Consider the following 288,358-nt stretch of genomic DNA (forward strand, 5'->3'; position numbering starts at 1 on the left):
AAAGTTCTACAGATAAATCTAAATTAGCCTCTTTAAAACCCAAACTATGTTTTGGATTCTTCTTCAAACTTTCCAAAACTATGCTCTGGGAACCGTAAAATATTTAAAATAAAGGTTGAGAAGACATGTCAGATATTTCAATTGATGTATGTAACTTCTGGGAACATTCTGAGAACTTTTACCTTTTACCTCCCAGGACCTGGCGTCCTCATGTGTGGACATCACACATTATTTTGGGTTGTCTAGACACTACATTTTGCTCTACGAAGGCCTGGTGTCCTCTTATGAGGCCATTATACTGTCACCTAGTGGTGGCCGAAGACTTTAACACATTACAGTTTCGATTTAGTTCAGAAATTTAAATGAACAGTAAATACAGTAAATGTTTGTTTTTTTACTTTTTTGTCTTTCAAATGAGCCTTATTGCTTAAAGAGGCACAATTCTACTTTTTCTTATTTCTACTTTTGTTTTGCACGCAGGCAAAAAAAAATGCTGCTGTGTTTAGGCACAAAATATTTTAATGTTTAATGTTTTGCACGTTATCATTACTAATTGCGACTTTATTCATTGTATTCTATCAAAATATAAAACTCCTCATATGTGGACAACATTTTTCTCAGAAACTGCATCATGTAAAAAGATCATTTTAAGTTTTTACACTAATCAGGTGTCAATTAGACATAAGAGCAAAGATAAATAAAATAAAAAGCATGCCATGCAAGAGTTGCAGGTCTTAAGAGATGAAAGAGTAAACGGGAAAGATGCACATTCAGGTGACGTACTAAGAATGTTCATATAAATTTTAAAAAACATTCTGGGAACGTTAAGAAAACTGGAAAGATTCATGTGGAAGGGATATTCCAAGACAACATTCTGGGAATGTTAACTTATTGTAGCAAAAATGTTGAGGTGATGTGCTAGGGACCTTTAGGTAACTGGAGCAAAATGTTCTAGGAATATAAAGAAAACTAGGTAGATACACACAAATAAGGTTGAGATAACATGATTGAAGTGTTAAAGTAACTTTAGGAAAAAAAACCTTCTGGGAACATTCAGAACACTGAAATGTTCCAAGTTCTACACAGTTCTTGGTATGAAATGTTTTGCAAAAAAGAATAAAGTGATTAGAGTAAAGTTCAGGAAATATAAAAAACTGTGAAGATTCATGCAAATAAGATTAAGGTGGGACATGTTGGCAACATTCATAGAAGAATGTAGAAATAACATTCTAGGAATGCTAAGAACACTGGACAGATTCATGTTAGGGGAAGTTTTCAAGACAACGTTCTGGGAACGTTACATTATTGTTGCAAATACCAAAGGTTGATAGTCTGCAAGACTTTTGCAAAATTTTAGAATAACATTTTTGGAAACATTACCGAAACATGGACAGATTTACAGTGGGGGAAAGTTCCAAGACAACATTCTGGAAACTTTGAACTATTGTTAAAAATGATGTTGAGGTGATGTTTGAATGTTAATGTAACTTACGAAAAACATTTAGGGAATGTTAAGTTAACTGGACAGATTCATTTAGATGGAACGTTCCAAGAGAACATTCTGGAAACTTTGAACCATTGTTAAAAATGAGGTTGAGGTGACGTGTGAATGTTAATGTAACTTTAGAGAAACATTCAGGGAACGTTAAGTAAACGTTCCAAGACAACATTCTGCATTATTGTTGAAAATGAAGTTGAGGTGACGTGTGAATGTTAATATAACTTTAGGAAAACTTACAGGGAATGTTAAGTAAGCTGGACAGATTTGAGTTGTAGAAAGTTCCAAGAGAACATTCTGGAAACTTTGAACTATTGTTAAAAATGAGGTTGAGGTGATGTTTGAATGTTAATGTAACTTTAGAGAAACATTCAGGGAATGTTAAGTAAACTGGACAGATTTGTGTTGATAGAAATTTCCAAGAGAGCATTCTGGGAACATTGAATTATTGTTGCAAATGATTGTTACATTAACATTCACGTCACCTCAAAGAAAATAACATTAAGGAAAAACTTTACGTTAGTGGAACACTGTACCAGCTAACAAAGTTACGTTCCCACAATGTTATGCTAATGTAATGTTTATTTTTTTTATGTTATTTTCTAATTTTATTTAAGTAATTTTAGAAAAAATTGGGACAACGGATTAACGTTGAGGGAACATTCCAGGGATTGTCCTTAGAAAATAAAATCAAGAACATTAAAATAACATTAGGGGAACGTTTTGGGGAGCGTAACTTTGTTAGCTGGGACAGTGTCATCCTAATTTTTAAAAATCTAGATTAGAATGAGCTTTTTAGAAGTTTTAAACGGCCAGTGTTTTGACCCACTTTCCCCCCAGTCTATTTAACCACCATCAGCCTCAGTGTTGTGCAGACGCTATGGCCCAATGTGCTTGGGCAACTGCCCTTTTGCCGTCCTTGGCTGATATTGCCCTTCTGAGGGAGGGGAAAAAATAATATAGGCAAATATGATTTTATATATCAACAAGGTTTTCTTTATAATTCCTAATTTTGATTGAAGTTTCGTAAACAAAGTTTTCAGAGTCAATCATTCAGGTTCAGACACCTCGAGAGATAGGCAAAAGGGAGGGGCGCGGGCGTAGCGGGGGACACGCAGCGCGCTTCACTAGAAAAAAAAAAAAACGCAGCACACGACCGGGCGGCGCTTCAGCCAACTAGCAGAGATCCAAGAGTTTTAAGATGAAGTTTAAAATCAGATGTCGTGGAGTTTAGGACGTTTAGTGATCCTAAATAATCTGACAGCCACCTACTGTGCCACGTTTAAGTAGCAAAAAAAAGCCAGCTAGCTTGCAGTCAACGTTTTACATGGCTCAGGTTGTTTTGTGGGAGGCTAACCAAACTAAGTTACATGCAGCTGATAACATTTCATTATATCAAGCAAGATGAATGACGGACATAAAGCACAGGAGAGATTTTTTTTTGGGTGGGGGGGATTTCTTCAGGTAAGAGCAACTGCCCTTCAAGATTTCTATGCACGTCCCTGATCCGCCTCCATTAAGCTTGATCAGGACGGACTCAAAGCTGTGGCATTTGGGTGTGTTTGTGATGTGTTATCATACCCCCGACAGCAGCAGGTGAGAGCACTGAGCCGGGTGAGGGCGTCCTGCACGCTCGTCTTCTCTCCCTGTGGAGCTGAAACACCTCCCTGCGTTCTGCTCTGACATTTCCAGCTCCTCTGGGATATGATGATGATGATGATATCTGGGTTCTGAATTGCTCCCTCTCTCTCTTTCTTTTTTTACCTGTTCTTTTGTTCTCTGAGCAGACCTGACAGTGCACTGTTTTCTCTCTCTCGCTCTCTCCCATATATCTTCACCAGAGGTGGAAAGTAACTAATTACATTTGTTCACATTACTGTAATTGAGTAGATTTTATGAGTAACTTGTCATTTTTAAAGTAGTTTTTAAATTAGGTAATTTTACTTTTACTCAAGTACATTTTGACACAAGTAATTTACTTCATTACTTTGGAAAACTCCCCATTACTAAGTAACAAATGAAATGCTGGGGGAAAAAAACAAATTGTTTGAATAAAAAAAAATAAGCACAGCTAAACTTCTACATGCAGTGTTTATTACGGTTAGCGGGAGAGACGCTGTGTGGATCAGCTGTGTAGCCTGGGATCTGTGAGCGCGGCTCAGGGGAACCGGTGTTCTGTCGAGTAATGCTACCCATCGATATGTGCTTCTTTGCGGCACTGCGCATGCGCCCACCAACATTCTTTTTATATGATTTTTAATTATTTAAATGATAATTCCTTAAGTTTTTATTGTGAATCTGCTTGAATGTTAAAAAAAAAACATGTAAATAGCAGTTAAAGCATAGCACTGGCAAGTTAAAAAATAATAATGGTTTACGGTTTATAGTCACCTATATGATCATAACTTTTTAACAGTAAAGAAAAAAATGGATGATGGAAACCTGTGTCACTTGTTCTTAAAAAAATGTTTTATGGGCTGGTCTGAACAAGTACTGCCTAAAAAGGTCCAAGTTATTTAATTTAATAATTATTTAATTTATGATTTGTACAATTTTTTACATCAAATAATTAAAAGTAACGATGTAACTTTTACTTAAAGTAAATACTTTTTAACTTTTACTCGAGTAGATTTTTAGATGGGTACTTTTACTTGAGTAGAATTTTAGCAAAGTAAAGGTACTTTTACTTAATTACAATTTTTCAGTACTTTTTCCACCTCTGATCTTCACCTATTGCTCTTCCTCACATGCTATCTTCATTTTTTTGCATGCAATGCTTCTTCTTCTTCATCAGCTGCCTCTCTATCTAAAACAGAATGGACTTCTTCAACAGGAGAAGAGCAGAGATGCAGCAAAAGTCTAACATTAGGCCTCCTAATATGTTCATTTGTCAGAACCAGCAGTGGTGTTGCCAGGTCATATTGACCCGTCGCATGTTTTATTATCCAAAAGATAATACCTGAAAAAAATCCTTACAAGCAGTATAAATATTTAATTATTAACTCCATTACTAATTATTATTAATATAATTAATATTTAGTGCAGTGCTGTTCCTTACCTCTAACAGGTAATGGTTCAATTAGGATAATTAACTAGTTTTTCATAAGCGCGCAATTCTTCTTCAGTTGTACTAAGGGGAGGGGGGGTTGGATAAGTGGTGTTCTTCTTCAAGTGTTCACCGACGTGTGTTTCAGAACTTTCGAATCGGACAGTTCTTCGCGCCTGACACTCTGGCTGAAACTCCACCCTCTATGACTAGGTCTGCCTAACAACAGAGCGATCTATATTCTGATTGGCTCAACGAGAGTACATTATAATATACAGCCGATGGATTGGCAAGCGTGAGAAATACCATGTGTGGCGTGTGGCGTGTGAACTCGCTGAGGTGCGTGTGTCACTGGATATTAGTGATAATAAACTGTAGAATTCTGCTGATTTTACTGCTGTATCTGTGTGGTGCATGCATTTTGGATTTTTAAAAACAAGAAAATACAACTTTTTGAAGCGTTCCAGTTGACGTAAAGCACACAGAGACGTTCTTTTTTTTTTTGTCATTTTTATATTCCAGTCAAAGTCATTTGCAGCAATTCAACAAAACAGTCACATTATCTCCAGTGCTGAAAGCCCTTATGTTAGAACACTGTTAGACCAAATAAAGCAGCTTAACATAATACAGTTAAACACCAACGAGAAAATTACAATCATATCATCATGATAAACATCATCAAAACGTTAAAACTACTACTATATTATTACATTCAGTAACAAATACCAGCTAGATCAGTTCTTTATATATGTTATTTGTTCAGTAACAACCAGGAATGAAAAAAAAAAATCAAACATACAGAGCAGCTAAAATGTCAGTTTATATCAAAAAATTGCATTGAAATTGCATTGAAATGCGAGTAGAAATGTGCGTCCAGAGCACGAGGCCTCTGAGCGGGAATCGTGGCATTAATACAGTGTTACACGGTAATCATGTAGCACCTTCCTGCACCTTCCATATTGTTCACATATTGAGTCAGTATTATTAGTCCAATCTTAAAGGACTAGAACACCGAGGTGTTTATTATATAATTTATTAAATGTTTACAATAATTAAAAAGCCCTTCATGAGTTAAATCAAGTGCAACAGGGAGCAAGGAGAACAGAGGAACCCCTTTATTTTACACAAAACTTCCCATCTGCCATCTGAGACTCCATTTACACCTGGTCACTTCACGCAACTTGAGAAAAGAGGATTATATCTGGATGATTTTAAACCACATTACAAAAATACAGGTGTGAACGCACCCAAAACACATTTAAAACAAATCTTATTGAGTTTTACAAATCCGATCTCTCTCAAATCACTTCAAGAGGTGGTTTAATGGTGCTTTTATGTCTTAAAACAAACATTGCATGAAAGACGCCACCAGTCAACTCAACAATGATCTGGATCATATACAGTGTGAACAAAAAATCTTTTTTTTTTTTTTCAAATCAATTAAAGCAATTTGAGGCAGGCCATCTTTACCCATTAAACAATAGAAGAACAAAAAGAAGAGAACTGGGTACAACAGATTACTCTGGTGGTTTCTGTATCTACTGTAATTGTAGATTATTAATCCTTATTAATTAAGAGTTATACTAAAGGAATCTGCTCTTTTTGCTGCGATACAAACATGCAGGATTCTGGCAGGAAGGCAGAATTTGACACAACACCAGGAAGAGAAACACGGCAAACTAACAACATTCTACAAACCAATCAGTGTCAAGTATAGTGAGACTCCGCCCACATAGGTGATGATGACAGGATGTAGTAAAGTTCTTAGTGAGCTCAGACACTAACATACTGTGTTTTTTGCACTATAAGGTGCACTTAAAATCCTTTAAACCACGCTAAGCCCTAGCTCTTTCGCTGGTCAGTATATTTTTGGCCTGTAGCCTGCTGCTAACCCCAGCTAGCACTGCTGGAGAAGCATTAGCATTACCCGCTAACCATGCAAAATGCTAGCTCTTTTACCGTTCAGAGATGAGTATATTGGACTGTAGTCTGTGTGTTTACTGTGTTAAAACAAGCTACATGAGACAAACCGCTAGCTAATATCGCCCTGGCTTACCTGAACACTCAGGGTTCCTCAGTGTAGCACTGTTGAGCGGCACTAGCAGCTAACCGTAGCTAGCACTAGTGGAAATCTGGAAATCTAAGCTTACTGTAAATAAACGGAAGCGCTTTACTCACCCAAATAAATAGTTTTCAGGTCTGAAACCTGTGTAGATTAATATCCAACACTCGTTTAAATAGAAAATCTTTTCATATGTACAGTTTAGTTTACTTAGCTTAGCTTTGGGTGAATTAGAAGAAAAACATGGTGAAGTCCCTGTTCCTTACTAGTGTCACATAATGCGTCTTATAATTCGGTACACTCTTTAGTGTGAAAAATACAGTGACTAAATGTACACAAATGTAACAAACAATTAAATCCTGGTTTATCAGTGTAAACGCATCCGTCTTTCCAGCACGCAAAGTCGGCAAACAAAACTCTTCCCAGTGTAACCAAACCACCAGTAATAACTGCTGAGCAACCACCAAATTTGCATATTCCCTCCCACACGTCGATCAGATTTTAGTCTTACTAAATAAAGGTGCATTTAAATGACCAAGTGTAAATGCATATGTGGTTCAAACCCCCAAAATCTTACTAGAATACAATCTAGATGTTAAATCACATGAAGTGAACAGGTGTAAACAGGGTCTGAAACTGGTTTGTTATTCTAAAACCCTCCATACTCTCTTCCGGGTCCTCCATACTCTGTTCCCTGCACTCACTGAAATAATGTTAAAACTCCAAACATCATGTAACTTTCACATATTTGTTCCAACGCGATGTACGAGAGAGAGAGACTACATTCATCCTGTATAGAAGCAGCAACTGGTGTTTTCAGACTATGTCCAAAAGTACAGGAACCTTCTCTCAGTGATTGCTGTGTCTCGCATGGTTGGTTTTATGGTTTCGTCTTCGTTGTCTTGTCATCTTGATTTCTTCATCCTGTGTAATAAAAAAAAAATATATATATATATATTCAACTTCCCTTGAGAAGTTATACACAGATTGTCTAACCTTATCAATTGAATTATTAGCTCCACTGATCATATAGGACCGTTTGTAGTTCTATAATAATTACAGACTGTAGTTCTGTATCTGTTTCTCTGCATACTTCATTAATATCCTCCTTTCACCATGTTGTTCTTCAAATGATCAGGAATCCACAGAAGAGAAAAAAAACACCACACAGCTGATATTGTTACTCTCAAAACTGCGTGCCAAAAATGTGGTGGTGTATGAGGTATTAGCGTGTGTTGTGCTGTTATGTGTGGGTCAGATGCAGCAGTGCTGCTGGAGTTTTTAAACACTCCTCTCTATTAGACACTCCTTCCTATAGCTGCTCTATCTTGTAGATAAAGTAAAATCAGAGACGGAAGCCCACAGTGTTGGCCCACAAGACGCTTGGTGTTCAGTCCAGAAGTGACACTGAGGTGTTTAAAAACTCCAGCAGCCCTGCTGTGGTTGATCTGCTCATCCCATCACTCGTACCTACTTGGTTCTTTTCACCAAAAAAAGTCATGGGACACTACAGTAGTTCATGTCCTATAACATGTGCCATGTCAGAGTATACTGATAAATCAATCACACTTTTGCTGTTGCAAATTAGAGCCGCAACGATTAGTCGGCGTAATCGACAACGTCGACTATAAAAAAACACACAAGAGAAAAAAGGGGCAAGAGAGGAGAACACAAACACATAGTGAGAGAGTGACAAATCCTGAGCATCCTGATTGGCCTCTCCTCATGCTAAGTTGGCCAATGAGGTTTCAGTATGGGTGTAATAGCAGCGCCGTGTCCATTAAACACAAAGAAACACATTTTAATCCACACTAAACTCTTTACTATAGTCTTTACTAGTTCTGTTTGCTTTGCAGTTTAAACACTGATTTCTATATTAACTATATTATCTGTGGTGAGTTAAATTACTGCAGAGAGCTGCTGAGGTGAATTTAAACAGGCTTCACTCCTTTATTAACATCACTAACAGTGGTTAAACTAACATTAGCTGAATAAGTGTTAGAAAGATACTGTACTCTGTCCACTCCGTTAAAATTAAGGAAAATGTGTTATAGTAAAAAAAAACAAAAAAAAAACACTATTTTCAGGATAGGAAAAACATTTTTACAATAAAAAAAATACAATAAAATACAAAAGTATCCTAAAATCTCTCATCCAGACTGTGTAAATGTTCCTTATAATATACTTTTATATAATTCTTTTTTTTTATATAGGTACGTCAACCTATCAAAATGTTTTGCAAAACTGGTCTTGGGGCCTACATGTTAAGCTGTCCTCAACAGTAGGAAGTACAAATTGTGGGCATGACAAAAAAAAGAATCGAGACTAATCGAACAAATAATCGCCAGATTAGTCAACTACTAAATTAGCCATTAGTTGCAGCCCTATTTCAAATATGGCTAGTGTACCCCCAAGTGGTTGAATATTCACTTTTTCTGCACTTGTACCCTCTATTACAGGGGTGTCCAAACTTTTTTTGTTGGGGGCCAGAAGGAGAATTATATTTGAAGTCACGGGCCACAGACTCTGTAATAAAACAAATAATGAAATATACCACTTTAAATAATACTTTTTCCTGATTACTTTCATTTATACACCATTTTACTTGACTTACTATCTTTATCTATCTTTGACAGTGTTGTGTAAACTAAGATTTTTCAAATTGATGTGTCATTTTATGATGTCTCTTAATATTAAACTCCTTAATTACGGCAACTTTTAGACTCATTTGCCCTTTTTCTGCGCTAGAAATGCGCACCCTCTCCGCTTTTAGACTCTTTGGCCTGTTTCTGACACCTAGCGTTCAAACTTTGAATCTCACATTATAAAAACCTGTTTAACAGCGGGCCAACTTTCATTCTATTTCTAAAATACCTCACGGGCCGCTACAAAAAAGGAAATGGGCCGCAAATGGCCCGCGGGCCGTAGTTTGGACACCCCTGCTCTATTACATAGCATTACCTCTCAATCCTGACACAGAAAAGCTCCTGATTGGCTCCTTTTTACTTTTTAATCCGCGCCTCCACGTGCTTTTTATTATCTGTCGTATGTACACCTTTTCTACAACAGGTGTTAAAAGAGGGGGACACTCGATACTGAGAGCGGATGTACTCTTTAAAATTCATATCAAATGATAAACAAACATTCAACCCTTCACTTTGATCTTCATCAAACAACTCCACTTTCAAGTGCAAATGCAAATACAGTGAAGTGCTTTTGTTACTGTCAGGAAGCTTTTCTCATATTTGTTTGTGGTATAGAATGGTACATCCTGGGCTTTTATGTAGATTTACATGAATGTATTTGCATGCATTTTTCTGTTCTGTTAGTAACCTCTGAATGTGGAATGGTTGCCTTTGCTTTAAAATGTGAACAAACTACAACTCTAATTCCGAAATAAATACTAATAAAAAACTCAATGCAATGATTAGCAAATCTCATTGATCTGTGTAGGGGTTTCGGAACATGGGCAGAAAGCAATGTCTTAAAACACAGCTCACCATGCAATTCACAAATGCAGGTTAAAACTGCATCATCCAAAGAAGATGTCATATATTTACACCATCCAGAAATGGCACCGTCTGTAGTAGGGGTGCAGGAAAAAAATAATTTCGAGCTCCAATCGCGATTGTAACATTAAACAATTCTCATTTTCAAAAATTAGATTTTTTTGGGTAAAGCTACTGTCGCGCGGAGCTCTTTAACTGTTCTGCGGAGCTCTTTAACTGTCCTGCAGAGCTCTTTAACGGTTAAAAAGCTCAGCAGGACAGTATGAGCTCCGTGCGACAGTAGGTGACCTCCGCGGTACAGTTAAAAAGCTTGGCGGTACATTTAAAAAGCTCCACGGTACAGTAGGTGAGCTCCGCGGTACAGTTAAAAAGCTCCGTGGTACCGTTAAAAAGCTCAGCGGTACAGTATGTGAGCTTAGCGGTACAGTTAAGAAAGCTCTGTGCGACAATAGGTGAGCTCCGCGGTACAGTAGGTGAGCTCCATGGTACAGTCAAAGAGTTCCGCAGTACAGTAGGTGAGCTCCGCGGTACAGTTAAAAAGCTCCGCAGTACAGTAGGTGAGCTCCACGGTACAGTCAAAGAGCTCCGCGGTACAGTAGGTGAGCTCTGCGGTACAGTTAAAAAGCTCCGCAGTACAGTAGGTGAGCTCCGTGGTACAGTCAAAGAGCTCCGCGGTACAGTAGGTGAGCTCCACGGTACAGTCAAAGAGCTCCGCGGTACAGTAGGTGAGCTCCGCGGTACAGTTAAAGATCTCTGTGGTACAGTTAAAAAGCTCCGCAGTACAGTAGGTGAGCTCCGCAAGACAGTATGAGCTCCATAGTACAGTTAAAGAGCTCCACGTGACAAAAGGTGAGCTCCGCGGTACAGGTAAAAAGCTTGGCGGTTCATTTAAAAAGCTCCACGGTACAGTAGGTGAGCTCCGCGGTACCGTTAAAAAGCTCAGCGGTACAGTAGGTGAGCTCCGCGGTACAGTTAAAAAGCTCCGTGGTACAGTTAAAAAGCTCAGCGGTACAGTATGTGAGCTTAGCGGTACAGTTAAAAAAGCTCTGTGCAACAATAGGTGAGGTCCGCGGTACAGTTAAAAAGCTCCGCAGTACAGTAGGTGAGCTCCGCGTTACAGTCAAAGAGCTCCGCGGTACAGTAGGTGGTGAGCTCCACGGTACAGTCAAAGAGCTCCGCGGTACAGTAGGTGGTGAGCTCCGCGGTACAGTCAAAGAGCTCCGCGGTACAGTAGGTGAGCTCTGCGGTACAGTTAAAGATCTCTGCGGTACAGTTAAAGAGCTCCGCGGTACAGTTAAAGAGCTCCGCGGTACAGTTAAAGAGCTCCGCGGTACAGTTAAAGAGCTCCGTGGTACAGTAGGTGAGCTCCGCAAGACAGTATGAGCTCCATAATACAGTTAAAGAGCTCCACGCGACAAAAGGTGAGCTCCGTGGTACAGGTAAAAAGCTCCGCACGACAGTAGGTGAGCTCTGTGGTACAGGTAAAAAGCTCCGCGCGACAGTAGGTGAGCTCTGTGGTACAGGTAAAAAGCTCCGGGAGACAGTAGGTGAGCTCTGTGGTACAGGTAAAAAGCTCCGGGAGACAGCAGGTGAGCTCTGTGGTACAGGTAAAAAGCTCCGGGAGACAGTAGGTGAGCTCTGTGGTACAGGTAAAAAGCTCCGGGAGACAGCAGGTGAGCTCTGTGGTACAGGTAAAAAGCTCCGGGAGACAGTAGGTGAGCTCTGTGGTACAGGTAAAAAGCTCCGGGAGACAGCAGGTGAGCTCTGTGGTACAGGTAAAAAGCTCCGGGAGACAGTAGGTGAGCTCTGTGGTACAGGTAAAAAGCTCCGGGAGACAGCAGGTGAGCTCTGTGGTACAGGTAAAAAGCTCCGGGAGACAGTAGGTGAGCTCTGTGGTACAGGTAAAAAGCTCCGGGAGACAGCAGGTGAGCTCTGTGGTACAGGTAAAAAGCTCCGGGAGACAGCAGGTGAGCTCTGTGGTACAGGTAAAAAGCTCCGGGAGACAGCAGGTGAGCTCTGTGGTACAGGTAAAAAGCTCCGGGAGACAGTAGGTGAGCTCTGTGGTACAGGTAAAAAGCTCCGGGAGACAGTAGGTGAGCTCTGTGGTACAGGTAAAAAGCTCCGGGAGACAGTAGGTGAGCTCTGTGGTACAGGTAAAAAGCTCCGGGAGACAGCAGGTGAGCTCTGTGGTACAGGTAAAAAGCTCCGGGAGACAGCAGGTGAGCTCTGTGGTACAGGTAAAAAGCTCCGGGAGACAGCAGGTGAGCTCTGTGGTACAGGTAAAAAGCTCCGCGAGACAGTAGGTGAGCTCCGCGGAGATTCACAGCCCTAGTCTGTGCTGTGTTCACTACTTGTAGCCGTTACCACTTGTACATCTGTGCTGTAGGGAAATTACCTCTTTGAACCATCCCCTGGCTCAAAAACAGCATTCACACTTGACCAAATGCACCAAAATTGCAGTTTTTTGTACTAAGTTTTGTGACTGTGGGATCCAGTGTCCAATATTTATGGCAGAAGTGACTTAGGAACTGAAATCACCAAATCGCTGCCAGTTTGGTGATTTGTCCCTCCCTGTTTTAAAATCAGCAATCAGTGTGGAGAAAGAACATTTATTGACAGCGATTTTAGCCAATGTACATAGGATCCAACTTTTTGTTATCAGCACAAAGATCAAAAGCATGCATTTTTGAAGATATGGGTTAGATTTAGTGCCTAGGTTGAGCATCCCGACTTTAGTTTGGTTAATTTTTTTGTTTTGTCCTCAATTTTATGTGCCAGGACTGAAAATAGAGTGTAAATAGACAATGACAAACTGTCACGATCTACAAATTAATCGTACTGTATCTGCAGTGTCTCCCGTCTCCTCCTCCTCCTCTTCCTCCTCAGTGTGCTCCTCATGGTCACTGCTGGCGTTGGACAGCTCGAAGTCTGACAGCACCACGTCCTCGTCGTAGTCCGTCTGGTACTCGGACTCCTCTGTGAGAGATGGAGGACAGAGAGAGAGCACGGACACTGAGGGACAGTTTTACAGACAGGGTCTAATACTAGGCTTAATCTTTGTCCTGGATACTAAGTGTCTCTGTGTGGTTATGAAGAGCAGGAATGAACACAGGCTCTGAACGTCTGAATGTGGGAGTGAGCTAAATCTATTACTCACCGTCCACGATGGCCTGCTTCACCGGTTCTATCCGGGACACTATCTCGGCCAGGTCCGTAAAGGAGGCGTTGGGACAGGTCACCACCTGCACAGCAGCATCGACAGTAACAGGTCTTTATAGAACAAAACGTCTTTTACATGGTGTGAAACTAACGAATTGTACCAAAGGAATTTAAAATGCTACATTAAGAGAAGCTATGCAGGTTTTGCTAAATTAAATCTTTTTTTTTTTTTGCAAATTTTTATATTTACAGGTGAATTTCAAAACATTTGAATATAATTAAAGGTTAATTAAAAGTTACTTTATTTCAGTAATTCGGTTTAAAATTTGATATAATATAATATATATATATATATATTACACTGATGTATCACACACAGAGCCAAACCCAAAAATTTGTGTCTCAAAAAATTTAAATATTATATTAGACCAAATTATATTAGACCAATTGATACTTTTGGCATGGTGGCCATTGTGCCAAGTCCTGCTGGAAAATGAAATCTAACCGCATCTCCATAAAAGTTGTCAGCAGAGAGAGAGAGAGTCATGTCCATGTGCTGGTGTTGGTCCACTGTGTTATATCAAGTCCAAAGTCAGTGCAGTGTTTTCCCAGAAAAAAAACTTTTATGGAGATGTGAATTTCATTTTCCAGCAGGACTTGGCACACTGCCCACACTGCTAAAAGTACCAATTGGTCTTATTTAATATTCTAATTTTCTGAGATAATGATTTTTGGGGTTTTATTGGTTGTAATCCATAATCATCAACAATAAAAGAAATAAACGCTTAAAATAGATCACTCTGTGTAATACATCTATATTATATAATATAATATATTAATTTCCTATTTTGAACTGCATTACTGAAAAAAGTTACTTTTTAATGAGATGCACCTGTACATGTTTTTTTTTAATGTGCATTTAGAAATTTTGCAACAATTTGGTGGAGGGAAATCCTATTTATGTATCACTTTTTCTTCACAATGAATCTACTCACTCACTAGTACTTGCAATGCTTCCTGCATAAGAAGGGTAAAGACGGGTACATGCCTTGGGCCAAAGAGCCTCTTAGAACCAAAACGAAAAGGATATAAAAATACTGACATTGTTGCCCTTGCTCCTGTGGAACTCCTCTTGGTGTCGATCTTTCAGCATTTTCTCCACCACGCCGCTGCGGCACCATACATCAAACACCGTCTTTCCATGTTGATAGCCCACATCCTGTAAGAGACGGGAATAATAAATAAATTAATGAATAAAAAAAATCAGAGGTACCAAGAGTCAAAGTCAGAGTTAAAACACTTGACCCGGCCGAGGAAGAAAAGACCACTCACAGCGATTTCATCAAACTTGCCAAAGTCCAGCGTGCCAAAGCGATCGATGGAGGGCCGGATGTACTCGCAGTAGTCGCTGTCCTTGACCGACTCGAGCTGACGAACGCAGCACACGTATGCCAGCCGGGTCTGGATCTCCGCCATGTTCAGGACCTGTACAGCAGGTATTCCAGTTACAAATCGCTTCACTTATCCACACACTCATTCTGCAGATTAGTGGACATCCACTAACACCCACGGCCCACACTCCACACCCTACCCAGCTGTTTTTGTTTATTCGCTTGACTGAGGCCCCATCCACATGAATCTGGATATGGTTAAAACTATATCCAGATTCTACCTTTTTGTCCTTCGGGCGGCACAAAAACAGCGTTTTTTTGCTGCCCTGCTGAGAACAACAGGTTTAATGTTCAGTAAAAAACAAGTATTTGTGTTAAGTGAAATCAAGAAAGACCATATTTTTATTTTTTATAAAAACAATTATTTATGTTGATTATTCAGGTCTTTTATTTTTATTTAAAAAACTTTTTTCAGGAAATAGTTCAACTTTAAATGTCTAGAGATACATTGTTGCTGTTAAAAATGCATTTTCCAATAAAGGGAGTATTGGCAAAACTGGTTATAATGTTTATGTTAAGGTGGTGGGGGGTGGTGTCTGCAGCTGCTTAAAGTAACTAATAAAGTAACTTGTAAAGTAACTTAGTTACTTTATGGATTACTTACTTTTAAAAGTAACTAAGTTACTTTTTAAAGGAGTAATCAGTAATCAGATTACTTTTTCAAAGTAACTATACCATCACTGGTCATGAGTCTGCTTTTTATTTACATTAGCTTAGCCTGATCAGAATGAGCCTAAAACATAAAAATTGCGTGGATTGGTTCTGTTCTCTCTGAGATTTGCAAATTAATAACATGTTTACAGCTTAATTTAATGTCATTCTTTACTGTTAACTGACACAGCAGAAGCACCAAAATGCTCTGTGTGCAGTTTTTTCTGATCCTCCTATCTGGAGGTACAATCCTTACCATAAACTAAGATTCTGGACCAGGTCTGGACCAACAAGCACCTGGTGGAACAATTGTGAAACTAATGTAGTTACTGAGAAGTGGCGAGAAAACTTCTGAATGTCTATTCCAATATTTTTAAAAAACGCTGCTCATGTGAACATATATATTTAAAAAAATGGAGACAAAAACTATCCGGGTTCATGTGGACAGTGCCAGAGTCTAAACACTACAAACCAGTGCCAGCTTCGCCCGCTGGCAGCTCCTTTACCCCTCAGTGCGTCTCGCTGATTTAGGCCTCGGTTCTAAAATATAAAATGCATTATTAATCCAATGGGCCGCATCCAGCGCTCTAACCTTCACTCTCTCTGCCAGAGGATTCAGACGCTTCCACAGCAGCCACCACCCGGACAGAGAGTCCCCGTAGTTGGTGAGGTTGGTCTCGTCCTGGCTGCCCACGTCAATGGCAATCACCACCTTGGCGCCCATCGAGCGAGCGACGTCAGCTAGGGGCATGAGGACAAAACGCACAAGGTTGTAGGGTGTTGAGCTGAGGCACCCCAAACATACTCTCCAGTGCACACCTTGATTTAGATTAGTTTAGATTGATAGTTTCGCCAAAAATGTACACAATTCCTACAGTTTTCCCCTTCTCCCAAATGTAGTCAACTAGCAATGAACTGGATAGTTTGTAGTGGAGCTACAATCATTCTAATGTAGCTTTTTTGTTTTGTAGTGTAACTGATGTTGTTCCTTTAAAGCTCCACTAGGTAGGATTGAGATTTTGTGCTCGTGGGCTCCCCCTACAGTTGCAGAGTGTAATAAATGTTTCAGGCGGATTAGTTTCTCTTTCTCGTTTTCTGGCTTTCACAGACATATTCGGTCTCTTTCCAGCTTCTGCCAGAGTGTCTATATGTTAGTTTGTAAAGAATTGGCCACCTTAAATACCTTTTCTCATGATTGGATACACCTGGCTATGAAGTTCAAAGCTCAATGAGGTTACCAAACCAATTTTGTGCTTCAGTAAGTCAGTAAAAAGTAGTTAGGAGTTTTCAAATCAATAAAATGATAAGGGTGCCCATACTTTTGCACCGGTCAAATTTTTTTGGTTTAATGCATATTGCACATTTTCTGTTAGTACAATAAACCTCATTTCAATCCTGAAATATTACTGTGTCCATCAGTTATTAGATATATCAAACTGAAATGGCTGTTGCAAACACCCAAATATTTAGAACTAAAAATGATTAAGATTAATAGGGGTGCCCAAACTTTTTCATATGACTGTAGTGCAGACATGGACAATAAAACCAAAATTCAACTAAAACTATGACCAAAATTGATTATAGTAAAATGAATCTGACACACAATTTTTTTTTCAGATCCTGAGAGCTTCATTTTGTAGAGCTAAATTACAGAATTAACTCTGAGCTGATGAATTTGTTAGCTCATAATAGATTTTCTCTATCGATAGAAGAGAACTGAAGCACAAAGATTTGTAGACCAAATTTCCATGACTTTTCCAAAACTTTCTGGGTATTTTTATTTTCCAAAACTTATCCAGGCCTGAAAATTGCTATTTTCAATTTCCATGACTTTTCCAAGTGTTTCGTGACCGTACAAACCCTTAGTAAAGGATTTAGCTTTACACAGCCTTTAGGATCAGTCAGTAATATTAATATTAATGTGTAGAGATGATCCTACCAGGCAGGTTGTTGATGTATCCACCGTCCATGAGTAAATGCCCATCTTTTGGATCACAGAGGGGAGGCAAGTAGCCTGAGAGAGACATGCTGGCACGAACGTACCTCCACAGAGAACCTGAGGAACCAAAAAAAAAAAAAACATCATTAGGCTTCTGTTCAAGTCCCACACAGATAAATCTGAAGAAACAGAAGGATTTGGACGGAAACAGCTAACCATCAGTGTGTACTCTCATGGAGGAGGCAGTGATGTCTGTGGTGATGTTAAAATAAGGAAGCCAGAGGTCCTGAAATAGAGAAAAGAAAAGATCTTACACAGGAACAGAGTGTAAAAAAATAAAGAAAATGCATTATTTATTATCCAATAGATACTCTTTGACAATTTCTTGAACATGATCAGTCTTTAGGTCTTACCACAAGAGGGCGTAAAATTGCTTCACCTGCTATTCCATACAGCTATCAGAGGCTACGTTTGGGTAGTGTACCTCCTGGTGAGAGATTGTTAACGGATAGACATGCCTCTAGAATGCTCTCAAAGGCACTTTCCCCAGCTTATAGTCCATAATGCTCACCTTCTCAAAGTAAGAGAGAAGCAGGATGGTTGTTTCAACAAATTACTAAATTACACGCCATCTAGGCCACCCATTATTCACCATCATCATCATCATCATTCTCATTTACAGTACTGTCATTAAGGAGAAACTTGGACTGTTTGTACAGACTGGAACCATATTGTCTTTAGTGATGAATCCAGGTTCTTGATCTGAGCATTGTCAAATCCATCATTATGGAGGCCTTGAGGTGAGCACTTTAATCCTGCCTCCTGTGACATGAAGTGAGACACTGCCCCAGCTGCTGGTGTAATGGGGTAGCAATCGCATAATGATCAAAGTCAGTTACCCCAAGTAGTGATTCGAGGGACACTGAACAGCTGAGCGATATATGAACCACATTTTTCATAAAAAAAACATGTTTTTTTTAATGTTTCACTACTTTGTTACTTTTGAAAGACCAATATAAAAAAAAACATTAGTTCTTTGCATTGCAAATTGCGATTTTGTTTTAGTTTTAGTTTTTGCAGGGGGTCGTTGTTGCAAATATGTGAGATGAACCATTTTCATATGATATGTTGATTACACTAATTAAAGCAAGCAGAAGACTTTTCATACTGAAAAAATACTTTTAACTATTTTTCCAAGATCTTTAAACTTAAAAAAAGGGGTCAATTTTACCCGTAACATAACAGGAGGGTTAAACATATATTTTGGGTGTGTTTCTTTTGTGTTAATGAGTGTACAAGGAGCTTTTTATAGAATCCTGGTGGGCTTAGAAAGTCCACCCCAGCTTAAGTGGGCATTCAGGGACTAACTTTCAAATTACTGTCAGACTATTAATTATTATCAGGCTATTAATTCCTTTAATTTTCCAGAAATTAAGAGTGTGCCTTATGATCCGGTGCGGATTATGTATGAATTCAACCAGTCAGGTATTATTGAGCAGTAAAGCCACTTCGCTGAAGTACAGCATTATACAGGAGTTTCAGTGAAGTTTATCCAGTGCTAAGGCTGAGTGCAGAGGCATTAGCATTAGCTGCTAACCACAGTGCTATCTTCTTCCCGTTCAAAAGGTGAGTATATTGGACTGTAGTTTGCGTGTTTGTGTTAAAACAAGCTACGTGGGACAAACCGCTAGCTGATAGCGCCCTGTCTTACCGGACCACTCTTGGTTCCTTAGTATAGCGCTGTCGAGCAACATTTACTACCACTAACCATGGGTAGTTAACGCTGCTAACTGTGGCTAGCTAGTACTAATAGTCATGGCTGGCTAGCGATTCTAACCACTACCCTTGAAAGGGAAGCACTTTACTCATCCAAATAAACAGTTTTCAGAAAAGAAATTTGTGTAGATTAACATCCAGTGCTTGTTTCACTTTAGGAGAAAAGGGATTTTTTTTAAGAACTACAGTTTTATTTACTTAGGTGCCCCCTAGCAGTGACACCTGCTGAATTAGAAGGGAAATATGGAGACACCCTTGTTCCTTACTAGTGTTGCATAATGCGCCTTATTATCCGGTGGGTATTATGTATGAAAATAGACCAGAAAATAGACATTTATTGATAGTGCACCTTATAATCCTGCAGCCTTATAAGCAAGCAAAAACAGGTAAGAAAGAAAATGAGAGTTATGGGCATGTCACGACTAAGCTTTTACAATTTAATTAAGAATCCTGTCATTATTACAGGTCCTGGCTTTGTCCACAGAGAGCCCTCTCCCTCAGCTACACTGCAAGAAACACTCCGCAAGTGACTGATATGTTTGATCTAAGGAACATTACATATCTAAAAGATGGATTATTGTTTTTATTGTACTGATTTTGTATTGCGGCCATTTGTTTTCTTTATATCTTTTATTATCGTACATAATGTCTGATTAAGTACAGACTGTTTCTTTTTTCCTAGTATAGTGCCCCATTTTTCCTTGTTTATGTTTCCCTCGGAAAGCAGATGTCCAGGACAACCAAGAAAAAAAATAGGACAGGTCAAAAGAGAGCGAAAAACAGGACAGGAGACTATAAAAATACAAACATGTGTGTGTGAATTACTGTGGGGAACAAAAAGCTCTTTCAGGTGGGGGAACATTGCTGTGAAATGACCTGTAAATCTTTTATTGTTCCAGTACAGAAAGGCTGAAGGGTTGAAGAAAGCACGTCTTTACCAGTACAAATCATTTAGGACAGCCCAGTTTTGGTTTGTACAGAATGGATTGTACTGTTGAATACAGTCTGTGCACAATACTTCAAGCTGAGATGTCTTTTAATGCGTAACAAAGTCATTTTTAGGACTTCAGACAAAATAATAAAGCAGTTAGAAAGCAATCAATCAGTGAATAATAACAGTCCCTGAAACCTCCAACACCAGAAGCACACGATTCCGATACATCAGCTCACAGACGCCTTGTGCTGATCCACATCACCCTAGGAGTGACTAGGTGAAAGAGCGCCATCTACCCTCCCAGAGAGACAGCAAGACCAATTGTGCTTTCTCGGGGCTCCAGCAGCTGATGGCAAGCTGCATGACTGGGATTCGAACCAACATTTCCAGATAATTGTAGCAGTACTGGACCACTTAGAGCCCCACTTTGTTTGTTTTTTTAAAACATCCATTTTGTATTTGTTGAAAATGTGTATGTTGAAGTAACATTATGTAGCACTGTTACCATAGAATACCATAAAATAGAACAGTTTCCAAATCCTTGTAATTCTCCACTCAGTTGAAATAGGCAGAACAGTGTCTATAAAATATATATTGTTGCTACTCCAGGCTTGGCACACTGCCCTTCCCACTTCACCAAAGTCGAATTGTGCAGGTAGCAGTTTTTGCAAGAACTAGTAGTACTAATAACACAGTAAAATCCTGTAATATTACTCTACTGCTACATTTTTGCTTACTTCTTCCTATTACTTCTGTACCTCTCAGCTTGTCCAGAAAAGCATGTGTAAAGCACCTCCCATTTAAGGAGTGGATTAAGTACTTCTTCCTGTACTGATTGCTTTGAACATCCTGTCTATATTAATATACAGAACTAAATTGAGATCACTAAGAAATTAAGAAAACTCTTTTCCCACCTCAATCTGTTTGCCCTTGAAAACGCCACCAATGCTGGAGTTGAAGGAAGCTCCTGTGAACATGGAGGTGACCGGGTACGTCAGGTCCAGGATCCGCTTGAAAATGGAGCTGAAGTCCTAAAAAGCGGATTGAACATTTGGGTGGTAAATTCCACTGTGTTGTATCTTTGTCCCACACATTTGGTCTCCATTATATGGGCCTTTCTTGCTGGATTACACTCCATAATTAATTTGCATTACATTACTGCTATCCCATGACTTTTTGCATGTCGGTATATAGCATTTTTAGGGTACACAACAATGAAATAAACACTATATTATACTTATATATCAGATGTTGTTAAACCACACCTCTCAAAGTTAAACAAACGTAGCTATATATTTTTATTATCAAGCGAAAACCTTGTATCCTTTTTTGCCATAATATGTTTTTTTTATTTATTTTTTTACATTGTGTCCAAATGTAAGGATAAATGGACCAATAGAAATTCTCCAAAATTCCCTGTAAATTAACATATTTTATACCTACTTCCACTGTAAGTTTTTTTTCATTTTGGATTTTAATTTACTTTTAAAAATAATTAAATTATACTTATTTTCTTGCTTATTGTTTTTATATTAATTTACTACGGAATTTTAATTCATTAATAATTCATTTTACCTTTCTCTTTTATAATGTATCATTTTTATGATTAAAGGTATGGTCTTATTTAATACAGGTGATGTGACTGACTGATTGATTGATTGATTGATTGATTGATTGATTGATTGATTGAAGATCCAAGGTGTTGCCTGACAAAAGACAATGCACAACACTACATACCAGATCAATTAATCACACATCGTCAGCAGCAGGTTGCCAGGTTTAGGTTCCCAGATCTCACTCACCATGGCCCACTCTCGCGCCCTGACTTTCATGTGACTGTAGCTCCTCTCGTCAGCAAACAGCGCCGCCATCAGGGAGCCGACGGAAGTGCCGCCCACCAGATCCACAGGGATGCCCGCTTCACACAGAGCGCGAATGATGCCCACCTGAGAACAGCCCCTGTGGGGCGAAGTAAGGCCATATATATATTTATATAAGTATATAAAGTTCTAGCAAATGTGATTATGAGGAAGAAGAAGAGGATAAAGATGTCATTGAAAATGAAAACAAAAAAACTGAAATAATGAGGTTTATGTCATGCTGGGTTATTTTCCACCCACCTTTTAGAAACTCCACAGTCTGATAGGTTAGATGCACACAGAGAGCAGACAAACAGAAACACTATCAGCATAGGATGCACACACACATATATTCACACATACACACATACCTACACACATGCGCATATATATACACACACATGCTTAGGATGCAAAACCAATCACTTAGATCTGCATGAATTCATGGCTGTGACTGAAATGGATTCCTACTGCCTCATTAGTGTTGCACTAATAACAATGTCCATGTCAGTGTATAACATTTTTAGGGTATAGAACAATGAAAAAACACTATTTTATACTTATTGTATGTTGTTAAAGGTAAGCCAACATAGCTTCATATTTTCATTGTCAATCGAAAACCTAGAATCTTAATTTTTTTGTCATGTCATGAATCTGGCACTTTTTTTTTTTTACATTGTGTCTCAATGTAATGATGAATTATACTCATTTAATTGCTTATTTTTTATACTAAGTTACTACAGAATTTAAATTATTTAATAATCAATTTTTCCCTCTCACTTTTATAATGTATGTTTTTTTATGATTAAATGTATGATCTTATTTAATACAGGTGGTGTGACTGGCTGATTGATTGACTGATTGATTGATTGACTGAAGATACAAGGTTAAGGGGGGACTGTTAATTTTTACTAAGCCACAGTAATGGACACACTAACACGTCTCAGCATCAAACTAAATAAAAAAAAATTAATGCACTCATTAAAAGCATCATGCTGTTCTTGGCATAATATTCGACCAATATACATTATATATTGTTGTTGAGCAACCTAGTCCAACTGTTAACAAAGCACACAAGGGAAAAAATTGTGTCCAGTGGCTTGTAATAAACAAATATTACTTGCTAACATAGTGTACTCACATAATGCTTAATTAGTCATCATGCTCAGTATAAGTTTAGTCAGTTTACTAGTTTTCCCAGGTAAAAGATACGAGCTGTACAGGACTAGGATAGTAACGTTAGCTGAGCTAACTTAGCTTAGTTTAAATTCTACTTTATGATCCATTGACTCTCAGTAATCAATATTTCCCTAAAATGTAAATAGGCAGCCCTTTCAGTCACTGCCCATGAGCCCAATCGTAAATGTTACTGGAGGTGGGTGATTATAAATCTCAAATTAAATCATATTTCTACTAAAAGATGAAAGCAGGCAGGATCTTATGAAGACGTTTGTTTAGTCTAGAGGGAAAAACATTGGAAAGACTTTAGGGAAATCAATCAGAATGGCACTGATGTGAGAATGCCCTTTTATTTATGAGCGCTCTAAATTCCAGAGATGAATGCTGGCAGCAGGTGGTGTGAGGAAGAACTGCCGGTGAGCGAGTGGAAATGAAAAGAAAGACTGAAAGATTGAGGGATGGAAGAAAGAGAGAGATATATGGCATCTAAGCAAAGAGGAGGCATGTCTGTTTATATTTGTAAACCCTCTGTATTACATTATAATACATCCAGTATTATCTCTAAGCTAGTAAAAGGAAGCACAAAGTGTTTACTTTATTGTCATATATATACGAAAAATGAAATATATACGAAAATCTCAGGCAGATGCGTAAATGATTACATGTGGTCAGATTACACACTGGGTCTTGCCACAAGAGGGCATAAAACAGGGTATCTGCACATTTTTAAGCTCAAACTTAAATGACTTTTAATACTTTTTTGATAGCTTTTACAAGAAAGAATTACTGTTAATATTACTGGAAAGCTGGTTCTGTGTTGGGACTAGAGCTGGAGTCCTTAACACCACTGGCAGAGAGGAGAGCCCTCAGCAAGCTGCTGAACATCATGGACAATGTTCACCACCCTCTGCACAGCACCATCACCAGGCAGAGGAGCTCATTCAGCGGCAGACTGCTGTCCCAGTCCTGCTCCACAGACAGACTTCGAAAGTCTTTTGTCCCTCAGGCCATAAGACTTTTCAACTCATCTCAGCACAGCAAACTGAAGACTCTGTGACACCTTTTCTTTCCAGCAATTCTGGCCACACCATGGACATACCCCCATCTATGGTCACACTATCTTGCTGATGCCCATAACACTATTTTTATAGTTCTACCCTATTTTGCACTAGTAGTTCATTCACTAGTTCATTCATCTACTGTTTACGTATCATTTGCACTGCTAAATTTAATTTATTATATAACTGTGTTTGCACTTTCTGTATGGCGGACATCAGTTATCCTTATCCTTACTTTATGCACATCAACTGGTGTTCGCTGTCTATTGTGTTCAACTGCACTACCTCCATTTTACATCACACACACACACACACACTAAAGACTGTACTTTTATAATTTCATTTTATTTTTTTATTTTGTTGTATTTATATGTATCATTTATATATTTTTTTATCTTTTTGTAACTTTGTGTACTATACACACCTGCTGCTGGATGTCAAGAATTTCCCCTCGGGGATCAATAAAGTATCTATCTATCTATCTATCTATCTATCTATCTATCTATCTATCTACCTATCTATCTATCTATCTATCTATCTATCTATCTATCTATCTATCTATCTATCTATCTATCTATCTATCTATCTATCTATCTATCTATCTATCTATCTATCTATCTATCTATCTATCTATCTATCTATCTATCTATCTATCTATTACTGTGGCCTAAAAAAGATATATATATATATAAATACAGTCCAAATTAGGAAACATTATTGACTTTCTCTTATCAAAAAAATGTAATTATCAATGCAACATAAGAATAATAAGCAAAACATGATTAAAATTCTTGAGAAATTTTAACTGACTTGAATGGCATATCAATTAATAAACCATTCACGTCTATGTATACTATAATTAGCTTTAATTTAATAAAAAAATAGCAGTTATGTAGTTCATATTCATAATGTTTTAAGAGTCCAAAAATCAATATTTGGTGGAATAACCCTGATTTCTAATCACAGTTTTTATGCATCTTGGCATCATGTTCTCCTCCACCAGTCTTACACACTGCTTTTGGATAACTTTATGCCTTTACTTCTGGGTGCAAAAAAATCAAGCAGTTCAGTTTGGTGGTTTGATGGCTTGTGATCATCCATCTTCCTCTTGATTATATTCCAGAGGTTTTCAATTTGGTCAAATCAAAGAAACTCATCATTTTTAAGTGGTCTCTTATGTTTTTTTTTCCAGAGCTGTTTATACATAGAAAGAAAAAAAGGAGTTTGAGAGAAAGAGAGAGAGAGAGAGAGAGAGAGAGAGAGAGAGAAAGAGCGAGCAAGAGTATAAGACAGCATTAAAAAAAGAAAGTACCTGGCACCTCCACCCCCCAGTACCAGCGCTATGGCATTGCCCGTCAGCACGCGGGCCAGGCGGGAGAAATCCGAGTGACGGTCCGGAGGCTTCTCAAAAACACGCTGATACATCTCTCTCTGAGGGTAAAAGAGGACAGGAAGAGACAAGATTAGCTCCTAATCTGCTGCTACGCAGATATCCATGCCTACTAAGCAAATCAGCACAAGTTCTGCCCTTCAGCCTTTTGCTAATATTGAGATAAATCAGGCGTACACAATTTACACCTCACCTCAAATGTACTTGTACAGCTGAGCAGCTGAGACCATCGTTCTGCAGCTATGAGGCTAATGTAGCTAACAAGTAGTGAAAGCTGAGAAAGCCTTTTTTCTCCCTCAGTGCAGGCCAGAATAGTTATGAGCAGAGAGGCTAATTTTTCCGGTGGCTTTTTCACACGAACACGGTTCAGCACGGGATGCTAACAATAACATGCTAACCCTACTTTGGACCGCAAAACCATATGGCCCGCTAATTGGCAAGCTAGCCAGGCCATGCTAAAGCTGTGGTAGCTATGTTGAATGTGGCCAGTAGCTAGCGTACTAATGCTGCTTGAATGTTGTGGGAAGAGACCCGTAGCCAGAGTTCCAAAAATCACAGTAAAAATGTTGGATAAGGCTGGTAGCTGGTGTTCTTATGCGGCCTGCAGCTAGCACTACTCCGGGTAATGCTGGAGTAGTGATGTTGGGGAATTACTTTTTAGAATAAAACCCACACCACTTGAATGCAGCTTTACCCAACAGGAAGCACCACATGTATTCCCTATGAAGTTGGAACCTGTAGTCGGTTGAGGTGTGACGAGACACATCTCACGAGACAAGACACAATACTTGGTTCACCAGAATGAGACGAGATGAGATTTTAACATATATGTAATACATATTTTTATTATAATACATTTATTTCTAATTTTTACCCATTTTTTCTCCCAATTCGGCTGTCCAATTGTCCCACCCCTTTGTGTTTCCCCATCATTAGTGGTGCCTGCGACCCTAGGAAGATGCGAACGAGCACATGCCTCCTCTGATACGTGTGAAGTCAGTCACCCCTTTTTTTGGGCTGCTGTCAATGCATTATTGCCTCAGCAATTAGCGCGCTCGAAGTAAAGCGCAGCAACTCGGTTCTGATACATCGGCTCACAGACGCCTCATGCCGCACGGGGCCACCTTTGAGCGTAATGGGGAGAGAGCGCCATCTACCCACCCGGAGGGAGCAAGGCCAGTTTTGTATTTTTAATCTTAAACTTAAAATATATGATTGTAAATATGTTTTTATTTGAATGAACAAAATGCAAAACTGCAGGTTATTTGTTTTATATTTTGTAAGTAGTCATCATGTAATAAAGGTCAATAAATTTTTATGTATTTTATATAACTTTTTATGAATTATGAATGATTACAGAACAGCATGCTCTTAGTACAGCAGCCGGTTTTACTATAAACCCTACACTTCTCTCTATTACCTTAAAATTATGTTCTGTATTTAACTGGCAATCCCTATTGAGGGGTCTATACAAACCTGGCAACCTATAATCAGAACAAAATATTTGACGTAGCGTAATCTGACTTGAGTTGTGATGGAAATGCTTTCAAACATGATCGAACAGTTAATCAACAGTAAGTTATTGAATAATAGTGTGCATTATTGACTGATTGATTTATTGATAGCAACACTGCAAATAACAAATGAAACCAGAATTGTGTTCTGACACACGATTACATTATACATAGCTCAGTACAGTGTAAGGCATGTTGCATTGTTTATGTACCTAGCATGCTAACTGGTGGGATATACTGTAAGCTTCCACTACTAGATAGCTACTATAACATCATAGTGTCAGTTGCATAACCGACAGATGTGTCTTTACTTCAGACTGATCTTGGTGTCTCTCTCAGTTTGTGAGAGACAGCAGACGTGTAAATTAGTGGTGATTAGTGGTATATTAGTGGGTTGGCAGCAGTACCAGTTTGGGAAGACTCCTGCGGCTGAAGACCCGGCGGGGACAGGACAGGTGCAGGTGTCTGGAGATCCAGCTGCGCATGTTGAGCCACTCGGCCGTTCCGCTGGGTGGGGGACCGTCCTCACGGTGCAGGAGCACCAGCTGCTTCTGAGCCCTCACCGCACTGCCCTCCAGCATCCGCTCCAGCTACACACACACAGCAGATGAACCAAACACACACTGGTGAAAACCGCTAAATACACTGCCTGGCCAAAAAGAAAATGGCACAAAAAAAAAAAAAAAAGTCAAACGTTTGTTGAACTGCCTTTAACTTTGATTGCAGCTTTACACATTCATGGTGGCATTGTTTTAAAAAGCTTCTGCAACGTCTCAATATTTATTTCAATCCAGTGTTGGATTAATTTTTCACCAAGATCTTGCAGCAGCACTGATGATGGTAGAGTCTGACCACTGCTCAAAGTCTTCTCCATCCAGCACATCCCAAAGATTCTCAATGAGGTTAAGATCTGGACTCTGTGGTGAACAATCGATGTGTGAAAAGGATGATCTCATGCTCCCTGAACCCTGAACTCTTTCACAATTCCAGCCCCATGAATCCTGACATTGTCTTATCTTGGAATATGGCCGTGTCATCAGGGAGGAAAAAAATCCATTGACGGAATAACCTGGTTTATATTCAGTATAGTCAGGTAGTCAGCTGTCCTCATTCTTTCAGCACTTTAACGCTGTACTTCAGTGGAGTGGCTTTACTGCTCCTTACAACCTGACTGGTAAAATGCATACATAAGCCACACCAGATTATTTGGTGCTCCGATGATTTTTGAAAAAAAATAAAAGATTCAAAGTGCACCGTATAGTGGGAAAAATACAGTAGTAACACCTAACAGTAATAGTACACCAGCTACCACTGATTGCAGAGTGTACTATTACTAACACTGTAGTAGTGATGTTAGACAAGGCCATGCTAAACCAGCAGTAGGTTGACCAGATGTTGGTCAAGGCCAGTAGGGATGTGAGTAATCTGGAGAAATCCTTGTGCACAAGGGACAAGGTCAATATTCAGTACGAATGCTGGTGATCTTTGGGTCCTCAGGTGGCACCCCATTAAAAACAGCCAAGATACTCAAAATTTACAGAAATGATTGCATGTGAACACAGTTCTACCTGTAATCCAAACGCAAACTAATGATCTATGTATGTATGTATGTATAATGCAAAGAAAAATGTATGTGTCAATATCACCCAGTTTTCTACTTTGTCTTAGTCCATTTTAAACAAGCTCTGGTCCAAAGTAGACAGTGCTGTTTCTGCATGATGTTGATCTATAGCTTCTTCTTTACATGATACAGCTTTAACTAATTATTCTTAATTTTTCTTACATTTTCATGCCAATAAAGCTCTCTGAATTGAATTGTTGTAAGAAAGTAAAAGAAGTAGAAGGAAAAAACTTATGAATATGAATCATTCAATGCCAAGTTTTAAAAAAAAATATATAAGCCTACAATAACACCCTTAGGCATGTCTGATATTTTCCGTGTGGATTATTATTAATCACTGCTCTGCTGCTCCCAAGTCCACAGTAAGTCTACAGTACACAGCACTAAGGTCTGATAAGCCTCGCACTAATGTGTCTACTGAAACCTGATCTCACTCACCTTTCAAAAAATTACAATACAGAGAATAAGCCTTCCAGTAATCCCCTCCCAGTGCTGTAGAACTGAGCAGCAGAACATCTCAGTAGCTCAGGTCAGTGAGATTTTAAGCCCATTTCCAATAGAAGATGTTAGGTAGGTAACACTGGTCACACGTCTTTACGTACTTACATCACACGTACAGCCTCTAAAAGAGGATCTGGTTCAGTTTTACTGAACGCGAGCGGCTGGTGGAGCATTGGAGACTTCAGAAGAGGAAATTCAAACCTCAGTAGCTCATTCACTCATAGTAAAGCCAAAGAAACGAAGGAGTGAAGTTTCTGACTAAACATAACCTGGAGTCGGATTCATCCGCTCTAAAAGGAGACCGCATCACACCCGCCCAGTTTAAAACGATTCTTCCGCATGCTCTGTGCAATTACCCATTCTCACCAGAGAGGGCCCTAAATCCCCCAAATAACAAAACTTACAGACATCAGCTTTAAATAACACCATAGTATTTCTTTAAGTACCTCTCCCACAGTGGGTTCCTGCTCTCCGAGCCCCACAATAAGGATGCAGTCGGCTTGGCGGATACAGCGCTGGGTCCAGGGGGTCAGAGTGCTGTCAGACTGGTACAGAACAATCCGGTGGATATCCTCCTGCTGACCCAGCCAACTGGACAGCCGATACTCATGAACACTGCAAATGAGACAAGGGACATGAGACATAAGAGTGCCATGAGTTAAATTAAAGTTAAAATACAGGATTTTTACCCCAAAAGCTGTTAATCAGCCTTAACATAATTGGAGCCAGACGTCTGCTTTATAAATGGTTATAAATAAATACTTAAAAATGAGGCTCTGTTGTAAAGTGGTACCAATGTGTTTATAGAGCTATTTTCTCCATGACAGTCTGGTACAATTACCCACCAAGCTTAATTCCTCTAAAAAAAAAAAACACAATACAATGAAGTGTCTCACCTGTCCAGTGCTGCGGCGCCCAGGCGCTGTTTAATGATGTCGCTGGTCAGGAGTAAAGTAGGACCTATAACAGAGACAAGGTTGTGAAATCAGGAAGGTGAACAGGCTCAGCTTAGCATCATTATCATCATCATTAATCACAGAGCACAGTCATTAATTAGAGCTAGAGTGCCCCAGTTTCAGCAGGAGAGACACCATCCATACCGATAGCACTGAGAGCGTGCTGCAGCTCCAGGGTGAAGGCGGTCATCGGTACCTCATCTGATACTGGCAGGATGGAGACGGTGGCCAGGTTTGAGGCGGGGTTACCTGCATCCCATTTACTTCCAGGGGTGTGCAAGCCCAGGCCGTGGACTACAGGAACAAACCAGGAAAAGAGGAAACAGAAAGATTGAGTGGGAACTTAAAGAGCTAGTTAGCGTTAGCTGTCTTGTGTAAGTAACTATAGGTTTAAATAGGATCTCCGGTTGATGCTGCGTTTTACCGAGACCTTAAATATACACTAGGGAAGCACGGTTTGACAAGGCAGCACAACTCGACAGAACAACGGTCAAAGCGGGCGCCATTCGAAACAGATTTTATGATATAAAGTGGACTCTGGGGAGCTTTAACCTGGTGAAACTGCCCACTTTACCTAGCACTCTGTGCTATATTTTTATAACTAAGGCTATATCTCCGAAAATATTTTGTCCTTTGTGGTTTTAGAGCTGTAAATATGACTGTGAGGGTAGACAGGTAGCGTTCTCTGCTGCAGTGCTGTTAGCCAATCAGAGGCGATATACTGTATGTGCATGTATAAATATTTATGAGCATGAGCCAAAACCTGTCTTTCTTCAGAGACCAGTAATCAAGTGAACTAAAGCAGGGATAAATAGGAACACCTGAGCATTTTTTTTTCTCACAAAAACAGCTCACATGGCATTCATTTATCTTAGAGACCACAACTAGACATTTAAAATGAATGAAAAAACGATGGAATGTGAATTTTATAGTCTTTGTCAAGGTGCCTTATCTATAAAACACTGTGGGAAACCCTGGAATTGTAATATGAACATAGCCTCAGTCCCTTGTAAATATTATTACCGCTGTATATTACTATATTGGGAACACACCTGATAAAGGTCCATTAACTTGCTGCATGTTTCCCAGGATCTTCTGTCCAAGCAGGTGAATCAGCCTCGTCACAACCTGAGAACGAGCAGCACATTAATACAGAATGTGGGACGGATCAGACAGTACTCAACTATTGCTGAAGCAGCAGCTGAGAGATGTTACCTGGGGGTATTTTCGTTTGATGGAGTTCAGGGCTCCCTCAGGCATCTTGGCGAGCTCAGAGTCTCGGACGGCGTGAACTGTGGTGGCCCGGTTCATGTGGGTCAGAGCTTCAACCTGGGGAAGGAAGTATGGCTCAATTCCATTTCCATTTCGTTGTACCCTTATTTCCTGGAATTGGGAGAATTTCTTTCCCATTCCACCTAAAATGCACCAGTCTTATTAACTGCTACTGTACATTTAAGGTGGACTGAGAAATTAGATTAACTAACAAGATGAACTAAAATCTATTCAGAAGGCCATGTAGCACTAACACTTCACCCATCCCCTCTATCTAAACAAGAATCGAAACCCCCTACTCCTAGGTGTGAACATGCAAAAAGGCTTGATGGTAAGGGCAAGGGGTGAATTGGCACTGGGCCTAAATGTTAATGCCTTTATTCAGCATTTTAGTATTAATGAGATGCCTCTCACCACCCCGATGAGATCACCCCGTCCGTACTCTCCAGCCAGCTCCTTCTTCCCATCGTCCCTCATGATGACCGAGCGCAGACGCCCACTCAGCACAATAAAGGTACTGTCCGATTTATCACCCTGCCTAAGAGATAGAGAGAAAGAGAGGGAGAGATTTCTTAATTTCTGAGTTTGATATTTAAACACTACATTATGATTTTATTACCTTCTGGTAAAAAAAAAAATTATAGTATGTTATAGTATTTTTTCAACAATTCTCACGGTCCAGTTTACACCCGAGCAATTGTTAAAATAGATAAATATGGATAAAATAAAATAGAATAAAACACAATGGAATAAATAGATTATTATTAATTTTATTTTTCGAGAGTGTATGTGTCAATGGATGTACACCTTTGAACAACAAAAAATAACAAATAAATAAACAAACAAATAAAATAAATAAATAAATAAATAATCCATCAAAATAAAAGTCCCTAATAAAAACGTACAAATGTACTGTGCTAAATTAAAATTCACAAAACATAGTACTAAACAATACAAATTTTGACAATAAAAGTTAGTAATACAAATGAAGCAGAAACATATAATACTAAAATCATAAGGTCATGTTTGTCACGACTTGTCACTCAAAATCTGTAACCACATTTAAATCATGAGCAAAGATATGACAGCAATAAATGCTTATCAGCATTTAAATGGGCTTATACTTTACTGGATTAGTAACTGTAAGATGCCATAGAGGCAAAATAGTGGGTTGTATTATAGTATAGTACATGCATTTTGTGACACTGTACGACACACTTGTCTATAAATACACTATATTTCTAAATATTTGTGGACAACCTTCCATATTGAATGCAGTAAGCTATTTTAGACTGCAGCCATTGTTGACACAGATGTGCAAAAGCACACACAAATCAAATGCTCACGGCAATGCCCCAAAATCAAGTAGAAAGCCCGGTTTCTTTTTCCTGGACATTACGTAGTTAATGCAAATCAACAGAAGCTACACAAGAGGTTACACTTTTGTTTAATTTCCCTTAACTGTGAAAGAAGCAATAAATTAAGTAGCGTCCCAATGCTTTTGTCTGTGTAGTGTATGTAAATTGCTTTGCATTCCACATTTGGGAAAGAAAGTTGTCTTCAAACTTTTAACAGGCAGTGCGTGGTGCAGTTTATTGTAATGGTATACACAGGAAGGACAGAAGTGAAAAGAACTGTTTCAGTTTCTCTTTAACATAATTTATATTGATTCAGACTCCTGAGAGCACAGAGAGAGAGAGAGAGAGAGAGAGACAGCGCTGGATTACCTGTACACGGCTCTTCCAGCCTCCACTGCCATCCAGTCGAGAGCGAAGTCGATCTGTCTGACGAAGGGCGAGACTCTGCGCACCACAGTGTGAGCCACATTCAGCACCACGCGGGGCTCGGCACGCATGATCCTATCAATCAAATCAGACATTCAATAAATAAAAACATATAGAGCCCACCAGCACTCAGAGATTCTCTGCATTGGCTAGTTCTTAAGAGTTTAGTTCTTGTGTGTTATCGTGATAAATATGTTTTTTTGGAGAGCAGCCTGGTGAGTCTGCGATTTCCCACAGCGAAGAAATTGTGTAACTCGTGCCCCCATGTCACACCGATCACTCATGTAGTGTGAAAGTCTCACTAGTCTCAACTGACGACTAAAAAAAAGTCACGTAGTGTGAACCTGGCATTAGTTGGAAAACAGGAGGCAGTTTGTAGTTAGAAGTAAACTAAAGTATAGTGATACCAAGTGTGATAAATGATGCTAAATGCATCATTCTACAGGGGTTGGACAATGAAACTGAAACACCTGGTTTTAGACCACAATAAATGTATTGTCTCGACGGACAGTTCTGGTGGAAACAGAAGAGTTGAGGTGCACATTGCACTTTCAGACAGCTTCCTCTTACAGCATCCACAGTTAATCCTGTTGGATGTGGTGGGTCCTTCTTGGTGGTATGCTGACATTACCCTGGATACCGTGACTCTTGATGCATCACAAAGACTTGCTGTCTTGGTCACAGATGCACCAGCAAGACGTGCACCAACAATTTGTCCTCTTTTGAACTCTGGTATGTCACCCATAATGTTGTGTGCATTGCAATATTTTGAGCATAACTGTGCTCTTACCCTGCTAATTGAACCTTCACACTCTGCTCTTACTGGTGCAATAATGTGCAGTTAATGAAGATTGGCCACCAGGCTGCTCCAATTTAACCATGAAACCTCCCACTTTAAAATGACAGGTGTTTCAGTTTTATTGTCCAACCCCTGTATATAGCAATGCACTGATATGAACCACTATATACTACCCTACACTGTTGATGAATCACCCATCCTTTCATGAAGATGGACAACAATCTATTTTAGCATCAATATGAGTTGCAGTTCTAAAATCAAGGTTAAATTAATTTTTGGATATTTATAAATGTATTCGGTCATGCTCGAACTACACAAACGCTCAACTATACCCCACAGAAAGGAAACCAAAAGTAATGTCAGGTTAAATTTGCTACAGAATCAGATTAGATGCTTCTCCTTTTCTCGCCCATCCAATATCCAGTCCAGCATGTTCTACTGATACCGGCCAGATAGACACTGATTTGCCATCTCCAGTGACATCCCCACTGGTGGGCGTTTGTATGCGTGTCTCAGTGTGAAGCTCTTTGTCAGCCGCAGGCTCCGAGGCCTCGGAAAAAAATAAAAATCAATACCTTCCACCAAAAACTGATGACATTTTCCTGATCTCAATTATCTGAGGCCTGGAAGACAACTGCTGAGACTTCCTTCAAGATAAACCGGCTGCCTGTAAAAGAAGCTGAGGTTCTGGATGCAGACCGTTGCCATGGAGAAATCCTTAAATACCTTGAAGGGTATCTCACAAACACAGGCTAGAGAGTGACAAACTGTCAAATCAGTGCCAAGTGATGAGCAGGAGACACTCACGAATTCTCAGAAGCATGTAAAAGCAAAGCGCCAGTGCTAGCTCTGCAGCCACGTCCTGCCAAAGGAGGTGTTATAAAGGGTGTATGCTCCCTGAGGCGAAAGCTGTTACATGTATACATAGCCCCGTGTGTGTGTGTGAGAGATTGTGCATGTTTGTGTATATATGTATGTATTTAATATATAATATAGATAAAATTTACCAGGAAAAATGCACACACATATAGAAGTACTGTGTAATGCATGATACTAGGGGTGTAACGATGCATCGTGATGAAAAAATCTGACAATGAGCATCATGGAACCAGATGATTCCACATTATGTTACTATGAAATCTCATGTAGTTGCATTGTTTGAACACCAGAGGTCGGGATTCCACTAGTGCAGGCCAGGGAAACCAGTGGGAGTAATTAAAGGGTGGAGGGTATATAATAATATTTTTTAGACTAAAGCCAATCACACAACCACTTTTTCATATCTATTTAAGGAGAGTATTTATATTAACTTCATTACTGTTCATACTTCATTACTTATCTCATACAATGATATTTTCTCTATAAATTACTTAAAAGTTAAGTTTATAATACTTAATAATAAATATTACTTACCTATGTTTATATATGGAGCATACACATATATACAGCTTTGGACCAAAAAAAAAGTATGCGTTTCTTTGATTTTACCAAATTGAAAACCTCTGGAATATAATCAAGAGGAAGATGGATGATCACAAGCCATCAAACCAAACTGAACTGCTTGAATTTTTGCACCAGGAGTGCAGGCATAAAGTTATCCAAAAGCAGTGTGTAAGACTGGTGGAGTAGAACATGCCAAGATGGATCAAGACTGTGATTAAAAACCAGGGATATTCCACCAAATATTGATTTCTGGTCTCTTTCTTTGCATTATTTGATGTCTGAAAGCTCTGCATATTTTATTTGTTATTTCAGACATTTCTCATTTTGTGCAAATAAGTGCTCTAAATGACTATATTTTTATTTGGAATTTGGGAGAAATGTTGTATGTAATTTATAAAATAAAAAAACATTGTTAATTTTACTCGAATATATACCTTTAAATAGCAAAATCAGAGAAACTGATTTAGAAATTGAAGTGGTCTCTTGTTTCCAGAGCTGTATATGTGCAATTGGCATTGTTCATACAGTTTAAATGTTTAAACCTAATAATGTTTTTAGTTCACATCTGTTTGAAATATCAGGAAAGTGAACAGAGTGTATCGTTACACGCCTACATGATACATTAATAACATTGGGCTCCATTCCAACAAGGCAATACCTGTCCACATACTGCTGACATCTCAGAAATTTGCCTTAAAGACCAAGATACAAGCAGTGATGTCAGTAACGTATTACTTAGGACTTGCTTTTGTCGGACAACCTGAGGCAATTGCTGCTAACTAAATCAGCCCTAGTCTACATCACTCTTGTGCTGGATTCATTCACCATTAGGAACCTCTACAACTCCATGCTGACTGAGAAGCCAAGCCAAGTTGCATTACACATATGTGTACAATACTTCTGTATGTGTTGCTCACTGTTCCGGCTAACTTATCTTCCTTCTGAACAGCATCTTCAGAGTGCAATTCTATATTTATGCAAGTGTATATGTGTGTGTGTGTGTTTACATACTCATAAAAGTGTGTTTTGGAGATGGACAGGAAGCTGCAGTCACGGTGAGCTCGAACACTGAAGATTAGCGGTTCGCCTGTTAGCACTGCCAGGTGTCCCACCAGCTCTCCCGGGTGAGTCACAAACAGACACAGGTCCTCATCCCTGTCAATCATCCGCTGGTACACATGCAGAGCGCCCGAGACAACAAACTGCATGCTGACTTCCTGCAAGACAGACACAACTGGGCTTAAAGCAGCGATACGTAAGAATTTGTAGTTCTTGCTCAGTTTGTAGTTCTTGAGGGGTAGTTTGTGAAGGGGTACTGGGTGATGTATGGGTTTAGAGGCGGGGCAGGAGTGAGAGCTAATTTGGCTGAGCTAAATATATATTTATATATATATATATATATATATATATATATATATATAAATTAATCTGCATAATGTGATTTTATGATATTGTGATCCTCACCTATAGCACAGTTAAACTTGAGAGGGCGCTGCAGAGGCAGAAATTACCACAATAAAAGTTTTTTTTTTTTAAAGGTTAGGAAATGTTTATAAAAAATTTAAGCAGGACTGTTATATTTTATTAAGTCAAAGTAAAACACATTTCAGCTATTAATTAAAAAAAAGTATACCACAGTTAGTTCCGACCCTGCAATGTTATTGGCTGAGAGGCGTTTTATGAGTGACATTATTAGGCGATAACGCACTTTAACCGAAGCTCTCCATGTATTACTCCGCCACATACAGGTAAACTAGCAATGATGCAGCGCTTACAAACCAAATACAAACCAAATGCAATGTCAGTAAACACCACTGGGGGGCGTTGGATCCCATAGATACATTGAAGAAAAGCCATGTCACCAATAGGCAGCGCGGACAAAGACACGGTCCCACAAATAAACCCAGCGATTTTAAGATACGCATTATTACACACATTTTCAGCCACCAATATCAGGTTAAGAGTTGTTATTATTAAAATAAAAGCTTAAGTGTATATATTTTCCAGTTAATATAGGGTATTTTAAGCTGAATGTAAGGTGGACTCGTTTAATTTGGGTGAGTAAAGCGCTTCTGTTTATTTAGAGGAAGCTTACATTTCCATATTTTTTATTGAAATGGCCGATAATGAAGAGCTTAGAGTGCAGCTAAAGCAGAACTGTAATGGAACTATTTTAACTTGGAGTGTTTATAAACAAACCGATCATATTTTCTTGTCCTGTTTAACTCATATATGTATATATATATATATTTAGTGTCTCTTTAAGCAGGTTAATTGCTGTTTTAAAATGCTGATACACACCTGGTCTCCTTGGCTTGCCACCACACAGCCAGCCTTCACCTGCCTCAGGGTAACTCTGCCCTCCAGAAGACTGGGGTCCTGCAGCATAAGCATTAAACCATAAGCATTGAAAAGACTCAGATTCTGTTTTAATTACAATAATTATATTATTATATCATCCTCAACAAAGCCTTGCCTGCAGCTGAATGATTTTAAGCAGGTCTTTCTTGGCAGCCTGAAAGATGGCATTGATTTTGCTGTGGTGAACGTGGCCGGAGTGCCCTCCAGTGTCCGAATAGTGGTAGACCGCAGAGGGAGTGTGCTGCATGGTCACGGTCTTCTTCAGGATTGACTAGAAGAATAGAGAGGAATCGAGAAAAAGACAAACAGAATTTTATAGACTATTGCTGACCTATAAAAAGGTTATGTGCAACCATTGTTTTGTTATATGCTTATATAATGTTCCTTTTATTCTTAAAAATTAAGCTTAAAAATGACATATATACAGCTCTGGAAAAAAAAAAATTAAGAGACCACTTAAAAATGATGGGTTTCTTTAATTTTACCTAATTGAAGATGGATGATCACAAGCCATCAAACCAAGCTGAACTGCTTGAATTTTTGCACCAGGAGTGCAGGCATAAAGTTATCCAAAAGCAGTGTGTAAGACTGGTGGAGGAGAACATGCCAAGATGCATGAAAACTGTGATTAAAAACCAGGGTTATTCCACCAAATATTGATTTCTGATCTTAAAACTTTATGATTATAAACTTGTTTTCTTTGCATTATTTGAGGTCTGAAAGCTCTGCGTCTTTTTTGTTATTTCAGCCATTTCTCATTTTCTGCAAATAAATGCTCTAAATGAGAATGTTTTTATTTGGATTTTGGGAGAAATGTTGTCTGTAGTTTATAGAATAAAACAACAATGTTTGTTTACTGTATATATAACATGTAATCATACCTTGTAAACAACCGGGTGTGAATGAGTTTCATTTTTGTTCACTCGTTCAAAGGCTGTGTTAAGGTCACCTGACCCTGCTGCAGAATGGAAAAAAGTAAAAAAAAATCAGTGTGACTATTATCAATTATATTTTAAGCTCATTTCACAACAAAAATAGGAATTTTACATTAAAGCATTGCACAAAACCTATATTTTTTTTTTTTTTTGAATAAATATGGCAGTTGTACATGATTTCAGGAGGAATTGATCAACAGAAATGCTTCAAAATGACTTAAAGTACAGGGGTTGTACAATAAAACTGAAACATCTGGTTTTAGACCACAATAATTTATTGTCCTGACGGACAGTTCTGGTGGAGACAGGAGAGTTGAGGTGCACATTGAATTCTGACGTTTTTTGATACAATCCGGGTTTGCACCCGAACATCCCTTCCAGACAGCTTCCTCTTACAGCATCCACAGTTAATCCTGTTGGATGTGGATGTTCCTTCTCGGTGGTCTGCTGACATTACCCTGGATACCGTGGCTCTTGATACATCACAAAGACTTGCTGTCTTGGTCACAGATGCGCCAGCAAGACGTGCACCAACAATTTGTCCTCTTTTGAACTCTGGTATGTCACCCATAATGTTGTGTGCATTGCAATATTTTGAGCAGAACTGTGCTCTTACCCTGCTAATTGAACCTTCACACTCTGCTCTTACTGATGCAATAATGTGCAATTAATGAAGATTGGCCACCAGTCTGCTCCAATTTAGCCATAAAACCTCCAACACTAAAATGACAGGTGTTTCAGTTTCACTGTCCAACCCCTGTATAGCTTATTAAAGTGACTTCCACTGAATGTACATATACTGTCATCAGCATGCCAATTTTTAAAAATCTCTAAACTGTATCTTCACAGGAAAAGTAAAACCCCTCAATTTTCAATAGAATGCAAACAGGTTTTAATGATATAGAAGTAAAAAGTCATTTTGGAGCATTTCAATCATTTTTATTATTCAACTGCCAGCGCATGCCATCTGAAACTGATCATCCCGTGTTCTCACAACCTGAAATGGAGCTGTCTGTTGGAGTGGACATGGAGCGGGACTTCCTGAAGGAGGCTGAGGGGCTCTGTGTTGGGCTGGATTTTGCACTGTCTGCACAAAGCATTCAAATTCATCCAAACTGGTTAAATTAGACCTGTAGGACTCATGCAGCATTTTTATTATTTTTCTCAGTGCCCTACAACTGAGCTGGAGGAGATCATTCCTTTATGACAAAGAAAGCTGTAGACTATTTATTAAACTATGGCATTTTTAACTGAGATGGCATATCAGATAGTCATATATTCTGTCCTACATTAATATGAATATAAATAAAATTGGCTAAAACCTTAAAAAGTGAAACATTTAGCTGAAAGCAACGACTAAATGCTGAATAATAATAATTTTGCAGGTCTTCATTATCTCTGCCACTTTTTTTTCACTTTTTTCAAAATTTGTATTTCATAAGTTCACACTTTTCTGTCAGTAGTGCAAGTTTAGTCTTACATATACTTCAGTAGAGCTATTTTTATGAATTGAATTTTCCTTAGTCGTGCTTTTCTACTCAAACATTTACCTCAGCAGAGTAACTTTGATCATAAGCTTACCTCAGCAGTGCTACTCAAGTCATATGTGAGTGAAATTTACACGGACAAGTTAAGCTCATCTTTTTCTTTAAATATATAAACAAATGCTACGTTACAGTTACCTCAAAGTTCAGCTTACATTACTATACTAGCCCTGCACAGCTTACTGTATATCTTTTAGGTGGAAAAACACCCTGTTTGTGAAGAGGAATTATTGAGTAGTAAAATGTTGATTTATATATTTCATTTAATTAATGCGAGTATTCTAAAATAGGGCATCAAAATGAACTTAAACCTGCTGTTTGCCAGCAGCTCCGTGCCAGCTCTCTCCCTCACTCCCTGCCAACTCTGTATTTAGCAGCGCTCAGCTACTCAACACAGCTCTGGGAAAGGGGAGGAGGAGGGTATAGAGTGGGTCTGCTGTCGCTGCTTGCCTCTTAAAAGGAGAACACCGGTGTAAAATGGTCTTTTGGTGCAGTGAAACATTATAAAGAGTACTGACATTTGTTGAATAGCACACCTATGTTCTCACATGTGTAAATAAATGCACTGTGCACCGGCTGCTACGGCAGGAGGCAGGCTATGCGAAGTCTATGTATACATATCTATGTTATTATTAGTACAGTGGCAGATGGCAGCTCCCGGAGATGTAGCTAAGGCTATGGAATGTAAAAAACTGTTTTTTAATAAGCTTTTTAAGTTATTAATGCCTGGTTTTAAATGTTAGAGCTCTCCAGATTCTACCAAGGAGGTGTGGAGCTACTTTGAGTCTGAATAACAGTGAAAAAAGCAATTTATCAGGGCAAAATATAAAAGAGTGCTGGGCAAAAAGCACAAAATTACTTAATCTCAGAAAGCTGTGGGAGAACGGAGGTGTGCTGTTCAGCAAATTTAAGTACTTTAATCATGTTTTACTACAACAAAAGTCCATTTTACACCGGAGTTCTCCTTTAACTTTAGGAGAAACAATGAAAGCAATATGACTAAAATGTAGACGTTGTTTTAAATGAATTATTTAGCATTTTTAAAGTGCTTTTTGGTGACCTATTTAACAAAATAATTTTGGTTGCATAATTTGGTTGCAGAATAATATTTTGATGCATAAGATGAAATATTGGACCAGTGAATAGAGAATAGTGTAAAGTGTGTAAAAAAAAGTTCTGTTTATTAAATATATATACTACATATAACACTCAGCAGTGTAGTGTGGTTTGGTGCTTCCTGTGTGGTTTTCAGTAGTGTCTTATGCCACACCATGAAGCTACTGCAAAGAGACAGACCTGTGTCGGTGTGTCTCTCCACACTGTGATGAGCAGGTTTATCAGCCGTATGTATCTCTGACTGAGAGAACCTGCGGTGACTTCGGCCTGGACCACCCTCCCCCAAAACACTGGCCACGGACTCCAAAGGAATCGCCTGACTCTCCTAAAAAAAAACACACACAGATAACAGAGGCTACGTTCACATTACAAGCCACATTGTTCAAATTCGATTATTTTGTTTGTCTAGACGGTTCACATTCACAAATGTAAGTGATCTGTATTTGTGTGCAATGTGAACAAATCTGTCCCTGAAATGCCTCCTTGCATGCACACATTGATACCTATATAAACGTCGCTTTCTTCACCAACACCAAAAAATGTCTTGTTTGAGAGAGACAACTCATAGCTTTATAAAGGGAAATGGATGCGTATGTTAGCAGCTCATATGTGGAGCATCTTTTGCTGGAGTGGAGAAACAGTAAACAGCTGCTCTGAAGTACTGAGGTGAAAAAAGGACAGGTGGTTTGCTTTTGCTGTTTTTTGCAGCTATAGAGTGTGGGTACAAGAGAGAAGCATGTAGCGCTAATGCTAATGCGTAAGAGCAAAGAGATGCATGAATTCCGATTTGACCGTTCACATTCATTTCGCATGTCCATGAATTGAATATGTATCTGATTTAGAACCGCATATGAAAGTGACTCAAATCTGGAGTTAGAAAAAAATAGGATTTGGCACGTTCACACAGCCATTGAAAAATCAGATCTGAGCCACATTAAGCAAAAAATCTGTTTGAGTCACTTCAGCCTGTTAATGTGAAGATAGCCAGAGATGCTCTTTAGATATTTAACATCAACAGCCTCATTACTTTACTGTTGTACTGTATTTAAATGTAATTACATGGTTTTACAAGTAATGACGTGGTTACATAATAATTGCATAGTTCCACTCTGCTGGGTTTACTGCAGGTCAAAACCGTAGCTTCTAAGACTACAGGTGTTATATAGTGTTTGTGTGCATATGTAAAGCGTGATGCACGGTTCTGACCGGATTGAAGAGCTCAGTGGTCAGTCCCAGGTAGTTGTGCAGGGCGAGGAAGGTCACTCTCTGCAGACGCACCATGATGATCTAAAGAGACACAAAAAACAAAAAGACTTGTGAGTATCAGTTTCCTCTCATCACTAAAGCAATGGCAGTTTGGTGTTGTTTTTTTTAGCAATTATGAAAATAAAACAGTTACAACAGTGACAACAGTGTAGTGTCACCATCTTCAGCATCACACAATATTACAGCAATAAATTCATCAGATACTATTGTGTAAACAGCAAATATAAGGCCTTGTACCAAAGTGAATTGTTTTAATCTAGTATATTTATGCAAATCCAAAAATCTCCTATTTAACTAAAAAAAAAAACACTAAAAACACAAAAAATGGCTATTGAATATGAGTGGGTGATGTGGCCCTAAAATAATATCATGATAGGTCATGGAATTTTCACGATAACGATACTCCTGCCGATATGACAAAATACTAAATTGAATTAACAACATTATTTGAAGAATACACCACTGCAACAAAATGATAATTAAATTTTACTATTGCATCCGATATGATATAGCACATCCCTAACTGAGATATAAAAAAATACAAGAATTTTATCAGATTTGTAACAGAAGTCAATGATCCAGAATGCCATAATACTAATACTAATGCACTCCAAATATCTCCATATATCCAGGATTAAAGTAAAATAAATGATACCGGACAGATGTAATCTGTCTCTAGTAGATGTATAATGGGAAATGCGAACAGTGTGAATTTTTCTTTTGCTAAAAACATTAAAAAAGTAGTACCCTTGATGTGATAGTTAGAGGTGGGTGACATGGCACCATATTTTAGGGTATAGTATCTTTCACGATAAAAAAAATGTTGGCAATTTTATTGCATACAATACGATACGGCACAACCCTACTATTAAATCGTTGCCAAATTGCACAAATGAAAAAACTAATCTCTCATTCTCTGATTAAAATAATATTTTAATTTTTTTACATAAAATGTAACTGATTTTACTTTTAAATTGACTTTGCATTACAGTGTATATAAACAAAGCAGTAGAACAGTGTAAGCCTTGAACACTAGTTTGTATTAAAAACTTAAAAATGAGGGCCGTACCTGAATGACGCGGACCAGAGTTTCTGGATATTTCTCAAACACTGATTGGAAGGCTTTAGCTGGAAGGCGGAGAACCGTGGTTGGAGCTGCAGCTCTGGCTGATACAGTTTTATAGGGAGCTGGATATCCCTGCACACAATTAAAACACAAGATAACTGGATAACTCCATCTCAGTCCAACCAAAGTCCTACATCATCTACTGAACAGAAGAAGTTCTGATGGATCTCACCGTGATGATGTCCAGAATACTGAGCAAACTGTGAACACTGTCTCCAGCCTGCACATGCTTTACCACCAGTTCAGTTCCATCCTGAAAACAAGAGTTAAACTTATTAAATATGCACACTGGACACTTCATCTTGAGGCTGAGTATCTACAGTCTGTAACTGTTCTACTTATGTTCCACGTTTTTTTGTTGTGTCTGCCATATTTGGGAGCAAATTCATGGCTAAGTCAATGGTGAAATATGGCTAAAATTAGCAATTGTTTGCTGTGTAGGTAAGAGACGCTAAGCTAACGACTGAGATGGGATTAGCCAACCGAGAAGGGGCACCCTGCAAAACACTACTAAGAAATATACAAAAAAGGGGAGGTGAGATTTAAAGTTGCAACTGAATGCTGGATGTTAAAAATAGATACGCATTCTACTGATTGAATGGGCACTAATATGTAAGTTGTTAGCAGGGTAGCTAAGCTAATTGTCTAGAAGGAATTCTAGCCGAACAAGCTAATGTGCACAGGTCCTATTAGCAATAACCAGCTAGCTAACTAGCCAGTCCCCGCATCTCAAAAAAGAAAAAAAAAATCAATATATCATTTAAAAATTTGCATTTCATTTGGAAATCAAGGGAGCAGAGTCTGGAGGAAGAGTGAAGAGAAACACAGTCCAAACTGCTTGGGTTCTAGTGTGAAGTTTCCACCAATCAGTGATGGTTTGGAGAGAAATGTCTGTCATCTGCTGGTGTTGAGCCACTGTGTTTTATTATCAAGTCTAAAGTCAGTGCAGTTTTGTTTTTTCCACAAAATCTTACAGCACTTCATGCTTCCCTCTGCTACTGACAACTTTTATGGAGATGCGGTTAGATTTCATTTTCCAGCAGGACTTGGCACACTGCCCACACTGTCAAAAGTACCAATTAGTCTTATATAATATTCTAATTTTCTGAGACACTGATTGCTGGGTTTTTTTTATTTGCTGTAAGCAGTCATCATCAACAATAAAATAAATAAACGTTTAAAAGAGATCACTCTGTGTGTAATAAATCTATATAATATATTTTTTGAGACACACTAGTAATAGAATAGAATAGAACAGAAGCTTTGATTTAATACAGTGTGCAGTGAGTGAAAGTACAGTACAGTAATTAAACATATAACACAGTAATGTTGTAGATGGTCTGGTTCTTACGCTCTCATGAATGCACAGGTCCAGCCGGCCGTCCTGCACCACGAAGATGCTGTCGTCAATGTCTCCGGGGCGAAATAGACCCTCCCCCTGCTGCAGCTCCACAAACACCATGTGGCGACACAGTTCCAGAAACAGAGGCTTCTCAAAGTGACCCAGCACCCTGACCACAGACAAAGATACGCCATTTACCATTTACACTGTCCATCAAAAGCCTGGACACCCCTTTACCACTTCATCTCCCAATGAAACCTACAGATCTGTGCTGATCAAAGTGATCTTAAAGTCTCAGTGACTGCCTGGATGTTTATTATAATAAGCTTTAATTAGGAAACCTAGGATAAAGAGCATGCAACCCAAAACCAATCAGGTTGAAAACAATATTAAATCAGGTATTTTTCCTTCACCCTTAGTTCACAGCAGGGGGCGCTGTATTGTTTGCTGTAAGGAATATAATTCACCCAAACAATCACCATAAAACAAGTCAGAGACTTGTTGTGCCACAGTAGCTTTTCTGTTGGTTCCATCTAGAAGGAATTGCCTTAGTTCATTTGATTTGTCCTCCTCAGACCACTAGTGACTTGTCCATAAGACTGAAATTCTTGCTCAGTAATTTGGCTATATAAAAATTTGGCTTTTGTCAAAGTCACTCAAGTCTTTATCTTGTCTAGTCTACAACTCTGGAAAAAAAATCAGTTTCTGAATCAGTTTCTCTGATTTTGCTATTTGTAGGTTTATGTTTCAGTAAAAAGAACATTGTTGTTTTATTTTACAAACTACGGACAACAATTCTCCCAAATTCCAAATAAAAATATTGTCATTTAGAGCATTTATTTGCAGAAAATGAGAAATGGCTAAAATAACCAAAAAAGATGCAAAGCTTTCAGACCTCAAATAATGCAAAGAAAAGACAGTTTATTCATATTCATAAAGTTTTAAAAGTTCAGAAATCAATATTTGTTGGTATAACCCTGGTTTTTAATCACAGTTTTTAATCATCTTGGCATCATGTTCTCCTCCACCAGTCTTACACACTGCTTTTGGATAACTTTATTCCTTTACTCCTGGTGCAAAAATTCAAGCAGTTCACAGTTTGGTTTGATGGCTTGTGATCATCCATCTTCCTCTTGATTATATTCCAGAGGTTTTCAATTCGGTAAAATAAAAGAATCTCATCATAAGTTGTCTCTTATTTTTCCAGAGCTTTATGTTGGGAAGTACTGCCAATAGAATAGGACTCTCTAAATCATATCAACATAAACCTATTGGCACCACAATGCTTAATGCCAGGCATGTTGGACTATAGTCTTATATAGAGTCTTACAGATGATCATAATCATCATCCAACATCCAAACCTTACTAATGCTGCTTGCCGCTAAATGCAATCAAATCTTTACAGCAATGCACTCTACTGTCTAAAGAAAGACTTTTAGCTAGAGGGTTTGAAAAGACAGTTACTGTAAAACAAGAAAAGCTGGACAGAAACAATAAAAGAGCAGAAAATCCAATATTTGACCCCATAAATTGTACATCCTAGATCTTGACACCAGTCACTATTGTGATATTGCGAAATCAATGGCTCATAGATAAATGGTGTATTTTTTAGTGGTGTAACTCTTAACTCCACTTTGATTGATGTGCTACTTTACCTACATTTTGAAAGATCCGCAATGTACAAAAACATCATAAGCATTATAAAAATGTGGTTTCGGAAAAGTCAGGCATCCAACATACCTGACATTCTTCAGCATGTACAGAACTTCTGACGGCAGGTTTGAGTTCTGCACGTCAAACTCAGTCAGGTCAGCCTCCAGAACGGAAGGAGGTGGCTCCTTGGGCTGGAGGGTGGGCGGTTCTCGGCGAATCCGCAGGAACCTGATTGGATGAGACAAGACAGAAAAGTAAAATATGACATAGGCAACTTGGTTGACAGGAGAAACTGCTGGGGTGGGCTTGTGGGGTACCTACTTGCGCGCTATTGAGAGAACTTTGGGTCTCTTTCTGGTTCGCTTTTGAGACACTGGACCTGAACTGACCGGGGAGGATAAGGTCTGCACCTACAATTTAAAAGCAAAAACATACACAACCTGTTTATTTACGTTACATTCATTACAAGTCATTACAGTTTTACTTTAGTACATGTACTAATTGAGTACCTATAGAAAATATTCATACCCTATCAAAATCCTTGCTTTTTGTGGCATTATACCCTAAAAATGAAAGGTTGGAAAGTTTTTTCCGTCAAGCTGCTGGCTTTTAGAGGGAGCAAAATTGGCCATGCTACCTTCAGGTGGGTAGATGGCGCTCTCTCCCCACATCACTCCTAGGGTGATGTTCACAGCATAAGGCATCTGTGAGCTGATGTATCGGAACCGAGTCGCTGCGCTTTCCTCCGAGCGCGCTGGCTGCTCGGCAATGCTGCCTCAGCAGCAGCTCGAAAAGAAGCGGTGGCTGACTTCATGTGCTAGTCTTCACCCTCCTGGTGTGTTGAGGCATTACTAGTGATAGGGGAGTCCTAATGAGTGGGTTGGGTAATTGGACATGTAAATTGGGGAGAGAGAGAGAGAGAGAGAGAGAGAGAGAGAGAGAGGGATAGATAGAGATAGAGAGAGATAGATAGAGATAGATAGATAGAGAGATAGATAGAGAGAGATAGAGAGAGAGAGAGAGAGAGAGGGATAGATAGAGATAGATAGAGATAGAGAGAGATAGAGAGATAGAGAGATAGATAGATAGAGAGATAGAGAGATAGATAGATAGATAGATAGATAGATAGAGAGAGAGAGAGAGAGAGAGAGAGAGAGAGAGAGAGAGAGAGAGAGAGAGAGAGAGAGAGAGAGAGAGAGAGAGAGAGAGAGAGAGAGATAGATAGATAGATAGATAGATAGATAGATAGATAGATAGATAGATAGATAGATAGATAGATAGATAGATAGATAGATAGATAGATAGATAGATAGATAGATAGATAGATAGATAGATAGATAGATAGATAGATAGATAGATAGATAGATAGATAGATAGATAGATAGATAGATAGATAGAAAAGTAAAGGTCCTTCAGTGGCCGAGTCAGGGTCCTGACCTAAATACATAAAAAAAAAATCTATGGATGGACTTGAACAACTCAAACAATTCTGAAATAAGAATTTAGATTTTTTTCTTATTGCTTGAATGTTGTAAGGCGAACTATGTTCATAAAACATAGAAAAAAATGCCTTTATTGTGAGTTTTGATTTTAGGTTAGAAAAAAAGAGAAACTGTTTCAAAGGGGTATTAAGATTTTCTATAGGCACTGTACATACTGTATGGAACATAACCTTAGGCCCTTTTAACATACATAGTCGCTAGGTAACATATTTGACATTGGTAACTTTTTACAGCTACAGTTTATCCTACACAGAAGCCTCAGGCTACAGTACTGTATATGGAAAAAAATAATGGGGCACCTGGGCATTTGTTGTTTCTTGTGAAATGAAGGGTACTAAAAAAAGCAGTCAATCCTATTTTTGTTTTTTGTTGGAGTAACTGTCCAGATAAAAGGCTTTCTAGTAGATTTTAAGCATTACTGTAAGGATTTTATCACATTCTGTAAAAAGCGAGGTCAGGATTATATGTTTGGCTGCTCTAGAGAGTGAGTCCTGGTTTGCTAGAAGTACAAGTTGTGTGTTTGGGTGCTTTTGGGTGCATTTGCACATCTGTTTCAGCAATAAGTTCAACTTAAACTAGCTGTATGCATTTATTAGAAGAGGTGTCTGCAATCATTCGGAATTATAGTGTAAGGGGTGTCCAAACTTTTTTTGTTGGGGGCCAGAAGGAGAAATATATTTGAAGTCACGGGCCACAGACACTTTAATAAAACAAATAATGAAATATACCACTTTAAATAATACATTTTCCTGATTACTTTCATTTACACACCATTTTACTTGATTTACTATCTTTATCTATCTTTGACAGTGTTGTGTAAACTAAGATTTTTCAAATTGATGTTTCATTTCATGATATCTCTTAATATTAAACTCCTTAATTACGGCAACTTTTAGACTCTTTGGCCCGTTTTTCTGCGCTACAACTGTGCACCCTCTCCGATTTTAGACTCTTTGGCCCATTTTTTCTGCGCTATAACTGCGCACCCTCTCCGCTTTTAGACTCTTTGGCCCGTTTTTCTGTGCTACAACTGTGCACCCTCTCCGCTTTTAGACTCTTTGGCCCATTTTTTCTGCGCTATAACTGCGCACTCTCTCCGGTTTTGGACTCTTTGGCCCATTTTTTTTCTGCGCTAAAACTGCGCACTCTCTCCGCTTTTAGACTCTTTGGCCCGTTTTTCTGCGCTAAAACTGCGCAGCCTCTGCGCTTTTAGACTCTTTGGCCCGTTTCTGACACCTAGCGTTCAAACTTTTAATCTCACATTATAAAAACCTGCTTAACAGCGGGCTAACTTTCATTCTATTTCTAAAATACCTCGCGGGCCGCTCCAAAAAAGGAAACGGGCCGCAAATGGTAGTTGGACACCCCTGGTGTAGATGAATATATACATGATATACAGAATAAGCTGGAGCACCGGAACTAATCTTCAAATGTCAGGACCAAACTTAAATGTTGTAATGTTCTCTAGTGGCTGAAAGATACAATCAATCCTCACAGCAATGTTTCAACATCAACAAGAAACGTTGGACAAGCCGGTGTCTATAAACGTTTGGAGATATTATATTTTATATTACCACAAACTGTGTGTGCTATTAAATAAGAGTCACTCAATTACTGAATATTGAGGAAGTCATACCTTTCTCATTATTTTTCTTCCATAAAACATCACTTTATCTCGTTTTCTGAAGCGATACTGGGGGGTTTGATGTTCTTCTAAAGAGAATCCACAAAAATATCAGCAGGTGAAGAATTAAAAAACATATTATTATTAGAGCAGATAAGATGAAAAAGATGAAGCCCTGGTGTACATACTTGCTTTATATCTTCTGTACAGAAAAAATACGACAACACTAATGAGGGAGACAGCAGCTGCTACTCCAATCAGCACACCCGTCCACTTAAAAAAAAGAGAGAGAGAACAATACATTCATTAGTTTCCAACACAAACAACATATAGCACAGATCTCTTGCATTTCTAAAGTGTCAGGTATTTTCAGGTATTCAACATTCCACGCATAATATTACTACAGTACATGTGTACTGGGTGGAAATACACAATATAAAGGCATTAATTGTCTGGTTAGAATTATCCATGTGAACAGAAAAGCAACTCTGACATAAATCTACAGCTCTGGAAAAAAGACCACTTAAAAATTATGAGTTTCTTTGATTTTACCAAATTAAAAAACATCAAACCAAGCTGAACTGCTTGATTTTTTGCACCAGAAGTGGCATAAAGTTATCCAAAAGCAGTGTGTAAGACTGGTGGAGGAGAACATTTCAAGATGCATGAAAACTGTAATTAAAAACCAGGGTTATTCCACCAAATATTGATTTCTGAACTCTTAAAACTTTATAAATATGAACTTGTTTTCTTTGCATTATTTGAGGTCTGAAAGCTCTGCATCTTTTTTGTTATTTCAGCTATTTCTCTTTTTTTATTTGCAAATAAATGCTCTAAGTGACAATATTTTTTTATTTAGAATTTGGGAGAAATGTCGTCTGTAGTTTATGGAATACAACAACAATGTTCATTTTACTCAAACATTTAACAATAAATAGTAAAATCTGAGAAACTGATTTAGAAACTGAAGTGGTCTCTTATTTTGTTATATCCCTAATCAATCTAAATTTAAAATAGTCAAAATAGTAAGAAGTACATAAAGAATTGTAAACTGTATTGTATACTAAGAAACTGCAAAGCCACAGTATATGTTAAGACATATATTATCTTCTATATACAGTATAGAAGATTAAGGAACATGCAGGTGTACCATAGTGGTGTGCAGCTGGTCCTCCATAAAGGCCTGAACTCGGGCCCTGAATTCTTGTCCATACTGCATCGGTGTCTACAATCAAATCAAAACAATCACTGTTATCCACTCTCACACACACTGAGGAGAGCTTTATCAGCCACGCCCATGAAGTCAAACATACACATACACATTGTTCATATACATTGTTCAACACGCTACCACAAAACTCTCTCCAATATGTTCTCTGAGCACCTATAGGAACATCAAATTCGTCTAATTCTATTTTAATAAACACCACCAGTAAATCTCTCTATATTTTTATCATCTAATAAATCATTAAACAATATCAGTCAGAAAGAGAATGCTTTTTTTTGTGTCTGTTAAAATTTGTTAATTTAATTTTTATTTTTTTCTCTCTCTGTGTTAAGCTGTACTAAGCTGGAGAGACGGAGAGATACATGTAAACCCTTGCAGAGCAAACCATGAAATTGCAACAGTAAAGGACATTTCCATTTAAAATAACAGCTCAGATATAGGCCAGATGCAGGTGCAGAATTTGAACTTCATTTTGAACTAAATCAGGTCAGTTCTGCCAGTGTTGGTTTAAGCCAACACTGCAAACAAATTGCATCTGGCCAATTTTTGGTGGTATGTGGTAGGGGTGAGACAAAATATATCGATATTGCAATATATCATACTGTTTTCTTTATTTAAACTATCAATATTATTATAATATTATATATTATAAAAAAAGTTAATCTACACTCCCTATGGCTACGTTCACATTACAAGCAACATTGCTTAAATCCGATTTGGATATCTTGACGGTTCACATTCACAAATGTAAGTGATCTGTATCTGTGAGTAATGTGAATGAATCTGTCCATGAAACGCCTCACATGCACACAATGATACATGTATATACACAACACCTTATTCACCAAAAACAAAAAACCTCATATTTGAGAGACGTCTCGTAGCTTTATAAAGGGAAATGGATGTGTTTGTTAGCAGCTCATATGTGGAGCATCTTTTGCTGGAGTGGAGAGTAAACAGCTGGTCTGAAGTTCATGCTCAAGTTGAGGAGGAGAAAAAAGACCAGGTGGTTTGCTTTTGCTGTTTTTGCAGCTATAGCTGCACAGCTGCACCAAGAGAAGTACGGACACGAGAGAAAAGCACATGCGTAAAAGCAATAAGAAAAAGACGCATGAACTCCAGATTGTTCGTTCACATTCATGTTGCATGTCCATAGATTAGATACGTCTTCAATTTAAGACCACATATGAAAGTAAATCAAATCTGATTTGAAAAAAAAAAAAAAAAAAACTGATTTGGTATGTTCACTAGGGCTGCCACAAACGATTATTTTTATAGTCGACTAATCACCGATTATTTTTTATGATTAGTCGACTAATCGGATCATACGTTAATTGAATATAAAACACAGTTTATCACAATAGAATGCAGCTGCTATTATACAACCAACATTAGATTTCAGCTATATGCTAACTAAAAATAAAAACAATTAAAATCATAGTTCATTAAACCTTTAATGAAATATGCAGCTTGTTGTAACACACAATTATTTTACTGTTTAGCATAAAGTGTAAACAACTGTGTAAAATAAGGATAAGGCACTGGCATTTATGAAACATCTCAACCGTGAGGTTGTTTGAACTATTATGAAAAAAAAGTATATTAATAAAAAATGCCTCTCTGTCCAGATATTGTGTACATTACCATACACAGGGCAGCGGTCTGCAGATCTGATTGGCAGAGGAGAGCGTTTGGTGATTTTACACCACACATGACTGATCTGTGAGTTTACTGCACCGAAAAGCACTGAAAACAGAAGCCACTGTCAGAATGAAATCCTTCTCTGTAGTTTATCGGTTTGGGACGGCATTTGTGACAACGTCTGGGTCCGGATCCGGATCGCGGTCCGCCTATTAGTGACCTCTGTTTTAAAGCTATCAAGATGAGTAAGTTAAGTACTAAGTTAACGCTCTGTTTACGCTAATTTTAGCAGCTAAATAGCAATTTAGCTTCTTCGTCATTTAATCAGCCACAACATGCCTCCTTTTCAGGTGCTCGTGCATCGCGGTTGTGCTGCCGAGGAAGGCAAGTTCTTCATTGCAGATATTGCATTGCACGCGTTTCACTTTTATTTTCTTGGTGATCCCACACTTTTGAGTTCTGTAGCGGGGTAGCCATGAAACCAGAGCCTGTCTGTATAATGTCCTGAGATGTCGTCCACTACCTACCCCGGTTTCCACTACTGCGCATGTGCGTCCAGGACAGAAAGGCAGTCGCAGCAGTTTGGAGAGAAAAACAAAGAAAAAAAAAAAACGACTAATCGACTATTAAATTAGTCGTCGACTATTTTAATAGTCGACATAATCGTGACTAGTCGACTAATCGTGGCAGCCCTAATGTTCACGCAGTCATGAAAAAATCAGATCTGAGCCACTTTGAGCAAAAAAAAAAAAAATCAGATTTGAGTTACTTCAGCCTGGTAATGTGAACGTAGCCTAAGACTCACCATGAAGTATTGTAGAAAATGATCTTGCGCTATATTGAGTATCGCAGAATCACAGTACCGTGATATCATCATTATCGTAGGCAATGTATTGTAAATGTAAATACCAGATGTGTCCCAGGTTCAGGCCTCATTAATATTACTATCAGTGGAATAATTTGCATTTTATTTATTTAAAAGATTTAGATAAGGATTTATTGTTTGCCTTAAGTTACTTCTAGAAAGTAACTTAAAATGTTAAGTTTATTTAAGTTAATTAATAGTTTAAACCTGATTGATCTCTGAATTTTTACATTATTAACACATAAATTATTTTATTTTAATAATACTTTTACTAATTACAATACTAATGTTAATAGAAGCATCCCACTGCAGACTACTACCTACTTGTGGACCACTAGAGGGTGTTTCAAGGCCCAATATTGGTGCGTGGCCCACAGGTTAGGAAACCCTAATGTAGGTCATTGTAAGTCAGTTTCCTGGAAAGAGATTTAGCCTAGTTGTAGACTATGTTCTCCTGTCACTGCCTTTCAATAGAAAATCTCAATTTAAAATACTGTGTAGTCCAAGACCAGGATTAATCCCTAAATGACTTAATCCTACACTAATTAGTATGTCTGATAATGAAGCTTCAGTTGGCGCTAATTTTTAAGTCATACAATCAAAGAAAAGGGTTCTTACTGGATAAATACTGCAGCTGTCCTCTTCTTCTTTGTCGCCCATTTCTAGCACAGAAAACAGGGTTAAACTGGGTGCACATATTTCAAATATTTGATTAATAGGCTTATCTCAGGTTTTTGGTGTCATTGTGGCAAGTTCACACACAGCACAGGCTACAGTCGGTCGCACAGCGGAAAGAAAAAAATTGTATAAGAAGCTCAGTATGGTGGGTGAACACACACTATTTTACACTTGTCTTTAACGGCTGTACACTGTCCTGTAACAAGAGAAGAACAGCAAGTCCCTCTACAAATAACTCTAGCTGAAACCCAAAACAAGGTAACAGCAGCATGGAATCAATAGCCAGAAAACAAACAAAAAAACAGCAAGTCCGACTCAAGTTGGTGAAGCAGGATAAGATGATTGACCAGCACAGTGTACATTTTTGTTTGGTTGACCAGCAAGACCAAGTGGGTTGACCAACAAAACCAAGCTGGTCTGGTTGGTCTACAAGTATGATCAACCTGACAAAGCAAGAGGACCAAGCTGGCTGACCAGCTACAATTTTGACCACCATACTGAATGTTGACATTGAGTTGGTTTAGCTGCTCTACAAGCACTATCAACAAGACCAAACTGAACGCTGGATCACCAACTAAATAATCTGGTAGACCAACATGACCAGCAAGACCAAGCTGCCTAACCAGCATACCCTAAATCATTTTCAACAACATGTACCATATTGGTCTTGCTTGGGAATTGCTTGGGATTCTTAGTACTATTCAAGAGATAATTTACCAGCCTTTTTTACCACCAACACCACCACCACATTTTGTTTTTGCCTGGTTGACCATCACCAAAGACCAGCTTAAACCATCTGAAACCAGCTGCCAGTTAAAGATGGCTTAATGACTTGGGTTTTTTTTTTGTGAAAAAATGAATTGTTATAAGACAAACTGTAAAATATGGTGGAAAAATAAGCTCCTTAGATATTATTCAAAAGACTGAATTCCTTTGGACCACCTCAAAAAATGGCCGTTTTCTCTGGTCCCACACATTGGGTGACCAACTCCTTTGGCAAATTTAACAATTAAAATAAGCTCTAAATAAATTACTTCCTCTTGTATATTGTTGATATGCATCTCCTTTACTTATGATAACTTCTTTGGTCTACATTGTATTGCATGTATACATGTTGATCTTGTATATATATATAGCTAAATTTTACAGTTAGCATCTGTTCCTGCGGTAAACCACAACTTAGATTAGCCTAGATTTGCAACCCTGTTACCCAAATATATTGCATAATCTCATAAAAAAAACTGCTTTGATACCTAAGCTTGACGAATCAAACTTTTTGATAGTCTATTACCTGTATTTAATAAATATATGACTAAAAATGATCAAACTGAAGATCAAATTTTCGGAAGTGACCACCCCTGAAATGTACCAAGATAATGGAATGTCCCAGCTATTTTCCATACATAGCTAGTTTACATACATAGCTTATTGCCAACGTATTAACTACAGTGACAATCATCAAATACCAGCTCAACCCTTCTGAGCCAAACTAGTTTACATACATAGCTCATTGCTTAAGGGGATGTTTTCACTTATGCTTATGAACCAGCTTGACAAATCACAAAATACCAGCTTAAACCATCCTAAAACCAGCTGCCATGACCAACAAGACCAAAAAACAGCTAGTTTACATACACAGTTTATTGTTTGTTTGTTTTTTTTAATGTTTTTTACCTAGATGGCCAGCGTAACCAACCACCCCTGATCCTCACAGACCAGTTTAGACCATCCAGTCAAATAATCCGGATTTTTTTTTTTCAGCAGGGCTGTAGTGGCTGACATACTAGCATATCTCAACTGACATCCATGTGACAGGTCACTACAGAACTCCAGCACTTCACAACACCTGCAGCAGAAAAACAGCAGACCAAAGGTCCCCTGTAACCGGACCCCCTCACCTCCCACCACCACCACCCAGCGCAATCTCATACTCGCACTCTTTTTCAAGGGGAAATCAAAGACTCGGGACTTCTACAGCACGAATTCAACATTTAACACAATGTTTAAAGCTCACACATCCTCACAATATAACTAACAGCTACAGGAGGAGCAGCTGAACATCTGAGCAGCTCCTGCTGTTTACACACACACCACGCTCAGTCAACAAGTAATCGGATACAGATTCAGACAACTGCTGGAAATGAACAGCCAGAGCTGAGATATTACACACCTCACGCGCCTCCGACAATATCCAATCAATCTCCCAAAGCCCATAACTGAAATGCATTGATTACTTACTGATTTGTTCCCTGATCCCCCTCCTCCTTTTGTCCACTGCAAACTTGTCCGCTTCAATCAACACATTCACTCCCATTCACACTCGGGCTCTTAGAAACCCTGCGCCAGTACCCTGCGATCTGATTGGTCGGCGCGGAGCGGCTCGGCCTATCAGGAGCGACCTCTTTTAAACGCCCGTTCCGTGATTGCGCAGGCTGGTCGTTTTCGGTGTACACGCTGTTCAAGGTGAGTGTGTGGTAATTTAACACTTTCGAGCACTTTAAGGCTTTTTCTGGCTGCGTGGAAGGTTTTAATGCTTGTGAATGTTGTTTGCGTTGTATTTAAAGCTGCCATCAATTTAATACGCCTTGTTTAGAGACGTTTTTCATTCGTTTTTAGCTGATATTTAGCTAAATTGCTTGCTAACTAACGTAGCTAACCTATAACTATAACTAGATGCTGTAGTTAGGTCAGCTATGTGTGTTTTTAGGTATGTATTAATGACATTTTGACTTTAAAATAAAAAATTGTGTAAATAGTGCAATAAAAAGAACAACACAGAACCTAAACAGGAGGTAGCAACTGGAGGTGTGTCTATAGCACAATTAATTTAATACTTTACAATTTAACACAACTTAAATGCTTTTTCTGGCTGCGTGGAGGGATTTAATGCTTCTAAATGTTGTTTGCGATGTATTTAAAGCTGGAATTAATTGATAAAGCCTTGTTTAGAGACGTTTTCATTCGATTTTAGCTGATATTTAGCTAAATTGCTAGCTAACTAACCTAACTAGCTAACCTATAACTAGATGATGTTGTAGTAGTTAGCTAGATGTGTTAGCTAGTTAGTTATGTATTAATGACAGTTTGACTTCGTTTTAAACGAGAAGCAGTATAATAAAATAACAATACAGAACCTAAGCTGGAGGTACCAATTTGAGGTGTTTCTATGGCACAATATTTATTACCCCTTTCTCAGTACTTTGAGATATCAAGATACCTTTTTGATACCAAGAACAGCTGTAATAATAATGTTGTGTATTTTCTTTATTTTAAAATATTTGTTGCACATAGCACTATTTAGAATAGACCATGAACCAGCCAATGAACAAGTTTCTAAATCACTGAAACCCCACTCACTGCACTGAAAAAAAAAACAGTAGTACTATTCATATTAGTAGTACTACTAGTTTTGTTCCAGAAGTCAGGAGCTCCTTCCATGCTGCAATAGTGTGTACATTGTAAATGCATTGTAAACTGCAGTTTGGAGTATGTATGTTGAATGTTACAATTTTACAAATACTATATTACTTCATATTAGTATTAGTCATTAATATACAATTTGGATGCACCCACTGTCCTCTAAATATTTGTTTTTGATTACTGATTATGCTGGTTTTCATAATAGACAAGACCCCCAGCTCAGACTGGTGGTCTTGAGTGGCCCTACTGTCTAAGTGTTGGGCTTGAGACCATGAGTTTGATCCAGTTGAACATAACTCAGTCTCTCAATTACAGCAGCCCAGAATATAACACACCAATAAAAATAATCCACACAAGGTGTACCCCAGTATATGTAGTACATACAGTGTGTATATATACCCCAGAATGACCTCTTTCTTTAAAAGAATATAGGATCAGGAGACAAACAAAGTTAAGCAAAGTTAAGCCAGTAAAGCAATTTACTGTAGGAACTCAAATATATATTCAAGAATATTACTATAACCTCATACCTTACATCTAGATACTAAATGTCTTTTTTTATTATTTTTATTTTAGTTTTTAACTAAAAATCTGTATATTTTTGTTTCTATGCAGGCTAACCCAAACAGATGGGGCTGCTATCAGCATTGACCCGCGGCCTGGTGCGGGGAGCAGACCGGACAGCTGAGATGACCAGCAAACGTGGCCCTCGGACATTTTACAAAAGCAGAGGGGCCATGCCAGCTGGAGTCCTGACGTCAAGCAGAAAATTCATCCCTGTGCGGGAAATGATTCCCGAGTTTGTTGTACCCAACCTAGAAGGATTCAACCTGAAACCCTACGTATCCTACAAGGCCCCTGCTGGGACGGAACAGCCAATGACAGCAGAAAGTCTGTTCGCCCAGGTGGTCGCCCCACAGATTGAGAGGGACATTGAAGCAGGCACTTTCGACAAGGAACAGCTGGAGAAATATGGATTAGAAAAGACGCAGGATGGAAAGCTGTTCAAACTGTATCCCAAAAACTATATTCGTTGAATCTTCGTACATCCTTTCAGTAATTACTGGACTGTGTAAGACCAAAAAAAAAGAAATCTGGAAAGATGATCCCCCTGTAGACACACCTGTGAGTCAGATACTGATGAAACAGAGTCTGGTCCATTTTATAAATCATTCGATCTTCATTGCAGTTATTAAATCATAATACAGATATTGCATATATATGTATTGTTTCAGCCTTTCCATTGAACCCCATTATAAATCTTCACAGCTGGCTGTAAAACAGTTTAATAAACATGTTTCTATATAAAACATGCTTACCTAAATGTTATTTATTGCTGCTTTTTCTTTTTCTTGTGCATACATGTGTTTGTAACAGGTTTAAAAAAAATGAGTAAATGTGGTCATTAAAATGCTCATAAATATGTAAAATGCAAATGTAAAATATCATGCTTTTTAAGGGTATCCTTTAAGAATGAAGGATTTTTAATAGGAACACTTATCCCATTTCTGTAATTACAGACTGTAGTTCTACATCTGTTTCTCTCTATACTTTCATTATTCTTCTTTCACCCTGTTCATCAACGCTCTACAACAGAGCAGGAATTATTTTGGTTGTGGGTCACTGTCAGCAATGCATTAGTATGAGTGTGTTGTGCTGGTACTAGTGGATCAGACACAGCAGTGCTGCTGGAGTTTTTAAACACCTCAGCATCCTGAAGGCTAGAGAATAACCAACACTGTAAACTATACAGCCCAGATTCAGAGCTTCTATCTCTGACTTTACTTTATCTACAAGGTGGAGCAGCTATAGGTAGGAGTATCTAACATAGTGAACAGTGAGGGGACTCTTGAAGCCCTGCTATGTGTGCGTGTGTACCATATTTTTTTGCACTATAAGGCGCACTATCAATGAATGTATATTTTCATGGATCTTAATCTACACAGATTTATCTCCTGTTTATTTAGGTGAGTTAATTGCTTCTGTTTATTAACAGTAAGCTTTAGATTCCCAAATTTCTCCAACACTAAGGCTGGAGCATTAGCGGCTAACCACTAGCAGGTTAACAGCAGGCTACAGGCCGCTAGTACTCACCTCTGAACGGGGAAATAGCAGTGCTGAAGAAATAAAACGAAACTTCTGCATAACGCTGCACTTCAGCAGAGTGGGTTTACTTTGCTCTGTATTAAAAGGCACACTGACAATTTTTGAGAAAATTAAAGGATTTTAAGTGCACCTTATAGTGCAAAAAAAATATGATACATAGATATACCCCCAAATAAATGTAGGTTAAATATTGAATAATAAAAACGGCTCATTCACATCAGGTTGCTTTTGCAGCTTAGTTTGCATATAAGGACTAAAAAAAGGATGCTTTTAAGCTAGTTAATATAGTGTAGTAGATAACACCAAATTATTTCCTCTTACAGACTAGGAAAGAATATACTCCTGGTCAAGACTGAAAAGTAAAGCAAAACTATATCACACTTTTGCTTTGAAAAAAGTGAGAAATTTGGTTTTCCGTGATATGGGCCCTTTAATGAAAGTAGAGGAGAGCAAGGCACAAACAAACACAGTGCTGTAAAATGTAATGATCTACATCATTAAGAATGACCATAAGATTATTATTTTTTTTTTTTAGCTTAACCATAACCACAGCTGCTTTTTTATTTATAACAAAGTTACAAATGAAGTATTTCTAATTTTAATAGTAAATTACAGAATTCACAGTTTTTATTTTAACCAGCCTCTTGTAATATAATATAATATATAGCACCATTTTGATGTAGTCATATGCAGGACACTAAGAGCTCAGCAATTTGTGCAGGGCATCCTGTGGTCATGTGTTGCCTTTCATTTTTCAGCAGGATTATGCTCACCCACACACTGCAATAGTTTCCCAGGATTGTCAGAACCAGATTGCAACACATGTCCACCAGATTTATGACCAATTGGGCATTAAATGGGTCCAACCATGCCCAACCGTATCTCATCTTGCAAGTGTTAGGTTGTGCCCCGCTCTCCTCTACATCATAAACATCTTTACATATTGTTCTTTAGCTAGTAAACTCCAATTATCACACCATCTGTACTAAAAACACTCTCTAGCTGCTACACAGCATCAAACTATCCAAAGATAAACCCTCATGACGAGGGACTAGGCTCAGTCTCTGCTGTGCCCGATCCAGTCTCAGGCTCTTCTGGGCTCCAGTCCCATCTCCACACATGCAGCATGTGGTCATAGAAGGAGCAAGTGGCTAGCAAACAAGACATGGAGGCCGAGTTGTCCCCCAGGCCGGGTAGTGGAGCTGGGCACGGCTGAGTGCTCTTCTCTGGAGGTGGAGAATGGTCAGGGATGTATCGTCCAGAGTCGTCCTCCAGAGAAGTGTCAAAGCTGGCAGTCGGTGACTCGTACTGGATCCTCAGGTGTCCCCCAGGCTCTGTAAACTCCACACAAGCTGGAGCTGGTTCCTGAGGGGAGGAGGGTGGGGGGCTGCTGAGGGGAAGCCAGGACCAGTCTGCTCCATAGGCTAAAGAGTTGTGAAGGATGTATGAAGCCAAGATAGGGCACGGTCCTTCATTTCCTTCATCTGTTGAAGAAGAGAAGGAGGAAAAGAATATGAAGAGATGCAAACATCAATTTATCAATATATACAGTGGGGTGGCCAAAGCTGATTAAATGATATTTTGTCCATCTAATACTCATATATAATCTGGGACTGGGTCTAAATCTACCAGGATAAGCATTGCAGACAAAAATAACAACAGTTATGCATGTAGGGTCACCACAAACTCCCAAAAGGACATAAGGGAAGAAAAAACTACACGTTTTGTTCTATAATGGGTACAGAGAAACTGTACAATTATCTCAATAATTTCACTAATCATAAATATGGAAAACTTAAGCACATTACTCATACTTCCCTAAAGATGGCACTAACGCACCATTTACTATTATCTTTCTAAGCTTGCTGTATGTTGTTCAGGAGTGCTCTAAAGTGTATTTCCTTAAGTTGGAGTTACATTACATGATTTTATCCTGATTTTAACCCTGATTTCCAGTTGGGGTGAGTCTGTACTAGTTCGCTTTAGTCTGAGATTTGATTTTTAGCCTAAAACCGTTTTTCGACCAGATTATGTGCAGAATCTGGTAGTATAAAGTTTTTACTGACTCAAGTTCTGAACCCACATCACCAGCAGCCAATGAAAACGACCTTAAAATGTAATGTAAGTTTTTTTTTGTTATAATTCAAATTTTCTGTTCCATCATATAACATTAGCACTACTGCAGCAGGTGGAATCGCTACAGCTGCAATATTTATTTTAGTGGCCTAGTGTTTTGCTGACCTCCAGCTCTTTATGAAACAACAAGAGTGAGAGCCAGCGCTAATGCTGTTCCAGCAGTGCTACCTGGGGTTAGGAGCAGCCTCCAGGCTGATAATACTCACCTCTCTACGGCAAAATAGCTAGCTCACACTTAGCGGTTAGCGGCTAATGCTAATACTACTCCAGTTTCAGTGCTAGAGAACTGAACTCAAACTCCTGTATAATGCTGTTTTTTTCAGTGGAGAGGCTTTACTGCTACTTAATACCTGAGTGGAAGAATTCATACATAAGGTATACTGGATTAAAAGGAGCACTGATGATTTTTGGAGAAAATTAAAGAATTTTAAGTGCACCTTATAGTGCAGAAAATACACTAATATATCTAGTCTGTTTATAATCTACTCCCACTTTTAAAAGTCTGCAGTGTATCCAAGACTTTAGACATACACAGACATGCCAAAGACAAGTCTCCCACAGTGGACAGTGCAATGGGTGGTAATAATTGTGATCATATGTCACTAGTAGGAGGAGAAAAAGTTCCACTCCTCCTCTGTTGGTCTTACCCATGGCCTGCTTGCAGTGGAGAATGTGGTAGTCGTTGTGCATACATGCAGCCAGGAGCAGGTGCTCTTGAGTGGGATGCCACTTGAGCCTCCACACCCCTCCACCCACTGCGGTTTCACTGAGGGGCTGCCGCATGTTCCTCCCGTCCCACAACAGCACGTTTTCATCATAACTGCAATACACACGAAGAAAACAGTCAGGCATTCAGTACACACACAGTAACAGTTAAACAGTGCAATGATGAAGCTAAACTGCGAGATTGAAGCTGATTTACCTGCCAGTAGCTAAAACATGCTCTCGATGAGGGTTGCTGTGTATACTGCACACACCCATAGAATGCCTGTGAATGAAGACAGATACAATACACACTGGGCACTAATAATAACTCTAATAAGAGTTCGACATGTAACAATAAAAATATTTTTTTAGTACGATATAAAACACCAGTGGAAAGTTTGGACAAACCTCTTCTCATTCAATGTGTTTTCTTTGTTTTAATGATTTTTTTTTTTCGTTATAAATTTAATATTGAAGACCATAATAAAGCTATACAGGAAAACACATGCCAAATTATTCTGTAAAAAAGAACAATTTTGTTAAACAAACCAGAATATGTTTTATACATGTATCTTTGAGGACGGATCTGCACACTCTTGGTGAGATTTTATTCTCAGTGTCTTCATGAGAAAGAGTCACCTGGAATAGTTTTCTCAGCGTCTTGAAGGAAGGAGTTCCTGGAGGTGCTGAACAATAGTTGCTGCTTTTCCTTCACGCTGTGAAGCTCCAGCTCATCCCAATCAAATCACCTCCAATCACAATCTCAGTTCATCAGGATTAAATCAGGGGATTATTTGAAGGACTACATAATTATATATGTGTCCCTTAACTGTTTTCATGCCTTTAATATTAATCTACTATGTAAAAAATACATTAAAGTAATAAAGAAAAACATTGAACAAAAATGTATGTCCAAACTTTTGAATGCTACTGTATTGTGCCAGAATTTATTGTTATAAATTATATTATTGTCATTTTATGATCCCTGTATGCCATAATGATAATACATTAATATAACAATGCAGTGACTTTTTATTAAAATAAAGATTTAGATTTTTACAAAATACAAATGATTACTAAATAAATATAAATAAAATATAAATGACATAAAACAATGTTTTTTTAATTAGTTAATGTGCTCTCATAGCCTAATAAAAACAATGGGCAATCAATTGAAGTTAATATTATGTATACTGGCTGCATATTGTACGTTAAGTCAAAAATATTATTGGGACAGACCTATTCCCAGTAATTACAGACAATATAAGCAGTGATCAGATTTTAAACTTTTCCCCCATACTCCAATCAGCCATAACATTAGTACCACTGACAGGTGAAGTGAAAACATTGATTATCTTCATCTACACTGGCATGTAGATTAAGGGATGCCAAGGGATGAGATCTACAGTGCATATTAGGCAGCAAGTGAACAGTCTGTTCTTGAAAGTTCTGTGCTAAAACCAGGAAAATGCACAGGTTACAGTGCCAGAATGTGTCTCACCTTTTACTGGTGAACGTAGGAGTAGAGGGACCCATTCTCAGATCCCAGCCTTTCAGTTTACAGTCATCCCCACCTGAGACAGACACACAACAACATCACACAATGATTAAACACACACACACACACACACACACAAACCATATAATAGTGAAAACATGTGATGAAAGACAGATTTTTTTTTTTTATGTAAACACAAATATGTTGATATTGTTGAGTTTATTTCAGGTCTTTTGTTTCATTTCTATTGGTCCATTCATTATATCACATTATATCATTTAGTATGACATTAATAAAATATAATGTCCTAACCAGAATAAAGCAGCTGTGTATCCCAATAACTGAAAGCTGAAATCCAGGCCTCAAAGTCATGAGCTTTCCACTGGGAAACGACGTTCAGACTGGCCTCGCCGAGAGAGAGCACAGAGAGAGAACCGGTCGAATCACTGGACACCACACGAGCGTCACTGCTGTGAAAAATTCATACAGAATATTAACATTAGTAAATGATGCACCAATCAGCACTAACATAAGCTTGTTAAACAGTAGAGGTGTCAGAAAATATTGATATATCAAAGTATTACAATATTTTATATATATTTATATTATATTTATCGTAATCACTAGTTTACATTTAAATATTGGTGGCAAACAGGCATTCATTTACGGTTGTGTTTTGTCTTCAGATTCTAAAAATGAGCCAACAATTTTAACAATTATAAACAATTGCAATATATCAAATTGTTCTAGTCAATACACATCCATATGAAACAAGCTACTGGTTGAATAATAGTTTAATACCATATTTCGGGGTGTGTATTGGCAAAGCAATGTGATATGCATCACAATACAAGGGTTACAATTTAATTTATAGTAATAGAGTATGATACTGTAAGCAAGGCCGTATATAAATATATAAATATAAATTGAATTTTAGAAATACTCCTATTATACAAAAACACCGTCATATCAAATCAAATGCAAAGATCTACGCAAGGAAAAACAGAGCTGGAGGAGAAAAAAAAAATCCTTTAAAACGGAACCATGGTTCATGAGTAACTTTAAAAACATATATAATCGTATATATTAATACAATAGCTAATATAGTATATATTTTAATATAAAATATAGTATAGTAATATAGGATAAAACCCTTTCTCATCTGGTCATACATAATACAGTTTCCCCTCCACAGACAAGTAAGAGCAGACATATGGACATTTGAATAGATGTTTTAAATTTAGATGTTTTAAATTTAGACGCAGCTCTTCTTTGAAAGGCTGTGTATATGTTAACCTAGCTAACCTAGCTACAGTTGTGAATGTTAACATGCTGTGTTCAATAAAACCATGCAAACATATAATTTTATAACATTTTTGCGTTTAAGCAGACTGTGTTTGTCTATTGTTGTGATTTAGATGAAGATCAGAACACATTTAATTACCAATTTATGCAGAAATCCAAGTAATCCCAAAGGGTTCACATACTATTACTGCTACTGTATAACTATGTGGTGTCTCCCCATATCCTCCCAAATAGCTGTAAACAACATTTAATAGACTCCTGAACTGCTGGGTTTCCTTATCTAGCTATTTTATGACTTCAGACTGCATTTACTGTAAATACAGTACAATTATGAACTATTTAATATGAACTGACAGGATATTTGAACACAAATGCAGAAGCGAACTCTTCAAAGTGGGCCTGGAAGAACAAGGTGGATAAGAAAAGAGCTTCTTACCTTTCACCTCTCCCAGTTGACCAGTCCAGCGATAATGCCAATCTGTCTGGTCCCAGTTCTGTGCTGGACACATGCTCTAAACAGCTGCTCTGCTGCTCCACAGCAGTTTTAACAAAACACAGAACACAAAACAGAAAATAATGAGCTTTGTTCTTTTATAATAATCCCAAATTACTGATAAAAACAAAATGCATATGCATTGTTTACCTGTGCATCAACCAGGCTGTGTAACTGTATTTCTCCACGAGCTGTAGCCATTCCCAGCATAGGACGCTCGCACACTGGAATATGACACCTATGATGATAAAAAAATATATATTTATATATTATTTATATTCTAGATTTATTTCAAATGTTCTCCCAATTTTTTCTCTCAATTTAGCTAGGCCAATTGTCCCACCCATTCAGCGGCTACTCAGTTGTATTTCCCATATAAGTGATGCCACAATACCAGGAGGGTGAATACTAGCACACTCCTCCTCTGACTCCGCCTCTTTTTGAACTGCTACTGATGCAGCATTGCCACGTTGCATCACAGTGTGCTCGGAAGAAAGCACAGCGACTCACTTCCGATACATCAGCTCACAGATGCCTTGTGCTGATCGACATCACCCTTGGAGTGATCAGGGATAAAGAGTGCCATCTACTGTACCCACCTAGAGAGAGAGCAAAGCCAATTGTGCTCTCTCAGGACTCCGGCAGCTGTTGGCTAGCTGCATGCCCAGGATTCAAACCAGCAAGCTCCCAATCATAGTGACAGTGCTTAGCCCCCTGGACCACTTGACACCCCCATATGTTTAATTAATATAGAATTAATGTAAAATATTTATTATATATAATATATATATATATATATATATATATGAAATATTTTTTATATTCATATATATGAAAGCAGCACACATCTGTAACAGTGTTTTAAATGTACATTAACTACACGTACCATTTCAGGTCCAGTATAGCCGGAGTGTCGATTCGCTGTATTTCAGTTAGCGGTGGGGTAAAGGATCCTTGGGACTGGAACTTAAACAGGTACAGTCGACCGGTTCGGCTTGGAGTCGTGGACTCTACTGTCGTCTGCAAATTAAAAGGCAAAACAGATAAAAAATTGGGCTGCAACTGTGGAAAAAACACAGTAAAATCTCCACTTGATTGTCCCATTTTATGTGCCCAAGAAGACTTCTATATTGAGATAGAACATTTGTGGCATTGAATCGAAAAACAATCAAAAAATAAAATCAAAAAATAGCCCAGCTAACAAGTTTTGGTTAGTAGAATGTTTACTTAACATGGAAACGAGATTCTAAGGCATGGCCACGACTTATTAAAGCATAGGAACGAGATCCTAAAGCATATAAACTACACAAATAAGGCATGGGAACGAGATAATTAAGTTGTAGCCAGAGAATAATAAAGCTTGCTTTTCTGTAAATTAATACTCATGAAGAAACTGAATATCACATCTAAGCTCCAATGCAATGATAATCTTTTGTAAGAAAATGGAAATTGAACTGGTTTCTTTTTATTTTTATTTTGGAGTGTCTTGTAGTGACACATGGCATAATTCTACTTAAGAGACACTTAATTCTCACAGGCTCAGACGCAGACAGTATCAGACCCGTTTACCATCCTTAGACAGTCATATTGTGCACAACTCCTGAGAGCTGCTTGCTTTGTTACCCATGCCTTAAGGGCTACAATTTGATGAACACGTTCCCACGCCTTCATAAGTCATGGCCATACCTTAATTATCTCATACCCACGGCTGAAACTCGGAACTCACCTCCTCTTGGTCTTTCTGGAGCTGGTAAGTTCCACAGGCTAGAATATGAGACCACTGGTTCAGAGGACACCACTCCACACTGTCAGCACTGAGCTCCGTATCAAACACCTGCAGACTGCGGGTCCGAGACTGCCAGCCCATTTCAGCACCCTGCGCATACTACACAATATATACACCATATAATATATAATATATACTATATGATTATGATATACTACATACCATATACTATATACTATATAATATACAATATATATTATATTCTATTTACTATAAATCACAAAATATATACTATACACTATATAGCATATTCTATATACTATATACCATACACTACAGAGACTGTACACATACTGCAGTAATTAATAAACAGCCTGTTAGAAAACAGCAGCAACACAACACACACACTTACTGAACACACCCACACACACACTTACTGAACACACATACATACTTTCTGCACACACACACACTTACTGAACACACAAACATACTTTCTGCACACACACACTTACTGAACACACAAACATACTTTCTACACACACACTTACTGAACACACACACACTTACTGAATACACACACATACTGAATACACACACTTACTGAACACACACGTGTACTCACACTTTTAACTGATTATCCACACTGTTTAACTATTAAACACACACGCAGTTAGCTACAAGTCCTACCAATATCTACATGTTCCTAATGTTATATTAACTAATATATTTAAACAAACGAGCAGCTGTTACTTTATGAAGCGGATTAACAGCAGAGCTAAGTTTAACAGGACTTTTATTTTGTAATCCGATCCCTCAAAACAGGAACTACGTTTAAAAGGCCACAGAAAACCTAGAGAGGAGATCACCCACTTAAGAATGTGTTCCGAGTTAATCATAGTTTAGAAATATTTATTCAGTTTTAATATAAAAAAACACTATCACATGTTTTAATACCGAATGCATAATTGTCGTATCTTAGCTTATATTTAAACTGTAGAACAACTAAAATATGCAGGTATGTTTATTACCAGAATACTTTATTATTTTAGTATTTTAATTATTTTTATTCAAGTGAGTTCAAAATGAATAGGTTCACATGGAGCAAGTAAGCAAAATCATAGTTTATAAATGTTTATTATTATTATTATTATTATTATTATTATTATTTTATTATTTTTTTAAAGCTTTTAAACTCTGTTTTAAAACTTTAAACGAGCTCTGGCCATCAGCTCACAGTCAGCACACAGTAGCAGTAATGCTAGCGTCTCTAAATCGTTTACTGTAGAGAAATGGAAACACACAGGTAAGTTTGCTTAGCTTTTTTATCAAAATATTTCTTTCTACTTTTTAAAATTAAATGAATGTGTATAGCAAATAGTCTATTACTATTTCTTATTTAAGATTTTTGCTGTTTAGCTCCATTCATCCCCATTCATTTTGAACTCACTCGCGGGCTCAATCTATCGGTTAAAATGCTTTATTGATTATAACTGGAAAAATAATAAAGTGGGCAGTCTTGCAACAAACCAGCTCTTGAATTAATGCTCCAGGTTTGTCAGGTCACAAGAGGGCGCTCACTAAAGAGTTTTAAATGAATGGGCTTTTATTGAGCATCTAAGTTTATACATGATTATAAATTTAGGTAAATATTATATTATACATGAGTTGAAATTTGTGAGAAAAATTATCTTATATCAAACTTTTTTTTACAGATCTAAATTACTATTTATTACAGTTTAGTACATTTGCAACAGACTACAAAAATAAATGTTTAAATTCCATTAAATTGATTATTTAAATCGCATTGTTTAGTTTTTTTATTGCTGTTTTTTGTTTGTTTTACAGTTTGACTGTTTGACTTTGTTTAGTCAATAAAAATAACAGGTCCAAGTTTACCATGACCTTTATTTTGTAATCCGTTCATATCAAGCAGGAAGTACATATTTTGTTTAATATCCGGGTAGTTGCCGGTTTAAAGGTCTGAAGTTTTTTGTAGTTTTTAGTGTTTTTCTGTTTTTAAAATTCTGCTGGAGAATGGATCAGACTGATTCTCAGCCCAAAACTGTTCTCGGTACTTTAATAGACAGAAAGGACCGATCTAAATACGTGTGCTTCACTCAGAGGAGAGCGGGAGGGCTGAGCGTGGGGTGAGTTACTGCTGGAGGTGTCTGTGGGTTCAGAGTGCAAATATTATTATTATTATTAGTGGTGGTTATTCTGCTGGATCACTGCTGTTGGTGTTTAGAGCTGAATATTTACAGAATGTTCAGCAGCTGTGGTTTGTTTCTCAGGTTGAGTAATGGTGAGGATGTTTGGAAAGCAGATGTTTCAGAAGAAAGCTTGTCTCAGATGGTAAGTTCCTTTAAATCAACATTTTACACTGAAGTCTTAACCTAGATAACCTATACAGTTCACTCTTTTAGACCTGAAATTTCTCAAGTGATGAAAAAAAAAAATGTAAGAATGCTGGTTTCTGGGCTATGAGTGGTCCAGTGGTCTAAAGCGCATTAATGATGCATCAGCAGCAGTTGGGGAAAAAAAGAGGCAAAGTCTGACTTCACATGTATCAGAGGAGGCATGAGCTAGTCTTCTTACCCTCCTGGTGTGTTGGGGCATCACTAGTGATAGTGAGGGTCCTGATGAGTGGGTTGGGTAATTGGCCTGCCTTGTAAATTGGGGAGAAATTAGGGAAAAAATATATATATATAAAAAATAAAATAAATGCACAGAAAAGGAGACTCTAATTTTCTACTGTCATATATGTAAACCAAATAAATTAAATTAACTAAAATATTTAGGGTTTTTTTTTATATTCATTGCATTGGATGCATGTGTGAAATATTTTATATTTCATTTTGACCTTTTTATTTAATAAACCATCCCTAAACAGTGAAAAAAATAAATAAATAATTATTAAAAAGTGTTCTAATGTAGGGGTTCTCAACTGGAACATTTTTTATGGTCATTAAGTCGTGACCCACTTTTATAAAATACAAGCCAAAAATTTATTTTTAAAAATTAGCCTTCAAAAACACATTTAAACATACGTTAGCATGCAAAGTGAATTGAATTGCAATTATTTAGGAAACTAGAAGGAACATGTCAGCTACATGTATAAAAGATACTACAATAAAATTAAATAGCAAAACTGGCTATTTATCCCCCAATATAAAAGACAAGTACAAAATCAGATTAGCTTATTTTTTGTATCTTTTTTTAAATTTTTTTTTTTTTTTTTTAAAGCTGTCCGTAACCCACTTTGAGGTTTTCAACCCACCAGTTGAGAATCGCTCTTCTAAATCGCATTAAATTAGTAAATAAAATTAGCTGTTACTTTCCTTCAATGTTAATATGGTCAGCAAAAAGAATCAAGATCATGCCCATATATTGTACAGCAAGTCAATAATTTAATTATTGTGCCACGCCTATTTGACAGGTAATAATTTCAATTTAACTGTCGTGTAACTGTTTAGACACCATACTTTATCCACAGCTATTTACAAGATTATTCACTTAATCTCTGTGATGGTTATAAAGTTTTGGCTCATGTTTGTGTATTTTCTTATATGATTCACTCTTTCTGGAGAGTAGTCATTAAAAGACGACTTGATATTGCTTGTTGTTGTTGCAGAAGAAGAGTTTTTCACTGAAGTCGACGGAGGATTACGCCCTGAAGCTGAAGTAAGCAATAAAAGACAGATAGTAGATCATCTAGATAAAGCAGAACCTGCTTCTCCTTTCCTCTCAAGTGTTAACCTGAGGATGTTGTCTTGTGTCCCGGGACAGGGGGGCGTGCAGGAGCGGCAGTGCTTTCGTCTCGCTGCAGGAGGACGGCGCTGTGCTTCACCTGGACTCTGAACCTGCAGATCTTAATGTGTCTTTATCCAAACTCACAGACCTCGAGGGAAGATCAGAACTCAAAGATCTGCTGTTTAAGATGGCAGACAGTCTGACGCAGCTAGACGCTGCAGGTAAACAACAGCAGGCTGTAAACAGGCCTCTAACAGATCTGATTTAATTAAGCTATAATTTCAGAAGGATATGTGTTTATTTTTTTGTTCTCTATTAGGGGCTACACCTACATCAAGTCCTATAAAGAGTCTACAGAAGAAGGGCACTGGTATGTGGTCTTCATCATTTTTATGCTCGGGATTTGTATATATATATATATATATATATATATATATATATATATATATATATATATATATATATATATATATATATATATATAATGTACAGCCCTGGAAAAAATCAAAAGACCACTTCAGTTTCTGAATCAGTTTCTCTGATTTTACTATTTATAGGTTTATGTTTGAGTAAAACGAACATTGTTGTTTTATTCTTTAAACTACAGACAACATTTCTCCCAAATTCCAAATAAACATATTGTCATTTAGAGCATTTATTTGCAAAAAGTGAGAAATGGTCAAATTAACTAAAAAGATGCAGAGCTTTCAGAGCACAAATAATGCAAAGAAAACAAGTTCATATACATAAAGTTATAAACTACAGACAACATTTCTCCCAAATTCCAAATAAAGAGTTCAGAAATCAGTATTTGGGTGGAAGAACCATGTTTTTTAATCACAGTTGTTTTCATGCATCTTGGCATGTTCTCCTCCACCAGTCTTACACACTGCTTTTGGATAACTTTATGCCTTTACTCCTGGTGCAAAAATTCAAGCAGTTCAGTTTGATTTGATGGCTTGTGATCATTCATCTTCCTCTTGATTATATTCCAGTTTTTAATTTGGTAAAATCAAAGAATCTCATCATTTTTAAGTGATTTTTATATATATATATTTTTTTTAATATGTTGAATGAAGCAAATCCATAGCATCATAACCTTGTTCATCAGACACTAGGCATTAAACATAGTGCCAATAGGTTCCAGATAATCCTGTTTAATTGACAGTACTACTCAACAGGTAGTAGACAACAACTGAAGCAACTCAAAGTAGCTGAATGCATTTATTACACGTACTGTCCACACATTTTTAGATAGTGTAGTATAGTGTAGTATACCAGTCTGGTCTTATCAAACCACATGATAATTAATGGCACTTTTTTGTTGTAGGATTTGAACCTAGGAAACAACAGTCCAGCGGTCCGACAGTAGCTGTGCGAAAACGCCTTCCAGGGGATTCGATCATCAACCCAGGAACAAGAAGGTGATTCACTAACTTTATACACACTGACTTATATTTAACATATTTAAATGTTTGGACATATAATCTTCATTTAAACAGCACTCTGAGATGGATTAAATACAACTAAACACAACTGAATAAATGTTTTCTAAAAAAATGTATTAATAGGTCCTTATGGTTCTCACTGTTATTTTGGGTTGGTTCTGCAGGAAGCGAGCTGCTACAGGAGTGGATTTTGACGATGGAGATGCTGCATAGAATCAACATGTGTATAAATCTCCTGCTGCTGATGATGATTACATAACATGAATGTTCCACTTTTAACCCAACAACACTATCACCATTACCATCACTGTTGTTACTACAATCTACATACAAGTACATAACATTAACAAGACTCTAGACTGTTTTTATTAATTTAATCTTAGTGGGGCTATTTTAATGAAACATTATGAATCAAGCATAATTAAAACATTTTAACTGTATATGTAAAATAAATATCTTATTTTTTAAAATATTCTGGAATTTGGAGTCTTTTTTGTGATCCTTGTCTTCACTGTTATGTGTAGAGTTTGCTAATGTTTTGTTTAGTACAAAACATTACATTTAAACTCATTAAATTCAGTTAATCCATAAACATATGGAAGAAAGTGAACCAAGAACTGTCAGTAGTTGCAATTTTTTTGTTTTAAACAAGTTTAAATTTCCCTAAAAAAAAAAAATCTTATCTTCCATTCCCTGGAACCTTTTCAGAGATAACTACATTCTATTTTCGAAATGTTCTGGCCATTGTGAACAATTGAACTCTAACCGATCATAAAGGGATGGACTCCTCAAGCAGCGCCTCAGGCACTTTCCCGATTCACCTTTGGTTCCTGTGAACCTGTTATTGGTTCTCCCGTTGCCATCAAGTTATCCAAAAACAGTGTGTAAGACTGGTGGAGGTGAACATGGCAACTGTGATTAAACTGTAATAAAAAAACAGGGTTATTCCACCAAATATTGATTTCTGAACTCTTAAAACTTTATGATTTTTTTTGTTTTGCATTGTTTGAGGTCTCTGCATCATTTTTCTCATTTTTGCTAATAAATGCTCTAAATGACAATATTTTTCTTTGGAATTTGGGATATTTTACTCAAATATATACCTGTAAATAGCTAAATCAGAGAAACTGATTTAGAAACTTTTTTTTTCCAGAGCTGTAGATACTGACCACTTCATACTGCTAACAACCCAATATACCTGTCTGATATTTTGATGATGTTATGATTGTTTGTGTATTGGTGTGTGCTGAATCTTTAAAGGACAAATTCACAGAGAAGCACAATTCAACAATTTTATTTTATTTTCTTTCCAGTTCATATTAAAAACACCTGAACACCTCATCACAAGAGTATGGAAACATAATAATCAGAAACAAGCTCAAAATTCAAGTCAGTCTGTTACAAGGGGATTCGTCTGAATAAAGACTTAAATCAAGTTCCAATGCATGAAAAAATAAACAGATAACTATATTCATATCTAAGTACTTAAATGAGGGATGTTCTGAAGCACTTACTCACACATTTTTATTAAAAAATGAAACCTCCCCTTCTTTAAACCAACACCATCTTTAGCTAAATCATATCATTGCACTTTTCTCTGATATGGAATCAAGCTCAGAGTTTGCTGGTGTCCTTGACCCTAATATCAACACGCATTAGTTGCAGCACCTCCCGTACATTGTATTACTGAAGGATGATTAATCGATGGATTTAGACGACTCTTATTTACAATAAAATATTCTGAGAAGTGAAGGAGCGCTTAAGTCATTTCGTTCATACATCTAAAAATATGCTTGATTTTCCCTTTGGTCATTTCACACGAACAAAATATAATAAAACACAGAGTTGCTCCGGGCCACCGTCATACATTTTCAGCTGATTCTGTCTTCATTAAATTATTTTAAGGATCCAGCTGCAGCTTCAGATAATGAGAATTAAATTACAGCCCTAAAAACAATAAATACAGCTTCAACAGTTAGCTATGTAGCTAATTAATTACAGCTACAAAACATACAAGTTTAGGAGCTAAGGCTAGCCAACAATAGCTAGCCTAGCCATCTAACCAACTAACACAGCAGCAACAGTTAGCTAGCTAGCTAATTACAGCCACAAAACCAACAAATACAGGTGCTAAAGTTAGCTAGCATGCTAGCCTGTCTAATTACAGCCACAAAACCGAATAACACAGCAGCTACAGTTAGCTAACGATAGCTAGCCTAGCTAACCCGCTAGCACAGCTGCTACAGTTAGATAAGCACCTTAACAAACTGCACCAAATACAGTTGCCACAGTTAGCAAGCTAGTTAGCTAACGCTAGCTAGCCCAGCTATTACGGCTGCAAATCAACCAGCACAGATACAGCAGTTAGCTAACGCTAGCTAGCCTAGCTAATTACGGCTGTATGGCCGTTAGCCACTAGCTAACCACAAGTAGCTTGCTTGCTATTTAACTGTAGCTGCTGTATTAGTGGGTTTTGTGGTTGTAATTGGCTTTAAAGCTAGTCAGCTGTAGCTGCTGTGTTAGTGGGTTTTATGGCTGTAATTAGCTTTAAAGCTAATTAATTGTAGCTACTGTATTATTGGGTTTTGTGGCTGTAGTTAGCTATAAATCTAGTTAAATGTAGCTACTGTATTAGTGGGTTTTGTGGCTGTAATTAGCTAGTTAGCAAGCTAATTGTAGCTGCTGTATTAGTGGGTTTTGTGGCTGTTATTAGCTTTAAAGCTAATTAACTGTATCTGCTGTATTAGTGGGTTTTGTGGCTGTAATTAGCTTTAAAGCTAATTAACCGTAGCTGCTGTATTAGTGGGTTTTGTGGCTGTTATTAGCTTTAAAGCTAATTAACCGTAGCTGCTGTATTAGTGGGTTTTGTGGCTGTAATTAGCTAGTTAGCAAGCTAATTGTAGCTGCTGTATTAGTGGGTTTTGTGGCTGTTATTAGCTTTAAAGCTAATTAACTGTATCTGCTGTATTAGTGGGTTTTGTGGCTGTAATTAGCTAGTTAGCAAGCTAATTGAAGCTGCTGTATTAGTGGGTTTTGTGGCTGTAATTAGCTAGTTAGCAAGCTAATTGAAGCTGCTGTATTAGTGGGTTTTGTGGCTGTAATTAGCTAGTTAGCAAGCTAATTGAAGCTGCTGTATTAGTGGGTTTTGTGGCTGTAATTAGCTAGTTAGCAAGCTAATTGTATCTATTGTATAAGTTGGTTTTGTGGTTGCAGTTAGCTAATTACAGCTAATTACGGACCATAAAACCAACTACAGCAGCTACAATTAACTAGCTAGCTAACTAAATGCAAAACTGTTTGCCAGAATTTCTTTTTTACATATTTCAATCAGGATCATACCTTTGTTTATTTAGACCATGTAACATCTTTTAAATATATATGTAACCTATTTTGTTTATTATATTATGGGCTAATAAGGGAAAATTATTTTTCTACATTGAAACATTATGGGCCACAAAAATGTATGTATGCTATATTGTTCATTTTTAAGAGCAAAACTACATTGAGTAGTTCTAGTTCTACATCTTGTCTGCAACGTTTTATGGTTGGAGATTAAATTTAAAAGGCCTCGGTTCCCCTCCAGTCAACTAAGGGCTTAGTCTAGCAGAGCCACAGCTGGATCCCTTTCCAAATGCTCACAAATTAAGCAACATTCCATTTGTAAACTATGCGGATCGCTCCGTCTTTCACATGAAGATCACAAACCATCATTATTAGCTAGAATCTAAAGCACTGCATGAGCCACACACTGAACGGACAGAGTTGAAGACTGTCAATACGCAATAGCACAGATCAGGTAGAACTTACAGCAAATACAATCCTTGACAACAATTCAAAGTAGTTCAAAAACCATCAGAGGGATGTTTCTTTTTTTTACTTTTTACTTTTTAGGACATATTACAGTAAATGTAATTACAGGAAAAATTAATTACAATAAAATAAGCACAAACACATCCCATACGGGCTCCCAAAACAAAACACAAGAAAGAAAACCTGTAAGCTCCTGATAATGTCCTGAAATCTATGTTTTTGTAATAACAGTGAATAAAAAATCCACCTTTGGCTTCACAGTGATGGCGAAACAGTTAGGTCGAAACATTTACTGTACATTGACATCTCGCACAGGAGTTAGCATCGGGCTGATGCTGTTCGCTGTATACATTTTTTTCTTCAAAGAAATGAACAAAACCAAAAAACGTTGCCTAAAGTGAGGATAACACAAGTTAATGCAGCCCAAAATTACACAGTCTGAAAAACCAAAGGTCCAACCTAAAGTAGTCCGTATAGAAAGTGCTCTAACGATCTGTTGTGTCGCAACTCTCTGTAGAATCATGTCTTTGCCTTTCGGACCAGGGCGCTGCTACTGCACTATGAAACTTTGGTAGAGTGTGAACAGGACCATAAATAAAACTCATGAAAACTTATAATGCTGGGTAATCTTGTAACATTACTGTACCGTATCAGTCCACACCCTTTTTCGCACATATCTCTCAGCTTGTCAAAAAATGCATGTGTACAACTGTCCATTAGGGGGTGCTCATATTGCAATTTGTTTTTACGGCAGTGGTGTAAAAGTGAATTACACTCCCCAACTTTAGGGAAGAGCTCAAAGAGCAAAAGATACCAATTCTCGCAAAGTACTCTTTTAAGACGACAACAAAACAAGGTTCAGGAGGCACTGATCTGTGCAAAATATGTATTATTATATATTATTTATATTTTCATGCCATTAACATTCACAACGTGAAACCACGGTGTCCTCAGTGTCAGGGCAGCTTCTGACCAATTTGACGACTAAAGGCCATATTATCGTAATCTTCTCAAGTCAGTGTCTCGTATCTAAGCTCACTCGGCTCTCGCAAAGGTGCATTTGTACGCCAGCCAGCATTCTTTTATCGATTCAAAAGGATCACACACACACACATATATATTTATATATCTTCAAAAAACATTTCAGTAGGGAAAATAAATCATTCTTCCACCTACAGACAAAAAATATAGGACATACCACAGGCTTGACTCTATAGCATGCTCTCAAGGCAGGTTCGACGTATTAACGAAGATTAGGTCCAACTTTACAAAAAAACACGTAGTTACATCAGTGTTCCAACTGAGAAACGACAAACGCATAAGAACCAGTCATAAAAATAACATATGATAGAAAGGCCGAACCCAAAAAATGGTCATACCTTATTGGGGATATGTTATCTCATGACATCAACAGCTGTAAAGCGCTAGTTCAGAACAGCATAAACAATATAACGTAATTATCTCCAGGATCTTTTCCAAGGTCCCTTTTCTTCAGTGTCAAAAATAAAAATGCCAAATCTGACCATTTCTCTTCATTCAACAAATACATCCTCTTTTAATCCCATCCAGCAGGCTTTAATCTGAAATAAGAACATGATTCAAAAGTTCATCTCCAAATGCAAGCGTTCTTCATAGCAGCACACAGGCCGCACATTCACGGTTTTCTCAGAATCTTTGAGCGTGCCAGATTTTTACAGGCACTGTCCATCCGTGCCTTCCACTGTACCAAACACACCTCTGTACCAGCAGTGTTCAGCAGGGCTCTGTGCTGGGTCCGCTGTTGCAGTGCAAAACTAGAAAATATGAGCATCTCTTCGGAAGGCCAGGTTGGTGGACCTATTTCGCAAAGGATGTAGCTCAGGAATATCTCTCACTGATCAGGCTGGAATCTTTACTTGAGGCTTAGTTTGTCTCTTTTTTTCTCTTTGTCGCACTTGTCGCTGCTTCAGCAGAGAGTATCTGTGTTAAAGGACAACTGCACCTGAAAAGAACACAGTGAAAAATGAGAAAAAGGCTGTGACTATATGGTGATTAAAATAGGTTGAATCCATAATAGAGAATGAGTTGTGTTTAGACTGTATTAACTAGCGTTAAACTATTAATATGGCTTTTTTCATACTGTCCCAATTTTTTAGAGAAATGAAACATGACAGTTTGCAGCTTACCCTCTCCTCCTCAAAGCTGATAAGTCCTTCATCATCATCACTCTCCAGCTCCTCCGGCTCCTCACTAACCAGAGCACTCAGCTCTGTATTAGCTGGACGTGGCCTGAGGATGCTCAAAAAACGCTGCAGTGGTGACTGGCCACCATTAGAGGGCGAACTCTCCTGCTGCTCCAAGTTATCGCTTTGCTTTTTGGCAAAGTTCACAAAAACCTGAAAATAGAAATAAAAAAAGAAATAATTCTGGTTAAATTCCTGATAAAATTCTGGTCAAATGTTCATCTAGAATTAGAAATAAGTAATTAGTCAACATTAACCAACGCTTACGTTATCAAGAGTAGTTTGGCTGACTGAGTAATCCTCAATGCTCAGCACCTCCACCACCTGCTCCATCTTACTGAACACCTGAGCCAGAGAAATGCGCTCCGACTTCAGCTGGTACTGAATCTTAGTGTGGTGTCTCTCCTGAGGACGGAGTGAAGCAGTAAACATCTTACCAAACTCCATATCAGGGTCAGGGTAAATTGATGGGTTGGATGGATGGAGGGATGCATGAACGGATGGATGAATGGTTGGGTGATTGGGTGGATGGATGGTACATTTTTGATGAATGGTGGCTGGATGGAGGAATGGGCCGATGAGTGGATGGATGAATGGAGGACTGAATTAGAGGATGACTGAAAGGGTGGGTGTATGCATGGGTGAGAGGATGTATGAATGGATGGATGAATGGATGGATAGATGTATGGTTGGGTGGATGGATGGTACATTTTGACGAGTGGTGGATTGATGGAGGAATGGGTGGCTAGGTGTATGGAGGAATGGGCTGGCGGGTGGATGTATTGGATATATAATTGGGTAGGTGGGGGATTGGATGGATGGATGGATGAATGGATAAGTTGGTGGCTGAATTAGAGGATGAATTAAAGGGTGGGTGTATGCATGGGTGAGAGGATAAATGGATGGGTGGGTAAGAGGATGGATGAATGGGTGGATGGGTGGTACATTTTGATGAACAGTGGATGGATGGAGGAATGGGCTGGCGGCTGGATGGATTGGATACCTGAATGGGTGGGTGGGTGATTTAATGGACGGATGAATGGATGAGTTGGTGGCTGAATTAGATGATGAATAAAAGAGTGGGTGTATGCATGGGTGAGAGGATGGATGAATGGAAGGGTGGGTGATTGGATGGATGGATGAATGGATGGATAGATGACTGGACGAGTTGGTGGCTGAATTAGACGATGAACGATAGGGTGGGTGTATGCATGGGTGAGAGGATGGATGAATAGGTGGTGAGTAAGAGGATTAATGGTTGGGTGAATGGATGGATTAAAATCAATGCAAAACAAACCTTCAAAATGGCCTCTGGGAAGTTCCTGTTGAAGAACCGGATCACTTCCTTCACACTAGCTGTGGTCTTAGTGCGTACTGTGATCATGTAACCGTCCCCAAACCTGCGACACAGAGATCAGTTATCAACAGGTGTGAAGAAGTTGATTATTAATCAATACTGGAAATTGATCATTAGACTCTCTTACCTGTTCTTTAGATGCTGGATACTGCCCAGACACTTAAACCTGCCGTTAACCATGATCCCCAGCCTGGTGCAGAGTGCCTCACACTCCTCCATACTGAGAAAAATGACACACTGATTAAGACCAAGATCAATAGTAGTCGACTGCTGAAAAACAACCGAAAAAATGCAATTTGGTGGCTGTCTAGGCACAGAAACTCTATGGCTTGGGCATGTGTGAAAATGAATAAAGGTAAATTGGAGGAACAAGGGATTCAAAAAAATTACAGTCAGACAAGTGTATGTCAAAAATGAGTGTGGATGAGAGCTTGGAGACCTGCTCTGTTGGAGTACATGCAGTCTGGTGGATGTTGGGCCAAGTGGAGACAGGATTGAATTGGAGGAATGAGTAATGAGGGATGAAAATAAAATGACACATGAATGAGTGCAGGTGAAAGCGACTGTAAATTGGTTTTCGGGTTACAGCCCTGAGATAGTATATATTTAAAACGGTGTGTACAGGTCATTTGCACCCCATTAATTCATGCGTAATGTACAAAATGTGCTTCTAATCAAAAAACTGCAGGATGAATTACACAGCAAAAATCCATCCACCCAATAATAATAATAATAATAATAAAAGAAACAGTAGTATAATAGAAATCATTACTTTGGAATGCACAACCATAACAATGTATGATACCGTTGATGATTCGCTGCTTTAAACAACAGTTTGTATCACCTGTGTGATGTCAGCACCACCGATCTACCCGTCTTAATGATGTCTAGAATGAGGTTCCACAGGAAGCGGCGGGCTTTGGGGTCCATGCCAGTGGTGGGCTCGTCCTGCAGATGAGGGATGAGGGTATAATCAGGGTTAGAGCGTGTTTACTGTACTCAGCCCATCAATTCAGAGCACTTATAGAGAACAGGCATAATGAGCTCGCACCAGGAAGATTAGAGATGGGTATCCGATCAGAGCGATGGCCGTAGAGAGCTTCCGCTTGTTGCCCCCGCTGTAAGTGCCAGCCGGCTTATCAGCGTACTTAGACAACTCCAGCTTCTCCAGAGCCCACTGCACCACCTGATAGAGAGAGAGAAAGAGAGATAAAGAGAGCGATAGAGAGAGAGATAGAGAGAGAGAAAGAATTAAAGAAAAATAAACAACAAGAGATTGTTATACATGAATAAAGAAACAAAATGAAAGAGAAGAGAGATCAGGCCACGATTATCGTAGGTCTCGTTTTATTCCCCACAAATCTTGTCTCCTTGTCCTGAGCATGCTGGCCAATGTTCTGCCTCCCTCACAAGATAACACCCGTAATAGAGCTGCACGATATTGGAAACATTTTACATTTTAAATGTTATTTTTTCGATTATATATATTGCGATATTAAACAATGCAGTGACCATGGCATCACGCCAAGCACTCAAAACCAAAAGGAAAAAGGAAAACAGCAAAACAACATCGGCCCTTTAATCAGGCATTTAAATTGCTTTTTAAAAGGTAAATAAGAGCGTTTTTCTGGGATTAAAAGCGTGAATTCAGCTGTAACTGTAACAGCTTTCGACACATGCTCATGTTTACAAGCACGTGCCCAACCATGTGGATGGAGGCCACGCGGTTACCTTGTGTCCTGCAATGTGACTAAAGTCCTAATATATATATATATATATATATATATATATATATATATATATATATATATATATACTGAGTATCACAAAAAATCACAGTATTATGATATCACCGTTATCAGGGTCAATGTATTGGGATAATATCGGATCGTGAGAGGCTTTCTAATCCCCCCACTAATATAAGTACTAAAGTAAAGTCCATACATGCCGACTCTGCTCTGGTAGACTCAGTTCAAATGAAAATCTGTGCCATATAAATCTAATTTATATTGTACAGTAGTTACTTCTGCAACCTTACATTCAATACAAATAAAGCCACGCCCATCCCTGGTTCCAGCATCCACAAGGGCACAGATGTTAGAACTTCCATTAAAATAATTAGACTAAATAATATTATGTGTACTACATGTTAAAAAGGTACTCAGACATCTTTTTAATAAGTCGTTGAACTGCTGTTTCTGACACTGATCTCAGAGCAGTCTGTCAGCAGCCCTTCTCATCAAGCCCACACAATAAGAGCATGACTGACAGAGATAATATCCTTTAGTGTGTTATGACACTGACATGGTTCTGTGTCTGTGTGGTTTTGTGGTTTTTTGTGTGTGTGTGTGTGTGTGTGTGTGTGCGTGTGTGTGTGTGTGTGTGTTTACCCGCTCCTCATCCTTCCAGGGAATACCCCGGAGGCGAGTGTACAGCTCCAGGTGCTCTCGCGCTGTCAGGTCTTCAAAAAGAGCATCAAACTGAGGACAGTAGCCAATGCTCTGCTGCACCCGCAACAGCTCCTTCAGTATACTACAGAGAGAGAGAGAGAGAGAGAGAGAGAGAAAGAGATGGAGAGAAAAAGAGTTAACCAGGGAAAATGGCAGAGAGTAACAGATAAAAATAGAAGTAAAAGTAGAAATAAAGGAAAGTGCAAAAAAAATAGAAATTGAGAGAAATAGGGAGAACACAAGAAGAAAAAGTGAGAGGGAAAGTAAGAGTAAAATGAAAATAAGGAAAAAGAGAGTAATATGATAGTTCAGTGAGAGTAAACAGAGAAAGTGAGAGAAGGTGAGTAAATTTGAGAGTGATTAAAAGTGAGAGTAAAATAAGAGTGAAGTGAACAAGGAAAGGAGTGAAAGTGAGAGTAATGTAAGTGTAAAAACAAAAAGCTAAGTTAGAGTAAAATAAGAGGGAAGAAAAACATTGAGTGGAAATTAGAGTAAAAACAGAAAAGAAAATGAGAGTAAAGTGAAAAGAAAACAAAAACAAAGGTGGGAGCAAGTAGTGAAAGCAAAAGAGCAAGTTTGAAAAACATGAGCGTAAAGTGAAAGTAAAGAGAGAAAATTAGTGTAAAATGAGAGTAAAAAAAGAAAGTGAGAAAAAAAATGTAAAGGGAGAAAAGGGAAAAATTAAGAGTGAAATGAGAGTAAAGTGAGAGTAAAGACAGAAAGTGAGAGTGAAATGAGAGTAAAGAGAGAAAGTAAAAGTGAAATGAGAGTAAAGAGAGAAAGTGAGAGTGAAATGAGAGTAAAGAGAGAAAGTGAGAGTGAAATGAGAGTAAAGAGAGAAAGTGAGAGTGAAATGAGAGTAAAGTGAGAGTAAAGAGAAAAAGTGAGAGTGAAATGAGAGTAAAGAGAAAAAGTGAGAGTGAAATGAGAGTAAAGAGAGAGAAAAGAGAAAAAGTGAGAGTGAAATGAGAGTAAAGAGAGAGTAAAGAGAAAATTGAGAGTGAAATGAGAGTAAAGTGAGAGTAAAGAGAGAAAGTGAAAGTGAAATGAGAGTAAATAGAGAAAGTGAGAGTGAAATGAGAGTAAAGTGAGAGTAAAGAGAAAAAGTGAGAGTGAAATGACAGTAAAGAGAAAAAGTGAGAGTAAAGTGAGAGTAAAGAGAGAAAGTGAAAGTGAAATGACAGCAAAGAGAGAAAGTGAGAGTAGAATGAGAGTAAAGGGAGAAAGTGAGAGTGAAATGAGAGTAAAGAGAAAAAGTGAGAGTGAAATGAAAGTAAAGTGAGAGTAAAGAGAGAAAGCCAGAGTGAAATGAGAGTAAAGAGTGAAAGTAAAATGACAGCAAAGAGAGAAAGTGAGAGTAGAATGAAATAAAGGGAGAAATTGAGAGTAGAATGAGAGTAAAGAAAGAAAGTGAGAGTGGAATGAGAGTAAAGTGAAAAAGTGAGAGTGAAATGAGAGTAAAGTGAGTGGAAAGAGAGAAAGTGAGAGTGAAATGAGAGTAAAGTGAGAGTAAAGAGAAAAAGTGAGAGTGAAATGAGGGTATTAAACTGAGAGTAAAGTGAGAGTGAAAAGAAAACAAAAACAAAGGTGGGAGCAAGTAGTGAAAGCAAAAGAGAAAGTTTGAAAAATATGAGCGTAAAGTGAAAGTAAAGAGAGAAAATAAGTGTAAAATGAGAGTAAAAAAAGAAAGTGAGAAAAAAATGTAAAGGGAGTAAAGAGAGAAAGTGAGAGTGAAATGAGAGTAAAAGGAAAAAGTAAGAGTGAAATGAGAGTAAAGAGAGAAAGTGAAAGTGAAAGTGAAATGAGAATAAAGAGAAAAAGTGAGAGTAAAAAGGGAAAATGAGAGTAAAGAGAGAAGGACAGAGGGACAGTAAAGTAGAAGTAAATAGAGAAAGTGAGAGTAAATAAAGAAGAGAGAAAGTAACTGATAAGTTGTAAGTGTTTAGTGATGTTTATACCTGTGTCCTCCAATAAAGGCCTCTCCTCCTGTGGTGCTTTCGTCTCCAGTCAGCATTTTGAAGGTGGTGGTCTTTCCTGCACCGTTGACGCCCAGCAGCCCGAAACACTCCCCAGGGCGGACCCCCAGACAGAGGCGGTCCACTGCCAGGATACGGCCCATCTTACGAGACTTATATACCTACATATAAATAAAAACGCATATAAGAAAATGTAAGTTTTATATAACAAACTGTTTTTGACCACAAACACACAGTAAAGACATTAGGTAAAAGGCAGTGTCTGACCTTAGTGAGGTTCTCAATCTTCAGCATGTCGTTTTCAGCATCTCCTCTAAGCACTCGTCTTCGTTCACGTGACACATCCACGTCATCGTCCTCAATCGGCTGACTGTTCACAGGCATTCTCCTACACAGAAAAGAGGAAAGCACTCAGTGGGGAAGATCATCTTAATGGTACGAAGCTGTTAAGGAACTGATCTGGGGTCAGTCTACTGGTTTAATGTTAGCATTTGTATTATGCTTTGAGTTAGTAATTAAACAACATCTTGACCAGCTAATCAAACTTTATGTTTATTATGAGTGTACAAGCATAATTAAAACCTCAGTGTCCAACACACACACACACAGACACACACACAGACACACACACACACACACACACACTTACTGGGGTTTTCGGAGGAAGTTATACTGGCACAGGATAGTGATGAGAAAGCCCACAAAACCCTCTATGGTCATTGCCACCAGTCCTCGCGTCACAATGTCCCACTCAAACGGAGACTTCACCTTATCAAACTGACCTGCAGTGACACACACACACACACACGTACATTTATATATTAGGTCATAAGAGGGCAGCAAAGAGCAGCATAGGACACTATTGGGTCAATATATAGCTCTGGGAAAAAAAAATAAGAGAGCACTTCAGTTTCTGAATCAGTTTCTCTGATTTTTCTATTTATAGGTTTATGTTTGAGTAAAATGAACATTGTTGTTTTATTCTATAAACTACAGACAACATTTCTCCCAAATTCCAAATAAAAATACTGTCATTTAGAGTATTTATTTGCAGAAAATGAGAAATGGCTGAAATAACAAACAAAAAAAAGATGCAGAGCTTTCAGACCTCAAATAATGCAAAGAAAACAAGTTCATATTCATAAAGTTTTAAGAGTTCAGGAATCAATATTTGGTGGAATAACCCTGTTTTTTATAATCACAGTTTTTATGCATCTTGGCATCATGTTCTCCTCCACCAGTCTTACACACTGCTTTTGGATAACTTTATGCCTGCACTCCTGGTGCAAAAAATTCAAGCAGTTCAGCTTGGTTTGATGGCTTGTGATCATCCATCTTTCTCTTGATTATATTCCAGAGGTTTTCAATTTGGTAAAATCAAAGAAACTCATCACTTTTAAGTGACGTCTTATTTTTTTGCAAAGCTTTAGTTAGCATAGTGTAACAATATATGGTTCAAAATGTATAACATGTTAACCTTCACTTAAAATACTTGTACATTCTATACTGTTTTTTTTTTTTTTTTCATTTGGAGGTGTTTTTTTTTTACCATGTTACCATATTTTTCCACAGTTCTGCCTGGTTGAGTTGAATAATTCTTGTAAGTTGTTAAATGAAAATTTTTTTTTTTTTTTTTTCAAAAAAGCACGTTTTCTTAAAGTTGTAACAATTTTGTGTTTTCAATTATTAATTTGGCAATCTATATTATAAATATTAACCTATTTAAATGTGCTTTCTGTCAACACGGTCATCTTAAGATAACCAGGCCACCATGAAAAATTAAAAACTCAAGGGGAAACCAGGTTTTTCATCAAGTGCCAATTTTTGCATGAAGCTTGCAACCATCACAGGGTGGACACATTCATAAATAATTAAATAAAGAAATAAAAAAGTGAAAAGGCTGGAGAAATATGTTTCTGTATAGTCTAAAGTATTATAAATATAATAAATACTAAGAAAAGACCTAAAAGTATTTTTTTTACAGTTATACAGCCTTAAAGGCCCAGTATTGCGTCTATAAAACGTGATACTGTGTAAAAACATTTTTTTTCAAAATTTATATAATGTTAACCTTCACTTTTAAATATTTGTACATTCTATACTGTTTTCTTCCATGTTTTTTTTACCATGTTAGTCTGAAGTTTTATAAATAGAATAAATACAAAAAATAATTTAAAGTAATTTTTTGAAAGTTATACAGGCTAAAAGGCCCAGTATCACGTCTGCCACTGCATGAGCTCACCTATCTTAGCGTAGTACTCATTAATGTATTCGTTGTAGGCCATCTCCATCAGCCCGTGACCCAGGTTATAATTAGGGAAGATGAGGAAACAAGACTTTAGATAACTGTTCACCAGCTTCAGATCCTGAGAGAGGAGAAAAAACACCCCAATTAAAACCAAACAAGAGCTCCTTTCACCTCCAGCAGATCAATTAAGATAGTAATTATCTGGCTGTGCTGCACCTTGTCATGTTCAAACAGCTGCAGGAGGAAAGTGGCCACGGTGGCGGTGATTCCGATGAAGAGGTTTATGACGATGAGGAAAACGTAGGCAGTGCTGGGAACCTCGAACCAGAACGAGGCCGGATACATGATGGGGGTTATAGACCAGCTGGGGAAAAAGATAAGAGAAATTAATACAATGCTCAAATAATGTTCAAATAATCAGAATCAGAATCAATTTCTTTCACCAAGTATGCTTAATGAGAGCAACACATGTATGACATGTAACAGTTACACAGACTACGAATAAAGGTACAATAAACAATAAATAGACTAAGAATATAGCTAAAAGAACTAAAGGAATAAAGAGACCTGAAGAGCCATAGAATATTTAATTAAATTAAATCAAATTAAATAAAAATCAGAACTGTACACATGTGAGTATTATTGTATCCAAAAATTCTTGAGATGTACAGCTGTGCAAATTAACAAAGTGCAATGAGCGAATTGAAAATCCAGTCAGTACAGTTCAGTGAGTGAGGTCGGAGACTCAAAGGTGTCCACTGTGGTTAAGGAGTGCTACAGCTCTGGGGAAGAAGCTGTTAGCGTGTCCATCAATAAGTGTAAAGTTACACTGTAAACTATTACACTAAATTACAGTGTACATGTTTCGCAAAGTTAAAAGAATAATTTACACTGTTTTGGTAACATAAGTCTTAAGGTTAAATGCTCATGTACTCCTGGGAGTTTGTGAAGAGTTACTCAGAGGACAGAAGACCCAACAATAAAATATATTAAAATTTTGTGTTAGTTGTTTTATTAAATCTGTGTTCGTAGAGCTACCATTTTAGCAAACATTACCCTAGCCAATGCATGTTTCACCTTAGACACTGTTTTAAACTAAAGTGTATGTTAAGAGTCATGCCACTAAATATCCAACTAAAATTATATTAAAAGATTACTTTGATTAAATATATGTTTTATAGAGTGTAAAAACAGCATTCTTGTGTTCACCTAGCATTTCAACTAATGCTAAGTTAGCCTAGTCACTTAATATTTTACCTCAGACACAGAATTGATGTTAGCTTGAAAAAGGGGAGTTTGTGAAGTTTTTGCTTATTAAACACCCAAAATAAATTATGTTAAAAGTTGTATTTCATTAAATTAATGATTTTAGACTGTGAAATGTATTTCCAACTAATGTTAGCCTAGCCACAGAATATTTTACCACAGTTTTAGCATTAGAAAAGTGTGTGTACATAAAAACATAGGTAACTAAACACCCAACAAAAATAACATTTGATTTAGTTTGATTTAATGAAGTTTGATTTAATGAAATCTATGTTTGTAGAGTGTAAAATAAGCATACTTGTTTTTACCTAGCGTTCCAGCTAAAGTTAGCCAAGCCACATAATATTTTATCTAAGACAATCTTTTAGGGTAAAATAAGTGTATAAAAAAGCATGAGGTCATTAAACACCCAACAAAAACTTATGTAAAAAAAATGAGTTCATCCTCAATTCTCATCATTTATATCTGCTAGTGTTTTAGCTAATATTATAAGCTATGTTTTACCACAACTATAGCTAAAAACATTGTTTTTTACATTGTATAAATGGACCAATAGACATTCTCCAAAATTACTTGAAATTAGGACAAGATAATATATTATAAATATTGATATTGTGCCTGCTAAATAGACTACAGTTTGTTTATATATATATATGTATACTATATATTTTATTATTGAATATATACATATCATTTGTGTTTTGGTGATATACATAAACAGGCCAGTTTAACACTAGCCTTTACTATCTTTTTTTATTATATCATAATTTATATCACTATTTTCTCAAGTATATTATGAAAATTAATATTTTAGTTGCATTGCCCAGCCCTATTTGAAGTCAGATATTATTAAACTGACTTCTATTAAAAGTTAAGACACTTCTGTATCCTCATTTTCTCCATTTTCATTTTCGTCTTGATTCTGACTCATTAGCGTATTTTTTTGTGCAGTGTGTTTGTGTACCCGTAGAGCAGGAAGAGAGACAGCACCGCCGGGAAGTTTTTGGGGGACGTGTACGCAGGAAGGTCAAACACGAACAGAATGAGAATGCAGCATGTGGCCGGAACCAGGTAATTCAGCTAGAGAGGGAGAGGGAGGGAGAGAGAGAGAGAGAGAGAGAGAGAGAGGGAAGAACAACAGAGAGAGAGAAAGAGAGAGAGAGAGAACTCATTTCAGTAACACATTTCAGCAACACAACAACAGCAACCGCCACACTTCACCCCAGTCCTCCTCCACCTCACCATGTCCCATATGTAGTTCGCCAGCCAGTAGATAACTGGGTCACATCCGCTGACAAACTGCAGGTGCTTGGCCTTGGTAGATTTCTCAGCCACCAGAAAGACCACAAAGCTGGCAGGAACAAAAGACATGGCCACGATGATGAAGATCGCGATGACTACATCGGTGCCCTGGAGCCTGGTGAAGAAAAACAACAGAAAAGTGGATTAGGGTATTAGAAAAAAGAAAAGAGTCAAAAAGAAAAAAGAAGAAGACAACATGCTCCAAGTGTAGATATGCACTAAATATTTGTCAGCTGAAAATTATTCAACCGAAAAATGGGGGGGAAAAAAAACACTTTTGTTGTTGGGATAACAAGTAAAAAGGCTGAAAAACGTATACAGACAAATGGCTAATTTATTTAAAGTCATGTAGAAGTGATTCTACCAATGTTTTTGGCAGCACTACTAGAATTGCACTACTGAGGTAAATGTATGACCAAAATTGCACTACTGAGGTAAATCTATGACTAAAATTGCACTGTTAAGATAATCTTTTTATTACTATAGCACTACTGAAGTAATTATATAATTAACGCATCACTACTGAGGTAGATTTATAACTAAAATGCACTGTCAGGATTAACTTGATGATTATTATAGCACTAATGAGGTAAATGTATGAATAAAATGTCACAGCTGAGGTAAATGTATGATAAAAATGACCCTACTGGGTTAAATGTTTGATGAAAATTTCACTTCTATGGTACATTTATGCTTAGAATGGCACTACTGAGGTAAATCCATGACTAGAATTGCACTGTTGAGATAAACTTATAATTATAATGGCACTACTGAGGTAAATTTCTCACTAAAATTGCACAACTGAGGTAAATTCATAAGTAAAATTGCACTGTTTAGATAAACTTGATTTTAATGATTTTAATGGCACTACTGAGGTAAATGTATGATTTTAATAAACTGCTGTGGTGAAAGCATTGTGCTTTGATGTATGTCTGCTAATATATTAAAAGTGGTCAATAATTAGTTTTAAATATTAAAAAACAATAATACTTACAGATAGTCCAGAGAAAGGCTGGCACTGGTTCTGTTCATGGGGTGATTAGTCACTGTAATGCCTAAACACAAACACCATCAATCAGGAATTAATAAAAAACGAAATCATTTAGCCCCGCTCAAGGCATACTATACTAACATGACATATAAAAGTCATGCATGCAAATATTAAACATGCTTTTCCATCTAAAATCTTCAGGAGTATATATTATAAAAGTAGGCAAGAATATAACAAAAGAAAAAAAACTTGGTTATAGAATGTGATTTTCAGACTATAACAATACCAGCGTTAGAATAAGACAGATATAAAACGTCTTAATAAAGGATGTTCTTATAAATTTTAAATCCAGTGTTCAAACACTGAAGCAACACCAGACAAGAAACTGAGCTGTGAAAGAGAAACCCAATCCCTGCAGCTTCACTTTTCACAGAAAACGATTTTTTAACCTGAAATGTCTGGTGCATCATCTCGCACTCTGGGACCAAAATACTGGTGTAACTGCTGTGGAATTATTTAGTTAACTGCAAGCCATGTTCAGGAATCTCCTCTTAAGACTCATTTATTATAAATAAGGCCAGTCTTAAAACACTGTGCTTCATTTGCTCTCTATGGGCTCTGTAATGATGTACTGTGCTTGGACCTGATGATCGCCATTTAAAATGTAATTTACAGTCAGACCCTCGCACATCTTTTCTACTAACATGGTTGTTTATAGTTGTTTATAGGAAACCACTTAAATAAACATTATATTTCCAAATGTTTGGGGACATCCCTTCTAATGAATGCAATTAGATACTTTAAATATGAATAATAATGCTTAAAAAAATAACTATGCAAATGTACACAGAGAGTTTGTTTCATTCCTGTGGAAAAGTATTCTTAACAGAACAGAAATACATAATCTATCGGCACCGTGCTTTATGCCAGCCATTAATTACAGGGGTATAAACGCCAGGGTTCATACAGTTTTTAATCAATCAATCAAATTGCCATGACTTTTCCATGACTTCAAGGCAAATTTTCATGACCATACCACTTTTAAAACATCAGTTCAGACATGGACAATAAAACCAAAAATAAACTAAAGTTATAATCAAAATTAATTAAAGTAGGCCTAAAATTATATGAGTGATTTATTTAAAGTCATGTTGAAGTGATACTGCAAGTGTTAGGACTGTTTTCGGCAGCACTACTAAAATTGCACTACTGAGGTAAATTCATGACTAGAATTGCACTGTTGAGATAAACTTATAATTATAATGGCACTGCTGAGGTAAATTTCCCACTAAAATTGCACAACTGAGGTAAATTCATAAGTAAAATTGCACTGTTTCGATATATTTATGATTTTAAATATAAAAAATAATACAAATAGTGCAAATGTACACACACAGAGAGCTTATTTCATTCCTGTAGAAAAGTATTCTTAACAGAACAGAAATACATAATCTATCGGCACCATGCTTTATGCCAGGCATTAATTATAGGGGTATAAACCCCAGGGTTCATACAGTTTTTAATCAATCAAGAAATTGCCATGACTTTTCCATGACTTCAAGGCAAATTTTCATAACCATACCATTTTTAAAACATCAGTTCAGACAAAAAACTAACTAAAGTTATAATCAAAATTGATTACAGTAGGCTTAAAATTAATTTGATAAAAAATAAAGGAATGTTTAAGCAATGTTGGCACAGTCTTCAATAATAAAATGTGTCAGATCCTTAGAGCTCCATCATGGAGGGCTTTTTTTTTTCAAATTTCATGACTTTTCCAAAACTTTCTGGGTATTTTTATTTTTCCAAACCTAATCCAGGCCTGGAAAGGCTTTCTTAAAAATATTTCAGGAATGCTTTAGCTGAATTCAATCAAATTCTCACAGCAATGCTTCAAAATCTAGTAGAAAGCATTTACTCAAACAAAAGCAGGATAAAGTATTTTAAATATCCTTAATTTTAGAAAAAAAAAACAATGAATAAGCTGGTGTCCCAGCACTTGTTTGTCTATTTAATGTTTAATTTATAAGAGTATCATTTTAAAAACCCTTAATCGTAAAGTGTATTATAGAGTAAATACTTCATAATTAAACTAATATGAAAAAATATAAGGGTTATGAGAATATGAACAGCATGTTTGGAGCTACAAATGGAGCATTATTAAATGGTTAAACCTAGTTTAGCTGCAGCAGTTTACATTTTAAGACCCAATCCCATTTCACCCCTTTGCCCTACTACTTACCCCTACCCCTTCTTTTTGAGTGTAACCCTTCTCCTTGGAACAGAATTACAAGAGGAAGAGGTGAAATCTTCCCCCTAAGAATTAGGAAACCCTTCAAGAACCTGATACGCCATCTTTAGGGTTTATTGTAAGTCTTCAGAAAGGGGGGAGATGGTTCAGAAATAAATTATTACTGTCTATTATTTAATTCCTCTGTGATCAGGAGCTAAAATTAGCTTTGATTAGCTTTTATTTTATCTTATTTTTCCATTCCACCTTAACCCTCCTGTTTTGTTCTGGGTCAATTTGAACTGTTTTAAAGATTGAAGATCTAGGAAAAATAGTTACAAGTATTGTTTTCAGTATAAAACTTTTTCTGCTTGCCTTAATTAGTTTAATCAACATATAATATGAAAATGGTTCAACTCACATATTTGCAACAACCACCCCCTGCAAGAAATACAAAAAACTAAAACCAAATTGCAATGTTATGTTTTAATGTTATGTAAAACTATTGTTTTATATGTTGGTATTTTAAAAGTAATACAAAAAAGTAGTGAAACATTAAAAAAGTTCGAATGAGTGAATCATCCTAATTAACCACTATCTATGAGAGGTAAGCAACACCATTGCACTAAATATTGATAGAATAATTAGTAATGTAATTAGTAATTAGTAAAAAATGTTTTGTTGTTTCAGATATCTCTTGGATAATTAAACATGAACCGGGTCAAATTGACCCTGGAACACCATTGCTGTTCCTGAAAAATTAACATAATAGGAAGGTTAAATGCTGCAGCCCCTACCGTCTAGTTGCGCCATTTAAGGTGGAATGGGAAAGTAAGCTAGCTACTGAGACAAACTACTAGCAATCTTTTTTATGCTTGTTATGAAGAATTTGGACATAAAACATTGAAACTACACATTAAACCATGGTAATATAGTGATTGTTATCTTACTAGTGATTCTTATACCCCTTCGTTTGAAGTGTATATCTGAAAAATCTTTGTATGAAGGGCTAACAAGCTCTATCCATCCCCAAGGCTCCCCCTCCAGCCTAACAAGAATCGGGACAAGGGGTGAAATGGGACTAGGCCTTCATTTAAAGAACGTACTGTAGGTATGAAATATGACATAATATGACATTATCTCTGTGTGATGCCGCTGATCTTAGACTCTCACCATAAGCTGCAGGGTTGCCTTTGCTGAGGGGCATGTTGGCCCGCAGGATGGCATTGTTGAGCACGTTGAGATAGGTGGGCATGCTGTGGTAGCCTTTATTATTGTACAACACCTGAAAAGAAAAGGAGAAGAAAAGAAGAAAATACTGAGAATCAAACCAGAAGTGACCTTCTGGAACATCAGAGCAGAGAACGGCGTTCTTTCTTACCTGGGCCGAACGACGCACTGCTATTTTGCGCACCATAGGTGGCGTCTTCCTCCCGAAGGATGCTGGGACTGACTTCTGGATGTTTCCAACAGTGAGGCCGCCATACCTAGAGCACAATACTGTTATTAGCTTTTTAATCTTGAAAAGTTTATTCATTTGACTGTTGGAGGATTTATGGATTGAATTATGGCTGAACGCAACCAATTCCTCACAACAAATGTTCTAAAAAACTATTTAAAAACCTTTCCTTGACAGTAGAGATAACTACGCCAACAAAAGCCAGATTGCAAAAGTGCTTGGTTTGGTGTTGCTAGGTGGTTACTATGATATCATCTTCTGGCTGTATGCGTTGTTGCAAAGGGGGGTGCTTGGGTATGGTATCTGTGATATCTCGGGAGATACTGTATCTCTGAGGTGGTTGATATGGTGTTCCTGGATGGCTGCTATAGTGTTGCAAGGTGGTTTTAATGCTATTGCTAGGTTCTAGGTGGTTATTAAGATATCCTAGAAAGGTGCTTATGGTGTTGCAAAGGAGGTTGCTTGGGTATGGTACCTGTGTTATCTCCAAGGTGGTTAATGTGGTGTTCCTGAATAAGTACTATATTGTTGAATGGTGGTTGCAATGGTATTGCTAGGTGCTAGGTGGTTACTATGATATACTAGCTGGGTGCTTATGGTGTTGCAGAGGGGTTGTTCCGGTATGGTACCTGTGGTATCTAGGAGATATTATATCTCCCAGGTTGATGCTGCTATAGTGTTGCAAGGTGGTTACTATAATATCCTAGATGGGTGATTATGGTATTGTAAAGAATGGCTCGGGAATGGTACCTTTGGTATCGTAGGAGATACTGTATCTCCCAGGTGGTTGATGAGGTGTTTCTGGAAGGGTGCTATACTGTTGCAAGGTGGTTGCAATGGTATTGCTAGGTGTTTACTATGATATCACAGGTGGCTGCATGTGGTGTTGCAAAGAGAGTGGCTTGGGTATGGTACCTGTATCTCACAGGTGGTTGATGTGGTATTCCTGGATGGCTGCTACAGTGTTGCAAGGTGGTTGCAATGGTATTACTAGGTGTTTACTATGATATCACAGGTGGCTGCATGTGGTGTTGCAAAGGGAGTGGCTTGGGTATGGTACCTGTATCTCACAGGTGGTTGATGTGGTATTCCTGGATGGCTGCTATAGTGTTGCACGGTGGTTGCAATGGTATTACTAGGTGTTTACTATGATATCACAGGTGGCTGCATGTGGTGTTGCAAAGGGAGTGGCTTGGGTATGGTAACTGTATTTCACCAGGTAGTTGATGTGGTGTTCCTGGATGGCTGCTATAGCGTTGCAAGGTGGTTGCAATGGTATTACTAGGTGCTAGGTGGTTACTATGATATCCTGGCTGGTTGCTTATGGTGTTGCAAAAAAGGTGGCTTGGGTATGATACCTGTTCTATTTCAGGAGATACTGTATCTCCCAGATCGATGCTGTTATAGTGTTGCAAGGTGGTTGCAATGGTAATGCTATGTGGTCACTATGATATCCCATTGCCTGCTATTTCGTTGCTAAGTAATTCCTCAGCAGATGGTGGATTTCATCCATACGAATATATGTACCTGTGCAGTCTCAGACGGTCCGAGGTGTACAGGAGGTACTCGGACACATTGCGACCGGTGATGTCCACTAGGATGTCCCCAGTGACCACCTTCATGAGGGGTGGTCGCCCCCCGACGCCACTGGGGCAGGAGAAGCCTGTGCCCTGCATGGAGCAGATACAGCGCACAGGCTCGTGGATAGACAGGGGCAGCGGAGGAGGCGACGTCACCATCTCTGCACACACAGCAATAAAAAATAGCGTTAAAAAATGGATCATGGCTAAGGTGTGAAATACAGAAGATCCTTTGTTTCTCTGTGCACAGGTTGCACAGGTTGCTGTGCCCAGTCTCACCGTGTACAGTGGTAGGCGGGGTGGCCGTATAGTTCCAGAGGCCATCCTCAAAGTGCTCCGGGTCATCAGACGGTGCAGGGGATGGAGGAGGCGGAACGAAGTTGGACAGGGGGACGCCCTGGGTGAAGGAGTCCAGGCACATGGAGTCGAAGTAGCGGGCAGCCAGTGTTTTGGAGTTGTTGGCGTAGGGGTTGAGGGTCTGGGCCAGCTGGTCCAGGGTGCTGTTGAAGGGCGTTTTCAGTACGCAGGTGGCGCCAACGCCTGAGGGCAACCGTAGGGTGTTGACTATCTTCTGGGGGTTGGCGTCCGGCGACAGCTTACTCCTAGAGAGGGTTAAGTGGTGATATCTGTATTAGTTTGTGCACTACTGTGAGCACTGTTCTCTCAATCTGGTTGTTGTTAATGTTTCCCAGGTGGCTACTACGATTTTGCCCAATGCTTGCTAGATGCTAGGTGCAAATGTGTTGCATAGTGGTTGATAGGGTGTTGCTAGGTGGAAAAAATAAATCTTATGATGCTCTAAAAATGAATCTCACCTGTACTGCAGCCGGTCCTCGTTGGCATAGGGGATGAAGTTTCCTCTGGGCTGGGTGTAGTTATGATACTGGGAGGGTGAAAGAATGAGGGGGGGCAGGTCTCCTACAAAAGTAAAATAAACAGCCAAAAGTTTAATTAAAAAATACATTTCTGTCAAGATTTAGGTAAAAATGAAAGATAAAAAGTAGAATGGGAAAAGTTCATTAGAATGGTAACACCAACGCATGGTAATTGCATGGTGGTTCCAGTTAGATTGTTAAGTGGCTGCTATGGTATCCCTGGTAGTAAATATTGTAGTTTAGGGGGTTGCAACAATATTTCTGGGTGGTTACTATGATACACCAGGTTGCAAGAGGCTCATTGAGAAGTGAGTTATTGATATGTGGATGCTACATGGTTTCAGTAGTGTTGCTAGGTGGTTGCTATGGCACTGCGAAGCAATAGATCGATAGATAGATAGATCTCACCTATCTCAGGCACGGACAGAGCAACAGTCATGGCCACACAAACAAAGAAGGCAGGCAGCAGGATCTGAGAGAAGAGGCCTTTGGTGTTCCTCTTGGCGCAGTGGAACCTCTTGACGATGAGGCCGTGGAACTGCCGCAGCTTCAGCCACCAGCCCTCCAGTTTAAAGCTGCCCTGACCCTCCAGCACAACTGGCTCTGGAGAGCAGGATGTCTCATCTGGGGGAACACAGAGAGATACACAGGAAATGAGTATGACCAACACAAATGACAGCATTTATATTGTGCCAATAGGTGTTGGGTCACAACAATATACATCTATAAAAATTATGTCATAGATTATGTCACTCAGTAATTTTAAACTTTTAATATCTAACCACCTTCAGACAGCCTGTTCTTGTTTTAATTCATTTTAGTTCTTCTCTAGTTTTCTTTATTTCCCTTTATTTTTTGTTCTTATTTTTTATTTTATTTTATAGTTTTGTTATTGTTTATTATTTTTATTAATATTTTTTAACTTCATTTATTTATTTGTATTTTTTATTGTACTATATAAAAGTTAGTTTTAGCTTAATTTTAACAGTTTTTTGCTGTATTAATCTTATCTTCTTTTGATCTAAATTTCCTATACATTAAAACAAGTTTTATTATTATTAATTTTATTTTAATTCTTTCACGTCCTTGCCCTGTTCCCCTGTCCTGTCCCATCTGTGCTTGTGTTTCTGTGTTTGTTTACCTTTTCTCCATTTCTCCACGTAGTCTCTGTGTTCTCCATGTATTCATCTATGTCTTCAGTGCTCCCACCTGTGTTCATTTGTAGCCCCGCCCCCTTATTACTAGTCCCTAGGTATTACCTGTTTCCTTTCCCGCCTTGCGTGTGTATTTAAGCCCCCGTGTCTTCAGTGTTAGTTTGTCGGTTCTTGTATGTGTATTATGTCTGTATCGGTTGTGTTTATGTTCAGTTTGTATTTCTGTTTGTACTTTGAGTTCCTGTTTCGGTTTATTTCTATCTATTTTTAGCTTTTATTTACTGTTATATTAAAATGATTAAATGTAGTTATTATTTTCTTTGTCATGTCAATCCCTCTATTTGTAAATGTTCGGCTACATTGAAAACGAGGGTTGCCCACAATGTACTTCAAAATAAAGATTGATTGATTGATTGTTGTATATTTCTGTAACACACACACCTCTGAGGCTGGCAGAGTCCGGGTCCTGGTTGTTATTGAACAGGGGGCAGTATTCTCCATAAAAGTCGGAATATGGACCACCCTCATCGCCCCGCACTGATCCCAGAGAGGAGTCGGAGCGCAGAGAGGCCTGACTGGGACTCAGTCTGGAGCACATCACCAGATTACTCAACTCCACCTCTGGGCGTGTCGCTGCACCAACCACAGCTCCATCAGCCTGCGGCCCCGCAAGAGAGGAGGGCTTTCCTGCAGAGGAGCCTCCAGGAGAGTCCTTCATATCTGAAAGAGAGATCAAAAGAAAAGAACAGAAGAAGTTAGAGATCAAAGCAGAACAGATAAATATATATATATATATATATATGGCAAAAGTCATGGGACACAATACTAATACTTATGTATGGACCGATGTGAAGTGATTTTAAAATGTCTAGTTGTGGCCTCTAGTATTAATAAATGCCATGTAAGCTGTTTTTTGTGACAAAATGTGCTCCGGTGATCCAGTATAATGTTTTAGTGCCGTAGAGAAGTGGGTGAGTAGAAATTACAGGATTTCGGCTCTAATAGCACTGCGACACCAGGAGGCAGTGAGATGGAAAACAGAACATCTGTTTGGTCGTTTGGTCCAAACTTTAGGCAATAAACATCTGCTCAAGCCAAGCCACCACCAATCAAAGACTGATGACAAAACGTCAAAATGACAAAACAAAATATAAGCTATCAAAAACAACATCTACATTTTAATTGCAGTGAACGGCATACTTAAGGTCTTTTAGTCTGGTTATGTAGGCTAATGGTGCCATGCTGTTCTTTAGGGGAGGCTTTAGGGGAGCTTGTTGCCACAACACAGTTGTCAGTTCCCAGTGATCTACTGATGTTCCCAGTGTCCCAGTGATGTTCATTAAGGACAAATAATCAAGGTCCACCAGGCATTCACTGTCCATAATTGCTTAGTTAAGATGTTTTTCAGAAAGTACAGAGTAAAAACATGGGCTCACTAGTTTGCCCCAAGGGACTGATTAAGCTGGAAAACTGGTCAAGACTTGCAAATGGTAGACCCACTTTTGTTTAGTTATTACAGTACATAACAATATTACACTGATCAAGCATAATATTATGACCACCTCTGTGTGTCTACATGCATTGTCCTTTTTTCAGGTCCACCAAGTGCTATAACATTTACAGACTGTAGTCCTGTATCTGTTTCTCTGCATAACATATTTTTCAGACTATAAGGCGCACCTAAAATCCTTTAATTTTCCCAAAAATCAACAGTGTGCCTTATATATGAACTCTAACAGTCAGTATTAAGAAGCAGTAAAGGCACCTCGCTTAAGTACAGCATTTTAAGGGTGAGTTTCTGTGACGTTTCTCCAGCACTAAGGCTGGGTGCAGCAGCATTAGCATTAGCCGTTAACCGCAGCCCTAGCTCTTTCGCCGCTCATACATTGCTGTGTATTAACACAAGCTACATGGGACCAACCGCTAGCTGATAGCGCCCTGGTTTACCGGAACACTCAGTCTCTCAGTCTAGTGATATTGGGCAGCATTTACATTCCGCTAGCTCTGTGGTTAGCAGCTAACGCTAATCCTTAGTACAGGAGAAACTTAACTAAAAACTCACTTTTAGACAAAATACTGAAATCTTAAGCTTCCTGTAAATAATCGGAAGGAGTGTGTAACAGAGAGTGGAGGACAGTGAGTGATTGAACACAGTGTTTAAAAACTCCAGCAGCACTGCTGCAGTGTCTGATCCACTCACTGTACCATCAGCACAACACACAATAACACAAAACCACCATCGTCTTCTCACCTGCGTCGCTGTTCTCCATAGACAGATCTTCTTCTGACACTTTGAGGAAAACCTCCTCCAGTGTAGTGTCCATCACCCCAAAGCTGGTGAGGGCCAGGCTCTCCAGACTTTGCTCCAGTGCCTGTGAGATAAACCACAACTCAGATCAACACTGGTTTAAATGCAAGTCCTCCTCAGAAATTCCTACTTTAGGTGACGCATTAGGTGAGTAATGTTTTTATCCCATTAGAACCTTGAATCATACTAAACTATTATGTCTTAAACCTTTTTTTAACCTGTACAGCTTAAAACTATAGCTAATGAGCTCTAACTGTTACAGTTTACTGTAGGAGCAGGATCCACACTGGCAAGGGCCTTGACCTCTTTTTATTGACACGCCCCCAACTGGGAAACTCTGGGCCTGTCTAAAGATCTGTGTTTCCCAATGGTAAAAAAATGGTAAAGAGTTTGTGGTGACATTCATGTGCTCTCATCTCATAAATACGTAAATATGTTTCCCAATACTTTTTTTTTATATCGGTTATCAGTGGCAGATTAAGGTGATCGGGGGACCTGGGCTACACTTTTCAAGTCCTTTAGTTGATTTGCTTTCCTTCAATTGACAAACAAACAAAATGATAGGAAGGGCGATGCAAAAGAGCAGTCAGAAATACAAAAAGAAGTTGGTATCACGAAAAAACTATAAAAAAAAACGCTTGGCAAGATAGATTAAATAGGAACAATGGAAACGGGGGTATTTATACAACGCAGTCAAGGTGTGAGCAATCAGAAACCAGGCGAGCGGGAACGCCATAGCGATATGTGATCAGCAGTCAGGGAGTCAGGAAAGTCTGCTGACTGAGCATGCTGGGAAATAGAGTCTTTGTTGGGAATTCAGTGTCCTGAGCAGGCAGACTGACAGCATCAGGACTGACATTATCACACATTTTAAACAAATTACAGGTGTAAATATTTATTTAACCAACTTTTTCAAACCAACCAACCCTGAAGTCACAAAGTTTAAATTATTAAAATGGGCTAAAAGAGGTTAAAATTTCTTAAAAATAAAATAAATAAATAAATAAATAAAGGTGGCCGATCAGCGTGCCTTTATCATTGCATGTCCCTCACAGCTGCAGTCTAGGCTTGCCTGTGTGTTAATCCGCCCCTGTCAGTTATGCACATACCTGAAACAGTCTCTCGAAGCAGCCCTTTTTGACAGCCTCAGACGGCAGGACGTAGGACAGCTCAGTGTTGGAGTCGGACACCAGCAGGCAGGAGGCCACGTACTGTCGGATAAACTGAGTGACTCTGCTCTCTGAGCACGGAGACATCGAGGAGGACGGGGCCACACTCGACTGATCTGAAGACACACAAACGGAGAGAGAAGACGTTAAATGAATTCACAAGTGGAACAAATGACATAAAGAGAAACATATGTTTAATGAATGACACTGTACTTGGTATATAAGTGAAATAACTAGATAATAACATGTCATGGTAAGTGTAAAATGCTGTCACGCACTGTCAGGGTGAATTACATCAAGTAACACTAGTATGACACTAGCAAAACAATAAACATTAGACGATCTGTCATATTACTGATAATTACTGATAATTGTGACTGCAGTAATACATATATGTACATATATACAGGTCTGGAAAATAGACCACTTAAAAAATGAGTTTCTTTGATTTTACCAAATTGAAAAACTCTGGAATATAATCAAGAGGAAGATGGATGATCACAAGCCATCAAACCACCAAACTGAACTGCTTGAATCTTTGCACCAGGAGTAAAGCAGCATAAAGTTATCCAAAAGCAGTGAGTAAGACTGGTGGAGGTGAACATGATGCCAAGATGCATGAAAACTGTCATTAAAAACCAGGGTTATTCCACCAAATATTGATTTCTTATTGATAAACTCTAAAACTTTATGAATATGAACTTGTTTTCATTTTGTTTTTCTTTGCATTATTTGAGGTCTGAAAGCTCTGCATCTTTTTTTGTTATTTCAGCCATTTCTCATTTTCTGCAAATAAATGCTCTAAATGACAATATTTTTATTCAGAATTCGAAAGAAGTATTTTTCATAGTTTATAGAATAAAACAACACTGTTCATTTTACTTTTAACATAAACTTATGAATAGCAAAATCAGAATCACTGAAGTATTCTCTTAATGTTTTCCAGGGCTGTATATAAAATCCATTTTCAAACTGTATGGCATATTTATATTATTGGTAACACTTTACAATAAGAGTACATACTTTAAAACTTTTATTCAATGTATTACTAATTAACACAAAAATACATTATTAGTCATTAAAAAACTTTCTCAACTTCTTATTTACAGTATGTTCAGCATTCTTAAACATTTTAATAGAGCAATGTAACCAGTGCCAATTCATAATTAGTTGAGGCCTTACTGCACCATTTCACCATGACCAATCAAAATTGGTTATTACTGTCCTGTGTACTGTTCATTGATGTACCCCTATTGGTGACTACTGAGTGTTACCATATCATTAAAGAGGGAAAATCATTTTTACATAACAGTCTTTTGTGATAGGGAGATTACAGTGAAATGGTCATTGTAAAGTAGAAGAGCACACAGTTGAGGACACACAAACACACACACTCTTTCAGGTCTGACCTGCAGCGTTGGAGTCGCTCTGCTTCTTGACGAGTGTGAGCTTGTATCCGTCTCCATAGGTGCTCTTGAGGAAGAGAGGAGAACCGCAGCACTTCAGCTTTCCGTGAGAGATGATGGCGATGCGGTCACCCAGCAGGTCAGCCTCGTCCATGTGGTGGGTGGAGAGGAGGATGGTGCGGCCTGTTCACACACACAAACACACACATATATACATGAATACACACAGTAAAAAAAACAGTATCATTTCAAATAAATCCAAACTATTATCTAATATTATTATACCATGGGCGAATAAATAATATAATGACACTTTTTTACTTACTTTTTTACTTACTCTATACTGTTTTGTTTTTATGCAAACCTTTACATTTGTGGAATTGCTTATTAGATTAGATTAGATTCATCTTTACTGGCATTACAATATACAAGTACAAAGTAGCTTTAGAGTTCATCACTTTACACCTCCAAACCAGTATACAGTATATAAATAAATAAGGTATTGTGACTGTGTGCTGATTCTGACCCTGCTTGTATTTGAGGATGAGGTCCCAGATGGCCCGACGGGCATACGGGTCCACTCCAGCAGTGGGTTCGTCCAGAATGACCGCCCGAGAACCACCCACGAACGCGATGGCCACTGAGAGTTTCCTCTTCATGCCTCCGGAGAGCGTCTGCACCAGACTGTGGCGCTTATTCGACAGCTCCAGATCCTCAATCATCCTGAAATTTAAACACATGACATCATCTGTTTATTAATTTTATATATTTTTATCTTATTTCTAATTTTTATCCCATTACATAACCCGCTATCACTAGTGATGCCCCAAACAACAGGAGCGTGAAGACTAGCACATGTCTCCTCCGACACACGTGAACTCAGACTCCGCCTCTTTTAAAACTGCTACTGATGCATCATAGTGCACTCGGAGGAAAGCGCAGCGACTCGGTTCTGATACATCAGCTCACAGACGCAGCCTTGTGCTGATCAACATCACCCTAGGAGTGATGTCAAGGGGAAAGAGCGCCATCAACTGTACCCACCCAGAGAGAACAAGGCCAATTGTGCTCTCTCAGGGCTCTGGCAGCTGATGGCAAGCTGCATAAACAGGATTCGAACCAGCAATCTCCTGATCATAGTGGCAGCTCTTTAGACATTTAGACATCATCTGTTTAATGAACAGGAAATGACATTATAGAGATAAAACAAAGAGATTAAAACCTCATAATTAAATATTTAGGCGTAAAGAATATGTCGTAAAAAATGGAAATAAGCTAATTCTACTGAACTGCTATTTCTTTACAGCCATAAGCCGCTGGATCTGAGGTTTCTGGAGGTGATACTGATTTAGTGGGCTTGACTAATATTGTAGGTTTTATGCTGCTGAGCATTACTGACACTCTCTTTTGTTCAGTAATAATGGCTGTGTTAAAGCTGTTACAGGCTGATAACCAGGCCATTATATTATATTAAGTAATAACAGACTTAATATGGGGAACAGCGCAGAAACACACTCCTACACCAGCTCTCACTATGATCTCAGTGTGACAGAATGATAACGAACAGAATGATCACATCTAAATCCAGTCCTAAGTGTGCTGTCTATCAAGTAGACATTTTTAAAGGCACATATTCTACATTTCATCCATTTCTATTTTTACGAAGCGCCTCCTGGTCAGATTTATTATGCTGGTTCTAGAGCTGACACAGGAACACTAGAGATGTTGCATCCATTGTAGAATACCACACTAATTACTTTCAGAATTTAACTAATTTAACTGCTAGTTAACTGCTATTTGTTTGTCCCCCAGTAAACTGGGACAATCTGCTTTTAGCTACAGTGCACCAATGAGCAGGAATTTACTACAGGAAGCTCACTGGAATCACTGAACCATTTTCAACTTTTAAACCTTTAGTTTCTAATCACCATTTTTTATATTTTCTGTAATTATTTTAATTTGTTTCATTTATTAGATTTAATTGTTTCTATTATTATTTTATTTTTGATTCTTATGTTTTTATATTTTGTTTTTATCTTAGTTCATTATTATTCATTTTATAATTTCTTATTGTTTATTAGCTTACATCATCTTTTTTATCATTTTATATTTTATAAGTAAAAATTCTTTACTTCTTAAGTGTCAATTTTTTTAATGGTCATTTTTTTAGATTATCGTATTTTTTATATACAGCTATGGAAAAAAAGTTTCTCTGATTTTGCTATTTATAGGTATATATTTGAGTAAAATGGACATTGTTGTTTTATTCTATAAACTACAGACAATATTTTTTCCCAAATTCCAAATAAAAATATTGTAATTTAGAGCATTTATTTGCAGAAAATGAGAAATGACTGAAATAACAAAAAAAAATGCAGAGCTTTCAGACCTCAAATAATGCAAAGAAAACAAGTTCATATTCATAAAGTTTTAAGAGTTCAGAAATCAATATTTGGTGGAATAACACTGTTTTTAATCACAGTTTTCGTGGGTCTTGGCATTCTCCTTGGCAGTCTTACACACTGCTTTTGGATAACTTTATGCTGCTTTACTCCTGGTGCAAAAAATCAATCAGTTCAGTTTGGTTTGATGGTTTGTGATCATCCATCTTCTTCTTGATTATATTCCAGAACTTTTTTTATCAATTTGGTAAAATCAAAGAAATTCATAATTTTTAATTGGTCTTTTATTTTTTTCATTGCTGTATATATTTTGTGCATCTTGAGGGCCTGTGTTGATGTCTGCCTAGGTTGTATTGAATCAGTGGTGCACCTGTGTTTTCTGTGGCCAAGAAACAAGCAATATGCCAGATATTTACTTGAATACACCTAATTTCCAGACAAACACACACACATGTATTATGATAAATGTGTAGACTGACTTGTCCATCTCTTTGCGGATGTCCTCCTCAGCCATTCCCTTCAGTCGCGAGTAGAACCACAGGTGCTCCTCTACGCTCAGCTTGTCGAACAGCACGTTGTGCTGGGGGCACATGCCCAGGTTCTGCCGGATGCGCTCCATCTCTGTGCGGATGTCGTGGCCGTAGATGGTGGCCGAGCCAGAGGTGGGGGGGAACAGTCCGGTGAGGATGGACCTATGGATCAGACATAACACAAGTCATTAAAGGTTGTATTCACATTAAAGCTAATGAGCATGAACTGTTCAGACAAATGACATAAATGGACCACATTTAAAAGAGTGAACTGTCTCACATGGTGGTGGTCTTGCCGGCGCCGTTGTGCCCGAGGAAGGAGACGACCTGGTTCTCGTGCAGGTTTAAGCTCAGCTTGTTCAGAGCCAGTTTCCTGCCAGTCTTGTAGACTTTAGTAAGTTTGTCTATGCAGACCACCAGCGGCAGGTGACTGGGCTCCTCTTCTATTCCACGGGTTTCCTCTGGAGGCAGACACGGTCACATATACAATTAAACAATACATTTTAATGGAACTTTTATAGCAAGTCAAGTTTTGGAGCATTTCTGTTGGTCCATTCCTCATAACATTCTGCCAGAAAATAAAGAACAACTGCCATATTCATATTATGTAAAAAAAAAAAAAAAAAAAAAAAAAAAAAAAAGAAAAAAGTAAAACAATTATTTTTCTGTTATAGTGACAGAAAATGAAATCACAACAAGATGTGAGATGTGAGAGTTTTAGCAAGGACTGACAATGGGGGCTAAACGGATAAGAGATTTCTGGATAGGCCTGTCATGACATATATAGAGAGAGAGACAATATCTCAATTATTAATATAACTGAGGTCCTGTGTTGTACGAAAAGTCTTTTATGTTATTATTGTGACAGGTCTATTTATGGTTGTGTAAAATCTAAACTAGTTACTATCCCATGACTTTTGCCATTGTGTCATTGAAAGCAGATTAGTGTGCTTTCTTGGTGAGTGAATGGGGGGTTGCAGCTGTAATAAAATACAGTGTAATATAATGCTTATAGATGACTTGTGCCCATCCCAGTTAAAATATTGATCTTTTTTATTCTGTTTTGAAGAAATTATCCATGCAACCATATGTAAAATGATCCAGTTATTCAAACAAATACAAAAATGTTAAATAAATTAATTAATAACCATATATCAACCATTTCCTTTTTTTGGTTGATTTATTTTGTTTTATTTTTTTTTTAAATATAATTTCTTCTAACTTTTTACAATTAAAAAATGATATGTGCTTTATTGGCACATAATGCATATAAAATAAAATAGCTCACATTAGTAAAAAACGTTCCTGATTTTTTAAAAGAACTTTTTAAGCTTATTATGCAATTATATATTAATACACTATTTTAATAAATTAATATTATGGTTCAATACTAATAAGGTCATCTGAACCCTCACAACTCCGCAAATCAGTGGTACCTGAGCGCCTGTGCTCCATGGCACATGCCTGGTCCTCCTCCATCACGCTCAGCCTGGCACTGCTCCCCCACGGCCACTCCCACGTCTCGATGCGCCCGCTGCCCAGCCAATAGGATTTCTGCAAGGGGAAGTACCACGGCCTGGGCAGCCCGTACATCCCTGAGAAGCAGAAGAGCATTATGGAGATCTAGAGCCTTAAAGTGCATACTTTAAAGTCTTTATAGCTCATTATTACGAGACACACACACCCTGGGGGGATACAGGTAGTGACGGGTGGGTTTTACAGAACGTTCCGTTTGATAGGAACAGCTGACACAGTGGCCTATAATTACGCATTACTGAGCCACTTCTACAGTACGAATTATACAGAACAGCACTGAGAGCTGAAGCAGCAGTTCTTAGCTAGAGGATGTGGAGAATGTTGTGTACCCTACTTTCATACAGACACTTCTGCTGTGCTTGTAAATAACATTAATTAATTATAATATCTTTCATATTTGATGTTATCAGGTGCCTGCATTTGTGTCTGCAGTGTTTGATGAGAAGCATTACTGTGCATTATAGCATTATACAGGGGTTGGACATTGAAATTGAAACACCTGTTTTTAGACCACAATAATTTATTGTGGTGACGGACAGTTCTGGTGGAAACAGGAGAGTTGAGGTGCACATTGAATTCTGCCGTGATTTGGACAGCCGTGGTTTTATGTTTTTTGGATACAATCCGGGTTAGCACCCGAACATCCCTTTCAGACAGCTTCCTCAGTGAGCCAGTAACAGTCAGGTTTGTGCTCTGTAGCGTGTGTGTGTAACGAGCGGAGTGTACACACACTGAGGGTGCACAGTGCGCACAGCATTCCTGCATGGATAAGATATAACTAGGCAGCTGACTGTTGACTGTTGTCAGGGTTTTAATCAGTCAGTGGCGCACCTGTATTTCCCGCCACCAAGATAGAAACACGCCAGATACCTGAACACGCTTCATTTTTAGACCACCACACCCATCAGTGTAGATTTATTCTTAAACTCTGACGCTATTTTAACAGCGTGGGCGCAAATTGAAATGAAGTGAAAATTGACTGTTGACGGGTGTAAGATAGGAATAAGCATTGCAAAGCAGGGACTCCGCATAGCGTAGCAGCCGGCCTCACGAGTAATGACAATGCTCGGAGCTGAAGCTAGCGTTATATATATGTAAATAGTAGTTTTTAATAAGCTTCTTGTGCACTTTTTAAGTTATTAATGCCTCGTTTTAAATGTCAGGGCTCTTCAGATTCTAGCAAGGAGGTGTGGAGCTACTTTGAGCTGGAGAACGGTGGAAAACGATTTATTGGTGCAAATTATGCCCCATGTCACCCAGTCTGAAGGGTGTTTGGACAATCTTAAAATTTCTGAATCTCAGAACGCTGTGTGAGAGCGGAGGTGTGCTATTCATCAAAGGTAAGTAATTTTTTCATGTTTTACTACACCATTTTACACCCGAGTTCTCCTATATATATACAGGAGATATAAATTTAATGTATGAACTTTCTCACAGCTCACCTGGATGCACAGCCTCTATATACCAGGTCAGCACCCCGTACACAGTGGCGTCGATGATCAGCATGACGATGGACAGCAGCAGGTTGAAGTCGTCGCCCTCTACAGGCGACTGGTTGATGGTGCGCCACTGGATGCCCACTCCGGCCACCTCGTACAAGGCGAAGTACTTTGAGCCCAGGCCAAAAGCGGTGGTGGACATGAGAGACTGCGGGCAGAGAGGAAGTCTCATATGAAGAGAAAGACAGATGGTAGCATAGATCTAACTGCCAAAGAGAAGACTGCCTCTTTCATCTTAAAGCACCCTGAGGTAACAGCCGCAGCTCCGGAGAGCGAGTGGGCACGAGGACGCTACCTACCGCAATGCACTTCTCGAAGGCCGTGATCTTGTCGTGGGCCACTTCCTCCCTGATGGCCACGTACATGTAGGGGACGTAGCTGAGGAAGTAAATAATCCCGCCACACGCTGAGGCCAGCTTGGCTTTGGAGTAGATCACGGACACCAGGAAACTAGTGGAAATAAAAGAAATATAAAGATTATTCAGCAGAAAATGTCCAAAAATATGTGGACACCTCTTTAAAAGAATGATTTCAGCTCAGTCACCACTGACATAATTGACACTGACAAAGCAAATTGTCTACATTCTTATAAAGAAAGAAGACATATAGCCAATACTTCCAATAGAATAGGATCATCTCAAGCTCACATCACAAGCTGCTTAATGCAAGGCTTGTGTGGGCGAGAAGGGTATATAACGGTGCTATGCACACAATAAAGTATATTTTTGGATGATATATTGTTTAGACATAACCACCATAAACTATATTACTATTAGGACTGGGCGATATATCGAGATTCAAAAAATATCGATATATTTTCATATGCGATATAAGACGAGACAGTATTGTTTGTATCGATATAGACTACGCCGCACTACAGTGAGCCCCGTCAGTTCTCCCACTGTCTCTCAGCCTCACCTAGCCCCGCCTCCCTCACTCACTAAACACACTTCCCCTCCCCCACCGCAGTTAGGCAGCCAGAGCGGTTTGGATTCAGTGAGTCAGATGAGCAGCAGAATAAGGTATTTTGTAGAGCGAGGGTCAGTTAGAGGCGGACCTGGTCCACTATTGAGAACTAGTTCATTCTGACAGGGTTAATTTTGAACTTTACTAGCCGTTGACGGAGGTTTTGTAGTAAAGGAAACTCAAAGACCAATCGCCTGCGTTCTAAATAATGAGTGTCGTGCACAGAGGAGAGGCTACTCTAACATACAGGATACGGCACTGAATTATAAAAGTACCAATATAAAATTTGGAACATGTAGCTTTGTCTCAAATGTACCTTTTTGATATTACCTTATCGGATGAAAAAAAAATCGAGATATATATCGTATATCGCAATTCAGAAAAAAATATCGAGATATCGTCATTGTGCCATGTAAGTGGTGGAACAGAAAATTCCAGAAAGACAATGGAGCACAATATAAGTTAGAATGCTAACTTACAAAATAAGTATATTAAGTAATTGTGAAATGCAGAACTGAGTTTTTTTTAACATTTTAATATAATTACAAACCATATAATGTACTTTATATATATATATATATATACATACACATATATATATATATATATATATATATATATATATATATATATTTTTTTTTTTTTTTGCTTGCTTTTATCCAGATACAGAATAATGCTGATTCTCCAGACACATAAAGTTACTTTAAATAAAGGGAAGCGCTTTACTTACACAAATAAACAGTTTTTAGAGGAGCAATCTGTATAGATTAGCATCCAGTGCTCGGTTGACTTTAAAAGAAAATATATTTTTTAAGAATTACAGTTTTGGTTATTTAACTTTTATTAAAAGTAAATTAGAAGTAAAACATTGTGACGCCCCTGTTCTTTACTAGTGTCGCTTAATGCTCCTCATAATTCAGTGCCCCTTATGTATGAAAATAGACCAGAAAATAGACCAGAAAATAGACGTTCATTTGATAGTGTGCCTTAGAATACAATGTGCCTCAAAGTGCGACAAATACGGTAGGTAGTACTATATGTAATAATGTGTAGTTATAGTGTATAACATTACCAGAACATGATGGTGGCGATGGCATAGATGGTGAGGAAGAGCCAGATGATGAAGGGGTCACTGTGGAGGAGAACCTTGCCGTACTTCAGTATAGCGGTCAGGGCGGTCACTGAGATGGAGAGCTGCACAAAGCCAGTGATGAACCAGGCCACCCAGTGCACCGCATTGTTCAGACCCATCATCTTCATCACCTGAGAGAAATCATCATCATCATCATCATCAGAATGTTAGTCATTATTAGTAATATTTATGATTGGCATGCAATGATTATTCGATCAAGTTTTAGCTTCTACAGTTTTATTATACCATTAGAGAACAGGTCATTTACAAGCTTAGCCATAACATTAGTACCAGCACAATGGGGACCTACCTACTAGCTACTATTAGGCAAGTGGTGCTAATGTTAGGGCTGATCATTTTATATGTATAAAATATACAATATATAATAAATAATACATAATATTTGTAGCTTGATTAGTCAAATAGTATTAATCAGAGCTGCACCCAGAATTAATCAATCGATAGGAATGAAATCGGTGGGTAGTCTTGACAGACAGGCAAGAGACCTGCCTTGAAGACACAGAGACTATGCCATGGCCAGTTGCATCACCAGACATATCCCTGATCACTATTAACATTCATTTCACCCTTTACTGTGTAAATATTTGAGCTGCACAGGAGGGACTGTTATTGGAGGACACCATTAGGAACCTCTACAACTCTGGCATGTTGGGTAACATATGCATTACTCACTACTTCTGTACATGTAGCTCAATAAATACGACCAAAAGTCACCCATATCAGTCTAAATTTTTAATCGTTTATTGTTCCTAGTAACGTTTATCTTTGCAATCCAACACTTTCTTCCAGGAGCAGCCGCGGTTTTATGTTTTTGGATACAATCCGGGTTAGCACCCGAACATCCCTTTCAGACAGCTTCCTCTTACAGCGTCCACAGTTAATCCTGTTGGATGTGGTTGGTCCTTCTTGGTGGTATGCTGACATTACCCTGGATACCGTGGCTCTTGATACATCACAAAGACTTGCTGTCTTGGTCACAGATGCGCCAGCAAGACGTGCACCAACAATTTGTCCTCTTTTGAACTCTGGTATGTCTCCCATAATGTTGTGTGCATTGCAATATTTAGAGCAGAACTGTGCTCTTACTCTGCTAATTGAACCTTCACACTCTGCTCTTACTGGTGCAATAATGTGCAATTAATGAAGATTGGCCACCAGTCTGCTCCAATTTAGCCATGAAACCTCCCACACTAAAATGACAGGTGTTTCAGTTTCATTGTCCAACCCCTGTACACACATATATATATATATATATATATATATATATATATATATATATATATATATATATTTGACGCTCTTTACCTCTTTGAGCCGATGCTCCTTCTCAGCCACTATGTGCTGGATCATCATGGCCACTGAGTACACCCAGGAGATGACCATACACAGGGGCATCATGTGCTCGATCACGAACAGGAAACTGCACAGACCAGCAGAAACAATTCAGCGTTAGCGTAATTCAGTGACACGCTGACTTCACAAGCATAGTAGCATATTATCAGAAGTGTCAGAACTGGCAATTACCAACACCTCCGACATCATCGCACTTCCTCACCATCACAAACCACTGGGAGTTATCTAATGATGAGTGAGGTGTGAGGAAAACTGAGGAGACCAAAGATGAAAAAGAAGAGAGGAACTCACTCGTCTCTGGTGTAGCACGGGTACGGAAACATCTGGACGTAATTCCCAGGCTCCACCACATCATGGCCGACAAATGTGTTAATGATGGCCCTCTCCATCATATCTGACAGAAAAAAGACAGAGCAGAATCTGTTACATTATTGCAGCTTCAATAAATACAAAATATATTTAAAAAATAATGTACTTATAAAGAAAAAATCTGAATCTTGGTACCATGTCGAAAAATATATACAGCTCTGGAAAAAAATAAGAGACCACTTAAAAATGTTGAGTTTCTTTGATTTTACCAAATTGAAAAGCTCTGGAATATAATCAAGAGGAAGATGGATGATCACAAATTATCAAACCAAGCTGAACTGCTTGAATTTTTGCACCAGGAGTGAATAGCATAAAGGTATCCAAAAGCAGTGTGTAAGACTGGTGGAGGAGAACATGTCAAGATGCATGAAAGCTGTGATTAAAAACCAGGGTTATTCCACCAAATATTGATTTCTGAACTCTTAAAACTTTATAAATTTGAACTTGTTTTCTTTGCATTATTTTCTGCAAATAAATGCTCTAAATGACAATATTTTTATTAGGAATTTAGGAGAAATGTTGTCTGTAGTTTATAAAATAAAACAACAATGTTTATTTTACTCAAACATAAACCTATAAATAGCAAAATCAGAGAAACTGATTGAGAAACTGAAGTGGTCTCTTCATTTTTTCCAGAGCTGTATATATATATGTAATGCACTAAAGAAGTTGTGGAAATGGAATATTTTTTTTTATATTTGTGTGAATGTAATGGTAATATAAGTATAATGGGAAAACTGTACAAATAAGAAAGAAGGCTTTAGTACACCCTGTTGGGCACCTCTAGTCTGAATACAAGATGCAATACTGTTGGTTATGGAGGCATGTATGTTCTGTAGATACATGTGCCTGTAGATCCTGCACACTTATAGGTTCCCTGAATTCCTTGATTGGCAATAAATCTGGCAACACTTGCTGTGTGTGTGTGGGGGAGCATTGTCCTGCTGAAACATTTTAGTTGGCCACAGGATGCACTAACCATATTGCTGAGCTGTTGGTGTCCCTCATTTCACTACTAGGGGTGACTGACTGCCGTATATGTTGGCTCCTTCACAACACAAACAGCAAAAGCAAGATTGAGGTGCTCACCACGAGGACTCCATATACTAAAATCTGACTGGTGCGCATCCTAAACAATACCTGGATTCGTTGTTATAATTATAGGTTGCATAGACCTCTAAAACAAGCTCTAAAGTCTTTCAACAGGGCAAATATTCTTCAAATGCATTGTTAAGGCATCAGTCAACGGTATCTCACCAAGAGGTACACTATCTAAAAGTGGCCTCTGGAAGATTTTTAATAGGGAATTATGGCAAGACCCAGTGTCTAATTAGTCCACACCCGTAATCATGTACATATCTGCTTGAGAAATACAGTAAATGACTGAAACAGACAAAAAACTATTGTTTAAACCCATTTCAAGCCACACTTTTATAACAGAGTCATTTAAAACCACTGTCACAGTGTTCGAGTGCACTGAGGTAAGAGATCAGCTCTTATTAGCTTTTATTAAGCTGTTAAATAAAATATGATGCAGTTCTGAAAACTGCTGAGACCACACTCTCCACCCGTACCTTCACAGGTGTCCCGAGCTTAGCATAACCAGGTAAGCAGTTTACCAGAATACAATACACCCTGAATAAAACATCATGCGCCAAAAAACAGCTCCCCACGGCACCTCGGGCCTCTGTGGGCATTTCCTGAGCAAGTGATTTATTGCTCTGCCCACAGTTTTGCTCAGTCTTTCAGACAAACTGCAGAAACAATGCTCAGGAGCGGAGCGGCGGCGAAAATCTACCCTCTTCTGCCTATAAATTCATCAAAACTCACAATATGTCAATCAATAATAAGAACACAGAGTGCAGGAGTGAGCACGAGCGTCCGCCTGAAATAAAGACCTGCTACTGTCTCACAAAATGACCTTTTAATATTATTTTTAGAAATTACATACAAATCATTTTCTGCTCACTGGCTTTATCTGAGCTTTCCAGAATGTTCTTACCCTGTCCAAACTAACAGCTCCCCCAACACATACTTCAATGTAAATATGTGGCTTTATTCCCCTTTAATGACTTATTAAAATCTGCCTCCAGTACAGCCTAATATACCACATTAAAAATGACAAAAAAAATGGAGGGAAATAGTTGAATAAATAAATGACTGTATTTTTTTAAATTATAGATTTATTATTTAATAGAAAATAATAAATAAATAAATAAATAAATAAATATGCTTCATGTCACAAAAAATATATATATTTTTAAACAATAAATAATAATAAATAACAATAAAATGCCACAAGAATAAATCAGTAATTAAGTGAACAAATAAATGTGATTTTTTATTATATAAATAAATATCTAAATAAATAAATAAATATATTTTATGTCACAATATATCTTACAATAAATTCTTAAAATGTCACAATAATAAATAAAGTAATTGAGACAATTTTTTTTTATTATATAAAATTAATATCTAAATAAATAAATGTTTACAAAATTTTACATTAATAAGTAAAAAGTCACTAAATTAATTTATGAATAAATAAATATCTAAACAAATATATTTTTTTAAACAAATAAATAGATATGTCATAAAAGTAAAATGTCAAACCTATATAAATATATCCATTAAAATGTGGGGTTCATTTTTTTTTAGAAATATATGAAATGTAACAAAATGTTATTTATTAATTAATTAATAATTCAATATATATTAAATAAAAAAGCCAAATGAATAAATAGACAGAATGCATATTTATATTAGAATATTTATATGCTAGTAATAAAAATGTGCTCTTTATATTAAAGAAGACATAAACAGATGAGCATGAAGCTAAACACCAAATTTACACTATTTAATATTAACTGTTCACTATTCACACTATTTTAGCTTTATTTTACCAAAGATAAACTCTCACTGAATAGAAAGTAAAGTGTGAGCAGCTGTTTAAAAGATGTATAAAGGCTGTTTTTACCCTGGATCCACACGAAGCCGTAGAGGAAGTAGAACTTGCCGCCGGTGTTGGGCCCCGGGCGCCAGTAAGCTCGGCGGATCTCGTTGGTTTTCTCAGTGAAGCTGGAGTTCTGCCTGATCTTATACTGGACATGGGGGGGCAGGGAGCCGTCCTTATTAGTCTGAAAGATCACGCCTGTACAGAGAACACGGAGAACACGGAGAACACAGAGCATCCGATTAGACTTAACAAGCCAGAGTCTCCAGCTCAGCCAGGAGCTGGAACGTGTTCTTCATCAACTATTTACTAACTGTGGCGGAGGGACCTGTACAGAGAAAGCCTGCAGGAGAGGGAACGGAGGGGTCACTCACTGGCGAACACGGAGACGTTGTCGTGGTAGGCCTGGTTCAGCGTGTAGTTCACTATACTCTCCTCATCCGGGAAGCCTTTAAAAATATCCACACTGACCTGAAACATCAACAAACTTTATTTTAGCTAGTAGTTTAATAAACACACAAAAAATATTACATACATAAATTAAATGTGAAGGGTTTTGAGTGGTTTTAAGTGCTGCCAATATGATTGGGATATCGCTGGTACGAATCTCAGTCATGCAGCTTGCCATCAGCTGCCGGAGCCCTGAGAGAGAACAATTGAGAGCCTTGCTCTCTCTGGGTGGGTACAGTAGATGGCGCTCTTTCCCCTCATCACTCCAAAGGGTGATGTTGATCAGCACAAGGCTGCGTCTGTGAGCTGATGTATCGGAACCGAGTCGCTGCGATTTACTTCGAGCGCGCTGTGATGCTACTCAGTGATGCTGCATCAGCAGTAGTTTAAAAAGAGGCGGAGTCTGTCTTTACATGTTAGATTGCTAGTCTAGTTGGGGCATTACAAGTGATAATTTTATTATAAATAAATAAATAAATAAATACAATATTCCATAATTGAATTGCAAATTAATAAATAAATAAATAAATACAATATTCCATAATTGAATTGCAAATTAATAAATAAATAAATAAATAATACCAAATAAACAAATAAATATGGGATAGAAATGCATAAATAAACAAATGCTACATAAAAGTTGATGTTTTCTCATAAAGGAAGGCCTATTAAGATGGATGAGCTAGAATGTCAATAATGTTTAAAACCTGTGGTGTTATATATACAGCTCTAGAAAAATAAAAGACCACTTAAAAATGATGAGTTTCTTTTTTATTTTATTTTACCAAATTGAAAACCTCTGGAATATAACCAAGAGGAAGATGGATGATCACAAGCCATCAAACCAAGCTGAACTGCTTGATTTTTTTGCACCAGGAGTTGCATAACGTTATCCAAAAGCAGTGTGTAAGACTGGTGGAGGAGAACATGATGCCAAGATGCATGAAAACTGTGATTAAAAACCAGGGTTATTCCACCAAATATTGATTTCTGAACTCTTAAAAACTTACTTTATGAATATGAACTTGTTTTCTTTGCATTATTTGAGGTCTGAAAGCTCTGCATCTTTTTTGTTATTTCAGCCATTTCTCATTTTCTGCAAATAAATGCTCTAAATTACAATATTTTTATTTGGAATTTGGGAGAAATGTTGTCTGTAGTTTAAATAGAATAAAACAACAATGTTCATTTTACTTTTTCAAAGAGCTGTATTTAAAACTGCTCTTTAAAGCGTGTAACTGCATTATTATGTATTGTGTATATTATTAAATCAGTTGTGTAAAATGGTCTTAAAATGACAATAATATTGTTTATCACTATATATTTTGGGACAGTATATCGTACAAACAAAAAGCCATACTCAAACCTTCGACATGAACTGCGTCCAGCCACAGGCGGCGTTGTCAATGGTGTCCAGCTGCTCCAGCAGGGTGCTGATGTTGGGTAGAGTGAAGTTCTCCTGCAGCAGACTGTCCACCAGCTCACTGTCTGAAGAGTTCAGCAGCTCTGGGTGCTTCCGCAGGTCAGAGGCAAACTATAGAAATGGACAGACAAGGGGTTAATACATTTGTGACAATGTATAATATAATGATATCTAGGGGTTAAACTGTAAAGCAGAGTTAGAGTTAGGTTAAGCATCATGGTGTGGGGTGCAATTTCATACTATGCCAGATCACCTTTGGTCTTTTGGTTATTACAAGATAATAAGATGCTGAAACCAGTGGCCAAACCTTTCTGAAACACCCATTCTAGTGGGACAATGCTCCCCCACATACTGCCGCCTTCTCAAGAGCTTGGCTTAAAAATACAGATTTAGACACTGGGATGCTATTAAACGAGCTACCAATAATTCTACCTGCCCAACTGCACAAATTGCAGGAACTGCATGAGAATATTCCACATGACTCCATTAGGAACCTCTACAACTCTCTATACATCTGCCATTTTACACTACTAAACACTACTTCTTTTTTTTCCATTTTCTCCCATTCAGCTTCCACTTAGCTGTATATCCCACTATCACTGGTGATTCCACAACACCAGGAGGGTGAAGATTAGCACATGCCTCCTCCAATACATGTGAAGTCAGACTCCGCCCTGTTTTTGAACTGCTGAGTAGCATCACAGCGCACTCGGAGGAAAGCGCAGCGACTCGGTTCTGATACATCAGCTCACAGATGCCTTATGCTGATCCACATCACCCTAGGAGTTATGAGGGGAAAAAGCACTATCTACCCACCCAGAAACAGCAAGGCCAATTGTGCTCTCTCGGCGCTCCGGCAGCTAATGGCAAGCTGCATGATCGTGATTCGAACAATCTTTAACAATCATAGTGGCAGCCCCCGGTCTTTTTAACTTTTTAAAAACATATTGTTCCTGGTAACTTTTATGTTATGTAGCATAGCAATTCAACACTGATGAGAGCCAGTTTCATCAATAAGTTTTTGATAGTCATTGTAACTACACAAAATTCTTTCAAAGTTTTTGAAATGTTTCAGATTGACTAACCTTGATTTCTTAAAGTATTTTTTTCTTTACTTAGTTTTAAACTTTACAACTGATGCTCTCAAACACTTCATTAAGAGGCAAGATATTCAAGTAATTAACTCTTGACGAGTTCAGCACAGCTGTTAACTGAAAGCGTGAATTTCAGGTGACTCTACCTCATAAAACTGACTGAGAAAATCCAGATGTGCAAAGTTGTCATCTAAGAGAGATGCCTACTTTAAAGAATCTAAAATATAAAACATATTCTGGTTTGTTTAATACATTTTTTTTGTTTACTGAAAATTCCTGAATGTTTTTCTTTATAGTTTGGATGATTTTAGAATTAACCTACAATGTAGAATATTTTAAAATAAAAAGGTGTGTCCAAACTTGTGGCATATACTGTACCTGTTGGAGCCAGGCCAGGTGGTTGTGCAGTTTTCCCTCCTCCAGGAAAGCCCTCAGCTCTGCAGAGATGTTTAACCACACTTTTGCGTAATGGGTCACATTTCCCACAAAGGCAAAGGTTTCATTGGCCTAGAAATCAACAGAAGCACACACACACACACACACATATATATATAAACACACACTTCTCCATTGACACTCTGTCCATCCCACAGGCTTACAGATCAAACGACCCTCACTCCTCCTCCTGCACTCCCTCCCGCTCCCTCACTTATTGAGGAGCTCATCGACACATTGCAGATAAGCGGGTTTTACACAGCGGAGCGGGGTCGATGCAGCCGTGACTGTGGGGCCTTTACCACGGATCTACACGTCTGAAAGAGGCGTCCATCCATGCCTGACATATCGACTCCGAGTTTTTTAACTATATTTATGTCTTTAATTAAGGGCCGTTAGCGAAAGACCGCTATCACTACTCTCTCAGCCTGACGCAGCAGATACAGGCTGGCATACAGCAATTCATTTGCATCGCTTTGATGGCTTCCAGAGATCGACTTGCCTCCTGGATGACCTTGTCCACCTGCGAGCCGATGGGAGAGCAGAGGATCTTGGGATGTGTAGTCATGAGTTACATACATGTGAACCAAGCATTCATAGAAGCATAGAAGTCTTTAATTATCACCCATAGTGTACAGTAGCACAGTGGATGGTAATGATCGTGACTGGCAGCTTCTGGTTAGAACTGTCCATGCGTACAGATAACATCACAAGCAAAAATTTAGTTTGAGCTTATAGCTTATGGAAATGAGGGATGAAAGGAGAGAAGACAAATGGAAGCAGGGAATTACTGAAGAATAAACAGCAGAATTAATGGGTGGATGGATGGACGGATGGTCAAATAAATCAATGAATAAATGAAAAGGTAAATGGATAGATGAATAGTTGCATCAATTAATGGATGGAAATATAAATGAAAAGATGGATGGACGGAATTACTAAAGAATAAAGAGCAGAATTAATGGATGGATGGATGGATGGATGGATAAATGGATGGAAAGATAGACAAATAAATGAATGAATAAATTAAAAGGTGAATGGATGGATGGATGGATGAATAAATTCATTGATGGAAGGATGAATGAAGATAAGGATGAATGCATGGGAAATGGATAGATGGAGGGATCAATGGTTGAAAAGATGGTCAAGTAAATGAATAAATAAGTGAAAAGGTGGTTGGATGGATGGATGAATGGATGGATGGATGGATGGATGGTTGGAAAGGTGGACAAATAAATGAATAAATAAATAAAAAGGTGAATGGATGGATGGAATGCTGCATAAATGAATGCATAAAGGGATGAAAGAAAAGATAGATGGAGGGATGGATGGCTGGAAAGGTGGACAAATAAATAAATGAATAAATTAACAGATAATGGATGGATGGATAGAGGGATGGATGGAAAAGATTGTCAAATAAATTAATGAATAAATGAAACTGTGCATAGATGGTTGCTTAAATTAATGGATAAAAAGATGAATAAAAAGATGGATAGACTGGATAGATTCAGAGACACAAAAAAACAGATGGACAGATTGATAAATAGATAAAAGGACAGATCATGAAATGGAAAAACAGGTAAATGGATGGGATTAAAAAAACATTACTAAGTATGGGTTATTAATAATGAAGGAGAAAAATAAAGACATGAGTGAAGGAAGATGGGCAGACGAATATAAACATAGATCAAAGGAGAAAAAGATATAAGTAGGAGATGGATGGCAAGTGAAGTATTCAATCTTGTTTGAGCTTGTAGATCACGAAAATGAATAAATATGTTTAATGTTCAGGTCAAAGGTCATTTGCATTGCTTTGATGTGTCTCAGAGATCAACTTGCCTTCTGGATGACCTTGTCCACCTGCGAGCCAATGGGAGAGTAGAGGATCTTGGGATTTGTAGTCATGAGGTGAACGAGAAGCCCTAAATTCCTCTGCTCTTTGCTGGTGAAGCCAAGTGAACTCATGTTGCCTTGCTTTAGAGCTTCAGGCTCAATGATCCTGGTGAGACAAAGAAAGTATTTGGACACCTGCTTTTTTATTGTTACTTCTGAGATCAAGGGTATTCTTACCATGAAATTATTTTAAATGTATTAAAAACAGTATAACTCAAAAGGCCAGCAATAAAATAATTAATTTCTGAATTAATCATTTAAACTTTTCAACAAAATCACAAGTGATTCCTCATGATTTAAGGCAATTTGATTCTTTGAAGATAGACCTCCACACCCACCCACCTGTTATTCCCACACAGGATGGGCTGTAGCCCCGCCCACAGTTGAACAAAGGCAGAGAACTGTGAGTGAGGGTTCTCTGGCTCCGCCTCTTTCCCCGCAGACCCCTCTGCCCCTCCGTCCACACCGCCGTCTGTGGTGTTGGGGCCCCAAGTGGTGCTGTTTGAGCTCCAGGTAGCGTTGCTGGCTGAGGGCGGAGCCTGGTGGCCAGCACACGCCCCCTTAGGCAGCAGCTTGGCCAATCCAGAAAGCAGATCCACGTCCCTCAGCAAGCGTTCTACCTCAGCCAGGTCCTTCAGCAGAGCGCCCAGGTGAGTCTGAACCGGCAGAACCGACGCATTCGCCTGCTCCAAACGCAACTGTGGAGAATAAAGAGCAGAATTAATAGCTAGATGGATGGATGGATGGAAATAATAATTAGAATGGATAGACAGAGCTCAAGATAGAAAAGCAGGTAAATGGATGGGATATGAAAAGCATTACTAAATATGAGTTACTAATAATAAAGGAGGAAAATGGGTGGATGTGGGTGCAGGTATGGATGGAGAGAGGGATACAAGGGTGGATGGATTGATGGATGGATGGAATAACAAACAATAAATAATAGTTAGGATAGATGGACAGAGTTTAAGATGAAAAAACAGTTAAATGGATGGGATAAAAAAGCATTCATAAGTACGGGTTATAAATAATAAAGGAGGAAAATAAAGACATGAGTTAGAAAAAATGGACAGATGGGTGAAAAAATAGATCAAAAAGAAGGAAAGACATGGGTGGGGCATGGACGTCAAACAAAGTAAAGAAAAACAGGGAGGAAAAAGAAACCAGGAGAAAGGAACAGATGGATAGGTGGGTGGGTCGATGGATGGATGAATGGATGGATGGAAATAATAATTAGGAAGGATGGACAGAATTTAAGATGGAAAAGCAGGTAAATTGATAGGATGAGAAAAGCATCACTAAATACGGGTTATTAAAAATTAAGGAGGAAAATAAAGATATGAGTTAGGAAAATGGACAGATGAAAAAAAAAGATAGATAAAAGAAAGGAAAGATGTGGGTTGGGATGGATGTCAAGAAAAGTAAAGAAATAAAGAGAAAAAGAGAAAACAAGTGAAAGGAACAGATGGATGGTGGATGGTGGGTGGATGGATGGATGGATGGATGGATGAAAGAAAAAAAGAAAAGATGGATTAAAAAGGTATAGTCAGTTGTATGAATGTTAAGAGGGTTTAAAAGGAAAAAAGTGAGAGATGCAGAGAAGAAGCAACAGGTGTATTACTAAGGTGTGTGTGGGTGTATGGATGGATGGAGAGATGGACACATGGGTGGATAGAAGAATAGATAGATGAATCATGTGAGAAACAGATAATTGAATTTGAGATGGATAAAGAAATGGATGGATGCATTCATTAAGGAAGATACAAAAGAATTGAGAGAGGCAGGATAGATGGATGAATGTATGATAGATAAATGAATGGATTAATAATTGGATGCATAGAACAAAAATGGATCAAAAGAGATGCAGGAATAGAGGGAGAAAGGAAGAAAAGGATGGATGGATGAATGAATGGGTGGACAAGTGAATGGCAAAGATGGATGAATGAATAAATGGATGGATGGGTCACCTTTTCGATGACCCTCTGGGTGTCGATCTGGTCCCTCAGCTCCTCACTGATCTCTCGGAAATGCTCCGCCCTCTGCTCCGCCTCTCCTCCACACATAGCCGTCTGATAGGCCTGTAATAATGACTGCTGCTTCTCGGGGACCAATAGGATCTTATTCAGCTCACTGTTCCCGTCTTCTCCACAGGTCAGCATCTCGAGGACTGCACCGGTCAGCAGAATTCCCTGAGGAGAAGCAGAAAATATTAATTTACATAATTTTATGATGTAATAGGATACAGCATCATCCCACAACCAGCTGACCCTGACTGACCTCCATCTCTCTCAGACTCTGACGGTCGAATTTCGGAGATGGCCCCCCGGTTCCAGCGAGGCCCATGGCCTGAGAGAGCAGCCGGAGCAGAGCCTGCCGATCAGCCACTTTAGAGGGGTCTCTGAGGGCCTTCTGCAGCAGCCCACCCTCCAGACTGCGCCAGCCCCCCAGCAGCTGCTCCTGTACACACATGCAGCACCGTTTCAGGGTATAGATCAGGGTTAGGTTCAATTCACACAATGCTCTATTTTTTTTTATAATCACAATCATTTGAGGTCTGAAAGCTCTGCATCTTTTTTGTTATTTCAGCCATTTCTCATTTTCTGCAAATAAATGCTTTAAATGACAATAATTTAATTTGAAATTTTGGAGAAATGTTGTCCGTAAGTTTATAGAATAAAACAACAATGTTCATTTTACTCAAACATAAACCTATAAAAAGCAAAATCAGAGAAACTGATTCAGAAACTGAAGTGTTCTCTTAATTTTTTCCAGAGCTGTATATATATCGATTATGATATCATATCTGATCTGGTCCAATAACACAGCCCACAACTCAACTTAGGTAAGATGTGCTGTTATTTAATAATGATGGATGGATAGATAGATGGATTGATGCACAGATGAACAGATGGTAAGATGGATGGGAAGGTTGAGGGAGGGATGCATGAAATACAAATACAGAGATAAATGGGGAGATGAAAAAGAAGAAGAAATGAACGGCAGATCAAACAGGTGGTTGGGTTGATGGATGGATTGATGGGTGCATGGAAAGACGTGTAGACAAAAAAATCAATTGTATTTTTGAAAAGATGGATGGATTGATAGATAGATGGATGGATGAACAAATGAATGGGGACAAAACTGGATCAAAAGAAAAATGTACCAGATAAGAAAAAAATGTGAAGAAAGAGCAGAATGAACAGGTAGCAGCAGATGGATGAATGGAGGGATGGATGGAAAGATAGATGCCAGAGGACAAGCATAGCTCAAAAAAGAGATGTAGTTGATAAAAATAGAAAAATAAAGAGCAGAATGAATAGTGGATGGAAGGTTGGAGGACAACACTGGAAGGAGAAGGAGAAGAAAGAGCAAAAATAAATTGCGAATGTATGGATACATAGATGGATGGATGAATGAATGAATGAATGAATGAATGAATGAATGAATGAATTAATAAATCAATTGATAGATATACAAAATAATGAATGGATGAAATAAAAGAGGGATGAATGCATGAATGGACATATGGATGGTGGGGGTAGATATATAGATAATAGATATATAGACAATAGAATAAATTGATTTTAGAAAAAAACGCTGAATCAGCAGGTGTCCCAAAACTTCTGGCATTATCTTGAAGAAGGTAGCATTTTCTGCATCAATTTGTGTGTGTGTGTGTGTGTGTGTGTGTGTGTGTGTGTGTGTGTGTGTGTGTGTGTGTTGTTCCGATCACACTGTACCTCCAGCTGCAAAACCTTCTCTCCAGGGCTGTGAGTGCCATGTTGACCCTCTGCCCAGCTCCCTCCTTTAGGATAAGTGCCAAAGATGAGGTTATACACCTGCACAGAGTACACACACACACACACATTTACACCAAGTGCCTCCACATTCTCAAAGACCTTCAATGTCAGTGGTGCTTCAGAAAAGAGGATTAAATGGAGAAGGTGATCAGCTATCACAGATAAGAGCAAATCCTGACAGGCAGGGTGACTCTAAATACACTCATCTTTAAAAAATAAATTGTTGCACCCAAAAGGAATCAAGTGACAGGAATTAAACTTGGTGTGTAGTTGTAACAGACTGCCATGGAGAGACGTAGAATACCTTTCTGAAGGGAAATATATGGGATGCTATTGGACTTCTTTACTCCTACAGAAGAATATATGGGAGAATATTCAAGATGATTGGGACTAGTTATCTTAGGAGTCTCTTTCCCCTCCATCACAAACATCTACACCACACGCTGCAACTGCAAAGCCACCAGCATTGTGGCTATAGCATTGTGGCTATAGCACTATACCCATCCCTCACATGGATTCTACACTCTAATACCGTCTGGCAGAAGCCACCGGAGCATCCGAGCCTCCACTACCAGACTTTGCAACAGCTTCTTCCACCAGGCAGTCAGACTCCTCAACTCACAGAGCCTCCACTACCAGACTCTGCACTGTCCTGTCTGTTAAACTGTCACGTCTGCTGTATTTACTGTAGTGTTATAGTTCTATGTCACACTACCATAACACTTTTGCACTTATATTTGTCTGTGGAATTGTTGTTCCATGTTGCACCATGGTTCTGGAGAAACGTAATTTCGTTGCACTGTGTACCTGTACTCAGATGTAATGACAACAAAAGCCTCTTGACTTAACGTGACTTGAGGACACCATTAGGAACCTCAACTCACAACTCATATTTCACACCCTTTATACAGTAGCTCAATAAAAAAATGTCCAAGAGTTGCTCATATACATCGAAATGTTCCTTTCAATCATTTATTGTTTCTGGTAACTTTTACCTTCATTCGACACTTCCACCTGGGTGCATCTTGCATCTTTCTGCAAATATGTCAAACCTCAAGCCACACAGTAAACCCTCCAGAGTAGCTGAACTCTCCACACATCTGAAATTCACCAGCACTAGAGAGTGAGCAGAGTTAAATTTACTGCCCCTGAGTTATATTTGTTCCAGTGTGAGTGTGGAGGAGTTACTTTAGCGCTGCTGATGCTCCTGTGTAGGCGCTTCTCACAGCCCCAATAGGCCGTCAGATTAGCGGACTGGTGCACAGGCTGCATTCTGGTCCTACACTTTTGGCCATTAAAAAAAAAGTGTGTTGTATTTTGGTATATTTTTGATGTACAGCATCTCAATGCAAAAAAGTGGCAAAATATGGTTGGAGAAACTGTGTGGGATATTATGCATTAAATGTGGATGGACAACTCTATCCAGACACCACCGGTCACAATCATTATTCCCACGCACTGTGCTGTCCACTGTAGGTGTTAATATCTTCTATGACATATTCCTATAGTACACAGTTGCTATAGAATCCTAGGTGCTTGGAATGGCATGGTATTTATCACAGGTATCACATGTAAGTAATTGCCAGGGTTTGCCATGTGGTTGCTGTGGTACACCATATGGTTAGTTGTTGTAGGTGTTGTGTCTTCTTGTTTCTTGTGGACTCCTCTTTGGGTGTCCTTGGAAGGCTGTTGTTTCTTGAAATAAAACTCAGTACACACTGTCTTCTTAACCGGAATAAATATTTATTTCAGTCAGAAGCAAAGTGTGGGAGAGAGCGTGTCAATTCTCGGTGTCCCCAGGTTTTTCTCCCTCTCTCTCCCAGTCTTGCAGGCTAAACCGTTTAAATAGTCCCTTACAGTCACTCCTATAGCTCTCATGCCTTAAGAATTTCAACCGCCCTATTTACAGCTTTACCATATATGTAAATATGACCTTTTGAGAAGCGGCATGTTGTTTACCTGCAACCACTTGTGACATGCCAATCATGTATAGAAATGGACTTCTCAAAAATAGTTTAGCTGGACACATGAACTTCTCTGGGCTAAAGGCCTCTCAAACCAGAAGTGGTGGCCATCCATAGCACAGAAATACACCTCATAGGTTACTGGTGTATTTAGTAGATGTTAAATTTGTGACATTGGAAAGCTATTTTTTTACTTTTTTAAAACAATACCATTTTAAAATATTTAAATAGATAAATAGAGCAAACAGCTTTTTTAGGTTCCTAAGTGGCACAACTAACTGTCTAAGCGTTGGTACTTTTTTTTTTAAGTTTGAGACCTGGAAATATCACAGGTACCTATGGCTGGGAGGGCAAGATAGTATAATAAGCTCGGCTCTTTCTAGCTAGTGCAAGTAGCATTGTAATTAGTGTTCTCCTCCAAGTGTGTTGAAGCTATTCAAAAAGAAGTTGCTGTCTGGCTTGACATGATTAAAAGAAATTATGCTGCTATATATTATCTTTGCTATATAAATGACAATTAGAGCTGCACGATATTGGAAAAATTTGACATTGCAAATGCTATTTTTCAACAATGTATATCGCAATATTAAACAATGCACGGACCATGACATCACCAGCCCCGCCCCCACCCGCGTGCCGTCTTGCGTCCAGACCAATCAAGAGCTGAGTCAGTGCTGAGCACTCAAAACCCGAGGAAAACAGCAAAACAACAGTAATCGGCCCTTTAATCAGGCATTTAAATGGCTTTTTAAAAGGTGAATAAGAGATTAAAAGTGTGAATTCAGCTGTAACTGGAAATATCTGTGCAAAACTGTGCTGGACTGAGATGCACAGCTTTCAACACATGAGTTTACAAGCACGTGCCCAACCATGTGGATGGAGGCCATGCGGTTACCTAGTGTTTAATCCTGCTCCCCCCTCCCCCTCACGCTTCTCAGGCAGCAGCAGCCTGTCACTCACACAGACACAGAGACAGCACTGTGTATTTACTTCTTGTGTCAAGAATCAAAACACTGCAACATGATGTGTTTGATTTAACTGATTTAAAGTGACATCACACGTCTTACGATGTGACTACTGCACATGCGCACATCGCGATGACGATGCTTAAACGATATATATCGTGCAGCCCTATAGACAATAATATAATTTATTACTGACGTGACTAGTTATCGTCCAAATAAAAATAAATGTTTCGATGACATGCCTAGTATGACTGAGCTCAGGTCTAAAGTTTTGACTTTCCTGTAGAGTTCAAGTGTACTGTATGTTTAAGCGCAATTTAAAAAGAATACTATATTTCCGCAGGAAGGCAGCATTAATATGCACACCACTACAGCACTGAAGTCCATGAGCATTAGCCCGGACCATTAGCATATTCCCATTCTGCTGTCAAGAAACACAATCCGTGCCGTTACCGATTGTGTTCCTTGACAGCAGAATGGGAATATGCTAATGGTCCGGGTTAAAGCAGAGACTTCAAAGAGCAGGGCCGGACAGAACGGGGCTTTGAAGTGGAGTCAGGAGACGAACCTCTTTCAGGTTGATGGGGGAGGAGAGCAGCAGGCTGGCCGTGTCGTTCGCCAGAGAGAGGTTTCTGATCAGGAACTGCTGGAACACGGACTGGTTCCTCAGGACACTGCCCACGGTGAAGCCTGCGAATCAAAGGCACACGGAGAGTCTGACTGAGTTAATCTATCAAAAAGTTCTAGAGGCTTACTTTACCTACTTACTTTATTTACTAACTGCATGTAGTTAAACAAAAGGTTATATGACAACAACTGCAACAATTGCAGAATCAATTTTATTACTAGAGAGCAACAGAACAGTTTTCACAGAACCATATTGTTCCTCTCTTAAAAGAAATGCATGTAGAGGAAAAGGGTCAATTAAAAAAACCCAAAACGGTTACATCACAGTCTTGACACGTTATGTTACACCACCAAATCTATACTAACCCACAGACAATGGAATTTTCAAATGGAAAAACTTTACTCAAAGCTGATAAAACTTGCAAAAAAAAATGCAACTGTGACTACAGTGACTATGGTGTTGTTGATACTAGAGAGCAGCTGATCACCTCATCATCAGACTCTGCCAGCTATGGGAATACAGGCATGCAATGCATAAAAAATAGAAGGCATCCATCAGAAATCAGGGACAAATAGGGATCCTGCACTAGACTAAAAGCTAATGCTAGGTGATATTAGCCTTTTACCATCTCCACTGTTAATTGCTTGCTCCCTAGCAAACAATATTTTTTTTTTTTTTTTTTTTTTTAGTAAAACACTTGAGAGAGCTCTTTCAGGGGAGTGCACGTGATTGCAATGTAAAAGGTACATCTGCTACATCTACAGTATTCAGCTTGCTTGCAATACATCATGCTGAGATGACCTGGCAAGACTGAATACTGAATATACAGTGTGTGTATATATATATATATATATATATATATATATAAACAAGTCTTATACTACCACTTAAATACTACCACTCAAAATGTTCAAACTTTTCCTTGGATGAATAAGATAGAGAGATAGGATTTGGCATGTGTGTGTGTTTGAGTATACTCTTGTTTGTGTAGAAGTTGGTCCCTAATGGACTCTTTGCTGAGTTTACACAATGTGTGTGTGTATGTGTGTGTGTGTGTGTGTACCGTGGCTGGAGTTGAAGCGGTTCTCTAATGGACTCTGTGCTGAACTCAGGCTCTCCAGGTGCTGCTGCAGGGACTCCAGCTCCTCCCCCAGACTCGGCCGATCCGACATAAACAAGTGATTCTGCTCCACGACCTCGCCGATCCTCTCCAGCAGCTGAGTTACACTGAGGACAGAGAGAGAGAGAGAGAGAGAGAGGCTTTTTAATCAAAGGACGACCAAAGATAACAGAGATTGATGGAATAAAGTAGGAGATTTACATTAATTGACAAAAAAATTTGCAACACGGATGAAAGCTTAGTATGCACTTATTTCTAAGATAAGGCAGATATGCAATGAGTGCAAGAGTGGTCTGATTAGACAGTGGGCCTTGCCACAAAAGGACACCAAAATGCTTTGGTAAGTGGACCACCTGGTGAGAGATTGCAGGTCACTAGATATGGCTCTATAATGCACTAAAATACATTTTTTAAGCTGAAAGACTTTAACTAAAAAAAGCAGGATGGACATTTCTGCTGTCCATCAGTCAGCCACCATCACCTTCGTTTGCAGTGGAGTCATGATTGAGAAACCTGGGCAGCTATGGACAACAACTAGAAAAACAACTGCCATTGTCCATATGACAATCAGCTACACCTAGTAGTAAACTGGGGGACTCTTAACAGCTGAGCAATATGTGCTGGATATCCTGCAGTCTCATGTTTTGCCTCTAATGGTAAAGATTCCAGCTATCATTTTTCAGCAGGATAATGCTCGCCCACAAACTGCAGCAAGGGATTGCCAGGAATGTCTCCACCAGATGGCAACACTTTTTTTTTGGCTTGCTCTGTTCTGAGATTTACTAATGCTAATGGAAACCTATGAGTGTATAGAGCAGGATCTACAGGTCCAGCTGCAACATCTGTAGGTAAATGTGTTGCAGGATGCTATAGAGAACCTGTATGACTCCATTCCTAGCTGTATCTTGTCTTGTATCCAGGCTAGAGGTGCCTAACAGTGTAGTAGATAGTTCCAGTGTTTATTTGTCATTAGCCATATCTGGACAGGATTAGTTTCTCAGAGGGTTCTGGGGAGAGTTTCTCTTTTAATGAGGGGGGGGTTCTTTGTGATTTTATTCTCGTCCAGAACGACCATGTATGTGTTTTTCCCAGACGTCCCCTGAGAAAATTACAGGCTGAATTACCTACTGTTTTTGGTCCTCTGGTAATTTTAGTCCTGTCCAGAGTTTCTTTACCTTGTGTTTAATAAAATAGCTATTTATTCACTGCCACGCACCGTAATTACACTTTGAGTGCGCGTTTCCACGGAGATCCATGTAAAAACAACAGCGAGTGGAAATGGAGGAGCTACTGAACGTGATGTCATGTGATTGAGAAAGCCTAAAAACTCACTGGTCCTCCTGTTTTTTTTCAATTGCAGTCCGGATGCAAGAGTATTATCACTGAGTAGACGTGTAAAATCCCATACAGAGAGGGCTATTGGGTGTATATTTAACCAGTAAAAGAGACAGAAAGAGAAAAAGACAGAGAGACACAGAGAAAAGTAAATGAGGCTCTGACTCACGTGGAATTTTTGTACTGCAGAAATCCAAACTCGTCCCGCTGGCCATCCGGACACAGCGACTGCATAACCGGAATAATGCCCGCTGAGGTGAGGGGAGCAGCGCTGTAGAAGGCTAACCACAGCATCCGGAGACAAAGGAAGGGAGGGAGTGATGGAGGAAGTAAAGGGGAGGGTGGAGTAAAGGATGGTGGCGATATTGGGTACAGCAGAGATGGAGATTAATGGGGGATTAATCAAGAAATGAAAGCAGGAACAGAACAGATTGAAGATCAAACATGGGTTTTAATGGGGGTTCATGTTACAGAGTTAAGAGCATGTCATGAAGAAAGTCAGTACAAAACAACATGGAGAAGCGGAGAGATGCAGAAAGAAAGGGGGAGGAGTTAGATGTGTTAAGGGGGTGGAGAAAAAGTGGGAAAAGTGGAGAGAAAACAAACCAAACCAAACCAAACCAAAACCAGAGAAAAAGCACAACAAAAAGGAGACAGAGAAAGGCAACCGTCACAGCTCAGAAAAAATTAACGAGAAAAAAATACAAGTAAGCGGGTCCGAGAGGGCTTCAGATGTCAGGTCAGATCGCCTTGGATAAATTCACGCTAAGAAGTGACCTTTACCAAACACTTACACACACACACATTTATACACACACACACACACATACCTGGACTCGCTGTCACTGGAACCCAAAAATGACGTCTCAGTGGGTTGCCAAGTCAACTAAACCCACATAAACTCTTAAAGATAAAGGTACTGGTATCTCCAATTGCAGCCGTGATGGACACACTTGTCTTATCCCTGTAGAAGCGAAGTATTGCCAAGTATTGGTGGGATAGAGACGTATAAAGTCTCTGACAATAATTGAGCTGCAGAGCAGCGTGGAGAACTGTGTTATCTGGAATTATGGTGCTCCATATAATACATTTGAGACTGGGATGAGTAGGGTATCTAGGGATCAAGCAGAGTGGTGAGCATCCATCTTTAAACACCTGTGATTTTGGAATGAACAATGAATGAGCAGATGTCCAAATACTTTTGTACTTTTGTAGAGGGATGATGGAGCGCCATCTTAATCACTCAGAGAGAGCAAGGCTAAAGGCATCCGAAGGTAAAAAAAAATTGTAATATTCGCGTAAAAGGGACAATGCTTAGACCATTGCACTGACTATGACTGTGTGCTGAGAGCCACCTACTTTTTAAGAAGGTATTTTGTACATTGCTTTACTCTTGAATCCAAAGCTTACTATTACATTTTATTTTTCGGAACTATTATTCATTATTCATTATGAATTACTATTATTCGTTATTAATCCACTATAAATGATCCATTATCTGGAAATTAGTGGAATTAGTGTCTAATATGAATTTTATTATATACTTAATATTATTAGTATCTGCTGTGAACTATTCAGTATCTACTACAATTTACTCCAGTCCATCCAGTCTGAATTGTTCAGTAATTACTGTGAATTACACAATAACTGCTATGTATTATTTATTATTGTTTATTTAAATTTTTCTGTAATACAATTTCATTTAGTATCGCCTATGAATTATTTTGTATCCAATACTAATTATTCCATATCTGCTGTGAGCTTTTCAGTAATCAGTATTATTTATTTAGTATCCACTATGAGTTACTATGCAACTATCTTTCATTATTTCATATTTGCTTTGAATTGTTTGGTAAATTATTCAGTCTCTTAAAAAGGTTAAACTCTTTTTTTAAACAACAATAAATGAGCAGGTTTCATATATACAGCTCTGGAAAGAAAAATAAGATACTACTTCAGTTTCTGAATCAGTTTCTCTGATTTTGCTATTTATAGGTTTATGTTTGAGTAAAATAAATATTGTTGTTTTATTCTATAAACTATGTACAACATTTCCAAAGAGAAATATTTTCATTTAGAGCTTTTATTTGCAGAAAATGAGAAATGGCTGAAATAAAAAAAAAAGAAGCAGAGCTTTCAGACCTCAAATAATGCAAAGAAAACAAGTTCATATTCATAAAGTTTTAAGAGTTGGGAAATTAATATGTGGTGGAGTAACCCTGGTTTTTAATCACAGTTTTCATGCATCTTAGCACCAGTTTTTCACACTGCTTTTGGATAACTTTATGCCACTCCTGGTGCAAAAATGTAAGCAGTTCAGCTTGGTTTGATGGCTTGTGATCATCTATCCTTCCAGAGTTTTTTTCAATTTGGTAAAATCAAAGAAACTACATTTTTTTCCAGAGCTGTATACAGAAAACCTTTGTCCATATAAGTCAGCTAACAGACGCACATTGCGGATAACATTTTGTTGAGTAATGAAAGGAGAGATAGAGGGTCATCCTGCCCACCCAGAAAGAGCAAGGCCTAAGTCATCAGCTGGGAACTAGTTTTCAATGTCCCAATAATAGTGCTAAGGCTTAGGCAGTAGCCACCTACTTCTGAATGGAAAACCTAAATAAAAACTATAAACTTGTAGGCCTAAATCATGACACACTTGTAATTAACAGGTGCAATATTGAATAATATAATTCATTATCTTTGCTTAAATTCAAAAACCTTGAATTTCCAAAATGGAAACTGGCAAATACAAGAGAAAGAAAAAACCAGTGGAAGTTAATGTTCATTCAACTTGAAATCTCATAAAATTTCAGAAACTACATAAGCCAGTCAATTTGAGATTTTGTAACACCTGGCTTTGATTGGATGTGAAGTGTTTGATGATTTAGGCCTGCACTTGGCACCGCTGCGTTCAGTATTAGGTGTATATTTGATTTTTGGCCGATCCATCACGTTAAGAAAAGGAGCATCAGCAGATTCTGTTTGAGTAACCTTCCGTATCCCTCCATCAGTGCCAACAACTCTGTGTTTGACTTTCAGGGGAAGACGCCAAAATGACCGGTGGCTCAGGTTGATTGTAAAGAGACTGAGGCTTTCAGAATGGACGCTCGCATTTCCCCCAAGCCGTTCATTAACAGAAGGATCATTAAATCATTGGAGCAATTATAGGCCCAATTTCGTAATTACAGGATCAATAAAGGCTGATCCCAGGCAGGGAGATTACTTTAGCAGTAAAATGCCCTCTTAAGGGGGTGCAGTCAATTTTGCTTAATTGAATTTTAGAAAACCTTCGCATTAACATGATCTGCTTCAGTCTGGGCTGGAATTCGCTGCAGCTCTCCAGACTGTACGTCTCATTATATAGAATGAATGAGATTTGAGCTGCAAGGCATTTCGATATTTGCTCATACTAACTAAACTAAAAAAAAATCCTGTATTCTCTATTAAAAAACTCTATTAACCCAATTTATTTACAGAACATTTCATATTCATTATTAAATAATTCAGAACAGATATTGAATAATCAGTAGCGGACAAAGTAGTTGCTAGTAATTCTTATTGGATACTGAATAATTCATAGATAAGATATGGAATAATTTAGTGATATAGTGGATACTGAATTAATTTAAAGTGGATAATTAACAACATTTAGTATATAAACTTTTGTTTATTTTTTTACAACAATAACTTACTAAGACTTACTAAAACTAATGATAATAATTGCAAAAAAATAAATGTTAAATATATTTGAATCTACAGTTTAATCTACTGTATATAAAGTACAAAAATAAACATAATAAATTAATAATAAAGAATTCAAAACAAATAGACAAACAATTTCATTATAGACAATATATTCAAAACAGAATATTTTTCCATGCAACAAAATATGACACACCCCTAATGTCGACTATGAATAATTCTTTATCTGTATTCTACAATCCAAGAGGTCCAGCGGTCTACTAAAGCGCTGCCACTATGATTGAGAGATCGCTGGTTTGAATCCCGGCCACGCAGCTTGCCGTCAGGGGCTGGAGCCCTGAGAGAGTACAATTGGCCTTGCTTTCTCTGGGTAGGTAGATGGCTGTCTTTTTCCCCACATCACTCCAAAGGGTAATGTCGATCAGCTGATGTATCAGAACCGAGTCGCTGCGCTTTCCTCCGAGTGTGCTGTGATGCTACTCGGCAATGCTGCATCAGCAGCAGTTTGAAAAGAGGCGGAGTCTAACTTTATATGTCTTCATCCTCCTGGTGTTGGGGCATCACTAGTGATAGGGGGAGTTCTAATAAGTGGGTTGGGTAATTGGTAATTGGCATTTGGTAATTGGAGAAAATGGGAAATATAAATTAGAAATGGCTCTTTTTGGTTAAGTAAACCTTATGTAACTGTAAATAAACAACTTCAAGGTAAAATATAGAATACAGTCCCAGTTCATGCAGCTTTAGCTTCACCTCTCTGTTTAGCTTGTCCCTCACTCCATGTCCCAGCACGCACTAATAAGCCTCCAGTCATCCAGTGGGTGAATGAGATGAACACTGCTCGGCTGTCAGCACCTGGGCCTGCAGTGAATCCTCCCCGGGCCTGTGTGTACACAAGCTCCTGTCATATTTCTGCTGTTCCAGTGACGGCTCGTCCAGCGAGAGAGCGGCTCTACAGCGCTCCTGTCTGACATCTGCTTCCTCTCGGACCACACAGCTCAGGATTAACCAGATCAACATCGGTCAGAAGCAGTAAGTGGACGGGAATCAGTCTGAACCTGAGAGCATTGAGCACTGGCATGTTGTAAGTATTGATGTTGATGTTGGTAAATGGACTGATTATAATGCAGGGCAGTGTGAGGCAGTTTGAGGCAGTTTGTTTCATTATTATGAAATGATCATTGTTAGTTTACACAGAGATGCAATTTCCGGTCTTCAAATTCTTCTTTACCTTTGCTTTTTTCCACCATTCTTGTTCTATTCACTCTATTTTTTCCTTTATATGAAATGGAAGAGACATGAGAGCTACTGTATGTCAGTGTGAGAACTAGGGCCCGGCCGATATATTGGTTGGTCGATAACATTGTCTGATACTAAGAATTTTTTGCATTGAAAATGTATAACCGATAAAGAAGGAAAATTATTGATAGCCGGTTTTAATAATTGACAGTTCATTCATGAAGAGACCAGCTTAAACATAATTTTTTTCATGCTCTAAAAATAAAAAAATATATATTTTTTTCTATTTACACTATTTATGACCCTATATTCAATGATATACATCCATATTACAACTTATCATAATGTTTCATTCCTCAGTATCAGATATCCCACTTGCAATTGACCTCAACCCTTCTTTTTCATAGTGCATCAATTCCATTTATTTCTGCAGCCCCATGTTGGGGAGTTAAACAGAGGGAATATAAAAGGAACTATCCCTGACTGTATTGCCCATGTGACACAGAAAGAGCATCCTGATTGGTCTCTCAATAAGCCTATCAGAGAAGTGATCTCTGTTGGTGGGAATTGCACTTGACCCCTCTCTTTCATAGTGCACCAATTCCTTTTAGCTCTGCAGTATTGCCCATGAGACACAGAGTGAACAATCTGATAGGTCTCTTAATAAACCTATCAGTGATCTCTGTTGGTGGGAATTGCACTTGACCCCTCTCTTTCATAGTGCACCAATTCCTTTTAGCTCTGCAGTATTGCCCATGAGACACAGAGTGAACAATCTGATAGGTCTCTTAATAAACCTATCAGTGATCTCTGTTGGTGGGAATTGCACTCAACCCCTCTCTTTCATAGTGCATCAATTCCATTTAGTTCTGCAGCTCCAAATTGGATAGTTTAAACACAGGGAATATAAAAGACAACTGTATTGCCCGTGTGACATAAAGAGAGCACCCTGATTGGTCTCTCAATAAACTTATCAGTGATCTCTGTTGGCGGGAATTGCACTCAACCCTTTTTTTTCATAGTGCATCAATTCCATTTAGCTTTGCAGTATTGCCTATGTGACACAGAGCAAGCATCCTGATTGGTCTCTCATTAAACCTATCAGTGATCTCTGTTGGTGGGAACTGCACTCAAACCCTCTCTTTCATAGTGCATCGATTCCATTTAGCTCTGCAGTATTGCTCATGTGACACAGAGTGAACAACTGGATTGGTCTCTCAATAAACCTATCAGTGATCTCTGTTGGTGGGAATTGCACTCAACCCCTATCTTTCATAGTGCATCGATTCCAATTAGTTCTGCAGTTCCATATTGTAGAGTTCAAACACAGGGAATATAAAAGGCACAATCTCTGACTGTACTGCCCATAGTAGGCAGTTTACAGGTGTCATTTTTCAGCTTCTACCTTTATTAAATGAGTCTTTGCAGGGGGGATGTCTGCAGTATCGTTATTGGTGACAGACTATTCATATATTTATATATCGACCAGGCCCTAGGTAAGATACTGTTAGCAAGTGTGTGTTAACAGATGTCTGTTTAGAGTCTAAGGATCTGCAGTGGGCTGTTTATCATCTTCATTCTGATTTACGAAACAAGATCAGTTAGACACAGAGTACAATCTTCCTCATTAAGTGACACATAAACACACACACAAACACACACACACACACCCACATACCCCAATTCACACATGGATAGACACACAGCGGAACAGAACACACACAGCAACACACAGCCAAACCACAGCACACAGTTAGACGATGGAAAAGCCTAGATGCAGCACAGATGGCACAGATTTCATCAATCAGCAACACTGAATAACAAAATAAAACAATGCTCAGACTTACACACTGGTCCAGCATGCAGTGAACATGCACCATGTCAGAGATTGAGAGAGAGAGAGAGAGAGAGAGAGATGGAGAGAAAAAGATAGAAAAGACAGATGACAGAGAGAGAGAGAGGAGTAAAAAGAAAAAAACAAAAATACATGTAAAAGACAAAAAAGAAAAAGATGGCGTGTGATTTCCTTCAGCATTGGAAACAAACAAGAACACTATGATGGTGGTGACAGAGACTAATGAGGATGCTCCGTGAAAAGAAAAACACAAATCAACCACCACTAAACTCCACACTACAGCGCTGGCCACAAGCCAAACAATCTTTGCAATCAATGGCAGATTAGCAAAGTTGTACAAGAAGCACTGCGTGGTCACATATAGAAGGACATAGGACCTATTATCCATCACTTGCAGTCTGAATTCCACTCGTTCATCACGGCCACGGGCCATCCGAGCTCTCCCTCTTTCTCTCTCTCTCTCCCTCTCTCTCTCTTTCTCTCTCACTCCAGTCTCTCCAATTCACTCACAGCACAAGCACTGCTATTGACTAGTACAATGGGCCTGGGCCTTTTGGCAGCACTGTAATGCCTGCTGAATGGAAATAGGTCCGGTTCGCTGTGTTTCCTTCAGCCACCAGGGGGCGACGGCAAGGTGATGCAGTTTTGCTGCTGCTTTGGGTTGCAGCATTGCTCTACTGTCAGCTAGAATTAACACAGATTGAGTATAAACTGACTAGTATGGTGTCCCATGACTTTTGTCATCTCCTGTGGAAGCTAAAAAACATTGTACAGAACCTGAGTCTCTGACACTAAATATGGATGTGATTTTTTATTTCTGACAGATTATCGCTTATCGTTGTTCACACGGACAATTTGGCCAGAAGCTGCTGGTCATGATCATTACCATCCACTGCTCTGTCCACTGTGGGTGGTAATTATAACTCAGCACACTCAATCTGAATGCGTGACGCTGTGGATCAAGGAATGTTAAATGTCTGAACATTCATGCATCAGAAATGGAATGCTGCTGCTTTGGGTTGCAGCATTGCTCTACTGGCAGCTAGAATGAACACAGGGAGTATAAACTGACTAGTATGTTGTCCCATGACTTTTGTCTTCTCCTGTGAAAGCTAAAGAACACTGTAGGAACACCGTAGGACATGTGTGTACAGAGTCTCGGACACTAATTATGGATGTGATTTTTGATTTCTGACAGATTATCGCTTATCGTTGTTCACACGGACAATTTGGCCAGAAGCTGCTGGTCATGATCATTACCATCCACTGCTCTGTCCACTGTGGGTGGTAATTATAACTCAGCACACTCAATCTGAATGCGTGACACTGTGGATCAAGGAATGTAAAATGTCTGAACATTCATGCATCAGAAATGGGTTGCAGCATAGCTCTACTAGCAGCTAGAATGAAAACGGGGAGTATAAACTGACTAGTATGGTGTCCCATGACTTTTGTCTTCTCCTGTGAAAGCTACAGAACACTGTACTGAACCTGTAGGATATGTGTGAGCAATGTATGAATATTTATACTTGAGAAATGAAATGTCGCACTATCAGGCCTCGCTGGAACTCCCATAATAATTCACATTGCCTTGCCATGAGCACGCTGGACAACATTAAGATAACAAGGTAACACCTCACAACTAGGCCTGTCACAATAATTTCAATATCGATTTAGCGTACGATTAATCAACATGACCTCTTGATAGTTGTGATTTCGTCTAGTGTGTTTATTTGTATGTTTGTTCACATATATAACAGTGAAAAATATTTTAGCCAGTCGTGCTTCAATAACTGTGACTCAATAACATACACACAGTGTGGACTAAAGTAGGTGAAGAAATAATAAGTATATAATTCCCTAAAAACTCATTATAATAAATGATTCATTCAAATTGTGTTGTCTTTAAAAAGTGTATCATTGTTTTTGTATGCTATTCTCTTATCATTATATCAGTTGTATTTGTTAGTCTTAAAATGACAAAAATATCGTGTATCGCAATAATTTCTGGGACAATATATCGTCCACAAAAAAGTCTTATCGTGACAGGCCTAGTCACAACGTACACAGGTGTGCCAATTTCTTAAGCTGTTTAACTACTATTAACTACTATTATATATCATATTTCAGTCAGCATATAAAAGCATATTTAAAACAGTATTAACAAGATTTTATATATTTATTTATATATCAGGATGTTTTAGTTATTTTGAAACTTGAAAATAATACAGAAATAAAAAAGCTATATTGCTAATTAAATCTAAAAAAATACATAAAAGCAGTTAAACTATATAAAAACTACTAAAAATTTAAAAATTTAATTAAATATAATAACAACGTAATTAATAAGTTCTATGGTGTAAATTCTACACTTTCCTACTGGAGAAAAAAAAAGATCTACTATATATTTAAAAGTGTGCGTTATCATGGACATTAGATTTTTTTTATGGTTAATAATATAAATGTTTATTTGTCCCTGTTTGTAGCTACAAGGCACTAATGACATTAATGAATGTCTTGTACTTTTACTGCAATAGAAATATATATATATATATATATATATATATATATATATATATATATATATATATATATATATATAACATATATGAGATGTTCTCAATTAAGCCTTCGATCGATAAGTTCCATTACTTGTGAATTATATATATTATATATATAAAACAATTTTATAAATGGGGAAAAAATCTCCAGTCACTTTAGTTTAATGGCCCTTGAGTCAATATAATGTAATTCAGTGTACTTCACTGGTTCTCAAACTGGTCCTCTGAGATCAGAAAATTCACACCACGTACAAAAAAAACATAGGGACAGAGGGAAAATTTTAAATGTGCCTGAAGATCAGAGAAGACCTGTTTGAGAACCACTGATTTAGATCACTTTCACACCTGAGGGTCTTGACTAGAACCTGAACCATGGTTCACTGGGTTTTCTCTGTTTGATTCACATAGTTTTGGGTTTACATTGTAGTTAAGGGAATGAGCACACTAAAGAAATTTGTCTGTAATTATTATACACTGATTAAATTCTAGAATGTTATCAGTTGATTGAATTGTCTTTTTTTAGGTTCTTTCTTGACAGAATTCTACTCCCTTTAAATGCACGTGTCATGCAGCAGAAAAATTGTAACAGATTACCTTCAGATTATTTTCTATTTTATTTCTGTTTATAAATGAGGGTTCATAATCTACAGTTACAGTAGATACAGTAATCAACCGTGTAATCTGTTGTACCCATACTGTTGCATTAAAGGGGAATCAGATTTCGGCACAAACCTTTTTCTTCCTATATAGTGTGCCAGACCATCTAGAACAGGGGTGTCCAAACTACGGCCCGCGGGCCATTTGCGGAGAGGGTGAAGTTGTAGCGCAGAAACACAGGCCAAAGAGTATAAAAGCGGAGAGAGTGCTCAGTTGTAGCACAAAAAAGGGCAAAAGAGTCTAAAAGCAGAGAGAGTGCACATTTCTAACGCAGAAAAACGGGCCAAAGAGTCTAAAAGCGGAGAGAGTGCTCAGCTGTAGCGCAGAAAAACGGGCCAGAGAGTCTAAAAGCAGAGAGGGTGCGCAGTTGTATAGCAGAAAAACGGGCCAAAGAGTCTAAAAGTGGAGAGAGTGCGCAGTTGTTTAGCAGAAAAACGGGCCAAAGAGTCTAAAAGCGGAGAGGGTGCTCAGTTGTAGCGCAGAAAAACGGGCCAAAGAGTCTAAAAGCGGAGAGGGTGCGCAGTTGTAGCGCAGAAAAACGGGCCAAAGAGTCTAAAAGGGGCGAGAGTGTTCGGTTGTAGCGCAGAAAAACGGGCAAAAGAGTCTAAAAGTTGCCGTAATTAAGAAGTTCAATATTAGGAGACATCATGAAATTAAACATCAATTTGAAAAATCTTAGTTTACACAACACTGTCAAAGATAGATAACGATAGTAAGTCAAGTAAAATGGTGTATAAATGAAAGTAATCAGGAAAATGTATTATTTAAAGTGGTATATTTCATTATTTGTTTTATTACAGAATCTGTGGCCCGTGACTTTAAATATATTTCTCCTTCTGGCCCCCAACAAAAAAAGTTTGGACACCCCTGATCTAGAACCATATAGTTTTTTGTTTAGACTGTGGCTCATGGAATCTGCTATTTTGGTATGGACCAAAAAAATAAAAAAATAAAAAAATGTAGGTTTAAATGCACCCTTAGATGGTTTACTCTATATAATATTTTCATGTTATCCTGCAAATACTGACATACATGTTCAATAAACTCTCAACTACTGCATTTTAAAACATCCTTCATTTTGCAGTTTTGGGAGAAAAAATGGATTATAACACAGCTATACCATCAAACATACAAAGAGGCTCATTTGCATCAAAAGTCCTCAAACTTTGAAAGGTGACTCCTCAGCCCACTCTCTAACTCCATTTTTTTCTTTCTCATGCCCTCCTTTTTTTCCTCCCTCCTTTCTTCTCTTTGGTCTTGCGGTCCCTAAATCTCCCCGGTGCTGTTCAAAGCCTTACCTTCTTTCACGGGTATGGCGGGCTTCTTCTGCCTCAGACCCAGCAGGATGAAGAAAAGGACGAGGGGGATGAAGATTTCAAATGCCAGCACCCACTGTGGACACACACACAGACAGAGAGGAGGACGGTGGGTAAATTCACAAGCAGTGAAAGGCAGTAAAAGAAGATGAAGTGAGGATATGATATCGATGACATGTTGAATATGTCACAGTACACTGAAAATTTGATGAGTAAAATTTATTTTTAAAAAGTTTCACAACTTTCTGCATTTGCTTTTTTTTAAGTAAATTTAATTTCATGTAAATTTAAGTAACTTCAACTCGGTTTTAAGACTTAAATGTTACATAGAGTAAAAAAGTTAACTGAACTTCAGTCAATCCTTTATTTTAGTAAACTTTACTTAATGAATTTTTGCTGAATCACTTTACTTAATTTCTGCATACAATATTACCTAATTACAATTAATTAATTTATACAATATTACTCAAATAATTTATGATACATAATATATTATAATTCCTGAAATTTAAATATTTTTAGTTACAGGTCACCTTCCGTCGTTTTTTCTTTCATTTTAAAATGTCTAGTTGTGGTCTCTAGTATGAATGAATGACATGTGAGCCGTTTTTGTAAAAAAAAAGTGCTCAGGTGTCTCTGTATAGCTCTTTTTTAATTGACTGTTTTAGGGGTGTGTCCAAAATGACCGGATTCCAGCTTTGCTCATGAATATTCATACATGCAAACAGCATGCAAATATCTCTCCTCTGATTGGCTAGGAGCACTGCGACGCCCCTCCACCGCTCTGCCGCTCACTGCCTCCCACCTCCTAACTGATGAGCGGTGATGTTGCGTCGCTTCAGCTCCGCCTCTGGGAGTTTCTCGAGCCAAGGTGGGCTGGTCTGTGAGTTTCTGCCTACGTAGGCAGAAAGATAATTCAAAATTCACCCGTTTTTCGGAGGGGGGGAGGGGGGATTTCTTTGCTTAGCTCCTGCAGACAATGGGGGCTGCAAAACAGTTTAATGTGCAGGTGTACACATTCAACTCGGAGAGACCTACTGTATTCCACAAAAAACAAGAAAAATCGGATTTTCGCGGAAGGTGAGCTTTAAAACACGCATATTACACTGTCTCAACACATTGATAGCATGTTATACATTCTTTTTAGCATACTAAAGGAATGTATTACATGTCATCTATGTGTTAAAACAGTGAGACTTGGACTGTTTGCAAAATAAATCTTTGAGATTATGTCAATTGTATATTTACATATGTGTGTTTTAACTAAAATAATTAAATTTTAGTAATTTTGTATAAATTAAGTAATTGTAATTAGGTAATATTGTATGCAGAAATTAAGTAAAGTTTAAGTAAACTTAAAGAAAGGATTGTTTCAGCCAAAAGGAAAAGCACTCCCTCTCAGGAGTGACACTACGTATGTAACAGTGACTGAGATAACTTTGATTTTTGCGTGCATTATCTCCTCGCTCTCTCGAGAGAGGGTGCTTTGCGTGGCGGGGGTGTTGAATTCAGCACAACACCGGCAAGCCCACTGAGCAGTAAGTAGTGACGTAAGCGTGCTCGGGCACAGATTGTTTAAACGCAGTGTGAGTGCAGGCTTACCATGCCAACTGAGCCATGCCTAGTGTGAGTACACCCTTACTAGACTTGGTCTTCAGATTTATTGTCTACTGGGATGCCAGTTTTAGCAACCTAAGAGTGTGCAGGATCTACAGGTCCAGCTGCAACATCTCAGAACCTATATGTTATAACCTATATGAGGCTAGAGGAGGGCCAACAGGGTACTAGAGCCTCCATTTCCCATCGTAAACCGCTAAGACTCTCCAACAATAGAGGCCGAGGTCTGTCTCTCTGAGACTACACACACAATGGCTGGTCAGTGAGGTGACTCCAAGCCAGCCTCTCTCTGTCACTTTCTATTTCCGAGACTGTGGATCATCGCACGGTCCGGCTGATTGAGCCGAGTTGCACTCCAGCCAGTAAATCTACCGGTTGGCGTGAAGGTCGTCCACTTTCTCCAGACGGCAGACGGCAGCTGCCAAATATGCAATCTCCAGCAGCCAGAAGGCCCAGGGCTTTCTAAAGTGGCCTGTTACGCAAATTATTATACAGAGACAGAGGAGAAAGCGTAAGCAAAGCATTTTATCTCTCTCTTACACACACACACATATATACACTACACGCACCACTGCAGCTGGCTTATAGGGATGCGTCAGTGGGTAGGATAAAGTATGAAAATATATGCTTACGCTGTAATACTAAAACGCTCCCTCAACAGATACACCAACACGTCCTAATAATAAATACACACACACACACACACACTGCTTGGACGGTATAGCTATACACTATAAAAGTACACGAGCACACACTCATTCTATCATTAGCGCTCTAAGCCATAGTGAAGATTAGTTGACTATTACTGTATATCCATCAGTCAGCACTAAAGGCAGCTCAGCATTAATATCATTTATTCATTTATTTATTTATTTATTTATCGGGTGGTTGGTTTTAGCTATAAAACCAGTTGATGGAAGTAAGATCGACAGAACTGAGCTATTAAAGCGATATAAGGAGTCTACACTCAGCCTCAGCTGACCAAAGTGGTCCGGGTGGGCTTTAATGCCTCAACAAACCCACAGATCAGCCATTAAGAGCTTTAAAATATCGTAAGTAAGATGCTGAAGTGAACACATAGCACAAACGACCAGTATGTACCAGTATCAGATGAAAAAGTCATGCCAAAAGTCTTCTACGCATGTCTATTTCAGCTTATACATTTTTGACATGTTCCATGGAACAGTAGTAGTAAAGACTGGTTGATTGCTATAGCCATTAGTTTGAGCAATAAGCAGCTAAGCATTACTTATTTATTTATTTGTCGGTTTATAGCACTTCATTTAAGCTTTAAAAACTAATTAAACGAAGAGATATCGACAGAGCTGAGCTATTAAGCGATGTACCAGAAGTTCGCAGTGAGCTTCAGCTGACAAAAAAGGTCCGGATGGCCTTTAATGTGTCCACAAATCCAGATATCAGCCATTAAGAGCTTTAATATGTCAGAAATAAGACCTTGAAAGTGAATGCAGAGTGGGCAAGACAACACGTACACCAGTACACGTAAATCAGTGTATTTTTGGTGTAGCCTATTTATCGCACTAAAAGGCGCACTTAAAATCGTCATTGCGCTTTATAATTCTGTGTGCCTCATATATGAATTTTACCAGTCAGGAATTAAGGAGCAGTAAAGCCACTCCCAAGAAATACACCGTTAAAAGGGTGAGTTTTCAGTGAAGTTTCTCCAGAACTAAGGCTGGGTGCAGCAGCATTAGCATTAGCTGCTAACCACAGCGCTAGCTCTTTCGCCATTCAGAGACGAGTATATCAGACTGTAGTCTGTGCTACATGGAACAAATCCGCTGGCTGATAGCTCCCTGGGTTACTGGAAGACTCAGGGTTCCTCGGTGTACTGCTATCGGGCGGCATTTACTAGCGCTAAACGCTGCTGCCAACCACGGTTAGCAATGCTGCTAACCGTGCAAAAATACGGTTACTCATTTAAATAAACATTTTTCAGGAGAGAAATCTGTGTAGATTAACATTCAGTAACATCGTTTGAATTTGAAAGAAAATGGTTTTATAAAATTACAGTTTTATTTACTTAGGTAGCACCAGCGGCGAGACCTGCTGAATTAGAAGCAAAACATGGCGACAACACCCCTGTTCCTTACTATTGTTGCTCAAAATGTGCCTTAAAATCCGGTATGCCTTATGTATGAAAATAGACCAGAAAATAGACATTTATTGAAACGTTGCCAAATAATACGATGCACCTTACAGTGCAAAAAATACGGTATCTCTCAGCTTGTCCAGGAATGCATGCGTAAGGTGTGTTCTTCAGCAAAGACTCAAAATTACACTTTTTTTTTTACTGTAGGGAGAAATCCAGTAGCAAGCAAAAATACTGGATATCCACAATGCTGCTTCAGACAGTGGTGCACATCCACTACATACAGCGTTAGAAAATAAATGCTGGTGCTTTAAAAAAGGAAACAATTAACAAATAAGGAAGATGGGGAGGGTACAGAGGAAAATTAGGTAGATTAAACAAGTTAAAGTTAAGTTTAAAATGTTTTATGGCAAAAATAGATACATAAAATTCCACGCAGCATTTTAACAGTACTACATTAAATTAAAGCCGTATTCAGAGCACAGAAAGCCACAGTAGATCACATATGAGTGAAATTTAAACAGAGAAAGGCAGACAGTCTTTTGGTAAACAAACAAATGCTAAGGCTAAGTTACCTCAGCTAACATTAGCATCCTGGCACTGCACAACTTTTATCTTTTAGCTAGAAAAGAGAAAGTTTGTAAAGAGCTACCAAGTGTTTTGAACCCTTTATTTCTGATGTATTTTAACTGTCTAACTCCTTCATTTATCACTGTTTATCATTGTAATATTGGCTAGTTTGTAGCTGGCTATAGGGCTGAACGATTTTGGATTTTTTTGTCTTCTCAAGTATTTTTCAACAACAGAAGCAATAAATCAATCTGTTTAATAATAAACAATGTCAGATTTATTTAAAGCACAGATAACAATAAAGCAAAAAAATCTATGCTTTTCCTTTTCATAATTTTTTTTTTTTTTATAGAAAAATAAATAGATAAATAGCTTTTCCTTTTCACCATTTTTTTAATTAGGAAAAACAATAGATATACAAAATTTAACTTACTGCTCTCCAGCTAGTAACATCATCATCAAAATTAAAGTGCAAAAAAACATAAAGAGAATCTGCTTTAACCAACTCGTTATTTTCTGTATTTGAAGATGCAGCACTGGTCGTTGGCATTTTAGCCTTGCAAATACCACACGAGGCTTTGTGGTGTTTTTTTAAATGCTGAAAAAGGTTTGTAGTGTTACCTCGCGTCGTAGCAACAGTAGCAAGGCACGTTTAGCACAGTACCTGACGTTGAGCAGCATCTTCTTTTTTTAAAGCCAAAGTAATTCTACACAACTGACGTGTTCCTTCGAGCCTGAAGCCATTGTGCAACAAGGGCGTGTTCACACCTGTAGTTCGTTTCTAATGAGTTCGTTTACTTGGAGCGTTTTCTCGCTCTGTTCGGTCTGGTTTCCCACAGGCATAGATGTAAACGCACCAAAATGCGCATCAATAAACCACGCGAGCAGCCTGTGTCCTCTGATTGGTCAGAGCTGTCTGACACGGGAGTACATTAAATATAAAAATGCGAATATTTACAGCGAGAAGATTTTGTGTTCCAGCGCAAATATCTGTGCTTTAACACTGAACGCTGAAACGCTGCACTTTCAAACACAGTGTTTCTGCATGCAGCGCAGATTTATACATAATAAACAGAGTTACGCGGCTGTGAGCAGTGAATGCAGCGCAGATTTATACATAATAAACAGAGTTACGCGGCTGTGAGCAGTGAATGCAGCGCAGATTTATACATAATAAACAGAGCAGTGAATGCAGCGCGTGCATGGACACCGTGTTTGTTCACAGCTGTGGTAATTAGCGTTATCTAGCTAATATATTAGTTTAAACTATGCTTGCTTTTTTAGCAGTTTAGCTCAAATAAATGGCTTATATTTAATAGCTGGATCCGATCGAGAGCGGATCACGTTCTCACCACAAGCGAACTGCTCCAGAGTTTGTTTGGTACTGGACCGAGCCCACCTCCTCTAGCTGGTCTCGGTCCGGTTCTTTTGATCCGCACCCCAGTGCGATTACTGTTTTTACACCTGCTCAATCGAACCGCACTAAAGTTACAAACGGACCAGAGTTCATTTTAACCGGACCAAATAGTGCTGGTGTGAAAACGCCCTAAAGTGCGCTGTGTTGGCTTCACTTCTCCACCTCCCTGCCTTCTGCTCGGGTTTGCTCCGCTCGTCCTCGGCTTGGCTCGCTCCCAAGTCACGTGACCAGTCAAATCGCAGCCAGTGCGGTTAGAGAATCGCGTTTTAAAATATCGCGAGATTATCGCAAATGCAATTAATCGTTCAGCCCTAGCTGGCTAGTCATATTAGCTAAAGTTACTGACTAAAAACACATCATATCTTAAACTACAGGTGTCAAAGTGTTCAGAAGTGCTCTAACTACTAAAGTTAAAGTATTTTGAACAGAATAATCCAGCTAAAGTGGAGAAGTCTGCCTGACAGTGGCAGCAAGCGCCTAAAGCCTGCGCTAACTTATCCGAATTTTCCTCTACGCAGCAAAAACGCATGCAGATCTCTCAGCAGGGGCTTCAGTTCACAGAAAACCGAATTTATGGTGGGATGAGGAGCACAGCTCTTCTTTTTACTCTGTCGTGATATACGGGAAGATGATGGTTTGGGGAAAATTAGGTCGGGTTGATTTAGGCTAACAGGCAATTCTTTTTGTGCTGACTTATGTCACTTCTGACATTTCCATAGAAAGCAGAAAGCACACACACACCCACACACACACCCAAAGTCACACACTACCCGAAAGCCTCCCATTTTGCTGCACTAAAAAAGTGCAGAGTGCAGAATGATCCTGTGCCATCTCCCTTATATTAAATGATCAATTAGTTCTATCAATTAGTATAATCTTAATATGTAACTGACTCACATTATGTAATAGATTAACATGTCTTTAACATGTGATGCTAAATATGTAAAAATGTAAAAAAAAACAACAACATTTAAATATTGTGTTTCCACATGAGTATATTATTAAAAGTATTGTTATTTGTAAAAACAAGTAAACTAAAACAAAAAAATTAAAAAGCGATGGTGGTTGGGTGCCGGTGCCTGTCTACCTCTGGATCAGGCTCCACAATTCTCCTAACCCTTTGTTTTTTTCTTAACTTCTGTTCCTTTCTGTCTAACATTTTCCCATGTATTGAAATTTAAAAAAAATGTTTGAGCTTTCTGACACTAGTCTCTTTGACAGCAAGGTTCCAAGGGTTAATTAACATTGCATTTTTTCCGCTTATCTGTACACTAAAACATTTTAAGTTTTTAGGTTTCAACACTTTCTACTTAAAATCTAGTTACGATCAGATTTTCACTGTGCAGATACGAGGTCAGTGAGTCAGCATGTAAACAATGTTTTGAATCATTGATTCACTCAATGAGTCGACTCAACATAAAGCATCTGAACACCAAACAGATTTTAGATAGACATGTAAATTTTGTTTTGTTTAATAGGTAAACCTTGTTTTTAGTAGGGGGTAAAAAAAAAACGATTATAATCGAAAATCAGATTTCTTGTGACAAAATCGAAGGTGATTTTTTTTAGACCATAATCGCCTAACACAAATCCACAAATCCACACCCACACAGACATGCACACATGCCCTTATGTATTATCATACACAGGTATGAGTAGATCAGATACGGCAGTGCTGCTGGAGTTCTTAAACACTGTTTAATCTCTCACTGTCCTTCACTCTATTACACACTTCTCCCTACATGATATTGAAGAAAAGAAAGAAAGAAAGAAAGAAAATACGCACACATCCACACCTACAAAGACATGCACACATGTCCCGCCTTATGTGTTATCAAACGCAGGTATGATACAGCAGTGCTGCTGGAGTTTTTAAACACTGTGTTTAATCTCTCACTGTTCTCCACTCTATTACACACTTCTCTCTACAGCTGAAACACTTTGTAGTCAAATCAGAAGCTCTATTTTCATTAAGAGAACCCATTCATGACATTGGCTCACAAAGAGATGAAAAGAAATAAATAAAGAAAGAAAGAAAGAAAGAAAGAGAAATGGTGGCTGGTACAGTTAGTATAGTTGGTACACTGTAGTTCTACTGTTATATAACTACAGTGGTGAAACACATTGAACTACACACTCTATATAAACACTACAGAGATATTCTCGCTCGTCCTGAAGAGAGAGGCGGAGAGAGGGAGGCCACAGGTCAGTGTGTGGGTGCTGACCATGACGTTATTGTTATGATCTCTGACCACAATGTGGCTTTCACTGCAGCCAGGCACTGACCACAACTGACCCACAGCAAGTGAGGTGAGAACGTGTCTTCAGAGAGAGAGAGAGAGAGAGAGAGAGAGAACAAGAGAGAGAGAGAGCTTTCATGTTTGTAGTAAACACTTTTTTTATTATTAGGTGTGTGTATATTGCTTGTTGACACAGTAAACTTGTGTCAATGCAGTTCTGTTCAAATATGAAAGAGAAAGAGAGAGAAAGAAATACACCATAAACCCCGAATTTGTTTCAACTCAACTCAACTCAAAAAATAAGAGACCACTTAAAAATTATGAGTTTCTTAGATTTTACCTAATTGAAAATCTCTGGAATATAATCAACAGGAAGATGGGTGATCACAAGCCTTCAAACCAAGCAGGAGTGGCATAAATTTATCTAAAAGCAGTGTGTAAGACTGGTGGAGAACATGATGCCAAGATGCATGAAAACTGTGATTAAAAAACAGGGTTATTCCACCAAATATTGATTTCTGAACTCTTAAAACTTTATGAATATGAACTCATTTTCTGCAAATAAATGCTTTAAATTACAATCTTTTTATTTGCAATTTGGTAGAAATGTTGTCCGTAGTTTATAGAATAAACAATAATGTTCATTTTACTCAAACATAAACCTATAAATAGCAAAATCATAGAAACTGATTTAGAAACTGAAGTGGTGTGTGTGTATTGGGAGTCACTCAACTTTGGCTTAGGTAAATATTCGCAAGCACATACACAAATTCAAATAGGATCTTTTGAGTTAAATGAACTTAATTGAACTGGGTTAAAAAAGGTATATTGTCACTGACCCCTTTTCTTCTATTTTCTGTTTGCTTTTAGGTACTTTAGTGTGTAGTTGCTCCCCCATACTACCTTAAGAAAATGTGTAGATTATATACAGTTTAACAGGTTGAATTCTGTAAAAGCAAGCTAACTTTGTGCTGTATATGTGTTAGTGTTTATTCTATATAATTTCCTGTATTGCAATATAATTATTCTGTCAGTAGTTGGCGCATAGCTAATATTAAATTCATTATTGAATAAAACGTGATTTAAAAATTATTTTTTAAATGCTTTATTCAATTATATTCAATGTTTCCTTTACATTCCTTTTGTGTGTCACGCCGCCTCAGTCTCCTTCTACACTGTCGGACTCCATTTCCCAGAATCCCTCTGATTATGACGTCAACAGCACCCGTTCGTCTTCACCCAATCGCATTACACTCCGACGCTCTGATTCTCCCGTGTTCTGAGTTAGTTCCGGTTCATCTCTATCTGGCTCCGGTATTTAAGGCAGCAGTTTGTAAACAAACACCGCAAGGTATTGCTAACTTATGTTACATACTAAGCGTTTTCCTGTATATTGTTTTTGCCTTCTCGTTACGACCCTGTTTTCGGATTATCGGTTTATGTCTTTTGTTTTGCCCTTTCTGGATTTGATGTATGGTTGCACTGCTTCTCGGTTACGAACTCGGACTGTATTTTTGACTACGTTTTCTGTCATCTGTGAGATCACTGTTTGCCTGGCTATTCTGTTAGCAGTGTCTGTTAGCCATCCTGCTAATAAGCCTGTCTGTATTTTTAACTCGGCTCGCGTCACTCCTCACTACCTGGCGTCACATTGTGCTTACTTCTAAACTTTAATAAAACATGAGAGACAGAGAGAGAGAGCTTTCATGTTTGTAGTAAACACTTTTTTTATTATTAGGTGTGTGTATATTGCGTGTTGACACAGTAAACTCGTGTCAATGCAGTTCTGTTCAAATATGAGAGAGAAAGAGAGAGAAAGAAATACACCATAAACCAAATCAACTCAAATAAATTATGTTCACTCAAATATTTTGTATACAAGTGAATATTTGCGATTACATACACACAGTCAAATAGAAACTTATAAGGATAGAATAGGAACTTATAAGAACTGGGTTTAGAAAGGTAAATTGCCATTGACAACTTTATACAACCCCTGGCAAAAAGTATGGAATCACCAGTCTTGGATGAGCACTCCTTCAGACATTTCATTCTGTAAAACAAACTCTGATCAAAAACATGATACAATAATAAGGTCATTCCAAAGTGCAACTTGTTGGCTTTCAGGAACACTCAAAGAAATGAAGAAAAAACATTGTGGAAGTCAGTGAATGTTACTTTTATTGACCAACCACAGGGAAAAAAATATGGAATCACTCAATTCTGAGGAAAAAAGTATGGAATCACTCAAATTGAAGGTAGAAAATAAGGACACACCCAGTCAATTTCCTTTCCCTAAATGGACACCTGCCTCAGATTAGATCTGCTTGTTAGTCTGCAGTTAAAAACACCTGCAGTCATGACACCTTGGAGGACTGCTGGACGAATTAGAGTGGCAAGAACCATGGCTCCAACAAGAGAAATGTCTCTTGAAACAAAAGAGAGGATTGTGAAACTTCTTGAAGAAGGTAACTCTTCACGCATGGTTGCTAAATGTGGGCTGTTCACAGTCAGCTGTATCCAAGATATGGACCAAATACAAACAGCATGGAATGGTTGTTAAAGCCAAGCGTACTGGTAGACCGAGAAAGACATCAAAGCATCAAGACAAGCAACTTAAGGCCATTTGTCTTGAAAACCAAAAAAGTACAACTAAACAGATGAAGCATAAATGGGAAGAAGCTGGAGCCAATGTATGTGACCGAACCGTAAGAAATCGCCTAAAGGAAATGGGATTTCAATACAGGAAAGCTAAAAGAAAACCATCATTGACACCTAAACATAAAAGAACAAGACTGCAGTGGGCTAAGGAGAGGCAATCATGGACTGTGGATGACTGGATGAAAGTTATCTTCAGTGATGAGTCAAGAATCTGCATTGGACAAGGTGATGATGCTGGAACTTTTGTTTGGTGCCGTTCCAGTGAGATTTATGAAGAGGCCTGCCTGAAGAAAACAACCAAATTTCCACAGTCCTTGATGATATGGGACTGCATGTCAGGCAAAGGCACTGGGGAGATGACTGTGGTTAATTCTTCTATCAATGCACAAGTTTACATTGACATTTTGGACAGTTTTCTCATCCCTTCAATTGAACAGATGTTTGGAGATAATGAAATAATTTTCCAAGATGACAATGCATCGTGCCATAGGGCAAAAACAGTGAAGGCATTCCTTGGAGAAAGACACATTCAGTCGATGTCATGGCCTGCAAATAGTCCAGATCTCAACCCAATTGAAAACCTGTGGTGGAAATTGAAAAAAATGGTCCACAAGAAGGCTCCGACCTGCAAAGCTGATCTGGCAACTGCTATCAAAGAGAGTTGGCACCAAATTGATGCAGAATACTGTTTGTCACTCATCAAGTCCATGCCTCAGAGACTGAAAGCCGTTATAAAAGCCAAAGGTGGTGCAACTAAATACTAGTGATGTATTTTGAATCATCTTTTGTTTATCTGTTTTTCATGATTCCATACTTTTTTCCTCAGAATTGAGTGATTCCATATTTTTTTCCCTGTGGTTGGTCAATAAAAGTAACATTCACTGACTTCCACAATGTTTTTTCTTCATTTCTTTGAGTGTTCCTGAAAGCCAACAAGTTGCACTTTGGAATGACCTTATTATTGTATCATGTTTTTGATCAGAGTTTGTTTTACAGAATGAAATGTCTGAAGGAGTGCTCATCCAAGACTGGTGATTCCATACTTTTTGCCAGGGGTTGTATATACAGTTTAACAGGTTGAATTCTGTAAAAGCAAGTTAGTATTTTCTCATCTGCTAACACTTATGCAGTATATGTGTTATACTGTTAGAATAGAATAGAATAGAATATATATATATATATATATATACAGAATTTTCTGTATTGCAATATAATTGTCTTGTCAGTAGTTGGCATATAGCTAATATTAATCAATTATGTAATAAAACTATATTTTGTGCTTACTTCAAAACCTTAATAAAACATTAGACAGAGAGACAGAGAGAGAGAGAGAGAGAGAGAGAGAGAGAGACAGACAGACAGACAGAGAAGGACAGCACTGTGGCAGAAAGCAGGTGAGTAAGGTTAAGTGTTTTTCATCATCCATCCTCACTGTCATCCCTGTCATACCTATTCATGTCTGAGTGTGTGTGTGTGTGTGTGTGTGTGTGTGTGTGTGTGTGTGTGTGTGTGTACGTGGAGGGAGGGCTGTTGGTTGAAGGTCACAAGAAACAATGCTGCTTTGGCTTGTTGACTCCCAACACACAAAGACTCCCCTCATACACTCCACAAAGCTTCAGTTATAAGTGCCTGAGCAATAAAACACACACACACAACACTTCAGTTTCTGAATCAGTTTCTCTGATTTTGCTATTTATAGGTTTATGTTTGAGCAAAATGAAGACTCTTGTTTTATACTATAAACTGCGGACAACATTTCTCCTCCACCAGTCTTACACACTGATTTTGGATAACGTTATGCCTTTACTCCTGGTGCAAAAATTCAAGCAGTTCAGCTTGGCTTGTGATCATCCATCTTCCTCATGATTTTATTCCAGAGGTTTTCAATTTGGTAAAACCAAAGAAACTCATCATTTTTAAGTGGTCTCTTTTTTCAAGTCTCCAGGTTATGACCACAGGATGTTGTTGGTGGACTATTCTCAGTCCAGCAGTGACTCTAATGTGTTTAAAAACTCCAGCAGCACTGCTGCAGTGTCTGATTCACTCCTCCCATCAAAACACACAGTAACAAATAATAGACTTATAACCCACCACCTAAATAATGGGGGTACTGTGGGGTCCTGAGTACTGAAGAACAGGATTAAAGGAGGATAATAATAATAAAGTATACAGGGAAACAGATACAGGACTACAATCTGTAATTATTATAGAATTACAAATTGTCTTATATGAGCACTGGAGCTGATAAAAAGGGATATTGGGTGTAGAAACAAATAGGTGGTCATAATGTTATGCTTTATCAGTGTGTGTATATTTTTTATTTATATATACATGAATAATCCTCTCACTGTCCAAAAGAAAGTGCATGTCTCTTTTTTAAAATGGCTGTTTATTGATTTTAAGGCTGTTTAAAGGTCAAAGAGACAGCGTTTGAGTTGAATATAAAATAGCTGATGATCTCTGTTCGGCGAGTGTGAAAATAATGCCTCTATAGAGTTTTCTGGCATTTCATTTGCATGGCGGAGGCTGATCTTCCATTATTTATTGGCGGACCAGTGCACCTGTCTGTAGGCAGCGTATGCAAAGGCATTGCGTGCACACACACACACACACACACACATACACACACACGCACTGACAAAGTCAATACTTACACAATCAAAGGTCCTGAAAGGTCAAGGCCAAAGCAAGCGAGTTAAAAACAGCTACCGTAATCAATCAAATGAAGATAACGAGTGCACAATAAATCCCACTATCTGCGCTCCACCCAGTGAGGCCTATTGCAGTAGCTACTGTTGATGGGCTGGGCCGTCTTTACTGAGCACTGACAACATCTGATCTAATCAGTCTATATTTAAATAGGCAGACAGGTTGGTTTTCCTTATGTCTGAGTATATGGTTTTATTTAATAAAATAATAACATTTTGTGTGTGTGGAAGTCACACTGTTCATATAACCCAAATACAACCACGAGTCAAAAACGTTAAAAGTGTGCAATTTAAATAACATAACAAAAATGCAGTGTTTCTTTGAATTTACTTAGACTTTTATTTGATTGCAGTCAACATAAACTAGGGGTTTATAACGGTTTGGTTCACACCTTAGTATAAACTCTATGGTTTGGTACGATTTCGATACAATAGGTGGAGAAAAAAAATCTCAATGCATTAAAAATGTGTGTTTGCACTGTCTTGTTGAAAAATGCCAGGACATCCCTGGAAAAGATGATGCTCTAAATGCAGCATAATTATGTTGCTCTGAGGTCTGTAGTTGTTTTTTATGGTCCAGATCAGTTGAGGAGTTTGTTTACTGTAAGTTTACACATAGTAAAAAGAGTTGCGCAGCTTTCAGCAGTGAACGCTGCACATACTGCGCTCAGTGTGTAAACAGCGTGGAGCAGCAGAGACAGCGTTTATTTATAACTGTGGTTTTTAGTGTTATCTGGCTAATATGTCAGATTAAACTGCGCCTTATCAGCAGTTTAGCTTAAATAAAATGAGTATATTTAATAGCTCGGTCGGATCGAGACCGGATCACGTTCTCACCACAAGTGAACCGCTCCAGAGTTCGTCTGGGATCAAGACCACCTTCTCTAGCAGGTCAATATGCAATATGCAGATCAATCAATCAATAATACCGCCCCCTGCTGACGTCCAACCCTCTGGGTCTCACCGCTATCAGAGGCACACTGCTGCAGCTCAGCCAATCAGCACACCCTCCTGCCCCGCATCTAAACCCATACATCACCAAGTGCGCCTCCCAAACTACTCCTCCCATTTTTTAGCCTTTTTCAAATTTGAGCTGAAGGTAGAGTCAGCTAAAATCAGGGGGTTTATTTACTCTTTAAGACCATTTATTTTTTTATGCCATAATAATAATGATAACTGTGTTATAATGCAATTAATGTAATTATACTCTTTTAAAAAGAAAATAACAAATAATTAGTAGGAAAAATGTAGACATTAGTATTAAAATATTGGAATATTGAAGAAAATCTGAAATAAATAATGTTTTTAAACAGGGTTAACATACCATAACAAATTACTTTTAAATTGTACTTTTTTTTTCTTTTTCTCAATTTATCAAATTCATTTTAGGTCAATAACTTATTAGGACTTCATTGACTAGTAAGACCCTCAACACTAGGAGGGTGAAGACCAGTGTATGAATCCTCCAAAAGAGGTGAAGCCAGGCTTTGTGTCTTTTTGAGCCAGGGTGCTCGGAGGAAAGTGTCGGATAACCAGCTTTAATACAACAGCTAACAGAAGCCTGTGCTGAACATCATCACACTAGACTAGATGTGAAGGAAGAGCACCATCTATGCACCCAGAGAGAGCTGGGCCACCGGTTGTGCTCTCTCTGACTCCGGCTGCTGATGGCCGATAGCAGATACTCAGATCATTCTCGTGTCAGTGTCTTAGTGTTCTGAATCCGTGTATCATTCGTTCATTTGATATTCAATTGAGAATCAAAATCGGAAAATTAAAAAACCAATTCGTTTTTTCGTTTTTTCGTTTTTGAATATAATACCAAAAAACGAATAACGGCTTGTATTTTGTATTTTTATTTGGTTATCCAAACAAAAATTGGAAATTTAAAAAACGGACCAGGAGCCGAATTTGATTTTGATTTTGAACTTGACCCATTTGTGTGCCCCGGAAGTTACTGATTTGTTTATTCTTGGTGGGTTTCTGTTGCGCGGGAGTTCACTGCAGTGTTATCTACACAGTCTGTATTGCTGTAGGCAGCATGGCCGGACTGGAACCACATTCTGGCCTAATTAAAGATCTTTTTGAAGGTGGTAAGACGCATGAAGAGATTTCGTGCACGTTGCAGCAAATGGGGATCCAGCGATGTTCTGCAATGAGTGTTAGAAGGTTCTGTGTTCAACACGACCTTAAGCGAAAAAGACATGTATCGAACACAGAATTGGAGAGGGCCGTTGAGGATGGAGAGTTTTATCTTGTTCAGAGGAACTAAACGCGTTGCAGTGAAAGAAGACGATATGACAACAGAAAAAATCGGCAGGATCTTTCAGGTGTTTGTCTAACGTTCCGTAGCTAAATGTCATATTTAGTAGGCGGCAATTCACAGAATAACATTAACTAAATATGACATTTAGCTACGGAACGTTAGACAAACACCTGAAAGATCCTGCCGATTTTTTCTGTTGTCATATCGTCTTCTTTCACTGCAACGCGTTTAGTTCCTCTGAACAAGATAAAACTCTCCATCCTCAACTCCATCCAAAGCCTACAGCAATACAGACTGTGTAGATAACACTGCAGTGAACTCCCGCGCAACAGAAACCCACCAAGAATAAACAAATCAGTAACTTCCGGGGCACACAAATGGGTCAAGTTCAAAATCAAAATCAAATTCGGCTCCTGGTCCGTTTTTTAAATTTCCAATTTTTGTTTGGATAACCAAATAAAAATACAAAATACAAGCCGTTATTCGTTTTTTGGTATTATATTCAAAAACGAAAAAACGAAAAAACGAATTGGTTTTTTAATTTTCCGATTTTGATTCTCAATTGAATATCAAATGAACGAATGATACACGGATTGTTCTGGATCATTTGGAGCCCTTTGGAGCCCCTGATTCAAATCCATATCTTATCCATATATAAGTCTATATTTTACAATCTACACAACAGCATTAGCCCAGAATGCACACGTATACAAGTGTACAAACCAAACCATAAAAGCACAATAAGCGAGAAATAATAAAAAATGTCCCAGAGCTGCTTCTGAAGATAAACGCTGTCGCTTCGGTAAATTGGAGATGATGATATTTTCCTGCCGTTGCCTCTGAATCTCATATTTCTCCATTTTTCCGTTGCAAGCTCGCAAAAACAACAACGGAAAAAAAAAATCTTTATTGACTTATTCCAGCCTCTCTCTCCCAGGAAGAGCCTAATGAATGGAAACATTGTAATCCAATAAAAGCCACTACAGAGGCTGCTAACAACATTTAGCATTCATGATTACATTCTCGCTACACGACGCAAACTGCTCCCACTGCTCCAGCCTCACTGTGAGCACAGTGTGAGATCTAGCTGCCTGTGTGTGTGTTCTGTAGTCACGACAAAAACGGCCTTGCTAAGTAGGATATTGTGATGTGCTCTACGGTTTATTTCGCAACACTGACAGAGCTAAATCGTTTATTTTTAGAGTTGCTGAGGAGAGGATTTTGTTTAGATTCAGATTTATATACACTAAACTGGAAAAAGTGTTCGTTCACCCATCCAAATCATTGAATTCAGGTGTTCTAATAACTTTAATGGTCACATGTATATAATAAAACCTTCTGGGAGAATGGGACATAAATAATTAATGATCATTTAATTTTGTTCTCGTCTTTTATATTGAGAAAAAAGCTGAGAATGCAGAGAAAAAGCCTTATTAATGTAGTTTGGATATTTAATATTTAATTTTATTGTTTATACATGTTGTTGTTATGTTCCTCCTCAGTTGTTTTAAAAAAGTTGCTTTTAAATTTACTTTGCCTGCATATGTAGTTTTAAATGTTTTTTTTTTTAGCGGCTATTAAAAATAAAAATAAATAAATAGTTTGGTTTGTATTCTTTTTAAATTTTTTCTAATTTTTCCCATTTTCTCCCTAATTTACACAGCCAATTCCCCAACCCACTCATTAGGACTCCCCCTATCACTAGCAATGTCCCAACACACCAGGAGAGTGAGGACTAACACATGCCTCCTCCAACACATGTGAAGTCAGCCACCGCTTCTTTTCGAGCTGCTGCTGATGCAGCATTACCGAGTAGCATCACAGCGCGCTAGGAGGAAAGTGCAGCAACTTGGTTCCGATACATCGGCTCACAGACGCCCTGTGCTGCGGATATCACCCTTTAGTGATGCCTCTGAGCGCCGCAAGCTTGATGGCAAAGCCTCCCGCTCATAGTGTCAGCGCTTTAGACCACTGGACCACTCGGCGTCCTTTTGGTTTGTATTCTTTAACAGTGGGTCACGACTTAATGACCATGAGATAATGTCGGGACACTAACAGCTCGGCAGTATGTTCAGGACAACCTGATGCCACATGTGTTGAATCTCAAGCTCTTCCAATTGGAAGTTTTTAGCAGGATAATGCTCACCCATTCACAGCCTGCCAGCCTACCATTTATCACTGATTAGAGTTCTAGTTTGTGGGTGGATTAATTGGCTTTGCTAATTTGTACAATTTGTTGCACAGACCACACAATATTTTCCACATTTTATGATATAAAAATTGTGCTTTATGTTCAGTTAGCTGCAGCAGCTGTATTTACTACTGTCTATAAACATGTCATTCAACCAAGGCCACAAAAGCCTGTATATAATATTCTATAACATTTCTCCACCCACACATTCTGACACTGTACAGTAAAGCCAGTGTGTGTGTGTGTGTGTGTGTTTTGTTTTGGTGGACATTATTAATGACATAAGGAAGTGTCTTCCCATAAGATGTGTGGCTCAATTAGTCCTGCACATGCTCCGAGCACCAGGGCCTATGGCCAATCTCTCAGCATTGATTTCCTCATCTCCCCCATTATAAATAACCAGCAGCTTCCATACGCCAATGTGAGCGAGATTTCCCCCAGGATTCCCCTCCACTTCCTTTACTGTAGGAAACATCACAGCGCTCGCAGTGAGCTCTGACTGCAGGCCAGGAGCGGCGGAGTGCTGGATCAGCCTCGCCTTTCATATTCTAATGGACACATTAATATGGATATGGACGTTTGGTAAATACAGCGCGGCTCCGGGACAGCGAATAAACGGCTGAATGCTCTTCTCAGCCACTGAGCCATTTTCCCAACAAGCGCGGGAAATGAATGAGGTCTGTGGATTTGCGAAGAGCATACTGGCATTTAGACAGAGCAGAGAAATGCATTGTAGATCTGTACATGGAGTAGATGTGCAGTAGAAGCGGAGTGAAAGGAAATATTTATGGGGGAAAACTGTACAATAGAAAGCAAGCTGTAGTACCTTGTTGGGAATGGAGGCTTACAGGTTTAATATGCCATCCTTTGGCATATTTGTCCAGAAAACTGTGAATAAATCTAATATAATAATAATAATCTCATATATCGGGTGAAAACGAACGAAAAAGGAAGTGTTCCAAACTGGCAGGAAGATTCTTGGAAAAACCCTTGCTGTGTGTGGACGAGCATTATCCTAAATGAGCAGCATGAGCAGTTGCTGCAGCATGTCCAGATGGATGGATGGTTGGATGGTTGGTTGGTTGGTTAGTTGGATGGTTGGATGGATGATTGGATGGTTGGTTGGTTGGTTGGATAGTTGGTTGGATAGATGGATGGATGGATGGATGGATGGATGGTTGGTTTGATGGATGGATGGATGGGTGGATGGATGGATGGATGGATGGATAGCTCCCTAGATCAGTCAGACCCCGCTGTCATCAGATCCCAAACAGACCATGGATTCTTCACTAAAGACAATATGGTTCCAGTCAGACTGGACTGAAAAAAGGCTTAGATGGCATGACATTAATCTAAAATAAGGATGTAAGACGAGAAACAATACTGGGTTCATGAGAACAAGACGAGATGAGATTTTAAAAATATTTTAAAGAAAATAATTTCATTAAAAATGAAAAAATTGACAAAATCAACGCAAACTCAAAAGACTGGTTTCTTTCACAAATTAAGTCTATACAAAAATAGAAACAATATTAATAAAAAACAGTCATATTAAGCCTATGGTTTCTGTTTCTTTCCTTTTTTTTCCTTACTATGAATAACCATGTATGTATAACCATAACCAGTCATATTAAGACTATGCTCGAAGTATAAACAGAGAGTTTTTCAAATACAGCACAGAGCTAAGGGATTAGTACTAATGTCTATGATACAGTCATGTTCTTTTTTAAGAATATCAGCATGTCTACATTTCCTGGAAGCAGTTGAGACCTCTGGGCACTAACTATGTCCTCTGCAGTACGAAAGACACGCTCACCTGGGACAGAGTGTTTTAGCATTGTGCTTGTATTAGCCGCGGTCTACGATACGATTTTCTTACAGTACTCACGTATGGTTTGTGTCGTGTCAGTCACTCTATTACCGTTTATTGTTGCTGGGAAGCCAAAGTACAGTCAGACTTAATGATCTCTCTCACCAGGAGGTGCACTATCCAAAGGTAGCCACTGAAAGCTCTTTAAAAGGCAGTGGAGGAAGTATTTTATGCCTTCTTGTGGCAAGAAACTGTCCTCTAATCAGACCACATCTGTAATCATTTACAGAAGTGTAATTTGTAACCAGAATCTGGTATCTACTCTACTGATATCTCTACCCTCACTGAGCATTTTATCAGGAGCACCTGTACACCTACTCATTCATTCAATTACCTAACCAGCCAATCGTGTGGCAGCAGCATAATCCATAAAATCATGTGGATACAGGCCAGTAGCTTCAGGTAAAGCTCAGCTCTGCTGCGGCGGCGGCTGCTGCTGCTTATACAGTCATCCACCAGAGATAGTGGCTCATCACTCCTCCCAGAAAAGACAGGCCTGTATATCCCGCCGCTATTAATGTTGACAAGACACACTTGATGGGAACTCATAAGTCTTACTAAAGTACGAATCCTCCATTAACGTCAGGGAGATGTTTCCCCACAAATGAATGATGAGAGCAGAAATGAAGTGGCGCAGGAACCGCGGCCCACGGAAAAGAGACGAATCTGGGACAGCTGCTCTCTCTCTCTCTAAAACACACACACACACACACACTCTCTCCCTCACACACACACACTCCCAGACTGTTCTAGAAGATGCAGATATTCAGGCAGCTCATTCAGAAGAACATGCAGCTGATGATAAACTGTTGATGCTAGCAATAGCTTTAAATATAATACAGTATATGCCCCTATAGTTCTTTTTTAAATATTAATATTAATTCATTTTAAGCCACTAGAAGATTTAGATTAGACTTTTTGCTCGGCTGCTGCTAATCAATTAATTAATTGGGATTGACCCTTATTTACAATGCAGCCAAAGATTTACAGTATAATTTGTAAACAATGAAAACATTAGATAAGTAATTAGAAATTACTTTAAATCATATATAATAATAAATAAAAGAAATACAAATTTTAAATAAATACATTTAATATAGATGAATAAATATACAGCTCTGGAAAAATAATTAAGAGAGCACTTCAGTGTCTGAATCAGTTTCTCTGATTTTGCTATGGTATTCTAGGTATAGGTTTATTCTATAAACTACAAGACAACATTAATTTATTTGCAGAAAATGAGAAATGGCTGAAATAACAAAAAAAATGATGCAGAGATTTCAGACCTCAAATAATGCAAAGAAAACAAACAAGTTCATATTCATAGAGTCTTAAGAGTCAATATTTAAGTGGAATAACCCTGGTTTTAAATTACAGTTTTCATGCATCTTGACATCATGTTCTCCTCCAGCAGTCTTACACACTGCTTTTGGATAACTTTATTCCTTTACTCCTGGTGCAAAAATTCAAGCAGTTCAGTTTGGTTTGATGGCTTGTGATCATCCATCTTTGTCTTAATTATATTCCAGAGGTTTTTAATTTGGTAAAATCAAAGAAACTCATAGTTTTTAAGTGGTCTCTTATTTTTTTTTATTCTTCCAGAGCTGTATAAAATAAAGAAAAAAATACTAAAATATAATTATACGAATGATAAGAAATTATAAAATGAATAATAATGAACTAAGATCATATAAATAAATAAATCAATAAATAAATACAAAGTAAGAACAATAAAAAATATATAATAATATGAAAAAGGCTTTTTGATGGTGATCAGAAACTGATCAGAAAAGCTGAGCTTTAAAGTTTCCTGTAGTGAATTCCAGCTCACTGGTGCACTGTCACTAAAAGCAGAAAAACTATGTGGCTGATATAATGTTCAATGGGGTTTCTATGATGTTGCTACAGCTGGTTGCTATGGTACCACAGGTGTCCCTGTCCAATCACTTTTGTCTACAATGTAAAAGTATTTTTTTCCAGACTTTTCACTAGTAGTAGGTAAACTTACTACGCTACTATTTCAGTTGTTCTGCTGCAGTACTGGTGAGCTGTCTCACTACAGCTCAGGAATCAAAGAACCAGCGTGTCAATGGTGATAAAGCCAGCTTTCTGTCAGCCTCTGCCAGCGTTAGCAGCAGCAAGTGACGGGCTCAGCGTGAGAGTGCGAGCGCGCGAGTGCCGGCTCTCTCTGGGACTAATGGAGAGCAGCTTGGTGTAGGAGGGAGGTGTTGTTATGGTACTAATTGTGCTTTCTTTTCATCAGGCCTCGGCGTGGCGACTATAAATACAGCAGCGCTCAGGTGGGAGTCACTTAGCAACTGTGGCAGCGGAGCAGACCTGGTACTAAGGAAGTCATTAAAAATAACAGTATAGTCATTAAAACGCTTGTCTATGAATAGTGAATAGGGTGCTTTGAATTGTGCACACACACACACACACACACACACACACTGATCAAGCATTACTTTATAATTGTTTGACTGCATGCTTTATTATGCTTCACTCATCCTGTTCTTTAATGTTTAGGAACCTACAGGATAGACCACCACAGATCAGCTATTATTATTATTTTTATTATAATTATTTTGGTTGTGGGTCATTATTCTCAGCACTGGGAAACTTGAATACAAAGACTGAGAATATGAGGGAGAATAAAATATTGAGGATATAAAGATGAGATAGAGAGCTTAAGAGAAAAGTTGAGAAAGAAGTTTGAGATAAAGGTCAATTAAAGTGATTAAGAGAAAGATTGAGATAAAAACCGAGACTGAGATAAAGAATAAAATAGAGAGAGAATGAGATACAGTTCCAGAGAGAAAGACTGAGATAAAGATCAAGAGTAATTAAGAAAAAGATTGAGATAGAGAGAGATTGATAGAAAGATTGAAATACAGAAAGAGAATGAGATAGAAAGACCCTAAGAGAAAGATTGAGAGAGAAGTTTGAGATAAAGATCAAGAGTGATCACAAAAAAGACTGAAACAGAGACATTAAAAAAACTTGAGATAAAAAAGAGAATATGAGAGAGATCTGGAGAGAAAGATTAAGAGAAAAGTGAGATAAAGATCAAGAGTGATTAAGAGAAAGATTGAGGTAAAAAGAGAGACTGAGATAATGAATAAAATAGAGAGAGAATGAGATACAGTTCCAGAGAGAAAGATTGAGATAAAGATGAAGAGTGATTAAGAAAAAGATTAAAAAAGAGAGATTAAAAGAAAGATTGAAACAGAAAGAGAATAAGATAAAAAGAGCCTAAGAGAAAGATTGAGAGAGAAGTTTGAGATAAAGATGAAGAGTGATTACAAAAAAGACTGAAACAGAGACATTAAAAAAACTTGAGATAAAAAGAGAGTATGAGAGAGAGCTGGAGAGAAAGATTAAGAAAGAAGGTTGTGATAAAAATCAAGAGTGATTAAGAGAAAGATTGAGACAGAGTTTGAAAGAAAGAATAAAATAGAGAAAGAATGAGTTTTACAGAGAAAGACTGAGAGAGAAAGGTTGACATAAAGGTCAAGAGTGAATAAGAAAAGATTGAGATAGAGAGAGATTGACAGAAAGATTGAGATAGAGAGAGAATGAGATAGAAAGGACCTAAGAGAAAGACTGAGAAAAAAATTTGAGAGATCAAAAGTGATTAAGAGAAAGATTGAGATAGACAGAGATTGATAGGAATACTGAGATAGAGAATAAGATAGAGAAAGCCTAAGAAAAAGATTGAGATAGAGAGTGATTGATAGAAAGAGTGAGATAGAGAGAATGAGATAGAGAAAGAGCCTAAGAGAAAGATTGAGAGAGCAGCTTGAGATAAAGATCAGAAGTGAATTAGAGAAAGATTGAGAGAGCAATATATATTGAGATAAAGATCAATAGTGTTTAAGAGAAACATTGAGATAGAGAAAGACTGATAGAAAGATTGAGATGGAGAAAGATTGAAAGCCAGAGAGAAAGATTGAGAGAGAAGTTTGAGATAAAGCTCAAGAGTGATTAAGAGAAAGATTGAGATAGAGAGAGAATGAGATAGAGAAAGATTGAGATGGAGAAAGATTGAAAGCCAGAGAGAAAGATTAAGAGAGAAGTTTGAGATAAAGCTCAAGAGTGATTAAGAGAAAGATTGAGATAGACAGAGAATGAGAGAGAGTTATGCAGAAAAAGATTGTGAAAGAAGTTTGAGATAAAGAACTCATATTATGCAGCTTGGGTTGCTCAGATGTTGTCAACTGGTTGCTATGGTATCCCGTTTTGATGGCCTTAAAGTGTATTTGTTGTAGTTTGTCCATAGGTGACTGAGAAATCATTAAAAATAAAAATATGTTATGACAGTACAGTCATTAAAATGTTTGTCTACAAATAGAGAGTAGAGCATGCTGGATTGTACACACACACACACACACACACTCTCACACACACACACGCACACACACACACACACACACTCACTCACACACACTGCAGGAACCTCCAGCAGGTGCTCCGATTCAGCAGCCTGATCGCTCTGTAGCCCAATTATACAGATGGCGGCATCCGAAAAATGAGTCATCGAACTTAAAGGTTAATTAACCTATGTGTTCTTTCAGTGGCTAATTCATCTGGCTGTAATGAGTGGAGCACGCTGAACAGAGTCATTACGGACGAACCTATTAGCTATAAAAAGAGGATGAAGCCACGAGTCGCGGCTACAGCAGAGCCCGGAGAGGACTTTTATATCAGCAGGGTTAAATCTGTATACGCTCTCTGTGCAATCAAATGTGAAATACTGTACCTAGAAGATTGAGGAGATGGGCAGATTGGCAAAGAGAGAAAGAGAGAGGGAGGGCAGAGAGGAGGAGAAAGAGATTCCGAGATGCAAAGATGCCGAGAAATAAGAGAAAGCGGGTGAAATTGAAATTTTGAGATTGAAGATTGAAATTAAAATACTGTAAATAGGGTGACTAAAATATTGCGATAGAAAGCCTGAGAGAAAGATTGAGATAAAGATCCAGCGTGATTAAAAGAAAACTGAGGTAGAGTTTAAAACTTTAAGACTTTACGAGATTGAAAGAAAGATTACGATAGAGAGAATGAGATATTGAATATTGGGAGAGAATGTATAAAATAGAATTAAAGAGTGATGAAGAGAAAGACTGAGAGAAAGATTGAGATTAAGACAGACCCAAATAAAAAAAAAGACTGGAATAGAGAGAGTGAGAAAAAGAGGGAAGACCAAAAGGTTGAGATAGAGATATTGAGATAAAGAGGGAGACTAAAATAATGTGAGTGACAGAGATTAAGACAGAATGAGGGAGAGACTAAGATAGATATTGAGATAGAGAAAGAGATGACTGAGATTGAGTGGGAAAATCAGTGGGAAAAATTATTGAAATTGAGTGGGAAAATCATTAAGAGGGGACTGAGACAGAGACAGAGAAAGAGATAGCTTGAGAAAAAAGATTTGAATTCTAAGACATTAAGATAGAGGGTGAGAGAGACTGAAAAAAATTGAGAGAACAAAAGAGAGTTTAAATAAAGCCCTATCTGTAAGCGCATCCAAAGTGTAATTATGGTGCGTAGCAGTGAACAAATAGCTGTTTTATTAAACATGAGGTGATGAAACTAAGATGTCAGTCTGGACTGGACTAAAATTATTGGAGGACCACGGAGTTCAGCGAAAAACAGTAGATAATTTAGCCTGTAATTTTCTCAGAGGATGTCTGAGAAAACACAGACATGGTTGGATGGGAATAAAATCACAGAGGACCCATAAAGGGAGAATTAATCCCATCTGCACACTAAGAAAAATAAGTACAGATTTGTACTTAGTAATCTTATATTGAGGTACAAAAAAGTGTTTTTTTTGTACCCATGGTTTTTGTGCCAGTAAAGATTATAAACATTATCAACAACTAAATATGACTCAAAATCTTTATGATCCAAAAAAAATGTGCAATTAAAATATATTTTGTTTATTAGTACAGTGAAAAAGAATACTGAATGTACCTTTTGTCTGGTTAAATGGTACAAATTTATACTTATTGCTGTTTACTTCAGAGGGAACGATTAACATCTGACCCTGTAAAGACCAGTATTGTACCTTTGAGGGTACAATTATTAAGAGTTTACCTTTGAGTACTATTTTTTTAGAGTGTAGGGCTTAAGACTAAGCTATTTCTTGCTCAGTAAAAACACTTGGTCTATTGAAAGTAAGGTTATAACAAGCTCACAGTACATTATCCAACTCTAACTGTGGAAGAACTCCTCCAGACACCACATATTCCAGGAGGTGGGATCCAGGAATAAACAGAGCGTTCTGATGTTATTGCAGCTACTGTAACTGCGGTAGCTTCAGTTTAACCTTTGCCCCGTTCCTCTGTCTTTAGCTGCCAGTCACGGGGGCGTGTGGTGCCAGGCTTACTGCAGTGTGAGAGTGTGTGTGTGTGTGTGTGTGTGTAAGCGCAGCGTGCAGGAACAGCAGATCCAGGCCCTGTTCCAGCTCCTTCTGCAAACAGGCCATAATTCAGAGCGTTCCGGAGACCAACACAAGTGCGGACACAAAACAAACAAGTGCGGATCAGCCAGGGGTCTGTACGAACATCCACCACGCACAGTCCCTGAATCCTAAACGCACACACTGCTAACGTATGCATTATTTAACTCCGTTTCCTCTCTTTCTCCCTGCTGTTGTCCTTTTTTCGCTTCCATTCTTCCCATCTTCTTCAAAACAGATCTTTCCCAAAGGAATGAATAAAAAAAGGTTTGTGCATGCAGGATTTTTTCTTGCAAACATACACATATGCTAGTAACACCCAAACAACCACTATGTAACATCCTAGCAACCATCCGAAGCTAGGGTATATCTAGAGTGCCTAGCAACACCCTGAAAAAAATAACTTAGTAACCACTTAACAGCAACACCACCACCTAAGGAACAACTCATTAAACATCAAATGAACCACTTCAGATACCATAGCAACAAGTCAACAACACTATAGCAGATACCTTAGAACCCCTTATCAACCACCAGCTATACCATAACAACCAAACTTGCAACACTGTAGTAACCATCTAGCAAAACTATAATAACTACCCATCTTCGAACATCATATCAACCACCTAGGAACGGCATAGCAACCAGTTAGTAATATGATAAAAATCACCTGTGATACCTTATTAACAGCCTTGTAACACCTTAGCAAACACCTAGCACCGCCATATTAACCACATTGCAATTATACCTTAGCAGCCATGCCTGCAACACTGTAGTAAGCATCTAGCAAAACCATAGTAAGCACCTTCAAAACACCATATTAAGCACCTAGCACAGCCATATCAACCACTATGCAGCACCAAATGAACCACTTCAGATAAAACAGCAACAAGTCAACAACACCACAGCAGATACCTTACAACTCCTTATCAACCACCAGCTATACCATAGCTGTAACACTGTAGTAACCCTCTAGCAAAACCATAGTAAGCACCTCTGCAACACCATATCAACCAACTAGCACCACCAAATGAACCACTTCAGATACCACGGCAACAAGTCAACAACACCGTAGCAGATACTGTACAACCCCTTATCAACCACAATTTATACCTTAGCTGTAACACTGTAGTAACCCTCTAGCAAAACCATAGTAGGCACCTTCGCAACCCCATATCAACCACCTAGCAGCATCATACACCATTTGAACTGTTCTAAGTTTTTTTTTTTTCTAGTTCATTATCACATCTGAGGACGAGCATGCCCAGTACAGCCCCTCATTAGTGCTGAGCATCTGATATCTGCATAAACAAGCATGTTTATTACTCAAGATCAACACGCCTCCTGGAGAAGGAGAGATGAAGGAAGATTAGAGAGAGAGAAAGAGAGAGAGAGAGGGAGGGAGAGAGAGAGAGAGCTATCAAGGAGTGTGAAATACGGTTAACCCTGAGAAATACCTCACCTACTGAGCACTGCGCGAGAAAGAGAGAGAGCGAGAAAGAGAGAGAGAGAAAACGAGAGAGAGAGGCCAGTCATGAAGGCACAGGTGGTGGGTGATATCCTCACCTGGTGGAACAGGTGTGGCGGTAATAAGAGCCAAATTTGAGCAGCATGAAAGTAGAAGAAAGCCCCGGGGAGCTCTCCTCGAATAGTAACATGGTAACTAATGATTACCTGTAGAATCAGTGGAGTATAGAGCAGCACAATAAACCCACAGACCAGTAACAGTACAGAATTTATTTTTTGCATGATTGGGCTTTAATATAGGTTCTTTATCTATTCTCTTACTCTACTGTTAAGAGTATATTAAAATATAAAAGACTTAAATTAAATTTAAGGCATTAAATTAAGGCTTTGATTAGTATTGGGTTGACTTTGTCCCACACAATTACACAATATATGAAAAAATCAGACTTTATTAGCAGAAAAACAGCTGAAAAATGTTAACAATAGACCTTAAAAAGAGATACGCCAGCAACTTTAACACATCTTCCTTTTTAAACAGTTCCATAAATACTATAAATGGACCCACTATAAATAAAGATATTTTTCAAAAGCTCTATTTCACAAGTAAGAAACAAGTTTCATGTCAATTTACAATATGTTCTTATTGAAGCCATTAGAAGAAGAAGAAATCACGTCTTTCTCTAGTTAACAAATACATTTAATTCAGTTAATTGAGGGAGTTTTATTTCTTGTGCTGAATAAATTATTCCGCACTCAGGACTGATTTTGGGCTTGTCTGGGGTACAAGAGGAACGTTTTTATGTCTATTCTCTAGTCACTGCAGTATGTTAGCTTGTTATGCTAACTGGCTAGTGGTATCTAGCGAGCTGTGTGCCTCTTTGGTGGCACTGTTCTACACCGTGTGCTTCTACACGTCACTCCGCAGCGCCTCTAGTGGTACGGCGGTGTGGTAAAAATGCATACCGATTCTAAATCCCCCTCCGTATGAGCCGGTATACCGACCAGCACTAATTCATACTGATCTAAACCAGTGCAAACATCACTTTAAACACATCCTAAAGAAAGTTAAAAGGACATAAAGCAAGAGTAAGAGACTAATAATGAGTAATAGAGTGAATAGACACACACACACACTGCTGCGCCGACCTCCCACAGCACCGTCAATTTGTTTGCCACCTTGGTGAGACACAAACACAGCGGCGTTTGGGAGTTTGTCACTGCCAGCTTAATTACACCCACAGCTCTGATACACAGCCCTGATTAACAGCTCCAACACACAGACAGACAGGCAGAGAGACAGACAGAGGGGGAGAGAGACAAAGAGAGAGAAACACAGTCTTAGATAAACAGACAGAAACACAGATAGAGAAAAAAAGAGAGGAAAGAATAGAGATAGAGGGGCACAGAGAGAGAGGAAAGAATATAGATAGAGGGGCACAGAGAGAGAGGAAAGAATAGAGATAGAGGGGCACAGAGAGAGATAGAGGGGGAGAGAGAAAGAGACAGAGAGTGACAAAGACTTAGCGTTACAATAGCACAGACAGGGAGACAGACATACAGACAGACAGAGTAGGAAAGTAATAGAGAGAGGGGAGACAGGTAAACATACAGACAGATATATATATACAAACAGAGGGACAGATGAAAAGACACAGAGATAGAAGAAACAGACAGAGAGACTGACAGAGAAAGGGAAGACAGACAGGTAAAGACAGACAGACAGTGACAGACATCCAGATAAGAAGCCCAGATAGGGTAACAGACTGACAGACATGCAGCCACAAAGACAGACAGACAGAGAGAGGAAGAAAGTAACAGAGAAAAGGAAGACAGCTAGTTACACATAGAGACAGACATGTATACATAGACAGAGGGACAGATAAAAATACATAGTGATAGAAAGAGAGGGAGACAGACAGTCTGATAGAGAAAGGGGCAGACAGACAGGTAGAGACAGATAGAATGTGACAGACATCAAGATCAGGGTGATAGACTGATGGACATACAGACAGAGGAATAAAGTAATAGAGAGAGGGGAGACAGGCATATGTTAACAAAGATAAATAGACATAGTGATAGGGACAGACAGACTGAGAGTGAAAGAGGCAGACAGACAGGTAGAGACCAACAGTGACAGAAATCTAGATAGGAAGCCCAGACAGGAAGACAGACTGACAGACATACAGACAAACAGAGAGAGGAAGGAAGTAATTGAAACAGTGGAGACAGATAAAAATGCATAGAGACAGAGAAAGAGAGTGAGACAGACAGACTGAGAAAGAAATAGGAAGCCCAGACAGGGAGACAGACTGATAAAGAGAAAAACAGAGAGAGAGAAAGAGATAGACCAACAGAGATAGAGACAAAGAGGCAGAGGAGCAGAGTAAAGACAGAAAGATGGAGAGATAGAGAGAAAGACAGACAATCAGGTGGACAATGAGTGAAAAATAGAGAGACAGAAATTTGTGCATCATTCTATACCATCGTTGTGTACAGTGTGTGTGTGTGTGTGTGTGTGTGGTTGTGTGTGTGTGTACATGAGAGCTTGCATTATAATCCTCAGGCTACATGAGCCACTCCAAAAATGAGGCAAGGAGAAAAACCTCCTCCCCTCTCTCTCCCTCTTTTTCTCTCTTTTCTCTGTTCATTATCACTGTCCCCCTTTTCTCTTTTAGACTCTTCTCTTTTGCATTTCACACACACACACACACACACACACACACACACACACACACACACACACACACAGTCACCCCTCAGTCCTTCCTGCACACCTAACCCGATCTCTCTCTCTCTCTCTCTCTCTCTCTCTTTCTCTAACCAGCCCGCTGCTCTCCTTCACAGCGGTGGTAAAATAATCCCTCTATAAGGCAGAGCTGAAGACCACCTCGGTCCGAGGGGAATTCTCTCAGAGGTCATGTTCTCCTCCGCTCTCCTCTCCTCGTCCTCAGGCAGCCGTCCCCCAAACCTGCCGTACATTCCTGAAACATCCTGCAGTTAATTCTTAAAAATCACACTGGGTTTGGACAGACCTGCAAGACCAGCCTTTATTTCTTTAAATGGGGAAAGACCAAACTACTGGAAACTGAACGGTGGATTCTTATTTCAGATAAATATTTAAATTTATTTTAAATCACTGATAAAATCTGATAAAAAACCTTATGAACAGTTTGTAGCATGGCTTGTTACGGCTACTGCACCTGCGCACATCTCCACATTGAGGAGGGGCTTCCTCACCTGCACACTGGCCCTCCTCTGCTCTCGGCACAAGCAGCAAGCTGATTGGCTGTTTTTGCTGAAAAGTGGGACTTTAATACTGGTACTACAGACTAATTTTATAAGATATTATAATACTATATACCAATCTTAATAGTGCAGGTTTGACAGGGTAGTACACTCAATATTATCTTAAAAAAACAGTTTTGTTCTAAGTGATAAACATGAAGCATTCTCCAGCATTTTTTATTTATTGTAATTTGTTTCTTTATGTATGATGAGAATCACACATTACATTTTGTATGATTGTTACACAATGAAACTGAAACACCTGGATTTAGATCACAATCATTTATTGTGGTGACGGACAGTTCTGGTGGAAACAGGAGAGTTGAGGTGCACATTGAATTCTGCCGTGATTTGATCAGCCGTGGTTTTATGTTTTTCGCATACACCCGAACATCCCTTTCAGACAGCTTCCTCTTACAGCATCCACAGTTAATCCTGTTGGATGTGGTTGGTCCTTCTTGGTGGTATGCTGACATTACCCTGGATACCGTGGCTCTTCATACGTCACAAAGACTTGCTGTCTTGGTCACAGATGCACCAGCAAGACGTGCACCAACAATTTGTGCTCTTTTAAACTCTGGTATGTCACCCATAATATTGTGTGCATTGCAATATTTTGAGCAAAACTGTGCTCTTACCCTGCTAATTGAACCTTTACACTCTGCTCTTACTGGTGTAATAATGTGCAGTTAATGAAGATTGACCTCCAGGCTGCTTCAATTTAGCAATGAAACCTCCCACACTAAAATGGCAGGTGTTTCAGTTTCATTGTCCAACCCCTGTATGTGGCTAATACAGCAATAATGCAAAATGCATTTCTCTACTCGTTTGCTGCACTTAATTGCAACTAACTTCTGCATCATTTATAGTGGGATAATAGTGTCTATCATAACCACACTCAAAAAATGAGTATGGATTGTGGATATTTGAGAACCACTCCAGATACCATAGCAACAAGTCAACAACACCAGAGCAGATACTTTACAACCCCTTATCAACCACCAGTTATGCCATACCAACCAGATTGCAACACCATAACAACCACACAGGAAAACCATAGCAACCACTTAGTAACTCAATAACTATCACATGTGATACCTTATTAACAGCATTGCAACATCATATCAACCACTTTGAATATTCAGAACCACCCTTCTGAATATTGTGGATTGTATATGTTTGATTATACTCGGTTTCAAAACGTATATCTACACTAAACGCTTCATACTCAAAATCTAGTTGGTATTTAGTAATTAGTACTCAATTGAAACACACCCTCATTCTACAGAAACAAAGGTTTCTTGATGTTTGCCTCCAGGAGAAAGCATCCAGCTCCAAGCAGGATGTAGAAATACGAACAAATCAATTATTAACAGCCTCAAACAAAAGTATCATTCATGTTCTTGTTCTTTATTTTATCAGCTGTTCTAACAGGACTGGTTGCTGTGAAACTGACATAAATCCAGCATAAAGGGAGTTTCTGTGGGTCAATATCAGAGCAATAAAGATCTGAGCTTATCTTATCATGAGATAAGAAGATGCTGTTGAGTTATATAGTTTAACACCGCTGTCAGACAATGCTAACATCAGATTTCCCACAGATAATAAAATGAGGACTGACAGTAACCAGCATTATGGCTGCTGTGGGAAACGGACAGGTGAAAAAACTGTTCTATATATTATAATTTATTATTACCAGAGAATGTAAATTTTTTTTAAGAATGTATTGCTTGAAGTTGTGTGGCTAATGCATTATCCATATATTAATCAATAGATTAAAACACATTATTTAGCTTATTTTGTTAGCATTCATTATGTAAATGTAATGTAAAATTATGTAATAATGTTTTTTATGTATTGTTATTATGCTCAGCCTTCAAATATGCTTATATATTTTTAATCTCAGTAATACAGCAGACAGGTAAGATTTCGGCATTTTAAAATGACGGTTTCTTTGAGTATGGTAATAATAAACAAACCATTTACATATTCATCTGTCTATTCGTCTCATTTTTGGCAACAATTCTTACAAATTTCGTATAAAAAAAAACTTCTTCTATAAATTCCTTATAAATTTACTAAGTTCTGGCAAATCTCTTACGTTTCCTAAAATGTCCAAAAATGTCAGGGTAATTTACTAAACGGTATGGTGAATTCAATAGATATCCAAGTGTCTTACATTTCCAATTTAGTCCCTTAAAACTGTGCTAATAGTCTTAAGCGCTGCCACTATGATTGGGAGATTGCTGGTTCGAATCCCGGTCATGCAGCTTGCCATCAGGTGCCAGAGCCCTGAGAGAGCACAATTGAGAGCCTTGCTTTCTCTGGGTGGGTACAGTAGATGGTGCTCTTTCCCCTCATCACTACTAGGGTGATGTCGATCTGCACAAAGCTGCGTCTGTGAGCTTATGTATCTTATGTGTCCGCCAAGCGTTAGCGCTGTGATGCTACTGGGCAATGCTGCATTAGTGGCTGACTCCACATGTGTTGCAGGAGGCATGATGGCGGATAAATAGCTGGGTAGTAACTGAATTGGTGGAACAATTGACCAGATAAAATGGGAAAAAAATCTACATAAATGTATTCTACTGAAACATTCCAAACTGAGTGAGTTAAACACAGTCAAACAGGTGAAAGAAAGAACTGCTGCTGTTCACTTTCACACAAACTCATTTCTCCTGACTCCGGGGGGCTTTTGGGAGGGGGGGCTTGCTGTCTTTGTGTGGATATTATTGGAGCTCGTCGAGCCAAATTAGAAATTTTAATGCAAAAAGGAACATTTTCAGCCGGATGAATATTTCATGTTTATCAAAGCAGTAAATATTTTATGGTATGCTTTATACATGAGGACAAAATTAGCCTGGGCTAAGGAGCAATTTTGCTTTCATTAATTTTAGCGAGAGTACACCCCCTGATTACCGGGCGAGCAAGGGGAAAAAAGAGAAAGAGAGAGAGAGAGAGAGAGAGAGAGAGAGAGAGAGAGCTGTTTGAAGATGACTGTGAGGAAAGTACAAAGACAACTCAAAGACAGGCTGAGAGGAACAGAGAGAAGATTACCAGTGAAGGAGGAAGTGGAGAGAGAGAGAGAGAGAGAGAGAGATACAGTACAGGGACAGTGTGCTCCACTCAGTACAGGAAAGAGGCAGAAATGAGCTGACAGGAGAATACGGCATGAAAGCTGAGTAGAAATGGAGGTGAGTGGCACAGGCTGATGCCATTCAGAGAAAGAGAGAGAGAGAGAGAGAGAGAGAGAGAGAGGGAGGGATTTTAAGTGAGAGAAAGTCTTAAAACAGAAAGAAAAAGAGCATGAGGGACAGAGACCCATTAGCTGCAGTGCTGGAGGAAGATTCAGAATTTATAAGTATAAAGTTCAACCAGGAAAAATACACTTCTGCCTTTTTCCTGCAGTCTGTCTTCATACAGGTCCTGTAGAGAGTCTTCATTAGTCTCCCTGTCACAGCCACCAGCTCCTCTCCTAAAAGCCTCTATAAATAAAGACTCTATACATTTTTCTACAAGCCAAATCAGAAAACATTGGGACAGTAAGGAAAATGCAAATAAAATTAACGCATTAAAGCATGTGTTTCTAATGTTTATTTTGATTTAATATTTGATTGTTGGGACAAGAGAACAAAAGGCTGGAAGACAATTTCGCAATCAACATTTTTCCTAAAAGTAGAGGTTTTCTTAATGTTTCTGAAATATTTCTTAACTATCTTACACATTTCCTAAAATTTCAGTAAAAGTTATTTTCCTTATTTTCCTCCATTTTCAAAAAAATCTGACATTTCCTTGACATTTCTGTGAAAAATCTTATATTTCTAAAGAATTTCCTAAAATTTTAAACATGTATTTATTATTCTACACATTTCATTAACTTTCAAACCTATTCCTTATTGTTTTTAAAAAACACATTAAAGGTGCAGAACTATAACACATGTATATTTGCTTTAGTAAAAAACAATGTTTGTATATGGAAGAAACCGTGGTTGAAAAGTCTTCTGATTGGTGTAAAAATATTCTGCACAAGATTATATTTAGAACATGTTCATAAAAAGTGGTACTGGATCCAGTCCAGTGTGTTCCAAAGTGGTGTTTTGCAGAAATAACTGCAAAAGAGACTCACACACACATGCGCACACAACCACACACACACACACACACACACACACACACACACACACACACACACACACACACACACACACACACACATACACACCAAGGCAATGAATTCTAACTTAATGTGCAGAAATCTTTGTCACAGTTAACAGGTGGCTCTCACAGCAGGACTGGGAGATGAGCCATTAACAGCACACACACAGAGATACACACACACACACACACACACACACACACATCCACACGCACACACACACACACACACAAAAATCAACCCCTGCCCACACACACTCTTTGATATTCCATCACAATTCACTCCAACACACACAGAGGCAAGATCGATAGGAATGCTGGACAAGAGAGACAGTGTGAGAGAGAGAGAGAGAGAGAGAGAGAGAGAAAGAGACAGATAAAGACAGAATAAGATAGAGAGAAGAGAGAGAGGCAGGGACAAATAAAAATAAAGAGAGAGAAAAAGAGAGAGAAATTGAAAGAAAGAGAGATAAAGAAATACTGATAAACAGAGACAGGTAAAGAGAGGGAAAGACAAAGAGAAGAGAGAGATAAAGAGATACAGATAAAAGAGAGAAATACAGAGACAAGACAGAGAGACAGGGAGAGAGAGATACAGAGAAAGACAGATAGAAGAGGGAGAGACAGGGTCAGAGACAGATAAGGAGAGAGAGAAAGAAAGAGAGATAGAGACAGACAAAGACAGAACAAGACAGAAAGAGGCAGGAAAAGAGACAGATAAAGAGAGATATAGAGAGAGATAAAGAAATACTGATAAAGAGAGGCAGGGAAAGAGACAGATAAGGAGAGAGATAGAGAGACAAGGAGAGACAAAAAAAGAGAGAGAGAGTTAGAGAGAGAGATAAATAAATACCGACAAATAAAGAACAAGAGGCAGAGAGAGACAGATAAAGAGAGAGATAAAAAAAAGATACTAAAAAAAGGGAGAGAAGAGAGAGTGAGAGTGAATGAGTTAGTTAGTGTGAAGGAGAAAGAGAGGCGATACTTGTAGCTCAAGAAAGCTCACTGGGGAAATGTCTTTTACGACGTAATAAATATCTGCACTTCATTAAAGGAATGACCTATTGTCAGGCTTCGCACCAACTCACAAGATAACACCTCACAACTTATAAACGGGTATACAGGATAATAGTTTAACCTAGCCCTGGAATAGATCAGCACCACTACGCACCTCTATCCAGGTGAACACTAAGCACAATTACCATTGTTTTACTGGGTCTGTTGTCAGAGGAAGATCAGAACTGTTGATGCGATTCTTCACCCACAGATATAATAAAATAAACAGAAATAAAAAGTCGAATAGTGTTTATGGGTTAAGTGTATATCTACTCTAACCCCGGGCCCTCGCTCCCACCGGCCCACTTTATAGCCCTCGTCCGGCCCATAGGCACACATAGGCTTTATGAGCAGAGCATCGCTGTGATAATTATCGCTTGAAAAAGAGAGAGAGAGCAATCTCATCCACGAACACTCTCTGTCTTTCAATTACAGCAAACACACAGCGGGAGCCCACAGGCAGGGCTTTAATGGATGATCCTATAGCCAAATTAAGGCTTCGATCATTGCCTCCCCTTACTTACCTCTCTTTTCCTCTCACTTCTTCTTTCTTCCTTACTCTACCTCTAAATATACCTCCTTTATTTTCATTTCCAGTTATTTTCTCTGCCTACGTGTCCATTTGCAGCACTTTTAGAACCTGACTGTTATCAATAGTCTGTCCACCTAAACTTACAGGCCGAACAAAGAGAGCACTGATCAGAGATGCAGCCAAGAGGCTCTGGATGAAATGCAGAGATCCACAGCTCAGGTAGTGGAATCTGTCCACAGGACAATTAATAGTCGTGTACTGCACAAATGTGGTCTTTATGGAAGAGTGGAAAGAAGAAAGCTATTGTTAAAGGAAAACCAAAATGTAACTTTTTGGCCAAAATGCAAGTAACAGAGTAGAACAATCACTGGGTTATACGTTATTTGATGTAAGGGTGTCCGCTTAACCATTTCATAACCAAGTTCTCCTTAAGGAAGGCCAGCATTTCCAGTCTCCAACCATCATCAATACTGGAGCAATGAGAGTCTACATGCTGGCTCAGAAGTTCTCGCATGCCGCATCACATATCACAGCTTGGATGTTTTCCCAGACACTGTTGATGCAAACCTAAATCATGGCTTGGAAGTTTCCCAAACCTGCTGCGAAAGCATCTCAACGTCCTGACTTGGATGCTTCCAAGCCCAACTGGCTAAGAAACTCAGCTTAAAACTAAGCTTAAATCAGGTGTTCTCAGGCCTGTTTCCGAAGCAACTTTACATCTTGGATGTTTTCCTAGACTCACTGCTTATGCAACCCTAAATTGTGGCTTGAACTATGGCAATTAAGGCTTCCAGGCTTCCAGCTGATGAAACCTAAACCAAGTCCTAAACCTGTAAATTCCAGATAGGATGCTTTTCCAGGCCTACTGTCAAAGGGACTTGAATCATGGCTTGGATCTGTTCCTAGAACTACTGCTGATTCAAACCTAAGTTATGGCTGGGATGTTTCCCATAGCCACATGAGAGTCTACATGCTGGCTCAGAAGTTCTCACATGCCGCATCACATATCACAGCTTGGATCTTTTCCCAGACCAACTGCTGATGCAAACCTAAATTGTGGCTTGGAAGTTTCCCAAGTCTGCTGCGAAAGCAACTTAACGTCTTGACTTGGATTCTTCCCAGGCCAACTGGCTAAGCTACTGTGTTTCACAGCTTGGATCAGGTCTTCTCAGGCCTGTTTACAAAGCAACTTTACATCCTAGCTTGAATGTTTTCCTGAACTCCAGGGGATTACTTATGTAACCCTAAATTGTGGCTTGGACTATGGCAATTGAGGCTCTCAGACTTCCAGCTGATAAAACCTAAACCAAGTCCTAAACCGAGGTTTTCCTCTAAATTGTAGATTGGATGCTTTTCCAGGCCTACTGTCAAAGTGACTTTAATCATGTCTTGGATCTGTTCCCAAACCCATTGCTGATGCAAACCTAAATCGTGGCTTGGAAGTTTCCCAAGTCTGCTGCGAAAGCAACTTAACATCCTGACTTGGATGCCTCCCAGGCCAACTAGTTAAGCTTCTCTGTTTCATGGCTTAGATCAGGTCTTATCAAGCCTGTTTATGAAGCAACTTCACATCCTAGCTTGGATGTTATCCTAGGCTCACTGCTTATGCGACCCTAAATTGTGGCTTGAATTATGGCAATTGAGGCTCCCAAGCCAGCTGATAAAATCTAAATTAAGTCCTAAAATAAGGCTTGTATATTTTCGTCTAAATTCAACATTGGATGCTTTTCCATGGCTTGGATCTGTTCCCAGACCCGTTGCTGATGCAACTCTTTAGTTGTGGCTGGGATGTTTCCCGAGGCCTGGTAGAGAAGTCACCTTACATTTTGGATGTTTCTCCAGCTTCCTGCAGCTGAAATGACTCTTCGTCCTGGCTTGGATGATCTGCCAGGCTACTTGTTAAAGTGAGTCTGTATCATGGCAGAGGTATTTTTGGTCTACTACCAATGCGATCCTAAATTGTGGCTTGGATGTTTCCCAAGCCTGCTGCATAAACGACTCTACTTCCAGGTTTGGCTATCTCGACAGATCTGCTGTCCTAGCACAGCTATTAACTGGCTTAGAGGTTTTTCCAGGCCAAAGTGCCAAAGTGACTCTATATTCGGACTTGAATGCTTTTCCAAGCTTCTGCCAAAGAAGTTTCAAATGCAGACTTGTTTCTCAGGACTAAAACCAAAGCTACTCTACGTTGTGGCTTAAATGTTTCCCCAAGCTTGCTTCTGAAGTGCTTCTCTCCATCCAGGCTCAGATGTTTCCTAAGCCTGCTGCCGAAGCAACTTTATAATGTGGCTTGGAAGTTTTACTTTTCCCAAGTTCATTGACAAAGTGTCTCCACGTCCCAACTTTCTGTTTTTCTCAAACCTGCTGTTAAAACAACTCTAAACTGAGGCTTGGATGTTTCCCAGGCTTGACATGAGGCAGCTTGTTGCTGTATCGTGTTCAACTAACTTGTGCAGACAATGTGGTCTTGAGGTTATCACGGTTATTCTGGCAGCAGTAGTGTTCTGCTTAAAAAAAATGAGTTGTTATAATGTCCAATTGTGGATTGAGGGATTACGATGCGTCCTCGAGACACCATGTACCCTGTTCTCACCTGTACTTTGTCCTGGCCACTTATGATTGAATCCCCCAGGATGCTCTCAATCCACCGCGAAAGCATCTCCTCTTTACCTTCTCTCCAAAAATGATTCACCAAACCACCAGCATCCAGCCCCATCCCTCACCATTCAGTGCACTAATGCCTCCCGATGGGTCTCTTCCCCAATATATAACAAGTCCCATCGTACCTACTCACATCACTCCCCCTGCACTCCTCTACAGAAAACTCTCTCACTCTTTCTCTCTCTCTCTCTCCATATTCCTCCTCTCCTTCTCCATCTTATGCATATTTCATGGGGCCTTCCTCTCAGGAGTATGGAGAGTGTTCAATAATTCACAGCTGCTTGAGCCACGCTGGGCTAACAAGGCACCTCCTCCGCCGACAAAAAGCCGTCGCTGTGCTAACTTCATCCTCAACGCCGTGAAGTTTTCTGTGCACCTTAACTCCTCCACCGGTGGGAGAAAGAACGGGGAAGTAATATCATAAAGTTGCAACACTATAGACTACATGAACAATTTGGATTTTTTGCTCATGGGATTCCCAGTAGGTATTCAGCCACACTTTCTTCCTCCCATTCGTCTACTCCAAACTGGCAGAGTTCAGCTGTTGCGTCTGTTAGAACCGTCGGCTCGAACCCTGCAAAGTTATCCTACTAAGGTAAATGTATAGCTGGAATAGCACTACTAAAACAAATGAACAATTCAAATGCACTACTGAGGTAAATGTATGACTGAAACAGAACTACAGAGGTAAATTCATCATTAAAAAAATCTCTAATGAAGTATACTCATGATTAAAATTGTGAAACTGAGGTAAATTTATGACTGAAATAGAACTACTGAGGTAAATTCATCATTAAAATTTCACTACTGAGGTAAATTTATGATTAAAATTACACTACTGTGGTAAATTCATCATTAAATATTTCACTACTAAAGAATACTAATGATTAAAATGGCACAACTTTGATAAATGTATGACTGAAATAGAACTACTGAGGAAAATTCATAACTGAAATAGAACTACTGAGGTAAATTCATGACTGTGGTAAATTCATCATAAAAAATTCACTGATGAAGTATACTCATGATTACAATTTATGACTGAATAGAACTACTGAGGTAAATTTATTACTAAATTATTACTAATTTATCAATGGAGGAAAAAGTGGCAAAAGTCTTCTGTTTGATTTTTAAACAATTTAATTTCAGTGCATCTCTAATGTTGTGTGAACATCTATAAAGCATCTATAACATAAGTCATCCAAATATGTAGCAGTGTTCAAGAGTAAAGAATTACCATTTAGTCAAAGATTTTAAAGAAGATTTTGATTTAATCAAAAGGCTCCAGTTTCTTTTTCATGCTGGAGAAGGAAGTTTCTGGCTTTGGTTTACTTACTACAGTCTGCAAAGTCTGCAAACAACCAGCGTCTGTTGCGTGGAGCTCTGTAAAACTGGGTCACTGTGGTACAGCCGAAATGTTAATGAAGTTCTTGCAACACAACTGTCCAATTGTGCTTAAGGTTACTTTCTGTTTACATTCGCATCTACGCACATTAGATACCGTACGCCTCCTGCACGCCCTGACCCATTATCCCTGGACTTTGGATCATAACTGGTATCACACTGTCTCTTTGTTCCGCAAATGTCATCCATTTCTACTTCTGCTGGGAAAGATCGTCATTTATACTGTAACTACCTCCCATTCGAAACCCAATGAAAACCCTCATAATATAAAAAGTGACCCAAATTCTGAAGCTCACTGTCTCTCTGTAATTAGTCCTACGTCATTTTTAACGGCTCTTTAAAAGTTCAAACCCATTTCCAATTATTACCCTTTCCGAGTAATTGAATATATTTTGTTTTATCTGTGAACGGCTGGCTCTTGTCCCCCTCAGGCCAGTTTGGTACGGTTTGGACAGCTTTCCGGAGTCAGAGCGCTGAGGCTGTACAGGCTGCTGAACCGACATTTCTGCGTATTAAATATTTCTCACGGATCTGCCGCTTTAATTTTCATCATCGGAAAACGAGGCCCATCAAATTCAGCCAACTTCTCTTTCGCTGACTCATCCGACTGATAGGAAATGCAGTAAATATGAACTGCTGATTCACAATCTGAGCAGATACAGAACTATGAGTGGGGCTTTAAATAGGCTCACTTTAATACCTGTTGCCTTGCTCAGGGTTCCAGACTAACTTATTTCACAACCGTCCCAAAGCCTTCTGTCAGCCATCCTGAACTGAAAAACGTCCATCTTAATTTTTTTGTTTGTTCTGTAACATTATTTTAGTATTTATCTGTGTTTTAATTACCTCAGTAATTTTTTTCTGACCTCAGAACCCATTAACATGAATGAGCAGGCATGTCAACTTTGTTTAATATTGTAATTTAAGCTCATTTAGGGTATTTAAAACGTTTTATAAATTATTTTCTCTCTTTTCAGTACTCCAAGAGACTCCAATTGACAGCCTGCACTCATACTGGACGGTGTTCCTGCTCCCCAAGCTTCTGATTGTCCACACCTGGTCTGTTCTGTATAAACACCCCTCTGTTTCCTAAGTTCATTGCCAAGTATTGAATTTAGTTATCTAGCTCTTCTACAATGCTTTTTCTTTTTTTTTTTGAGTTTGTCACCAACTTGTTTTGTATTTCTGACTACTCTCTTGCCTTGCCTTGTATCATTTGTTTTACGTTACCGACCTATTTTTGTATATTTACTACTCTTTTTGCCTTGCCCTTTTTCCAGCTGGATTACCCGTTTTCTGGAACAATATATCAAATATACAGAACTTTCATTATTAAACTATTCCAGGGAAAATAAAATGTTATATTCCAATGCTTTAATATTGACAGAACATTTCAATAAGAGACTGATAAACCAGGACCAACTTCTGCTTGCATGATGTACTCAGTAAACACTGCATGTGTGTTTTAAGAAGCTTGTTCCTGAACTTCTGATCTATCTGTGTGTTTTTAACACATGCAAATGTTTCTCAACAGTTGCAAGAGCCCAGTGCCCACGTTTCTCAGAAACATCTACAGTAATTCCAGTCTGCTCCAGCTCTGCAGTGGATGGAAAAGTGGTAAAACATGTAACTCCTGAGGGAACACTACAGCATCACTGTAACCTGGGTAAACACAGGAGCCATATGCAGGATGTACAGCAGAACTGCTGCTTATGACATTTTTTTAGGGCTGTCTAGTTAGCTTTCTAACACTAGCTGGATATACACACACCAATCAGCCAAAACATTAAAAACAACTGACAGGGTATAAATGAATAGTATGGATTATGTTATTCCAATTAAACCTGTTAAGAATAGTATAATAGTATATACAATACATGTTTTGGTGCTTTCATACAGTTGTGTTATAATTATTTAACCCCGACTGCAGTAAAGTGTTTTAGCAAGTTAAAAAATTATGCAGTCAGTGACAAACTTTACACATTGGACTTTCCAACAGGAAAACGGTCCCAAGCATACCTCCAATTCTAACATGGCTTGGTTGCAGAAGAAGGGCAGGATGATTCTGAATTATCCAACTTAACCCCATAGAAAATCTCTGCTGGAATTTAAAGAAGGCAGTTGCAACACGCAAGCTCAAGAATGTCAAGGAACTGGAGACCTTGCTCATCTCTAAATCAGTTTCTCTGATTTTGCTATTTATAGGTTTATGTTTGAGTAAAATGAACAACGTTGTTTTATTCTATAAACTACAGACAACATTTCTCCCAAATTCCAAATAAAAATATTGTCATTTAGAGCATTTATTTGCAGAAAATGAGAAATGGCTGAAATAACAAAAAGATGCAGAGCTTTCAGATCTCAAAACATGTTCATATTAAAGTTTTAAGAGTTCAGAAATCAATATTTGGTGGAATAACCCTGGTTTTTAATCACACATGTTTTCATGCATCTTGGCCTGTTCTCCTCCACCAGTCTTACACACTGCTTTTGGATAACTTTATGCCTTTACTCCTGGTGCAAAAACATTCGAGCAGTTCAGTTTGGTGGTTTGATGGCTTGTAATCATCCATCTTCCTCTTGATTATATTCCAGAGGTTTTCAATTTGGTAAAATCAAAGAAACTCATCATTTATAAGTGATCTTTATTGCACTACTTATTCCACCAAATATTGATTTCTGAACTTAAAAACTTTATGAATATAAACTTGTTTTCTTTACATTATTTGAGGTCTGAAAGCTCTGCATCTTTTTTTTCAGCCATTTCTCATTTTCTGCAAATAAATGCTCACAATTACAATACTGTTATTTAGAAATTGGGAGAAATGTTGTCTGTAGTTTATAGAATGAAACAATGTTCATTTTACTCAAACATATACCTATAAATAGCTAAATCTGAAAAAAAATGCAGAGCCGTACAGTATAGCCATAGTAAAATACACTACAATTTATCAAAGTGATTCGATTAAAAACTAGGACTAAATCAAAACCATGCAAAAAAAAAATAAACACTGAAAATAGAAAACATCTTCCCCCCATCAGGACCACCACAACTATACCCATATGCTATCACCACAGCAACTGCATGACTGCATGACATCACCACCGCTTAGTCTACTCTTCACACCGACTCCACTCTGAATAACAACACATCGCATTTACTCAGCATCAGCGAATAAATTCAGCATGGAGAGGAATGAAGGAAGCCTAACAAATCAAAGCTAATGCTACAGGTAACAGCTTCATTAGCGAAACTCAGAACCCCACAGCTATACACTATACAGAGACATTACATTAGTCTTCTACAGCACGCCTGAGTATCTGCAGCCTCTCTGGTGAGATCACTGTAAAAAATCCCCCCCCCAACACACACACACACACACCAACATGTTCACACACAGCCTCTACCATTAGCATTTACAGTTAGCATGTATAATTCAAACAGCTGGCATTCCACTCTCTTACACTTTCCCCATATATCAGACTTCTGCTGAGACTCTGTGCATTCATCTCTCTCTCCATCACTCTCTACAATACTCTCTCGCCCTCTTTTTCTCATTCTTATTCACTCAGTGTCTCTTTCTCTTTTGTTTCTCCCTCTTTTCTCTCTCTCTCTCTTTCTCTAATGCTCTCTCGACCTGTTTTTCTCATTCTTACTCACTTAGTCTCTTTTTCTCTTTTGTTTCTCCCTCTTTTCTCTCTCTCTATCTTTCTCTAATGCTCTCTCAGCCTGTTTTTCTCATTCTTACTCACTCAGTGTCTCTTTTTTCTTTTGTTTTTCCCTCGCTTCTCTTTTTCTCTATCTTTTTCTAATGCTCTCTTGCCCTGTTCTCATTCTTACTCACTCAGTGTCTCTTTCTCTTTTGTTTCTCCCTCTTTTCTCTCTCTCTCTCTTTCTCTAATGCTCTCTCGACCTGTTTTTCTCATTTTTACTCACTTAGTCTCTTTTTCTCTTTTGTTTCTCCCTCTTTTCTCTCTCTCTATCTTTCTCTAATGCTCTCTCAGCCTGTTTTTCTCATTCTTACTCACTCAGTGTCTCTTTTTTCTTTTGTTTTTCCCTCGCTTCTCTTTTTCTCTATCTTTTTCTAATGCTCTCTTGCCCTGTTCTCATTCTTACTCACTCAGTGTCTCTTTCTCTTTTGTTTCTCCCTCTTTTCTCTCTCTCTATCTTTTTCTAATGCTCTCTCGGCCTGTTTTCTCATTCTTACTCACTCAGTGTCTCTTTCTTTTTTGTTTCTCCCTCTTTTCTCTCTCTCTATCTTTCTCTAATGCTCTCTCGGCCTGTTTTCTCATTCTTACTCACTCAGTGTCTCTTTCTTTTTGTTTCTCCCTCTTTTCTCTCTCTCTATCTTTCTCTAATGCTTTCTCTGCCTGTTTTTTCTCATTCTTACTCACTCAGTGTCTCTTTTTTGTTTCTCCCTCTTTTCTCTCTCTCTATCTTTCTCTAATACAATCTCGGCCTGTTTTCTCATTCTTACTCATTCAGTGTCTCTTTTTTCTTTTGTTTCTCCCTTGCTTCTCTTTTTCTCTATCTTTTTCTAATGCTCTCTTGCCCTGTTCTCATTCTTACTCACTCAGTGTCTCTTTCTCTTTTGTTTCTCCCTCTTTTCTCTCTCTCTATCTTTCTCTAATGCTCTCTCGGCCTGTTTTCTCATTCTTACTCACTCAGTGTCTCTTTCTCTTTTGTTTCTCCCTCTTTTCTCTCTCTCTATCTTTCTCTAATGTTTTCTCTGCCTGTTTTTCTCATTCCTACTCACTCAGTGTCTCTTTCTCTTTTGTTTCTCCCTCTTTTCTCTCTCTCTATCTTTCTCTAATGCTCCCTTAGCCTGTTTTTCTCATTCTTACTCACTCAGTGTCTCTTTCTTTTTTGTTTCTCCCTCTTTTCTCTCCATCTTTTTCTAATGGTCCCTCTCCCTGCTTTTTCTCATTCTTATTCACTCAGTCTCTTTCTGTTTTGTTTCTCCCTCTCTTCTCTCTATCTTTGTCTAATGCTCTCTCTCTGACTTTTCTCATTCTTGCTCACTTAGTGTTTCTTTCTTTCTCATTCCTTCTCTGCCTTTTCTCATTCAAATCACTCTTTCTTTTTGTTTCTCTCTCAGAGTCTCTTTCCTCTTTATCTTTTTCTAATGCTCTCTCTCCCTGCTTCTTCTCATTTTTACTCACTCAGTGTCTCTTTCTTATTCTTTCTCTTTCTTTTCCTGTCTTTTCTCACTTACTCACTCAGGGTCTCTTATTCTTTCTCATTATTTCTCTGCCTTTTCTCATTCTTACTTACTCAGTGTCTCTTCCTTTTTCTTTCTCATTCTTTCACTGTCTTTTCTCACTCAGTGTCTCTGTCGTTCTTATTCTTTCTTTGCCTTTTCTCATTCTTTATCACTCAGTGTCTCTTTTTTTCTCATTCTTTCCCTGTCTTTTCTCACTCAGTGTCTCTGCCGTTCTCATTCTTTCTCTACCTTTTCTCATTCTAACTCACTCGGGGTCGCTTTCTCTTTCTTTCCCATTCTTTCTCTGTCTTTTCTCACTCTCACTTCCTCAGTGTCTCCTTCTTTCTTTGGCTTTTCTCATTCTCACTCACTTTTTGTCTCTTCCTCTTTCTTTCTTTGCCTTTTCTCAATCTTACTCAGTGTCTCTTTCTCCTTCTTTCTTATTTTTTCTTTGTCTTTTCCCATTCTTGCTCACTCTGTGCATTTTTCTCTTTCTTTCTCATTTGTTTACTGCCTTTTCTCATTCTTACACACTCAATGTCTCTTTTTTCATTCTTTCTCTGCATTTTCTCATTCTCACTCACTCAGTGTCTCTTTCTCATCGTTTCTCTGCCTTTTCTCATTCTTACTCACTCAGTGTCTCTTTATCTTTCTTTCTCATTTTTTCTCTGCCTTTTCTCATTCTTACTCACTCAGTGTCTCATTCTGTTTCTTTCTCTCTATCGTTTTCTAATGCTCTCTGGCCCTGCTTTATTCATTCTAATTTACTGTTCCCTCCTTCAGTCTTTAATGCTCTCGCTCCCCGCTATTCTCATTCTTCTTACTCAGTCTCTCTCTCTGTCTCTCACCTACCTCATTCTCACACAATCAGTATCTTTCTTCAGTCTCTCTATTCTCTGTTTTTTTCTCTTTCCCGTCTCACTTTTCTTTCTATCACTTTACCTGCCTAAGTCTCTCTCTCTCTCTCTCACTCTCTATCACCATAGATACTCAGTCAGCTCTGCCTGGCCGTGGCTCAGCCAATCACTCAGGGACGGGAGCTGTGAGGAAGTAGGTCAGTGTGTGTGTGTGTGTGTGTGTGTGTGTGTGTTGGAATAAGGTAATGGCAGACAGCAGCAACAGTGCAGAGCAGCGTCAGGCCTGCGCTCCACCCAGCCATCAGCAGATCCCTCCCAGGAGAAACTTTCCTACACCTGTGTGTGTGTGTGTGTGTGTGTGTGTGTGTGTGTGTGTGTGTGTGAGAGAGAGAGAGAGAATGTGTGTGCATTTGCACATCTGTGTCAGCAATGATTGAAACTGAATGAAAGTGAATGTGTGTGTGGGTAGCTGCAATAAAATATGCAGTAAAAAGTTTTTTTGGGTAAAACAGAAAAATGTAAGTACTGTGAAATATAATATTTATTTAAAGGTGTTTTCATAATAAAACTAATTTTTGCTTGTTTTATGCCTTTCACACAATAGGACATTATGTCACGTTAAAGGTCATTATTGAATTTTTAAAAATGTGAGAGAAGTTTTTATTAAAGTGTTTAAATTATCATGGTTTTCAGTGACTCAAGATTCATTGAGTTCCTATAATAAAATTGTCACTTTTCAAAGTTAGGCCTGTAATTAGGAGTGTGACGAGACACTAATATCACGAGACGAGACGAGACATGATACTGGGTTCATGAGAATTAGACGAGACGAGATTAAAAAATAAAATTTTAAAGAAAACATAAAAAATGAAAACTTGAAAACTAGAGTTTTATTTGACAAAATCATATAAAGAAAACTTATCAGACTGTTTTCTCTCACACATTGATTTTATAAGAAATAGAAATAAGAATAAAAAATAAAACTTTTCTAGGTCTTATATAGTGCAAACAATAAGTGCAAACCCCAACCAGTCATATTAAGACTATGGTTTGTGTTTTTTTCTCCTAAATCTCTCGTAATTTAACTATGCATAACCATAACCAGTCATATTAAGACTATGATTGAAGTGCAAACTGAGACAGAACATTTTTTAATACAGTACAGAGCTAAGGGATTAGTACAACTGTCTATGAAACAGTCACGTGTAGGATTTACTTACTGTATTTATATATGCTTTGTGTCTTGTTGATCACTCTGTTACCGTTTATTGTTTCCACTGGAGACAAAATGCAGCCAGACATACAACTTAAAAGTAGCAGAAGCATCTTCTATACAAATACCTGAATTTTCCTCTTCTGCTGAGAGCTGCTCTCACTGCTCAGCCACCACACTCGCTGCTACTGTGTTGCCAGATCCCTCTTAAAAAGTCCACGCTAAACTGATTTTTTTCCCACGAGACATGTTTAGGCTTGACGAGAAATATCAGCACGTTTTAATCTCGCGAGATCTCGTGCCAAGAGATCTCGTCACACCCCTATCTGTAATTGTAATTATTAACATTTTTATGTTGCTTTTTTAATAGATAAAAGTTTAAACATATTGAACCACTCTAAAGACACAGTCACACTATAAGACAGTTTTAAAATATTGGATTTGGATAAGATGTGTTTAATCATTAACAGCATTTGAAATGATGTTTAGGCTATAGTAATATAGTATTTGCTTTGATCTTTTTTGTAAAATTGCTTAGTCATGTCACAGCAACCCAAACGCATAGACAGAGACAGATAGATAGATATAGAGAGAGAAATGAAGAAATATGAAGAAAGCTGAGAGAGTGATTAAATGTGTATCGGGGAGCTGCAGACGCGTCTCTGGCTGATCAGATGGAGATGATGACACAGCGATATTCCCCGGCGAGGTAAACACTGGAAGTGGGTCAGTGTCGGCGGAGGTGATCAAATATCGTTAAATTTCGAGTGGTTTTATGTTAATGCTTTGTAACGGTGGCGGATCTTCCCTGTGTGACACTGCAGTAAAACACTCCCGGCACGCCTCAATAAAACCGTCACTCACTATTCAAACGACGCCACCACCGGCCCCCCCGGACCCCCGTCCCCCTGTACGGGAAACGATGAGCAGACTGCTCATCGTTACTGCAGTGTCACCCCTCAGTCAGAACACCGCATCCACCTGACCAAGGCCCAGGTGCTCCAGATCACAGAAAACTCAACTCAAGAAACTGCAGGTACCCGCCAACTGACCCCACACACTAAAATGTGTTTAACCCTTGTGTGGTGTTCATATTTTTGTTACTCGTTTACTTTGTTACTTGTATTTAATTCAGCAAAATTAAGCAATTCTACATTAAAATGTTTTACACATGCTCGCTTCACCTAAATTGCAAGCAATATAAACAGCTTACATGGTTAATATTTGCCCTTTACCTTTCTTATGTTACATTTCTTTTAAAAAGTGCTACTCTTTTTTTATTAGTTTTTTAATAAAATGTTAAAGAAAATGAATTAAACTCAAGATATGAGTAGAAAATTTGTTTAGTTTCAAATTTACAAATAAAGCAATGTTTATTAGCCCTTGGCCAAACATACTGTATGTAATATAAATGTGAAGGGGGGGGTATACAGTGTGTGTTTATCGAAAATGTGTTTTGATATATGTTTTTCACAAAAAATGAGCCAATGCCAATGAGTTTGAGTTAGAAAAAATATTTTTTTTGTATCATTTGATGAAAAATGAAAACGGGTCCCACAGACCCGAACACCACACAAGGGTTAAAAGTAATAGAAGGCTTTACACTAGATTCTTGTTGTTATAAAGATTCTTGTTGTAAAGATCTGATTGTATTCAGCCTCGAAAACATTGGTTAAGGTATTCATAGGTATGAATACTGGACAATTTGTCCTGAATCACAAACAAATACAAAAGAAATATAGGATGTTAAGCTCTTGGCATTGTAATATTAAGGGTTTGGCAGTAATATGTTATTATACCACTGTTAGTTCTGATCCTGCAATGTGATTGGCAGAGAGGCATTCTATGAGTGCCATTATCAGCCGGTAATGCACTCTAACTGAAACCGAAGCTCTCCATGTATTACTCCGCCACATACAGGTAACTTAGCAACGATGCAGCGCTTACAAGCCAAACAGCGCAGCTACAAACAGAGCAGCAATAGAAATATTTTAACTCACAGAGATTTTACAACCAAACAGATCCTTTTGAGCTTATTTTGAGTTTAAATGACTAATTTAGACCATTATTAATAAAATAAGCAGAAGAATCTTACATTTATTAAACTTGGTAAGTCAAAAAATAAGACTATAAAGATAAGATTATAAGATAATAAAAAAAAAGATTAATTGTCTTTTAGTTTAGGTATAGTTTTTTGGAGTGTGGAGCTCCATCATTCCTTCCACTGCTCTACAGCTCAGTGCTGTGCATGGCATTAGGCATGGTGTCAAGGTTTCTGTTCATACCCTGCTAATTACTACTGTATACTGTAAACTACATACCCAAATCATGCCAGACTTAACTCAAAGCAGTTTAAGGTGTTCATCCAGATTAATTTTATGCAGACTATCTTATGTGATTTCTGACAAGGTACGACACACTGTGTATAAAAACATGTGGACAGTAGTGGGTACCTGCTGTCATCTTCTTGCCCTGTTCCCTGATGCTTCCCTTTCCCTGTGTGTTCCTCCCGTGTCTTTGTCTTTGAGTTTTTACCTGTTTCATTTGTAGCTTGTTACCTGTCCCTAGGTGCTCCCAGTTTTGTGTGCTTTGTGTCTGTATTTACAGTCCTGTGTTGTAGTGTGTTTCCTAGTTTTGTTTCTCTTTCCTAGTTACTAGTCCTGGTGTTTCTAGTTTATTTCCTGCTTGTTTGTTTTTCTAGTTTTGTGTTGAAACATGAGTTTCAAGAATTTCCCCCCGGGGATCAATAAAGTATCTATCTCTCTCTCTCTCTCTCTCTCTCTCTCTCTCTCTCTCTCTATCTATCTATCTATCTATCTATCTATCTATCTATCTATCTATCCTTTGGTTCCTTTGGTTGTTTTGTTTTCTTAATTTATTTTTATAAAAACTCAAACAGCACTTAATGTCTGCTCTCTGCGTCCTCCCTGCTGCACATTGTGACACCTGGAGACATCGTTTTCTCAATTAAAGGGCAAATCTTTGAGTGTGTTTTGTCGCTGAGCTGCTCTTGTAACGCACTGTGCCACGCATTAGTTAACAACAGGAAGCACACTGCTACCGCTCCAAAGACCGAGCCTCAAACTGGCACTCTACATCTCAGCCATGGTGGAAAAAAAACAAAGAAAACCAGCAGGACCACCTCCTTTCAGCTCCTGGAGAGCCGCTTGCTCCTGCTGCTAACGTTTGCTGACTTGCCAGTTTCCGAAGCCAAACTGCAAAAGACTTCAGTCTCCTGAACCCAACCTGCCTGATTAAAGTGGCCCAGTGACGTAGCTGAGCTAATCTTACAGGGGTGATCCTTTCCTCCAGGGATTCTAAAACACAATCAAACACAACCGTACTGCTGCTAAAGATAGCTCACAATAGGGCCCACAGTATACGCAGCACCGTACGACTGCTGACTGGGGGGAAAGTAGGCCGATTGGGCTAATTGGGCGTCTTGTGGAAACGGGTGTTTGTTTGCAGAGTTTGGCAAAAGCTGAAAATGATGAAGCGTGTGCGATTTATCATTGTCAAACCGGTATAGAGCCTTTATCATTACTCAAATGACTCGATTAAAAACCTTCGTAGGTCAACTGGTGAAAGCTCTATGGGAATTCCAGTGCTATGTTAGCACTGTAGTAACTATAGGAGGGATGGTGGACAAAAAGGTGAAACAACCACACTTTTGCAGAAAGGAGGAGTCCTTCCTCATGGTAAAACCAACATTAAACATACAGTACTTACTAATATACAACTCTGATTTTTGCTATTTATAAGTATATGTTTGAGTAAAATGAACATTGTTGTTTTATTCTATAAACTAAAGACAACATTTCTCCCAAATTCCGTTAAACGTTGTAATTTTGAGCAGTTATTTGCAGAAAATGAGAAATGGCTGAAATAACAAAAAAAAAAGAAGCAGATCTATCAGACCCCAGATAATGCAAAGAAAACAAGTTCATATTCATAAAGTTTCAAGAGTTCAGAAATCAATATTTGCTAGACTAACTCTGTTTTTTTTTTTTATCACAGTTTTCATGCATCTTGGCATGTTCTCCTCCACCAGTCTTACACACTGCTTTTGGATAACTATATGCCTTTACTCCTGGTGCAAAAATTCAAGCAGTTCAGCTTGGTTTGATGGCTTGTGGGTAAATTTAGCACCTGTTTACGAATGTTCTACAGAAAAACAAGGCAGAGAACCTTTTAAACATCCAAAGTAAGGTAATTTGCCATTCTTTGGCGGTATTAAACATTCACTGCGTCTGCACAGACTGCGAAAAGAGAAGCAGACTTCAGAATTTACAGTTTTAAATCAGTAGCCAGCAGTACTCAGTACTGATATCATTTAAAACACGACACAACACAACAGCATCCAGTTTATGCTGAAGATATGAACATTAATATTCAATATCAATCTGTGCTTCTCAGCAGCTCCTGAGTTATAGTCCCATCCTGCTCTATTGCCAAGCTATCAGGCTACTTAGAGATTAAATGCTGGGGATGAGTCAGGCCTCTGATTCAAGCACAAATCCACAGAGCTATCAGCTAAGCGCTAAGAGCTAAGAGAAAAATATCCCTCTCCTCCAGTCAAAACACTGAGGCATTAATGATGCACTGCTTGGACTGGGCATTAACAAATATTTACTGATATAAAAAAATTGGGGGTTTTAATTTGATGATATTAGGAAATGGGGGTGTTGCAACCACTAAGCAACACCATAGTAACCATCTAGGACACCATAACAGCCACCGAGCAACACTATAGCAACACAATAGAAATCACTTAGCAGCAAGAAAAGTGAACACCAAACTACAACATAGCAAAAACCTAGAAATTCCTTAACAACATCATAGCATCCACCAGGACTACCATAATAACTGCCTAAGCAATCACTTAGAAAACAATGTCAATCACTTAGCAACACCATCAGATCACAGTAACTACCTGGCAATACCACAGGATCCACAAAGCAACACTATAGCAACTAGTGCTGGGCGATATGGGAAAAATCATATATCACGATATGGATTTTTTTTGTATCACGATAACATATATATCATGATATACCACATTTAAGTATGTTTTCAGTTATTCTTCGAGAAATATGACAAAATAATATTATTGCTTACTTTTTTCCAACTTTATTTCAAAGTGACATTAAACCAAACTTTCACAAATGAGAATTACTACCTTTTAGTGCAGCAATATATATGTACATATATATGAAAACAGATGAGGTAGATGCAGTAGCTAATTTTTTTCAAAAGGACAATGCGTCTCCATTGTTCAGCTCTCATGAGTTTAATAATAACGTAAAACAGCTTCATGTCGCAAAACCACGAAGATTACTTTATTATCACTTATATAAACCGAGTTTATGCAAAGTGACCATGCCAATACAATTCATCATAGCCTACTTTATATATTTGCATGAATAATTCACAAAATTACTGTAGAAACGATAGAAGGTAATTAGCACGAGACACTTTTCTATCATCCCCACGATATTTATAGTCATATCGCACAGCACTAATGGGATCCCAACCACTTGGGATACCACAGAAACCATCTAGCAACACCATAGTATTCACTTAGGATACCACAGTAACCACCTAGCAACACTACAGCCAACACAAAGAAATTAACAGTTAGCAAACAAAATAGCAACAACACCTGAATAAAATAGTAAAGTATGATATCAACAACCTAATATATTATAGCAACTGCCTAGCAACACCCTGGCCACCACAAAGCAAAACAACTGTCTCCAGTTGGCATACCAAAGCAAAACCTAAAAAAACACTTTAGCAGCCAACACCATATTAACCAACTGGGATATCATAGCAACCACCTTGAAACCATAGATAGATAGATAGATAGATAGATAGATAGATAGGTACTTTATTGATCCCCGGGGGGAAATTCTTGGGCATACAACAACAACATAACATCCACCTAGTATTATAACAGACCTCTAGGAAAGAAGCCACTTAGCAAAGCCATTCCCTAAGAATTCTTTGAACCACTTAAAATATTTATGAGTGTATCTACCAAAAAAAAAAAAACAGGCTGTTCTGATTGGCTGTCCTCTGTTGAGAACAGTCCCGGGCTGAAACACTTCTTATAACTTTATTGAGAATGGCTGCTGAAATTGATTTGTGATTTGTTTCAGTGCTGCTCAGTAGGGGTGAGCGATATGGCCCTAAAATAATATCACAATTTTTTGTGATAACGATACTCTTGGCGATATGACAAAAATACTAAATTAAAAAAGTATTTCAAAAACACACTACTACTGCAACAAAATGAAAATTCAATTTTATTATTGCATACGATATGATATGGCTCACCCCTAACTGAGATATTTAAAAAAATACAAGAATTTTATTAGATGTGTAACAGAAGCCAATGGTCCAGAATGTCATGATACTAATAATAATGCACTCCAAATATCTTCATATATCCAGGATTGAAGTAAAATAAATGATACTGGACAGATATAATCTGTATCTAGTAGATACTGTATATAAATGGAAATGAGAACGGTGTGAATTTTTCTTTTGCTTAATACAGCAAACGAGTAGTACCCTGATGTGATAACGTTTTTAAACATTTTTGGCAATATTATTGGATACGATACAATATGACACTCCCCTACTGCTCAGGCTAGCATAGTCTTTCTAAGCTTGGGTGTTGCTAGAATGTTTTTCCATGGATATAATGAAACTCCTAAAAGGGAAATGAAAGAAGTTACATCAGTCAGCTCCCAACAACTGCTGCTCTTCTGTAATAACATTAGCACATCTACACCTGAGGCTATATCATATCATATACCACGAGACTGACACCTGACATCATACCTATATTTATAACAGCTTAAACACCTGATGATGACACACTTCAGCCATTTACACATTTTTAGACTTTAGAATTCCAGACACAACAAACCAAAACATGCAGGCTCCTCCCACCCAACCATCCTCCACCACAGCAACACAAGAGTGCCGGATAGGGAGGCTATCATCAATAATCTATGAGTGCTGTTCAGCCTCTGGGAAGTACAAATGTTGCAGTAATTAGACAAAATACACTGCAGTTATAATGCAAGTGGAGTACTTACAACTAAGCATAAGTGTTGAGTGCATGCCTGACCTTACAATGCTTATATATTGCTTATTTACTGCTTATACAACTCTGGAAAAAAAATAATAAGAGACCGCTTAAAGATGATGAGTTTCTTTGATTTTATCAAATTACAAAAAAACTCTGGAATATAATCAAGAGGAAGATGAATGATCACAAGTCATCAAACCAAGCTGAACTGCTTATGAATTTTCGCTCAAGGAGTGGCATAAAGTTATCCAAAAGCAGTGTGTAAGACTGGTGGAGGAGAACATGATGCCAAGATGCATGAAAGCTGTGATTAAAAACCAGGGTTATTCCACCAAATATTGATTTCTGAACTCTTAAAACTTTATGAATATGAACTTGTTTTCTTTGCATTATTTGAGGTCTGAAAGCTTTGCATCTTTTTTGTTATTTTAGACATTTCTCATTTTCTGCAAAAAAAATGCTGTAAATGACAATATTTTTATTTGACATTTTAGATAAATGTTGTCCGTGGTTTATAGAATAAAACAACCATTAAGTTAATTTTACTTCAAAATATACCTATAAATAACAAAATCAGAGAAAATGATTGAGAAACTGAAATGGTCTCTTAATTTTTTGGATGCCAGATTTACAATATCACCAGCTGTGTGTTTATGTGACCAATTGGGATGCTAGCTTCAGTAATCTATGAGTTGAGTGTGCAGGATCTACATGCCCAGCTGCAACATCTATGGGTAGCTTGATTCCATAGGATTCCATACAGAACCTGTACACCTCCATGCAAAATCTAATCTCATCTTGCATCCAGGCTAAAGGCTCCCAACAATAATATTGTAATTACTTAAATATCTGTATATTCATTACATTTACACATATGGAGTGATGAAGCTTCAACTTCATGCAATAACTGGGATGAGCTGGAGTGATGCTTGTGATGCTTGAGAACACATCATCCAGCATCAGCACCATCAGAACCTGATCTCAGCAAATCTCAAAACCTTACATCTTAATGCAGCGCTTTAATCAAACTTCTACAGCACATTTCTAGACACATCTATCAAAACAGAAATTCTAACTGGGGGTCTCCTATGGGTGGGTTTGCAAAGTGGTAACGTTAGACCTTGCTACTATCGAGCCGGATGCAACAGTTTCCTGCATGCAAACATCTCACAACTGGATGTTTGCATAAGTTGCACAAATCTTCAACCCTGCAAATCTTCACTCTAGCCATCATTGGTGGTCGCGTGCAACCTGTTAGTGGGCGGCTGCCTGCCTGTCTCTCTGTCTGTCTCGCTGTCTGTCTGTCTGTTGCTTCAACTTGCGACAAAACATCAGTAAGTGATCTCCTCCATCCTCCAGCTCAACATCAGCGCATCTGCTGCCGCGTTCAGCTGTATCGTGACCTACAGCGCGCGGCATTAATCACGCTGCTGCAGAAACGGCGTTTTAACGGCGCGATCACGATCTCGGTACGTCGTGCAGCGGCAGCGGCAGCAGCGGCTCCGCGAGCAGCGCAGGCCTGCGTGTTGTTGTAGATGTGGAGAGCAGAGCGCTTACCGGCCCCCTGCGCTTCAGAGAGACGTTCTTCCACAGCAGGAGGTGGAGCTGGTGGAGGAACCCCATGGCTGAGGCTCTCTGGGCGGCTCACCGCGAACCGATCACCTGCCGGACTCGCCTGGGTCAGCGCCGCTCCGTCCGTCCATCCTCTCGGTTCCCGTGCTCGGAGTGTGTGTGTGTGTGTGTGTGTGTACACAGTGAGCAGTGGGAGGGGATGAGCTGGCGGAGCGGCAGCCAGCGATGCTCGACTCGATTCGGTTCACAACGAATCGGTTCATTTGATTAGAACCTACAAATCAGGCTTGTTCGAGATGCGGCTGCGCCTCGCCTTGCTGGTCAGCGAGAGCAGCCGCGTGCAGGTGGGCGGGGTGGAGGAGCGGAGAAGTCAGGTCGGACAGTCTCCACCTGCAGCCCACGTGAACAACACAGGATCTCGCGATGAATGCGCTGTTTGTTTACTTCTGGTGTGAATAAAATCGCAAAAGTGAAACAGAGATAACATGAGTGTTATTAAACTGAGATTAAAACTTTTTATAAATATTCACAAAACATACTGTCATGTTACAGATGTATTGTGTAGCACTAAATTAATAATGGGAATAAATTTTTATTTGCAGACAAGCTTTTCTGTCCTTTGTTCTTGGAAATAAATACATCATGCTCATTTACACAGCTTTAATTGTTTAGCGCATTTCACAACACATAAACAATAGAAGAAAAGAAAAGTAGATCTCAGTATAATAGTTATGTAGGTTTAAAGATAATAAGAGCAGTTCAGGGCGCTTTATAAAACAGTAAAAATGATAGCAGTTGAGCTTTATTATGATATAAAATGCAGATTATGAACAAATAAATATTTTTGAATACTGCATGAAAATGAACTGTCTTGCTACTAGATATGACAGTGTAAATACTGTGTTTTTTAAGGGGTTTTAGAGGAGATATATATTTTAAAATAAAAAGATTCACACGTGATAGGTGTCGGTGGATCTTCTAACCAATAGGGATTAAGCTCTGTCCTATTAGGCTTGTTCGACTTAACCCGGCGCTGCGCAGTCCGATCACCGCCTGGCTCGGTATGGTGCATGCTGGTTAGTTTTTTTGTCCGACTTGCGTCTGCGCCTTCATCACGTGACGATGACTTCCGGCGTTATAGTCCCGCGAGTGAAATCTGCCTGCAGCCGTCTGACCCAGGCGCTGCAGTTGCTTCCCACCAACTGCGGGAGCCTAGAGCCGCCATGATGACGACAGAGCTTAATCCCTATTGGTTAGAAGATCCACCGACACCTATCACGTGTGAATCTTTTTATTTTAAAATATATATCTCCTCTAAAACCCCTTAAAAAACACAGTATTTACACTGTCATATCTAGTAGCAAGACAGTTCATTTTCATGCAGTATTCAAAAATATTTATTTGTTCATAATCTGCATTTTATATCATAATAAAGCTCAACTGCTATCATTTTTACTGTTTTATAAAGCGCCCTGAACTGCTCTTATTATCTTTAAACCTACATAACTATTATACTGAGATCTACTTTTCTTTTCTTCTATTGTTTTTGTGTTGTGAAATGCGCTAAACAATTAAAGCTGTGTAAATGAGCATGATGTATTTATTTCCAAGAACAAAGGACAGAAAAGCTTGTCTGCAAATAAAAATTTATTCCCATTATTAATTTAGTGCTACACAATACATCTGTAACATGACAGTATGTTTTGTGAATATTTATAACAAGTTTTAATCTCAGTTTAATAACACTCATGTTATCTCTGTTTCACTTTTGCGATTTTATTCACACCAGAAGTAAACAAACAGCGCATTCATCGCGAGATCCTGTGTTGTTCACGTGGGCTGCAGGTGGAGACTGTCCGACCTGACTTCTCCGCTCCTCCACCCCGCCCACCTGCACGCGGCTGCTCTCGCTGACCAGCAAGGCGAGGCGCAGCCGCATCTCGAACAAGCCTATTCACTGAAGTACTCAGTTCAAAAGAATCGGTTCGTTCAGCCGAATCTGAAACTTCCTATTTCTAGCTGGTCCAGCTAAAAGCACGGAAAGCACGGGCTCAGCTGAGCGCGTGAACCGGGGAGGAACCGAGAGCGCTCGCGGTGGCCTGGAGCTGCTTCAGCCGGATCAGCAGTGATGCTGGAGCTCATCACTCTGCGCCAGCCGGCCTATTTATAGAGATCCAGCAGTAGTAGTGCACTGGGAGGAGGTGGAGGTGGAGGTGAGGGTGTAGTAGGGAGGGGTGTAAGACTACAGCAGAGTTTTGGCATTGCACTTGTAACACACCTGATTGAGCTCATTATCTGGTGGCCACATATTTTTAGGAGATTGTTTGGATAGGTTTAAGGGTCTGTATCAAAATTTATGGACAATATGGATAAGTGCAGTTTCAGGACTTTTGCTGTAGTAAAACATGATAAAAAGTACTTACCTTTGATGAATAGCACACCTCCGTTCTCCCACAGCTTTAAGAGATCCAGAAATATTAACAGTTTGTCCAAAACACCCCTCAGACTGGGTGACACGAGCATAATTTGCCCCGATAAATCGCTTTTTCCACCGTTATCCAGCACAAAGTAGCTTCACACCTCCTTGCTTCAGCGTAGGATACGTGGTGATGCGTAGGCTTGGGTGTAGTAGGTCCGGCTCAGATGTTTGTCCGGAGCTGTATTTTCAAAAATTATTTCTAAGTAGTTAAAAACTCAAAACATGATAGAAAAAACACTTTTACTCAGCCCACATTAGCTGGGATGCTACCTTGCTTTACTTCAGTGAGTCGCTTTTTATTTTTTCAATGCAGCGTGCGGAGCTAATCTGCTGTCTGATTGATTAATAAATGTCTATTCTGATAAATAATAGGTCTGAACCGAATCTGTGTGAAGAGAAAAAATAAACACAAGAAATGCAATTGATGAAGGGTCTGAAAGGGTTAATGTATTTTTATTTGTATATGTATTTGTATATGTTTGGTTTTTAGTTTATAGAACCTGATGTGCTAATCTGTGCTGTGCTCAGATTAGTTCATACAGCTCTGAAAAAAAATTAAAAGACCACTTCAGTTTCTGAATCAGTTTCTCTGATTTTGCTATTTATAGGTTTATGTTTGTGTAAAATGAACATTGTTGTTTTATTCTATAAACTACAGACAACATTTCTTTCTGCTTTCAGACCTCAAATAATGCAAAGAAAACAAGTTCATATTCATAAAGTTTCAAGAGTTCAGAAATCAATATTTGGTTGAATAACCCTGGTTTTTAATCACAGTTTTCTTGCATCTTGGCATCATGTTCTCCTCCACCAGTCTTACACACTGCTTTTGGATAACTTTATGCCTTTACTCCTGGTGCAAAAATTCAAGCAGTTCAGTTTGGTTTGATGGCTTTTGATCATGCATCTTCCTCTTGATTATATTCCAGAGGTTTTTAAATTATATAGATTATATAATTATGTATATTAATTAATGCAGCTTCTACGCAGCTGTATATTTATTGAAATTGAAGCAGATCTGACAGTGTGCTCTGAGATTAGACTGTGTGATATTGGATAGGGCCTGGACCAGATGTTGTGTGGATATTTGGGGAGATTTCTAGGGCTTTGGGCCGTAAGCTGAGGGATTGTGGAGTGACATCACTACTGGAAGGACATTAGATGCTGGAGGCTTACAGGACTGGCCTGTGTTTGCAGTGCAGAGCGTGTCCAGTGTGACCTGGGTTTCAGGTCATGGGTACTCACCTGTTTTACAGGAATTTACCTGTTTAATACAGCACACTCTCTCGCTTCAATCTGTTTTAGTTTTTTGTGATTTCTAAAAAATAAAACCCACTGTACTCAGAATTGTTTTAAATATGAAAAAAAAAACATGTTTGGGTATTAACATTTCTGGAATAAGCATGATGAACCTGTTGACCCCAGCAGTGTATTGTAGTATTCTAGCTCCCCCTAGTGGGCTGTATGTAGTTCTGCAATTATTTTATCTCATTTAAACATGTTGCACACTTCAGAATCATGCTCAGGTTTTACACTACAGATACGTATGGGTCATTATCAGAACATTTTAACATCTTAAATATGACTATTTATCAAGATAAACTGAGTGGACAGTTTGAAAAAAAAAACTGGTGGACTTAAAGTAGAATTCTTTCAATTTTTCATGGTCAGGATGCAAAATTTCAAAATTAAAAAGTTGATCACACAAAATTACCTTATGCTGAAGAAAAATCTTTTGCTTAATCTATATTAGAGGTTTATGGTCAGGTGCTAAAATTAGATTACTTCATAATGAAAGGAAATTTTTTGATTCTAAAATTTTTGATTCTGAAATTTTTGATAAAAAAAAAATTCTCAATTTTTTTTATTTTGTATTGTGAAATTTTTAATTTTGCATTCTGAAATATTGCAAAATATCAGACTACTCTATAGTGAGGTGAAATTTGCATAGATTTTTTAATTCTGAATTTATTCTGAAAATGTATATTAGATGCTTACAGTAAGTTGCATAATATTAGATTACTCAATAGAGAAGGAAAATTTGCATACTACATTTTATTATTTTAAAACTGTTTATTCAGAATTTTGCATTCTGAAATTTCTCATTCTATTTTTTTTTTTGCCAAATGTATATTAGAGGCTTAGGATAAGATGCAAAAAAAACTTCACAGTGAAGGGAAATTTGCAAAAATTCGAATTACTCCATAATGAAGGGAAATTTTGCATTTTGAAAATGTTTTATTCTAAAATATTTTTGCTACATCTATATTAGATGCTTATGGTCAGATGCAAAAATCCAGATCACTCCATAATAACCCCATAAAGAGAAATTTTGCTAATTTTTTATTCTAAAATATTTTTGCTACATCGTATATAAGAAGCTTATGGTCAGGTGCAAAAATTCAGATTACTCTACAGTGAAGGGACATTTTGCATTTTGCAAATTTTTGATTCTGAACTATTTTTGCTTAATCTATATTAGAGGCTTATGGTCAGGTGCAGAAATTCATATAACTACATAATGAAGGGAAATTTTTGATTCTGAATTGTTTTAATTCTGAAATTTTTGATTCTGATTTTTTTTTTATTATTATTGTGAAATTTTTAATTTTCCATTCTGAAATATGGCAAAATATCGGATTACTCTATAGTGAAGTGCAATTTGCATAGATTTTTTTATTCTGATTTTTTTTATTCAGAATAGTTTTTGCTACATGTATATTAGATGCTTACAGTAAGTTGCATAATATTAAATTACTCAATAGAGAAGGAACATTTGCATACTTAATTTTTTTAACTTTCTGTTCAGAATTTTGCATTCTGAAATTTCGCATTCTAAAATATTTTTTTTGCCAAATGTATATTTGTATATGTATATGTATTGTGGTTGGCCCCTGGGGTTAGGGGCGTGACCACTGTGACCCGGAAGGAGGAAGCACACAGATAACACAGACACAAGGAGTAAATGAACTCAAATCATACCTTTATTTAGGCTTTGAATGCCCTCCACCACACCCAAAACGACTTAACACAACATAAATACGGCCCAGTGGGGCTCTAGCGTTCAGTAGTTCACTTAATCTCTGGTTTCACGGTCCGTGCGTGTTTTTATACCTGTCCCAGCTGGCGGCTCAATCAGTCCTGATGCGGACCAGCTGGGACAGACATGGCTGTGCACTCCGGTGTGGGGCAGACCCACAACTCCCCCGCCTCCTCACGCCACAGTATATTATAGTATAGGATTAGGATAAGATGCAAAAAAACTTCATATTGAAGGGAAATTTGGCATTTTGATTCTAAAATATTTAATTCTGAAATTTGTGATTCTGAAATTTTTGATTCTTTTAATGTTGCACTCTGAATTATTTTACGTACATTAGAGGCATGTGGTCATCCTAATGGTAATATTAACAGCACATCCACTCTGGAAACCCACAGTTCCTGTCAGTTATTCAGCTGTGATCTGGGTGGAGTTGTGAAAGCTACACTTCTCCTTCCTCTCTCTGCCTGTAAAGCAACTTGAAAGAAGTTTTTTGACGAGATTTTGGTACGTTTTTATCATCTATCATGCAGCACAGGTAGTACCCTGGGTTGATTCATCCTCTTCCTGTGGAAAAAAAGGCTTGAAAGGCTTGTTTTTTCCGCAAGACTCCTCAGAGTCACAGAATCAAACCTCAAACCTCAGATCTTCTTTTTTTTTATTTTGGTTAAAGCTTTACTCTGTAAATTTACAATTTTAAAATACCCGAGCCCATTTGGGTTCTCTCTTCTGGAACAATATCAGAATGATTTTTACAACAAATTTGGAGCTTTATCTTGCTCTTCATAAGCAGGCGAGTGTTACTGTGGTATATCTTGTGGTATATGTAACCAGGGCAGCTGTTTCCTTTCTGCACGCCCTCCCACACGTTTATCTCATCCGTCAGGCCAATAAATCACCCTTCTATTGCCACCTTTACTTAATACTTCTATACTGATTATATTGTGATATTTTTTTCTCCCAGAAATGTAGCTGTGTAATTCACAAGCAACATAAAGATCAAAGGAAATCAAAACAATAACTTAGCCAATCTGCATTATGGTTTATGCTAGGGGTGTAAAAAAATATATAAATAATAGCTAAATATTACCTTTATTACTTTATATTATATATAACTTACTCACCATTTTCATTTTAATAATATGAGGTTTCATTATTAATGTTGTAAATCTGAGGTAGATAAAAAATAAGAAATTGGTTACACCTAGATACAGTATGTATATATATGTTTCATTTCATAATTAGCTGTTTAATACAATTGTATGCACTGTATATTGCATTTTATATCTCATAAAATATTTTAGAATGCAATATATATATATATATATATATATATATATATATATATATATATATATATATATATATATATGCGCATATATATATATATATATATATATATATATATATACGTATATATATACATGCATATATATATATATATATATATATATATACGTATATATATATATATATATATATATATATATATATATATATACGTATATATATATATATATATATATATATATATATATATATATATATATATACGTATATATATATATATATATATATATATATATATATATATAACGTATATATATATATATACATATATATATATTATATATATATATATATATATATATATATTAGATTCTTATGGTGAGTTGAAAAATATCAGATTACTCCATAGTGAAGGGAAATTTGCATTTTGATGTTTTGATTAAATTTTTTTTATTCTGAATGGTTTTTGCTACATGTATATTAGATGCTTATAGTGATTTACAAAATTTAAAATGAATGAATTTGCATTCTGATTTTTTTGTTATTTTAAAACTTTGTATTCAGAATTTTGCATTCTGAAATTTTGATCCTGAAATTTTGCATTCTAAATTTTTTTTGCTAAATGTATATTAGAGGCTTAAGAGAAGATGCAAAATTACTTCATAGTAATTTGCATTCAGAAATTTGAACTATTTTGCTGCATCTATATTAGAAGCTTGTGGTCAGGTGTAAAAATTGTGATTACTCCATAATGAAGTGAAATTTAGCATTCTGCATTTTTTGCTACATTAGAAAAAAAAAGAAATTATATTTGAAAAAAAGAGATTCTAATCTTAGTGTTTTAGAATTAAGTTTTTAGATAGAATTTTATACATGCATTCCTTCGCCTAATGACATAATACATGTTCTGTTTTCCATGTATTTACTAATAAATTCTATATTTAAACAACTATATTGTAAAATAATGGAAAATCTTGAAAATTAATATCTGTGCTGTTTTTTTATTTAATATATGTGATCTTCAGGTAATGAAAATGCCAGTACATTTTCCTTTTTCAACTATTTTTTTATCCCATTTTCTCCCCAATTTATAAGGCCAATTACCCAACACACTCATTGGGACTCCCCCTATCACTAGTGATGCCCCAACACCAGGAGGGTAAAGACTAGCACATGCCTAAAAATCAAAGAAACTCATCATTTTTAAGTGCTCTCTTATTTTTTCCAGAGCTGTATGTATGTATATATGGGCACACACGTGCTACAAGATAATGCTTAGGGCATAAAGATTATAGGAAACAAGAAAAGGACAGGAAAGACTCTCTCTCTTCCTCTCTCTCTCTCTCTTTCTCTCTCTCTATCACACACACAGACACTCACAGACACAAACACACCCCTCCATTCGTTCAACAGACCCTTTTCACATTGTATCATCACTTGATCTCATCTCTAGATTATCTTCTATCAGCAGGTGAATAAAACTTATTTTTTTATATCACATTATACTGTTTTATGGACAAAGGTGCATTAGTTTAGATTTCTCTATCTGGTGTAGTGTAGCAGTGTTGTATTTCAACACTAATTTAGTAATACTGTGTTGACACACTGATACACTGAGTGCAGCTTATCCTGGTTTCTTAGTTTTTGCTTTAAAAGTGGTTTAAAATATTTAATATTTGTGTGTTTTTCCTGATTTCTATTTTTTTTTTAAACCATCAGCTTCTTTTAAAACATTTTCTTGGATTAATTATGATTATATACTCTAAATAAGTTTTGTGTAATTTAAGATAAATTCTTATTTTAAAAAAGTAGGGATGGGGCTAAATTATAGTTTACTGTCATGTTGAAACTGCAATTAGCAAAATGATAAAAAAAAAACAAAAAAACACAAAATACACTGCCAGTGGTATAAAAGGGGGGGGGGGGGGGGGAGTTGGGGCAGTATTCTATCTATTCCAAAAACTTCTAAAATTTCTAAAAACATCACTTGCATTGAACATTCACAAACATACTCTAAATTGCCCAGAAAAACTGAATACTCTAAAAAATTGATCTGGTGTGTTTGTGTAAAGTGTGTGTTATGTATGTAAGTTTGTGTGTGTGTAAAATGTGTGTGTATGACTGTGTGCCCAGATATGGATTGGCACTCTGTTCTGGGTAATTGCTGTAGTGCCCGATGCAGTCCTCCAGGTGGACGGTTGTTTCCGGTTGAGAGTACGCTGTGCGCTATTGGCTGCCGCTTCTCACCGGTGTGTGGATGAGTGTTAATGTGTAATGTACTTGTGTTTAAAAAAAAAAATGTGTAAATTGTAAAGCGTCCTTGGGTTTCTAGAAAGGCGCTATATTAGTTGAACTTCATTCATTCATTCACTGGTATTTTGTGGAATCTATTCTTCCCTTTATTCATGTAATATTTCCAGTGTCACTGGAGGCAATACAACTTCAAAGCATGGTAGATCCACCCCCATGCTTCACAGTCGACAAGGTGTTCTTTACACAAATTGAAACATTTACATGATTTCATGTGTGCCAGATTGATTCCATGGAGGTTTTCTTTATTGTGACGTAAAAATAGAGGAGCCATCCGAATGACTTACTGAAGCATATGATTCCTGATGCCAAACTTTCTTCAAAAATGTTTTTTTTTTTTCAAGTGTTAATAGAGGCATTTGTGAAATTCCCAAGTGGAAATACAAAAAAAAGTGACTTTTGCACAATATGTCTCCTTAAAAGTGTTGATTAAGATTATGTTTAAGTGGAGATTAAGGATGTATTTTAAGATTATAAATGTGTGCAGATTTTGTTATAGTGACTTTGGGTTTGAAAAGTCGAGTCTTAGTTGTGATTCCACTTTCAGTCGTGATACAGGTCTCAGTTCTGAGTCAATTCTCTATTTGTGGTGAATAAATTCTTAGTCAATTGTGAGTTGATTCTCAGTTGTGAGTTGACTCTCTGGAAGAAGAATCATCTGTAGTCATTTCTTTATCTATAAAGGTCTTGTTTTCTCTAAAAGTTATTTCCCTGGATGATAATAACCAAGAAATAACCCATGTATTTTCGGCTCACTTTTTCACTTGTGAGAACAGACTGGAATTGCCCATTTTTAAAAAGGTTTTCTAGAGTGTTCTTATCTAGTTCTTATTCTAATCTACGTTTATTTCTTTTACTAACTCAAATATAATTCCCTGTACAGATTTCCCACAGATTACAGAATTAAGCCAAATTCAAGGCCACTTCAAGACCCTCTACATCCTCTTGTTATGGTTAAACTGGATCTCCATGTGGTCACTACGAGTTTCAGTATCTGCCTTGATGTTCCTCGTCATCGCCTCTCTGATTCTTCATCTGCTGGTCCTCAGGCAGTTTAAGACCAGACCAGAGCATCTTCGGCCCGAAAATCTTACCATCCTGCTCTGGCACTGGCCTTTTGGAGTTGCCTACAGCTTGAAGGGCAACTTCTGCTGGGAAAAGTTTGGCATCCCTGGCTGCTTTCTGGAGGACAATCGATCCATGTTCTCTCAGGCTGAGGTTGTGGTTTTCCACCACCATGAGCTTTGGACCGGCCGCTCTAAGTTGCCATTGGATCTTCGGCGTCCTCTGAAGCAGAGGTGGCTTTGGTTGTCGCTGGAACCGCCGATGAAGAACGGCAATTTGAGCGCATTCAACAGCTTCTTCAACTGGACGATGAGCTATCGGCGGGATGCTGATATCTTCATGCCGTATGGAAAGCTTGTTCCAAAGAAGAACAGAAGCAAATCGTTTGTCGTTCCCAAAAAAACGAAGTGTCTAGTCGCATGGGTGGTCAGCAACTACAAGGAACAGTACAGAAGGTCCAAGGTGTTCCAGCAACTGAAGGACTTCATTCCAGAAGATCAGATTGAGGTTTACGGTCAGTGGAAAAAGAGGCCGATTTCGAACAAAGCTCTACTCAAAACTATATCTCAATGCTTCTTCTACCTGGCCTTCGAGAACTCAGAGTGCAAGGACTACATCTCGGAGAAGCTTTGGCGCAACGCACTCCAAGCAGGAAGTGTCCCAGTGGTTCTTGGACCCTCTAGAGCCAACTACGAAGCCATGGTGCGCTCAGACGCATTCATCCATGTGGACGACTTCAGGAGCGTCAGGGAGTTAGCTGCTTTCCTCAAGTACGTAGCTTCTCACAATCAGACTTACGGGTCCTACTTCAGGTGGCACGAGAGCCACGAGGTTAAAATCTACACTGACTGGCGAGAGAGACTGTGCACAATCTGCTCACAATACCACAAACTACCTGTGCGCAGAGTCTACAAGGACCTTTACAGCTGGGTGAACCAGTAGTTAGTTCTTTTGGGGAAGAAAAAAAGAGACATTTCAGTGTTAAAGGTGAAATACTCACTTTATATCACATTAAAATCTTTTTTTTTTTTCAAATAAAAATGTGAAAAACAACATTCAAGACTTGCGTTTCTTGTATTTCTCCTGCACCTCCTATGTCTACCATTGATCTCCAAGCTCTGGACTGCATTGCCCAGAATGCACCACACACTGACAGCACTCACATGACTGGCCACATGACACCTCCCAGAGCACAATCACAAGTCGAGTCTTAGCTGTGATTCAACTTTCAGTCGTGATCCAATTCTCAGTTTTGTGTCAATTATTAGTGGGGAATAAATTCTTAGTCATGATTCGATTCCCTTTCGATTTCTTTAAATCTAAAGGTCTTGTTTTCTCTGAAAGTTATTTTACAGAACGATAATAACCAAGAAATGCGAACGTTTTTACTCTGAGATCAGGCTGGAATTGCAGATTTTTAAAATGTTAAAATCTTCTTACTCAAAACACTAGTGGGACTATTTTTGTAATCAAGTAGTTCCCTTGCTAATCACCTGAGTATTGATTTCATCTGTTCAGCTCACTAAATACATCCCTTTACTTCACTCACTCACTGCCAAGTATTAGATTGGTTCCGTTCGTCTTTACAAAGCGTTTCTCTTACTTGTGTTTTCATTTGGACTTGATTTGGACTCCCCTTGGCATTTTTGTTACCTTGCCCTTTTGTATCTTCGCTTCCACATTGCCTGTTTTTGAGTCCTTCAGATGTAACAAGTTGCGCCTTTGCAGGGCGTTTAACAAAACGATGGGACATGATGTTTGCCAGATGCATTATCTTGTTAAATCTCACTTTTACCACTAACTAAAATATCAGCACGAGTTTTCACTGTCACTGTTTTCATCTGTCAGTGTGACTTTTCACACCCATGCAAAATATTCTAGCAAAAAATGTTGTCTGTTATATGTACGCATGCTTTAATGCATTGGTTTATTTGCGTAGATGTTGATGGAACACCCTTCCGGACTTCTCAGAATAGGACCGTGTTTTTCAGTCGGTCTTCAACCAGGGCAACCAACACTCATCTTAAACACGCTTCTGCTTGGCAACTCTGCCTTCTGACAGTTAAGGCCTTTATCATTAATCGTGCCATCGTTCGGTGGAGATCTTTGCTTTCTGAAACTGAAAAAAGGGAATGAATACCTGTTGTGAGTCAGAACTGACGGTGCCCACGCGAGTCTGGGGCGTGTGCTCGCACTTACTGGTTAAAACAGAGTTACTGTAAATTCCCTGGTAGTCTGCAGATACCCTCAGCTTATACACTAATGACTGTTTCTCTTACCACAGTATAGGTGCCACACTTATGAAACCAAACTATAGTTTCCTCAGTGGTTCTTGTCTTGGACAGATGGTTCTACTTTTTAGAAATAAAGTTCTTCAGCCATTAACCATAGAAGCACTTTGTAGTTCTATAAGTGTGTGTTTGTTAGAAGTGTGTGATGTGCTGGCCTAATTGGATCAGACACTGCAGCAGTACTGCTGGAGTTTTTTTTTTTTTAATCAACATATTTATTGTTTTAATTTTTAACAATCATATGCGACAGATACTTCAAAATAAACACAATTAACTCACTCCAACCTCACCTACACCAATCCGCCCCCACAGTGTTATTAAAGTCCATTGAAGAAAAAAAGTGCAAACAAAAATTAAGATGAAGAGAAATCCACTAAGCAGAGCCAGCATGCTAGTAAATAAAATTACAGATCCACAAATACAAAATACACCCAATAGCAACTCAATTTCAGTTATCCGTTACAAATATTTTCCTGGATTTTGAGGAAGTTATAAAATCCATTGGCAGGTGTAGAAACCGGAGGGGATGGATCGGACGTGTCCCAATATAAGAAAAAGTTTAATTCTCCCCCTCCAAAAAAAAATTATACTGCAGAAAAATCAGAAATTGTTTTAAAGTAAACTTTTATTTTATAAGTGTGCCGAAATCTGCACCCCCAGCCATGAAAAGCACCCCCTCTTGAAAGCGCGTTTCTGATTATTTTTAGCTAAAGCAATTATCTCTGCTTTTATCAAGAAGACAGTGCGTACGCACTGCCGTGAGGGGGTGCTTTTCATGGCGGGGGTGCTGAATTCAGCATAACACCAGTTTTAGACATGAGGTCAGTGATGAGAGCAATAAATCGCAACAATAACAATATACTGCATTATACAACAGTTAGTTCCGACCTCACAATCTGATTGGTTGAGAAGTGATCTAGCCGTGATGATATTTCGTGATAACATCACGGCCTTCTCACACTAAACTTGTATCTCTCCACCGATGCGTTGCCGAGTAACGGCGTATATACACAGGACACCCGCAGCAGCGTTAGCTTAGCACAGACTAGCGCTCAGCCGCGGCACGCTGTCCCACAGCGCTGACTCGTCTTTCTTGGAAAAAAGGGAACGAAAATCGCTCGGTTAATGCCGTCTTACAGCCAGAACGCTAACCAGCCAGGCTAGGCTAAGCTAAGTTAATGCTGAGCTAAAGCAAGCTACGCTAACCTAACCACAGTCCAGCCAGCTAGCTAAAACCAACACCACCCAGGAAAATAAGCAGAAATGCTAAAATTTGCGGCTTTCACCTGAAGACGACTCCACAGAGCAGGAGAGGAGAGTATTAGCGTTATTTCACCCTCCTAATGTTTCCATCTTCACTATTCCCAATTTTGCTTTCAAGCTAACTTTCGTGGTGTTAGTCTGCCTGAACCATACACTGTTTTGTAGTTAAGTTGTTGTGGAACTACTTTTTGGCGGAAGGCTCAGTCCATATTAAAGCATATTCAAACTGAATTTCTTAAAGTTCTTTGATTTATTTTCTTTATTTATTTAGTAAAAAAGAAACTGTTGTTTTTTTGGTGGTTTTCTCTCCTGTAGGATTTTGACCATTGGAGCCACTAACTTGACTCCCATACAGACCCAATGTGTCAAATGCAGGGTACTGCCCAACTGGGGCCCATGTTTAACCTTATATCAAGGGCAAGATGGAATCAATGGACAAAATCTTCAGAGTAAAAAGGTGGGAATTCACTGTAGTGGAAAAAATGAAGAGATCAATTTCTGTGATTTTGCTATTTATAAGTATATGTTTGAATAAAATGAACATTGTTGTTTTATTCTATAAACTACAGACAACATTTCTCCCAAATTTAAAATTTAAGTTCATATTCATAAAGTTTTAAGAGTTCAGAAATCAATATTTGGTGGAATAACCCTGGTTTTTAATCACAGTTTTTATGCATCTTGGCATCATGTTCTCCTCCACCAGTCTTACACACTGCTTTTGGATAACTTTTTGCCTGAACTCCTGGTGCAAAAATTCAAGCAGTTCAGTTTGGTTTGATGACTTGTGATCATCCATCTTCCTCTTGATTATATTCCAGAGGTTTTCAATTTGGTAAAATCCAGAGCTGTATATTTTTTCAGCAGTGTGCTGAACTATAGCACATCAACAGCAGCGAGTTTACAGGTAAAATAACCCGTATCTCCGGTGTGGTTGAGAACCACAGCAGATGTGAGCTGTTTTCACACCTGTGTTTTAGTGTAAAAATCATGAATATGGATGAATATATAGAGTCAGCTCACTCAAACTGAAACCTCCACTAATGGAAGTGAGGTACTTGTGACTTCCTGGCATTCAAGTGAAAGATATGTAAGTATTTAATTCAACACTATACAAATACACATCAAGAGAACAACAGTTTTTTATGGAGCTAAATTAGTGCCAAAACTACGCAAATAAAGAAAACGTATTCTGTAAATATGATACTACTTGCAAACAAACACAACGCGTTTTACAAATACAAAACTCGACTCTCTAACACACACGGTGTGTTTTACAAACACAAAACCTGATGGTTGTAAATATATATGTAAACTTCAAATAAATACACAGCTGTTTTCTAATACATTGCTCTTTACAAACAAATTTAACACATTTTACAAATGCAAAAAGCAATAAATAACAAGTAAAACATGATTTTCAAACATTACAGTGTCATGGGTCACGAACGCGCACAGCCCATTTGTAAATCACGTGACTTTTGGCACTCTTTTAGCAGTCACAAACATAGTTTTTAACCTGCTTTTAAATCTGTAACTGTTACTGTGTATGTAAAATCCTCATATTACAGTGGTATAAAAAAATACGAATTTTTGATTATGAAATTATGATTTCCTTTATAAATTATTGGTTGTTTGGATCAGCAATTTCAGTTAAATATATCATATAGCAGATGAACACAGTGATATTTGAGAAGTGAAATGAAGTTTATAGGATTTACAGAAAGTGTGCAATAATTCTTTAAAGAAAATTAGGCAGGTGCATAAATTTGAGCACGTTATAATTTTAAAGATGCTGGATAGTTACTGAATTGATGAGATGTGATATTTGTCAGTAACTGGTTACATCAGTAGAAATCTTTTCTGTCTTTTTAAAGGTGTTGTTTATGGTATGGCTGAAATTAAAGTATGAACTTAAACTGTACTTGAGAGGAAGTGATACTTTCAAAGGTTTTAGATTTTGTGGAAGAATTACACACTCAGCTCTGCAGAAACCACACGGTTTCTAAATCTATTACTTCATATTTTTTCTCAGGAATTTGTCTAAAATATATAATGACATTATACAAACCTCTTTATTTCTGTGCTCTAAATACATAAATTAATTCTACAGTCTATATCTATAATATCTATGTTCTCCATACTGAATAGTCCTGCAGTATTGCCCAGAACAGAACTAATTACAGCTTTTCATATTTCTAAAATCTCTGAAAATTGAACTTTTAAGAATGGAAGAGCTACCAATGGTATATATATATATATAGGTGTTGTATTTGTGGTTTGTGTTGTGATTTCACAGTAAAGTGTTATGGAATTATTTTAAAAAATGTGGGCTCTTGGTATGGTATGATATGATATATGTTATATGAGATAATGTGTTATGATATAATACGGTATGTTATGTAATGATATTATATGGTATGTCATATAAGATGACATGATATATAATATGTTGTGTTATGATATAATGTCATAATATAATATGTTATGATGTGATATTTTATATGATATGATACGGTGTAAAAATGTGATTTTATACAGATTAAGACAGTTATAATTATTATTCTGATCAGATTTCGTTTTTTTTCTCAATAAAAAAAATCAAGAGATGAAAAAAACCACAAATATATATATATATATATATATATATATATACAGGTGCTGGTCAACGAATTAGAATAATTTGAAATAGTGCAATCATGAAATTCTTTGAATGCATTTTTTGTGCAGAAAGCAAATCAGGTGTTCACCGCACCTGTCCTACTCGTTAGACTAATCACAGAACTCGTTACCTGGAAAAAAATTTGCTCAGCTGAGCTTTCCAAAAGGCCCATTTAGGCCATTTAACTGTGACACTGTTGTTTTATTGAATTAGAATAATGGAGAAACCGTTTCATTGAATTAGAATAATTTTTATTATAATTACAATCATCACTTTCTCAGTATTTTGTGGCTGCCCCCTTGGCTTGTATGACTGCCTGAAGTCTCTGCGGCATCGATTTGACCAGCTCACAGCTTCCCAGGCAGTGGCGATGTTCTGCTTCAGTTGGTCCAGCGTAGTAGGCTTTCTGTCGCGAATTTTCCGCTTGACGATGGCCCAAAGGTTTTCAATGACATTGAGGTCAGGCGAGTTGGCCGGCCATGCCAAAACTTCAAGCTGTTTTTTAGTGAACCAATCTTTGGTCGACTTTGCCGCATGAGCCGGTGCAAGATCCTGTTGAAATATGAAGTCTTCTTTGCCGAACTGTTCCTCAACAGTCGGAATCAGGAACGTTTCCAGAACATCTTGATATACGGCAGCATTGACAGTCTTCTTGAGGAAGCAGAGTTTCCCTACACCTCGAGCGGACATGCATCCCCAGACCATAACGCTCTGGGGAAACTTGACGGATCTTTTCACGCACTCGTGGTTGTAGGTTTCGCCACCACGACGCCAGACACGAGGACCTTGGTCACCGAAGGAGATGCAGAAGTGTGATTCGTCACTGAAGACCACTTTCTGCCAGTCTTCAGCAGTCCACTCGCCGTGTTCTTTGGCCCACTTCAGCCGTTTCTCCATTTGTTTCTTGTTCAGCATCGGTTTTACTGCTGGAACGCGAGATTTGAAGCCGAGTTCGCGCAGACGACGGTAAGTGGTTGATCTGGAGACGTCAGCGCCGGTCTGCTTGTTCCACAAGTCGGTGAGCTCGGAAGTGGACTTGAACCGGTTGCTGACTGCGATCTTTCTCAGCTGCTTGTTGTCGTGAGCAGAAGTTTTTCGGACGCCGGAACAGTTGGTGCGCTTGCTGCAGTTTTTCTTGAGAGCTTTGCAGACGGAAGACTGGCTGATGCCGAGCTGCTCAGCAATTTTAGTTTGGGTCAAGCCTTGTTGGCGAAGGGCTTGAATTTGAGCCACTATTCCGGTTGAGAGGTCGCGCTGCTTACCCATGATTGATTTTACAACTTAGAAATTCTACTCAACCCTGACTTTATACTGCACAGTGAACACTCTTCACAGAAAACAAAAATTCGAGCATTTATTCTAATTCAATGAAACGGTTTCTCCATTATTCTAATTCAATAAAACAACAGTGTCACAGTTAAATGGCCTAAATGGGCCTTTTGGAAAGCTCAGCTGAGCAACTTTTTTTCCAGGTAACGAGTTCTGTGATTAGTCTAACGAGTAGGACAGGTGCGGTGAACACCTGATTTGCTTTCTGCACAAAAAATGCATTCAAAGAATTTCATGATTGCACTATTTCAAATTATTCTAATTCGTTGACCAGCACCTGTATATATATATATATATATATATATATATATATATTGTAAAGTTATACAAGTTGTTTGTCTCCACCTAGTGGTCATAGTGAAAAGTACACACACGTACATAAATACTTTACATTTGGCGTACACTCTTCATAGACACTTTTTTCCTAAATTGTTTTGAAAATTAACACTTATTCTGAAATATACAATTATTCAATTGGATCATTAAATAATTGACTTGAGAAACTGGAGAAAACCGCTACAGGAAAGGTCATGTCTGGCTGACCCACATGGCAACAGCTTTAGCCTTTAGCTCAGCTTAACATAAATGGACTGATTCTTAGTTTCAGCAGTGAAGAGAGAAGAATTAGAGGAGGTCTGACAGGTGAAGTGATGAGCAGTAATAAAGTCATTGCTAAGATAAAGATAAAATGAAAAAAATATATATTTTAGGGCCATATCGCCCACCCCTACTTGATACTACTAATCTGTGTGTGATGAAGCGATTCCTAAATGTTGGTTTATCAGATGCAGAATAATCAATCACACTTGCGCTTATTTAATACAAGGCAGTTTTATTGGAAAAGAAACAAAGAAAACGTGACTCTTACTTCCTTTAGCCAATACAGTGCTTAGAAAATTACAGATACTGATAAAAAATAAAAAGATTTAACAATGCTAAAAATAGTGACATGAATATGACAATATACTACACAGTCGTATGCAATAGTTTGGACACCCCTGCAGAAATGCCATTTGTGTAATTTTCCTCTACAGGCAACCATCTTGAATATTAGCAATTTTCTTTATTGCTAATTTTATTTTCAGACGTTCATCATAATAACTAGAAAAAGACACAGAACACAGAGAACTCTGTAACTATTAAAAATAGAAGATTTTTCTTTAGAGAAATTACAGATAAAGCCAGAAAGCGGTGATTCTGTACTGTTTCCTACACCTTCAAAAAACTCTCAGAAACTGGAGAAAACTCGTACAGGAAGAGTCACGTCTGGCTGACCCACATGGAAACAGCTTTAGCCTTTAATATTCAGCAAATAAACAGATGCTGTCAATTAAAATAAGCCGATAACAAAACTTCTCCTCACTTTCATGCTGTCAAAATCTCCAAAAAGTATTTATTTTCAATGGATATTAGGGTAAAAAGGTTCATACATCACTTTGCACCAATTTACTTTTACTTTTTATCCCATTTTCTCCCCAATTTACATGACCAATTACCCAACACACTCATTAGGAATCCCCCTATCACTAGTGATGCCCCAACATCAGTAGGGTAAGGAATACATCAGCTCACAGGCGCCTTTTGCTGATCGACATCACCCTAGGAGTAATGAGGGGAGAGAGCGCCATCTACTGTACCCACCCAGAGAGAGCAAGGCCAATTGTGCTCTCCCGGGTCTTTGGCAGCGGATGGGAAGCTGCATGACAGGGATTCGAACCAGCGATTTTCCGATCAGAGTGGAAGTGCTTTAGTCTGCTAGACCACTCGGAGCCCTCTTCGCAGCCTTTTTATTAGTAATTATTTTGGTCAAATTTGCCCGTTTCACGACTTTTGGCATGCTAGTGTATTTTACCCGAGGGTTCCAAAGCAACTGCATACACCTGTCCATGCCATGCATTTCTGACATATTTTAGCAAAATCAAGCAAAAGTCTGCTTCTCAGGAGGTTAACTGAACTTTAAAAAAACAATTATACACAGCATGACAGTACATAATGCATACAGGTAATACAAAATAACAATAAAAAAACAAAACATGAAATATATGTTTCTGCATTTGTAATGAAAAGATACAAACCTTTGCATCCACACATGTAAAATATGCATACACACATATATATGCGTATTATAGATAAGGCTTTGGGATTCGCATATCAGTTCAATAAGTGATAGTCAAGCAACCAGTTTGGAATGCAAGATTGTAAACTTTCTTTCTACAATAAACTCACTTTGTGTTCAGCATTCATTTTTTAAATGTATTTTTTAAACTATTTAAACAATTCATGTTTATTTATTTGTTTTTATTATATATATATATTAATATATAAAATTGTATTTTTATTATTCATGACAATGCATTTGTATACATGTATTAAACAACATAAATATTCAGTACAGGTATGACGATATGTATTATTATACCACAGTTAGTTCTTCCAACCCTAAAATGTGATTGGCTTAGAGGCATTCTATTAGTACCGTTATCAGCCGGTAATGCACTGTAACTGAAGCTCTCCATGTGTTACTCTGCCACATACAGGTAACCTAGCAACGATGCAGCGCTTACAAACCAAACAGCACAGCTACAAACAGAGCACTTTTATAACCAAACAGATCATATTTTCTCATCCTCTTTAACTCAACATCTTTTAATAAACAGTGGTAATGGAACTGTGGTATAAACGCAAAAATAGCACTCCCTCTCGTGTATTATTGCTGAATTGTATAATTTAATCCATTAGCAATCTTTATATATATTATATAATATATATATATATATATATATATATATATATATATATATATATATTATATAATTTTCAGCCAATACACAATAACTTAATTTTATTCATAGTTATCTATATTCTTTAATAGGTCCTAAAATAGAACCCTGTGGGACTCCACAATATACATTACACTAAAGCAAACAGTATTTAATGCATCTGGATTAAAACCTGCTCAATTTATGTAGAGTTTAATGAGTTAAGAAACACTAAATCTCACTCTATTATTATTTTCCAGTTGTGTCAAATATATGTCAAATCTGTGAAGCACTGTGTGTAAGGGCCTACTGTATAAGTGCTTTTTAATCTCTTTGTACAGGTTTATTTAACCCTTAGAAGTCAAGAGTTGTACTATTTTAGCCCTAATATGCAATTAAACAATTTAATTCCGCAGTTACATGGTTAATTACTTATCAACACACAAAGACTTTAGTAATGAGCAGTGGAGCTTCTGTGAGTGACGGAGTTTTACTGTCTAGTAGCCTCTGTGCTAGCTAATGCTAACAGGCAAGCTAACGCTAACCGACTAGCTAACTCTAACTGGCTACCTAGCGCTAACCGACTAGCTAACGCTAACAGGCAAGGAAACATAGACAAGCTAACGCTAACAAGCAAACTAACGCTAACAGGCAAGCTAACGCTAACAGGCTAGCTAACGCTAACAGACAGGCTAATGTTAACGAGCTAGATTACCGGCTAGCTAACGCTAATCAGTTACTTTAGCTCAGATGAAACAAATGTAATTCTTCAATCACATGTTTAATTACTTATCAACACACTAATACCATGTTCAATTAGACTTTAGTATCAGGATTATATCTGGATAAAATCAAACCATATAAAATCCCAAAACACACCCAAACACACCCAAAACACAACTAAAACATATAATAATCAGGTTTTGATGGACCCTAAGATAGAGCCCTGTGGGTCTCCTTAACATATGATAAAGCAAAAGGTTACCAAATAATTCACAATAGTGTCTGATTTAAAATATAAACCTGCATAAAAGGAGAAAAGGACAAAAAGTCAGAAGATGAAAAGCACTAAAGAAAAATGAACAATGAATTTCACTCTATTACTCATTTCCTGTTGTGCAAAATATATGTTGAAGCAATGAAGCGTTTTTGTGTAAGAGCCTACAGTAAGTGCTTCTTCATCTCTCTGTCCAGATTTAACCAGACTGTAAACATCATCCCAAACTCACTGACATCAAGACATCCAAAAGAGGAACAATACACGTTACTAAATATTAAAATTCAAAACACAAAATCAGTAGAAAAAATGGTAATCATTAATCTGCTTGAGGTCAAAAACTACAATGCTAAAATTTAAAATAATATGGATATAAAAATGTCCTTTCTATTCTGTTCAAGTTCTACCAACTTGTGCAGACAAGCTCGAATGTCAAGCGTAACCAAATTTTAAAGGCAAGATTTGGCTTAAAAATCGAATTTACAAATGTTTACTTCTTTACTTTTGCACTGAAATACCAATCAATCTGTTTGCTATTATATTATGGACTAATTTTCATGATTTCTATTCTCTTAATGATGGAATTTAGCAGTACAAACAGTATAATTGTAGTATTGTAAATTGATAATAAAAATCCAATCCAAATAATAATATTAATATACTCATCTGATGTCTAAGTTTTACTTCTATTAGTTATATAGGTCTATGTCCTAATTACACTAGAAATTTTTGTAATTAATGTCTATGAATATTTTATATGCTAGATTCACACTACACGATTTTTTGAGAAAATGACACAATTTTACACGGTGGGAAATCGCAGACTAACCTCACAGCTCTCCAGAAACACGTTTATCATGAGAACATGCCAGAACTAAACACAATCGAGAACTAGCAATGCCATGCCAGAGAATCTCTATAGAGGAGAATACGCACTTAAAGTGAGTGCAAAATGAATGGGTTAATATGAAGCAACTGAGCAAAATCAGTTTTGTTTATAAATATCTAATAATTTTATACTGAAATTAGTACTTATGTCCTCAAAACAAAACTAGAGACAAAATGTTTTAAGGTTTTAAACTCTAGTTATAAACATTTTATAAACTTGCTCTACCTGTAACTCCAGCATAAGCTCACCAAACAAACAGCTCACATTAAAGCTGATGCCTGTAAGTTTTGGTATTTGGGGGATTTAGGGCCCTCTCTGGTGAGAATGGGTAATTGCACAGAGCATGCCGAAGAATCATTTTAAACTGGGTGGGTGTGATGTGGTCTTTTTTCAGAGCGAGTGAATCCGATTCCAGGTTATGTTCAGACAAAGAGAGAGAGAGAGCGCTCAGTCAGAAACACTCCTTCGTTTTTTTGGTTTTACTATGAGTGAATGAGCTACTGAGGGCTGAGTTTCCCCTTCTGATGTCTCCATTGCTCCACCAGCCGCTCGCGTTCAGTAAAACTGAGCCGGATCCTCTTTTAGAGGCTGTACATGTGACGTAAGTACGTAAAGAGGCGTGACATGGCCAGAAGAACTGTTTTTAGAATGAATATATTAGGCTTAGCAGGGATGGTGGTTTCAGCACACTGGTTCCATTAAACACAATATTTTATCCCTTCTCCACTCAGAAATGCTTCTGCTTTCAGTTTAGAAACAGTGATGATATAAAAGGGGGACAGAAAGTAGTTAGACCTACTATAAACAGCTCTGGTAAAGCAGGAAAAGCAGGAGATGTGTTTTGGACCCGCAGTTCTCTCTTTCTATGTAATATCACTGGCTGTAGGTAGCTGCTGCTCCTGACTCCCAGTTGTCGACTGGATCAGATATTTAGCATGCTAAGTATTTGGCGGGTGTCTGCGACTTTTCGGCAGTTACTCAGCAACAACTCGGTGGGCGACTTTCAGTAGTTCAGATCACACGACTGAGCAAGTGCTGAGAGATTCACAATTTTGACTGCAATCAACAAAAAACCTGCGCTAAAATCATGTAGTGTGAACCTGGTATTTGGTGACATAACCTGACATAATCTTCTACGACTAATGGAATTAGGTACTGTGTATTATATTATATTTGGGTTAAAGGAGGGATGGTTATCAAACCTTTCAAATAAGGCCTTCAAACCTCAATAATAAAACATGTATTACCCAAAGCTCTCTAAATAGATATGCTATATATGGTTGTGTGGTTGTAAAGCTGGTGTTGAGGCAATAAAATATCCATGAACATAAAATAGATTAGCATATGCAGCAGCAGCTCCTAATGATACAGTACATAGAACATGATGTGGCAGTTTCTCAGACAGGGATTAAGCCTAGTCTTGAAGGAGAACTCTGGTGTAAAACATGATAAAAAGTACTTACCTTTGATGAATAGCACACCTCCGTTCTCCCACAGCGTTCTGAGATCCAGAAATTTTAACAGTTTGCCCAAACACCCCTCAGACTGGGTGATACGAGGCATAATTTGCTCAGATAAATCCGGAAAGCCCTGACATTTAAAACAAGGCAAACCAGTATTTTCATGCTATAATGCAAATTTCAGCTTCGAGCGCCACCATTACTGAACTGAAAATAACAGACATATATATATACATAGACTCCACATAGCGTAGCAGCCGGTGCCAGAGTCTATGTATCTCTGGATCTTTATTTAATTCATTTCATCGTTTTATTTGTTTTTTTACTGCTATTACTTTTGACCTTCACATTTTTATTTCCTTTATTTTCTTCCTTTTATTTATATATATATATATATATATTTTTTACTTATTATTATTATTTATTTTAGTTACATCATTTACATTTTTATAATTGTGGTTATTTTAGTCCTTTTATTATTTAATAATTTTTTTTAACTGTGCTTAAATTTTGTTATTCTACGTATTTATCTCTTTGTTTTACTGCTCTACATTTTAGCCTGTTTGCATATTCTTCTATTTTGAATTATTTTCTTTTTTCTTAATTAAATCTTACATTGTTTGCTTGTTTTTATAATTTTAAACTTAATCTTCAATCCCTCTAACTTTATGTAAGCTCGGCTACATTGAAAATGAGGGTTACCCTTAATGTATTTACCGAGTGAAAATAAAAGTTGATTGATTGATTGATTATTACATTACATTACATTACATTTGGCAGACGCTTTTGTCCAAAGCGACTTACAATAGTCAAGTACAATGTAAAATGAGTTTAAAGGTAAAACATCTTTGGATAGGGATAAAAGGAGGTCAAATGGGGAATAATAGGATAGAGGAGTGAAGGAGGGGAAGAAGGAAATGAGGTTAGAAGTAGTTAGTGTGGTAGAGGTGTTGTGAGAGTAAGTGCTCTTTGAAGAGCTCTGTCTTCAGGAGTTTCTTAAAGATAGCGAGAGATTCTCCTGATCTGGTAGTGGAAGGTAGTTTGTTCCACCATTGGGGAACTCTGTATGAGAACAGTCTGGATTGCTTTGTGTGAGTGTTTGGCAAAGCGAGGCGACGTTCATTGGAGGAGCGTAGCGGGCGGGAGGTAGCGTAAGCCTTCAGGAGCGAGTGCAGGTAGGAAGGAGCCTGTTCTGTCATCACCTTGTAGGCGATAGTAAGAGCTTTGAATTTGATGCGAGCATCAACTGGTAGCCAATGGAGCTCAATGAGCAGCGGGGTGACATGTGCCCGTTTTGGCTGGCTTGATTATATATGTCTGTCATTATCAGTACAGTGATGGCGGCGCTCGGAGCTGGAGCTAGCGTTATAGGATGTAAATAGTAGTTTTTAATAAGCTTCTTGTGCACTTTATAAGTTATTAATGCCTCGTTTTAAATGTCAGGGCTCTCCGGATTCTAGCCAGGAGGTGTGGAGCTACTTTGAGCTGGATAACGGTGGAAAACGATTTATGAGAGCAAATTATGCCCCGTGTCACCCAGTCTGAAGGGTGTTTGGACAAACTGTTAACATTTCTGGATCTGGGAACGCTGTGGGAGAACGGAGGTGTGCTATTCATCAAAGGTAAGAACTTTTATCATGTTTTACTATAACAAAAATCCATTTTACACCAGAGTTCTACTTTAACCTCTGTGTGGGACACTGATCAGATGTGTGTAGTGAGAATATAGAGCAGTGTGTTTAAGCACATCACTGGGAGGAGCTGAAGAATGTAACAGACTCTGAGTTAACCCCCTGCTTCTCTGGTAAAGCATGAATAGGCTCCAGGTCCACTGTGGGGGTCAGCGCCACCTTCAGCCTCTGCAAAAGATGCAAAGAGAAATTTTATAACTCAGTTTGTTGGTACTGTAATTTATGTAAATTTATCTTAGCAGTAAGTTTAATTTCCAGGCAGGACTGGGGTTCCCAAAGTTCTCAATTAATTATTCATTTTTTCCTAAACTGTAAATTAATAGTGAAGTCATCCAGACTATGAAGGAACACATAAGGAATCATGTAGTAACTTAAAAGTGTTAAACAAACCAAAATACTCTGTGTAGAAGCATTTAGATGCTCTTATCTGGGGAGCTGTTAACTTGTGGTTTCTGAGGCTGGTAACTCTGATTAACTTTTTAACTCTTTAATCTTCCTTAACTGGGGGCGGTCCTGATGAGAGCCTGTTTCATCATAACTTTACAACTTTACAACTGATGCTCTCAAACACATTAAGAGACAAGAAATTTAAGAAATTAACTCTTGATGAGTTCAGCACAGCTGTTAACTGAAAGCCTGGATTCTGGGTGACTCTACCTCATAAAGCTGACTGAAAAAAATCCAGCCAAGATGTAATAAATATAAAACATATTCAGGTTTAATTTTGCTTACTAAATGATTCCATACGTTTTTCTTCATAGTTTGGATGACCATAGTATTAACTGGTACTATATATATAGACTGACCAATTAATAGCTTAATGTCTTTTTGTATTTAATTTTTTTTTTTAATAAGTATACTGTCCAATTTAATACTTTTCCTTATTATTTTCACTATGTTATATATGGATGGTGGTCTCAGTGTGTTTGTTTATTATCTTTTCTTCTTCAAAATTTATAAAACTATTAACAATGAGTATAATATTTTTTATAATAAAGGATAATAGTGGTAAGACGCTACAGAATTTTTTACAAAGAATGTGTGCATAGGCAGTGAATACAGTATAGTTATTGTGTTAATAATTATGTACAGTAGTGTCTGTGTGATTTACAGCTGAGGTGTTTTAACTGTAGGTGAACAGTATGTTGAGGTAAAGTGCAGTAAGTAAACAGTAAGTTTTCTACCTGTAATAAAGATCCTTTATTTCTGAAAAGTTCGTGTGCAGCCCCCAGAGGGATCCAGATGATGGAGATGAGAGAAATGAACCAGCCCAGCACTTCAGCCCACAGCGGGTATGTGTAGGACTTGCCGTAGCGTGCAGGACTGTACTGAATTATACTGGAGATAAGAATGCCCTGCAGACCAAGCAGAGAACATGTGCTTACACTTCTTAGTAGACCAAAGCAAAATAACAGAAAAATCACAGTCATGTGCGTGTCATCATTATTTTTTAATGTTTTAAGTGGTCCAGTGGTCTAAAGCGCTGCCACTATGATCGGGAGATAGGTGGTTTGAATCCCGTTTATGTAGCTTGCCATCAGCTGCTGGGGCCCCGAGAGAGAACAATTGGCCGTGCTCTCTCTCTGTGTGGATAGATGGAGCTCTTTTCCCTCATCACTCCTAGGGTGATGTCAGTCAGCACAAGGCTGCATCTGTGAGCTGATGTATCAGAACCGAGTCGCTGCGCTTTCCTCCGAGCGCGCTGTGATCCTACTTGGCATCCATGTAAGGCTGTGGCATCATCAGGGATCCAACCTGTGATCTTAACACTGTATATCCAGTTGTTTTTTTCAGGAGCTTTTAATCAGCCACCATATATTTTGGACAATAAGGCGAATCAGATTGTAAATTAAGTGCATTCAAAGAAAATGTTTTTTCGATTAGACGATTAGTCAATGATTATTTCTGCCATCTCTAAAAACGATAGAAACAGCAGAACATGAGATTTAAATGCCATTTAAATATCTGAATGTTGTTTAAACATGGCAATTACTGATATTAAGTGATTTAATATGTAATCTGTTGTGTTTGGGCACTTTTGGAGACACAAACTAAGTCTCCCATTGCGCTTTTGTCCCCAGCATTTTGTGTAATGCAGTACTGTTACAAATTAATGATTAGTCGACAATTAAATTTGTAGTCTAATGCTAATGCTGCTGCACCCAGCCTTAGTGCTGGAGAATCTTCACTAAAAACTCACCCTTATAACGCTGTACTTCAGTGGAGCTCCTTAATACCTGACTGGTAGAAATCATACACTGACAAGTTTAGGGAAAATGAAAGGATTTTAGGAGCGCTTTAACAATACATTTTAGAAAGTAAACTACACATTTGGTATTAACTGTATTTTAATTGAAGCTTTTTTGTTGGCAGATTATCAATTATGAATCAGTTAGGAAAAAATGAACTGAAATAAACTTACCAGCACCAACATCGGCGAGAGGAACTTCCAGCAGACACGAAAGTACAAGTTTGGCCTCTTCCCCAGCATGTTCTCCACCATCACACAGATCCTCGGCACCCCTGTGTGTTTCAGGGAATAAGAAGGTCAAAAGAAAGGAAGAGATAAATCAGAACACTCCTAAAAATAATATATTTTCTATATTGTGCAAATAAATATTCTTGATTTTACAAAAATGTTGTTTTACCAAAGATCACTGTGACTGCGAACACCTCGAAGAAGGCCAGAAACATTAGGGACACGACGGCCGTGTAGTGATCCATCAGCTGAAACACATATATACCACCCTACACACACACACACAAACACACACACAAAAAGACAAAGGTAGTGAGACACTTGTTATTCTGTTAATTCTGGAATCAAAGTCTATTGGCAGAAAATTAGACAAGCTGTGTGTATAAATGTATTTACACATCTGTGTCAGCAATGAGTGCATCTTAAAGTTAAGCTAAATGCATTTATTAGAAGGGTGTCCAGAAATATTTGAACTTCTCTATATTATATACAGCTCTGAAAAACTCACTTAAAAAGGAAAAAAATGAAAACCTCTGTGTCACGTCTGGTGCTGAAAGCGCTCCTGTTTCTCCCACACTCAGCTCTAACGGAGGTTCTCAGTTAAACAACTACACTACCCAGAACGCACCACCCGCTGACACACACACACACACACACCCGATCACGTGACACATCACCTGCTTCCTCCAGGAAGTCCTGAATACTGATTACCTGTACTTTTTAAGAGCTTCCCACGCACACACCTGTGCCGGTATTGTTGGTTTATCCTCATTACAAAGCGTTTCTGGTCTCTGTCTCTGTATTTTTCGTGTATGACCTTGCCTTTTGTTTTTTCAACGCCGATTTTTGCTTGTACCGCTGATTGTGGATTTACCGTGTATGATCTGGACTGTTTATCGTTTCTGCCTTTTGGATTAACTCTACTGCTGGCTTTTCCGTGTATGAACTCTGGACTGTGTCCCATTTATGGTATGGTTTTGTCTACATGGCTACTGTTATCCGGTTACCTACTGTTTCTATTTTCGACTATCCCTGTATCAACCAAACCTTTAATAAATTGTTGTTTTATCTGTATCTGCAAATGTCAGAGTCCTGTCCTCAATATGACACTCTGGAATGTAATCAAGAGGAAGATGGATGATCACAAGCCATCAAACCAAGCTGAACTGCTTGAATTTTTGCACCAGGAGTGAATAGCACAAAGTTATCCAAAAGCAGTGTGTAAGACTGGTGGAGGAGAGCATGATGCCAAGATGCATGAAAACTATGATTAAAAACCAGGGATATTCCTGCAAATGTTGATTTCTGAACTCTTACAACCTTATTAATATAAACTTGTTTTCTTTGCATTATTTGAGGTCTGAAAGCGCTGCATCTTTTTCATTTTCTGCAAACAGTCATCATACTGAATTGTAATGTGGTGTGTGTTTTTACCCTGGTGATGTGTGGAATCCCCAGCAGAAAGCCCACTAAGCACACGACCAGCACCAGCAGCTCCTTCCTCTTAAACACTCGCAGCACCTTCACCCCAAAACCGTCCATAATGCAGGTCACTGCTACCTCCACCATCGCAAACTGTACAGTGCAACACACACACATTGTTTAATTTAGCTTGGTTTCTTTTAAGTATATTTTTATAGTAAATTAGAGTGTGTGTTTCTGAGAGGGTCTTTCCTACCTCACTGTCCAGCCCGAGACACAGCAGCATAAAGAAGAAAAGAGGAGCCCACAGCTGTGATACAGGCATGGTGGAGAACGCCTCTGGATACACAACAAACACCAAACCAGGACCTACAAACACACACACACACAGAACGCATGTATGGGACTTTTTTTATGGTTTTTTTTTATCAATTTCTTCATCAGACTTTTTAGGATTTTTATGTTTTAACTGTGTTTTTAAAGAAAATACATGTTGCAATAGCAAACAAACTGTTGCAATAGCAAAAATGAGTGTTTATTTAAGCAATAGAACACCAGAGGGAGTGTGTTATCGTGAATAACTTCGCGGCTGTGATTTGGTCGTAGGCACAAGCTATTAGTTAGTTATTATTGATGTTATTCGCGATAACACATGACCTCGAATGTTTTATTGCTTTTATACAACAGTTTTATTTACAAAATGAATGAAGAAAATAAAACACCCTCAAAAAATCGATAATGAATATGCTTTATTATACAACAGTTAGTTCCGACCTCACAATCTGATTGGTTGAGAAGTGATCTAGCCGTGATGATATTTCGTGATAACATCACGGCCTTCTCACACTAAACTTGTATCTCTCCGCCGACGCGTTGCCAAGTAACGGTGTATATACGCTCGCCTGCAGCGCTGACTCGTCTTTCGTGGAAAAAAGGGAACGAAAATCGCTCGGTTAATGTCGTCTTACAGCCAGAACGCTAACCAGCCAGGCTAGGCTAAGCTAAGTTAATGCTGAGCTAAAGCAAGCTACGCTAACCTAACCACAGTCCAGCCAGCTAGCTAAAACCAACACCACCCAGGAAAATAAGCAAAAATGCTAAAATTTGCGGCTTTCACCTGAAGACGACTCCACAGAGCAGGAGAGGAGAGTATTAGCGTTATTTCACGCTCCTAATGTTTCCATCTTCACTATTCCCAATTTTGCTTTCAAGCTAACTTTCGTGGTGTTAGTCTGCCTGAACCACACACTGTTTTGTAGTTAAGTTGTTGTGGAACTACTTTTTGGCGGAAGGCTCAGTCCATATTAAAGCATATTCAAACTGAATTTCTTAAAGTTCTTTGATTTATTTTCTTTATTTATTTAGTAAAAAAAGAAACTGTTGTATAAAAGCAATAGAACACTCGAGGTCGTGTGTTATCACGACTAACATCACAGCCGTGATGCGACCAAATCACAGCCGTGATGTTATTTTGCGATAACACACTCCCTCTCGTGTTCTATTGCTTAAATATGGACTGTGCCTTCCTCCTAAAAGTAGTTCCACAACAAGTGAACTGTAACAGAACTGTATCTACAAACCGGCGTATATTCATACAGGCTAACACCATGAACTTTAGCTTGAAATCCAAATTGGGGGTTAAGGGGGGGTTAGTAAACTTTAAGACCTTATAATAACTCTGAAACTCTTCTCTCCAGCTCTGCGGCATCGTCTTCAGGTGAACGCTGCGTGTTTGCGAGCATTTCTGCTTGTTTTGCTGGTTGGTGTTGGTTTTAGCTAGCCAGCTGGACTGTGGTTAGGTCAGCGTAGCTTGCTTTAGCTCAGCATAAATTAAGCTTAGCCTAGCCTGGCTGGTTACCGTTCCGGCTATCAGACTGCGACCGAGGTGACTAATGGATTTACTTTCTCTTTTTTCCCACAAAACAGGAGCCAGCGCTGCGGGCAAGTGTGTCTTGGCTGGGCGCTAGCCTGTGCTAAGCTAATGCTGCTGCTGGTGCTGCTGGAGGCGATGACACAAAACTGTCCTGTGTGTGTATGCCGTTACTCAGCAACGCATCTGTGGAGTGATACAGATTAAGTGTGAGAATGCAGTGTTGTTATCACAAATATCAGCACGGTTAGAATACTTCTCAACCAATCGGACTGTGAGGTCAGAACTAACAATTAAAACTAACAAGTTTTAATTGGATTTTTGTACAACTGTACATCTGTGGTTTCTCCACATGGGTAAGCACTCATTGAGCTTGAGTGTGTGGGATTCAACATGAAGAAGTGGAATAAATCCACCCGTGAATGCCCACACAAATATGCTATTCCTCGTTATATGAACACAATTTTTGGACATCGGTACAATGACGTACCAGAGTAAAAAAGAGGACAAATTGTTGCAGCAAGTCTTTGTGGTGCATCAAGAGCCACGGTATCCAGGGTAATGTCAGCATACCACCAAGAAGGACCAACCACATCCAACAGGATTAACTGTGGACGCCGTAAGAGGACGTTGTCTGAAAGGGATGTTCAGGTGCTAACACGGATTGTATCCAAAAAACATAAAACCACGGCTGATCAAATCACGGCAGAATTTAATGTGCACCTCAACTCTCTTGTTTCCACCAGAACTTTCTGTCAGGACAATAAATTATTGTGGTCCAAAACTAGGTGCTTCAGTTTCACTGTCCAACCCCTGTATATGCACACACACACATGATGCAGAGTATGTATAGCAGAGCTCATTACCAGCTCAGCTTACAACCTGCTCTACACTCTAAACTTCAGCACTGTAAGGGGATATGAGCAGCCTGTTCTGTCCATACACACGCACTGCAGCTCCACAGCACTGAGAAACACCAGCAACTTTGGGCACAGTGCTTTCCACTCTGAAAATCTTCAATAATGTAAAGTGTTTGAGAGCATCAGTTTTAAATTAGTGAAGAGGTAGAGTTACAGGTATACAGTGAATAGCCCTATTTGAGTAATGTTCTAATCCAGATTATGAGGAGCAAGAACTACTACAAGAACTAAATAAAGAAAAATATTATTAAGAAATGAAGGTCAGTCAATCCGAAAAGTGTCAAGTATTTTGAAAGTGTCCTCAAGTGCAGTTGCGAAGACTATCCAAAAAGGTATGATGAAACTGGCACACATCAGGACCACCCCAGAAAAAAAAACAAGAGTTCCCTCTGTTGCACAGGATAAGTTCACCAGAGTTACCAGCATCAGAATTCGCAAGTTAACAGCTCCCCAAATGTACAATTTAAATAGTCAGCTGAGTTAAATGAATGATTAGAATAGCACTACTAAGGTGCATTTATGATTAGAATAGCACAGCTGAGTTAAATGAATGATTAGAATAGCACTACTAAGGTGCATTTATGATTAGAATAGCACAGCTGAGGTAAATTTATGATTAGAATAGAACAGCTGAGTTATGATTAGAATAGTGCTACTAGGGTACATGGAATGAGAAGGTGTGTTGAACTTTTGACTGGTACTTTATGAACATGGCAGAGAGAATCAATAGCAGAAATCAACAATATTATTTAGAATAAGTACAGTACATAAGGAGCTTGCTGGAAAAGGAGATGGTTTGAGCAAATGTGAGTTTGATTTTGACATGATTTCGGATGAGAATTTGCCTCCACAGTCCCAAACACAGGGTTTATACTGGTTTAACCAATAAATCTCCATGATTTTTATGACTTTTCCATGCCTTTAATGCAAAGCTTCATGACCATACGATTTTTAGAACAATATGGACACATGGACAATAAAAACTATAGTTAAAATGTATTATAGAAGGTCTAAAATGAATCAGATAAAAAGTAGACACACAATTTTTAATAATAAAATGTGTGTCGGATCCTGAGAGATCCAATGTGTAGAGGCTAAATTACTGAATTAACTCTTAAGCTGATATATTTGTTTGCTTAAAAAAAGCTTTTCTCCATTGATACATGGAAACAAAGATTTGTAGAGCACATTTCCATGACTTTTCCAAAACTTTCTGGGTATTTTTTTATTTTTCCAAAACTTATCCAGGCATGAAAATTGCTATATTGTTAAATACCATGATTTTTCCAGGTTTTTCATAACCGTACGAACCCTGTAGTTTTCTAAGCTAGCACTGCTAACAAAGAACAAGGCACTTTTCTATTGAGATCTGAGGAAATGAGGAGAAAGAGGAGGTCTGAAGGACAAAAACACATTTTTTCAGTGAAATAAAGACCTTTCTTTCTCGCCACCTGTCTGACCTTGCCAAACCCTCCCACACCTGCTCTCTCTCTCTCTCTCTCTCTCTCTCTCTCTCTCTCTTTTATAATCTCTTTCTGTGTTTCTTCTCTGTTTGAGCTCTCTTTGTAAATCCTTTCAACACAGCCTATCAAAAAATGTGGTAGAGAATTTCTCACTCCCGTCTTATCCAGCCTCTTAGATTACACAGAATAATGTGTTGCATTGGAGGAATTTAGTTTACTTGGTTTACTGCAGTGTATGTAGGGCTGAACGATATCTCGTTTCAGCATCAATATCACAATGTACACATGCGGAATAGTGACAACACAGGAAGAGCAGTGTTTTCTGCAATGTCAGATTACTCTGTTTACAACTTTTTGCTGCATACAAAGGAAAATTCACACTGTCCTTATTATACATGGCAAAATCTACCAGAATTTATTAATTAACGATTATATCATTTGTTATACTCTAACCCTTGTGTGGTGTTCATATTTTTGTTACTCGTTTACTTTGTTACTTGTATTTATTTCAGCAAAATTAAGCAATTCTACATTAAAATGCTTTACACATGCTTGCTTCACCTAAATTGCAAGCAATATAAACAGCTTACATGGTTAATATTTGCCCTTTACCTTTCTTATGTTACATTTCTTTTAAAAAGTGCCTCTCTTTTTTTTATTAGTTTTTTAATAAAATAAGAAAATGAATTAAACTCGAGATATGAGTAGAAAATTTGTTTAGTTTCAAATTTACAAATGAAGCAATGTTTATTAGCCCTTGGCCAAACATACTGTATGTAATATAAATGTGTGTGTGTGTGTGTGGGGGGGGGAGGTATACAGTGTGTGTTTATCGAAAATGTGTTTTGATATATGTTTTTCACAAAAAATGAGCCACTGCCAATGAGTTTGAGTTAGAAAAAATATTTTTTTAGTATCATTTGATGAAAAATGAAAAGGGGATTGAGTGTTTCCTTGTCGAGTTTTTTATATCTTTGTATAATATGTTTGCTGTGTGCGCTTCAAGTTCCTTGTGTGCTCTTGTGTTTCATGTATTCAAGTCTGTTGGGTTTTTGTTTTTAGTGCTACTTGTCATTTTTTTTAGTTAAGTTTATTCTGTCTAGTTTCTCAGTCTTGTTTATTTGTTTTGCACATACCTGTTTTGCTTTCAGTTTTTTGCTTTAGTTTATCTTTTATGTTCGATTAAAGTTATATCTGCATTTACGCCCCTCTACCTCAGTCTGTGACAGATACACAGATTTTATATTTAATATTATGCTGCGAGATTGATTTCTGAGGAAATCTCCTATATTTTTAGGTAAAATTTCCTGTATTTGGTTTGTATTGCAATATTATTATGCAGTTGCAATATTTATTTTCTAAAGTATAAAAATTTACATATTAATGAAAACGTAATACTCAGTTGAGAAATACACTGTGCATGGCTTGAAACTAATTCTCTTGTGTGTTTTGGGTGTAACGTGAAATAAACCAATCAGTGTGCCAGTTGCCATTTTCCTTTAAGAGTCAGGTGAGCTCTGACTTTGGCGCAGTCATACCTTAACAGTGCAGAGATTCTGCACGTCTCAGCAGAGACAGATACTGACCTGCAGGTTCACACTGTGAAGATACAACAGCATCTTGTTAATTATTTTATTCTTTATTCTGTTTATTGTTGAGTTAAATGACGGGTTTGTGCTCTGCAGTGCATCTGTGTGTGTGATTAATGAGTGAGGGGGTACGTGTGCTGGGATCAAAGGATTGAACTGTGATGATTGACTGTTGTCAGGGTTTTAATCAGTCACTGGAGCACCTGTGTTTTCTACCACCAAAATGTACCTGAAGACACCTCCCTTTTCAGACCGCCACGCCCATTAGTATAGATTTATTCCTAAACTCCGATGCTATTTTAACAGCGCGAGTGCAATGCGTGAAAATATACTGTTGACGGGGTGTAAGATAGAAAAGAGCATTGTGACTTGTCTTGCACAATACGTACATTGGGGCTGTATATGCTGTTCAAGGCCAACTTAAAAAAAGATAAAGCAACTAATTTCACAGTGTTTTTTGAGATTATTTAACTTAACTAGAGCACTGTGTAACGTCCTTAAAACGGCCCTTATTAACACTGGATAGGCTATAGGATTTCTACAGCACTTTAAAATGCCTATACTAAAATATGGGTACTTTAAAGTAAGGCTTCTTTATAAATGGTTTCTAAACAGTTTTGGTATTTAGGGCCCTCTCTGGTGGGAATATGTAATTGCACAGAGCATGCAGAAGAAGAATCATTTTAAACTGGGTGGGTGTGATGCGGTCTCCTTTTAGAGCGGATGAATCTGATTCCAGGTTATGTTCTGTCAGACACACTTAAACTACACACTTTTTTAAACTGAATTGCCCCTTCTGAAGTCTCCAGTGCTCCACCAGCCGCTCGCGTTTAGTAAAACTGAGCCGGATCCTCTTTTAGAGGCTGTACGTGTGACGTAAGTAAGTAAAGACGAGTGACGTGGCCAGAAGAACTCGGTGGCCTGTTGTGTGCCAAATAGTGATCTCATATTCATTTATATTGTCAAACCTCAGATCTTTCAGGATACCTTATTCTTTCTATCAGTCAGTATTACCATACAGATTAATTATTTATCCAGTAATCATAAAGTGGTGTATACAAACATATTACTGTTTTATGTGTGGTTTTAAGTAGTGTAATTTCACAGCTCTAGACCGGCCCTACGGTCTAACTGCTGCTTATTAAGAGTAAGTAAGAAAGTAAGAGATCTGAGATTTAACAGTATAAATGAATGTTGGATCAGTATTCGACAAACAACAGGCCACTGTTCTCTTTCTATTGATGTGTTATGTTTTGCTTATTAATCTTTTTATTTTATTAAGTATTCACAAGCTAATTAATAACATTAATGAAACCCTTTATAAATTAGACTTATTTTAAAGTGATACCAAAATATTCATGAACATTTCCATAACAGGGAATAGTCTAAGTAAAAATCTAAAATACTTGTATGAAATCCTTTAGTGCACTTACGTGGTACAATTTGCATCTGGTAAAAATGAAGAAGTATATAGTAGCCTCTAGTATAATAACTACAGCTATATCTAATAACTGAAGGAAAGATTTTTCACATGCAGTCTCCTATTCAGCAATCCATCAGTGCTTAATAAAAAAAAGCTAATTTCTTGCCTTTACTTATTTATAAAGGTATTTTAACTTCACAAAATACAGAGATAGTGACTGAATGTATAGTATGTGCCATACCATCAGTAGCTATGTCTTCCACAGGCAGGTTATGAATATGTGCCATGTATCCAATGGCAGAGAAGATCACAAATCCAGCCAGGATACTGGTGGCTGAGTTCGCTAGAGAGACAACAAACGTGTCCCTATAAGGAAAGACGAAAAAAAGAGGAAAAAAGGGGAAAATAGGCATTAATTAGAGATTTAAATAACAAACTACGATCATTAGTATACTATTAAGCCTCATTTATGCTTCCAAAAAGTTCAGAATCAGAATCATGTCTGTAAATATGCAAAGCTGTTTGATATAGCGAGTTCTATTCTGTGCATTTTGTATTAGATGGAATCCAAACCCGGCCCTACGGTCTAACTGCTGCTCATTAAGAGCTAACAAGTCATCATCTCACCTAAAATCATGAACATTCAATGTACAGATAAAAAAAAATTGGGCTCAGAGTGGTGCAGCCGTCTTAAGTGTAGCCACTATGATCAAAAGATTCTGGTTCTAATCCTGGTCATGCAGCTTGCCATAAGCTGCCAGAGCCCCGAGAGAGAACAATTGGCCTTGCTTTCTCTCTGGGTGGGTACAGTAGATGGCGCTCTTTCTCCCCATCACTTCTAGGGTGATGTCAATCAGCACAAGGCTGCGTCTGTGAGCTGATGTATCGGAACCAAGTCGCTGCGCTTTCCTCCGAGCAAGCTGTGATGCTACTCGGCAATGTTCTGGTGTTGAGGTATCACTAGTGACAGGGGATATACAGCTGCCTAGCAACTTATTGGGTGGGACAATTGGCCAGATACATTGGGAGGGAAAAAAGGAGAAAATTATAAATAAAATAATAATTAATTATAATAAATAATTGCATATGAATTATATTCATATTGATATTGCAATGATTTTTTTTCCCCGGGGGCCAATTACCAAACAATAATTGGCTTGTGTTGTAAATGACCCACCTCAGGATGTTGTTGTTGTACTTGTTGTAGCTGGCCATAGATATCATGGAGCCAAACGCAATTCCAATGGAGTTGAATATCTGTGCAGCCGCATTCACCCACACCTTAAACAGGACATTAGTCAGAGAGGATTACTGAAAATGCCAATGTAAATATTGGCACATTTTCATACCCTTAGTTCATCCAGTAAGGGATATGCATGACTTAAAATCTGAATCTAAAATGCACTGTTGAGCGTGCAGGTCTTAATCTGTAAACATTGGTAAGTTACGGTGCTTTTGGGAAACCCAGCCCACGCGGATTTGGGAAACTCTTCATGGATTCAATAAGAGAAAACATAGCTGAGGGTGTCCTTTACAACAGGTTATAACCTGCTAATGATGTTGCTTGTCTATCTGAAATACAGGTTTTGGCTGTAGTAGCCTTTTTATTCTTGTTACTTTCTCCATTTTGCACTCATTACTAACTAATATGACTTTAATAATATTTTTGGATATTTGATTTGATTTTTGATTTTTTTTATATTTGATTTGATATTTTGATTTGATATTTGATTTAATAATATTTTTGTTGTGATCACACTTTATGCATGGAGAGGCAGCTTGTTTGTGATTGGCCATGTACTTTGGATACTGTTATTAATTATTATTATTAATTTGCGTTAAAAATACCATTAATTCCAAATTAATCACATGCGTTAACTTTGACAGCCCGAGTGTGCCAATTCGTATCGTACACAATAATATTGCAAACAATTATGAATATCGTGAACGATATTATCCCTTACATATTGTGCCCCTAATTATCACATCAGGGTTCTACTTTTTTTGCTGTTTTTAGCCAAAGAAAAATTCACACTGTTCTCATTTCTCATCATTTATCTACTAGAGAGATTATATCTGTCCAGTATCATTTATTTATTACTTTAATCCTGGATATATGGAGATATTTTGAGTGAATTATTAATATTATTAGTATCATGACATTCTGGATCATTGGCTTCTGTTACAATATGTTAAAAAATTCTTGTATTTTTTAAATATCTCAGTCAGGGGTGTACCATACCATATCATATTGTATGCAATAACAGAATTTAATTTTCATTTTGTTGCAGTAATGTATTCTTGAATTATTATTTTTTTTAATTTAATGTTTTGTCTTATCGCCAAGAGTATCGTTATCACAAAAATACCATGAAATATCGTGATATTATTTTAGAGTCATATCGCTCAGCACTATTGACAGCCCTAATTTACTGTTGTTTCAGCAGCCCACACACAGAGAGGCCCACCAGGAATTGGCCCAGTACTTCCTATAGCCAGTCCAATTCTTTGTCAGACAAAACTATTGACAGTAAATAGAATCATCTGAAGCATTTTCTTTAATCTAGCCCAGTTAGCAGACTGACACGATTGTGATAACAGCAAAACAAGTTCACCAGTCATTTATTGCTCACCTGCACTTCCCCGAGCTTGCTCCAGTTGGGCATTAGAAAGTAGAGGATGCCAGTTTTAGCTCCAGGCAGCTGAACGTTGTTGATCAATAACGCAAACAGCATGAAGTATGGAAACGTAGCAGTGAAATAAACAACCTACAGAGAGAAAAAAAACAGCAAAATATATAAAAAAGAGACTCTGAACTAGGGTAACCACATTTAGGTTTTTTTTGCACACTGAAAAAAAAATATTTATTGGCTCAACTTTACTCAGTCACAACATAATTTTGCTTTCACTCAGTTAAGTTCTAAATACAGTACTGTGCAAAAGTTTTAGGCACCAAAGCAAATTACACTAATCCATGTATCTCAGCAATATGAGTGTTTTTACCTGAAAAAAAGCACCACATATGATTTGCATTTAGATGCAAATAAACTTCAGTACAGTAAAATGTAACAAGGAATTCTCATTTTAAATATAAGTAAGTTATATCCTGTGAGCCTGAAGCTGAAGAACAAAGTGTAGTTGCAGATTTCTCCTGGATGCTCCTCAGCCAGCATGTGTAACTATATGTTCAGTTCCGTCAGCAGCTCACCTGATTTACCACATTTACCAATAATTTACCAAACCAGGTGTTGATTAATATGATGAGAACAAGAAATAACTGTATTAAGGAGATTATGAGATGTTTTAAGGAAAACGGTGCTGTAAAACCTGTTTTCTGCTTTTTGTAAAATTGCTGTTTGTATTTATTGTAATGCTGTAATGTGTTTTACTGAGCTAATAAACTCTTACTGCCCAGATAAGAAGCTTTTTCTTTACTGATATTCCAACAGGTGCCTAAAACATTTGCACAGTACTGTATATACAATTTTATATTTATTGTTTACTGTTTTTTCAAGTATATATATATATATATATATATATTAGGGGTGTCACGATTTAGATTTTAATCGAAATTGATCAAAATTACGTCATGGTCTCGAGCCTCAAAAAGAGGATCGATGATCCCTCCCTCTAAGCTACGCAAGCGCACGCTACGCAAATGGCGAGGCACACTGTAGCCGACCTTTTTCCAGAGCAGCCCTTTCTCCAGAGAATGTGGACATTCTCATCTCCTTAAAGAAAATCTTGAAAATATAAAAATAACAGTTGTTTTGTCTAGCTCCTTCAAATAAGGAGCATCTTTCTCTCAGATAAAGTTAATAATATATCTGTATTAAAGAAAAAACCTTGTCATTCTCAGGGACCGAGTCTTATTTTTTATGTTTAACTGTTATAGTAGGATAGAGTTCAGTTCGTTAAGGCTCTAATTGTTCTATTATTTTGTACATGACTGTTCCTGTATTTTTTTATTATTTATTTTATGTTGCTGTTTTAATAGTGCACACTGCTGCTACCAAAAAAGCCACTAGATTATTTTTATTTTAGATGTATTTTAATTAAATTATTTAAATTTGACCATTAGTGCCTAATGTGGTGTATTACAGATCACTTGGATCACTTTGCATCACTTATATCAAGCCCACCTTTTTAAATAAGATATTGTAAATTTGATGAATCAAACCAATGACTGACCATAGACTAATCTAAAACTGGCATAGGCCTCTCTGCTGTAAAAAAAAAAAGAAAACAGAAAATCGACAATCGAATCGTGACCCTAAAATCGGAAATAAAATCGAATCGAGAATTTAGAGAATCGTGACACCCCTTTTTTTAAGAACTGCCATTTTATTTAAGAACAGCAGTAAATTCTGTAGCTCCAAGATTCAAGAATAAGGTTGAATTGCTCTTACAGTCTACAACACTGAGGCCTGGCAATCAACACATATTACATACCTATTTCATACCTATGATAAAGTAGCTTTGGGCAACAGACAACACAAAGATGGTAAATAAGGAAGATGTCACACCCATTATGCAAATATATGGTGCCAGGAGCCTATGGGAAAGCTGTATGATCCAACACTTTAGATATAGCATTGACACGTGTAGTTTACTAAAAGTTGGTTGAAATCACATTTTATTTTATTGGCTCAACAAACATTTTTCAGGTTTCAAGTTAAAATTCTCTGAACTCATTTTATTGAGTTGTACTGGCCGCTAAGTTCACTCAACTTGATAATTTTGGTTCTCCTGAATAAAACGCAAAATCACAGATTTCTGTTGTGGTTAGGATGTTTTGTGATGAAGGCTTCAAACAGGTAGTTGGAGGACTGTGGCAGTGTTTATGTGTAAAAGTGGGTGGAGCTAATTATCCCTAATACCCCACTGTGTTAACTACTGTTAACACATAAACATTTGCTCAGTTACCAAGATTAATGAAAGTTTTATTTTACAACATTTTACTACCAGTGTTTTAATTCATGCTGCTGTGTATGACAGTAGTGAAGCTGACCTTTCCTGTGGACTTGACTCCTTTGAATATGCAGAAGTAGATGATGAGCCAGGCCAAGGCGAGGAGGCCAAGCAGTTCCCAGCGAACCCCACCAGCGTCCTCGATGCCTCTGGTCATCTCCAGTAGCTTACGGCTAAAATTTAACAAACACATACAAGTTACAGGTTTTGGTTTCCATAGAAAAAAAAAAACATATTTTTGATAATTTTATTCATGTCTTTAATATTTTGTGGTCAATGTTAACACATGCAAATATTCTCAAAACATTAAAGCATTAATTTTTTTACCTTATTTTTATTGAGTTTTAAAACAAACAAACAAACAAAACAAGAGAAAAGGCAGATCGGGAATTTGACAGGAGTCTTCAAAGGGATATTTAAATGCTATACATATGTATATATATATTAAGCAGAAATGAAAAAAGGCAAATTATGTGAAGACACAAAACACATTGAGGTCCATGGAGATTTTTTCAGTTTCTCCAGTATTTTTCAAATCTTTTAGCCGCATGTCTCAATAAAAAGGTCATTTTCTCCATGGCATAAATTTCCTAAACAATTTCAACCCACCCAGAAAGAGTTTTAGCTTCTTTACTCAATCACTTCTTAGTTACTGCTTTTTACTACCTGCTAATAGTATTTGTAACACATATCTATCCTGTAGGCACGTAAATGTATTAGATGTTATAGTTATAGTCGACAAATATTAATAATTGACATTGTCGATTATATCGAATAATCGTTGCTGAAAAGCAACAAAAGCAATTTTGGAAAAAAAATGAATAAGCAGGTGTCCCAATACTTTTGTCTACATAGTTTCTCCATAGTTTTTCACCTCTATCTGTTCGCTTACGAAACTACAGCTTCTACTCACTCGAAGAACTGCTGACTGGCCGACTGCAGGTGGGTGGCGTTGCCGGGGAAGCCGGTGGAGCAGTTGCTCACCGCGTTCCAGGTGTTATTGCAGGACTGCCAGGGCAGGTTGGAGCCAAACGAGTTGAAGAGGTAGTACAGGGCCCAGGTCATGAGGACGTTGTAGTAGGTGGCCAGAACGAATGAAATAACCACTGTGGCTAGTCCCACGCCTTTTGGGAGGGAACAGTGAGAGACAGCGGTAGTTAGATAGTAAGCCATGACACTGCTGCCCTTACAGCATGTCCTCCCCTGCTGATCAAACACTTTAAATTGATATTAAATGTCTCATTACATATTTTTTTTTTCATTCATGTTAAAATTTAGTCTAGTTGTGGTCTCTAGTATGAATGAATGCCATGTGACCTCGTCTTTGTGAAAAAAAGTTTTCAGTTAATCCAGTATAACGCTGCTTTAGTCCGGTGGAGGAGTGGGCGGTGAGAAACGATAGGCTTTCGGCTTTTGCTCATGAATATTCATACATGCAAACATATCAACTCTGATTGGCCAACAGTGAGAAAAGTTTTAAAATAAAGACATTTTTACACTTATAACAGTCTTTGCAATGTCATATGTTACTTTATAACAACCGGTGTAATGCTCTGGTAAGTGCTGTTCAGCCACTGACCTAGTCTTAGAGTCCCTGTAATACACAAAATCCACCGGAGATCCTGTGTAAACCTATGTAAACACACAGAGGTGGGTAGTCCAGGTCCAGAAAGTAACAATCCACCCAGGAATGAATTTTTACTTTCTGGACCTGGACTACCCACCTCTGCTTACACAAGATAGCTATCTAGCTAGCTAAGTAACTAGTGTAAACAGAACTGTTTTAAACATTTGTTCCTTAACTCTGAATTACTGGGCAAAGCATATAACGCTGATGTGTTGATATTTGCACAAATAACACAAGAACAAACTGCCATGCAGTTCCTAGCGCTGTTAGTTAGCTCCTATCCGACGAGACGGCGTCGTTGCCCGGCTTCAGCTCTGCCTGTGGGCGGTTGCAAGCCAAGTTGGGCGAGGCCATGAATACTAATTCACAGATTGAAGTAGACATGGTGCTTTTCCTGATTGACTAATTTTTCTGAATATTTTTTATTTTATTTTACTAGCTACTGCAGACAATGGAGACTGAGGAAGAGTTTCATGTGCAGCATCATAAACAACTTAGAGATACCTATAGTATTTCACAAAGAACAAGAAAAAGTGAATTTTAGCAGAAGGACACCAATCTTAAATCCTACTATAATGACCTACCATACGTTTGCTTTCTTTCTTCGATCTTGAGTTGATGATGATGATGATGAGGGTTGTGATATGAGTTTGAGTGTATTTCTGAATTAAGGTGGTGCTTGGCATATCCATTAAACTGCCCCCACAAACATATTATGTCAAATTCCACGTGCAAAATTGGAAAAGCTTTACAGAATAACTTAGTCCAGCTCAGTAGCATTTTAAACTGGAAACCCTATATTATGTAGTAACTCTACGAAAATGTAACCTTGCACAATTCAGTTCCACAGTTTCAATGGGATTCAATGGAATTTCCATAGAAAAAAATCTGATATTAATAGCTTACTTTCATATGAAACCATGGACCTCCATATGAACACAATAAAGTGGGATCTTGTATAAAATTCTTGGGACTTACGGATGCTGACATTGGCTCTCAAAGCACATTCTATTATGATTTATAAGCTTTCAGTATAAATCATGTTCAACTAAAGCATGTTTAGTTTGGAACTCAATTCGTCCATAACAAGCAATTAGGACCAATTATGAGTTGTGTGTTGTGCAACAACACTGCTACATAGCCCAATATTGAAATTAAACACTAAAAGGAAAATTAAAAGGTAAATAAGAGCGTTTTTCTGGGATTAAAATTCAGCTGTAACTGGAAATATCTGTGCAAAACTGCGCTGGACTGAGGGGCACAGCTTTTGACACATGTGTTTGCAAGCACGTGCCCAAACATGTGGATGGAGGCCATGCGATTACCTCGCGTTTACCCCTGCCATATCCACCCCTCACCCCCTTCTTGTGCTCCCCCTTACCCCTGCACTTCTCAGGCAGTAACAGCCTGTCACTCACACAGACACAGAGACAGCGCTGTGTATCCACTTCTTGTGTCAAGAATCAAAACATTGCATTGATTTAATTGCCTTAAGTGACATGTGACTATTGCACATGCACACATCACGATGACGATACTTAAATGATATATTGTGCAGCCCTAGTCCTGTGGGTTAAAAAGTGCCTTTATTATTTTATAATAATAGACATTTCTTTAGCTGTAGGTGTTAAGTTATATTACAACTATCTCTCAATATTGTTTAAATAAAGATCAAATATTTATACGTTTGAATATGTAAATCAAGACAAAGGTTTTCACTGGGTCTCTGTATTTTTGCCCATGACTGTATGAAGAGCTTGGAATTTCTAGATGATTCATATTATTCTGTACGGAACAGTACATTATTTACATCTCACAGTTTTTAAAGCCTTGTTTTCTGTGTACAGAGCTTCAACAGTGGCAGGTCTCTTCCTGAACGGTCTCAGAACATGGCTAAGCATGCGACAGTCATGAGACGTGGGTTCAAGGATCACCTTCCACTGTAACTGACATGATAACTGCTGTTTAGAATATAGTCTACACGACCTATAAAACAATTCTTTCAGTGTATATGGACTTCATAACCTACACACAACTGTAGAGAAGTGATGACGGTGCAGAAATCACTGTACTGTACCGACTGGCATTTGCCCGAACCGTGCACTGAAGACCTAAGTCCTTGGATTAGGGATGCTGCCAGACTGTCCACTGATAAGCTGTGAGATAAAGTTTTGGAAGCTCTGAGATAAAGTTTTCATAAAGAGCCTCTTCCTCACTATCCTAAACTTGGCCCTGCACGCACTACTGTGCTGTTGTTGGATCGCAACTCGTCAAAAAGCTAAAATCGCTCAAAGCCCTGGAGCTCTACGCCAGAGCACTGACCAAGCAATAAAGTGGGTCTTAGAGATTCAGAAGATCTGATGGTTCTGATTAGGTTCAATGGAAACAAATGAAAGCAGTGTCTTCTTATGTTTATCTGCCTACTTACTGTTTATACTGTCCAACTTTGGTGATTGGAGTACTAACAGAATGGCATACACAACCCTGATAGCAAAAGCACACATTCAGTTTTAGCAATTCTCATCTGTGAAAGTAGCTAAGGTTCGTACAGAAATCATTTTTGAGTTGCTAGAGGGGTCTGAAAAGTCGCACAATCTGGCAACAAAATCGTTAAATTAAGCAAATTCCACCAGTATAGAACTCACAAATGGCATACCAGTTTTTTATTAAGTAGATAACTATATGGGCACTTATTTACCACAATTAGCTACAGTGTTTAACATTGGGTGCTTATTTACGGGTTTAACAGAGCACACTGCAAAGCATGCAGTACCCAAACACAAGTTCATTGGGGTTTAAAAGTCTGGAATTTGATAAAGGCTGAAGTTTTACACCAGAGCTTAGATTCTCTTCCATTCCATTCTGTTCCTCGGGCCGAGTCAGGTTGGGCTCCAGAAAATAGTCTGTGACATAGGCATCTGTTTTTAATGCTATTTTTTTTATAAAGCTCTGGTGTGATAATAACAATGTAGCTAAGTAACCAAGTATTAGCGTTAACGAAAACGAACAAAATAACGAAAACTGAAAGTAAAAGAACATGTTTGTTAACTCAAACTAATAAAAGCGGTAATTAAAAGAAAAAAGGTAACTAAATGGAACTGTATTGAGAATTTATAAAACGAATTAAGCAAAATGAAATTACAGATAGAATACTCTTAGTTTTTATGTTTGTTAATTTATTAACAAATTTCCACTCCAGCAGTTTTACAGCGGGCGGTGTTGTGCCGATTCTGCTCTTGAAGCGGAGCCGTATTCTCCTGGGAGTCAGATTCGGCACAACAGTGGCAGCGCGCGACACCTCGCGGTCCGTGGCGTTAGTTTTTGTTTACAGTGCTCACGCTAGCCGCAAAATAGCGACAGAAAACACAAATCAATCTGCATAATTCTGTATGGGATTAGAATATGAGCACGAGGGAGATAAAAGCACGTGTTCTGTAGTGAAACAGGAGATACAGTATGAGGAATTAACTCCACACAGCTAAAAGTCCAGTACCACACAAAGTACTGTAAGCTGTTGCACTGATGGCACAGACTTTAAAAACTCATTCCCATTCTACGGCTTTTAAGCAGTTTTAAGTTGTAGCCAAACTCCCTCTAGAATATACACGCCCCATGCCGTGCAGTAGGTGCCCCCTTTTCATTTTGGACATAAAAATCCTCATATTACAGGGTATCAATACATGTCGAAAAGAATTCAGACCCCCGAAGAATCTTAATTTCTCTATATTTAAACTCAGAAAAGACAATAGACATTTATAGCTTTAGTGTAATTTTGCTGCTTTGCTTCTGAGCTCCAGTTTGTTTTGTTTAGCTGGAGAACTCTTGTTGGTTTAGATGTAAATCCTTCTTAATCCTATTATTTCTGCTCCTTTTGTTCTGCTGCCCATAAAGGCTTACCATGCTAACCACCTAAACCCTTCCACATGATTAAGCAGATCTACCAACAAGATCTACGGAATCCTCAGTAGAAGAGTTTAATGGTTTAAAAGACTGAATGATGGAATGGTATTAAAACGTGTGACTGTGAGTTTTATGCATTTTATCAGATTTGTAACAGAAGTTAATGATCCAGAATGTCATGATACTAATAATAATATATCTACATATATTATTATAAGATATCTACATATATCCAGGATTAAAGTAAAATAAATGATACTGGACAGATACAATCTGTCTCTAGTAGATATATAATTGGAAATGAGAACAGTGTGAACTTTTCTTTTGCTAAAATCAGCAAAAAAAGTTTTCCCTGATATAATAATTAGGGGTGGGTGATATGGCACAATATTTCAGGGTATAATATTGTTCAAGATATTTATAAATGTTGGCAATATTATCGTGTATGATACAATATGACACACCCCTGTTTCTGACTTTTAAACTAAGTAACGTAACAGTTGAAAGACTGTGATATTCATAGGTTCAAAGCTTCTGGTGTCTTTTATGCATCATTACGCTTTTATCCCAAATCCAGCAGCCAATCAGGTTGCATCAGAACAATACAGCAATTAGCTTCTTAAATTCTTATACTAGCCAAATGCAAAAGCTACAAATATTCATATACTCGAAAAATAACTCAAACGTTCTGTTACAAATATTAATAAGATATTAAATCAAAATTTACAATATACATTTTTAATTAAAACCCCTAATTGACGAGGCCTTAGCATATCAATTACCAACTTGTTGTTTTACGAGTCAGATTGACTTGTTTTAAAGTTTAGGAAAAATAGTTAAAAGTATTTTTTTTTTTGTATGAAACTTCTACTGCTTGTCTTGACTAGTGTGACCACCCCCTGTAAAAACTAAAACTAAAACAAAAATTGCAATGTTATATTTCAATGTTATGTATGTTATATTCAGAAATTAATATTTGGTGGAATAAAACTGGTTTTTAATCACAGTTTTTATGCATCTTGGCATGTTCTTCTCCACCAGTCTTACACGCTGCTTTTGGATAACTTTATGCCTTTACTCCTGGTGCAAAAATTCAAGTAGTTCAGTTTGGTTTGATGGCTTGTAATCATCCATCTTATTCTTGATTATATCCCAGAGGTTTTCAATTAGGTAAAATCAAAGAAGCGCATCATTATTTTTTCCAGAGCTGTGATTATCAATAAAAAAATATTGTTTGCATAAGCGTTTAACCCAAGTGCTGTGGACGTTTCAACATAAACACAAAAGATGTTGTCTTAATGTGAATTCTTGTTGATAAAATACCTTTTTAATTCATATTTCAATGAGCATATAAATATGAATATGGTATGTCAGTTAGTGATGCTGAACCTGAAATACAGTAATGTAGCTGCCCTGCCTGTGTGGGCATCAGGTTCAGTGAAGGGACTGGTCCCACAGATCAATAATATCTGGACTGATATCTGATGCTAATAATGGAACAGAATATCTTCTTAATTTATCTATATTTTATACAATATACAATGTTTAAATGCTGTTATGACTGTTATATAAACTATATAAACTCAACACATTTTAACATGCAAAAATTAACCTTTAACCCTGAAGGTGTCTCATTAGGCCATTCTATTGGCCCCAAACACTGGCCAGTGTTTCCCTTATCCTTTTAATCCATCATCAGGGAAGTATTCAGGCAGTGTTGTTGTGTGAGACACTGATTTACACTGATTGTGGATTTTAAAATGTACTGGGAGCAGGCCACCTTAAGGTGTAGGAAGCATAGCGACAGCTGTCATTCTTTTACTGTGTAAACAAACCCTTTAAAATGGAAATACAGACACTAGAATGACAAGGCTGGATATTTTGGCATTTCCCAAAACAAAAATGTATGTTTCTAAATGTATTTACAGTTTATGGACAATACAGACCCATTATACCTTTATGGGTGTATCAATTATTACATAATACACTGATGTGCCGTACGAAATGGGACAGGAAATAGTATCGAGTCCCATGACATTTCCCACGGTCCACAGAAGCCAAGGAATGCTGAATAGGGATGGCATTTCTACCAGAGTCGCTTGTCTGTTCGCAGAGACAATTCTAGCCAGACAGCCTGGCAAGAGTTTAAGCTTACTCACAAGATAGCACCTCACAACTTATACACTTAATGATCAATGCTTAATTTACATACTGCTATCCCATGACTTATGGCATGTCAGTGTATGCAGAATAAACAAGTATTTAATGGAAACTTTCCAATAAATAAACGAATAAAAAAATACAACTTTTGAAAAACATACAAATAAATACAAATACAAAAAAAAGTCAGTCAAAATATCATACAGAGAGAACTACCTGCATCTGTCCGTCTGTAAGCAAGGAGCCGCTATAGACAGAAATGAGCGATATATCAAGTGACGGACCCAAAAGATTTGACCGGGTAGACTATCTCTGTCTTTGAGGAGATAAAAAAAAAACTAAGGAGAGAAATCTGGAGTTAGAGCAAATGAAACCAAGAGAGGATGATGACCACTGATGGCTGAACCCTTTAGAATAACAGCAATACCGTGTGAAATATATTTACAAAAAATATTTATATGACTTTATTCATCAATCTGTGAGAGGAGAATAATGTGTTGAGCTGCAACTAGGTAGTCGACTAATCTGATGATTATTTATTCGATTAGTCAACGATTATTCCTACCATGTCCTCCATCTCTAAAAACGATAGAAAAACAGCTGAGATTTAAAAGGCATGTAAATGCCTGGATGTTGTTTAAATGTGGAAAATACTGATATTTAGTGATTAAATATGTAATCTGTTGTGTTTGAACACTTTTGGAGACACAAACTAATTTGTGTAAACTGCTTATTGTTGATGCGATAAGAAAATGTATAACAATACGAAAAAATATCAACATATAGCTTTAGTTCTGTATCTCTCAGCTTGTCCAGAAATGCGTGTGCAAAGCATGCCTTTCACAAGTGTCTCAAAGCAAAGTGAATAAGACAACCTGAATGTAGGTGTTGTTTTCTTAGTTTTTTTCTCCTTTTAATGCTTGAATGGAACTGAATTGAATCCTGATCTCAGAATTGTAAACAGTACAGAATATGAAAATATTCAAAAAATGAACCCATTGTAATTTTATCCCATTTTCTCCCCAATTTACACCACCAATTACTAAATCCACTCATTAGGACATCCCTATCACTAGTGGTATTTTTACACAGCACATATTTGGCAATCTGCTTTCTTTAAATAAAATACTGAGGAATTTACGCAAGTTTATACAACCCAGGCCAATTAAAACCCATGGGCATTATCAACTACAGTAAACCAAGAGATACAATTAATTACTGTATATCTGTGTATGTTAGAAAATGAAGCATTGTTAAAACATCAGCAAGGGTTCAACCATCAACAGGTCATCAGGTATCATCCCAGCCAGCTTCAGGGCAATGAACTGTGGGGGGTGGGGGGTTGCAATCAGCACCAAAGCATGTGGAAGCATGTGGAAGAGTGGGAGAAAGTGGTGACTTATGCTTCATTACGATCACATGATACAGTCCAGCAAAATTACACAAGAGGGCTCATGTACGAACAATGACTCAAACACTGAGTAATTTATGATGTGTGATTGAGTAGAGCAGTTGCTCCAATTAGGCTAGCGATACACAGAACCTGCTGTTAACTACAGGCTTGCATAGCAATTTATCTCACAATATATTTCTTCAATTCACTCGATGCGATATAATTCTGATATCTATATCTATAAATGGTATATATGCCACTGCCTTTGGTGTACGTCATCACACACTGGCACTGTCAGGCTCCAGTAGTTTACAGTGTTCTGCTGTTTCATATTATCATTCAGCTCTCAGTTCCTTTAAAACACATATTTGAGGTTGTATAGCATGTAAGATGTTAGCATTAGCGTTAGCCTTTGTTTGGTTCTGAAAGCTCTGTTCAGTGGTGGTTTGAAGAAAATAAAGAAAAATGTATGTTCTGCAATTTCTGCATTTTATATTTTTTCAGATATTGATACTGTAAAATAGTTCTATACTGCAGAATCTATATAAACTTTTGCATTTGCCTTCTGAAAATTCTCCTCAGAGCTGCCAGCTAAGCAATAATGCCCATTAATGGCACCTTGAGGACAACTGATAGTGCTCAGAATTGGATTGGGTTTACAATATCTGATTTCCGAATCCATAACATTATCCTAAATCCTTGGATTAGATTGTGACATCCATAGTAAAGATGTTAAAAATGTTGAAAAATGCAATTTAACATGTTTTTTATTTCTAGTGTACTTTGGTTCCCTCTGCAAACGAACGGTCCTGGTTCCCGGAACCTACTTTTGTTGGTGGAAATGCAGCAAAATATTCAAAATTATGTTCTATTTTATATATATTTTTTATTTTTTATGTTTTTATCTTAGGAATCTTTGTTTTAACTATCTTCATTTACAAAATGTTATTTTCTTTTACTCCTTTCTTTCCTGTGGCTCTCGGCTTAATTGCCAGCCTATCAATGTAAACCGGAGCATTAAGAATGATGATGCTGATGATATCATCAATGTTTTTACAGTTTTTTTCTTTTGCTGGACAGTATAATGTGGAACGTGTGGGGTGGGATGTAGAAAAATGAAGATCTCTGGTAGATAATCAAACCATTTGGATCAATTGGTAGACATGACCCACTCACCTTTAAAAAGGGGGCAGATTTTGGCCAATCCGTGAACCGGCCCCAAGCGTGTGTACTGTCCAATAGCATACTCCATAAAGAGCAGCGGGATCCCACACACAAACAGCATGATTATATACGGGATGAGAAAAGCACCTGAAAAAAAGAGAGAGAAAGAAAGAAAAAAAGAGGGAATAAGTATTTTATTAGAATGGTAAAAAATGTGTGACACCATGTATGACACCATGCTAGGTGGATTTATGTGGTAAATCAAACATTTGAATCCATACATATTACAAAAAACAGCTGTGAAACTGCACTGATTGCTAACTACACTATGTATCTTTGTATCAGCAGTGGCAGATTCATAAAAACTCCTATTCAAATATTCTTTCATGCATACAGTACAGTGATTTATATTACAGTTAATTTTTTTCCTCTCTAAATAATGGAATGTACAGTTTGGTCAGTGTTCCTTAAGCAGTGATGATCTCCTCGATTTGCTTATTATTGATGCGATAAGAAAATGTATAACAATACGATAAAATATCAAAATATAGTCCAGCTCTAGTTCTGTATCTCTCAGCTTGTCCAAAAATGCATGTGCATCAGCTCACAGACGCAGCCTTGTGCTGATCAACAGCACCCACCAATTGTGCCAACTGTGCTCTCTCAGGGCTCCAGTAGCTGATGGCAAGCTACATTAACAGGATTCGAACCGGCGATCTCCTGATCATAGTGGCAGAGCCCCAACCAATTGAAAATGAACATATATAACATATTCAGACACCATTGTTTGGTATACTGTACAATGTACAGTACTCAAACACCTTATAATTGTATTGTAGATAACTCTGAATTCTGAATATAATATCCAATATTGTTCTACACAAATCTATAGCACACTGTAACAGGATGTACACTCTAAAAAACAGAGGTACAAAATAAGTACTTTTTTGTTCTCAAAGGTACTCTCTTCATAATTGTACCCTCAAAGGTACAATTTTAGTCTTTACAGGGTCAGATTTGTTCCCTCTAAAGTACAAAGTAATTTTTAACAGCAGGAAGTACATATTTGTACCATTTAACCAGCCAAAATTTACATTCAGTATTCTTTATCACTGTACTAATAAACAATATATATTATAATTGCAAATTTTTATTTGAAAATAAAAAATTTGGATCATCAAGTTTTTGAGCCATATTCAGTTGATGATAATGTTTATAATCTTTATAATCTTTACTGGCACAAAAAAACATGGGTACAAAAAAGGACTTTCACTGAAAGGTACTTTTTTGTACCTCAATATAAGGTACAGCCCCAGCGACAAGATTTATAGTCTTTTGAGTACAAATCTGTACTTACTTCTCTTAGTGTGTAAAGCAGCCATACAACATGACTCAAATGTAAAGTTGTGTGTATGTTTCCATGAAAACTTCTTCCTAATAGATTTGCATTCAGTCAAATGCAAACCAACACAAACACACACACTAACCCTATTTTTTGTTTAATGTATAGCTAGTTGTTACAAAGGTTCCACTTTTCTCCAGCTGAGATCATATGAGTAGCTTGACACACAGTTAAGCAGACAAATCATCACATTCATTATAAATGCTGAGTCTTTGATTACTGGGCCAAATGTATCAAGCATCTCAGAGAGAGAACACTGATTAGGTTCCATTAGTCAGATTCCTGATTACAGACCAGCTTGTGTACTCACTATGTGTTATAACTACGTGTTTTTTAGTTATTAAGTAAATAAGTAAATACATTATTTTTTATATAGATAGAACAGCTCATAAATGAGGGGAAATAGGCTGAGGAACCTGGAAAGTTTAATAGTATTTAAGGAATGCTCAATGTTGTTCATAACCCACTTATAAAATGCAAAAATACAATTATATATAAAAAAAGAATAATAAATAATATATTTTATTTGTAATGCACTTTACATTTCAAATAAATCTCAAAGTGCTAAAAATAATTATCATAAATATGTCAGTCAGCAGGCCCTTACTAAGTCACTTTACAGAGCTGTATGCTGTACAGAACATTCTGTATTAATAATACATTAGCTTAATATAGCCAATTAGCTTAAGCGTAGTGTGTGACTAAACACCCACGACTTAAATCAGATTAATGAGCACCTCCGAGACCCTACACTTGACCTGTCATGTGTAATTTAGAAGTCATAACCATGTTAAATTAATCAGATACACTGAGTAGAAGCATTCCCACAATATGGTACTACCACCCCCATGCTTCACTTTTGGGATACTGTTTTGAACTGGCCATCATCTGACTATAACACGTCCTGCCAAACTTCAGGCATGCTTTAATTACCGGTACTTTTTCAAGTCATTCGAGTCACAGTACATGTCAGTTTTTTGCATAGCTCTTCATATCAATGACTGGTGCAACTCAACTGCAGTCTAAGCCACTGATCTCTGCAGCTCCTTTAAAGTGATAGTTGGCCTCTCTGAGCGCTTTTCCTGCAATAGAACTCTGGTTCTTGGACCAGTTCAGTTTGGGCTTATAAGAACCGTGGTGCTTTTCAGCAAACAAGCCCGCGTTTCCACCAGTTTTAGTGGAACGGCCGAAACATCTCATCATACTTCATCAACCAAGGGTGTTGAACAGCAGTGGTGAACAGCAGCTTATTAAAAACCTAATATTCTTCGCTGTGAAGGAATGTTCTTGGTTCCAGAACCTACTTTTGTTGGTGGAAAATGGGCGAATGGTTTAAATTAGGTTCGCTTCCAGGTTGGTGAGAAAAGCACCATCCGTGACATCCTTCACAAATCCCCTTTTGTGAACTAAAGCTGAGTTTTGGGGACCAGTTTTGTCTAGTTACACCTACTGTACAAATCATATTGCACTAATTCATAAACTAAATCAGAATCCATATATCCTGATAGTCACCCACTTTACACCACAATCATGTATGTACTGTATGTGTGCTCAGTGGCAGACTGCTGTCACAGAGCTGCACAACAGACAGACTCAGAAGATCCTTTATTCCGAGAGCCATCAGACTCTTTAACTCCTCCCATCGGGGACGGGATGCTGCTGCTGACTGAGTTTAATCCAGTCACACCACATGGACATTATTCAACCACGTAATTATTTACACTAACACTTCCCCAACCTCACTTACATTCGAGTAGATTTTACTCATGATTGGGTAGTGCTGGGCGATAAAACGATATCGATAGTTATCAAGGAAATTATAAATCGCGATAGCTATAATAAGCCGGACGATAGGATTCAATAAACTTTATTTTCTATTTCCCGTTTAAGTAGCGCTGTGAACAGGCGCAGCACGAGATCAGGCAGCGCGCTGAACTGAATGCTCAGTCCAGAACACAAAAGAAGATAAAGCTGATGAATTTTAAGTGGGTCAAACACTTTCAAATTCCAGCTCTGTAGAATAACAATTGCTGTGACCTATATCCCCCAATGTGACTTTGTAGTTTATGATTAACGGTGGTGCAAACAATCTAGAGCGCAGTGTCAGAGGCAATGCCTCCTAAAGTGAACAAACATCAGCAACCACATATCACACAAACAGTGTTTAACTGATGATGCCATTACTGTACCAACAGCAGCAGTGACAAATTACAGCCTATTATTACAGAAACCAGACTCACTGAATCTCGCTCAGTCAGTGAGGTTTACCATTCTATAGTCCCCTATTGTGCATTTTATGTTCTTTTTCCCTACTGCAACTGTACAAACAGACCTTTCTTTCAAAAATCATGTACAGCTACCTTTATTTGTACTCAATATAGTCTCCTTAAAGAACCCTATACACACTGTTATAGTCCATACAACACATTTCTGCACAGTTCTGCAAATCTGCCCACTAATAACACCTCTATTAACCACTAAATAGCATTATAAGCACTGTTCAAAATACAGGGCTTTAACGCATCGATTCATACAGGAGGAAGTAATCCAGTGTGGGGAAACTCTAGTGGAGCGTCACATTCCTGCACGTTTTCCAGTTTTTCCTGCTCATTCATTCCCTGCCAGGTTTAGCAGGAGTGTAGAAGAAAAGTGAAATCAGTAAACTGTGCTGGACTCTGACCCCTCACTTTTTGGTACGCTAGGGGTATCTAAATGTATTAATACAGCATATATAAATATCACAATATTATGCTTTTTTTAGCATAAAGCAAGTTTTGCCATTGTTTATGTACATATCTGTGTCAGACCAATCAGTGGTTAAAATTTCTCTCTTTTTAATGAATAAAGTTGGACCTGAAAGCACTGTTTGTACTTTGTTGGAAAAATATGTGCCTGTACTACGGGTGGGCGATATGGCCCTGAAATAATATCACAACTTTTCATGATAATTTCACGATAAGGATATTCTTGGCGATATGACAAAATACTGAATTAATATATATATATATATATATATATATATATATATATATATATATATATATATATATATATATATATATATAAAATGAAAATCAAATTCTATTATTGCATACGATATGATATGATACAATATGATAACTGTGATATTAAAAAAATACAATAATTTTATCAGATTTGTAACAGAAGTCAATGATTCAGAATGTCATGATACTAATAATAATGCACTTAGTGAATGAGTTAAAGCTGTGTGAATGCAAACATTTAATAGGATTTGTTTTACACTGTCTACAATGAAATGTGCAGTTAGGTCAGTGTTCTTAAAGCACTGATGATATCCCCAATATGGATATTGTCAATACCATAAAATATTCATATATTTTCCAGCTCTAATCAACATATTCAAAAAAGTCAATTGTAAAAATTGGTTGACTCAATATTTCATTGTCAACTAACCGTTAATATGTATCGATGAAAACTACATCCAATACATTTTCTGAGGTAGCATTCTTGTTTAAATTGTCTAGTGGGATTTTCTCAGAACATATTTTTTAATGTTGTGTAAATGTTCTAATAACATCACTTTTGTCAATGTTTTTACATTTTTCATTTTGGGAATGTTACTTTTGACATTTCCAAAATGTTTTTTTTTTTTTTGTCTAGCTGGGAACATTAAGTGATGAACAAGTGTGATGCAACCCATTATTATGTCACACGTATGTTTTTTCAGAACGTTCCTAGAACGCTTATTAAACATTCTTGCAACATCACTTGTCAATGTTTTTTTTTTTTTTCATTTTTTGTTTTGAGAATGTTACTTTTGACATTTCATCAAGAAACGAAGTTACATGTTTGTTTTCAGAATGTACCTATAACACTTTTTAAACATTTTTGCAATTTCTAAACATTCTTGCAACGTCACTTGTGTCTATGTTTTCATTTTTCATTTTGAGAATGTTACCTTTGACATTTCCATAATGTTTTTTTTTTTTCGTCTAGCTGGAAACAAGTGAGGAACGCTTAGGACGCTTCTTAAACGTTGTTACTTTTGACATTTCATCTAGAAGGAAATGTTACAAGAGGAACATTCTAAAAAGGTTGTGATGCAACCCATTATTATATCACGTGTTTGTTTTCAGAACACCTAGAACGTTTCTTAAACATTCTTGCAACATCACTTGCGTCAATGTTTTTCATTTTTCGTTTTGGGAATGTTACTTTTGACATTTTCATAATGTTTTTCTTTTGTCTAGCGTAAGGTAGAGTAAGGTGAGTAAGGTTCTGATTAGGGGGTGATGCAACCCATCATTATGTCACACGTTTGTTTTTTTTTAAACGTTCCTAGAACGATTCTTAAACATTCTTGCAAAGTCACTTGTGTAACTGTTTTCATTTTTTGTTTTGGGAAAGTTATTTTTGATATTTTTGTCTAAAAGGAAACGTTATATGAGGAACGCTTTAATAAGTTTGTGATGCAACCCATCATTATGTCACACGTTTGTTTTCAGAACGTTCCTAGAACGTTTTTTAAACATTTTTGCAATGTCACTTGTGTCAATGTTTTCATTTTTTTTTTTACATTTTGGAAATGTACCTTTTAACATTTCCAGAATGTTTTTTTTTTCGTCTAGCTGGAAACATTAAGTGAGGAATGCTCTAATAAGGTTGTGATACAACCCATCATTATGTCACACGTTTGTTTTCAGAACGTTCCTAGAACGTTTTTTAAACATTCTTGCAACGTCACTTGTGTCAATAATTTTTGTTTGTTTGTTTTTGTCTAGCTGGATATGTTAAGTAGGGAACGTTCTAAGTGTGATGTAACCCATCATTATGTCAGACGTTTCTTTGTTTTTTTTTTAAAGGTTCCTAGACGCTTCTTAAACGTTATTGCAACGTCACTTGTGTCAATTTGTTTTCGTTTAATTTTTTTTTTTGTTTGTTTTGGATAATGTTACTTTTGACATTTCGTTTAGAAGGAAACGTTACGTGAGGAAGTGTGATGCAACCCATCCATTATGTCACACGTTTGTTTTAGAACGTTCCCAGAACGCTTATTAAACGTTCTTGCGACGTCTCTTGTGTCTATGTTTTCATTCTTAGGTTTGTTAGATGGGAACGTTAACCTGAGAATGCGAGAAAAACGTTATAATAATTATGTTGATTATGTGATGCAAACCACTATTGTTATGTCACACGTTGTTTCTGGAACGTTACAGGCTAACCTTTCTTAAAATCTTGGTTTTAAACGTTGCTAAACGTTCTTATAACGGTATAGTAAAGTGAACACATCCTTTTCTATCCTATTTTCTCCTTCTTTATCCTTTTTTCTAACCTTGCTAAGGTTAATTAGATGTTTTAAAACCATGTCTAGCCCACCTCCAGCCCAGGTTTCACCCACCTCCCCCGCTCCTGTAGCACAGGTACGGAAACCTCCACACGTTACCGAGACCCACCGCGTACCCCACCGAGGCGAGGACGAACTCCAGGCGGCGGGTCCAGGTCTCCCGCTGCTGCTGATGCAGCTGCACCGCTCCCTCCACCACCTCCACAGGCTCCACATCCTCCAGCTTCAGGCTCTCCACACCTCCAGCGTCCTCCTCACTGTCTGCGTCCAACCTGCTGGAGCTGCCCGGCGGCTTGGTGTGCCTTCCCATCCCCATGTTTATAATCTAGGGTTTATTATCCAGCCTTAATTCAGAATATAGATAACCTAAGCTAGCTTGCCAGAAATGTAAAACTATAACGTTAAGCTATAGGCTAAAGGTAAGTTACACTTGTCCAAAAAGCTAGATATAGGTCGTAAATGATAAATAATAGACTCAATATGAGTCAATAAGCTTTTAAAATAAAGGTGGTTAATATAGTTATCTAGTTAATCAATTAATACCACCTTAAATAAGCTAGTTAGTTAGGTTAGATAGCTAGTGTTTAGTTAGATGGCTAACTATATCCTATAGGCTAAGCATATATTAGCTAACTAGCTTAGTTCACTGTTAGCTAGTCTATAGACTAGACTATATAGACTAACCGCTATTTAAGCACCTGACATAGAGCTAAACTAGCTAATAAAGCATATTTTCCACCTAAATTATAAAAAGAAAAACTCCTAATTTGCCCACAAGACCACAAAAACACAGTTACACAACCCACTCTACACACAGCCCTGTAGGTTGTCTTTATAAGTTCACGTTACACAACTGAGACCCGGCCCCTTCAGTCCACTGCTGCACGTCGCCGGGAAACAGTTTCCCTCCCGAATTCTGGAAAGACCCGCCCCCCGCAAGCTGGGATTGGCCAATACCCTTCGGTCGCCTGCGTTATAATTGGCCCATTTGGTTCTCTACGTTTCAGCACGCTCAAACCAGCCAATCATAGCGCAACAAAGGAAGCTCTGACGGAAAACGGGTGTGGATAGCAAGCAAGGCTGCTGAATGAATAAAGCGTGGCTGTACAGTAGCCTATGGAGACCCGCCCCCTCAGACAGACGTCAGCCAATGGGCAAGAGGGACACTGAGAGTCTTTTCCTTTTTTTTATGTTTCTTTTTTATTTTTTAAATGTACAGGGGTAATTGTATTATTTTCAGTACATCTTAAATAATATCAATCAATCAATCAATCAATCAATCAACCTTTATTTGAACTCGGATGTACATTGAGGGCAGCCCTCATTTTCAATGTAGCCGAGCATTTACAGAAACAGGGATTGACATGACAGAGAAAATAAAAGCTAAATTTAATTATTGTAAAATAGCAGTAAATAAAATATAAAAATAGATTTAAAAAATAATAATAAAAAATAAAATTAATAAAATTAATGATTATAATTAAGTATGGTTTAATTGACAAAAAAATTAAATCAAAAGAAAGTAAGACTAATACAACAAAAATGGGTTAAAATTAGCTAAAACTAACTAACAGTAATACAATAAAAGAAAATCAAAATAAGATAAAAAGCAAAAATACAAAACTATTAAAAAATAATTAAAAATAATAATATAATAACTATAAGAATAAGAATAATAAAAAAATAAAATGAAAATAAAATAAGAAAACAAAATAAAAAAAGTAAATAATAAAACTAAAAGAAGAACTAAAATAAAAGTTAAGGATAAATAAGATTAAGTAAAACAGGAACAGGCTGTCTGAAGGTGGTTAGATATTAATAGTTTAAAATGATTGAGTGACACCAGTGAGCTGAGTTTTAGAGTGTCCTGTAGTATAAAGGCAGTAGTTAAAAGAAAATACGTTAAGCCGTTAATTAACCCTCTATGGCATAAATTATAATTTTTCCATTTTTTAAAAAATTGGGATATTTTAAATATAACCAAAATTTCTATTTTGACTTTTGACAATGAACGAATCATTTGAAAAAACACTGTTTCGGTAAGTTTACAACAAGAATAAAGAGTAAGAACATAAACTGCCAAAAAATATATATATTTCTTTAAATGTTTTAGCACATGCACATATTTTTTTTGTATGAGCCACTTGCACATCTCATTGTATTAGATGCAGATATGCCTTGTAACATTATATAAAATAAAATAAAATAAAAAAGTAAGTACAGTACATGTGTATTAACTAAAAAATGGTTTGTAATAAGGAGATCAGTTTCATAATCTGATTAATTTTATTTATTAAATGTTTTCTTTCCTGCTCCCAGATTTTTTTGCCAACTGTATTTAATAATATACAATGAAAAAAGTATGGAAAATCAAGGTGAAAGTATAATTTAAGGTAATATGTAGAATTTATCTAGTTACATTTGTTTTGAAAATATTTCATTTAGACAAAGAAGATGTATGTGGGCTGTTTTATTGTGGAATAGAGAAATAAGCCATTGTTCATTTATTTTATCAATGTGTTTAAGAATGTTTTGGATATATTTATATAAAAATACTACTATTGTAGACTACAACAACTGCAAGTTTACAATAAGTTGGCTACAGACAGATGATTATAACTATTGCATCACTATCCAAATACATATAGAGCTGACTGTATATACAGTACAGACACACCCCATACATACAGTAGCATCCTGTCATTTATCAAGGTCTATGTAAAGAAAGTGATCCACATAAGTTTCTGCAGTCATTTCTTTTGTGTATCCTTTGTTCGGATGGCTGCTCTGTGGTCCTCGTAAAAGGTTGGATCACCATGACTCTGCAGAAGTGAGTGGAGCAGAGGGAACAGTGGGAGGAAAGGAGAGGGCTGGATCTCCAAGACGACCAACATCTGAAAACAATATTAGTTAAAGACACTTACATAGAGGAAAACCATCATCAGCCTTTATGAGCACTTATTATTTTATTGATGTTGGATATTTCATCTATCAGGGAAAAGTAAGGCAGAAAATGCTGGAGCTAAATGCAATATAAGCTTTATCTAATGGCTATAAGATTCTAACTGTGCTTTTTCCCTCCTTAGACTCTTACTAAAATCATTACTACTACTAACATAATAATAAGGAGTTCTGTAACCATTCTTATATATTTGTAATGCAGACAGTGCAAATCCAGAATTAAATTGAACTCATATTAACTGTGTTTAGTCTGTTGCCATTGTCCACTTTCCTTTTTTTTTGGCTTTTTGGCACAATGTATTCACATATTGTTTGTGTCCCTCAGTTTCTGACACTCACTGCCAGTGTGTACTTTAAAAAGTGTGTATGTTGAAATTAAAGTAAAATTAAGTGTAAATTATATGAAATGCTTAATTTAAGATGTAAATAAAGAGATTTAAACAAAAAGAATACATAAAATTGTCTAACAAACAAAAGCAAAAAAGCAAAAATGTAAAAGTACTAAATAATGCAAAATATTTAATATAAATAATAATAGTAACAGTACTATTTGAAATAAATAGTTCAAAGCAAACAAATGAACTAAAAAAAGAACTAGAAAATAAAATGAATCAATATTAAGTATAACTGTTACTGGCTGTGGGGAGGTGCTTACTAATTAATAGTTTAAATGATATCGGCACTATTTATATATATATATATATATATATATATATAGATGTTCTATTATTTAATGCAACAGTCTATTGGTCTACACTGTAAAAAGTGAAGCATGGAGCTGTTCATTCAAGCTAATAAATATGATTGAACACATAGTACAATTATTGACTTTATTGTGAAACTCAACCTTTTTGAATTTTGATGTGTCAATTTTGATTCAGACTAAATTAATTACAATTCTGAAGGAAATAAACCAAATGTTTTGGTTCCACTGAAATCATACTCGAAGAAAAGAGATAAGGATGTAATATTTTTAATTTGAATCAAACATGAATTGCGCATGCGCACTGTGGAGCACGGGAGAAGTTGTAGAGAAGTGCTTCAGAGCACTGAGGGAGAGAGGGAGAAAGTGCCTGAACGCGCTCGCGAGAGAGAGAATGAGAGAGGGAGAAAGTGCCTGAACGCGCTCGCGAGAGAGAGAATGAGAGAGGGAGAAAGTGCCTGAACGCGCTCGCAAGAGAGAGAATGAGAGAGGGAGAAAGTGCCTGAACGCGCTCGCGAGATAGCAACGCATGCTTATGGTATTGTGGCGTCGGGACTGGAGGGGGGGCGGAAGGAATTATGGGAGCTCACCCTGTTGGGGGAAGTGGGTGTTTTTCTGCGTGTTTATGTTACTGTTTATCCCAGAGTTTCATGTCATGTTTTATTATCACTGTTCTAGTATTATTCATGTAGTTATCAGTTATGTGGTTGTTTTTTGTAAGTGCCTCACCCTTTGTGTGTTTCCTGTGTGTGGGAGTGGGGTTAGCTGCGTTGAAGCTGTAGTTAGTTTCTTTTTCAAAAGTGGAATCCCATGTAAATCCAGCTCTTAGTGTCCTCCTCAGAGCAAAATAAAAAGAGCAAGAGAGCACTGAAACGAATCTCGCTGGTAATCCGTCCTCTTCCACACCACTTAACTTCTGGAACTTCTGAATATGCTGCCATGTTTTTTTTTTAAGTTCGGTTCAATTTAAATGTATTAGTTTGGTTCCGAAACTGAAATGTAAAGAATTTAACTTGGATCAAGGTGAATAATTAATATTGGGTCGAGTGAAGTAATATGGTTTATGTCAAAATAAAATAATCAGGTTGTAACAATTGACTTTATTTAGATTGAGTGAAGTCAAATAGTTTAGATGCAACAAATGGACATCAATTTTTTTTATTTGAGCAGGGCTACACTTTTTACAGTGTATGTGTAAATATGTGTTGGGTTGGGTGGGGAGAGGTGTCTGTGGAATGGATGTGGGTGGGGTAGGATGGGTGTGGCTGGATAGAATTTAAAAGGAATATTAAAACACTGTTAATGGTAATGTACTTCTGTAAATGTTACCTATAAAACTATTAATAAAAAACTTGATTACAAAAAGGTAAATAATTTAATAAAGTATTTAGCCAATGATATGCAGATTTCGTTTGTAATTTGCTTTTATTTATTATAGTGGAGTGCTGTAAAACAGGGGTGTTGCGACTCCAAGCAAGTACCCCTCGCTGCAGAACCACAAGTCCAGGGGGTGGGGCTGGATCTGATCCAACTCTTCCTACGTCGTGTTTTCATTGGTCTGAAGCAGATCGGACTCTTCCCCATCCGGTTTTACTCACTCGCCTTTCGGAGTCAAGTAAACAATCACGAACGTGAAAGTAAGTTCATAATAGACACATTTTCATTTTGCTAATACTATTAATTAGTTTCGTTGGGTGATTTTACTTAATTGAAAATCTGATTGCTTCTGTTTGTTCGCCGTTTTGATTGTGTATTAATATCTGTAATAATAAATGAACATGGTAGCTGGTAGATAAGACACTCATTGGCATCCTTTATTTTAATTATTTATTTTTTATTTTGTCTTTAGGCCCTTTTTATTAAAGATAAAAAATGAAATAGTTAATATTTATATAGGAAATGTACAGCATTTTATTATGTTTGTAATCACAGACATGTTCCTTCTTTTAAATCTGTATTGTGTGATTTAAATGTGCTACGTAGCAAATAACATTTTGATCTATAAACGGTAAAAGTCTTAAGGTTGGGTTCCAGGATTTATTTGATATGATAAAATAAGTCCTGGTCGGAAACGTAAGCGACACGTGTTAAGTTTAACGACGAATTGAAATGCGATGACTTAAAACCAATGAAAAGAAGATATGGGTGGTCAGGAGGTCAGGCTCCACCCCTTGGATCAGATCCAGCCCCACCCCCTGGACTTGTGGTTCTGCAGCGAGGGGTATCTCACTCCAAGCACTAGCGTGGAAATCACGTGACAGCTAGCTGGCTAATTAACAGTTCCACCTTAAATGGTGCATCAGCAGTTACAGCGGCTGCTGCATTTAAGGTGGAATCGAAAATTTACAAAAAACTGAAATCTGATTTGATCTTTATTAAATAGATGAGCTGCAGCACGGTCACTGAACTTTTACACTTGTTAATGGGTTGTCCCATTTCTTGGAGCAGGGGTTTAAGTCATCAATTAATTAATTAACCTTCATTATGACTCTTAAGTACATAGGAACACTCTAAGGGTAACTCTAAGGGTAACCCTCGTTTTTATTTTAACCGAGAAATTACAGCAGGGACTTAAATAGATAAAAACAAGGAAACCATAATAAATCAAATACAGATGAAAATGAGCAGCTAATAAACGAAACGAAAGTTAAATTAAGGGTAGATTTTACGAAATGTTTAAAATAAGATTTAATTAAGGAGAAATATAAATAATATAAATATAAAACATACTCTAAGAAAACAAAACATAAAACCCCCAAAAGTTAAAATTAACTACTAATATAAACAGTACTATTTTAAATAAATGGTTCAAAGTAAGCGAATTAAAAGACGAAATGAAAGGCTGTTTCCAAACAAAGAACGTTATAAGAACGTTTACCAACATTTTGAAATGTTTTCAGGAAGGGCAGCCTATAGCCTAAAAGAAATAATGTTCCAGGAACATTCTGAAAACCTGTGGTTTGCATAACAACGTTACAATGGGAACGTTTCTCCCATAACGTTCACATCTAGACGAATATTAACGTTACGGAAACTTTTTAAGCATTAACAGTAACGTTAACTCCAAAACTTAAAGTTAAAAATTGCTACTAGCGATGACAAAACGATTAAAAACGTTGACGTTAAATAAAAAAAGAACATCTAGAAAACGTTATACTGGTCCAGCTGGGCTAAAGGTGGTAAGATATGATACATATTAAACGTTAATAGTTTATAAAGTGGCAATAGATAAATAAAATGGGCTGGATCTGGAGTAAAGTGCTAAAATCTTCTGAGCTGCTGGTGGTGATGGTGGTGCTGCAGGTCGGCGGGCGGCAGGGGGCGCTGTCCGCTCAGCGCTGCTGCTCCGGGTCCGGGGCTCCGCTTCTCCTGTTTCAGGTGTGGGTGTGTTTGATCCCTTCCGCTCTCCGTACAGGAATTTCGCCCGCGTGACGTCACCGGTGGGGAGAGCTCGCTGGAGCAGCAGAGGAGCAGCTCCGCGTCCCTCAGAAACAACAACAGCAGCAGCAGCGGCGCTGGATTTACTCTAAACCTCTACCTTCTGCTGCTGCTCTTCACCTCACTGAGATCTTCATCCATGAGCCCTCAGCGCTCCGAGCCCCGCGCCGCATCCCGGAGACCATCACCACCACCCGCAGCTCCAGCAGCAGCTCCAGCAGCATGTGAGCTCTGATCCACAACAACCCGCCGAGTGATGGACGAACACGAAGGTACAGCCGGAGGAGCAGCACCGAGCTATCATAGCTAGCCGCCTGCTTTTGTTTGTAGACGTTTAGTGTAGTGTTTTTGACGTTTGGTGAACGTTCGTGTTTTGTAGAGGTTGGAGAATTTGCATATATTTAATATTTTGTAATGTTACACGTTTTCTGTGGTGTTAAATCGTTTGCTGTAGACGTTTAGTGGTGTTTAGTTGTTTGCTGTAGACGTTTGGAGTACTTTGTAGACGTTTGTGATTTTTGTAGAGGTTGGATAGTATGTATATGTTTAATATTTTCTAGTCGTTTGCTGTAGTGTAGACATTTGATTCGCTTTGTGGGCGTTTGGTGCACGTTCGTGTTTTGTAGAGGTTGGAGAGTTTGTATGTTTGATATTTTGTACCCGTAATCTGTAAGGTTAGTGTTTAGTCGTTTTTTTTTTGTAGTTCGTAGACGTTTGTAATATGTTTTATATTTTGTAGTCGTATGCTGTAGTTTGTAGTCGTTTTCTGTAGTTTATAGACATTTGTTTTTGTAGAGGTTGGATAGTTTGTAAGTTATATGTTTGATATTTTGTACAAGTTGCTGTAGTTTGTAGTCGTTTTCTGTACTGTTTGTAGTCGTTTGCTGTAGTTTGTAACGTTAGATGTTTGATGTACCTTGGACGTTTTTTGTAGAGGTTGGATAGTTTGTATATGTTTTAATATTTTGTAGTGGTTTTCTGCAGTTTATAGATATTTGTTTTTGTAGAGGTTGGATAGTTTGTATATGTTTGATATTTTGTACACATTGCTGTAGTTTGCTGTACTTTGTAGGCGTTTGCTGTAGTTTGTAGACGTTTGCTGTAGTTTGTAGACGTTTGCTGTAGTGTTTAGTCGTTTGCTGTAGTTTGGACGTTGTTTTTTGTGGAGGTTTGATAGTGTGTAAATGTTAGACACATTTTGTATCGTTTTCTGTAGTTTGTAGTCGTTTGCTGTAGTTTGTAGACCTTTGTACTTTTTGTAGAGGTTGGAGAGTTTGAATATGTTTGATATTTTGTACACGTTTGCTGTAGTTTGAAGTCGTTTGCTGTAGTTTGAAGTCGTTTGCTGTAGTTTGAAGTCGTTTGCTGTAGTTTGCAGACGTTTGGTGTAGTTTGCAGACGTTTGGTGTAGTTTGCAGACGTTTGGTGTAGTTTGTAGTTTGCAGACGTTTGATGTAGTTTGTGAAATGTTTGCTGTAGTGTTTAGTCCTTTGCTGTAGTTTGGCTAATTGTGTTTTGTTTAATATTTTGTACAGTTAGGTATAGCGTGTCAATGTTTGGAGTTTGTATGCGTTTGGTGGAGTTTGTAGATGTTTGCTGTGACCTTTGGTATAGTATGTAAGATTTTGTTGATGTTTGGTGGAGTTAGTAGATATGTGGTGAAGGTTGGACACCTTTGGTAGTAGTTTGTAGATGTTTATAGATGTGTAAATTGTAGATTTTTATAGATGTTTAAGAGCTTGTAGATGTTTGATGCAGTTTGTAGAGGTTTGGTGGAGTTTGTGGATGGAGACAATTGTCAAACATAGTGCAGTAGTCACTAAACGATTGCTGGCTAGCTTGTACTGCACCTACTCAGACTGAAGCGGTAGCTCTGGCCACCATTTATCCCAGTTCTGTGCTACATCTCTGTTTACTGGGTTTAATGGGACCCAGGCCTGTGGTAAACAGATGTGGGCAGAGAAGAATAAACCTATACATTCAGCTACTTGAAGTTAATACATATTCTGCAGCTTATAACAACACTATGGGTCATTTTCCTGCACAGGGATAAGAGGTTAAGTTTAGTTTGAGACTAAATATTACTTTTAATTGGAAATTCATTCTTATTGCTGCTTTAAGCTAGATTGTGTAGTTTACTTTACACTGTTGTCTGAATAAATCAAAGTTCAGTAGAGTTAATCACATGATTCTTCTGTTGCTTTAGCTCAGGCAGACTGTTTTTGGGAGGAAGAGGAAAGTTTAGGGAGCTTTCTGACATTTTTTAGTTTTGTTCCTAATTCCATTTCTGAATTTAATGTTATTCGTTTCTACTGGTTCAGCACCTGGACTGCTTTACTGCTGCACATTCATCTCATATTTTTACTGCAGTGTTTTAGTTTAGACGACCAGAATCGTCCATAAAACAAAAAGACTGGAGTCCTATTTGCTCTGTTTTTTTATAGATATAAAACATATAAATTCTGGACATATTAAAATAATCCAGTGCTGCTCTTCAATGGCAATAAGGAGGACAATTTATATGGGAATGTCTAAAATGAACTCAGTTCTTCTGTATTTTTTTGCTCTGGTCTACAAGGGAAAGGTCTATAAATGGGGAAAGGTCTATAGGAGTTTTTGGATGTGCTTTATAGAGGGAGGTCGATACCTGTTCTTAAAGGGTCACTAAACCCCATGATTTTAGCTGATTCCTCTCTCAGCCCTAATTTGAAAAAGACTAAAAAAGGGAAGGGGTAGTTTGGGAGAGGTTTTGGGTGATGTATGGGTTTAGAGGCAGGGCAGGAGGGACATCTGATTGGCTGAGCTGCAGCAGCAGCATTGTGGCTCTGATTATTGATTGACTGTTTTGCGTTTTGTGAAGTGTGTATAAAAATTTAAGGCATGACTGTTATATTTCATTATTTGAAATGAACACATTTAGGCTAATAATGGAAAAAAAAAAATAAATATATATATATATATATATATATATATATATATATATATATATATATATATATATATATATATATATATGGTTTAGGGTTTAGTGGCACCTTGAGGAGTTTTCGGTCTATATATATATATAGTGGGAAGTCTATAGGGGGAATGTAGTAAACTCCATCCATATGGAGGTTTTTTAAGTGGTTTATAGAGTGATGTCTATACTAATCTCAGGCATTGAGGAGTTCTATAAAAATGTGTTTTTGAATCTGGCACATTTACTTAAGCTTCACTTTTTAACTGCAGAATTTCTTGAATTTTTGCAGACATGGTGTGTCTATGTGGCATAGTACCAGTACTTTGTGGTACTTGAGTCTCATGGTTGTTTAAGGGAGCTGCTTTTGTTCTGCTTGAGTCAATATTTAATTGCAGTAACAGTAGTTTGACGTCAGTTTTCGAATGCTCAAAGTGTGAATTTGGCACAGGCAGTTCCTCTTATTGGAGAAAACAGAAAAAGCCTGGAGAGTGAATAAAAATAGGTGGGTTAGCTTAGTTTAGAGACTCTTCCTCTAAAAATAGCTGGAGACTAACGTAAACCATATTTCAGAGCGGGTTCTTGGACGGCGTTCAGCAGGAAGCGATTACATAATGGTGGAGTAGTCGCACAGCTGAAGTCTGCTGCTGCTGCTGAGGGAAAACGTCTGATTGAAACACTGTGAATAAACTTAACTGATGTGTGTTTGTGTGATTAGACTGTGATCAGATGATTGTGTATTAATATATTGGTGTGTGTTTAATCTGCAGACAGGACTGATCGCGTGTGCAAGGGATGCGGAGTCAGGATTCAGGACGCGTTCCACGTCAAGGTCCTGAAAGACGCCTGGCACAACACTTGTTTTCGGTAAGTCTTTATCTCAGCGGGTCTTCGGTCAGGGCCAGAATGTTCGTTAAAGGGATTATGAAGTGTGATTGGATCGTTTATTAGGATAGGTTTGTTCTGTTTATGTATACATTTACTTACATTTACAAATTCCACACAAAATGCAAATTTAGAATGTATTTTTTTTGTTTAGCTCTATGATTAAAATTTCCTGGAGCTGGGCAATATGGTAAAAATAGTATCACAATATTTAGCATATCACCAATATGATTTTTAAAAAAGTGTTCATTTTTTTTTGTGGTATATCACAGAATATATTTATTTATTTAATTGTAATTGTAATTTTTTTTTTTTGCATGACTGGGCTTTAATATAGGTTTGTGACTAATATCAAACATTAAGGCTTTAAATTAAAAACAACAGTAATCTGCCCTTTAATCAGGCATTTAACTGGCTTTTTAAAAGGTAAATATGAGCGTTTTACTGGGATTAAAGGCGTGAATTCAGCTGTAACTGGTCAAATCTGCACAAAACTGTGCTGGACTGAGGTGCACAGCTTTCAACTTGTGCGTTTACAAACATGTGCCCAACCATGTGGTTACCTCGTGTTTACCCCCTCACACTCCCTCTCCCCCTCACGCTTCTCGGGCAGCAGCAGCCTGTCACTCACACAGACACAGAGACAGTGCTGTGCATCTACTTCTTGTGTCAAGAATAAAAACATTGCAACATGTTTGATCTAATTGCCTTAAGTGACGATGCTGAACAGATATATCGTGTAGCCATAATAACTACACATGTAGATTGAAAGCTTGCTGAAATAGTTTACTTTAAGGAACAGGTTTCAGTAGGATGTGCACAGCTGTAGAAACTGATTATACATGTGAACATAGAGTAATAGAGCTGGAATGTGGGATATTCCCCCCCTCTGGGGAATACCGTTGAGTTATTTACACTCGGTTCACTTAAGCGTGATCTAAATATTGATTGAGTGAGGTTAAACATTAAGCTATGAGGAAACGAGACTCTGGAGGTAATACAGGTGTCTGTTGTAAATTCTGTTCCCATTGAGTGCAGCAGGAATGCAGCTTTATTTCCCTTTATAATGCCTCTTGACAGCGGGGCGGCTGGGAGGGCCAGTCGGGGTGGTCTCGCCACATATCTGCATGCAGGACAGGTTCTGTAGCTAATTCAGTCTGATTGAGCCTGTGAGGAGCTGTACAGACATCCTGCAGCCTGCAGACAGACTGGTGCCTGTATGTTAGTTATTAGTTATGTGTTATTGTGTTTTGACATTACTTGTCAAACGTGTGTGAGTGTGTGTGTGAGTGTGTGTGTGAGTGTGTGTGTGAGTGTGTGTGTGAGTGTGTGTGTGAGTGTGTGTGTGAGTGTGTGTGTGAGTGTGTGTGTGAGTGTGTGTGTGAGTGTGTGTGTGAGTGTGTGAGTGAGAGATAAAGAGAGAGAGAAAATCTGGTTTTAGAGAAAGGAAAGTGGAGGAATGACCTGTTGATTCTGCATAATGTTGACTCACTTCACCTTTATCTGTCTCTCTCTCTCTCTGCTCATTTTGTCTCTCACTCTTAAATGTTTACTCTCTCATCTGTCTCTCATTCCTGCTCTATACTTCTCAATCTCTCTTTTTTATGTATCGCTCTCTCTGTCTAATCATTAAGAGGGTTTCTTGTGTGTGTCTGTGTGTGTCTGTGTGTGTCTGTGTGTGTCTGTGTGTGTCTGTGTGTCTGTGTGTCTGTGTGTCTGTGTGTCTGTGTGTCTGTGTGTCTGTGTGTCTGTGTGTGTGTGTGTGTGTGTGTGTGTGTGTGTGTGTGTGTGTGTGTGTGTGTGTGTGTGTGGATAGATGGACAGGGTGGTCCAGGTCAGCGTGTGTGTGTGTGTGTGTGTGTGTGTGTGTGTGTGTGTGTTGAGGCTGCAGTGGAAACAGTGGTGTGGTGATTGGTCACGTCTGCTGCTGCTCTGGTTTTAAAGGTTAAAGTTTAGAGTCTGGTTTAGTCCAGGTTTCCCGGATCTCTCTCTCTCTCTCCCTCTCCCTCTCCCTCTCCCTCTCTCCTCTCCTCTCCTCTCCTCTCTGCCCGGTGGTCCTGCAGCAGCTGAGACAGCACACTGATCTCACTTATCCAGTTGATTCACTTACTTTTTTTAGCATGCACTGAGCATAAACACTACAGGCTGATGTGATATCAGTCCAGGTCTGTGCCTGTTTATAATGGTCAGTTCACATTTGTAGTAAAATTAATGCAGAAAGCTAGATTATTTTTAATGATTAACTTATTTTTTTTTTGTTTAGTTTTGTGTAACCAGCCTACTAAAAAAGACAAATCTTTCTGTAACCAGTTCTACTGAAAAGACAAGCCTTATAAACTTTTTAACTTTTTTGCAGAATTTAAAGAGTTTCTTTTAAGTATTTTCAAGAAATCTGTTAGGTTCCTTTAAAGTAATTTTTAGCTTATTTACACATAATTCTAATTAATTATTTAGTAATAAAGTTAGTCGTTAATTTGTAGCTTTAGTTACAAACAACAACTTCTTGAAAAGTGTTCTTCTCGGGAAAGAATTAAGTTTCTAAATCAGTTTTTCTAATTTTGCTATTTATAGGTTTATGTTTGAGTAAAATGAACATTGTTTTTTTTTTCATTCTATAAACTACAGACAACATTTCTCCCAAATTCCAAATAAAATTATTGTTATTTAGAGCATTTATTTGCAGAAAATGAGAAATGGCTGAAATAACAAAAAAAGACATGAAAGTTCATGTTCATAAAATTTTTAGAAAAAGTTTAGAAATTAATATTTGGTGGAATAACCCTGTTTTTTATTCACAGTTTTCATGCATCTTGGCATCATGTTCTCCTCCACCAGTCTTACACACTGCTTTTGGATACTTTATGCCTTTACTCCTGGTGCAAAAATTCAAGCAGTTCAGTTTGGTTTGATGGTTGTGATCATCCAGCTTCCTCTTGATCATATTCCAGAGGTTTTCAATTTGGTAAAATCAAAGAAACTTTTTTTTTTCCCAGCGCTGTATATGTTTGAAAAACAATCATTTTCTATATTTGTAGGTTATTTACAATGTTTTTGTAAACAAAGTATATATGTGACTGAATGATAAAATAGTATGTAGTATTTTTTCATATTTTTATCTTATTTACAGCAGTTCTTTTACAGAGCTTTTATATTTCAGTGTATTATGAAAGCAGTCAGAGTGTATTATTCTCTGTGACTGTAAGGAGCCAGAGCCTCTGTTCTGAGAGGGTAAAAATATCTGCCTTCTTTTTTTTTTACGTAACATCAAAGCTTCTGGAGCTGAGCTGAGCTGTAGCTGCAGTGGTGCTGTAGGCCAGGTCTGAACTCCTGATTGAGTTATCCTGGCGGGCCGGGGGTCTGCTGCCGCTCAGGCTGGTCCACTAATCAGAGCGGAGCTGAGCTCTTACATAACCCGGACCAGCTCTCTACACCTCCTCCAATCAGATTCTCATTAGCTTTAGTTAGAGCTGAACCACCAGCGGCTTTGTGCTGAATCAGGGCGAGGTGGAGGTGCAGACCGAGGCAGATCTAGATTAGAAAAGCTTTAAAGCACTTCATTAAACTTTAAGATCAGATTAAGACTCTGATTACAGAATTCCTTTAGCTCCATTAAAGTGATAGTGTGGCTTTCGGTAAATAAGCTCGTACCTGCGGTTTCTCAGTTAAACCCTGTTTGAAGTTCTCCTGTAGTTTTAAAGTAGAGATATTAGGCTAATGTAGCAAACTAATTATATAGGAAGCTTATATACATCAATTAACATTGTTAAAATATTGGGTCCAGTATTGGAGATAAAAAAAAAAACAAGCATATCAAATATAAAAAAAAACAACAACAAACATATCAAAACATATATAAGCCTTTCGTTTGTTTTTCCACTTTTATCACTATTGCATAAATTAAATAGCCTAAATATATTTCGTCTTCTTTTAAAATAAATAGCATTTTTTTTCACATTTTCTCCCCAATTTTGCTCAGCCAATTACCAAACCCACTCATTAGGACTCCCCCTATCACTACACACCAGGAGCATGAAGACTAGCACATGCCTCGTCCGACACTACTGCTGAACTGCTGCTGATGCAGCATTGCCGTGCACCATCACAGGGCTAACACTCAGAGGAAAGCACAGTGATTCGGTTCCAATACATCAGCTCACAGATGCAGCCTTGTGCTGATCGACCTCACCTTTTTTGTGATGTGGGGAGAGAGTGCCATCTACACACCCAGAGAGAGAGAGATCAGTTGTGCTCTCTCTGAGCTCCGGCAGCTGATGGCAAATCTGCAACAAAATTACAATTTAACAAAATTATTGAACATGTTTTTAACGTCCCAGCAAACATACTAACAGAGCATTTACCTTAGCAGTGCTTTTCTAATTATACCTTTACCTCAACAGTGCTACTTAGATTCGACGTTTACCTCAGCAGTGCTTTTCTAGTCATACCTTTACCTCAGCAGTGCTACTCAGATTTCTCATTTGCCTCAGCAGTGCTTTTCTAGTCATACCTTTACCTCAGCAGTGCTACTCAGATTTCTCATTTACCTCAGCAGTGCTTTTCTAGTCATACGTTTACCTCTGCAGTGGTTTTCTAAGCATGTGAGTGAAATGCATAATGCAGGGAAATGCACTGGTTAACAAACAAATGGCAAAAAAACGAATACTAAGTCAACTCTGCTTACATTACTATCCTAGCCCTGTACAGCTCATACCTTTCAGCTGGATAACAGCCAGTTTGTGAAGTGGTGTAATAAGTTTGATAACTGATTCTAAGCACTTTATTTTGTTTTATTTATGTGAGTAGAGCATTAAAATGAACTTTAACTTAAGCTGTTCTTCCTTAAGTCTGTTCTTCCTGCATTTTTCTTTTAGAGTAAACCCTGAAACACACTTAAAATAAATGGGTCATTGTTCAGTAAAAATTGTCCAGACTTTTCACTTCTTCTTTTTTGTTAATTGTTTTAACTAATATTTTTAGTTGGCTATTATTTTGAGCTTTTTTAGTAAAGATCTTAAGAAACCTTCTTACTCCAGACTCCAGACATGCCCTGGCTGGTTCACTACATTCTGAAGTAGGGTGAAAAAAACTGTACATTAAATTTTCCCCCCATAAATGACAGAAGCAGTTCTGCAGCCCCTCAAACACACCGGATTAGTCTGCATCTGATCTGTCCCCGGAGACGGGGGTCCACATGGTTTACCGTAACCCCTCCGCGCTGGGGCAGGTAGGGACGTCTCTCTGCAGCGCTGCAGTCGGCTGGTACATTCCTAGACGGCGATTCAGCTCTCCTCCAGACGCTCGCATTCCCGCTATTCTCTCCGCTGCTTCTGGAAAGAGCCGCCTGCCAGAGCTCCAATTAATGCCTGTCTGTGATCAGAGGAAGACATGGCTGTTTATAGCATGTTAATGGGAGGGGCTCAGGGCTGGGGGGCTGCAGGCCTGCTAATTAGACTGCTACTGTTCTTTTAAAGTTTTACTATTGTTGTTTTTGTTATTATTTCACCCAGTTTTTAAGATACAAACTTTGTTTCCACATTACATTGTTGCAATATAAAGTAAAACGTGCAGAAAATGAGAAATGGCTGAAATAACAAAAAAGATGCAGAGCTTTCAGATCTCAAATAATGCAAAAAAAACAAGTTCATGTTTATAAAGTTTTAAGAGTTTAGAAATCAATATTTGGTGGAAGAACCCTGGTTTTCATCTTGGCATGTTCTCCTCCACCAGTCTTACACACTGCTTTTGGATAACTTTATGCCTTTACTCCTGGTGCAAAAAAATGGTAAAATCAAAGAAACTCATCATTTGTAAGTAGTCTCTTATTTTTTTTTTCCAGAGCTGTTTATAATTTGTGCATGTATAAATTATGCTGCACTTTAATTTTGTGGTAGATTTTTGTTGTTTCATTATTTATTTTATTTTTGGTACTTTTTATAATTAAAAAAATAATAATTAAAAAAAATGTATATTTTTTGGGGGTTCTAAAGAATGTATCCTAAATAAAAAGTTATTCTTATTTTGTTACTGTAGTATACTATTAAAATTATTTTTGGTTATATTGCTATCCCACAAATACCCTGAAATGTTCTATATTAGATCCAGACACTTGTATGTATTGCATTTTATTTGCATTTTAACATGCAGTAACACCTTATTAACCATTTGACAACACCTTAGCAACCACTACTAATAACACACTCAGTTTCTGCAGGAGCTGCACACTGTAGTTCTGCTTATATGGCTTCTTCTTTGGGTTAAGATGTGGAGGTATTGTGGGCAGTGTCTTATTCTCCTGCTCTGACAACAGCAATCTGTGGTTTAGCCGTAACAAAAGATCACCATTAACCTCGAGTTACCTTACTGTCAAGCATAAAGGCCTGCGGTAAGGAATGGGCGGCCATGATATCCGATATATGATGAATTACAGCATGATATGCTTTTCTGAGTAGGTCATGGCTGTCAGGAGAATTTCTATGGATCATTCTATGGATTTAGACCAGTTCCAGTGTTTAAAAACTGTAAATATTAGCAAGCATATAATCGGATGTCCTTTCTTTATTCTATTACTTTATATCAATTCATTATTTTCAGCTGTTTTTCAGTTTTTGTCCATCCTGTTCTCTTCTTTGTTGATTTTCACAAACACTGAACAAAGAAATCATTGTACTCTTGATGCTCCTGTCCAGATTTGTATGGAAGATTAAGGCATTTTAAGACATTAAATGTCAGGATACACATAGTTTAGTGGGGGGAAAATTGGAAAATATTGTTATATTTCTGCGAAGGCATCCACTTTTCCTTTTAATCTGATATCAAGCTTTTATTCTCAATTTTACTACCATTAATGCCAAAGCTCTGAAAGCAACCCTGACTTTATCTAACCTTAAAAGTGCCTCAAAATGGAAAAATGTGTCCTTTCCTTTGGTGTAGTTAAACAATGGATGTTTGGTACAATGACTGTAGAAAAGCATGGATGCAGTGGTTCCATTCTTGTCTCGTTCGGTAGAAATCAAGCCCAAATTGTTCATAATGTGGTCAAATGGAACAGATTCTGTGCAATATAGACCAGGTACCTAAACCCACCAAGTGTCTCAGACTGCCTTCATTGAGCGCAGCCTAATAGACCACTGGATACCCAGTTTGTCCAGTTAGTGTTTTTTAATGTTTCTAAAAGAGCAGGTTATGCATTTTATTCCCAAACTATGTAATATTTCATCAAAATAGAGAATATTACAGTACCAGGGCTTGGCTCTGTTTATTCTGTTTACCTGTAAGACTTAACGAAGCTACTATGCTACAGTTTATACCCCTCTTTATTGCCCATGCCTGCTATTAGGCCTTAGGCATGGTGCCAATAGGTCCTTATCTGTTTGTCTGCTCCAGACAGTCCTAATCTATTGAGAGACGTAGCCGAATGCACTCACTACTAGTGCATCTTAAAAAATGTAAATAACGGGAAAAAAAATTAGTTACTTGATTTCAGTAATTCAGTTCAAAATGTGAAAATCATATATTATATAGATGTATTAAACACAGAGTGATCTATTTTAAGTGTTTATTTTTTATTGTTGGTGATTATGGCTTACAGCCAATGAAAACCCAAAAATCAGAATATTAGAATATTATATGGGACCATTTGGTACTTTTGGCAGTGTGGGCAGTGTGCCAAGTCCTGCTGGAAAATGAAATCCGCACCTCCATAAAAGTTGTCAGCAGAGGGAAGCATGAAAAGCTGTAAGATTTTAGACTTGATATAACACAGTGGATCAACACCAGCAGATGACATGTCTCTCCAAACCATCACTGATTGGTGGAAACTTCACACTGGACCTCAAGCAGTTTGGACTGTGTGTCTCTCCACTCTTCCTCCAGACTCTGCTCCCTTGATTTACAAATGAAATGTAAAATTAACTGATGATCAGTGATGGTTTGGAGAGACATGTCATCTGCTGGTGTTGATCCACTGTGTTTTGTTATCAAGTCTAAAGTCAGTGCAGTTTTGTTTTCCCACAAAATCTTACAGCACTTTATGCTTCCCTCTGCTGACAACATTTATGGAGATGCGGATTTCGTTTTCCAGCAGGACACTGCCCACATTGCCAAAAGAAACAATTGGTCATATAGAATATTGTAATTATCCGAGACTCTAATTTCTGTGTTTTCATTGGCTGTAAGCCATAATCATCAACAATAACAGAAAAATGCTTACAATAGAATGTGTACCACATCTATATAAATTAAGTTTCACATTTTTAACTGAATTACTGAAATGATTTGTATGAGGAGTCTCCATAAACATTTGTACAGTTAGTGTCTTTAGCGGTTAGCATTAGCATTGACCATATGAGTAGCATTCTCTGAATGGAGCTAAGCCTTTCTGCTACGTGCCAGACAGTTTCCTTCTGTTTCAGACTCTGGCTGCAGAGGAGGAAGTTAACAATGGAGTCCTGCTGAAAATTTCAGAGCCCAATTTTAAACAACACTTAAAACAACAAGACTGCGATCATCCATCCATCCCCCCGTTTCCTCTCCCTCTCCTTTCTTCTCTAAAGATCTAACTAAAAATGCGCTCTGTCTCCAGGAAAAATTCTTGATATAACACTCATACAAGCACATAGGAAAAGAAAGTTACCATATAAAGATTTACTTTTTGCTGTTAGTACGAGGGGGCAATATGACTCTAAAATAATATCACAATATTTTAGGGTATTGTTGTATATTGATATTCTTGGCGATATGAAAAAACAATTAAAATTATTTTATTAATTTTAGGGAGACTCTACTGCAGCAAAATTAATGTAGTTTTATTTAGTATAGATTACTATTACTGTATTTTTCTGACAATAAGGTGCCAGAAATTGACAGTGTGCATAATGTATGAATTTTACTAGTCAGGTACTAAGAAGCAGTAAAGTCACTCTGCTGAAGTACAGCGTTATACAGCAGTTTCAGTTTAGTTCTCCAGCAGTATTAGCATTACCCACTAAGCCCGCTTGTCGCTAGCTCTTTCACTGTTCAGAGAGTATTATTCACTTTATTGAGTGAGTATTATTGGTAGCCTGTAGCCTGCTGATAACCACGGCTAGCACTGATGGAGCAGCATTAGCAATAGCCGCTAACCGCACTAAACGCTAGCTCTTTTGCCGTTCATAGGTGAGTATATGAGACTGTAGTCTGCGTGTTTGCCGCTTTAAAACAAGCTACGCTGAATGAACCGCTAGCTAATATTGCCCTGGCTTACCGGAACATTCGGGGTTCCTTACTGTAGCACTGTCGGGCAGCTAGCACTAGCGGTTAGCTGCTAATGATAATGTTTATGCACCCAGTTATAGTGAAAATCTGGAAATCTAAGCTAACTGTAAATTAGGGGTGGGCAATATTATATCGTATTCAATATATCGTGACACAGAAATATTGTGATATTAAAAATCCATATTGTGATAATAGGGCTGTTCTGTCTTAAAAGTAGTCTATTATTTACTGTGAAGCTTTAGGTGTATTTATTGTATAATTGTGTTAGTTTGCAGTTATGCATGCACTAAATATGCTGCAATATTTTTTGCTGCATTATATTATTTTATGCTATTTATTTATTTATTATTTATTTTGCCACATTTTGATTGTGCTGTTATACTCTAATACTATATTCCTGAAATTAATTAATTATTTTTCTGTTTTCCTATCTCGCCAAGTATATCGTTATCGCAAAAATACCCTGAAATATCGTGATATTATTTTAGAGCCATATCGCCCACCCTTACTGTAAATAAACAGAAACGCTTTACTCACCCAAATAAACAGTTTTCAGAAGAGAAATCTCTATAGATTAACATCCAGCACTTGTTTGAGAAGTTTTTTTTTGTTAGCTTAGCTAAGCTTAGCTTTACAAGTCTCGCCAACCAGCTGTAAACAGTAACTTACCAGTAAATCCATAATACCTGCTATTTGTTTATTTAGCAGTATTTAATCCTCTTCAGAAAAACACAGATGTCATGAAGTGTTTTATTGTGATAATATGGTATCTTGAGATGCCCTGTGATACACTGCCATATGGTATTACCAATTAATTTACATTTCCATCAAATTAGAGCAAAGTACAGTACAAGAGAGAGTATGGCTATGATGATGTGGATTTCTTAAAATCACAGTAATACTGTGTCATGATGTATTGTCATGTCACACCCACACTGCCGCCATAATGTTGTTAGCATTGTTAGCATTGTTTGCTAGTTCGGTGGACTCTTAGCTTAGCTTAGTGGTGTTAAAATAGAAGTAAACACTATGGCTAACTGTGCAAGTGTGTCATGTCCATATATTATGTGATTAATGGATGATATTATGGTGACAGGCCTGTTAGGAGCGTAAGCAGTGTGATTAGCATTTGGATAAGAGTGTGTTTGTGTGTGTTTTAGCCAGGCTGGTAAACACACCTCTCTGTTCTGCTGTTTTTCTTCTCTCTGTTCTGGAATGAAGGAAGTAGAGGAGCTGTTTGTTCTGAGCTGTTTGTTTTGGAGTGTGTCGGCTCTCGAACGCCTCTCAGTCTGTACCTGAGCGAGTGGTGAACATGGCTGTGGTGGAGCTGGGTGTGAACTGCAGTAATTAAATACAGTAATAATCTGTATGCAGTGTGTGGACTGAGAGAAAGGTGGGAGGAAGTGTTGAGGGCAGGGCGCTGTGCGGTAAATTGTTTATCTGTATTATAATATTAACCTTTGTAATTAAGGCTGGGCCCTGATTTTTCACATTGCCTCAAAATATCGCCACTGTGTACAACATTACCTGTGGCTGAGAGTATTGTAAGCTACCTAAATACTGTATCATCCTTGTTGTCCTGTGAAAAATATGCATCTCCATTACAACAACTTAATGGAAGTGAAATAAACGATTCTTAACTTTCAATGGAAGTCAGTGTAAAAATAATTTATTTTGTTTCATTTCTATTGGTCCAATCTTTAGTACACTTTGACACAGTTCAAGGAACTGTTTTTGTGTTAAAACATGGAGATACGTGTTTTTCATTGGAGAGGGACGATATATTTATTACTTATTTACTAGAGCTGTGCATTATATCATCACTGAGTGACATTGCAACTCCATACATGTCATGCTTAAAACAACTTAATACAAAAAAAAAAGCTTAATATAAAATGATTTTTTTATTTATTCTTTGTACATGGCCTAGTTAATAGATTATATCAGACATAATCAGCATGTATATATCACAAAATAACAACTAAAATATATCCATCAAATTCCTCCCCGTTGTGTGCAGTAATGTTCTATACCATACCTTCTTGCATTATTTTGAAAAAGAATATTTAAAAATGTTCAGTTTACTTATTGAGTAACAGATAGGTTTGCATCTATATGAGATGTTTTCTTTTATGGGATGGCAATAGTTATTAAAATAACAATAAGAACAGAATTATGAATATTATGGATTACAGATTAGGGCACATGTGCTGGGCAGCTGCTGTTTAAATTGAACTGGGGTTTCATTTCTGGAAACCTATATGTATTTTTGCTGTTTTCTGAGCTGGATTTGTTGCTGATATTGTATTTGATAACAGTTTGTTGCATTTCTCTAAGCTGGATTACTTCCTGATAGTATATGACAGGAAATTGGCACCACTATGGTTGGATACACAGCATGTGAATTAGTGCTGGGCGATATAACGATATCGATTTGTTTCGCGATAATTTTTCCCTCGATGACGATGATAAGCCTGTGCAATAGAATTCGATAAACATTCATTTCCATTTCCGTCTAAGTGGCGCGGCAAACAACGAAAACACAACGTGTAATCAATCCAGAAGACGCTGGAGCAAATTAATAAATAGTTAAGAAAATTGTAATAGTTATTCTCATGCATGCAACAAAAAACCCTAAAGAATAGTGGAGTATGGCCCGACACACGCAAACAACCATAGTGTTTGTACTTTGGGAATAAACGGCCGCACTGTTCAGCACGTTTTAAATAAATTTTAAGTAAATTTTAAGCACTAAATGTAATTAATTCAATTTATATTAGGACCTCGGGGCAGGTGCTGCAAAAATGTGTATGTGGGGCGCGGATTAAAGGAAGAGGTTTTTTTGCGGAGCGGTAACAGGACAAAAACACCTTAAGAATGATGTCTAAATGACTTTCCTCTAATCTAATATAATTTAACATGGTTTAAGGATATAAAATAATTTCTAAACAAACGAACTTTTTAATATTGAGCTTATGGCCCAAGTGCAAAAACACAAAATCATTTATCATTTAGATTATCTGCCTGAACGCGAACCCGAACCCGAGCTTGAACGCCAGCCTGACTCAGGCGCTGCATGAACTCGGGCCGGTCGAGAACACCGCTTTCCTCTCAGATTAGGCGGAAGAAAATGGTCTTTTTTTTAATGTAACAAATCACACTGTGATTTTTGTGATATTTCCCCAATTACAGCTCAGCTGCGCGTTTAAAGCTCAACGCATGAATTAATCGGTGCGCTGTGCGCCGCGCGTGCTCGCGGGGGATTTGACGCGTCTGTCAAGCAAGTTAATGGACCGTTTTGGGGGCAGAGATTAAGAAGTACAGCAGGTACATCTCAGATTTGTAGTTTAATGCTCTACTAAATTACTGGCTTTAAAACTGGCTCATGATATGGTCGGTTCTGGCTGGATTTTTTCCTGCCTACAGGCTGCATTTGACGGAAAGCAGCTCCTCAGTCAGACAACAGTGTCAGCATACAAATCGTGTGCGTTTCCTACAGGACAAACCATTTAAAAGTGCAGATAAACTCATTAAAAAATCACACAGTGTCTGTCTGGCTTAAAATACTTTTAATAAGGTACAGCTTTTAAATTAATAAATCAACATTCATTAAAAATCCGTGAGAAGTTCTGTATGCTAAATGACAAGCTAAGCTAATAAGCTAATAACATTTAATAATAACAGAAAAATAGATATGAATTTGGAAAATAACCAACTAAAGTGAGCTCAAAATACAATAATAAATATAATCTAACGAATTTCAAAATATAAATTAGAAATATTGAACTTCAATATTAAATTCAACTTCAACTACAAAAAACGCAAGGACCGATAGAACATAACGAACAGAAAAAAATAAATTTGAAATTGGAAAAAAAGTTCAAAATGCTAAAAGAAATAAAACCTAACGAATTTCAGAATATAAAATCTAAATATTGCACTGCAGCAGTACAAAAGCCTAAGTGCTTAAACAAACAAACCAAAAAACAGCCTATCACAAATCATTTTTTGAGCCCGACCCAGCTGAGGAAAAGGTGGGAAATCTTTTTTTTTCCGGCTGGGTCTTGGAAAACTTTGTGGTGAATTAAAGGGGCCGAGTTGCAATTTTTGTTTTACTTTAATCAGTTTTTAATCCGTCTTTTTAAAAACAAATATTCCAATATTGGCTGCCAATCAGTGCCCAATATTCTGAGCTCAAAAAACGCTATTCGGGCCAGCCCTACTAATCTAATATAATTTAACATGGTTTAAGAATATAAAATAATTTCTAAACAAACGAAATATTTAATATTGAGCTTATAGCCCAAGTTTTTTTTTCAGTCATGGAAAATTGGAAAAAATTGGAAAAAAGCCCGAGTTCATGCAGCGCCTGAGTCAGGCTGACGTTCAAGCTCGGGTTCTGGCTCGCGTTCATGATTAATTTGTTTTTTTTAAAAACTAATATTGGAATATTCGCTACCAATTACTGCCAAATATCCGGAGCTCAAAAAATGCTATTCGGGCCAGCCCTAATAATTATGGAGATACAGAAAAAAATATTGTGATAAAACTTCCATCACTCCCTTATTCTCTCACTAATAAAAACAAACCTTTAAGTGTGACACAAAGTGATTTGATTTATATCGTGATACATATCGATATCGACTGATATGGAAAACTATATCGTGATAAGATTTTTTCCCATATCGCCCAGCTCTAATGTGAATGTAGATTTCTAATTGACAGGTAAATTTAGTCTGTGACTAGGCTTAATCCCTGTTTGAGGATCTGACATTATGATTTTCAGTAGGGGTGGGCGATATGGCTCTAAAATAAGATCCCAATATTTCAGGGTATTTTTGCGATAACGATATACTTGGCAACATAGGAAAACAGAAAAATAATTAATTAATTTCATGAATATAGTATAATAGTATAACAGTATAATCATAATGTGGGAGAAAAATAATATAGCATAAAATAATATAATGCAGCAAAAAATATTGCAGTATATTTTCATGCATATAAACTGCAAACAAAAACTATATACTAAAACAATTATACAATAAATACACCTAAAGCTTCACAGTAAATAATAGACTACTTTTAAGACAAACCATCCCTATTATCACAATATGGATTTTTATTATCATGATATTTCTGTGTCACGATATATTGTATACCAGGGGTATTCAACTAGAATTCACTATGGTCCAGTTAGAGAAAATTTTGCCAGGCCAAGGTCCGGACCGTCGCTGTTTTTAACTTTTAGTGTTATGATTCAGTATTATATACTGTATTATATACAGTATTATATACTGTATACTGAAAGACAAAACAAAATACACATACTAGTATATTTCAACAATATGTATTGTTTTAAAATTTAAATAAATTACATTATGAACCTATCATTAAATAAATGAACTTATCGAGTCTATTAATGTGAATCTGTATGTTAGCTTTGTTTCAAAATGCTTTATTTATTCTATTTAATTTTATTTATATTAGATTTGCGCCTGCCTGTCATGATTATTACATGAATGACAAATCATACAATGTGTGGAGAAATGTTTGTTGAACTTGACCAAAATATCAGCTTTTTAAAAAAAAACAGCAGTTTTATTTTATTTAATATTATTACTGTATCAGACTTTATTATGTAGTGTGTAAAACTAATGTGGGAAGTTGCCAATGCTTTTTGTCCCGTGGGGGTTGCCTTAGTTTTGAGGTAGGGTTGTTTTGGGATTAAAGAGAGCGCGTCTGCGAGCGAGGCAGGGAGGGTTTTTTTTCTTGCTGAGTTCTGATCAGGTGGAGTAAAGTGGAATATTTTGCACTGTTGTCTCGGTTGTTTCTTTTTAATTCCTCCAAGTAACACCGCTAGGTTACATTACTGTTAATATGTTTTTATTAAGGTAGTATTTTTATTTATTTTTCTGGTGCGCACCATCTGTATTAGCTTTTCTCGCTTTATTCTCCGACTTCTCACCGCCTGTCTCAATGCCCGCGTGGCTCCGCGCGGCTCCTCGCGCTCGCATCTGCACAGCAGATGAGGGCGTTTGGTGATTTTACAGCACATGCGATTGGTCTGTGTGCTTACTGCGCTGCACGTAAACCATAAAGACAATAAACGTTCCGCCGCTTTAAATGAATACGGTCAGAATTAAATCCTTCTCTCTAGTTTCGGTTTGGGTCCGGATCGGACAACGTCTGGGTCCGGACACGGACCGCGGTCCGCCAGTTGGTGACCTCTGTTGTATACGATATAATATTGCCCATCCCTAATTTTCAGTACTGATTGATTTAAAACCCAATTACTAGATTGCAGTGTTTTAACTCTGTGTTCAGATCAAACTGTTCAAACTGGTAAGTTGATAAGTAAACTACACAGAATATCTGGATATACTGCGTTGTAACACCTGTGTCGTGATCTTTATTGTGTATGTTTTTAACAGTACACAACATTTTTAGGACATTCATATTGCTGTTTGTGTTTTAAGACTTTTGTCCATTTACAAATTTGCAAGGTGTTGAGTAAAATTTAATAATTAGCATATTATAATAGCTGTTAGGTGTGTTTCTTTCTCTTACTTATGTAGAAAGGAGGGTAGCGGAGTCATGGTGACCAGTGTAGTGTGTAGATCCTGTTGTATCCAGTGTTTAGACTGTGTTGAGTGAGATTTCGAAGGAGTACCATGTGACCCAGGGCGACAGGTGTTTAACTGTGGGTGTGGGAGCTGTCGATAAAGCGAAACCTTTACAAGCACGTCTGCTCTAGAGGTGAAAGTTTATCGTGTGTGTGTGTGTGGAGGTCCGCCGTGACGGTCACAGGTTGTCCTCACCAGCATCAGCGGACGTAAGATTGTGTGAGAGCGAATGATTAACCAGCCCTCAGATCCACATGGGGTTCCAGATGTTACCATGACATCACTGCGTGTACACACACACACACACACACACACACACACACAGATTGCCCAACACACTGCTGAAGTCTGGTGTTGAACAGAACAGGAACGACTGGCTCAATATTTGTGAGCTTTGTTCTTATTGTGTCATTGCTGGACTATGAGAGCTCTTCCTTGCAGCAGGTCAAAAGTTTGGAGACATCCAGCTTTTCAGACTCTGCTTACATAAATATAAAGCTGTAAAACTAAAGTGAAGACTGGTCAAAGCATTAATACAAACTGTAGTCACACACATTTTTTATCATCAGTTTCATATCTGCCAGAAAATATCATATTAGATAATATCAGGTCATATCAGATAATAGAGGTGGGTGATTATGGACCTAAAATAATATCACAATATTTTATGGCATTTTTGCGATAATGATTCTCTTGGCAATATGACAAAACACTGAATTAAAACAATATATATTTCGAAAATATAAGATGAAAATTTAATTTTATTATAGCATGCAATATAATATGGCATATTCCTAACTGAGATATTTAAAAATACTAGAATTTTGTCAGATTTGCCAATGATCCAGAATGTACTGATGATGATAATAATAATGCACTCCAAATATCTCCATATATCCAGGATTAAAGTAAAATAAATGATACTGGACAGATATAATCAGTCTCTAGTAGATATATAATGGGAAATCAGAACAATGTAATTTTTTTCTTTTGCTAAAAACAGCCAAAAAGAAGGTAATTACGGTTGGGTGATATGGCAGGATATTTCAGGGTATATCATTCACGATATTCAAAAATGTTTGCGATATTATTGTATAGGATATGATCAAGCACTGGAAGTTCTTGCCAGCAGTTAGCCTTCGAGATTTAGCCTCCGGGTTTTATCCTCCAAACCTGCCCACTGCCTTTCCCCTAATCCCATTTCCACACCCCCGGGTTGGCAGGTATAGAGCACCACACCATGCAAACAGAGTGCTGCAGCCATGGAAAGGGGCAAGCTGGCTAATTTGCTCCTGAACAGGTAATCACTGAGCTTCAGTAAGGTCATTTCACATGCTCATTGTACCGATTTTTGCTTTAAGGTGCTTCTAAAAACCCTTTATTGAAGGTTTCTCAAAGCACATTTTGTATGTGTGTCTGGCTGGTATCAGCTGTTCCTTGACTCTGTCTGCCAGTGTCTCTCTCTCTCTCTCTCTCTCACACACACACACACACACACACACACACACATATATACACACACACACATTTTTGTTGAGGTGTTTTGTCTGGTTCCAGAAGGAGAGCTTGTGATCGCCACATTCCTCCAAAACAAAGCGTTGGCTGGGCAGTGGCCAACATCCAGATCAGTGGGCAGTGCTCCGACTGTTTCTGGCTAATGTGATCTTTATCAGATCGGCTTTCAACACTGAAGGAAATCTGCGCTCTCTCTCTCTCTCTCTCTCTCTCTCTCTCTCTCTCTCTCTCTCTCTACTCTTTCTATCATTCTCTTTCTTTCTTTCTTTTTCTCTCGCTCTCTCTTTCTGCTGTTGAATTGTCTCTCTTCCTCTCACACGCTCTCTCTCTTTCTGCTGTTGAATTCTTTCTCTCTCTTTCTTATTCTCTTTTTCTCTCTCTCTCTCTTTCTCTACTGTTGTATTATATCTTTCTATCGCTCTCTTTCTTTCTCTTTCTCTCGCTCTCTGTCTCTTTCTGCTGTTGAATTGTCTCTCTTCCTCTCACACTCTCTCTCTCTTTCTGCTGTTGAATTTTCTCTTTCTTTCTCATTCTCTCTCTCTTTGCTGTTAAATTCTCTCTCTCTTTCTGTCTCTCTCACTCTCCCTCTCTCTTTTTGTTGTATATCATCTTTCTTTTTTTGTCTCTTTCTGCTGTTGCATTTTCTCACTCTTTCTCCTTTCGCTCTTGCTCTCTCCCTCTGTCTCTCTGTCTGTGTCTCTCTTTCTCTTTCTGCTGTTGTATTATATCTTTCTCTCTCTTTCTGCTGTAGCATTTTGTCTCACTCTTTCTCTCTCTCTACTTTTTACTCTCTATTTTTATCTCTCTTCTGTTGAAATCTCTCTCTTTCTCTCTTTCTTTCTTCTGTTCTATAGAGAATGTTCTTTAGGCTGAACACAATGTTCCAGATGCTGGAGGCTGTTCTCCTGTTCTCCACTCTTGATGAATCAGTGAGTGACGGGCACAGTCCAGAGCACACATGCAGGCAGGACTCCAGTTCAGCATGAAGCGCTTGTGCAAACCACTGCCTCACATTTCCACACAGATCCTTTAAACTGGTCTGGAACATGCCCCGAAAGAACGGAAACCAGAAACGACACTGATTCAGGACCTACATGCAGCCGGTCCAGCCGGCAGCAGCAGAACCAGCAGCAATCAGCCAGACCGCTGGAGCTAAAAGCCAGAACTTGGGCCAAAAATCTAATGTACGCAATTGTCCTCTAACCCCAAATGTAGCTGATCAGCCAGGGCATGTTTAATGTCTGACGCTTGTTTCCGGAGGAATGAGGGTAAAGTATAGAGCAGTGGTAGAACTTTATACCCGGCTAGTAAATCTTAAATAGGCTTACTTATATGGTTTCTGGTGGTGTGTAATGTACTGCTTTCTATAAAAACACTTCACATAGCTCAGAACTGTAGAACACCGCCTGCGTCTGCTAATAATATGTAATACCATGGCAGGAATTTAGGTTTCACAAAGATAAAATGTAGAATTAATTAATTATACCTAGGCCTGTCGCGATAGTTAAGTTATCGACTTATCGTACGATAATTTTTTTAACCGCGATCATTTTTGCCGACGTCGATAACAGCCATTGGGTCTCCGCACAAGTTTGATTACATTAGAACGCTAGATTTCTAGTGCTGCTCTCTCAGGGCTCTCTGAGGCAAAGTCTAATCTGTCAGACAGCGACATCTATCTGTTAATGAGTGTAGTGCACGCAGAGCTGCACCAGTAACGGTGCATACACAGCGGAGAGTGCGTGGAGATGTGTTAGCTGGTGAACGTATTCGAGTGTCTGACAGTTACATTAAAAAATACATTTATAGCAAGAGCTATGGCTGAGCCAGCTGTGTCTTCGATCATATGGACACGTGTATTTTTGAGCTAATGTGTGTTTTACAGCATCTGCCTATATGATCAGAAAAAAGAATCTGCAAGTTCCTTTGTGTTATATCTAGAGTAAAAAAAAAAAAAAATCATGTAAATGTTACTTTCATCTATTTGATTTTACTTTTTTTTTTTTTTTATAAAGGTCTGTTTAATATTTAGTGCAGTTTTTTCAGAACCCACAGAGTACCAGGGTGGTTGTACTTGTTTTATTTATTTAGGATATTAAAATATTTTTATATTGGAAGCCCAATGTCTGCTCTTAATAATAAAAAATGGTGTAATAGTATTATTATGCTAGTGTATTATTACTGTGACAGACTGTCTTAAAGCTCCTTTGGGAGCCCTGAAGCAGGAAAAAAGCATTTTCTATTGTGATGCTTTAAAATGACAATATTATCGTTTATCGCAATAATTTTTGGGACAATATATCGTCCTGAAAATTTTGTTATCGTGACAGGCCTAACTATACCAATGTTTTGGCTTATATTGAGTAATAGCTAATAGTACAATTAGAAAAAAACAAGTTGAGTTGAGCCAGAGTCAAGGCTCAAATGCTTAGTAGAGAATTTCCAGGACAGATTGTCATCATAAAGAGCTAATAAACGACTGGTTAAGTTTATTACATTCTACTCACACAAATTAAGTGACATAAATCACTCAGTGCCCTTTATCACTGTTCAGGGTATCCCGGAGTGCTTTATAGGTAGTGCGGCTGCCTTGACAACAAATGCCCTCTGCATTTTTTTATTATAACAAAATATAAATATCAATGAGAGAGTCAAGGAATTGTCCCCAAAAAGAACATTTTGCGTAGGAAGTTCAAGCTGCTGATCTGCTGAGTTCATAATGTCTTGAATCAAATGTATTTATCCTATTTAGTATCTTATTAAAAGAGAGCCTGTTCTCTACACAGTTATGTCTGATTTGTGATATATTTTTAACTGTAGTACTTTTAAGCCATTTGCTTAGATATCTCAAAAGCCTCACTTGCGCAATTGCTACTGGTGTGTCTGCCTCTAT

General features: G+C 37.9%; 8 protein-coding genes across 9 annotated transcripts in view; 4 read left to right on the plus strand and 4 right to left on the minus strand.

Moving 5' to 3' along the window:
* Positions 1–5,050: 5,050 nt before the first annotated feature.
* pnpla7b (patatin-like phospholipase domain containing 7b) lies at positions 5,051–56,631 on the minus strand. Its single transcript, XM_049470315.1, has 36 exons — positions 56,522–56,631; positions 54,224–54,267; positions 51,022–51,096; positions 50,060–50,144; positions 49,884–49,960; positions 47,067–47,155; positions 46,833–46,973; positions 45,101–45,260; positions 43,922–44,002; positions 43,693–43,821; positions 42,564–42,644; positions 41,538–41,682; positions 39,695–39,784; positions 38,644–38,720; positions 37,878–38,033; positions 37,703–37,780; positions 36,413–36,618; positions 33,103–33,234; positions 31,790–31,913; positions 31,319–31,432; positions 31,156–31,231; positions 30,248–30,397; positions 30,044–30,107; positions 29,594–29,762; positions 27,433–27,615; positions 25,434–25,552; positions 21,828–21,984; positions 20,940–21,056; positions 17,532–17,601; positions 17,316–17,432; positions 15,969–16,117; positions 14,607–14,759; positions 14,377–14,493; positions 13,273–13,357; positions 12,955–13,091; positions 5,051–7,530 (listed from the first exon to the last, which is right to left on the minus strand). The coding sequence occupies exons 1-36, from the start codon at positions 56,595–56,597 to the stop codon at positions 7,456–7,458; spliced, it is 4,098 nt and encodes a 1,365-aa protein (XP_049326272.1). The 5' UTR covers positions 56,598–56,631; the 3' UTR covers positions 5,051–7,455.
* A 12-nt stretch (positions 56,632–56,643) lies between these two features.
* mrpl41 (mitochondrial ribosomal protein L41) lies at positions 56,644–59,013 on the plus strand. Its single transcript, XM_007230092.4, has 2 exons — positions 56,644–56,746; positions 58,319–59,013. Exon 2 carries the CDS (start codon positions 58,333–58,335, stop codon positions 58,738–58,740), a length of 408 nt encoding a protein of 135 aa, XP_007230154.1. The 5' UTR covers positions 56,644–56,746; positions 58,319–58,332; the 3' UTR covers positions 58,741–59,013.
* On the minus strand, positions 58,860–68,474 carry dph7 (diphthamide biosynthesis 7). Its single transcript, XM_022667619.2, has 10 exons — positions 68,298–68,474; positions 67,673–67,831; positions 66,833–66,966; positions 66,097–66,184; positions 65,890–65,981; positions 64,461–64,618; positions 64,152–64,224; positions 62,868–62,933; positions 62,593–62,765; positions 58,860–61,293 (listed from the first exon to the last, which is right to left on the minus strand). The coding sequence occupies exons 2-10, from the start codon at positions 67,811–67,813 to the stop codon at positions 60,848–60,850; spliced, it is 1,371 nt and encodes a 456-aa protein (XP_022523340.2). The 5' UTR covers positions 67,814–67,831; positions 68,298–68,474; the 3' UTR covers positions 58,860–60,847.
* A 1,132-nt stretch (positions 68,475–69,606) lies between these two features.
* On the plus strand, positions 69,607–73,345 carry paxx (PAXX non-homologous end joining factor). Its single transcript, XM_022667594.2, has 7 exons — positions 69,607–69,822; positions 69,967–70,027; positions 71,307–71,356; positions 71,462–71,646; positions 71,745–71,795; positions 72,756–72,849; positions 73,038–73,345. The coding sequence occupies exons 1-7, from the start codon at positions 69,710–69,712 to the stop codon at positions 73,084–73,086; spliced, it is 603 nt and encodes a 200-aa protein (XP_022523315.2). The 5' UTR covers positions 69,607–69,709; the 3' UTR covers positions 73,087–73,345.
* An 811-nt stretch (positions 73,346–74,156) lies between these two features.
* On the minus strand, positions 74,157–198,708 carry abca2 (ATP-binding cassette, sub-family A (ABC1), member 2). Its single transcript, XM_049470310.1, has 49 exons — positions 198,481–198,708; positions 141,857–141,950; positions 130,717–130,828; positions 129,156–129,319; positions 128,033–128,154; positions 124,476–124,574; positions 123,013–123,192; positions 122,703–122,924; positions 121,078–121,433; positions 120,682–120,841; positions 118,786–118,914; positions 117,257–117,424; positions 115,815–115,911; positions 115,465–115,638; positions 112,407–112,509; positions 112,068–112,182; positions 110,682–110,872; positions 108,943–109,093; positions 108,587–108,791; positions 107,045–107,203; positions 105,889–106,069; positions 105,558–105,770; positions 103,203–103,399; positions 102,680–102,859; positions 101,211–101,386; positions 100,045–100,165; positions 98,235–98,513; positions 97,048–97,263; positions 96,580–96,682; positions 96,044–96,366; positions 95,712–95,925; positions 94,107–94,212; positions 93,899–94,010; positions 90,499–90,559; positions 89,445–89,619; positions 89,167–89,282; positions 87,153–87,300; positions 86,931–87,054; positions 85,338–85,470; positions 84,956–85,076; positions 84,671–84,849; positions 82,653–82,794; positions 81,314–81,448; positions 81,107–81,210; positions 80,390–80,482; positions 80,203–80,305; positions 79,173–79,310; positions 78,849–79,058; positions 74,157–78,664 (listed from the first exon to the last, which is right to left on the minus strand). The coding sequence occupies exons 1-49, from the start codon at positions 198,544–198,546 to the stop codon at positions 78,629–78,631; spliced, it is 7,506 nt and encodes a 2,501-aa protein (XP_049326267.1). The 5' UTR covers positions 198,547–198,708; the 3' UTR covers positions 74,157–78,628.
* Positions 198,709–204,298: 5,590 nt separating this feature from the next.
* Positions 204,299–209,730, plus strand: LOC103041571 (fucosyltransferase 7). Of its 2 annotated transcripts, none has more exons than XM_022667546.2 (2): positions 204,299–204,521; positions 208,498–209,730. In XM_022667546.2, the coding sequence occupies exon 2, from the start codon at positions 208,584–208,586 to the stop codon at positions 209,619–209,621; it is 1,038 nt and encodes a 345-aa protein (XP_022523267.2). In that variant the 5' UTR covers positions 204,299–204,521; positions 208,498–208,583; the 3' UTR covers positions 209,622–209,730. The 2 variants fall into 2 exon arrangements, with proteins under 2 accessions (XP_022523267.2, XP_022523266.2); XM_022667545.2 differs by lacking the exon at positions 204,299–204,521 and adding an exon at positions 206,661–206,775.
* Positions 209,731–219,035: 9,305 nt separating this feature from the next.
* Positions 219,036–257,989, minus strand: si:ch211-225b11.1 (uncharacterized protein LOC561694 homolog). Its single transcript, XM_022667535.2, has 13 exons — positions 257,184–257,989; positions 250,414–250,548; positions 241,071–241,281; positions 240,198–240,330; positions 237,820–237,954; positions 236,364–236,467; positions 235,428–235,552; positions 228,178–228,290; positions 227,934–228,074; positions 226,669–226,768; positions 226,443–226,543; positions 225,205–225,375; positions 219,036–224,188 (listed from the first exon to the last, which is right to left on the minus strand). The coding sequence occupies exons 1-13, from the start codon at positions 257,443–257,445 to the stop codon at positions 224,078–224,080; spliced, it is 1,842 nt and encodes a 613-aa protein (XP_022523256.2). The 5' UTR covers positions 257,446–257,989; the 3' UTR covers positions 219,036–224,077.
* A 6,247-nt stretch (positions 257,990–264,236) lies between these two features.
* limk2 (LIM domain kinase 2) overlaps positions 264,237–288,358 on the plus strand; it is a 71,976-nt gene continuing 47,854 nt past the window's right edge. The window contains exons 1-2 of the mRNA XM_049470322.1: positions 264,237–264,503; positions 267,958–268,054. Of these exons, the coding sequence (XP_049326279.1) occupies positions 264,488–264,503; positions 267,958–268,054 (113 nt within the window). The 5' untranslated portion in view covers positions 264,237–264,487. The remainder of the gene's footprint in view (positions 264,504–267,957; positions 268,055–288,358) is intronic.

The sequence above is a fragment of the Astyanax mexicanus genome, chromosome 22 (assembly GCF_023375975.1).
Source record: "Astyanax mexicanus isolate ESR-SI-001 chromosome 22, AstMex3_surface, whole genome shotgun sequence".
Lineage (NCBI taxonomy): Eukaryota > Metazoa > Chordata > Actinopteri > Characiformes > Acestrorhamphidae > Astyanax > Astyanax mexicanus.

Coding starts and splice junctions, on each gene's coding strand:
- pnpla7b (XM_049470315.1), bottom strand. CDS start 56,597: ATGGGAGTGAATGTGTTGATTGAAGCGGACAAGTTTGCAGTGGACAAA. Junction 51,097..54,223: donor ACAGCTGCAGTATTTATCCA/GTAAGAACCCTT, acceptor ATTTGATTGTAG/ACACCGATGCAGTATGGACA. Junction 38,721..39,694: donor AACAGACAGCTCCATTTCAG/GTTGTGAGAACA, acceptor TCCATTCTGCAG/CAGGGTCAGGTGACCTTAAC.
- dph7 (XM_022667619.2), bottom strand. CDS start 67,813: ATGGGCTGGCAGTCTCGGACCCGCAGTCTGCAGGTGTTTGATACGGAG. Junction 66,967..67,672: donor TCCAGAAAGACCAAGAGGAG/GTGAGTTCCGAG, acceptor TTTAATTTGCAG/ACGACAGTAGAGTCCACGAC. Junction 61,294..62,592: donor CCACTGCAAGCAGGCCATGG/GTAAGACCAACA, acceptor CTTCTTCAACAG/ATGAAGGAAATGAAGGACCG.
- LOC103041571 (XM_022667546.2), top strand. CDS start 208,584: ATGTGGTCACTACGAGTTTCAGTATCTGCCTTGATGTTCCTCGTCATC.
- si:ch211-225b11.1 (XM_022667535.2), bottom strand. CDS start 257,445: ATGGGGATGGGAAGGCACACCAAGCCGCCGGGCAGCTCCAGCAGGTTG. Junction 236,468..237,819: donor GCAAGCTCGGGGAAGTGCAG/GTGAGCAATAAA, acceptor GTCCTGTTTAAG/GTGTGGGTGAATGCGGCTGC. Junction 226,544..226,668: donor CGCAGTCACAGTGATCTTTG/GTAAAACAACAT, acceptor TGAAACACACAG/GGGTGCCGAGGATCTGTGTG.
- paxx (XM_022667594.2), top strand. CDS start 69,710: ATGGATCAGACTGATTCTCAGCCCAAAACTGTTCTCGGTACTTTAATA. Junction 70,028..71,306: donor AAGAAAGCTTGTCTCAGATG/GTAAGTTCCTTT, acceptor TTGTTGTTGCAG/AAGAAGAGTTTTTCACTGAA. Junction 72,850..73,037: donor ATCAACCCAGGAACAAGAAG/GTGATTCACTAA, acceptor TTGGTTCTGCAG/GAAGCGAGCTGCTACAGGAG.
- abca2 (XM_049470310.1), bottom strand. CDS start 198,546: ATGGGGTTCCTCCACCAGCTCCACCTCCTGCTGTGGAAGAACGTCTCT. Junction 108,792..108,942: donor CCTTCGAGAAGTGCATTGCG/GTAGGTAGCGTC, acceptor CTCTGCCCGCAG/TCTCTCATGTCCACCACCGC. Junction 96,367..96,579: donor GAGGACCGGCTGCAGTACAG/GTGAGATTCATT, acceptor AACCCTCTCTAG/GAGTAAGCTGTCGCCGGACG.
- mrpl41 (XM_007230092.4), top strand. CDS start 58,333: ATGGGGCTGCTATCAGCATTGACCCGCGGCCTGGTGCGGGGAGCAGAC.